General features: G+C 42.5%; 5 protein-coding genes and 2 pseudogenes across 9 annotated transcripts; 2 read left to right on the forward strand and 5 right to left on the reverse strand.

Annotated features, from left to right (window-relative positions):
• Positions 1-2490: 2490 nt before the first annotated feature.
• Positions 2491-25580, reverse strand: DNAJC21 (DnaJ heat shock protein family (Hsp40) member C21). Its single transcript, XM_028098060.2, has 12 exons — positions 25238-25580; positions 18147-18240; positions 15510-15633; positions 15086-15208; positions 14161-14465; positions 13151-13302; positions 11094-11181; positions 8299-8457; positions 7456-7498; positions 4673-4845; positions 3483-3558; positions 2491-2977 (listed from the first exon to the last, which is right to left on the reverse strand). The coding sequence occupies exons 1-12, from the start codon at positions 25578-25580 to the stop codon at positions 2813-2815; spliced, it is 1845 nt and encodes a 614-aa protein (XP_027953861.2). The 3' UTR covers positions 2491-2812.
• A 1337-nt stretch (positions 25581-26917) lies between these two features.
• On the reverse strand, positions 26918-37869 carry BRIX1 (biogenesis of ribosomes BRX1). Its single transcript, XM_028097976.2, has 10 exons — positions 37663-37869; positions 34597-34708; positions 33331-33374; positions 31813-31883; positions 31487-31536; positions 31332-31405; positions 31119-31169; positions 30881-30982; positions 29716-29844; positions 26918-29473 (listed from the first exon to the last, which is right to left on the reverse strand). The coding sequence occupies exons 1-10, from the start codon at positions 37819-37821 to the stop codon at positions 29204-29206; spliced, it is 1062 nt and encodes a 353-aa protein (XP_027953777.1). The 5' UTR covers positions 37822-37869; the 3' UTR covers positions 26918-29203.
• Positions 37870-37957: 88 nt separating this feature from the next.
• Positions 37958-45066, forward strand: RAD1 (RAD1 checkpoint DNA exonuclease). The gene is made up of 6 exons (XM_028097977.2): positions 37958-38138; positions 38615-38879; positions 39722-39830; positions 41376-41634; positions 43515-43613; positions 43938-45066. The coding sequence occupies exons 2-6, from the start codon at positions 38685-38687 to the stop codon at positions 44119-44121; spliced, it is 846 nt and encodes a 281-aa protein (XP_027953778.1). The 5' UTR covers positions 37958-38138; positions 38615-38684; the 3' UTR covers positions 44122-45066.
• A 12520-nt stretch (positions 45067-57586) lies between these two features.
• On the reverse strand, positions 57587-97298 carry TTC23L (tetratricopeptide repeat domain 23 like). The gene is made up of 10 exons (XM_028097975.2): positions 97202-97298; positions 93580-93763; positions 91775-91898; positions 80724-80880; positions 78914-79039; positions 76066-76243; positions 73976-74084; positions 63894-64021; positions 63426-63575; positions 57587-57961 (listed from the first exon to the last, which is right to left on the reverse strand). The coding sequence occupies exons 1-10, from the start codon at positions 97267-97269 to the stop codon at positions 57875-57877; spliced, it is 1311 nt and encodes a 436-aa protein (XP_027953776.2). The 5' UTR covers positions 97270-97298; the 3' UTR covers positions 57587-57874.
• On the reverse strand, positions 79676-79774 carry LOC114204917 (U6 spliceosomal RNA; annotated as a pseudogene).
• A 9231-nt stretch (positions 97299-106529) lies between the features above and the next one.
• On the reverse strand, positions 106530-168581 carry RAI14 (retinoic acid induced 14). Of its 5 annotated transcripts, none has more exons than XM_028098004.2 (18): positions 168561-168581; positions 164763-164777; positions 159886-160016; positions 139187-139275; positions 129444-129508; positions 125797-125854; positions 125035-125105; positions 123077-123183; positions 122169-122347; positions 121879-121907; positions 120724-120810; positions 119528-119614; positions 117072-117126; positions 114159-114277; positions 111954-113489; positions 110606-110755; positions 107445-107510; positions 106530-106607 (listed from the first exon to the last, which is right to left on the reverse strand). In XM_028098004.2, exons 1-18 carry the CDS (start codon positions 168579-168581, stop codon positions 106530-106532), a joined length of 2943 nt encoding a protein of 980 aa, XP_027953805.1. The 5 variants fall into 5 exon arrangements, with proteins under 5 accessions (XP_027953805.1, XP_087879841.1, XP_027953806.1 ...); XM_088023715.1 differs by having other exon boundaries at positions 117072-117129; XM_028098005.2 differs by lacking the exon at positions 120724-120810.
• A 106024-nt stretch (positions 168582-274605) lies between these two features.
• The window catches only part of LOC148164414 (NADH dehydrogenase [ubiquinone] 1 beta subcomplex subunit 2, mitochondrial pseudogene), a 15241-nt pseudogene continuing 1488 nt past the window's right edge, over positions 274606-288358 (forward strand).

A 288358-nucleotide genomic window follows, 5' to 3' on the forward strand; every position in this document is an offset into this window, starting at 1 on the left:
ATTGGAGAGAGAAAACAGGATTTCCCCTTAGCCTCTCCTCACAGAGCCAGCTTTCCATGCATCTTCCACAGCTCAGCTTACTTCAGTCAGGATGGTGCTCACCACTGACCTTGAACGAGATCAGTGTAAAATATGTGCTCATGTATTTTAGACTATTCTGTTTTGCTTCATACAAATGAAATTGAATGTCTGTGATTCACCAAAAATATTTTACCAAAGCATTAATATGTTTCTGTTTTCCTCTTCAGAAGTAGATTAGGAAGGACAACACATTTAATTCAACATGTACAATTCAGTCTGCAAATATCTTAACTGAAAAAGATTTAACTCCTTTAAATTCAACATTTTGTATAAAGCTTTCATATTTAAAAAGCACTTTCGGGGTGCCTGGGTGGCTCAGCCGTTAAGCATCTGCCTTCGGCTCAGGTCATGATCCCAGGGTCCTGGGATCAAGCCCCGCATCAGGCTCCCTGCTCCGCGGGAAGCCTGCTTCCCCCTCTCCCACCCACTCCCCCTGCTTGTGTTTCCTCTCAGTGTCTCTGTCAAATAAATAAATAAAATCTTTAACAACAACAAAAAAAGCACTTTCATAATACTGTTGTACCCGGGGTGCCCGGCTGGCTTGGTTAGAGGAACACATGGCTCTTGATCTTGGGGTCATGAGTTCAAGCCCCATGATGGGTATAGAGATTACTTTAAATAAACTTTAAAAAAAATTTTAAAAATGACAAAAAATATTATCTGTCCTTCGTGATAGTCCTGTATGATAAATGGAGACAATACTATGCTAAGAACTGTGTTATAGATAAGGAGAATGAAATTCAGAGAAGTTAAATGATTTGTCGGCATTATATATGCACAGGACTACAAAGGAGATTAACTTTCAACCACAACTGATGAAGATCCCTTCAAAATATGGTTGAGTTTTGTCAATCAGAATAAAAGTGACAAGTAACCCCAATCAATCCTCACACAAAGCAGAAACTAAATACCTGTCTGGTGGGTAGAAGGGAAAGCAAGGAACGTCTGAAGGGCATCCGCAGGACATTCTCTGCCTTTCAAGATGACTTCATAATTTTACTGTACAATAATATGCGATCAGTATGCCCTCTTGTTCATCAGTATTCCTAGTCTTATTACAGCCAATTCACCGAATTCTAGTTAGAGGAGGGTGGCAAGTTTTCAGACCAAGCCTGGGAGGAAGAGCCCAAAGACCTGGCTGCTATTTCCCCTGAAGGGACAAGAAAGGGACAAGGTGGGAGGGTGGGGTATGACAAGTAGGAGGAATTAGAGATAGAGGTTAGAGAGACACAGAAAAGAAGAAGATAAAGAAAATCTACTTATGGAGCGCCTGGGTGGCTCAGTCAGTTAAGCGTCTACCTTCGGCTCAGGTCGTGATCTCCGTGTCCTGGGATCGAGCCCCACATCGGGCCCCTGCTCAGCGGGGAGTCTGCTTCTCGCTCTGCTGCTGCCCCTCCCCCCACTTGTATTCTCTTTGTCAAATCAAATCTTTAAAAAAATCTACTTATATCTCTAAACGAAGAAAAAATTAAAATACAAATTCATATTTTCAAGTCCATCACACAGAACGATCCACATGCTCAATACTAGCCATGAGGCTTTCAGAAAAGTCTTTGCCATTAGAGATTCAAGTTTTAGAGCTCATACATAACTGAAGATTCCTTCACTTGAAGATTCAAGGATATAAGGAGAGAGCCTCACTGAACACAGAGTATATATTTTAAGCCAGTGAATTCAAAGTTACTCTCAAGACCAATTGTAAAAATTGCCTATATAATCCATCCTCATCCTAAAAATTGACTCATCACTGATCCATATACTTGACCACACTCACTTTCGACCATTCTCCGTTTTTCGAGTTAATATTCATCTCTGCTACAGAATGGATGGCATAAATATCAGCCCTATGAAAAAACTTTTATTAAAAAAGTTGTTTTCCATAAATGATGAAAAAAAATTAAAAACTCCTGAAAATAGTGAAGAAAAAAATCCCAAGGCAGAATATGCTTTGTTAAATCTGAGCCACCCACCCCCTGGATCCGTCACGCTTTATGGCCAGCACTGTGCCAAAGGAGGAAGTGCCATATACATTGATTTGCTTCCACCTCCACAATTTAAATCAGAGCAAAACACCAAAAGATATATCTTATTGAGAATTACCTATAAAATCGCAAATTAAATCACCATGGTTATACCCTGAGATGCTAGTCCTGAAACATAACCATATATGTTCAATTAGTTTCTACCTACCACCGTCTTTGAGGGAAAAAATACAGTAATCAACAATAGGTTAATTCGAAGTAATTTAAAAATCAGAACTGGAGTCATGGAATCAGGTGAGAAAAAAAATCTATGATGATTTTAAAACAAACTGAGTCGTTGACAGATCATGAAACATAACAGAATACAAAAGCACTGAATCATATAAAAATACTATGTGAAATCCACAAAATAAAACAGAAAGGAGCATTTGTATGTGTTAAAATAATTTAATTCTCCCTGTACATTTCTGTCCATGTGAGCCAAGAGAAATCAAGAATGTATACTTTACAGTATGTACCTGTTTTGAGACATTCAAGTCAATTCAGATGGCAAAGTAGAATTCAATCACTAATGAAATGTTTAAAAAATATATATTAAACAAAAAAAATGTTTTTACAAGATAAAAAATAATCTTCCACAATGCAATAAATTGCAGATCACCGAAATTTTAACTCTTTAGATGACTTCAGTTCAGTTTTTGGTTTCAAAATCTAGAGACAATCAAAAAGAAAAAGCGTTGGCAGAATTTCTATCTGTTTTTACGTTTCTCTTTCTTGCTTCGACTACTTGTTACACTGTTTAAAGAACATGATGAAGGTGCTCGTGCATGACCTGTGGCCTTCAGATGGTCAAAAAGTTTATTCCGGGATGGAAATTCACTATGGCAGGTTGCACAGCTGATAAGAACATCACTCTGAAGAGGGAAAAAAAATCATAAATAAGAGCAAGTGTTATTACCTGAGAGCAGTGATTTGGGTTTTCATGTTGAGATCAACAATCAAATAATTCAAAATGAAGACCTTTTAACAAAATGACGGCCATTAAGACAGGCTCAAAAGAGGCAGCTATTCACAGAAGTCCCATCAACCAACTCCATCGACTTTAAGAGGCCTGAGACATTCAACAGTATGCATCGTGTGGACTGCACTGAGGTTTTAGATTTCAAAGTAATAGAAAACTGAGCAGTAACGTTCTGCTAGTCTGGTATTCTCAATGCGCCTTTTACTTTTGAAGAACAACAGTAACAGCAGCACAGATATAAATTCTGCGTTCATCAAGAAAACCTGTTGATGGAGCCACACCCATACAGCAGGCGCAGAAGGGCCCACCAAACACATCTTTAGAATCAGAACTAAGAATTTAAATTATACTGCTGAAACAAGGTCCACTGAAAATATGTCAATATGATTTTGACCTACCACTGTCTGTGGTTCAGCAGGTACTTTGACAGATTTTTTCATATCTTTGGCTTTCTTTCCTTTGGGTTTAGGAGCACTGGAAAATAAATCATAGAATTCTTACAATCCAATAATGTATATATAATAATGTATTCCCTTTGTTATTCTGCTCCCAAGAAGACTCAAAAGAGTGACATGGACTTTAAAGGTTAATTCATTCGTTTTTAATGGCCAACCTAATTAATTTTCACATCTCAAATGAAGAGCTTTCAAGAGCAACTTTAAATCACACAGATGTCAAATTTGACACAAAAACTAAGGAATTTACTTAAAACAGCTGAAACACAAGCCACAACACGTTACAGGCTTGTGCGGTTCCTTGCCCTCCTTCTCTCAGAGCCCCAGGCCTAGCCCCAGGCCTCCACCACTGTGTTTGCCTCACTGACGCCAATTCCTAAACGCCCACGTGCACTGCGCCGCCCCGTCGCTGCTGCTCCAATGGTCATAAGCGCTGGCAACTCAGGCTCCCACTTTACACTGTCATTTGAATTCTTTCTCATGGTCCTAGACAGGGACCTGATGCTACTTACTGTTCAGACCTTTCCTCAAGGAGTAAGAAATTATTCTCTGCTCTGGAGGAACAGAGGAGGCCGGCGACAAGAAAGTAAGACAAGGCAGGAAGGAGAGGACCAGGAATGCTCTCTCCCCTGAGAGAGACCTTCCTCTGGCCAGCCACTGTGACCCTGCGTGGCAAGAACATTCCAGGGCCCCTGCCAGCAGGAAGGCCCCAGGCTATGCATACAGAGCCTGGTGACCTGCATTGTGGGGCCCAACACAGGAGGGCAGCCATGAGCATGGACACACAGTTCCAGATGCTCCAGGCAAGTGGGGCACAGCCTCATCAGGAGACTTGTTCTCATGTGAGTGTCAAGGATTACTGATCTAGGATAAAACAAGGACCTCAACAGGATAGAAACTGGATCAAAGTGCCTTTCTGATTCGGGCCATATTGCTGAAATGTCTGTGACCACATTCCTCTAGCATCCTCTTCCCAACACGCTTCATCTGTATACAGTGGGATGTCTGTCTGGATAAACGTACAAGTCACTGATACACCTGATCTGCTTCATCAATCGTGGGAAAGGTGTTGAGATATGAAAAGATATTTTTCCTACCAACATTAATTAGAAAACACTATCAACCTGACTTACTTCTTAGCTTCACTTTTTGGATCATCACAGAATTCGACAGTCTCAGTGACACTGATACTTTCTTGGGGACTCCCATCCAATTCTTTGGCACGGTCTTGATTTAAGTTGGTATCTTCTGATTCAACCTTTACTTCTTCTCCAGTTCCATTTTTATTGAAATTATCATCAGAATTCTAGGTAATAAAACATGTATGCATTACAAAACAAATAACAGTAATAATCCCAGCTTATGATACCAAATAATTATACTAAACAATTACAATGTCCTGTATGCTCTGGAGGAGGAGATCTTCAGGAAATAAAAAGAAAAAGCAGGTAATAATTTAAAAAACATGAATGCTCATTACAGAAATATTAAATTAGGAAAAAATTAGAAACAATCCATATGTTCAATAAGTGAATAGTTGAATTATGAAGGGAATTATGAAGTTCTTAAAAATCATGTTTGCAAAGACACTGATTCAATTTTGTGGAACAGTACGTACAACATATTAGCTAAAATATAAAAGAAAATTATACATAACGTCTGATTACAATTTAATTCCAAGTAGTATCTATAGGCAGAATTAGGGGTGATATTTATAGTTCTCTATATTTCCCAAATGATCTGCAATGAGCACCTATTACTTTTATAGTTAGAAGAGAAAAAAAAAAAACAGCAAATAAGCATTATAGAAAAGACAAAGCTTGGCAAACACACCTTCACTCCGTGAAGAGTGTTTGTTGTTGTTGGTTTGGGTTGGGGCAACATCTTGCCACATGTGCTTTCCCTTCCCTTCCTCCCTCCTCTCAGCACACACACACACCTCACCCCCATACCCAGAACGATGAAAATAAGTTACAGGCAGATATCATGACACTTCCCATGTGTCTCCTAAGAACAAAAACATGCTACTCTCTTCCCCACAATACTCTCTTCATACTCAAGAATTTAATGCTGATGTGATCTGCTCCATAATCCATATTCACAACCCAGTAACATCCTTTCCTTGTGAGCGACAATCGAGGACCACATGCTGCGTGTAGTGGTTATGCCCCTTGAATCTCCTTTGTTCTAGAACCACAGCCCTACTTTTTGTCTTTCATGGTACTGACAATCTGCTGGCTATTCTGTACCACAGTCTGGCTTTGTCTGATTGTCTCCTTAGGATTAGATTCAGGTTACACATTTCTAGCAAAAATATTAGCACCAAAGTATCTATGAAGTTCAAGATTTATTTTTTTGCAGGTAATTTTGTCTTTGGAATGTGTCCCATGGAGGGTGTTCAGAGTGCTCAAAGGTGACTTAAATTCCTCCTTTCTGTTAGCCAGGGTCCTCTGTTTACATTCAATTTCAGTTTTCTGGGTTTTCTTTTACCATCCTGTTGGGTTATGCAAATTTTTTTTCTGACCATACAGAAAACTCTCCCAGTCTGAAGTTTCCTGATTCTCTGTATTTGCTGCTCTTCAATCTACTAGTTCACATCTCCACGCTACCTTCCCTTCAAAAAGAACCGAGAAAACATCGGGAAAAGTGCTACATACAACTAGGTCTGAACTGGGACTTTCTTCCTGAAAGAATCAGAAATCCTCAACAAGAGGTATTACTATAAAGGAATACAGCTTTGGAGGGGAAAAAATGGGGTAGTAAACGAAGCATTTTCATTGGTAAGAAAACACAAATACATGTGTTTATTACTGCAATCTATAGGACCTACTCTTCCTGACTCCAGACAAGATAGGCTTCGGTTAGGTATAAATCTCTCTTATCTTGTGTTTATTCTAGTGGTTCTGGCACACACAAAGGAGAGAGGAAATGTTCTAAGCTAATGACTATAGAGTCTTTGGGTAGAAGACAGTATGAGTCATTTTAAAAAGGAACACAGAACTTGCTATGTGGTTTTATAATTGAAGTAAAAGTTCCAAGTCACAAATTTTAACAGTGATAAGTTCATGTATCATGTATCATTTTTGGAATATGAGACAGATAAAAACTACTTTCAAATATATAACCATTTAAATAGATAAGCCAAATCTAAAGTTTTACAAAAAATTACTGTGTTAACTAAATTTTCTTAAAAATATTTTCAGTTTTCAAAAAGAACTGTAACATTTAATACTTAATATAAGCTAATATAATGAGATTATATTAAAGTAGCACAGAAATCAATTCCATTCCCTTAAGAACCACCAAATATCCTTAGTAAAATGGACAAGCTCATTGTGTGTTTATACGTCTACAGGATTGTTACGTATAACATAATAACTTTTTATTTAAAAATATTCTTGAGATTGGATTTAGACACCAGGTGTGAAATATTTAAGCTACTTACATTTCTGAGTAATACTAACATTTTTTCAAGAATCATAATCATTACACATTTCTAACCAAACGTTCCTTTTGCAAAATTTCATTTGTTGTTGGCAAAAGAAACCTAGATATACAATAATCAACCCTCAGATTTTCACATATTTCTGATTTTAACTGTTATCTTGATTTAAAGACCCAGTCACCACATGTGTCCAGATATTTTTTTAATATGATCACTCAGCTAATTAGTATCTGGGAATTAATTTCACCTGCAAAATTTTAAGACACATCGACAACAGTAATTAAGTAAATTAGCTACGTACATATTAATGGAGGAAAAATGATGAAGAAAGAAAATTGTTTTCAACTCCCTTCAATCTTTTTTATAATCAACATAAAATTATAGAGTGAAAAATACAAACGATACTGAGTAAACAAGAGCAGTCCAACTTTATGTTTGATATTTAATGTTAATAAAACTTTTTCAACATACCTGTGCTGGTTTCTGTTTCTTTTTCTTCTGCTTTTTGGAAAGCCTAAGAATAAATATAAATCAAAATGTCAAATATTTAACTCTGTGACTACTAAGTGAAGAAAAAAAGTACTAAAACACAACTGATACAGAGGGAAGTGAAATTTTAAAAGTAATATCATAAGATATTAAAAAGAAAATATTCATATTATCACTAGAAAATTAGAACTGTGGTTCCATTGATGGTAATTAGCATAGTTCAAAAGTGTTTATTTTTTTTAATTTTTTATTGTTATGTTAGTCACCATACATTACATCATTAGTTTTTGATGTAGTGTTCCATGATTCATTGTTTGCGTATAACACCCAGTGCTCCACGCAGAATGTGCCCTCTTTAATACCCATCACCAGGCTAACCCATCCCCCCACCCCCTCCCCTCTAGAACCCTCAGTTTGTTTCTCAGAGTCCATCGTCTCTCATGGTTCGTCTCCCCCTCCCATTTCCCCCCCTTCATTCTTCCCCTCCTGCTATCTTCTTTTTTTTTTTTTTTTTAACATATATTGTATTATTTGTTTCAGCGGTACAGGTCTGTGATTCAACAGTCTTACACAATTCACAGTGCTCACCATAGCACATCAAAAGTGCTTTTTTTTTTTCAAAAGTGCTTTTAATAGTCATAATATATTCTGTAAAAATTCTATGTGACATCATGCTTTACCCATTTCAATACTGTAAGTTCCCTTATGTAGAAAAAAATGTGGAAAAATATTAGCATAACAGAATAACTTCTTAGATAAAATAGCATTTAAATGCAATCTCATCTCTAATGTGGTAAGTACGTCTAGAAGCATTTTTAGAAGTACTTTTGTTTTGGTGCATTTTCTATTTCTTCCTCAGAATTGGCATTCAATGGATTTTCATCAGTTTGAGGTCCTGAAAAATTCTCTTCCTCCTCCTCCAACTGTTGTTTTAACAAGGCAACCATTTCCCGATGCTTCTTTGATTTTTCATGATTCCTCATGCTGAAAGAACAATCTGACATTAGTAACCACAACAGGATTCATATGTGCCCAGATATGTGGCTGAATCAATGCAACCACGTTAAAATTCATTTTTCCCCAGTAAGGAAGCAAAATGTTGGGGATCCGACAAAGAGAAGCAGAAGAACCCCGTCAGGACCTCTCGGGCAGGAGGACTTGGCCAGCCCACAGGGGTGCTCTTCTTCCCTGTACCCCGGCATTCCCCTTTCCCTCTGTCCTTTCATCTACATATTGTCTTCCAATTTTTTTTTGGTCAAAATCTCTATTATTTTTACTTTCCAATTCTTAAAATTCAAGACTTCTCCACTGTTTCCTCTTAATCACTGAGTATTAGCCAAGCACGTGCACGTTCCAGGTTGCACCGTGGGCTTTGGAAGATGCTGAGAAATTACAAGACAACATTCCAGCTTGAAGAGAAGACTGCTTGGGTTACGATGTGAGGGCCTCAGGTACCAGAGTAGTTTACCCCCTTTTGCTTTTTTCAATAACTGTCTTTCGCCTTCTCCAAGAGGGCTCTCCCCTCTCACTCCCACCATCCTAAATGTGAGTTCAGACACATCTACACCCATCTGCCTAAAACTTTCTGAGCCATTGTCTCTTTCAGTGCATCTGTGGGCCATGAAGTAACACTCCACAAAATAGGGTTGACAATACTTAAGTACCAGAATTATTAGATGAACAAGAAAGTAGGAAACTTATGTCCACACTATTCACTTTATCTCATCTGTTCAGACTTGGATTTTCTAGTCTCCATTGCTACTCTCCCTTTCCACTAAAATTCTCCTTCATACCATGGTTTCTTAGAGAAATTGGGACATCTTGTGCTAGAAAGTAAGTGCTCAAAAAAATGACTGGGACATGTCAAAAGGACACAGGAGCCACCTTGGAGGAACTCTCATTAATCGTATCTGGAAAAGTTTGAGCATGAAAAGTACAGGAATAAATTCTAAAACACTGAAAAACTTCACAAATTCATACTCATAATAGACAGCTAGACGGAGGAAAGGTAGGGCTCTTATTGAGAGCAGAAGGCCTACTGAGGACTAATAACGGAGAAGGAGCACTGGTACCAGAAAAGCCCCCTTTTGGAACCATTATGGTGCCAAGTGGCATAAGCTGAAATCATCAATGAATGCCAAATCTAGGACATTCTGAGGAGCAAGATACTTGCCTAACTTTAAAGTGTCTCCCCACAGATTAAACAGGCTATAAGGTAAAATCTGTCGCAAGGGGAAAAGAATGCTAACTCTACAGTGAAAAAATTAGACAGCGTCCTGGCTGGCTGATCAAAACTATCACCACCAAAGAAGGGCAGACAGACGCCGACGTTGTATGCTTTCAGAAATGAAGACCTGAGAGCAACACGACATGTTGATGTGGTATTCCAGCTGGAGACTGAAACTAATCATGAGGAGATGGACATTCAAGACGATAAATACTCCAGTAAAAAAAAAAAAGGTTTTAAAGGGCCCGTATCCTGGAGTTAACAACAGCACAGACAAGAGAACTGATCCAGATTAAATAAGACTAAATAAATGAACGCAATCCATGCTGGAGTGGAAGAGACTCCGTACAGGACGTGAACAGAGGATGTGCTGACAGAAGGGGGATTCGGGCGGTAAAGGAGGTAAAGGGAACATATCAGTGTTAACAAATTTCCTGAAGCTGACAGGGGTCCTGTGATCATCTACCAGAATAGCCTTATTCTTAAGGAATACATACTGAAGTATTTAGAGGTAGACGAGCATTATGCACGTAACCTACTCTCAAATTTTTTCAGGGAAAAACGGTGTGTGGAGCAGGGGAGGTGGGGGGAGAGAGAGAGAAGGGGTGCACCAAATGGGGCAAAACATCAGGTGAATCGGGTGCTCTGTATTCTATCCTTGCAACTTCTCTGTAAGTCTGACGTTTCCAAATAAAAAAATAATTTTTTAAATCTCCTTCACTGTTGCTTTTGTTTTCCCGTTTCTGACTCTTCTGCCCTTGCCACGTCTCTTAGCACGCTACAGTTTTTTTCCCCTCGGGGTTCCACACCAACACCTTTTACGACTCCCACACCCCCACTGGCATCCTTCGGTCTCCCTTCTCCTTTCCTGTATGTGTTTTGTTTCTTTGTCCCTTGCTGACTCTACTTTTGTTTTCTGCCCTATTCTTTCTCCTCTCTTCATAACAGTATCCCTTCAAATCTTTCTCTCTTCTTCCTTGTTTCCAAAAGGCAAAGTCCCTCCGCTTCAGCAAGTATAATTTAGGCAGGACACGTTTAAAGTTCCAGGTTGGCAGCACTGGCCTGCACGGGAGTGTGACGGCTGGAAGGGGGTCTGCCACCAACAACAGAGACTAGCTTTGGTCTAGCCTCGTCTGTGTGACTGTGCCTTCTTTGTCGCAACAAGCAGCAACACGGAGACACATCCAGGTTTTAAAAAGCAGCATGAATGAGAATCAGCACAACGTGCTTATTCACCACCAGTACAAATCCTTCTTCCTCTGCGGCCCAGAAATCCCCCAAGAGAACATGGAGGAGGGCTGGTGACCCACTGCTATGAGCACTTTCTTTTTAGGGCTTTCAGCGTTCTAGTTCACCTCGGAAGAAAAGGGGAGTTCAAAGATCTTAAACTTACGCCTTTTCCGTCTTAAAAGATTTGTCACACGCTGGGCAGTAAAGGTCATCATACAGCTCAGCATCCTCAGCCTCATCACTGTCTTTACCTGCACGAAGGAAGTCGAAAGTAAGAATCCTGTTTGAATAGAACCCAAACCTAAAACATGTTAACAAATTACATGTCTTTAGTAACAATCTAATATCGCAAACAAGTTAGAAATTGTATTTCCTTACAAAAAAGAAATAACGTTACCAGGATTTGAGTTGACTTTTTAAAAGCAGTCCTGAATTATAAGGGGAGGCTTCCAAATCAACCACATTATCTTTCCAGTTCTTCTCATAAGTCTACTAAGACTCAAAGTCTTCTCAAAGTTCTCAGTGTGAGCTAAGTTCAGAAAATCAAATGCCACTTTCATAGTTCCACCACAAAGCAGTTTTTTCAACAAAAGTTTTTCAGTTTCCCCCTTGAGCAAGATTCGATGCAAACACATTTGTAACTGTAATCTACTCTTAAATGCTTTAGCGTTTAACACTCCATCACTATTTGACAGGCTGGTCATAAAAGAGCATACTATATGTAAACTTTAATAATGTCTTTATGCCCTTGTTTTTTTATAAGCTTGAGGCTTTATTACAATGAAATAATTACTATCAATATAGTCCACAAAATCTAAGCGACTAAAATGCTGAACTAAAAGTCTTTGCAAAGTCCCATCTATCTTTATAAGAAATAAACAAGTAAACTGACTGCTACTGAGATCAATAAATGGGATCATACAATGAGATTAATAAAGATCCCAAGGTATCTTTTCTATAGTCTACATTTTGGTTCTTTATAAGTAAGTGATATGAAGAGGACTTGAAAGACACTCTCATTGAAATCATAAATGATCAAAACTCATTCTACCTAGTATTAATGTTTAATAAATGTTGTTATTGTGCAATTACCTGTACCCTTTCATTATATAAACGATTAATCAAATAGTTAATAAAGAATGTTGGATTTGAAGTCAAAATCTGGATCTAAAAATGATCACATGGCAGGCCTATATGCCAAAGCTTCTCAGAATCTTACTTTCCTCTTTAGTAAAAGGGAAATCATTCTATGAGCAAAACATACATGTAAAGGGTATTGTGTAAAAGCTCTTGCATGTGAAAGCACTTCATAAATTTTACATAAAACTCTAATTATGCCACCTCACGTTTATAGAATGCATAATTTTCAAAAGACCTGCACAAAAACTACTTCTAATTCATTAATAGAAAATTTCATAATCATTTTGAGTAAATAAAAGTCCATCATTTTGTCATTTGGCTACCAGTCTAAAACAACACATTTGTAGATAAGGTGAAACTGTGCTAGATCCTTCCACATTATTCCTCATGGAATAGCTAGAGACAACTCAAAAGGTCAGGTTATTCTCCACAATGCCTACTCCTCTCCTGTTCAGGTAGTCACATGCCTTGTGCTCTCACAAGAGAGGCACCGAAAGGACAGTTTTCAGCACACCAGGAGGAGCCCCTCAAAAAAGTCAAACGAGAGGAACAATTTATATATACTACGTAGACTCCTGTACAATTTTTTCTGGAAAGAGCTGCTATTAAAACTTGACCTGAGCTTCACTGCAGGTTTTTAAGTAACCAACAGTCACACCTGTCAATATGCCCATTTGCCAAATTGATTTATGCAGCCAGAACCACAAACTGTTTAAAGCATGGTCAGAAAAGAGTTTATTAATCAGATAAACTCTTGTTTCTTATTCTAGTAGTCTAGGGATTAGACGTCAGTGGTCTACCTTTGCTTGGCCTACACAATATTGTTTTTCATTTTAATTGTCTGCCACATTTAAGAGCTGGAAGAGGTCCCCTAAAAATCCAGATTTCCAGCTCTGCTTAGAAAGCAAACAGACACGAACACCCCGGCAACACGGGTCCCAGCAGCAGTGGAGTGGACTCTGGCGTTCCCAGGATGCAGCCAGGCCCCCGCTTCCGACTGCCCCCTATAAGCACCCTGGGTGTATAACGCCTGCACACAGAAACATTCACTTTCTCGAGTTTCCTAAGGAAGGAAGTTACCATCATGCCCATCTTTGAGCTCAGATTCCTCTGTGTCATCTTCATCTGATCCGTCTCCAAATTCCTTCTCGTAGCGTGCCTCCATCTCCTTGAGCTCCTTCTCCAGGTCGGCCACGGTCATCCAGCTCTGTTCCTTGTACTGCTCGGCCAGTCTAGACACACAGCACAGCCCCACTTATGCTGAGAATCAGGTCTCCGTGCTGGTTCTACTTACCCCATAGGCCTCCAACCCATGCCCTGGAGAGCGTCTTCCTCCACTGTCAGTGTTGAGTTCAAGTGGGGGCAGTCGCTTATTTGTTATGTGGTTGATTTTAACTATTAGACTACCTAGATTTTAACTATTTCTATTAGATAATGGGCTTTGAAACCTATAACTCTTAGCAAGTTATGAAAAGTCTTGAGGTGTTTTTAAATCCTAAGTGGTGAGCAAAGTGCTAATTTTCCAAAAATGAAGGGGGGGGTAGAATTTATAAGAAGTGAATAATCTTTAAAAGAATGCTACAATGCTCTGGACACAATGCTTTTACACTAACTCCAAGTAACAGAGCACTGAAGGCATGAAAATGAACTAAAGATCTGGAGCGTGCCATCAAAGAGGCAGGACGGCGAGGTGGGGCAGAGCAGGGGCACTGTGCCAGCGTCTTGGGTCCAAGTCCCGCCTCTGTGATTTCCCAGCTATGGGATCTTGGACCCGTCGGCTTCGCCTCCTCAAAAGGACGAGGAGAAAAGCCAGAACTTACTTCGCAGAACTGCTAGGACAAAAATGCGTAGAACAGGGCCTGGTCCAGAGGCAGAGATCAATGGACAGTCATTACTATTATGTCTCACAAGAGTCTGGAAAGGATCTCAAGAATAAAGGGCCTTTGAAGGCAAACATGCAACGCAAGGGTGGCTGATGGAGCCAGGATGTGGATGTGGCCCTCCCACCCCCGTGAAAGTGCCCCGTCAGGCCTGGCCCCACATCTCTACGGGGCAAGGGGCCTGGCCGCGCATCCCAGCGCATCCCGTACTTGGCCTGCTTCAGCTTCTGCCGCCGCCTCATCTCCTCCGCCTTCCTGGCCTTCTCGGCGTTCTGTTCCTCCACGAGCTTCCGATGCGCCTGCACTCTTCGGTCTCTCTTACGGATGAATGCGACCAGCTGGCGCACCAGCTCGTTCTTCTCCTTCCTTGCTTTGTCGCGAATCTTTTTGTTTTCTTTTTCCATGGCACGTTTCTCCCAGCGGTTTGAAGCTTGTCGTGTATCATATTCTTCCTTCCAGGCAAAGTTCTTCTGAGTGCAGAAACTCTGCCAATAGGCATAGAAAGGATGGACTACCTAGAGACAAAAAAAAACAAGTAAAATGCTGAGGTGTAAGATTTTTTCCCTCAGCAAGGCAGCAAATATCAGTGACGCAAAACATCTTCTCTTTTTTCATATACATCACATCACTACTAGTCAATGGAGAAGACAGTCCTCTTAGGGCTTTACAGAATAAATCACTCTCCAGAACAAACTGAATGAGGTAATGAGTGGGATGGGACCCCGCTTAAAAAAACAGGAAAAAGTAAAGAAGGATGCTCTGAGGGCGCTGAAAGCCCCTCCAGGAAGGGAGAGAGAGGGAGAGACTTAGTCACAGTATAGGACCAAGACCTAGGATCCATGCTTCTTAACTAAAGAAATGGGGACGGGGCACCTGGGTGGCTCAGTTGGTTAAGTGATTGCCTTTGGCACAGGTCATGATCCCAGGGTCGTGGGATCGAGCCCCACATCAGGCTCCCTGCTCAGTCTGGAGCCTGCTTCTCCCTCTGCCTCTATCCCCCTGCTCATGCTCTCTCCTTCACTCTCTATCTCAAATAAATAAATAAAATCTTAAAAAAAAAAAAGAAGAAGAAGAAGTGGGGAGAAAACACACTGGTAAATGCTAATTACAAAACGGCAAAGCAGTTTTCTTTTACCGTATCATAGTCACTCTGGGAGTCTCCAAAAGTGGGGAAATCTTCTATCTCCTCTTCTAACACAGATTCTAGCTCTTCCTTCGCAATCATTTCAAAAACGTTACGATAAACTGTATAAAAGCCCTAAAAAACAGTAGCAAGAGCACAAATTCTTAATACTTTTATAGTCTAATCACCAATTATGATTTTAAAATGTAACATGAAAAACTTTAATGTTAAAGAATTATGGGCTCAAGTTCTGTCACTGCAAGAACATTTAGGTTTCAACTGGAGGTTTTCAGATGCTGATAGTTTAAACATGAAGGCAATATTTTTTCACTTTTCAAAATGAATACTGTTTCACCTATTATAAAATAATTTTGAGAATTTTCTTTGTGTTTGAAAGTCTTGTGCTTGATCAGAAATTAAGAGTGAGTTCATTTACCTTTTCATCATCTCCATAACCAGAGTAACAGGTCACAGTGAAATAGTGAAGCAAATCTAAGCTGTCGTCTTGATATTCCCCATCAAGCCCACCTTTAAGTAGAGCCTCTCTATGATTGTCATACCTAAACAAACAAAACAGATTAGTATCCTCTCAGTGATCACTGAATAAATAAGATTGCAGAAGGATGCTTTACTCTGAAACAGCCAAATTATTATACATTAGTCCAATCCATACTAAAAAAATTTTTTTCGAATATCAACATGAAAAGACATAGTAATCCTTCAGAGAACTGATTAAAACTGTGACGGCAACTTTCAATACGATGGAGGCATTATACAGTACTCATCCATATGAACAATGCAATTTAACAAGCCAGGGAATTTCCATGACTCCCCCAGAAAGGTAGCTGCATTTCTACAGGTAAGAAATATTACTAAATAGGTCAGCACTGGACATAATCTGCTCCACAGACTGATTATATATTTGTGATCAGATTTACCAACATAGACCAGAACAAGACTCTTCCTAGGTTTATGTAAACAATCTACGAGTTTCACATACACACAATTACTCCTTATAATAACTCTGTAACGTTAGTTCTTACCCCCAAAGATATAACAGGAAACTGAAGCTCAGTGGTACTAAACAATTTGTCCATAATCACAAACCCAATAAGCAGCAAAGCTAGAATTCCAAACCGGGTCTCCTGCACTAGAAGGACCGTGCTCCTAGTAACCGTGCAGTCTGGTCTGCAGGTCACAGGAGAGTTAACAGCAGGGGCTTCAGACAAAAAGACAAGAGAGTCCTTAGCACAGGAAGGCCTCCTGAGATCTGGAGAAGCAGACAGAGCCAAGGAAGTCAGGAAAGAGTTTCAAAGTTCCTAAAGGAAAGCAAAAGCATTTCTAAGGCCACATCTCCAAATTTTTCAGGAGAAAAATGTAGGATTCTCTGATTTTCACCTAAAAGACAACTGTTAAAGAGTTGTTTCTTTACGGCCTTTCTCCCTCGAGAGCCAGCTGTGTTGTACACTGTTTAACACACACAAGACTCGTGCAGCAACACTGAACACCCACCTGCTCTTTATAACAGCAGGCTCTTGCACAGCTATGTCCAGGCTTAAAACCTAGTCCTTCGTAGCACAAAGTTCATCAGAATCTGAAAACTTTGGTTAAACATAGAAATTTTTGCCTGGGGGCGCCTGGGGGGCTCAGTCGGTTAAGCGTCTGCCTTCGGCTCAGGTCATGATCCTGGGGTCCTGGGATCGAGTCCCACATCGGGCTCCCTGCTCAGCGGAGAGTCTGCCTCTCCCTCTGCCCCTCCCCCCCCCATGCTCACTCTCTCTCTCTCTCAAATAAATAAAATCTTTAAAAAAAAAAAGGAAAGAAATTTTTGTCTGAAAATGATATTAAACTGTCAGGTCATCAAAAGGAAAAGTATCTGTCATAGATATGGAAGCTTAACTCCATTTCTTCATATAAAGTAGTTCTTGGGGAAAAACGCAATTCTTGCTCTGAAGCACTCTGTTTTTAAGGACAAGTCAACATTCTTGTCCAACACCAGTAAACTTGTCATACACCAAAGAGATCCCATTTAATGAGAAGTTACTTCACAAGTATCAAAGTTAAATCTATCTAATATTGCCAAGCTTTGTTCCACCACCTATAAAATAAAATAATTGGAATATTCACCTCTAAGGTTCCTTCCAACTCTAATACTGAATTTTTTTTATCTTATTGTTATGTTAATCACCATACATTACATCATTAGTTTTTGATGCAGTGTTCCATGATTCATTGTTTGCGTATAACACCCACTGCTCCATTCAATACGTGCCCTCTTTAATACCCATCACCAGACTAACCCATTCCTCCACCCCCTCCCCTCTAGAACCCTCAGTTTGTTTCTCAGAGTCCCTAGTCTCTCATGGTTCATCTCCCCCTCCAAACTCCCCCCCCTCATTTTTCCCTTCCTGCTATCTTATTTTTTTTTAAACATATAATGTATTATTTGTTTCAGAGGTACAGGTCTGTGGTTCAACAGTCTTACACAATTCACAGCGCTCACCATAGCACACACCCTCCCCAATGTCTATCACCCAGCCACCATGCCTCCCACCCCCCACCACTCCAGCAACCCTCAGCTTGTTTCCTGAGATTAAGAATTCCTCATATCAGTGAGATCATATGATACATGTCTTTCTCTGATTGACTTATTTCGCTCAGCCTAATACCCTCCAGTTCCATCCACATCGTTGCAAATGGCAAGATTTCATTCCTTTTGATGGCTGCATAATATTCCTGTGTGTGTGTGTGTGTGTGTGTGTGTGTGTGTACACACACCACATGTTCTTTATCCATTCATCCATCAATGGACACCTTGGCTCTTTCCATAGTTTGGCTATTGTGGACATTGCTGCTATAAACATTGGGGTATTTACCCCAAAGATACAAATGTAGGGATCTGAAGGGGTACATGCACCTTGATGTTTATAATACTACATTTTCTATAATGAATAGGTGACAGATACCTCAGAACACACTGAAACATTTGACAAATATACATTTTTTTAGATCTTCTATTGATAATTCTTCCCAACAAAATACACTAAGATAGGAGGGACAGTGTGATGCTCACCATGCTCTTTCCTGAGGGTCACTCAACACGTCATATGCTGCTTGGATTAATTTAAATTGTTCAGCTGCTTCTGCGGCATTATCCAGATTTTTATCTGTTAAAATAAAGTCACAGATATTCAGTCACCAAACAGGTAGAGGACAGAATCTAAAAGGGACCTCTTCCATCACAAATGCCATAAATAGATGAGGAGTGTACAAAACAAAGAAAAACAATCAGGGAAGAGCAGAGAGATCCCGGTGAGAGTTGATAATCCGGATATGTGAGCAGTATCTGCTTAAGTAGAAACTGCATGCGTTCCCCTAAGCCTTGGTGCATCACTGAGCACTCAATCTGGATATCCACAAATGGAAAACCCTGAGTAGTATACGTTTTATTTTTAGAAAAAGCAAAATATATATATCAAATCAGTTACAGAAGGACTGTTACTATTTAGTGTTAAATTATGTTTATTGTTCGCATGGTCTTTATGTTTTTTCTTTCTTATCAACGTAGACCAAAATAAATCTCATAAAGCTTTAGAAATACATACTAATTCTTCTTCTCTTAGCTGTGCTTCCTTAAGTGTGAGTCAGAGAGCACCTCTGCCTCAGGGAGGTGGGCAGCTTCCAAGATGGCCCCCAAGGATCCCCACCTCCTGGCACTCACACCCTGTGGACCCCCTTCATGGGTCACCAGGGTTGGTCTGTGAGACCAATAGCAGGCAGCAGAAATGATGATGGCATGCTAAATTACTTCTGAGATTAGTTTATAAAAGACTGCAGTTTCCATGTTGGGCTCTCGCTCTCTTGGATCGCTCTGGGAGTAGCCAGCTGCCACAGCAAGAAGACACTCGGGTGGCCCACGTGGAGAAGAACAGAGGCCTCTGGCCCACAGCCAGCAAGGAAACAAGGCCTGCCAAAAGCGGGTTTTCCCAATGAGGATACCACTTCATGAGGAGCCCTGAGCCCAAACCACCCAGCTAAGCCATTCCCACACTCTGATCCTCAGAAACTGAGTCCATATAATGAACGTTTGCTGTGTTTATTGGTTTAAGCCCTAAGTTTTTGGTAATTTGTTATGTAGCAACAGACATCTAATATACTCAGAAAGCAGAATATTTTCAATCTACTCTGGAGCATACCAAAATTTTATAAGCTACAACTCAATACTTGCCCTCTAAGAGGCCAGAGTTAAAATAGGACAGAAACATATTCCCTAGGAATAATCTTGCAGCCTTGGAACAAGACCCTTGAAGGCATCTTGCCTCCTCTTTTTAGGTACCATCACACTGGGTGTCCAGTCCTTCAGGCGATTTTCTGCTCGACCGCTACCACGGACAATACTTTCTCAAGTGCAGCAATTTGCCATAGCTCTCTTTACTAAGATGCTTTCACCTAAAAAGCTTTCAATATCTTTTTAGAATCATGGTAACTTTAAATCAAAAGAAAAAAACTCCTCCATCCCTGCAGCCCAGCTGTAAGTGGCAAGTAACACAATGCCAGTCCTAAATCCCCATCCACAGTGCAGCTCCTCTGAAGACTGCCAATGGTTAGCTCAAAGTCCACCTTTCCCCGGGACTAAATATTCCCATTTCTCATGACACACTATAATCCTCTACTTCCAATGCAGTCAGAAACAGGCACCAATAATCAAGGAGCCATTCATTACTTCCTCTTCTTCACACTCTACTTTTAATCACTAGAGCTCATTACATTAACTTTCCACAACAGCATCACATTATATCATTCTGAATTTACAGCTGACAAAGTTTCATGCAGGTTTCATACGGACAAGCCAAGTGATAACTATATAACGGACTTTTTTTAAAAACTCTGATAGAGCTCTGAATCCATTCTGTGGCAGACACTGAAGGTTAGTTCATCCAACACCTCTCCCCTTCTCTCTTGCAGCCTCTACTGTGGAGGCTAAGCTCAAGGACTTGCTTTCCAGCCTCCCTTGCTGCTAGGAATGGCTATATGACACAGCTCTGACCAATAAGGAAGTCAGCAGAAGTCTAACTGTTAGTGTATTTTCTTTCCTTCCTCTTTCTTCTTGTCTTGCATGTGGACATGATGTTTGGCACTTCAGCTGCCATCTTGAGACTGTGAAGAAAAAGCCAAGAGATTCACAGTGATATTAAGGAACAACGCCAGCAGGCACCTACCTCCAAACCTTCTTGTGGTGAGAGAGAGAGAAAAAACCCTTTATTTATTTAAGCCACTGTGGTTAGGTTTTCTGTTATTTCCAACTAATACTACCAAATTCCATCTCGTTGTGGCCCTGTTGCAATCAGGTTTTAGGTAATACAGGACACTCAATGCCCTGTTACAATTCTTTTAAATTCTGATCCCCACTCTGTGAAAGATACTATTAGCTGCCTACCCAGTATCTAGTCTCTTCTTCTTCCTAACAAAACCCTGATTTTGTTCACATTAGTAATGTACCCAGCTAAAAAATTCACCTCCCCAGACTTTCTTGAGGTTGGGAAGATCAGGTGACCCAGTTTTAGCCAATGAGATAGAAGCATACAGCTACCAAGTGAAACTGCCCAGGGAAGATTTTATTTTCCATATCAAAGAGATGGGCTTTGGTGGCACTCGACTTATGGCCTTACCTCAGCCCAAAGTCAGGGTATAAAGCCTACAGGTGATTATGGGGATTGAGACAGAGACTGCTAGTTTATTCTCTTCTTCCAGGAACAAGCGAAACCTGACTTTGTGGTGGGCCCCTGGTCCCATTAGAAAGCCTCCATTTCTCAGTCTCCTTTGAAGCTTCGCATGACCGTGACTACGCTCTGACGCGTAACACCTGTAAGAATGTTCCACTCCTGCTTTCAAGAACTTCCTTACAAGGCAACTAGCACATACTCTCTGTGTCTGCTCTACCCTTTCCTCCTCCGCTCTGCTCCCTGGGACCCCCAACGGCCACCCTGGCCAGTAAGTGAGGGCCCACCTGAAAGGTGCCGGGCAGAGTCCACAGGCCTCTTGGAGGAGAACTGCTACACAGCGGCTCGCTTGCCTGTCTCTTCACCTCGACATGACAGCGAGAAACCTTGAGCTCTGAGGCTTACTTGCTTACACTTGGTGCGAGCACTCAAGCCTTAGGATCAGGACAACGGAGCAGGTCTTTGACGGTCTCATCAAGAGCTGGAGCTACCAAGACGGGTCCCCTCTGGATTTCTTGCTAGGTGAGAAAAATAAAACTATTTGGTTTAGTTACTGTTGCCACTTTCCTGTCACATGCAGCTGAACATAGTCCAGATATGCCTTCAAGGTGAGAGTCATGATTTCTACAGCTTTCGTGATTCAAAAATACTCATGACTTCTACATCTTCATTAAATCATTCATAAACTTTGTCATAAATAAAAAAGCAGAGTCCCAATTAAGGCAGAATGGCAGAAAATGCCAGCAAATAAATCTTCCCACATAAAACAAAAAAGGTGACTGGGGGAGGTATGTGGGTGGTTCTTCTTCACCTTTTAATCAGTACTGTACTTCGTTGTCCTGTTTCTTCCCACACCCTTCCTTCCTCCTCCAAAGAAGTTTGGAGAAAGCTCAAGCTTTTAAATGCAGAAAGCCCATCAGTGTACCAGCTGAAAATAAGACCTAGCCTCTTACTAAAGCATCTTTCTTAAATAATTTTTTTCAGTCTGTCATATGGCTTATTTCACTTAAATATACCTGAACTGGTTGACTATAATGTTAAACTGAGATCTAAACACATAAGTGCAATAAGTTAAAAAGCAGTAATAAAGAAACAAAAAGCCCACATTTATCATTAGCCACAAAGGCCATAGGTATTGCAAATCCAGTCATCAAAGCTTAAAAGGCATTCTCACACTATTCTTCGTGCTTTTCTCTCAATCCACTCACACACTCTTCTACTCCCTCCCAAACTTTTTTACAGTGCCTTCTGGAAAATTCCATGGATTGAGCCTTTTAAGTCCTGCCTTGACTGAAGCCAGGCTCTCTGAGAACACCACTTCCCTGCAGGGCTTCCTTCTTGGGCTCCTTCAGCCACAGCCCTCATATGGCAGGTCCGGGGCTGGAGCTGGCGTCCTCCTGGCTGCTGGTCCTTTACTCACTCCCAAGGGCACACTGGCATTCCTTCCAGATTCAAACCGTTGGCCAACCCCGCCTTCCTCCCCTTCTCACTGACTTTGGGCTGAGTTAGGGCATAAGGTGAGTGCCACCAAAGCCCATCACATCACTCAACCACGCCCCTTATCTCCCTGAGGATTCTGGCACTCGGAGTTCCCACCCCCGGGGCCCATGGTCATTATGGTGACTTGAATGTACGCTGCCCTCCCAGCCTCCCTACTCCCAGTCTCGCCTGCTCCAATCCACTCTCTCCCACGGCCAGAGAGATACCTGACAAACGATCACCTATCTTTCCCCCTGCCCTTGGGTTAAAATCCAATCTACCTCATCCAGTCTACCCCAACCTCCCAGACTGGCTTATGCTTACTTGGCCATGCTCCCCTTCCTGCACTCTGTCATGCTTTGTTTGGCCTCCCTCCACCTGGACTCCCTGCTTTCTGGCTTTCGGTCTCACCTTAGAGGTCACTTCTTCAGAGATGCACATCTATTCCACCCACACAGAAACCCAGTCCAGGTCAGGCACGTGTGTTCATAAGCATCTTGCACTTGCCTTCATACCACCCTTATCTCTCACCAGACTGAAACTACCTGTTTTCCTGGGACTCCCTGATGACTCTACATGGCAGCAGAGCAGGGACCATTCCTGTCTCATTCACACAGTAAAGTGCTCATGGCAGTCATCAAATAAAAGCCTTCCTTTCACAAGGAGTGATCTCACTAGGAAGTAATGCTGACCCTACTGAAAATTATTTTCAGTTGCTCAATTAAAAAAAACAAAAAACAAAGAAATACCTTTAACAATGAAAAATGAGCAGCCTTTCTTTTTGAAGTACAAATTATTCTTTGAAGCAAAGCCCCTATGTTAACCTCAGAAACATCTAACACAGGACCTTGCACATAGAATGAATTAAACATTTGCTGACTGATGGACTTAACAAATTAACAAGCCAGCACAGCAAAATATATCAAAATCACGTGTCGCCTGTAGAGTATGCAACCTTTAAATGTATAGGCATCTTCAAACCAAAAGATATTTAGGATGTTATGATTTATGATGACATTCAGAGAAGACATTCACATTTCATTTCTAACCAGTTTGGTTTCAAAATAGTTAACTGATGTTTTAGTAACGTTTACATACTTCTTCCTTCCTTGCACTGATTTCCAATTAATCGCCAAATCTGATCATTTTTCCTTCATAGCATCTCTGCAACCCGGCCTTGCCCTTCCCTCCCACTGACCCCCAGCCCGGTGTGGGCCCTTCCTCGCCATGGTGGACGCTACCTGACTTCTGTCCCCGTTCCTCTTCAATCCACTCAGCCGCACCCACAGTATCACATCAAGACATCTTCGACCCTCCCTTATTGGAAAAACAAATTTCACAGTCCTTAGCCTAACATTCAAGACCCTTTAAAATCTAATCTTAAAACTACACTCAAAAACATCTTCATATTATCATCAAAATTATATATGCATTTGGTCACAAGCATTAATCCCCTTCCTAACACTTTCCCAGCCAGAAGAGTCAAGGAATTCCTAACTTCCTTCTAATTCCTAACTCAGTCTCTGATGACAACCCCCGTTCCTTTAAGATGTTTCTATACTATTTTTGGGTTTATTAATTTTGGATATAGCTACTGGCTTCCTGCTGTGATGAATGTTTAGCTTACTTACGTCTTCCTTTCTGATATATATCACATTTGTTTAGTTCCTCTGTTGGTAATCGTCACTTTAACAAACCCATACCTTTATTTCTTGTTCCACCAACTATAGACATTACCTTTTGACTTTGGGTCCCAGGCCCTTCCTTCAGCTCTTCTCTCAACCCATATTTTCAGATTTCCAATTAATACTGCCTTCGGTCAAACTGTCCCCTGGACCACCTTTTGTCCACCACGATGCTCTTCCCTCTACTCTTAAGCTAGCTTTTCCCAATTCCATTTCGCTAGGATCCAGCTAAAAATCTAGGCTCCTCTGCCAAGGGGAAGCCTCACTGCCTCTCACGACATAGTGAAAACTTCCTCCCCTGAATTCCTGGGGCATTTATTAGTTGTTTTATTAACCCAACTACCAATTATGTAGGTTGTGCTATTTTGTTTGCACTTGTATTTAACTTTTCGTGGTTTACAGCATGTTTTCCCAGAGATGTCTTAGCATTTCAGAACCTTACTATGGTGACTTGTACATACCAGAGATTCTATAAACATGCTAATATGTAAACCTCTTATAAGCCTCAAAAAGCTGATATTCAACTACAGCCTTAGTTTCCCAGTCTGAAAGATCAGATTACTTCACAGAAGTCACACAGGCCTGAACTGCCACCAAATAAAACATCCAAAGGAAGCATACTTCTAAGTACACATACAAACTTCCCTAGGGGAAGACACCCAATTAAAACTCAATCTGCAAAACTTCCGAAGTGGAGTACAGGGTCTGTATTTCAATAGCTTACTGGGAAAGGGAAGGGGGTGGGAAGCACAGCTATTTAAAAGACAGTTTACTAGCTTCTTTGTCTTAATTTCAATAAGGGGCCATAAATTACACTTGTGTAGCTGGGATTCCGTGATGAAGTTAAGGGCTGTTGAGCGGCAGAGACTCAAGCAAGAGCCAAACTCCAGAGCTCAGGACTCCTGCTCCTTCGGTGGTGTCTGCGAAGGGGTGGGAGGAGCGGGTGAAGTCGCTAGAATGTGTCCTCCCATCAAGTGCCACTGCGGGTAGCGTCGGGGCGGGTGAGCGGGGAAACGTCTGGGGAGGGACGGGCTGCCCCGGGCTCGAGTGAAGCCTGGGGTGAGGGATGCGTCCGCCGACGGGCGAGGAGGACGCCCGGCGGGAAGAGCACTGCGCAGGGCACCTGGTCGGGGACCCGGGCGGGGTTCCCAGGGAGAGGGGAGTTACAGGGCGGGCAGGTCGAGACCGGCCAGGGTCCCGGAGTTATTCCGGGAAGAGGGGGGCGAAGGGTGGCGGGGGCCCGGCTTTTGCAAGGGCTGCGACGGTTGCGGAGTAGTTACCCGGGTGCCATTTCAGGGCCAGCTTCCGATAGGCCTTCTTGAGCTCCTCCTCGCTGGCGTCGCGCCGCACCCCCAGCGCTTCATAGTGACACTTCATCGCCCGGCCGGGCAGGGGGCTGGGGCCGGGGCCCGGGGCGGGGCCGGGGCCCGGACCGGAGGGGTGGCGGCGGCGCTGCTGGTCCTCTTCGGCAGCGGGAGCCGGGCGCCCGCACCTGGCCAGCCAGCGAGCACGGCGGCGGCGGCAGCGGCGAGGGGTGGCGGAGGCGCGCGGCGGCGACAGGCGGCGCGGGCTGCGGCACGCGGGCGCGCGGAGGGGGCGGTGCCGGCGGCCGCGACTTCGCATGGGCTGGGGGAGGGCTCGGTTCCCGGAAAAGCTGCGCGCGAGAGAGGCGGGGCCTCGGCGGCCGGGAGGAGGGCCCGCGGCGGGATGGAAGCAGGGCCACGGCAGGTGGGAGGCGGAGCCGCGGCGGGATGAAGGCGGGGCCCCGACAGGTGGGAGGCGGGGCCACGGTGGGCGTCATTGTGAGGGGCACAGTAGGCGGTCTGTGTAAGGAGCGCCAACTGGGCAGCCCACCTGAGGCCTGATAGGAGTCTGATGGGAGAAGATTCCGGAAAGCATCTTGTTTTCTGAAGACGATTTCTCAGTGGAGTCCCGTTTTTCCAGATGGCAACTCAGGCTCGAAGTGGTCGAGTGGTTTGCTCAGGCTTCCCCAACTGATCGATGGCAGGATTCAGGTGAACCGAATATAGGATTTAACTCTTCAATTCTCTTAAGCTGCCACTTATCGAGATCTCTAATACTGTTCTTCCTGACCATTTTTGCAATGAAGTAACAGTAAATATGATGCCTTAAACTGGAACAATTTGAGAGAGCATCAACACATTCTAAAATAACATACCAAATGTTTTACCACCGATACGGATAAAATTGTGCTGACCCATCCATCCAGCACTGTTTAACCCTAACTTTCTGGCTTCTAATCCTACATTTCCTAGATTGTTAAGAATGCAGTTAAGGGATAGTATTTAACCAGTTTTTGTTGATCCAACCGATACACTGTTATTACGGGATGGAAGATCCCTACAACTGTTCCAATTTGATAAGGTGTCAAAATAGTATCCTAATTGTCATTAAAATATATTGGTTTAATATACACACCAGTATATTTCACTGTAATGTGAAATGTTTACATATGTCAGTTGTCAGGTGTAGGTTTTGTCAACCGTGTGTAAAGAGAAGGGTTGGCTCTGTTGCTAACGTCTATTGTACAAGGCGGTCCCTTGCTTCCCTAATATCCTGCCCGCTGCACAATCAAAACCAACCAACCCTAAACCTCATCAAGTTTCTCCACACACTACTGTTCAACCAACCCATACTTGAAATTCATACACCTGCCTCTTTTTCAAAGAAGGAAGATACTATCCCACCTCAGTTTGTAAATTGGCAATGGAGAGGGATTGAGATGTTTGAATACAGGTGAAAATGGAAACTTCCCCATTTGAGAATGGGACTGGGGGTAGGGGATAAAAAGTGACAAAGAATAGAACTTTTTTCTTCCTCCAACTACATCTGGTTTTGCTTACAACCTGTGAGTCACTTGCCTTTTTCCTCCTGAGAGAAGAGAGAACTGTTTCTGCCTGTAACATTGTACAGAAATATAAAGACAATTACACTGGATATAAATTTCAAAGGATTAGCTTTATTAAACAAGTTGACTTCTAAATGAACATGAACTTGAAAGAAGATGAATTCTCATTCAAATGAGGTACCCATATAAATGATCATGAAAGGGAAGTAATTTGGGACAGGAAAATACGTAGAAACCGATAATCAAAACTTAAAGAAATTCCACTAAAACTCTACAACACACACCTCAGAAAATGTTCAAAGTTTGGGTCTTCACTCAACTTGTTGAGCCAGTTTATTTTATAACCTGTAATTAGCTTCTTGGGATGTGGGTGTTTAGATACAAATCCTGAATATAGCTTTTCATCCCAGGCTATATTCAATTGCTTAATAAATAAGCTTTTTCTCCCCCTGCACTTAACCAGAATTGGCCTTCATTACACACACCCAAGTATTTAAAGTGACTCTCTGGGGGCGCCTGGGTGGCTCAGTCGTTAAGCGTCTGCCTTGGGCTCAGGTCATGATCCCAGGGTCCTGGGATGGAGCCCCACGTCGGGCTCCCTGCTCAGCAGGGAGCCTGCTTCTCCCTCTCCCACTCCCCCTTGTGTTTCCTCTCGCTCTCTCTCCGTCAAATAAATAAATAAAATCTTAAAAAAAAAAGTGAATCTCTGAACTGAATTACCTGCTTAATATAGATTTCAAGATAAGTAGCCTGATTTAGACTATTTCAAAATCATATGGCCTAATTGTACATTCAAGACCTTTCTTTGAAAAAAATCAAAAAATGAAATATGAAAACTGATTGTTCTGCCTACAGATTCAAAATAAAGAACAAAATTAAAATACAAGTGAGGAACTAGGAAAGATGTCTAGAATGACCCTGCCATAGAAGACCTCTTACAAATTTGTAAAAGATGACCACCACACAAAAACAAGATTAGTCACAAAGGAAAAAACATTACCTACCCAAAAAGGGGTATTCTTTTTTTAACTTACCAAACTGACAGAAAATTATTTCAGTGTTGTCAAGGGTACAAGTAAATAAATGAACACTGACCTCTGGGGAAGTACAGTATTTAGGGGAACAATCAAAATTTCTTAATGTTCACATCTTTTGACTGAATTCCACTTATAGGAAACCACAAGGGTGGTATAAATTTGTCAAGAAGTGTTTGCCATAAGCACCCATACCTGAAATACTATCCCATAATAAGGGACAGATTGTACAGCTATAGTACAGAGTGGAATACTATGCAATTATTAGTCATGTTGTATAATAAAGACATGGGGAAGTGATTAGTATGAAATAAGTGGGTCACAAAACACCAGACGCATGATCCAATCCTATTGTTATATGTGCATATGTAACCATCTCTCTCTTAAGCAGCCACCTACCAGTCCACAGCCACTAGCACCCAGAATCTTGTATTTCCTTCCTACTAACTGACCTCCAGGAGGGTAAGCCCCATGCTCTTCACCTCAGTTCTTTCATCAGGGGAAAAACTCAAATGTTCCAGTGCCCTCCAACTACTATTCCATATTTCTTCCTTTTACTTTTAAATTATCAAGTAATTTATACCCACTGCTTCTAAATTAAACTTGTAATCTACAAATACTTTCAACACATGTATTAAGTCATTTGATTCTCAAAACCTATTATTGTACTTCTTTTTAAAAAAAGAGAGCGAGAGCACACGCCCACAAGGGGGCTGGGCAGAGACAGAAGCAGACTCCCCACTGAGCAGGGAGCCCAATGATGCAGGCCTAGATGCAGGACGCTGGGATCATGACCTGAGCCGAAGGCAGACACACCGAGCTACTCGGGCGCCCTACTGTACTTTCTTGAGGTGAGAAAACAAGATCAAGGATTGGCTTTTCCAAGGCCTCATTCATTGGTGACTCGGGGACTCCAACCTCAGTAAGATGCTTTTTTTTTCTACCAGTCTATCTGCACTTTACCATCTGAAACTAAGCTCTCAAAGTGCCTAATTCATTGTCTTACAAGTAATAATGACCCAATAAAAGTGCTTGAATTTCAGCTTTCCTAAACCCAAAACTTTAATCCAAGAAAACAGGCCTAAACCTGAAGTGTGCTCAACTTTTAGTAACACCAAACAAGCTTTGAAAAAAAAAAAACAGAAATTAACTGATTAGTTCTAAATATCTCTGACAGTGATATTTAGACAAACATACACACCACAGTAGCCACAAATTTTAATTTGATTTTTGTCTTAAATGCCACACTAATGAGATATAACATAGTCCTGGGTAACAAAAAGTATTTACACACTGAATACAAAATAAATATAAAATTACTGAAAGGTTAGTTATCCATTGATTCATTTTGCATTCCCACTGTGCCTCTTCTGTTTCATTTTTCTTTGCCTTTTGTAAATCCTTTTCTTTCTTGCTTTCAAATCAACTTTCGGCTCTGGTTTTACCCACTGTATTTCTATCGGCTTTTCCTCAGCTGGTATAACAAAAACATCTGCAGTGGGATCATGTGGAAGAATAGTCTTTGGTTCTTTCTTTTTCATTTTCTGTGCATCCTTCACTTGTTGTTTCTCTTTGTATTTTGCAGCTGTGATGGATCTTATGATACGCCGATGCTAAAAACAAAAAAATATCAGATGCTTTCAAAATAAAAACATACTACATATGGTGAGGACATTCACTCATGAGTCCTATTTTCCCTTCACTTTTGTCATTAAAAAAAAGTAGTTATTTGCAAGACTGTATGCAGCAAAAAAAACAAATTTAGTTTCATAGTTAACAGAAATTGCTTGACAGAATCATTTTGGCCAGAGAGTTCTGGGCATCCAGGGACCACTGAACAACAAAAATAGCTTACCATGTTTGGAGACTGGTAGTGAGGATTTTCATATAAAGTTGGTCCTCCAAAACTTCCCTGGAAAATCTTTATGAGATTTAAGACAAAGCGAGGTCCTACTTCTACAAGAGCAGCATCTTCTTCTATGATCTTCAATAAAAGGAAACATTTCATTTTGGTTTGGATATACTATTCCTCAAAGTTACACTGGCTATAACCTCTTTACAAATATGCCTAAAACAAGTGAGAACCAATTAAATTAAGGTGGAATGTATTTTCTGAAATATATTGCTAGTTATGGGTAATTGTCATGGGAAAATATTAACTTTTTTTCAGGGTATTCTTTCAAAATTGAGTAATTTCAATTTGGTCCTTATCTTGCTTCTCACTGTGCACATATTCTTGAAAAACTGTGGTTAAATCAATTTTAAAAACTGCTACCACTGTAACAGAATGTATTAAAGCACCCTGTGGAGAACACTTTTAAAATTTAAGTCAACACCTAAATTGTATTTTGACATCTAATTCAAATTAGATTAAAAGGTATATAAAAGGATGCATGGCCAAATTTATTTTTGAATGGCTCCTGATTGTGGAATTAAGAGGCAACTTCTGAACTACAAATACTAACACAACACTGTTGGTTCAGGTATGTCTGCCCTCAGAGGCTAAGGGGCTATGTTTAACTCACACTGCAAGGTACCCAACAACCCTTGCAGGAAAGAGCCCAGATTACTTCAAATGCTGTTCTTTCCATCTCTCTACCTTTCTGACTCCTTATCCTGCCAAACTCCTGCTTCAAGATTTCCAGAATCACCTCTCCTCCTAAATGAGTCACTGTATGACTCATCTCACAGTTCTCATTTAATGCATTCTACAGGGATCATGTTTTTCTAAGGCTTAACGACCTCCACCCCCAGATTCTAACCTCTTTAGAGAGAAACTTGTATCTTACTGAATATATAGTTGCATGTTAGCAAACCCTTACACCACACCAACTGATAGCCGTGGAAAAAAGTAAGAAGAGAAGTAGGTAAAGTATGAGACAGTAGTTAACTGCTACAAGTCCGTGGGGGCAAAAAGCTATTTAAAACAAAAGGACTTATTACCTGCATCTTCTACAAATGCTATATGCTATATATCCTACTTCATTTCAAAATGTAATTAAAAATTAATTAAAGCTAACCTGAAAGTTCCGAAACCATATCCTATTATCCAAAATGGTGAAAGTAAACACATGGTCCACAAATGGTTGGCTTTTGGGATGATATCGTGGTGTACTAAAGATCTAGTTTAAAAAAAAAAAAAATGTTAATTTCTTATTCTAGCGCATATCATGTATGTTTTAGATAGCTAAATTAACAAAAGTCTAAAGGGGACACTCATTTATATTACCAAAAATACTTTCTAGAAAAGATATTTACCTGAATTAAGAGTTCTTTTAACAAAGCATAATGTGGTAATTCATCAAAAGCCTATAAAAATAAAGTGAACATAACATTTACAACAGCAGTGTTTTGTTTAAAATTGTGGGTTTTTTGAAATTTTAACTAAATTGAATTACACAACTACATCCACTAAAAAACAACCATGCAGACTAAGAAAATTAGACCTCATACACTAAATGAGAAACTTACAGGGTCAAAAGACAAAAGGGGCCGAGAACCTTTCAAACAGTTTCCAGTCATCTTTAGTTCAGCTAGGGTATGGACTAGAAAAAATATAACAAAAGTAGTCATAACTTTGGCACAATTATTTTGTCTTAAAAAAATCTTAAACTGAGTCAACTTACTGTTCTGAACGAGGAATTTAGCAGATGGCCCATGAGGTGAATTTGAAAGCCTGAAAAATATGAATTTTCCAACTAATTAGAATTTAGAATGTAGTAAATTCTTACTACCTCACAGTTTAAAAGACACCATACCGTGTGTTTGTAACATCCACATATTTAATTTTCTCTAAAGGTTTCAACTTTTGTGAAATCAAATGAATTTGCTTCATTCCCCGGCCCCGTCTTTTTACATAAAAGACTGAAAGAAGTCTATAACCTAAGAGATATAAATAATAAGTCCATTTACAAGAACAGTTCCACCTAAATCCTACTTAATACATTCTTACCACATATAGAGATCCTGTTTTTTCTTAGCTTCAAAATAGATACATTTATTGCAGTTTTTCATTTCACAAACCTAAACAGAGCGAAGTATAGAAAAATGAAGTAGATAATAAAAATGAGAACCAAAGCAAGCAATATCTAGATTCCTCCAAAAATAGTTAAGCAGGTTAATAGGCTACCAAGGTCTAAATCTAGGTAAATTCACAAAAAGAAACATTTAAACTTCCCCTTAGGTATTCTAAGGTAAACAAGATACTCTGGCCTCTGTTCTGCTTACTGGGAACCTCTATCTTCCTAACATACTCCCACGTTCAACCTACAAAAAGTAAAAGATACCCGAGGGATAAAGCACACTACAATTAGCCTCATCAATCTTAGGAAAATACAGTCCTTCAAGAACCAACTACATCGATTATAATGGTTATTTTTATTTTTAACTCTTTAGCGTTTTGATTTTAAGCTCAGGAAATTTAAGATTTTTCTTCATCTGTACTACCATTTCTGTGATTTCCATTTTGTGAAATCACTAAGGGACTGGTGAAAGGCAGAAGTATAGAAAACTACTTCAACATCTTGAAGGTTTATATTACTATAATATTCATAAACTATCTAATATAGTACTCATCAACTCTCAACTACTTGAGACTTTAAACCTAACAACTTAAAAAAACTCAGGTCCAATGCTTTTTCCTATTGGTCTTAGAACAAACAACAATACTTAACAACACTAAGATGGTTGTTTTCTAGTCAAGCCTCAACTACTGGAAACTGCTAACTGGTTTTTTCTTTCACCTATCTTCACTTGAAATTCTACTTGTTCATGGACTGAATCCCCCATCAAAATGTAAGCCCCACTGGATGACAGGGCAGCTGTTCTGTTAAACAGTTTCCACAGCACTAGAATAAGGCCATTTATAACAGAGGTTCAAAAATCCATGCTAAATGAATAAAAGAAGCCTTTCTATTAGCGAAAGAAAATGAACTTAAAACACGATTCCTCTTTTTTTAAAAAGTTGGCTTTAAAATATAAGTTCAGTATCTTCAACGATACTTTGAAAATTAACCTACTACTAATCTGTAGTATCTTAAGAGCAATTACCATGTGTATCACCTTTAATACTGGCAAAATACTTTCTAAGATGTGTGGTTTTAAAAATATTTAATGGACTTTTTATTTATTTTGTACATGTTGATAGTTTTTTAATAAGTACCCATTATAAATTTAGCACTGTATTGTACATAATGAGAAAAAGAGAGAGATAATCCTTGTCTTCCAGAAATTTCAATATGTTTGGTAAGATAAGACAAATATAAGAATGATCAAAAAGTAATATATACTGAATCACGGAACTGTGAGAACAGACAGTATATAAAAATTTATAAGGCAGGTTACTGAAGTTAAGAAAATTTGTCTCAGTTACCTTTTACAATTTAAAAGTCACTGACTAATTGACTTACTGTTTAAATGAACTATCTTTAATGTTCCAAAATATTTTACTTGAATTACTATCTAAAATTACCTCATTAATGACAAATAACTTGTCCTTACGATCCATTTTTGTATCTATAAAAAGAAAAAAAAGAAAGTAAAAGATTTCAAAGCTACTTCAAACAAATCACACATGCTTTCTAAAAAGTATTTTAAGTGTTTTTACAATCTTCAGTTTAAAAGAGATTTTATTTTCAAATTAGACCTAAACACACATGACCTCTTTAAAAAATCTTGTTCATTTTTTCTAAAAATGACTGATTAGAAAACAGTCCTCGAGAATCATAAATTATGATCTAAGCAGTGTTTCTAGTCAACTTTACATATTCCACAAGTCCCTTTCAAACATGGAAACAGTCTCACACACTGAACTATGTTCTAGGATTGCAGTTTAAGGAACACTCACCGAAGAAACTAAAATTTGAACCAAAGAAAGTTTCTTTGAATTCTGAATCATAGTTGTCAAGGAAATGGATTGAAAAAAATTGTTTCAGATTATCACAGAAAAAAAAATTAGGTCTCTTACTAGTTTCAGAGATATAAAGATACTAACAGCAGACCCCAGTTTGAGAAACAGTGGTCTAAGGAACAAAGTTATTACCTAGAATTAAAGCCAAAAGCATCTTCCAACACAGGCACAAAAACAGCTGTATGATGGTACTGTCACAGTTCTAAACTTAAAACTTCACTTGCCTGCAAGATACACCATTGCTAAAAAGAGTATCTTGGCATTTAGAAGTAGGCTGAGCCCTAAATTAAAGGTGCTTCAAATCCCACTCTGGTCCATTAACTTTCTAATAAGAACAGGTTTTTTTTGTTTGCAAAAAAAACAAAGATAGTAGGGCACCTAGGTAGCTCAGTGGGGTTAAGTGTCTGACTCTCAATCTCAGCTCAGGTTTTGATCTTGGGGCAGTGAGTTCAAGCCCTACGTTGGACTCCACGCTGGGTGTGGAGCCAACTTAAAAAAAAAAAATGCAGATAGCAATACATGGCAGTCCTCAATTATTTAGAAGGACAAACCAGCTCGTGACCTCTGAGAGCATTACAATGAAGGCATTCCTGGACCTTCAAGAAATGTTTTGATAACAGGATATCTAAGAAAGTGAAGAGAATATTTAATGAATTTTGTAAAGAATTTCTAACAAAATATTAATTGGAAAAATCTTGTCACTGTTCTGAGGCAAAAGAGTTCTTTACCTGATAAGGCTGAACAAATGACAAGGTTAAACGACTTAAAGTGAGAATATACAGATAAGTTTATAAATAAGAACTTTTAAAGTATATGATATAAAGGCACCTGCTTTAGAATGAGGCATCAACATTCTCAAGTCTTGCATTAAATGTCTTGTTCTGAAATTTATTCCTCTGGAAGAAAAGATGAGAATCCGTTCTTTATTCTTCCACTTGCCCTAAAGAAAAAGAAAATGTTAAGATTTTTAAATCTCATACTGAACGTAACTTGTTTTTTTTTTTAAAGATAGTTTTAAAAGTATCTCTTTTTTAACTACTCCACCAACCTCTAATGTATTGAAACTACATCTTTAATTCTGCCTCTCTCCCATGTATGTAATTCAGGGAATTGAGATGTTTCACTATACATAGAATCTTTCCACCCCTGAATTCAGAACTAACTCCTCAGTCAATATTCCTTTCACAAGAACACTTTAATATTAATTTAATATTTACTAGGTTCCTACCAGGAGTCAGGCACTGTTCTTATGTGGGAAGATAGTCAACAAGCAAGCAAATCAATAAAGACATGAAGGCAAGAACAGCATGAAACCCTTATTTAGATGCTTTGCCATTTCTATTCTGTATGACAGATAACCATAACCATACCTGTCATATAGGATAGAAATGGCAAAGCATCATGGCATCATGTGATGATGCAAAAAAGGGAACTTAAAAAGTCCCCATTTTATCTTAATAGACAAAATTTAGATCCCCTATCCAAAAAAGCAAGCTAAGATAGCCCTTAGTTCTAATAAAATAACACAGCCAATGGAAAAGTTAACTTCATGTATGTAAGGTAAGTAGAGACACAATAATATTCATAAAAAGCTTCCACGTAGCAGGCCAAACAATCCTGACAATCTCTCAGTAGTATTCACTGACCATAGCTGGCTCCCAGAAATGCTTTCCTTCGCTTTCTCCATTTTTGGTTTTTCTTCTTCCATCTCTCCAATTCCTCCTCCTGACTCCAAAGTGTCTTTCCTAGCCCTCTTTTGGTTTCTGTTCTCTCCAGGACAGAGTTCTCATAATCATTCCATAGCTTCAGTTGTCAAATCTATAGAAAGGAAGGAACTCTCTCCACTCCTAATAAACCAAGTATTTGACTTAATACCTCAAATTCAACTCTAGAAAACTAAACCTTAAATAAAGTTTCCTGTTAAATGATGCAACCATCATTTCCATCCCCCAGGCTTTGAATCATCTATTTGCCCTATTCTCCTATATCATAAGCACTACTAAATGCTGTCAATTTCCCTTTCAAAACAAGAAGATAGCAAGAGGGGAAGAATGAAGGGGGGGAAATTGGAGGGGGAGATGAACCATGAGAGACGATGGACTCTGAAAAACAAACTGAGGGTTCTAGAGGGGAGGGGCGTGGGAGGATGGGTTAGCCTGGTGATGGGCACTAAAGAGGGCACGTTCTGCATGGAGCGCACTGGGTGTTACACGCAAACAATGAATCATGGAACACTACATCAAAAACTAATGATGTAATGTATGGTGATTAACATAATAATAAATACATAAATAATACAGTACAGTAAAAAAAAAAAACCCAACTCTTAATGTCTCTTAATCCCTTCCCATTCCAAGTACCCACGTTCAGATCCTTATCATCTCAAATCTCCTAAATGGCTAGCCTTCCCAGACAGGGGTTTCTCTAATAGGTTTGGCCGACTAGCACCAGCTTACTCTTTTTAAAGCACTGTTTCAATCACATCCTTAACCTCCCAGGATTTTCTAAACAAACTCCCAATACAACATAGCTTTAACGCTGGATTCTAAAATACATTTCTATTTTTACCTCACTATTGCCCTAAATCAACCCTACCTTTTAGCTAATCTGGCTCCATTTTCATTTCTCCTCCACATCAATGCCTCTGATCATTTTTTCTTCTTTGCCCTTGTATTGTTCCCTTGCATTTTTGACTACTGAGATTGTGCCCTTACTTTGAGATCCAGCTCAAGGGCTGATCCCTTACCTGACTGTCCTAGGGTAAAAGTAACCTCTACGACTCCTGTACTTCCACAGAATTTCTCATAATACGACTCAGGTCATAGATACTATCATATTTCCTTCCAGGTTAAGGGAAGAGTGGGAGCACTAACATTTATTGAAAATCCTCTAGACGTCCAGCTTATTCTTCATAAAAAGTAAATCACATTTTCTTCTTCTTAATTTGCAGATGACAAAAGAGCTGAAAATGTGGACATTAATTATCTATAGGGCTAGAATTTAAACTCATCTTTCATCCCTCAGAGCTAACTCCTTTCCCAGTGCTTGCCACCATAGATGGTCATTTATCACCTACTACCTGCTAAAGTACTATGCTAAGGGCCAGGAAAGTAGAAATAGAATCAAAACAGAAATAAATCAAAGACCATCTTTGTCTCCAAAGTATTCGACCTAGCTTACGGAATGGAAGTTAAGCCCAACAACTTGTGTTCACCTTCTCTTGAATACAAACCATGAACTTACATGAGTTAAGTTTCCTTCTAAACTCCCAACACTTCAGAAAGAAAGTCACATTCTAGTTTAGCAATCCCAAAGCCAGAGGAAACCTAACTTCCTACAGTACCTGACCTATATATAACAAGTCTGAATACAAGAAGAGTTCATTCTATCTAGTCTAGCTTTCATCATCCCTTAAGAGTTAAACACCTGATCAGACAGGTCAAAGTCATTATCCCAAGGGCAGCAACTTTTTAAAGAACTGCCTAACAAGCTTCAGGATCCCTGACTGAGAGGAGCTATGGCGGAATAGGGGGACTAGCAACCTCTGGAAGATTTATACTCAATAGCGAGAAATAACTTTAAGGAAAAGTAATAACACCCCCAAGGGCGGGAAATGCAGTAATTAGAAGACACAACACTGGGACTGAGTACCCCAAAGGTTGCTTCCCTGTGAACCGTTCCGAAGCCCGCCCGCTTCCTCGGCCGCCGCCTCCAGGAGACGGCCACGTGCATGAGAGCTAGCTGTAAGCGCGGCGTCTGACCGGGAGGAGAGGCTGAGACCGAGCTCCGGTAACAGACAGGCAACTTCGAAATTAGCAAAGCTTTCATCAGGGAGGTGGCCCCACGGAAGGCGTGTAGAGCCGCAGGTGTAACCTGGATGAAAGCCCTCTCTACCTTGCAAACGGGGCCTGGGATACGGTCTCTCTCTTCTTCCTCCGCCTCTTCTGCCATGTCGCGCAGCTTAGCTGGCTGCTTGGCATCTTTCTCGTTCCTTTTTGGTTTTTTCGCCTGAACGGCCAAGCCTCCACGCCGCTTCCTCTTGGCCGCCGCCATCTTGACTGACCGCCTTCGCTCTCGGCTTTCCTTCCGGCTCTGCCGCTCGCTCTCCTTTCCGATCTCTATGGTACCGAGCACTCGGCTCTGCAGTCCCCCGGCTCGATGGTACCTTTTTCCGGTTTCTGGTGACTCACGCGCGGCTCTCTAGGCCGCCTCTATCTCTGCGGTGACGGTGGCCGAGGTGGCTGGCTGGCTGGTCTGAAAAGAGCGGCGGGAGCGGCTGCATTTCCTCCCCAGTTACCCGGGAGGCGCCGCCCGGCTTCTTCGGTGACCTGGCTGCGAAGGGCTCTCTGGCGTCGGATCCCGCGGGAAAGGTAAGTTTTCCGCGCCCCGGATCCTAGGGCCAGTAAATAGATGCCGCCTCTCGACGGTTGGCGAATGGGGTTGTGTGGGACTCGAGGATCTTCCGAGGAATGGGGGCCCGCCCTCCATCGCCTATTCTGTTAGGGTTAAGGTTGGGGGCGCCGGACAGCGCAAACCCGACTCTGCGGGGACAAGTAGTTCCAGTTTGGGGGTGCTGGCCCTCCGTGGAACTACCGTGTTAGTTGCCCGTTTTCATTGTTCACAACTTTTCCTGTGTTACTAGCCTGTTACTAAAGACGAGGAAGTCGTAGCTTAGAGTGAAGAGTAATTTCCCCGCAAAGTTACATAGCGTTGAAGTGACAGAAATGGGGTGCAACCCCTGTCCGGTGGAGTTCGATGCCCAGGCGTCTTTCACTCGCCTCAGCGCAAGTTGACATCGTGGGCCTTGCCAGCATTGATCCGGAGTTTTATTGTCGAATCTCATCAGGTGTTTCGTGATCCTCGGCAGCCAGTGTTGGCACCGGGAGCATCCCTTGGGACCAAATGTGCAGTGGACGATGCCCCTCCTAACCCCACAGATCCAAGACGAGAATGACTACAGCTTAGTGGCCAGCCTTGACAACGTTAGGAATCTCTCCACTATCTTGAAGGCTATTCATTTCCGAGAACACGCTACGTGTTTCGCTACTAAAAATGGAATCAAGGTTACAGTGGAAAATGCAAAGTGTGTGCAAGCAAATGCTTTTATTCAGGTATGGAAATAGGCGTCTTTTAAGTGATTTGCCAACAGTCCCGCAGTTGGCAAGTGGCTGAGTTGGGATGAGAACCCAAACATTGTTTCCCCAGAGTATATGCTCTTGGCCAATACTTCTCTTTTCCCTTTTATTGGTTATAATCTGTCATTACAAAGTAATATATGTATGGTTCAGATAGGATTTCAGACTTAATCCAACTTTTTTTTAAAGATTATTTATTTGACAGAGCACAAGCAGGGGGAACGGCAGGCAGAGGGAGGAGGAGCAGGCTCCCCGCTGAGCAGGGAGCCCGATGCCATGGGGGGCTCAATCCCAGGACCCTGGGATCATGACCTGAGCCGAAGGCAGACACTTATCCGACAGCCACCCAGGCGCCCCTAATCCAACATTTTTTTGAACACCAAAGTGCACAGTGTGACTTCAGGTATAGAGGGATCGATAAGACATGGTTCCTGTCCTCAAAAGAAATTGAAAACTAGTATCACTCATGCATTATCAAATTGTTTGGCTATTTTCCAAATGACTTAGCCCTGCGGATGGGCAAAAAATGAACAAGGGAAAGTCATGTGGGCGATAGTTTAGATGAAGAAGCTAGATGAAAGACCTTTCATAAAGTTTTGCATGGTACTGAAATCAGTTAGACCTTTAAATACTGAGTAGTAGTATTCTAATGGTAATAGTTGAAAAAGCTTAAGATGTTTTGATTGGTAATCAGAAATTATTTTCATGGGGTTAGCACAATATTGTTATTTTTAAAACATATAAAGTGAAATCTAGAACCTTGTATGTGAGTTTTCATTAATATATATATACATTTTCATGTTTACTTTTTTTCACAGGCTGGAATATTTCAAGAGTTTATTGTTCAGGAAGAGTCTGTTACTTTTCGAATAAATTTAACTATCCTTTTAGACTGTTTATCTATTTTTGGATCAAGTCCTATGCCAGGTGAGCCATTTTATTATTATTGACACAAAAGCATTATACAGATGGTCAGAAAAATACAGGAAAAGTTATTAGAAGTAAGAAACGTATCTTGGAAATTGCAAATTCATTTTTCACTGGTCACAATCATGAATTCTAACTTTTCACATTAATAGAAAGTGTACTGTGGTTCTTTCCGTATTTGCTAAAGTATTTATATTAATCATTTTTTAATTTACAGAGTTTTGGGGATTTTAAATTTGAACTGGCCAAGAGAAGACTTTGAATATGTGTTAACTTCAACATTGCAAAATATGTATCAAATGCTTCCTTTCCCTAATCTGTTCAGAATTACAGTTTAGTGGCCAAGAAAAACAGAAACCAATTCTCCTCACACCTAGTTTACTGTGTTCAAAATGTGCTTGCTTTTATTTCTTTAAGTCCTGTTTATAAATTGTCTATTTCTTGAAATGTTTAATTTTAAAATACATGTTTTATTTTTTTAGGAATAGTGAATTCAGTTGCTATGGATATAAAACTACAAGGAATCCCCTGAAGAATGATTTTATTTCACAGGAATCTAGAGATTAGCTAGGGAAAGTTCAGTTGTGGTTCTTTAGAAAATATATTTTAATTTTGTACTGACAATTCCATTATTATACATTTTCCTAATGCAGCATTCCCTAGCTGGTTTTTCATAAAAGCATCTGCCTTCCCCCCTTCCTCACTGTGGCTCTCCATCCAATAAGAGAAAGCAGATAGAATGTCCAGTCATATTCCTCCTCCTCTCTAGTGGTTTGTAGTGTTAAAACCCACACCACCATTAACCGCCCTCTCTTTTCTCCCAATTTGATCTTAAAGTTTGAGGAAATGTAAATAATATCTCCCAATGGGAAAGGTTGGAAGGATCCTTATCACAGCGAATACACTGACATTATCATACAGACAGTATCAAAGCAGTCCACTGTTGCACACACTGCACCTTTCAGAAAGGGCATAGCTCATTCTGCAGTAATTGTTACTTGCAGCATTAGTCCACGTAGATTCTCCATCCTGAAAATTGTAGATATATAAAATCAGCTATTTCTGAGGTGTTTTTGGCAGGCTGGAAAATGATTTCAAAAAGTTAAATTTTGTTCTCATTGCCAGTTTTATTAGTTACTGTTTGAATTGTCTACGTGTAACTGTCATCAGAGAAAATATCCCTTTTTATAAAGAGATGCATACATATGTGTTAGAAATTGGGCAGGGCGCCTGGGTGGCTCAGTTGGTTAAGCGACTGCCTTCGGCTCAGGTCATGATCCTGGAGTCCCGGGATTGAGTCCCGTATCGGGCTTCCTGCTCAGCAGGGAGTCTGCTTCTTCCCTCTGACCCTCTTCCCTCTCGTGCTTTCTATCTCTCATTCTCTCTCTCTCTCAAATAAATAAATAAAATCTTTAAAAAAAAAATAAAAAAAAATAAAGAAATTGGGCAGAATAAAATAGTCTTCAGGAATTTAAGTATCATTTAAGGAGAGGCGGAACCTGCATTATAAAGCTAAGCCCAACATGTGATTTATTTCCATTGCAGGGACTTTAACTGCACTTCGGATGTGTTACCAAGGTTATGGTTACCCTTTGATGCTATTTCTGGAAGAAGGAGGAGTGGTGACAGTCTGTAAAATCAATACTCAGGAGCCAGAGGAGACTCTGGATTTTGATTTCTGCAGCACCAACGTTATCAATAAAATTATTCTGCAGTCAGAGGGGCTCCGTGAAGCATTTTCCGAATTGGATATGACGAGTGAGGTGCTACAGATCACCATGTCTCCCGACAAGCCTTATTTCAGGTACTTGAACTCAGGGCAATTATAATTAATACTGTAATCTACTCTATCTCCCTGCTTACCCATTTGCTTAGGATGCAGAACTTTTATTATCCAGGTTCCTAGAATTTTCAGATCTTTAGAGAGCCTTTACTCTTATTTCATACTTTCATAGATTGGGAAACGTATGGTCCAGGAAGATGAACTCAGTATTTAAAGCTTCATAGTTAGGTAATGTTGGTTTGTAGGTGAATAGCCCTGTTTACTTTATAAACTGGTGGTCTTTTCATTGTACTACTTACTGGTATAGCTCAAGTTACATCACAAGGAAAATTGGGGCTTAAACTTTTGGCAAAGGTGTTTATATTGTATGGTATCTCTTCTTTCCTTGCAAGTTAGTATAGGATGCAAAAGGAAACAGACGTTTTCTCTACATCGTTCATTCACAAAGTATCTATTAGTCACCTACTGTGTGCATATCTACCTTTTTAAGCACTTTGGAAAGGAATGGGTTAAAGTCAAGGTGAAGAGAAAAATATGTGAAACAGCCTCAAAGGAACAGAATTGCGTGCCACTAAGTACCAAAATAATTCAGAGACGCTTAGAGAACAGCACCTGAGTACTTAGGGGGGTTGATCGAGGCAAGCTTCCTAAGGGAGGGGAATTTTCAGCAGGAATACAATGTCAAAAACTCTCAAGCTGCTCCTGACGTTTTGAACCAACAAATTATAAAATTTTCAGGATTAGAGTCAATTTGGAGAGAGGATTTAAATACATCAGAATATTAAGTAAAGGAGCTAAAAATACATAACAAATGAGAGGTATGTTGTTCTTTTTTACATCTACCCTAGAAGAACTGCAGGCCCTTATCATGACATGGAGCAGTTAAAAATTTGGCTCAAGATTAGTTAAAATATTAGCCAAAATGGAAATTCTACCTAAGTATTGATAAGAATTAAAATCTGGGCACTTAAACAGTGTATTTCAGAAGATCCCCGCCTAAGTGATGTCTCTCAGCATAGGTAACTAGATAGATTATGGTATCTTTCATCTCCAGTATGGGAAATGATTTGGTGGTGGGGAACTAGGAGTTGAAATTTTTTTCCAGATGTGTTAAATTTGAGGTGCCTCTGACACTAGGGAGTAGTTGGACATACGGAGTTCAGGACATCAGTCTAGAATGGAAATTTAGATTTTGGAGTCGTCATAATGGCTGGGTATGGACGAGATGGCTCAGAGAGAAAGAGCTTACGTTAGAGGAGAGAAAAGGCGGAGCCTGAGGAAGACCAGCACCTAGGTCTTCTATCACTCTGCTCACACAGTAGTTACCAATGTGGTAACCCCATAGCAAATGATCCATAAATTCTTGCAGATAAAACAAACATATAAACATTTACAAATTGCTGAACACACAAACTGCTGACACTGCCAAGCAAGGAAAACCATGAAACCGCCTAAAGAGCAGTCTAAGATACAGAATAGCCAGAATTCCGGGGTGTGGCGGTGAGGATGGGGCTCAGGACCCCAGGATTGCTGATGAGTTTGATCAGGGTCTTCCATCATTCCTCAAACTCTCCTTTTATATGATTTCTGATTTAAGGATGAGGAAAGGTGAGTATCAGAGTAGAATTAAGGTAATGAAATTGAGGCAAACACCCCTGGATTTTGATGGATTCATGATGGATTTTTTATTAGTTTATTAGTTGCTAGATCTTCTGAACTCCCACAGCGTCCTGCGGGAATCTTTGTTACTGTAATTGGTATAGTGTATTGTCAGCATTTGTTTATATATGTGTTTCATTCACTAGAATGAGCTTCTTAAGGAAGTGTCTTCTTTACTGAGATCCTAATGTGACTTATTGTTGGACCAGTGAATAAATGAATTGCTCATTTTTTTACTGTAGGTTATCTACTTTTGGGAATGCGGGAAGCTCCCACCTTGATTATCCCAAAGATTCTGATTTGATGGAATCATTTCATTGTAACCAGACCCAGGTGAACAGGTCAGTTCTTAAAATATTGGTGATGAAGGTGAGGTCGAATATCACATATCTATTAAATAAATGTAAAACTTTCAATCTGTTGCTAAAGGTATAACATCCTAAAGATATAAATAGCGGGGTGCTGGGTGTACTTGGGGATTTGGGGTTGTGTTAGTGAATGAAATTTTATAAATGAAAAATATTAGCATATTGGACAAGTATTTGATTTTATCCTTATATTTGTTACTTGGTAGTTTCTGACTAATTTTTGTCCTTTACTTGGAGTTATGAGCACTGCTTCAAATGTGTCCAAATAACAACTGCTTCTTATTTACTTCTCTACAGATACAAGATTTCCTTACTGAAACCCTCTACAAAGGCCTTAGTCCTGTCTTGTAAGGTATCTATTCGAACAGATAACCGAGGATTCCTCTCATTACAGTATATGATTAGAAATGAAGATGGACAGATATGTTTTGTGGAATATTACTGCTGCCCTGACGAGGAAGTTCCTGAATCAGAGTCTTAAGTAGGGCCTTCCCTGTGATTTCTACCTGAACATTCATGATAGGTCACATCCTCATTCTGGGTATAGTATCTCCAGGAGACTGGGTTTTCTAAAGGGAAGAAGCATGGAGGAGACGCGAACAAGGTCCATGTACCCTAATAGTTGCTGTATATTTTGTAAGTAAATGTTTTCATATAGTCATGGATTACCCACTACTGGACTATCCTTCGGTTCTGTTTTTTGAACTCATTATGAGCCAAGATGAATAATCTATTTAAGTCAGACATTTCAAGGGTCTAAAAATTTAAAGTTTGATGAATCCATACCTGAAATGTTCTTTTATTTACTATTAGAAAGAGCAGCTGCATATGGGCGTTGCTTATTAGTTTGAATTCCGAAGAATATATCTTAACAGTGGTTCTCCAAGTGTGGCATCTAGACCAACAGCATCACCATTACCTGGAAACTTGTCAGAAACTCTGGAGGTGGGCCAGTAATCTGTAGCTTAAGAAAACTTTCCCCCAGGAAATTCTGATGCATGCTAATGTTGGAGAACCACTGTTTTGAAGGATACTTTTTTGTTTTAATAGCGCTTAATTGCACTGAAGTGATTGCTTTTACATGTGATTTCTTCCCAAATGTTCTGAAGTTTGGGCTTTGCCAAACAAGTCTGAGTAATTACATGATTTATTTTTAAAGTATACATTTTAAAGAAATCTATGAACAAGGTATATAAAAGAGTCTTCAGAGCTGAGTTACAGGATTTCTTCTTGTTCTCTGCAACTGTTCAGTGCAGTTAAGTACTGTAGTAAGTACTTATTAGATACCTTCTGTTTGCCTATAAGAGTTTCTCATCCAAACCAAGATGTAGAAAACCAGTTATTAAGTGATTTTGCACTTTCTTGGGTAGTTTTCCATCAATTTTTATGGCATGTAGATATTTAATAAAATGAAATACTAAAATTATCTGGCTTGTTTTCTAGTAGAAAAAAATATGTAACTAAAATAAAGGTCCTGTACCGTGTGATACAGCTCAGAGTTGGGCAGGTGCCATTGGCCTTTGTGGGTGGGACAGTTCTTCATGGGGAAAAAAACTCATCCCATTGCAGGATTCATTTAGCCTCCTTGGCTCCTACCCACTGACGCCAATGCTTGTGACCTGTGACCCCCACCCCCCGCTACTCATGGCTAAAAACCATTCATAGTATTCATCAAAAACATTCATCAAAGTGGTATATTTGGAATGCCTTACCTTAAAATAGGCCACATGGCATGAGAGGAGATTGGTTTGGAGAGTAGTTCAGCAAAGCACTTCAGGGAAACACTCCCCAGAGCAGCTGTGGGCTCTGCTCGCCGGGTCATGGACAATTCTGGGTATCTAGCTCAGAGTGACTCCCTGATAACTACTGAGACCCCCAAGTCATCTCAGGATGCCGGCTGGCACAAAAAGAGTTAGAGTTTTGTAAAGTATAGTGTATGTTCAAGAAGGAAATGAATGAATCTACTAAATGTTGTATAAACTTTTTTTAGATAAACATCAAAAACAACAAATATAAAACATAATTATGAAAACATTTAATCAGTCAATTTCAAGGACTATAATTTTCCTTTAAAATAGGGCAGTTATTTTTGGGTTTTATTCATTGGTATGTCCTGTACCTAGAACAATGCTTATTATGTAACACATTCAATAAATACTTGTTAGATGAAAGAACCTCCATTTCAGATTATCTTTTAGCATCTTATTAGTCACTATAATTCCAATTATTTAGCTCTGAATTGATTTTGGTCTAATGTATTTTTTGAAAGTTAGACCTGTGAAGGATTTAAAATACATATATATATATATACATATATATATGTATATATATATAGGTTTAATAGGGAAAAATTGACTTTTTGCACATTTAAGACCATTTTAGTTGCACATATCTTTAGCTATTTAGAATTCGTAAGCTAATGAATGTAATTCTTTCTCCATCACCCTAACAGGAAGCTACTGATTTAACACAGAATTTCTTATTTAGTGTGTTCTCTTGGACCTAGGAATTTACTAGTTTAACTTTGTTCAAATTCCTATGACAGTCCGCTAGGGGGAGTGTTTTCTCAGGCCAACCAGGACGCACTGGTGACTACAAATTTGAGTGTCACACACAGAAAAATAGAATCTTATTTTTCAGACCTTTAGTTTTTTGCCTTTTTGAAGTTTATCTCATTTTCTTATTAAATTTTGCTTACTACAGGAATGGGTAGTTAATCTTTTTCTCCATTTTTAATGTTTTTCCCTGTTTGATGATGGTGTGTGTTTCCACCTGGAATTGATGAAATGATTCAAAATCAAAATAAAATGATTTTTAAAACTCTGCTTTTCTAATAAAAATAAATCTCATAACACAATCACTTTTATAAGGAGCCACCAAGTTTCTATGGTGTATCAAGTAGTGCTGGTAAGAATTTGTTACAGTTGCTGAAAGGGCAGCGTGTAGCATTCTTAACAGTTCAGGCTGGGGAATTTTTTGGAACAGTGTACTCCCTTCTTCTGTTCCCTGTCTTCACACTGACTTCCCCTTGTCCCCACCCGAAACAAAATCTCCTGGGTCCTGAGGAATTGGAGAGATAGTCTGGTTTTTCTCTCCTAATTCTGGCGTGGGTACTATTTGCACCCACAGGTCGGGTTACGCGCACAGCCCGTGCAGATGGCAGCTGTCACGTGGGTCTCCCGCTCCAGGAGTGACAGTGCCCCATCAGAAATGCCCTAGGCCGCTGTTCCACGGGCTTGTGCTATCCGTATCGCAGTCCCCACCAGAGATTTCCATAATGAGTAGAGTAAATGTTTAAAGTAGGTTTTACTTTTGAAATTAATAGCTTTTTGATCAATCTAATAGATGATAGTAGTGGCTCTCCTTGGCAAAACGAGAGGTATTCAGGCTGTGTGAAACGATTAAATTCCTTCAGAGTAGTTCCCCATGCTTGCATGGAAAACACACGAGAGTCTAGTGAGGCTTGTAGCCTGTACATTTAGGCTTGGTGCTTGAGGCTTGACCCCTATAGGGTCTCGCTTCCTGCCATTTTGTCCAAGGATTTCTGGTTGCTTGTTGCTCACTGGATTAGGACAGTCTCACCTCTGGAATATTGTCAGGTTTGCCTTACGTAGGCCTTTTGTGGAAACTGGTGGGTGAGCTACCAAAACAGAGAAGTGGGGCTTCCCTGACCTAAAGGAACAGGTTGCATAAACTGTTTGCATGCTTGCTGATAAATGTTTATTAAAATCTGGGCTTGATTTTTTTTTTCCTTTTCTGATTTGGCACAGAGATTGTAGGAAAATAGCTAACCCTCATCCACTTCAAAAATTTCAGTGCCTGTTAGCTATTTTTTTCTTTTTTTATTATTATGTTAATCACCATACATTACGTCATTAGTTTTTGATGTAGGGTTCCATGATTCATTGTTTGCGTATAACACCCAGGGCTCCATGCCGATCCTGCCCTCTTCAATACCCATCACCAGGCTAACCCATCCCCCCACCTCCCTCCCCTCTAGAACCCTCAGTTTGTTTCTCAGAGTCCATAGTCTCTCATGGTTCGTCTCCCCCTCCGATTCCCCCCCTTCATTCTTCCCCTCCTGCTATCTTCTTTTTTTTTTTTTAACATATAATGTATTATTTGTTTCAGAGGTACAGGTCTGTGATTCAACAACTTACATAATTCACAGCGCTCACCATAGCACATACCCTCCCCAATGTCTATCACCCAACCACCCCATCCCTCCCACCCCCCACCACTCCAGCAACCCTCAGCTTGTTTCCTGAGATTAAGAATTCCTCATATCAGTGAGGTCATATGATACATGTCTTTCTCTGATTGACTTACTTTGCTCAGCATAATACCCTCCAGTTCCATCCACGTCATTGAAAATGGCACACTTTCATTCCTTTTGATGGCTGCATAATATTCCATTGTATATATGTACCACCTCTTCTTTATCCATTCATCTGTCGATGGACATCTTGGCTCTTTCCACAGTTTGGCTATGGTGGACATTGCTGCTATAAACATTGGGGTGCACGTACCCCTTCGGATCCCTACATTTGTATCTTTGGGGTAAATACCCAGTAGTGCAATTGCTGGATTGTATGGTAGCTCTATTTCCAACTTTTTGAGGAACCTCCATACTGTTTTCCAGAGTGGCTGCACCAGCTTGCATTCCCACCACCTTAAAAAGAATCTGAAGGTTGTGAATGACCTTATTCAGATCTGTTAGAAACATTAGGTGTTCGATTGGGGTGGATTATCCAGATTGCTGGTTCGCAATGAATGAATTTAGAAAGTGGCTTAATCCTCATCCAGAGTTTTCCAAGAGAGAATGCAAGTTTATATTCAGTTTTACTGAGTTGACTATTTCCAAGGTGGTTTCTTAAAACTTGGGGATTTCACAAAATACTAAAATTTGAAAACTTTTAGAACCGACATAAGTAACAACTTAATATTTTCTGAGGTATGAGGATATTTAAACCATAGCCACCATTCATTATCACCACCGTTTCATTAAACAATTTAACATCAAAATTTCACAAAATGGACTACTAGCAACTTTACACTGACAACACTGGGAATATTTAAGTGTTTAAAACTAATTTCAAATGCAAAAGCAGGATCACACCATAACATTTTATTTTGCAATGTTACACTTTATGCTATTGTTTTATTGATACAGGTTTGTCAGTCTGGAGATCTTAAGACGTTTGGGGTCTCCCAAAATAATTTTTAGTGTTATGCAAAATGGAGTCCAAGTGGCCACTTCTGTCTAGTACTTTTGTTTTTTATCACAGTCATTGTTGAAAACCCATTTTCATCTGGATATATGAAAATGGAAGCGACTCTTCTGAGGCTACTTTAGTCAATTCAGAATATTCTGGGTAAGAACAGCAGGCCCATCTCCAGACAGGGCTAAAATTAGCAAGGACAGAGACTGGGTGACCAGTTCACAAGCACTGCAGTAAAGGTCAGTGGGATACAGCTGCCTTCAGGCAGGGCTGCAATCTGAGACCTTAGCCCTGAGTGCCAAACTGAAAGTTCTCTGGGAATTAGCAAGGGGAGGACACAGCTGCAGGAGGGAGACTACTAGCCTGTAGACAAGCCATTGGATTAACTGGTATTATGTACTTAGGCCAAAGCAGCACACTACTCACCACTATACATTGCTTGGGTACTCGATCATTAGGTTTTACAGACTGAACAAAGGACTGAGATAAAAAAAATAATTTTTTGAATGAAGAACCAATTCTTATAAGCACTGAGTGAAGTAGAGATGTTGTTAGAAGACACTTGGATCCGAAAGACAGTCTTTGAGCTCCATTAAATCTGCTAACCTAACTGAGAATCGATGAAAATGGAAAATAAAAGTTTCTTATATTGTAAACTCACAGGGATCTGATTTTTCTCCCTGAGTACCTGAAGAAGACAGTAAGGAATTTAATTTGAGATTGCCAATTTCTTTTCCTAGATACACATTTGTTCAGGGGGTAAGGATTTTTTTTTTTTTTTTTAAACCTTGGTGAACATTCCTTCCCTAAAACAAGCCTCCTTAATCCAATTTGGGTTGGGGGCAGCCTAGTGGGATAGAAGGTATAATCATCCATGATTCAGGAAGTCAGCTTTATAATCGCCAGGCTGACCTTGAACAAATCAGTCTCTCTTGTCCCTTGTTTCTTCATTTATAATAAGAATCAAAAAGCCCTCTCTGACCCTTAAGATGGCATGAGACCAGGGCAAATGTTTTCAGAAGATCAAATGTGTTTCTTCACAAGGCAGTTTTAGTGACCTGAAACAGGATATGATTAAAAGTACTTCCAAATAGTATATTAAAAGTCACCAATAAACTACTTAGATATTGCAGAATCTTCTTTAAATACCAGAACTGAAAAAAATTAGAGTTATAAAAGGGAAATAAGAAAGGTATTGGAGTCCCAGTCACTAAAAAACTAAAAGCGTCGGTCTAAAAAAAGATTTCTGACCCCCCTCTCCACCCCAAGTTACTAATCAGGATCCTGCTTTCTAATGGCCCCTGGGTATTTTACCTGTAATGGTGCTGCTCAGTAGACCTTTTTTTTTTTCTTTACAGTCCTTAATTCTGCCTTTGATCTGCCATTGCTATCAGTGTCGATAAATCTATCTTGTGATCCAGAACTTTTGTTATCAACAGGTTGGCTTTATTGTTGGCTATCTTATATAGAGGTTTTCTCTTTACTGATAACAGAAGACCTAAAGGGAAGGAGAAAACCATTTGTGCATTTTTCTTTGTTCTTGCCATCTCGTCCAGCTCCAAATCACTGCTTTATTAAGCTAGAAGCCTGGACTGAGTCTGAGGCAACTATTTCACCATGTGCCCGTACCCCTAAAATGCTGACTCTTTAATAGGCCTCTAAAATGATTCTAGAGTCTTGGTTTTTCTCCCTAAAGAGCAGGGAGCTCTTCCTTCGATTCAGATGGCAGCCAAGGATGTCTTAAATACCTGGATTGCTTTTAATCACAGCTGAAAAAATTTGTCAAGTTTAGGGTCTTTTATATTCATAATTTTCAGGTGGTCTGTTCTCATGAACACACAGATTTTAGAGCCCAGGGGCCCTGTTAAGTGCTACAAAGAGGATCTATCTTCCCCATTTCCAGCCATTAAGATTCCCATACTCTGATTTCCTAATACTGGAGAAGTTGGGCTGGAGTTAGAAGTAATCTGGTCCAAAAGAAATCTGGTCCAGAAACCTGGTTTCTATTAAGTGTTCTTCAGTCATCTCCTATTTAGACCTCAAGCCTGCAAAGTGTGGTTTTCATAGCCCCTATTTGCCTGAAGAAAAGCATTTGTTCCACAGAAACATGAGATACAAAATTTTATAAGACTTCCCTTCTATGCAAGTTCCACTAAAGACTGATTCATTCTCTACTACTGACTGCATAAAACACAGAAAGCTATCTGGCACTTTAACTTCCTTCTCAGTAAACCAAGAGATAATGTGATTTCAAATCTGTAGAAGAAATAGGCGCAAATTAGGTCAATGGCCCAGGGTGTCATAAACTCAGAGGTGGGCAGAAATCTGAGGGACCTCCGCTGGTGATAGTAACCAGAAATCTGCCTGGGCCTGCTACCCTCCTGCCACAAGGTGGCAGGATTCCCCTTGCCTGAAATCTCCAGGTCACTGAAAGGACACTGATTTCCATCCACAGTGTATACATTATCTCCTCTGGGTTTAAGTAATTGTGTCAGACTGTCTGTTTCCAAGGGCTGATAAGCTCCAGCTCGCTTTCAAGATATTAACCAGCAAAATGTTTTCCACGCCAGCTTGGCCGTAGCTTTTCACCAACAATAGTTACCAACCTTTTCCTTTTGCTTCATGCACCAATGTTGTAACTAGAAGGTAATAAACTCAAAGCCCAGGCTTCAGTAAAAATAAAAATAGCTGTTATTTGTTACATACTGTAACATACTGTAACATACCAATACTGTGGGGCGGGGCACTCTGCTAACCACTTTACATACATTTTATTTTCACTACGACACTGAGAGACAGGTACCATTCTCATCTCCATTCTGTGCATGAGGACACCAGGATTACCTGCGGCTAGGAAGTGGTGGTTCTGGGGTCTGAATCCAGCCTTGTCTATCTCCAGAGCTAGCTCTCAGCCACCATGAATCATAAAGAAAAATTAGTTAATAGGGATGTATTGAAGTCATGTTTCTGCCATCAGATAAAATAGTTCATTGGTGAGGTAGTCGTGTTCACAAACTTTATTATGTCCTGAAGTGGGGCCCAAATTCTTTACCAAACTACCAAAGCATTCTTGTACCCTCAGTTCAAGCATGTGCTACACCCCTTGCTTTAAAATAAAACCAAATCTTAGATGGTTTCTCTACTTTGGTTCTAAAGACTGTGTTTTATTTGCCAAAATTTAAGTCACTGACCATTTCAAAAAGAATTCAGGTATATATGTTTTTTTTTTTTAATTAATTTGTTCTCAACATGCCAGATAGGGAAGTTTAGTATATTAAAAGTTCTGAGAAGTCCGGGAAATGAACGTGTGTCACTTTGTTTACCCTAGTTTGTTTTTTCCTAAACTGATCTGCCTCGGAGCCCTTCTCCCTCCTCCTCATAGTCAGTGCCACATTCCTTGCAGTCAGCAACCCCTGCATACCCTCTAGGAAATGCTACCTTGTACGGCAGCCATAAAGAACTTACCATTGCTTCGATACACTGTCCTCTGTCATGCCTCAGGGCCTTTGCATATACAGTTTCTTCTTCCCGGAATGGTTTCTCTTCTCCACCTGGATGAACTGTTACTCGCCCTTCAAGAAACAACTCAGGTGTAACCCTCTCAGTGAGGTCTTTAACCAGCTTTCCTAGATGGTCTCTCCACTCGCACTACACTGAGATTTCTACTGCAGGACTCATATTTTCATTATTTCTTCATGGTTGCCTCTCCCACTTGATTGTTGTCTCAAGAGTAATGACCGTGTTTTATTTCTCTTTATTAGCACCCGCATCTTTAACCGCACCTCACGCTTAGTAGGTGCTCATGAGATGTTTGTTGAAGGAATGAATAAAGATGAGGAAACAGACTCAGAATGTTTAGGCAACCAGAGGTCCCGTAGCTATTTCATAGCAGAGTTGGGCCTCACACATGTGGTGCCTTCACCCAATGTATCCTGCTCTTGTCGCTGTACCCGAATAGCAAATCTGTGACAGCAGGTCAGCCATCCCCTACCCATACCCCGGGACAATACTAATAAGTCAGCGCCACCAAACCCAGGCTTTTGCTCTGGAACGTAAAGCATCGCTCTAAGAAACCACTAACAGAGTGGGCCCATGAGATGAAAAATATTCGATCTCGTTGCCCTCTTCCACACTATGTCCTCCTATCAATCCATTTTTGTGGACGTGGCAGAAGGCTGTAGATTGTAGAATTCCTCCCCTGCTTTGCTACAGACAAGGTACCCCGAACTACCTCTCTGTCACTGAGCAGCTTCTGTCCCTCCTCAGGGAGGCCCCAAGGTGAGCAGCTAAAGGCTCCCTTCCCCATCTGCCCCAGTGCCTCCAGCTTTTCCTAGTAGCCTGCCTTGGACAAGCCGCTGCCCCTTGGCACCAGGATGCAAGAGCACATTTGCCTCCCACCCACTCATACACCAAGGTTTGCCCAAGTATTTTACCCCCGAATTTTGTAGAGACAGTGTTGGAATATTTACTGGTAAATGCTGGGCAAAGAATAGGAACGCCCCAGCCAGGAAACCAGCTGACGAGCATAAAGTTCATCACAAAGGACTTGCCCAAGGCTGGTTTGGCCTACAGCACATCACCCATGCTCCGCCTTGCTGCACTTCTCTCTGGAGATACTCTCTCCAAATCCTACTTTCCTCGGCTTTCCCTCCCTAGACCCTCAGCCCAGAAGAGGCTGTTCTGTTCTGTTCACATGACCAAGAGGACCACAGACCACTAATTGATCAGGGCATTCCTTTTTTCCCTTCTTGTGAAGAGAAAAGGATGGTTCTCCCTGCTGCTTCTGCTGGCTTCTACATCTTAAGACCCTCCAAAAGTAATACCGAAATAGCTTTTTGGCATGCGGCTGTCCTAGAAACATTTAAAAATAACAAAAATGAAGTGGATGCACCATACTCTCATCCTTCCTATATGTCTGGGTGACTAGCGGGAGTTGTAAAAGTAGCTAGTATTTATTGATTATTTATTTATTGAGCTAGTATTTATTTACCATAAGCCAGATGCTGTGCTAAGTGTGTTATGTAAAAATCTCAGTTGTTCTTCATTATGTTTCCATATTATAGATACTATTCTACTCCTCATTAGAGGAGACAGGCTTAGGATAACTTGCCTAATGACACATAGAAAATGGCAGAGCCTGGATTCCAACACAGGTCCGTCTGACTCTAAAGTCCATGACCTTAACTGTTATATTCTTGTAACCATTAGAACTGTCCAGTATTGGAAAGGGCCACTTCAACAGGTAATGAGTGAGTTCCTGATTTGGGGAGGTGTTTAATCAGGTATCTGGATTACTGCAGTAATCTCAAAAATCTGTTCTACCAATATAGCTTGGTCTAATCACCCTGGTGATTCTCTATTTGCCAGCACAGTGGCTTCTTATTAGTCCTCATTCTCTTATCATCATCATCATCATCATCATCATCACCTCTAATTAGCATGTACTCTGTCAGGCCTCTTTCTGAGCAGTTTTGTTTACATTCATCATTTAGTCACATTTTATAGATTTTTATAGATAAGGAAACTGAGAAGTAAAGTGACTTACTTGTCCAGGGTCAGACAACTAATAAATAACAGAGCTGGGATTATGGCCAGGCATCTGACTGTAGTCCATTCTCTTAACACTACATTATATTGTCTCTTAATATTTGACACACATGCCATACTCTTTAAAAACTTATCTTTCTTATTATCACAGGTATAATACATATTTTTTGTAAAGAAAAAAAGTCAAATAGCACAAACATATAATGTAGAAGTTGAAAGTCCCCCATAATCCTGTCCAGAGATAATTACTATTACCTTTACTAACTATACATTTATATCTATTTATCAGTTATACTACATATAATACTCATTAATATGTATTTTTTCATGTTTTTACCCCTAATAATATATCTGCAGTATTTTTCTATAACTCTTCAAAGCTCCACTTCATGTTTTTGAATGACCATATTATATGATCATGAACATGGACCTCATTATATTGACCATAAACATGTACTGGTGTTTCTACTAGTGGACATTTGAGTTTTTTCTACTGTTTTACTATCATTAAAAAAATCTAGGGGCACCTGGGTGGCTCAGTCGGTTAAGCCTCTGACTCTTGATTTTGGCTCAAGGCATGATCTCAGGTTCCTGAGATGGAGCACTGCGTGGGGCTCCCTGCTCAGCATGGAGTCTGCTTGCCCCTCTCTCTCTGCTCATCCCTCCTCTCACCCATGCTCTAAATAAATAAATAAAATCTTAAAAATAAAATCTACAAGGAAGACAGAAGGCCCTCCTTCTGCATGACCCCCAAATATAATAGTAATTACAATAACTAACATTTCACAGCTTACTATGTGCCATACATTAAGTAAAGCACTTAAAATAGAGTGCTCTTATTATTCACATTTGTAAAATTATTTCTTTTAATTTTTTTTAAGTCAACTCCACCCCCAACATGGGACTCAAACTCACAACCCCCAAATCGAGAGTCATATGCTCTGCTAACTGAGCCAGCCAGGCGCCTCTTCACATTTTTTTCAGATGAAGAAAGGAAGACACAGGAAGTCTCACTGCAAATGGGAAAGCTCAAATTTGAGCCCTGTTTTGATTCCAAATCACATTGCATATATTATCTCTAAAATCAGTGTAAGTGTTCTTTCCTGAGCCCTTTCATTTGACATACACGTATTCCATGGGTTTCGTATCCATTTCCTTCACTTCAGAGTCTATCTCCTTGAGCTCCTGGACCATTCAGCCTACTAGATATTGCCAAGTGGATGCACTGTGGGTACCTCAAACTTAACACACCCAAAATAGAAATCATCATCTTCCTCAGACCCTCTAGACATCCTCCAGGATGATCTCCATTGTCAACACTATTTCATTTAGTGGCATTGCCATTCATCCAATTGTCCAAGCTAGAAACTTCAAAGCCTCCTGTGACTCCTGCCTCCATCACACCTCCCATCTAATCGGTGCTAAGGTCTTGTTAGAATAGATCACAAATTGTTTCTCAACCCATCCTCTCCACCTTCCTCCTGCTACGGCTTTAGCTAATTAAGGCTCCCAGCACCTCCCCCTCGGACTGTTGTATCTGCCTCCTAACTGATCTCCCCAATTCTAAAATCTCCCTAGGTCCCATCTATCCTTCCACTGAGCTAATGTGGTAGAGCCAATAACTGATTATGTCATATCTCGCTTAAATCCTTCTGACTACCAAATAAGTTCTAAATGCCTTAGCATGGCACATAACACATCACATAACCTGACCCTAACTTATCTTTCCAAACTCATCTCCAGCATGTTCTTACTCGTGTACCTTAAACCACAACCACCCTCGGTCACTTGTGTTTCCTCAGAAATATCAAATATCTCCGTGCCACTGTGCTTTTATTCCTGCTACCGGAAATGCCCTCCTCTGGCTTCTCTGCTACCTGCTGATATTTTATTTTCCTTTGAAGACCCAGCGACCTGCCCCCAGTATACACACAGTTTCCACCCATATTTCTCGTCTCCCAATGTATTCCTTGTCCTCTTTGTTTACATTTCTATTAATGCTTTACTACAGACTAGTCATCTAGTCACATGTGTCTGTTTTTCTGAAAGGACTCTATCTTAAACATGTTAGTATTTTTAGTGCCTAGAAGGAGCTTGATATGCAAATAATTAAAACTGAAGTACATTTGTGATTTAGGTAAAAGTTTACTCCCAAATCTGAGATGTTCTGTGCCTTTTCAATACACTAAAATCAATTAGTACTTGAGGATTGCGACTACCATTTAAACTAGAATTAACTCCTACTTCAAGGGGCCATTTCTGCTTTCACTTCTTTGCAGAGGCTTTAAAAGCCAAGAATTTGGGCTCCTGGCAACGAATATCCAGTGGATGTTGTCATGGGCTTTCCAGAGGAGGTGGGGTAGAAAGCACAAGAACACATCGGAAAACTCGCAGTCTTCCAGGTCATCTGGGATTGATTATTCCAGCGAGATGCTCAAGCAAAGAGAACAATTTTTGTACTGGGTTTTTTTTGACATCTGGGCTTTGGCAGCTACTCCTATGACTTTGCTCAGCAGTTCTTGGGGAATGAGATACAGGCTTGTTTCGGTGGAAGAAAAACCTCTACTGACTCAACTTCTCCTACAGCAGAACCCTTCAAAAGATTCTTCCTCTTACATGGATTTCCTTGCCAGGTTCTGGTCTCACTGCCATTTACAAAGAGAGTCAGTCTCCATGCACCTAAAGAAATTCATACCACCTGGGGTCTGAATGAGGTTAGACCAACCCCTCCTCATTTCTTCTTCTCCTATGGTTCTTTTCAAACCACTAAGGCAAGTTCCTTTGCAGAACATTGGGCTCCCTTCCATCAAATGAGAGCTATCATCCTAGGGATCTGTGAGGATTAAATACTTCATGACTAGGATCTAGCTCAGTTATAGGCACTTACACCCAACAAATTTTAATCTGTCTTTGAAGAGAATAGTTCAAGGTCAACACCACTGTGAGATGAACAAAAAGCAATGATATGCCAAAGATAAAGAAGGGAACAAATCTGCACAAAACACTCTTTTATTACTAACTCTGGAGATAATTAAATCCACCACCCCCCGCCGCAGCCAAAACACTTGCCTTATATCGAAGGACCTAGATTTTGTATGTTCAGCAAGAAAAAACAACTTTAATGTATTCATTTCCTTTGTATAAGTCCATATTGGATCTGTCACAAATTGTCAGCTGAGACACTGCCTTTGGTTTTGGTTCCAATGCTCAGCATTGAAAGAGATATTAAGAATACTAAGTATTACTGCAGCAGACCCCCATAACATTGGTTTCTGAGGCACTACTAGAAATCAACTAATTACTTCCAAAGGATTTGGCCAAATCCATAGTACAGGTTGGCATTCTGCCTTCCAAGTAAGAATAACAAAGGTGATCACCCGTAGGGGAATGAATCTGGGCAAGGCCATGTTATCCACATATCCACATATCCACATGGATGACATGGTTGATGATCAGAGCCAGAACTCACCTCTGCAATAGGTTAAGGAGGTCTCTTGTGTCTCTGCTTTTACTGTGCTCACTTCCGTATAAAAGGATTTGAATCATCAGACACTGTAGGTAAGTTGAGAAATACAGCAGGTTAAAGAGAATCAGACGGCAAGCAGCTTCATAATAAACCAAACTCAGGAGAGCACTAGTGGAATGGAGATATCATGAGTTTACATTTCAAATTTCTGCACTGCATCTCCTCCTGGTTCCCAACCACGGAAGACAAGGAGCCTGAATTGAAGGCTCTGCACACTCCCATGCTCTGTGTGTATCATTCCACTTTACTGCACCTACCACTGCTGTATGTGGCTACCGATCACCAAAGTAACAGGGCCAAAACATGGCTGCAATAGTGGTTTCCATGAAGATTTTCCAAATAGCTATGACCAGATGGATGGACATAAATGAAATCTGTGTGTTGGTCCTAAATTTGCAGTGCATTCTCATGCTGTATCACTTTACTCTTAGGCAGTTTTCCATTTAAAATTTTATTGCTGACCTCTCTTTCCAATCAAGATGGAATAATAGGGATCAGATTTACCCTTGCACTTGAAACAGCCAAAAAAGGAAAAAGTAAATAAATATATGAAACTATCTTCAAGAAACTGAACATCAGCCAACAAAGAACAGTGGTCCCTGAGAGAGGGCAACAAGTGAGATAAATCCTATGACTGCCCCCAGATTATTGCTTTGAGAGCATTTCAAGGCCATGATGCAGGGAAAGGAACAAAGTGAAGCTCAGCAGACTCCCTGAATTGAGGATAAGGAGCTGGGAGTCCCCAGAGGCTCTCAGAACACAGTAAAAGAGAAGAGACAGCTGCGTAGAAAAAGATCCAGGAATATTTGCAGTGGGTCCCCTTTAAATATTCAGCAGAGTATTGATTAGCACATCTAAAGCTGGGGAAAGAATCCGCTGATGGGGTAGGAGGGAACAGGGCTAGGTATAGTGCTTATTCCAACCAGCCAATCTGGAAAGCCTCATTTTTCATGGATCTTTGGGTGGTGTACTCAGAAGGCTTTTACCTCAGTAATGGGGGAAATTAGCCTTTGACTAAATGTTGCTCTAGTCTCATCTACTGAATCTTAAAAAGCAAGACCTAAAAGGACCAAACTATAAATGACTTCCAGAAAAAATTCAAAAATACTTATAGGAATACAAAAATATCCAGCACCCAATAAGGTAAAATATACAAAGATAGCAAGGCATGTGTGATCCATATGAGAAAAATCAATCCCAAACTGATATAGAGGTTAGAATTAGCAGAGAAGTATATTAAAACTGTTATTGTAACTTTAATCATGTATTAAAAAAATTAAGTGAGGACATGAAAAACACATTTTTTTAAAAGACCCAAATCAAACTTCTGGAGATGAAAATGTCTGAAAGGAACAATACACTGGATGGGATTAAGAGTTTGACACTGAAGAAAAAAAATCAGTGAACTTGAAGGCACAGCAATAGGAACTATCCATAAAAAAAATCAGGGATTATTGCAGTAGGTACAGAAAAATAATTTTTATAATACCCAATTTTATACACCTTTTGACAAAGGTGCAAAGATAATTCAGTAAAGAATGTCTTTTCAAAAAATGGTGCTAGAACAACCAGATATCCATATGCAAAATTAATTAATTAATTAAACTAAGATCCAGTCCTAGTGCCATATAGGAAAACTGACTCAAGTGGATCTAGACCTAAATGTTAAACCTAAAACTACAAAAAATCTAGAAGAAAACACAAGAGAAAAATCTTTGTGGCTCTGGTTAGGCAAAGATTTCTTAGATAAAACATCAAAAGCACAATCCATAAAAGAACAAATTGATAAACTGGACTTCATTAAATTTTAAAACTTCTGCTCTTCACAAGATATTTGTTAAGAAAATGAAAAGGCAAACTGCAGACCAAGAGAGAATACTTCCAAATCATATATCTGTTAAAGAGCTTGTATCTAGAGGTGCCTGGGTGGCTCAGCTGGTTAAGTATCTGCCTTCAGCTCAGGTCATGATCCCAGGGTCCTGGGATGGAGCCCCGCATCGGGCTCTTTGCTTTGCAGGGAGCCTGCTTCTCCCTCCCCTTCTGCTGCTCCCCCTGCTTATGCTTTCTCTCTCTGTCAAATAAGTAAATAAAATCTTTTTTAAAAAAAATAAAGAACCTATATCTAGAATATATGAAGAACTTTCATTTTTTTTCACTTTATAGCATCATTTATGGCATGAACTAGGAACATGTACTTATACAAACACCCAACAATTGTACACCAGCAACTTTACAATTATCCTAAAGGAGTCATATACAAGTCTACAGGCACCATATACACCATGGTTAGGATATATGAAGAACTTTTAAAAGAATCATAAGAAAGCAAACAACTAATGAAAAATGAGCAAAAGATTTTGATCAACACTTCACCTAAGAAGATAAAATGAGAAATAAGGACAAGGAAAGATGCTCAAGATAAACACAAATGAAAACCACAATGAGGGGTGCTTGGGTGGCTCAGTAGGGTGAGCATCCGACTTGTGATTTTAGTTCAGGTCATGACCTCATTGGTTGTGATACTGAGCCCTGTCTGGACTCCACACTCAGTGGGGAGTCTGCTTGTAATTCTCTCTCTTTCTCTCTCTCTGCCCCTCCCCCCACTCGTGATCTCTCTCTCTCTCTCTCTCTCTCTCTCTAAAAGAAAGAAAGAAAGACAGGAATGAAGGAAGGGAGGGAAGGAAGGAAGGAAGGAAGGAAGGAAGGAAGGAAGGAAGGAAGGAAGGAAGGAAGTCTTAAAAACCACATACAATGAGATACTGCTACATACCTATTAGGGTGGCTACCATGAAAAGCCCTGGCCACACCAGCTACTGGCAAGGATGTGGAGGAACTGAATTCTCAGACCCTGCTGGTGGGAATATAGAACATGATGCGACCATTCTCCAAAATTTTGGCAGTTTTCTTATAAAGGTAAACATACACCTATCATATTACATAGTGCTCCCATTTCACTCCTAAGGATTGACCCAAGAGAAGAAAGTATATATCCATACAAAGACTTGTGCATGAACATTCACAGCAGCTTTATCAATGATAAACCCAAACTGGAAACGGTCAAATGTTCATCATCAGGTGAATGGATAAAAAAAATCATGTTGTCCATGTAATGTAATATTCAGCAATAAAAGTAAACCATGATACACAAAATAATATGGATAAGTCCCAAAATAATTATGCTGAAAGGACGATTCAAAAATGTATAACTTTAGGATTCTACTCATATAAAATTTTTGAAAATGCTAATGTATCTTTAGTGACAAAGCAAACCAATTATTGCCTGGGGGTGGGGGTGGGGGAGGGGTGGGATTGATTAATTACAAAGGGGACTGGGGAAACTTTTGGGGGTGACTGATATATTCATGACCTTGATTGTGGCAACGGTTTCACAGGTCAAGATATCAAAACTGATCAAACTGTGCACCTCAAAATGTGTGCAGTTTATTGTATGCAAATAAAAATTATTCCCTCACAAGGTTATAATTTTTAAGGTTTGTCTTTTCTTTATCTTCTCACCTCCACCCGACTGCATTTAACTTTGATTCCTTTTACATGAACATTGGACCGCCCAAGAAAAAAAGTCAGCCCAAAGTGTCACCCTCTTTATGCTCTATTCTGTCTGCCAAAGGGGTTTCCTCACAGCCATCAACTTTTGCTGAGGTCTCTCACCTTCGTTTTAGCTCCAGGAGTAGTTGCCAACCCCCAGAACAGCATCTATTAACATCGGCCAATTCAGAAACCTCATGGCCAGCATCCCACTCACAGCAGATCCCCAGCATGAGGAAGGAGTTCAAAGCTCAAAACAAGAGCTGTACTGTCAGCATGCCCTTCTATACCTCCCCCCCTTTCTGGGCTAGGACACTGAAGTAGGGCCTAAAGCCCTCAGGATAAAAGCCGATAACCAAGATGCAGCCCCCACCGACCTTACAAAATCCTAAATCTCCAAGTTGACTCTCTATTCCAAATGGAGGATGTGGCTATGGCTTCAGACAGCCACTAGCAAGTAAAATCTAGAACAGGCTCTCCTTTAGTCTTGTGTAGAATATGGTAAGCCCTTATAACATGTATGCTGGGGCGGGTTTGTTGGTTTGTTGGTTTGTTTTCAGAAAAGTTGTTTTCAATGATTTCTTTGATTACTGTTTCTCTTCCAAGTATTATCGTTCTTTAGGTGAATCTCTACTCTGCCCTCCATAGCGACTTTCTCATTATCTCTCTCTCTCCTCTCTGCATTCTAGGACAGATTTTCGAGTCCATCATATAAATCTCTGATCCTTTAAACAGGCAGGATATGACTTCTCTAGAAGTATTAAAAATACAGAATCGAGACACACCTCTTAGAACTTGTGATTTAAAGGTTTGAGGTGAGGCTCAGGACTCTGTCTTTTGTTAGTCTGTTTCATTTTTGTTTTGATTTTTATTGACACCGCTGCAATTTTAGATTTGGGAAATCTCACCATCACTGCGACATGTTAAGACAGTCTTCCCTATTTTCCATGTAGATTTGAATTCTACTGGATTTGTTGTTTCCTTGAAATCCCTTATTTCACTCTTAAATCTCATCTCATCTTTGGGCCTCAGACTGTCATCCTTTCATTGTAAAGTTTTCTCTCCTTATAGGTTTCTCTGCTCCCATCCCTATGTTCATGCTTTCCTCGAAGACACTCTTCTGATCCCTGCAACTTATTTTCTTAAGGTTTTCTTTTTCTCAGAATCTTCAAAATGATTCTCCTGTTATTCACTGTCTTCATAACTTATTTTCTGATTCTGTTTAGTTAACCTGAAATGAGATAAAAATCTCTCCAGACATGATGTTTGCCAATGTACATGTACGGATTGCTTGGGACTCCACTCCGCTCACATGAGTACTGATTGGTCTTTACCAACTCTTCCCCTGACCTTGAACAAATTTAGATTTTATGTAGAGACATCCCTACTGATCCTATCATGTCTTTAGTCTAGGTCTGTCAGTATGCTGACTAGCTGAACAACTGTTTGGTCACAATTCTTGCCAGATCCTACTACAAGATATGAACATCCAGTGTCCTCTGAGCCCCCTGGAAGAGGAATCGGTACTTGGGTAAGAATGGTTTATGAAAGGTGTTCCTGATTCCTCCCAACCTTGGGTGCTTTCCTGATATTCAGCCACTGCCAGACCTAGATTCTAACACTGGGGTGTTACTCTTTTAAGACTCTGGTCCAGGCATTCACACAACAAAAGTTTCTGTATCATGTTCTCCTTTAGCACATCTAAGAAAGTGAATTTTCGCTTTACTTAAAAATTAAAAAGGAATAGAGAAGGAAGGAAAAAAGAAGAAGGAAGAAAAGAAAGAGAGAGGTGAAAGGAAGCAGAAGGGAGGGGAGGGGTGGGAAAGAAAGGGAAAATAAACACACACACACACACACACACACACACACACACGCACACATGCATCACTCCTCACATTGTGCTTACAGGCCTGGGAGAGAATGTAAAAAGCAGCCAGCATTCACCTTCCTTAACAGCTGAATTGCCTTCCTGAGCTCTCCTTTGGCAAAGCAGATCCTGCCCATGTTGTAAAAAGTTTCAGCCACCTTTTCACTACAGTCACCATAGCTGATGACCTGAGACCTCAGGGTGGCCTTTAGCAGTCTGTAAGCCTCCTAGGGAATTAAAGAAAAGTGTTTGATAATCATCTGGGCAATTCTGAAGGAGTATTCCAGTTCTAATCCATTAACTCTATGGAGAGGATGTTCTAGGTCACATTGACGTAACCCACCTCGATCAGGCGGTTGTGACATGTCACCTAAGTAAGGTGTTTCTGTGAAGAGGTAACATTCCAAGCTTATGTTTAATAATAATAGTTAATTCATGCATGACTACTCTCTGAGAGAGGAACTATTATATTTATTTTACAGATGGAGGAATGGATCTTGCCCAAGATCACACTGCCTCTTTTTGATTTACCTGTTCAGATTTACCTGTTTTTCCCCGTTTTGGACAAGCCATTTGCAGAATTCTTCAATGGTTGTCAGTGTTTCATAATCCGTTGGGCCCAATGTTGCTTGATACGCATTGATACTTTTTATAAAATATATCTCAACGGCATCTGCAAAAAAAAGGGGGAACATTTAAGGCAGGCCGCTAGCCTTTACAAGTAGCTAATACAGCTTTGGCTCAATTAGACATTTCATACTTAAAGTCATTGCCCGTTCTCATTCTAGGTCTCATAAGGACCCTCAAAAAGTCTGAGATATAATTTGATGGCATCAGTTGATGTAATTTTATTCTGTTGATGAAAGGTATGGATTTTTCTGTAGGAAAAGAAAGCCATGCCTGAACAGCCTATCCTAAGACCCCCAAATAACTACCATATTAAACTCCCAAGGGCAATGAAAGACTATATATTTACCTAAATTAAACTCTCATAGAGAGTATTGTTTACTGGGATTCCTGCTAGGGGAGTGTGTGTGTGTGTGTGTGTGTGTGCGCGTGTAGAGGGAGAGTTTTTGTTTCAAAAGTATTTTAAATAGAGTTGTTGTTATTTAAAAATTTACTTTTAACTTTTCTTTTATTCCAAACATAATAGATGTTTATGTAATCAGTCTAGAAAATGCAACAGAAGCAAAAAGAAAGGAACAATTATCTCCACGCACGCTACTCAGAAACAGGCACTGTTAACATTTTTTACCACTGTATTAAGGTATAATTCAGCTATTGTTGTAACATTCAACTATTGTAATTACACAGTCTGATAAAGTTTTAGTAAATTTATAGTTATGTAATCATGATCAAGATCCAGTTTTAGAAGATATCCATCACCCCAAAATGTTTCTTCATGGCTGGTTGCAAGCAATGCCTACTGTCTCAGGCAATCACTGATCTTTGTTCTATCTCTGTTTTTGCCTCTTCTAGAAATTTCATATAATTGGATTCCTACAACATGTAGTCTTTTGTGATTCTTTCAAAATGCATCATGCTGTTTTTGAGATTCATCTATGTTCTTGCATGAATTAGTACTTTATTCCTCCTTCTGCTGAGTAGATACACGTTTTGTTTACCATTCACAAGTTGATGAATATTTGTGTTTGTGTATACAGTCTATTATCCACATATCAGTTCCAATTCTCTTCATTCCTTTCTGTGGATTTGAGTTACCATGGGCTCCCATTTTCTTTCAGCCCAAGGGCTTCCTTCAGTATTTATTTTAGGTCAAGACTGCTACCAACAAATCTTGTTTATCAGGGAATGTCGATCTCACTTTCATTTTCTTTTCTTTTTTTTAAAGTATTATTTATTTAGGCAATCTCTATACCCATGTGGGGCTTGAACTGACAACTCCGAGATCAAGAGTCACATGCTATTCCGACTGAGCCAGTCAGGCATACCTCACCTTCATTTTCAAAGGGTCGTTTTCCTGAATATACAGTTCTTAGTTGAATTTTATTCCAATATTTTGAGTATGTTTTTCCACTACCTTCTAGCCTCTGTTATTCTGATGAAAAATCAGCCATTAATCATATTGTTGTTTCCCTGTACAAAGCTGTTTTTCCACTGCTGCTTTCAAGATTTTCTTTTTGTCATTCAGCAATTTGACTATGTGCCTATTTGTGGTTCTCTTTGTGCTTGTCTTACTTGGCATTGAGAATTCTGGATCTGTAGATAACAACCTTGGGAAATTCGGGGCCATTAGTTCTTTAATTTGCTGCCTCATTCTGTCTTCTGCCCTTCTGGAGCTCCTATTACATGTATGTTGATACACCAGGCGTTGTCCCACAGATCTCTTATGCTTTGTTCATTTTTCTTCAAAACCTTTTTTCTCTGCTCTTTGGAGATCATCTCTAGTGCCATACCTTTGAGTGATCTCATTCTCTCCTCCGCCATCTTGAATCTGATGTTGAGACCATTTAATGAATTTTCATTCAGTTACTGTATATTACAACTCTAGAATTTCCATTTGGCTGTTTTTTTCTTAGTTTAGATTTCTCTATTGAGAGTTCCTATTTTCATTGTATTTTCTTTTAATTCTTTGGACGGTTTCCTTTAATCCTTTGAAGATATTTATGATAGGTGCTCTGAAGTCTTTGCTAAATCCAACATGTAGCCTACTTAGCATCAATATCTATTGACTACTCTTTTTCTGAGTACAAGCCATGGGTTGTTTCTTTGTATGTTTCTCTTTTGTTGAAAACTGTACATTTTAGACATTATATAGTAACAACTACAGATTCTGATATATTTTTGTGAGTTTTTGTTTTTTGTTTTGTTTGTTTTGTTTTAGTGAATTGCCTAGACTTAAACTACAGAGTCTATCTCCTCCTATGTTGTCTGAATGTTAATGTCTTTGCTCAGGTGTTTGATTTCTTTAAACTTTATTTTTTAAGGCAGTTCTGCATTCACAGAAAAACTGAGTGGTAGGTACAGAGATTTCCCATACAACCTTGTCCACATACAGCATTTGTGATGGTTAATTTTAAGTGTCAACTAGACTGGGCTAAGGGATGCCCAGACAGCTGCTAAAACAATTTCTGGGTATTTCTGGAAGAGATGAATAACTGAATCAGTATACCGAGTAAAGAGCTTTCCTCACCAAGTTCAAAAAAAAAAAGGCAAAGGAAGGCGAATTTTCTTCTTGAGCTGGAAATCCATCTTCTGCCCTCAAATATTGAAGCTCCTGGTTCTTGGGCCTTTGGACTCTGAGACTTACCAGTAGTCCCCTCACTCCTATTGGTTATATTTCTCTGGAGAACCCTGACTAATACAGATTTTGATACCAAGAGTGAGCTTGACAACAAGGACTTCTACTTGTCAAAGCCATGGCTGAGTAGTCAATCAGCCAGCAGATAGCAACACTGAGCCCCTGATTTGGCACCATTACCTGGGGTGATTAGCCAGCTACCTGGTAGCAACCTGATTACATTGAACCATTTTCTTCATGGAAAAGGCAGCATTTTGTCCTTAAGTGGAATAGATATCTACTCTGGATATAAATTTGCCTTCCCTGCATGCAATGCTTCTACCGAAACTACCATCCATAAACCTACAGAATGCCTCACCCACCATCATGGTATTCCACATGGCATTGCTTTGGATCAAGGAACTCACTTCACAGCCAAAGTACAGCAATGAGCCCATGCTCATGGAATTCCCTGGTCTTACCATGTTCCCCGCCGTACTGAAGCAGCTGGCTTGATAGAATGGTGGAATGGTCTTTTGCAGACAGTTCCAGTGCCTGCTAGGGAGCGATACTTTGTAAAGCTTGAGTTCTACAGAAGGCTGTATATACTCTGGATCAGCAACCAAAATATGGTGTTATTCCTCCAATAGCCAGGATTCACAAGTCTAGACATCAAGGGGTGGAAATATAAGTAGTACCACTCACTACTAGTGACCCACCAGCACAATTTTTGCTTCCTGTTCCCATAACTTGATTCTCTACTGGCCTAGAGGTCTTAGTTCCAGAGGGAGGAAGGCTTCCCCCAGGAGATACAACGATTCCACTGAACTGGAAGTGAAGACTGCCAGCTGGCCTCTTTGGGCTCCTCATGCCCTGAACCAAGGAAAAGGAGTTCCTATGACTGAGCCTGACTACAAGGGGGAAACTGAACCACCACTCTGTAGCAGAGGTAAGAAAACACCTGTCTGCAACACAGGAGATTCCATCTAGTAGTTCTAAGATGGCATCTCATATATTACTATGCCCTGTGATTAAGGTCAATGGAACATTACAACATCCCAATCCAGGCAGGGTTAGTAATGGCCCAGAACCTTCAGGAATGGTTTCGGTCATCCCACAAGGTAAAGAACAATTACCAGGTGAGGTGTTTGTTAAAGGCAAAGGGAACCCAGAACGGGTAGCAGGAAAAGGTAGTTTAGAGCAGTTACAACCACATGACCACTTACAGAACTGAGGACTGTAACTGTCATGAGTATTTCCTCATTTTGTTATGAATACGCTTGTCGTGTACATATGCACATATTAAGCAAATATCTTATTTTTCTTCTTTTATTCCCTTTTCATGTAACAGAAAACATACTGATGTTATATCAGTATTTAAGTATTATTAATTTTACATCCTAGTTTTCAAGTTATGGGATATCAGAAGAGTAAACATCATTGAAGGGCTTTATCTCTTCCAGGAAAGGGACTAGTACATTCCAGTCGTACCCAGGGTAGTTATGCCATATTAGGCACACTTATATCTCTATTTGGAGATTAAGTATGTTTGAGGAGATGCATGTAAAGATCAAGTTGACAAGGAGTGGACTTGTCATGGTGAATTTTGTGTCAACTTGACTGTGCTAAGGGATGCCCAACTAGCTGATAAAACATTATTTCTAGAGTGTATCTGTGAGGGTGTCTCCAAGAGAAATTAGCATCTGAATCAGTAGACTGAGTAAAGAAGATCTTCCCTCACCAGTGTGAGTGGGCATCATTCCATCCATTGAGGGCTCAAAGAGAATTAAAAAAAAAAAAAGGTAGAAGAAGGATGAAGTCTCTTTCACTAATCTTGAGCTGGGACGTCTATCTCCTGCCCTTGGACATCACACAGTTGTTTTAAATTCCCAGTCTGAGCATTCAAATATCCCTACTATATCTGAGTCTGGTCTCTTCAAACTGTGTGGTTTTTTAGGTTTGTTTTTTGTTTGTTTGTTTGTTTGTTTGGGGGGTTTCTTTTGTTTTGTTTTTGCCTGTTACTTATAATTGTTCTTGATAGGTGGACACGATGTGCTGGGTAAAATAAACTTTAAATAGGCCTCTAGTCATTGGTGGTAAGAGGTGGGGCTCGGGGGGAGAAAGCATTCTACAGTCCTTTGATTAGCTCTCAGTGTTTTAGTGAGCCTGTGTCTCTGCACTGTGAACTTCATGAGCGCCTCTTGGTCCCTTTCTCCTTCAGGTGGCACAGGATGGCCAGAGTGGGCTGAAGTTGGGTATTTCCTTCCCCCAGACTGGTTAGGCTCTGAAAAAACCCCCAGTAGTTTAGGCTCTGGTAAAATAGTGTCTTGAGGACAGACCTTGTTTAGCAGCAAGCTCTGGCATATTTTTGATTGGATAATTTTCCCCTCTCCCTGCTGGAAACAAGGGGGCATTTTTCTCCATTTTCACTTTGAGAACCTGGTCAAGTTCCTGGAGGTAAATTTCACAAAAGTGTGGAAACCCCCCCTATGACTGGGTACTTGGAATTTTTAACTCTCCATCTTGTCCACACTGGGCTTCCAGAAATGTATCAGTTACAGGTTAGGTATTCCTACCCAGTACTGGTTCCTGTCGAGATAGGTATCTGCTCAGGCAAACTGTGGTTCTCTGGATTCATCTGTCTCTCCAGTGTCAGGGGCAGTGGTTTGCCCTGTCACCTCACTTCTCTGCCAGATCTAAGAAGAGCAGTTGAGTTTCCAGTTTGTTCAGCTTTTTACTTGTTGTTAGGATGGAGTGACAACTTCCAAGCTCCTACATGCCAGACTAGAGACCTAAGTCTTTGCTTGTGTTTTAACGTTTATTTTTTAAAATTTTGGTCTGGATTCCTGGGATTGCCCCTCTGCCTGCATAGTTTAGCGTTGACCCAAGTGACTGACTTAGAAAGAGGTTGTGCTCAAAAACCTTTACAGTGTATGTCTTCCATCGTCTATGTATTGATCTGTATGTAGATGGGGGTGTGCATTCAAAACTCTGCTGCATTTCAAGTCTCGTTTCCTTATTTTCCACATCTTCCCTGCACAAGTATGTCATTTCTCAGTGGGCTAGGGGCTTATGTGGCCTTTTCTTGGCTCTCTCATTTCCAGGTTCTTCCTGTTAACATTTCTGAGTGGCCTCTAACTCCTACAAACCAGCACAGCAACTTCAGGCTACCAAATACACAGGTTTTCCCTCATTTTTTTTTTTTTTTTGAGGTTGCCACTTTTACCTGATGAATCTGTGGGGTTTTGCCCCTTGCTCTGAATTGAGTCTGATGCCTCTGCCACAAAGCTGCTGGTTCTCTCAGCCCAATTCTGTTAAAATCGCCCATCTCGTGGACTGAGCTGGGGCCGTGAGTGGGTAGGAGCAGCCTCAGGCCAAAATGCCCAGAGGACTCTCTTTACCCAAGACTCTAGCAGTTTTTCAAGGATGCCTTGCAATTTGTTGTCTGCTTAGATTGTTTTTGACCATTTTATTTAATTTGTGTGTGTGTGTGTGTGTGTTGCAAGGATTCACAGACCTCTTCACAAAGGCCGAGCTGGAAGTCTCTACCTTTGTTTACATTGTGATGTACATTTTGATGCAGTTTTGCCTACTCTGCAGTTCATTTGTCATGTTTTTATATATATATATATATATATATACACACACATATATAAAAGTGTATGTAACTATAAACAATGGTATTTTTATGTCCTAAAAATGCAAGTAGTTTCTCCTTAATACTGTTGTTTTTAACTTTTTATTTATAAAGTCTAATCGTTTTAAAGACCACAGAATTCCCTCTCACTCATATACCAAATATTCCTTTCACTCACTGATAAACATTTAGGTTGTTTCTAATTTTTTTGTAATTATAAACAGTGCTACAGTGAACATCCTTATACATGTTTTCTTTTGATTTTACTAGGTATTATCAGGTTGTTTTGCAAATTTCATATCAATTTATACTACCACACCCACCGTCTATGAATGAGCAGAACTATTTTCCCACAATCTGGCAAATGCTAGAGATTTTCATATTTAAAAATTTTTTACAGAGGATGGGTGAAAACTTGATTTTAAAGATATGTATAGTTTTAAGATGTGTAACATTCTGTCAAATTATAGTTCAGAGAGTTTGTATCAAATTGCTCTCATCAATCCTAAATGTTACCATTTTTTTACAATGTTGACAGTCTAATAGAAACTTGGTATCCTTGCTGTTTTATATTTCTTCATTATTATTATGATTGAAACTTTTCATGTGATTATTGGCCTTTGTTTTCTTTATGTAATGCTTGGTCTCATTTTTTCCCCTATTTTTCTATTGTAAATGGAAATTTTAGCTCTTACATTTAAGACAATGATCCATTTTGAGTTAATGTTTGTGTATGTTTATGAAAGTGGGTTTTTTTTCTTTTTTCTTTTGGCATGTGAATACCGTTGTTCCAACTGTTCCAAAACTATTGTTGAAAGACTATTCTCTCCACACTGAACTATCTCAGCATCTCTGTCAAAAATTAATTGGCCATATTTATAGAGGTCTATTTCTGGACTCTCTATTGTGTTCCAGTGACCCTGAACTCTCTTGATTACTGTTGCTTTATAATAAAGCTGAAATCAGGTAGTATGATTCCTCCAATTATATTATTTATCAAAATTGTTTCAGCTGTTCTAATTTCTTTGCATTTCTATATAAATTTTAGAATCAGCTTGTCTATATTTACAAAAATTCCTGTTGGGATTTTGATTGTTAATTTGTGTTAAATCAATACATCAATTTTTGTAGAAATGACAACTTTACTGTATGTCATCCAATCTATGAATACATTATGTCTCCATTTATTTAGGCCATCTCTGATTTCTTTGATGAGGGTTTTGTAGTTTTCAGCACCCAGATATTGTACATATTTTGTTAGATTTACAGCTAAGTGTTCCATTTGGGAAGAGGTGGCTAAGTTGTATTTATAAAAATTTCAGTTTCCAGTTGTGCAGTTAATATATAGAAATATGACTGGGTTTTGTGTGTTGACCTTATATTCTGTGATCTTGCTAACCTTAAACTCAGTTATTTGTTCTAGGAGTTTTGTAGATTTCTTGGAATTTTCAACAGAAACAGCTGTATTGTTGCAAATGAGGACCATTTTATTTCTTTTAAGCTGTATGTCTCAGCGGCACCCGCCTGGCTTAGTCAGTAGAGCATGGGACTCTTGATCTTGGGGTCATGAATTCAAGCCCCACATTGGGTGTAGAGATAAATTTAAAAATAAGATCAATCAAGCTGTATGTCTTTTTCTTGCCTACTGCACTGGCCAGAACTTCCAGTATTATGTTGACTAAAAGAAGTGAGAATGAACATCCTTGCCTTGTTCCTGATCTTAAGAGTAAAACACTCACTCTTTCACCATTAAGCATAATGTTGCCTGTATTTTTTTGCACATGCCTTTTAACAGATTGAGGAAGTTCCCCTTCCATCATGAAAGGATGCTGCATTGTGTCACATGCTTCTTCTGTATCAGTTGATAAGATTATGTGCTTTTCATCTTTGGACTATTAATATGGTAGAATACATTCATTCAGCTTTAAATACTGCACCAGCCTGATATTCCCAGGAAAAAAGCTCCCCTTGATCATGGTGTATTATTCATTTTTATACATTGCTATATATTTTCTTGAGGATTTTTTTGCATTTGTGTGCATGAAGGGTATTGTTTTATAGTTGTGTTTTGGTTTTTTCTTGCAGTGTCTTTGCCCAGTTTTGGTATCAGGGTACTGCTAGCCTCATAAAATGGGTTGGGAAATGTTCCCTCCTCTTCAGTTTTCCGGAAAAGATTATGTAGGATGGGTGTTAATCCTTCTTTAAATGTTAAGTAGAATTACCCAGTGATATCATTTGGGTGTTGATATTTCTTTCTCAGAAAGTTAACTACAAAAATTTTTTTAGTAAGTAGGGGCCTATTCGAGTTACCTGTTCATCTTGGATTACACTGTTTGTTTTTCATTTTATTTATGGTATTTTGTGACAGACTTAAGTTTTAGATCTTTTTATAATTAAACCTATCGACCTCTTCTTTTCTAGTATAACGTCATGTGCTCAGAAAGTTCTTTCCTCCAATTTTTAATTTTAGGAATTTTGATTCCAGGGTTGAATTTCCTTCTGGATAATTTCAGTTTTGATGTTAAAATGTGATCCATTTGGAATTTAGTGCATGATAGGAGGTGAAGATCCAAATCTTCTTTAAAGTTAAAAATGAGTATACAAGAAAAGAATAAGGTGGCCTTAGAATCTCCCAACTCTAGAAGCATAAAATTTTCTTATGTGAACAAAATTTTTACATATTCACATATAGGACACGTTATAACCATGAAGACTATTTAGAAAAAATTCAAACATATAGATGGAGTACAAATACTGTGAGTATACACAAGAAAATTTTTTAAAGAAGCAAGATGATTAGCTAGAAAACACAGAATCAGGAAGTCTTCAATGAACATTTATGCTCAAGAAAACAATAATCAAAATATCAAATACCTTCTGAAAACTGAACAAAATTATTCAATGACATGGGGAAACAGAAGAGTAGAAAACAGTAGGATACAAAAGTTTCCCTATAATTCTCTCTTCTTCCTCTCTCTCTTTTTCATATATGACTAGAAAATAACGTACACCTAAATAGAGTCCTTTTATAAGCAGAGAAAATCAATATTTTTAAATGTTTAAATCATATTCTTCACAAATCCCAAATTCCTCCTGATGGGCCACTGAATCCATTAGTGTCCATTAATCTGATCCAGCAGCTGAAGAGGGCATGCAGTCCTTCCTCGCCAGTTCTTTTGTGTCTCTCCCAAAGCTACTCACTTCCCAAATGATGACCTTGCCTGAGAAAGGACTATTGCTGATGGGTTAATTCATGCCTTGGTTTTCCTCCAGAACCCCCCAGTACCTCACTTTTGAATATAGGTCATGAAAATTCTAGCTGCTACAAACATTCTCTCTTGTCAGCCAGAGGAAAAGTCAAGGAGGTTGAGAATGGAGGAGGAGGAGAGGAGGAGCCAATGTTTTTGTCTTTTATCACTGGATTTCCTCATCAACCGATACACCACAGGTCACATTCATAGCGTGTATGAGCTCTCTACTGTTTATGCAGGTGAATTCTGCTGAGATTCTAAGGGAATAAAGGAAATAGAAATCAGATGATTTTATTGGTTTTGATGTTCCAACTAATTTGCGGAGATATTGTGCCTAAATTCATGTGTACATGATTTTGTACAAAATGGCGTCCAGTCTAATTTTTCCATCACAGTCATGAATAGCTGATTATAATCCGTCCATATTGATAGACCATTGCCAGTGTGCTTCCCTCCCATGGGAAATGATGATAACTGCAAGCTACCCCCTCTACCTACCCCTGTGTTGGGCCTCTCCAGACATGGCATGAGCCTTGGCTAGTAATGCGCTTGCCTCTGCAGTTTGGGGGCTGACTTCGGTGAACAAAGAAACACAGATAGAATAGGCCTGGAATAGAGAAAATCAAGATCAAGTAAGTACCCAAATGACAGTGTTTCACTGAGGATTTTCTAATCGTTCTCATGAAAATTGCTAGTTGAGAGCTGTATGTACCTAATCACGGAGTTACAAGAGAGATGAGTTTGAGTCCCAGCTACTTCCTAGCTGTGAGTCTTGAGCAAGTAACTTCACCTTCACATGTAGAAGAAATATACAGCTTCCATTGATTAGGGTTTGGAAAAGATTAAATGAGATGATACATGCAGAGCACTGGGCATACATAGTACCATCACATGATAAGTCCTCAGTAAATATTAGCTATTATTATTTCTTATTAAGTTTCATAGCAAAATTACAATCACAACTTAAGCTCAGCCTCTCAAAGGTTCATTATCAAAGGAAGTCCAAGGGAGTTGAGCATGGATCCTAAAGCCATACTGCCTGGGTTCCTATCACAGCTCAGCTACTGATGACATCAGGCAAGTCACTAACTTCTTCAAATATAAAATAGGAATTTCAGAAAAGACTGTTGCAAACAGTTGCTGTATGTTACAGCATTAATACATGTGAAGTGTTTAGAATACCACCTAGAATGTCATAAGCATGAGAAAAGTGAAGATTTTATTACTATTATCATTCACACTAAAATGGAAGGAGAAAAAAGAGAGAAACCATCTGGTCCACACCTACCAGCAAGAAAAAAATCACCCATGCTTCACAGATCACTGGTCAAACACCATGAGGTATTTCAAGGGGCTCCAGCGATTATCAGACAACACTATGGAGCTAACACAGTTCAGAGTTGTTAAAGAGTACAGGCTCTGGGGGCTCAAATTTTCTAAGTTGAAATCCCTGCTCTCCTACTTCTTAGCTACACACTTCAGCTGAATTAGCTGTGACTCTTTATGCTTCAGTTTCCTCACCCATAAAATGAGATAAAATAGTAATAATGCCTCCATGGCATAGGGTTATTGCATGGATGAAATAACTACATCCTCAAGTGCACATAGTAAAAGCATTCCATAAATGTTAACTATTATTTGTTGTTGAGAAACACTGGTTATATACTGATTTATCTATTCTGATCTGACCACTGCTTGCACAAAGTCTTGGACACAAAAACCAGACAGCTTTCTCTGTAAGCAGTGGACGCCCTGCTTACAGAGCAGCATCCCCTAACATTTCTCCACTGTATGATTCTAGTAACTTTGGATTGTGGGATTATCTGCAATGCCTTTGCTATAGTATCAGCCTGTTTTCACATATACCGTTGAATTGCATTGCACATGCAATAGCAAGAAAATCAGCTCTTTTGATCCACTTTTGACTTTGGGAGATACCTGAAGCCACAAGACGGTTCTCATCTGAGGAGAGAAAAGGTCAATTCAACAAGCAGTTTCAAGGGAAGTTCCAAGTACGTGATAGGTAAAAATGCCCTACACTGTTTTCATTATAATAGACTCAACATTCCTTCCTGTTTTGTTTTGTCTTCCCCTGGGCATTTGTCAAATTAGTTACCTCCAAGTGAAACACCCTTTTGTCATTTTAAGTTTAGACTTGTTGATACAAACAGTTAGGCTGGCCTAGAGGACAAATGACAGCATTACATCAAAATATCATGATTTTTTTCATTTTAAAAAAAGCCCTTTGTGTTTGCTAAAGACTTAAGTTTGGTTGCCCCTATGGCTTTTTTTCCCTGGAGCAGTCTCACTTGGTTACCTCTTCCTAGCATCCACAGAAATGAGGGGAGGCCTTGGGGGGGGGCACACAAAATTTGGTCTCAGATCAGGTCAAAGAGCAGATACACCCACCCTGAGTCAGTGTTCTCTGCCCATGTTGTTTAAGGTTGAGGAAGGGCTCTTGTGTGCATCTGGCAGGAAATCCATCCTATCCCCCCATTCTTCTGAGAACCCCAAGCCTCCCTGGCCCTGGGAATATGGCCTGGGGCCAAATATGGCCTCTAGACTAGGGCTCCAGCCAACTCACCAACCTGATGCAAGTACTGGATGGCCCGATCATGGTTCCTTCTCAGCTGCTCAATCTGAGCAATTTCCTCATATAGACTGACCAGATCCAAAGTCCTATCACCCTTAGCAGCAATAACATCGCCAATTGCCTTTTCAAAGTATGCCAGAGCAAGGTTCAATCTGTGGATAGCCAAGGAGGCCCTATAAGAAGGACAAAGATGCAAAGTCAGAGAGACATCTTACTTGTGCAGACAGAAAAGGAACTGATTCTAAGAACAAAATAATTTGGCCTTCATAGGCCAATCACCTCAGTGGCTAGCTAAAAAATCTAGTCTTGCTATAAACAAGCCTCCTATTAACCTGCATTTCACCTACCAGATTCCACTGACTACCATTTACTTCCATTAGTATCGCATGCTGTAGTCTAATTTTATTTAAAAAGCAAATGGAAAAAAATGGCTCTCAGCAATTCACAAGGTGGGATAATTTACCCATAACACAGACTTTCTAGAATCAAAATAAAATTTTATCACTTCTGGATCCCTCTCCTTCAGACCATTGCAAAGTTATTGCTTTGTCTTGTTTGATTTAGTTTATTCCTCCTCAGTTAAAAGTGAGAGAGGAAAGAGAAGACAATGTAAATATCCCTTCCAAAAGGCAGTGGTTAAGTAAATTATGACAAGTGATACAATAAAATACTTCAGACTTTAAAAATCATGCTTCCTTTTTAGACTAAATAATATGGGGAAAAAATTAAAAGTGTGCTAAGTTTAAAACAGTGATACAACTGTACTTAAAATGGGCCCCAACAGATCTATCTTCCTATCCACCTATGTATCTTTATCCAACTAAAATGTAGATCTCTCTACCTATACCTATATTTAACTAAAATGTCCGCAGCAGTTAGGTTTGGGGGGTGAAATTAAAACAAACTTTTATTTTCTTCATATCTGTATTTTCAAATCTTCCAAAACAAAATATAATTCTTAAAAATGAGAATAAAATAGCATCCCATTCAGGTTTATCCCTCTAGAGTCTGTAAGATACAAGGAGAAGAACATGGTAGTTCAAAGCTGTTTCTCACAAACTATTGGCTTTACAGTCAAACTCTAATAGCCTATATTTCCTTCCAAATACAACAAGGGTAAGGATACCTACTTTATGAGGTTGTTGTGAAGATTAGATTAAAATTAATACATGAAATCACTTAACATATAGCGGATATATAATCACTATTACTCCCCCTCACCTCTTGCTTCCATCTTTGTATTCCCAAATTGAAAAAAAAAAATATGTGTGTGTATAAAATTATTTTAGATAAGGCATTCTACAAGTTACAGTTTAACAATCAAAAGAGTACTGGCCCATTATCTGACAATTCTTTACCAAAAGATTTTGATCAATCAGATCACTATTGCCCTTGACCATAATACTAAAGGTTACAGAATGAAAATGCCTCTCATCAAGAGCCTATAGGGAGACACTAGCCAAGTTGTCTGGCCTACACAATCACGCTTTATCTTCCCCCCACCTTTAAAACAAGAAAAGGGATTTGCCCTTACTAGATATTTGTTCATTATAAAATGTAACTCGATGTGGTACAGAAGGTGAGCTATGGATTCAGATGCCCCATCTACATGTTGGCTCCTCCACTTACTCTTTCTGTGCCTTAATTTTCTTATCTGTGAAATGAAAATAAAAATATCTACCTCATAGGCTCGTAATAGAGGATTGAATTAAATAAATTATGTGAAGCACTTAGACTAGTGTCTTGGATATAGTTATACCTAGTAAATGTTCCAACACTTAGAACAGTGCACGTACAAAATAGATACTAGATAAATACTGAAGAATGAATGAGTGAAATATGTACTAGAACTTATTCTGAAAAAGGAACAAGGCTGTCTTTCACATAAGGCACAAAAACCTTAGCCACTGACCCATGTGACAGCAACAGACATTCACTAGACTCTAATTTATGGCCCTGTGGACTTACATCCATCGTTAGATTTAGCTCCGGGCATTCCAATACCTCCCCGCCATTTCCCATTTGACTTCTAGATTCATGGTTAGAGCAGGCAGACATGATTCGTGTACTTCACTTACTTACCCTTCAGTCCTCTTCCCTACCATGTCAAGTGCTTACAGTTTTGTAAACAGATTGCTTTCAAGGATGTGAAGATATTTTATAAAAGTCTAGGGAGTAGTAAACCTTTTATTATTCTTTTTTTCTTCTGATAATCTGATGGGCCCACTCTCATATGTAAATACCGTGATTCTCTCTGAGGATACCTAACTCAACTGCAAAACAGCTAAGTCTTGTTCTGGCTTGAATAAATCCCATGTAATTGGTTTCCATATGGAACAGAACTTTCCTTAAAAATGCACGTGCTGCGCATAGCTTCCATGGGCCTCTAATAAACGGTCTTCACATAGTGTTCTTTCCTTGTCTTTTAAGATATCATACTTAATGACAAAAGTGGGTGGCGATTCAGAAAAAGACATAATTTGAGAATAAGTGTGAGAGGCAGCATAAGAGCTGGGAGTCCGTGAGTTCAGACCATGGATCCAACACTTAAACCTTGTCACCGTGGACGGTTTATTTAATCTCAGCCTGGCTTTTCCTGCCTAATGAGACTGTAACTGTGCCAACTACCTCAGTGGTGTTTTAGGATTAAAAGGCACCACACACAAAGCTCAGACCATGGGGTGTGCGTTTGGGAAACCCAAGCCTCTTTTACCATCATTTGAGGCTTGGGGTTTTTTTTGCTGTGAGTACTTTTTCTCCCCTTATATAAAGAGCACACAGAACAATCATGTAATTCCAGGCCTCATTCACAAAGCCTAAGCTTCTCAAAGCCCAGATCTTACCTGCCCAAAGCAATGGTCAGGTCTTTCTCCGAGACTTGGGATTTGCGAACACCTCCCTTAAATAATTCTTTCAGCTCCTTCATGTTTCTCTCTGCCTTCTGCAGGTTGAAATAAGCCTCTCTGCCAGTGAAACAGTCAAGGAAAAAAGGCCAGGCACACAAACTCCCCCATTGCCCAGGGACAGCAGTTGATAAAGCAATAAAAGGGCCCCTTGGGAATACGAAGCAGAATTTGAAAATGGGCACTTTACCGTCTTCTTTATTTTCCTTATGTGTATGTCATCAAGAATTCTTTAGAAAACGAACAAGAGCCCCAGGTTTCCCATGCAGGTAGCCTGAATCCAAGGCTGGGTTGGGTGGTGAGCACGGGGAGGCGTAACAGAAATTGCACCCCCTAGGCTACATTTCCTGTGGAGGCGTCCACTACCTGACATGAGCCATGCAGTTTTCCCACGTTGGTTCCTATGAATGGTAAAAGAGAGGAACTAAGTCTGCTGAAAGGGACTTTCTGGATCATTCAGAGAGTCCAAGCAGAGCAGGTTTTTGGCAGGAAGCAAACAGCAGGAAAGAAAATCCCCTTAATTCCCAAACAGCCTTCTATTTCCCACATTTTCAATAGCCCCTTCTAAGGGCATAACAGAGGAAGGCCACAGGTCAGTTTTTGCAAGTTGAGTATCAAGATCAAAAGAGTAGAGAGAGGGGGATGTGTAAAGAGGAGAGAACTGGGGACCCATGGTCTCAAAGAAGACTCATGATTAATTTTTTTAATATGGAATGCTTTACAAATGTGTGTGTCACCCCTGCGCAGAGGCCACGCTAATCTCTGTACCGTCCCAACTGTGGTATATGATCATTCATAAACATGAAACGCCCTTAACAGTTCTCAAGTAGAGATGGTACCAAAAGGCTGTCAACATCACAAGCTTTTCGCAGAGTAACAGGTCCCCCCTGGCGATAGAGAACTATTTCTTTTGTCTATTTTGTTTGGCCTCCAGCTTCATGGGCAGTATTCTCAACAGCATTTCAGAAAAACAAAAATGATCAAGAGTCCATTAAATCAGAGGTTTCTGGCTGCATGTTACAATCACCTGGGGGACTTTCTAAAAATCTCAATAAACAGATGTACCCCCAGACCTCCTAAATTAAAATCTCTGGGGTGGGACCCAAACAGCAGTAATTTCTAAAGCTCCCCAGGGGATTACATGTGCAGCCTCGTTTGACCAACAGTGCTTTAAATTACCACCCATTCTCCCTCTTCCTGACATCGCCTGCGTCCTCACTGCTAACACTGATTTTCTCGGGATGCTCGATGAAGGGCAGGACAGACGCCGAAACTTTTCTTTTTCTTTTCTTTTTTAAAGATTTTATTTATTTATTTGAGAGAGAGAGAATGAGAGAGCACAAGAGGGGGGAGGGTCAGAGGGAGAAGCAGACTCCCTGCTAAGCAGGGAGCCCGATGCGGGACTCGATCCCAGGACTCCAGGATCATGACCTGAGCCGAAGGCAGTCGCTTAACCAACTGAGCCACCCAGGCGCCCCAGACGCCGAAAACTTTTCAACTGGCAGGGGATGTGTCACCAGTGAGATCCCTCCCAGGGCTCGACTCAGAATTCCTATGAATAGACAGAGGAGGAACATTCCTACCTTTCTAAATGGAGATGAGAAGCTGGTGGGCGGGGCGTGCCTGTCTGTCTCAACAGAGCCTTGAAGCCTGGGTCGATCTCCCCGGTTCCTGTGTGAGACAGCCCATCCGGCAGGCCCAGGTGGCCCCAGGCCCCAATCACCAGATCCCACCAGGAAGGAAAGGATATCGGTTCTGTAGGAGCCAGGCCACCCCCAGGGTGTAGTACAGCATGACCAGGGCTTCCAGGATTTCCTTCTTCTCTTTGTTTGAGGTCCTGCTTCCCTTCCAGGTCAGCAGCGTGTTCTTAGCCGACTCGGCATGTTTCTTGGCCTGAGCCGGGAGGCCTGGGGAGGTTTGAGGGTGGGTGGCAAGACGAAAAACATTAAAGAAGCATGTTGCAGGCGAAGACATTTCTGGGAGGAAATAGGTGGATCATGTGGTTGTCATATGGCCTATAGTATTAGTTTCCAGAGCTGGCGGCACATCAGAATTATCTGGAATGCTTGTAGAGAATATATATTCCTGGGTCCCACCCCAGCCCTACTGAGTTGGAATCTCCAGAGAAAGGGAGTCCAGGAACCTATATTTTTAATTAATTCCACAAGTGCTGCTTACACAGCCACCACAGCATTAATCTGGGGGCCTCTGTTTGGAAATCATTGACAGAGACAGGAGTAGAAGCTGAGTGTCCTGTTCCCAGTTCTGCCGCTAATGCCATGTGAGCTTTTCAACCACAAAGCTTCTCCATCCTCCAAATGTAAAATGACAATGATTATAGAAGCTGCCCCTTTACCAAATACCTGGAGATTGTCCAGGAACAAACGAGGTTATGCCACAGAGTGCTATGCTTTGAGCTTTCTGGAAAAGGCATTCTAAAAATACAAGGGCTTATGAATACAATTACTTCCATCTGGGGATTTTTTTTTCAATCCAAGATGAGGCTGGTTATACTAATTGGTCACACACACGCGCACACACACACAGGCACAGAATCCAATTCCTAAATGCAGTGAGGCCCCTCACTAAGAAGACAAAGGGAATACCAAACTCCAGCCAGACAGAACTTGCAGTATGTTTCCCCTTGTTTTCTAACTAAAGGCTGGAGTTCCTGGGCACCCACTGGAACTGCTATTTGTTCAGTTAGTTAACAGAGGTAGACTTGGTAACATTCAATTTCTAGACCTCGTTCTTCATCTTCCAACCTAGCTCATGTCTAGGGGTCCCTGATGGGACAAGAGGAACCCTGGGGAAAAAAGAGAAAGGTCAGCAGGGAGCTCCTTATCCCGGGAGTTCTCTGCCCTCCTGGAGACGGCCATGGCTGGCGGTCCAGTTCAGCTCTCCTCTCTGCAGGCCGGTAAACATATTCACTCCTGTCAGGTGGACCCGCTGTGCCCCTAATTCTCACTTCACACCCCCAGCCCTCAGTCTGCTCCACTGTTGGCCTTTGGAGCCTGGCTTCTCAGTACAGGTATAGTCAATGGCCATAAAGATGACTTGAAGACTTGAGGCCTGCAGCCCTCCTATACTCCAGATGTGCAGGACCTCCTTAATGAGCGGCCACAAGGGCGGGGCTGTGGGGGGAAGGTGGAGGGGAGAACAGAGCTTCTTGGGGATAGACCTACAAGTGACCTGGGAGCCAGGAAATCCTCGTAGAATACTCAGAGATGCCTGTCCATAGGTCTCAACTCAAGAGAAAAATGGGGGTCTGTGGCAAAAGAGAGGGCTATGTCCCAAGTTACCAGGTAACAGCACCCTCAGACTGCACTGCATATCATAAACACCCTCCTAAAATGCAGATTCCCTGGCCTTGCTTCCAGGAGTTGTGGTTCATGGGTTCTGAGGTGAGAATAGAGGATTCACATTTATAACAACCATCCTAGGTGATAATCTGATGCAGGCTATCTAAGGACGACACTTGGAGAAGCATTTAGTAAAATCTTTATACAAGAAGTAGGCTCATCTTATTTTTGAAGAGTAGGTAGTTTGACTGATACAGAAGGATAAGGAGGGGTTTCCACTTGGGGTAAACAGCCTGAGGCCATAAAGACAGAATAAGCAAAAACCGCGCGCGCGCGCACACACACACACACACACACACACACACACACACACACACTGGTGGGATGGGGTGGGGGTATGTAGGAGTGTCAAGGCAGTAAGGAGACCAGCCTGACTGAAGGGGAGGTTTAAACGTAAAGACACATAAGGTATGAACTGGATAAACAGCCTGAGGCCATAAAGACAGAATAAGCAAAAACCGCGCGCACACACACACACACACACACACACACACACACACACACACACACACTGGTGGGATGGGGTGGGGGTATGTAGGAGTGTCAAGGCAGTAAGGAGACCAGCCTGACTGAAGGGGAGGTTTAAACGTAAAGACACATAAGGTATGAACTGGATAAGTAAAATGGAGTCTTGGAGGCACCTGGGTGGCTCAGTCGGTTAAGCGTCTGCCTTCGGTTCGGGTCATGATCTCGGGGTCCTGGGATCAAGCCCCGTGCAGGGCTCCCTGCTCAGTGGGGGTCTGCTTCTCCCTCTCCTTTTGCCCCCCCCACCCAAACTGGCTCATGCTCTCTGTCTCTCAAATGAATAAGTAAAATCTTTAAAAATAAAATAAAATGGAGTCTCGGATGCCAAGTGAGGAGGTTGGATTTGATCTGTTAGGTAATGGGGAGTCTTTATAGGTCTTGAGGAAGGGAGCAGCAACTGAAAAGTCTGCCAAGGACATCAGACCAAGAAAATAAGATAGGAAACTGAGAAAGTCTTTTTATCAAATAGGCTGTTTCCCACAACCAGGTGGGCCTTTGGGAGTGTGTCAGTAAGAAGTGCAGGAATCTAATCTAGATGCTTCCCTTGGTCTATAGGGAGGAAAAAAGTGAATCTGGCTGAACCACTGAAAACCACCCCTGAATCAGCACAATGCTGCTTCTGGGCTCCTGAATGGAAAACAAATGAGAAAGCTGTCCTAAGGCTTTGCCAGTCTACCCTGCCACCTCCCCACACCAAGTGCCCAGTGCTGGGCTGTGAAACCCCCAGAGGAACACTTTTCCTCTAAGCTCAGCAGCTAATGAATTATACGGTTCCTTGTCTCCACTTTATCATGCCCCACACAGTGGTCCTTCCGATGAAAAAGCTGAATGTAAGCAAATTGAACTAGGATCTCAACTGAAAATGGCTCTTTAAACTTTGAAGTCAGCCTTAAAGGAAAAAAGTCATTCCTTTAACTGTTCCCAGAATCCACTCTTGTCTCCAAAGTGGGGGACATGTAGCCCCTACAGCATGCAAGATGCCATAATGGTGTAGGGAAAAAAAAGACAAAAATTTCTTTATTTTAAATTTTTTTTCTATTTTTATGAATATTTATAATATTACATAATAGATTAATACTACTGTACATAATTCATAATAAATACACATATATGCAGCTTGCTCAAATTTTCCAAAGTGATAAGGGAGCTAATTCTCAAGGGTTTAGAGATCACTGCTCTAGACAATGTTTTCCAACCTTGTCAAGTACGAAAGAGCTCTTTTTATGTTTCAAAAAACCCCTCACTTTGTGATATTTTCATGGCACTTCCTACATGAGAAAATTCACGACAACAGAATCAGTATCAGTAATAATTTGAAATAGATTTGCATTTTATTAATTTCAAGAACAGCCTCTCTCATGTAAAGAGAACACTGCATATATGTATATATACGAGTCTCACGTTAAGTCTCTGGAGGAAGCTCATAGATCTGTGATCTCATTCCCTAACTCCAAGGCCCACCTCCCCAGTTCCAGTGTAAACTCTGAGAGACTAAGTCATTTTCCTTTATTTGCCCTTCGCCCAAGCCAAGGACACCATTCTTTTCCCTGCACCAACAGTGCAGCAATCACAGAGGTAAAAATCAGACCTGCTCCTGGAGCCTGAGATTCAGAAATTACGGGCAGCTACTGACGAACTGGAAACTGGGCCCTAGTATTGTCCAGGAAAACATATCAAATCCTTTTGCTTTAGTTTGGGATGTAATTCCACCACTGACAACTGTTACCCTGACTCAGGCCGGAGAGAATCTGCCTGGAGATACCCAGTCTTTGGAGTTGCTGCTGTCACCTTTGATCATCAACTCTATTTAACAAGTTCGTGTGGACAGCGATTCAGAGCAGGGCCTCGAGCCAGACTTCCTAGATACCGATATTGCCTTAGCCATTTCCTACCTGTGGCCTTGAGCAAGTTCCTTCATCTACCTGTGCCACAGTTTATTCACCTGTAAAATGGTAATGAAAATACTTTCTACCCTGTACTGTTATAGTAAGGATTGATTTAATTAATTTGTGAAAAAGCAACTAGGGCCTGGCACATAGGAATGAAATGAGTTTGAATAAATATTAGCCATCATTATCACCATCATCATCATTATTTTACTACTGCTACTACTACCACGAGGGGCCATTCTCCTAAGCAATTTATTATATTTGTCCTTACTCTGGACCTTTGTCATAGAGCTGCTTAGAGAATCTCTGCAAAAGGCTGCATTCTCAAATGCAATGTCATTGCTGGCAGGCATTAATGGTTTCCTGCAGGTCAGCTCGCCCGGTTCTTATCATTCCCTGTTATTTCTGTACCGTTTTGGTTTTTTCAACCAACTGGACAGGGAAGGTAGGGTTCGTGACTTATGCTTCTTTTTTCTGTATTTTGCAACACTTATAATAGAGCCCAGGATCCCTAGAAAGTGCCCAGTAATAACAGGCTGATTCATTTATTGCTTCATTAATAATAAGCAATAGATCAGGAAACATGTCACTATATTCTCCTTCCTAGACTCTTGGACAGCAGTTCGGCAATAGGTGACAAAGCACCTGTTGTTGGGTGGCTTTCCTCGCTCAGCCGCTGAAGCACTGGGCTCATTCGGGCCACCACCACCGAGTCCCCCTTCCCGTCCCTTCCTCTAGTTTGCCAAGCAGCAAACTTTACACCCTGCTTTGCAAAGGCCCCGTGTTCTCTCGTGTTATTGACTCCTGAACCCCGTTTCATCAATTGCTCTATTTCTTAAAACCTCCAAACTCTCTCTCAAAAGGGCTCCTTCCTCACTGCCTAAGCTCTGTCTCCTTCTCTTCTAAAATTATCTTCATGTGACTCTTCTACCTTCGCCAGTGACCCTCTTTTCCCTCATTCCTTTCAGTACGTAGTAAGGAGCCCATGTAGTCTGGCCTCCTGGCCCCCACTCCCTTCCTTCATGCCTGGGATCCGGCTTCTGCTCCAACCACCCTGCACAAACTCTTCTGCTGAGGCCCCCAAAGATCTCCTACTAAATAAATCCAGGCACAGTTTCTCAGTCAGACGCTCTTAGCTGCTTGGCTTCTCTTGGCCCTGAGGACACTGCACCAACTCAGTTCTCCTTTATAAACCTTCTCTCATTGCTTCTTTGCTAACTCTTTCCAAGGGTCCTCTGTTCCCTTCTCCAAGGGTCTTTCAGTTTCTTCCTTTTCTTCTCTCTCTCCCTCTCAGAAGTTCTAACAATCCCTAGGACGTCCACCTTGGCCTCCATGCTTATAATTTCCCACTTCCCCTCCCCAGTTCCGCTCTCAAATCTTCCTCCATGCGTACGATACTCCTCCTGTCCTCCCAAGTTCTAGTCCCAAATTTCCAAGCACCAAGTGAAAGTGTGCTTGTGGATTTCTCTATTGCAATTCAAAATCACCAAAACCTGAACCCACCATTCCTCTCCCCAGTGCGCTCCCCTTCTTGCCCCGTGTTTCTATGGTGCCCGCAGGGGTCTGACCTTCAAGGTCATTGTTGGGCCTCACTTTTCTTCAACCCCAAATTGAACATCAGGTCCTGCCAATTCTTCCTTCACAGTCTTTTTTTTTTTTTTTAAAAAGGTTATTTGGGAATAGGTAATACATTTCCATGGCTCTAAAGTTAAAATTCTATGACAAGGTCAACGTTGAGGGGGTCTCACTCTTGTTCCCTTTCACTGCAAGGCCCCCCTGGGTAACTTGTTTTTGCTTCTGTCTTGGGTATCCTTCAGTGCTTCTTTATGTGAACATAAGCACAGATTCTCTCCCCTTCTTTCTTACACAAAATGAGGCATAGTAAACCCCATACTGTGTTGTACATTCTCTTTTGCCTGAAGATGCATCCAGCAGTTTTTCCCCTAGTAGTATACGGTGCTTCCTCATGCCCTTTTTAAAGCTGCATATAACCTGCTGTGGGTTATTAGTCCTCTGGTAATGCGGACTTTGGTTATAAACAATGCTGCAAAGAATTATCTTTTTTTTTTTAAGTTTTATTTATTTATTTGGCAAAGAGAGAGATAGAGCAGGAACACAAGCAGGGGGAGTGGGAGAGGGAGAAGCAGGCTTCCTGCCAAGCAGGGAGCCCGATGTGGGGCTTGATCCCAGGACCTTGGGATCATGACCTGAGCCGAAGGCAGACGCTTAACGACTGAGCCACCCAGGCACCCCGCAAAGGATGATCTTATCCTTGTTCTTTTATAAGTGTGTACTTAAGAAAAACTCCCAGAAAGATAAAAGATGAATGTATCTGTCCTTCAGAGATTCTTAAATCCTTACCTTCTCATTCATTCCATTTGTCACCAGCACAGTGTTACATCTAGATCACCAGATAGCTTCCCTGCTGGCTATCATTGCTAGATTAACCTTTCCAAAATCACTCTTGGATGTATTCATCTGCCTGCTGGAAAATCTCCAGTCATCCTCGTCTACCAAATAAATCACAAACTCCTTAGCCTGTATATAAAACCCACCGTGGTCTGCCAACGCACCCTCCTTTTCAGGTTCCTCTTAACAGTGTGCCCTTGGCTAGACAGCCTGCCCACTGCTTTCTAGATACACGTTGTGCTCTCATCCCTCCAGGCCTTTCTTCACCAGAAGTGCTCACCCTTTCTGTCTACCCAAACCCTGTCCCTTCTTTAAGGGTCTTCTTGAATGGCACTTCCCGCCTGAGTCTATCACTTACCACCTCAGCCAGAAGTAATTCTACCCAACTTCCCCAAAGCCCTGTATTTAAATCAATTACGTGGCATTTGCCTTATGGTGCCTTCTACCATAACTATGTCTGTATGTAGCTCACCTTCCACATGACGTTGTGACTTCTTTGAAGGCAAAGACTGTGCCTTCTGTATGTTGTATTTCCCACAGTGCTCTTTATGGTTTTGCAAATATTTAAGTCCCTCAGTAAATACTCACTGGAAGACCATTTACTGAGAGAAATCAGCCTTTTGGCTTGACCCCCACCCCCAGGGCTGGAAAAGGCTTGCAGGGAAATGAGGCAAGAAGGTCTGATGGCTATAAAACACACACACACGCAGCAAGGCATGAACATGCACAGACGCATCCATCCTGCCTACACAGAAGGCTGGCTCATAAATTCTGCCCATTTTAAAGCACTTGAGGATTAATGACAACAAAACTAAGTGGAACTTGGCAGGCACTTCATCCCTCTTGGAGGTTTGTGATTTTTCAAGGCTTAGGTTGTTTTATTCCATGGACCATAGACTTTAAAAAAAGTTACAGAGAAAGACTGGGTAAGTACTATAGCTGAAATAAGAGGTTATTCTCAAGAAAAGGTCACAATCATAATCTACTCTGAAAAACGCTAGGTTAGGTTTCACAAAGTTTGGCTTTAGGGGCGCCTGGGTGCCTCAGTCGTTAAGCGTCTGCCTTCGGCTCAGGTCATGATCCCGGGGTCCTGGGATCGAGCCCCGCGTTGGGCTCCCTGCTCAGTGGGGGTCTGCTTCTCCCTCTCCCACTCCCCCTGCTTGCTGCTTCCCTATTTGTGCTCTCTCTGTCAAATAAATAAATAAAATCTTTAAAAAACAAAACAAAACAAAAAAACCTTTGTACTCTATATTCCCCAAATAGCAAGGTCTGTATCATTTAAAAAAAAAAAAAAGAAAGAAAAGAAAGAAAGTCTGGGTTCAAGGGTGGATACTGTTCTATGACGTAGGCATTTTGTCTCATCAGGACATTGTTTTTCCCATCTAGAAAAAACAAACAAATCTTCCTGTAAAAGGAAAACATTTTTTTCCCCTCCAACATACCACCCCAACAGTGGTTCTCCACTTGTGTGGCAGGAAGAATTGTGAATCAGAGAAAAAAGGATGGTGTTCTCATCATCTTCTGTGATATAACCTGTTTGCCTATCTTGACCCAACTTGGAATCTAACTGGAAAAGTAAAACTCAGAGTCCATCTGTGATTGTTCATGAAACAGGTTGATTTCAGAAGATGAGGACCAACTTCCTTCCATAGACCTACCACGATAATCTCTCCACACACAGGGAGGCAGCCCCTGGCCTGGCCCAGGCTCGGGCCGGTGTCCCCCGCAAACACTGGTGGTGCCTTCTCCAGTTCAAGCTGCCATCACTGCAAGGCTCAAGTTCAGCAAAAATCTCCGAGGCAGCCTGGCTGAACCTGGGCTCTCTTGGGGCTCAGGAAGTGTACTTGTCGATGCCGAACCAAGCACCCATGATTTGCCAACTATCAAATCCATAGGTCTCTCTTCGGCCTTCCCGTCATCCGAACTCTCTCTGAAACTGCTGGAACCACACTGCACTTCTTTTTGAAACCCCTTCTCTTCCCTGACACGGCCCCTCCTGGTCCTTCTACCCCTCTGCTGGCTCTGCTTCCACGGCCTTCCCGATGCTCTCATTCTCCCCTCTTCTCTCCTCTGCCCTCTTTCCCTCTCTACTTTTGCCGATGAAGTTCATCCACTCTTTTGGCCTCAGCTTGCCCCTATGTGTGGATCCCTCCCAAACTGACATCCTTCCCCAGCTCTGGCTCCACTTTCCACTTTTCCTACCGAATATCTCACCATGATGCTCCATGGCCACCTCCCACCGGCAATGATCTGGCCTGTCTGAAACCAAACTCAGCGGCTTCTCCTCCCTGCCCCATCGGCCTCCTCTTCCTCTTCAGCTCCCTATTTCAGCGACCCATCCAGGTCAAGCCCTATTCCATCCAGCTCTTCCCTCAGCTTCTCACCCCATATGTAATTGCCCACTACATGTCACCAATTCTGCGTGTCATTTCTGCCGCATTCCAACTGCCATGGCCAATGCCTCCAGCGACTCTTGTCTGGCAGGATAACGGCCCAACTGCTCTGCACCTCTACTTTTTCTATCAGACCAACCCATCCTCCAGAGTTTCTCACTTCACAGCATAAGCTTGATCATGTCACCACCTCACTCAAAATCTTTTAATAACTCCGCAAATTCCTTGATACCTGGGCCCAGATTAACTTTCTGGTCCCATTGCCGGGCAAGACCCATCTGTCCTGAGATGTCTTCTGTTCTACCCTAACCTTGTGGGTCCACAGTGTTCTGTGTAAGGAGTTTTATAGAGTCCCTCTCACCTCCCACTCCTCGGATCAACACATGCAGAGGGCCAACTCTGGGTTCTCTACCCCCTTGAAATCTACTTGGCAAACTTATCCTGGTCCTTCAAAGAGAAGACAAATTTTACCTTCTCTCTGCAGCCTTCCCTGACCAGTTCTGATCAGAACCCCTGATCTGCCTCATTTGTTTCCCCAGAACTGTGTCCCTGCGTCTATGATAACCTGTCCCTTCCTACTCTAAGATCTCTGTATGTTTCCAGAGGGCAGGGACTAGCAGTCTTGATTCATACACTGTGTGTGTCTAGCACAGTGCCACCAGACTTCTCACGTTTAAAGGGCTAAAATGGCACAAAGCTAAATTTGTGCTCTTATGAAGGCAGTGAGTGTATGCGGAGATCAGCCTGAATGAAACAGAGAAATTCCAAATGGAGAATAATGTAGCTCCATTAGAAGAAGATTTTCTTTTGCTGAAGGCCTTCCTGATGTCCCTTAAATCTCACAGACAAGTGGTAGCCTGTTCTGCCAGGAAGTGAGGACCCCTCCTCTCCTTAGCCATGTCGGCCTTCTCTCGGAATACAACAGATGTGTGCTTAAGGCCTGGAAGAGCCCCAATGCGACCTCACCGTGGCCCACTGCTTCACCGCCCCCGGCGTCAACCACTCACGGGCTTGCCACATCAATGGCCAAAGGAATCTAAAGTTTCATTAAAAACATGAGCTCAAAAGGCCCCAAGGAGCCCTAAGAAGGAACACATGTTCTGAGGTTAACAGAATTATAAGTTAGAGAGGTTAATAATAAATTGAATTCCATTTTAAATTTCTCAAGCTCTGATTTCTGATATCTAGGCTCCTTATGACCCAGGTATATTGGTTACCTTCCCCTGTAGCCCTCAAATCTTCTCAGGCCCTTAAATCACTTACTTGTTAGGTAAGCTAGGCCCTACCTGAAGACCCAGGTCCAAGGGGTACTTGAAGAAGTCCTAGGCCAGTGGCTCAATTCTATCAAGCAGTGACATCTGCTGATCCATACTGTGTACTAGAGACTGTATTAGGTTATAGGGGAGACCTAGTCCCTGCTCTCAGGGAGCTTCTGTTTCAGAGACAGAGGCGTATAAACAAAGCACATGTGAATGTGTACAAAGAGATCCATGGCAGAAGTGTGTGTAGTTCGTGCAGGACGGCCCAGCTGGTCACAGGCACGAAGCCCTGAGCTGACCCTATCCTTAGTTCCAGAGATATGTTCTGGCCTCAGTCCATCTGAACAAATATTTACTGAGCCTCTACTGCCAAGTTCCTGCCCTCGTGGATCTTACACTTGGGCTTCAGTGTTAGCAAATGCCTCCCGAGCTTGTTCTTCTGTACAGAATACCTTCCAGAAAGCACCATTTCTCTAGGATGAGGGCTTGGTCTTTTTCTCAGCCAGACCTTCCAGGAACTTGAGTTCTGTACACAGAATTCAGGTCCTATTACTGGGACACTCGCCCTGATGCTGAGTGTACATACCTGCCTGTCCTTCCCCTGTGGACCTGTGGCTGGAATTTCTCTTATTGTCCTGGGCCCACTGTATCTCCTTGCCCTCATCTGTAAACTATGGACAATAACAGTATCTCCCTCCAAGGGGTATTATGAGGACTAAAGGAGACTAGCTTGGTACATGCTAAGCATTCAGTAAATTAGCTATCATCATTATCTTTATTTCTAAGATCCCTGCCACACTGCCTGCCTCATCCATGGACTTTCCCGCCTCTTGCTGAGATGTGAGTTGGGGGCAGGAAGGGCCCTCCCCCCACCGCCTGTCATCCCCACCCCCATGCTTGCAGGCTGGCTTAGTTTGGCTCTCACGGGCTGGCCCACCCAGACCCAGTGGGGGAATCCATGTACCTCTCAGTGTCAGGTAGCCGTAAGCCAGGCTGGCCACAGCCTGTGCACATTTCCAGTGTTCTTCCCCAAAAATAATGCGAGAAAGGATGACACAGCGAATCAGCTCCTTGTTTGCTTGGGTATTCTGCAGAGAGCAAAGACGTCATTATGCTTTTTGGAAAGGAGGGAAAGCTCTAGCCCAGGCTCTTCTCACAGGAATAGAGGGCTGAATTCACCTGTCGTCGTTTCCTCTTCTCTCCCCTTCCCACCCCATGATCAATCCAGCAAGGCCTGGTGGCTGTCCCTTATTCCTAAGTCCTCACACTAAGCTCTGCTCCTCACTTCTGCCATGAGTACCTGATTCAAACCACCCTCACCTTTCACCCAGCTGACCACAAGAGCCGCTTCTAACTGCTCCCACTCTTGCACCCCGCCCCCGGTCTACTCTCAACATCGTAGCCACAGTGACTTCCTTTAACCTTTTATTGTGAAAAACTTCAGCAATATACAAAAATAGCATGGAGAAGGGCTCCCTTAGTTTCATGAGGTAACTACTCATGGTCAATCTTGTTCCCTATCTATCCCCCACCCTATTATTTTGAAGAAAAATCAGATATTAAATCATTTCATATCTCATAAGTATCTCCCAAAGATATGGACTTAGACATATAAACCAGAAAACCACTCTCACCAAAATATTAATAATTCTGTAATATTAAATATCCAGTCTCATAAATCTAATAATTACCTCATAAATCTAATTTTTTTTTTTTGTTTACAGTCTGCCTGTCTGTATGTTGAGATCAGTCTCCTGAGTCCCTTTTCATCTGTAGGTTCCGCTTCCAACTCTAGTCATTATCCAAACTGGCCAAGGAGTTGTCAAGCCTTAAAAACCCACACTTGTACTCTATGGCAGATGGTACTTGTCTGTTTCTAAAAGCGAAGGTTCTAGCCCAGGTCTGTGAAATATGAATGGGTACAGGCCAAGATGACTGTCCTCTGCAAGTCCTCTGGATGATTTACAGAGGTAAATTTATAGATCTATCCAAGTAGGGGTGTCAGCTTCTATCATCTGCCTGTGAGGTGTCTCTTGGCCTTTCCTAAAGCCATCTACAGACCTTTCCTCTACACATTTCAAGCTCTTTTTTTTCCCTGGCCAGGAAGTCAGTGTATGAATTCCTCAGTGGATAAATCATGCTCCAGGAACATGCTGGTGCCTGTGTTCTAATAATGAAGGTCACTGTCATCCTATCTCAGGCTCCCGGATTTTGAACATTCTATTAATAGCACTTGCTCTGAGGTCCTAGTTACCAAGTCTTTGCCTCGCTCTGAGAAATGCACCTCTGGACTCTGACCTCTGTTGCAACCTCCCCTTTCTGGTGCTTTAGTTTGCTTATGAGTCCACTGAACCACTGGCATCTGAGCCTGGGCCTCAGCCTGGCTACCCTTGTTCTCAGCCTCCTGCCTCACTAACCTGGCCTTCTTGTTACCCAAGGGATCTCATTCTGAAACATTTCAGGAGAAATTTAAAAAAAAATTTTTTTTAATTAAAGGTAATCAAACATCAACACAAAGAACAAAACATTCATTTTCAATTTAAAGCCAGGAGCACAAACCTTCCATGGAAGAATGCACAGTGACCCAGGTGTGGAACCCGAAGGCAGGGTGGCTACCCCACTATGCTCTGCCTTGTTTTCTTCTGCTTATAAAGAAATATAACAACTTCCCCTACTTTGAGTACTTCAATGTCCACTGAAGGCAGAGCTTCTGTCATCTTGGACATATTTTTAAAGGGAAATTAAAACCTCGTGGGCTTTTTGTTTTACCATTTTTTTCTTAATCAGCTGAGCTATTTTCTTCCGGGATTGGGCCAATTTCTCTTTAGGAAGAGACATGCAGCCTATGGTCTTCTCCTCCTTGGCTGTAGTGTCTTCTTCACTCTCTCCAGACCCACTAGAGGAACACAATTCTTCTCTTCGCTGGTATGCTGGGATCTCGGCTTGCTGAGACCTGCAGATACCAGAGAGGGACGTGGATTCAGATTTGACCTCTGTGTATCTCAAACCAGTTAAAGTTGAAGAACAAATGGGGGGTAGGGATATGCGCTCAATCAGAAACTTGAAGGAATAAAGTCTGGGGATAAGCTCGCGTCCCCCTTGAAGCCCAGAATCAGGACAGCAATGTGGTGATTCAAATGAAACAGATTTGTTAAACCACCCACCTCCCTCAGAGTCCCAGCTCTGCTACTCACTAACCATATGACCCTAGGCAAGTTATTATTTGTTTCTTTGTAAAATGAGGTCAATCAGAGGAGGTGACTGGATTAAATCAGATAATACTCATAAATCACTTAGCATCGTGCCTGCTATTTAGTAAGTACTATTTTAATATTAGCTATTATTATTTTATTAGCTCCAAAACGAAGGTGTTGAATTGGAAGATCTCAAAGATCTTTTTCATTCTAAAATTCTGATCCAAACCAGGAAAGAAAATCTATACAATGAAATAATGGGAAGGGAATTAACAGTTTGAGGCAAGACTTCACTGTACTCTTTCGTATTTCTTAAAAGTATTGGCCAACTAACTAAGGAGGATGTGGTCCCAATAAGGAGAGGGAGGGAACTCCACAAAGTCAAGAGCAGATTCAGAAGCAAAATGGCCTTCTCAGTTGTATTAGAAATAAATGTGTTGAAAAAAAAGCTGAGTGGATTGAAAAATCTCCCTACTCCCCACTTGCTTCTCTCCTTCCTGCCTCCTCTCTCCCTCTCACCCCCCTCTCCCTCCCACCCCTCAGGCCCCCCTCTCCTTCCTGCCCCCTCTACTGTCTCACATGCACAGTGTAGATCTCTGACTTCAATGCTGAACATGATTATGAATGGGTAACTGGAAATGGTAAGGATAAAAGTCAAAGGAGATAATCTTACACAAAAAAGACATAACCACATCTTACCATTGCCAGAAAAATCAAAGTGATCCAGAAAAAACAGAATTCTGAAATCTTAAGAGCAGAACAGAATGTTTAATTATAAACAAGTCTCCCAAAGGAATCACCTTTGTATATACAATTTTAAAAGTTGTACAACTTTTAAAAGTTCAACCACTACATAATTTTAAGAATAAAATTTATCTTCCTTTTCCACTGATTAGATAAGTAATAAATATTCACTGTAAAAAAAAAAAAAGGAGAAGAAGAAAAACAAATGTCAAGTGTAATCTTTTACACTAGGTTTGAGAAATGACATGTTAACATCCATCCAGACTTCCCGTTCTAAATAACCTACCCAGAGGCACACGTCACGTGGACAGGACAGCAACATTTCTTCAGGCCCAGGCCTGGCAAAATCACCTTCTGTTCCCATACAGAAGTGTGCTTTCAGAAGACATGCAAACTCTGGAAAAGCCAGAGAACATGGCTGATGCAAGGTGATCAGAAGGTAGGTGCTAAGCTTACCTCCTCTCTGCCTGGTGAGTTAATGCTCCTCCTTCAAGACCCAACCCAGATGTCACCTCTGCTGGAGTTGTCACCTCTGCTGGAGTCCCATACTAAAGTAGCAAGTAGAGACACCCTCCAAAGGACTTGCAAAAATTTCCTCCAAACTTCTACTATAGTGCAAATCACATTATAGTCACGTTTTCAAAATTCCTTTGTTTTGTTTCTGAGTCGTCTTTGCCTTCTAGCAAATAAACTGCACCAGGGCCAGGGCTAAATCTCATTTTTTTCTGAAACTCTGATACCTGGCTTAAAGATAAATAATGGCTTGTTAAATGATGCACAAATGAGTGAAAAAAGAAAACATAGTCTTTAGGACACTTGAAAGAAAACATAGTCTTTAGGACACTTGAAAAATACTGAAGGTAGAGGGAATCTGTGGCAAAAGATCCTAAGTCAAGAAAACTAACAGAAAATTTAGTCCCTCAATAGAAGATTTTGCTTAGGCTGCATATTTCAAAGACCTGGAGCAGAAGTTCAATCTACTGGGATCACCAGAGAGACTGCCAATTATGGATCTTAAAAATTATAAGCCCTAAATATTTTAAGTTCAGCCTTCAATAAAATTAAGCTGAGACCAAAAGTAGCAAGCTTCAACAACAGCGACCTCAAAGCAAGGAGAAACATTTAGGTCTTGACAAATGACTTGAGAATGCAAAGACCTAAACTAGCTTTGAACATTTTGTCATGAAAGATTAGAAAAATGACTGGAGAATACTGACCAGTCAGATTTCTTGAAAGATAAAATAATAGTCAGAATAAAAAGAATAGGCAGGTTGAATGAAAGGTCTGTCTTGCCAGGTTTACAACTTATTCTATATATTGCCATCATAAATATGAATTCAGACTAGTAATAATAAATATGTATTATCTGAATACTTCCAAGATACTCCACTGTGAACACTACATCTTAACTTCAATTTTTAAAGTTATACAACCCTTAACCTCAGGATATTTTATGAGGCGGTACAAAACTACTAAAATTAAGCACATGAAATGTGGCTAATCTGAATTGAGATGTGCTGTAAGTATAAAATACACACTGAATTTCAAAGACTTAGCATGAAGAAAAAATATAAAATATTTCACTACTTATTTTTTAAAATATTCTAGGTATATTAAGATAAATACAGTATTAAAATTCAATTTACCTATTTTTTATTTTTTAATATGGCTACTGGAAACTTTTAAATTACATATGTGGCTGGCATTTGTGACCTGCATTATATTCCTATTTGATAGCATTGGTATAGATCAATGGTTCTCAACCAAGGGTGATCTTGGCCCCAGGGGACATTTGGCAATGTCTGGAGACATTTTCGTTTGTCATTACTGGGACAGAGCTACTGGCATCTACTGGGTAGAGACCAGAAATGCTGCTAAACATCCTACAATGCATAGGTCAGCCTTCTACAACAGTTAGCCAAGACAAAATGTCAATTGTGCCAAGGTTGGGAAACCCTGGTATAGAAAAGTGGTTAAAGAATTGACTCTGCAATCCGGGCGCCCAGTTTGAATCACTAGCTGTGGGATTTGGGGCCAATTACTTAACTTTTTTTTGATTCATACTCCTTAGCTATAAAATTATAATAGTATAATAGTACTACCAGTACAGGGATGTTGGGGCAATAGATGACTTCATGTAAGTACTTAGAACAGTGCCTGGCACAAAGTATTTGCTCACTAACTATTAGCTATTATGATGTGAAAATTTTACTTATTGTCTCTTTATTTCATAAAACAATTTTAATTTACTCATTATCTTTGTTAAATTTAATTCTCCATGACTTTATCAATCTTGGTATAATTAACCTATCTATAAAAAATAAAATTTCCCTTCAGTTAGGAAAAAACAATTATGTTCCTTCTCGCATAGGTTGCACAATTACAAATGGATTGTATAGCAGAATCGTTATTCCAGGCCAGTGACTGTGATGTCAAGGTTCTGTGGTACTTACAGGTGGAAGCAGAAATCCCAGTCGGTGTCATTGCTGACAGTTGGAATGTGGATGGGGCTGGCTTGCATCTTCGTCCTACCAAGAATCACAAGTCAGGTTGGCTTTGGGAAAAAAAAAAAAAAGGCTTAGAAGTCTTCTATTTTCCCTCTGTTGGATGCTATTAACATTAAACTGAAACTGCCCAAATACATAACCCATCTGAAATCCATAAATAGACTATCCTCACTCTTGTAGAGACACCTAGAAGGCAGAAATTAAAGGCATTTGCCAAATTAAACCTCTGAATTAAATTTCTTTCCCCTAATTCCTACTCCAGAGTACCTCCAAAATCCCTGACTTTTTTTTTACACCCTCAAAGCCAGTATATTTACAGCTCCCGAATCATCAAAACTATGTTCTCCTACTCAAGTCAGATATTATTTTTGCCAGATGGATCCAAGCAAAGCAACCAGTTCTAAGCATTAAATGAAGTATGGCCATCGTATTGGTTAATTCTTCTCTTTGTCCCTAGGGCCATCCCACTATTTAATATGAGGTACTAGTTAAGGAACACACAGCGTCTGTTTGGGTATTGTCCTTAGCTGAGGGGGGAAATGACTGAAATCTCATGACAAACATCTGATTTATAATTATTTGTGAAATTCAATTCTCATGGCTCTCCCTTTAAATCAAATCTAAACAGAATGCACAGTTATGCACTGAACATGAACACCCACCAAGTCGCTCCTCATTTCACCCTGCAGAATGTCATTCCTTCCCATCTGAGCCCTGAGTGGCTCTCGCTGACACAGGCTCCAGCACATCCACAATCCAAACACCAGAAGGAGATTAATTTCTCTTTCTAATCTCTACTTTCAAAACTATGGCCAGGGAGAGGAGTTTTGAGTTCCCAACCTCCTAAATTCTGTTCTATGAGGTGCTATACGGCTCTGAATAAATTAGAATACCACACTTTGGCCCCTCTCTCAAACTCAAATCGCTTCCTTCTTCCTTTCACCGCAACTTCGTAAACCCTGAGCCACATCCTGAGCCCCAAGTGAGCATCCTGAGGCTTCTTTCTTGCGGGTGGTGCCACAGAGGCTCCAACTCGAAAAGCACAGGCGGGGAGCAGCGAGGTAGGGGTTGGGCCGCCCACCTGGCCAAGGGCAGAGAAGCCACGCCGCGAAACTAGCCGTCCGGGCTCTCTCAGCCGGAGAGCTCGGCTTCCTCGCGCGGCGTCGGCGTCCTGGCCTCGGCGGACTTCGTTCAGGGCGCCGCACAGGTGCCCGGCGGAAGCGAGGCTCTCCGCGCGGTCGGCTAGGCGCGCGCGCAGCCCGGGTTCCGGCTCGGGAGACAATGGGGTTGCCATGGGAACGGAACGCCGCTCCCAAACCGGGAGCGTCGGCGCCTGTAGCCATGGCGACGCGGGGCACTTCCGGCCCCGGAAAATCCCCGGGCCACTCCCGGGCGCTTCTGCAGGACGCTTGGGCTTTCCGGTCTCCGCGGGCGTGACTCGCTCAGCCTCAGGCTCGTCCCCAAACACCCCTCTGCTGCGGTTGCATCGTCACCTGTTGTTTTTCGGAAGGACTTTAGCTCTCAGGTATGAAGATGCCGGAAGAGGAGAGAAATCCCATCGCAGGATGGAAGAGGGCGCCGGGCTCCAGGACCCCACCTACCTAAAGCTGCGGCGTACTGGACTAAATGGGCGCCCGATTGGGCACCCCTCCGCGCACCCTGCACCCCCGAAGTCCCCCGGGTGTTCTGGCTCTCCGGACTGGAGAGGAAAGGCTCAGATGTAACTGTTGATGGTGTCAGCACCGTCTGTGTTTCCTCTCCCGGTAAGATTTGAGCTATGCTTGATCAGGAAAGTGGAGTGCCCGAAATGAGTACTTTAAGGAATGGACCACTAGTTCTACTACTGATTAGCAGTTCCAACAATATTTTCGAGGAATGGGGCACATTTGGCAAACACCACATAGCCCTAGTTTATGCAGCATGTATTCTTATACCATTCCTCTTCAGGAGCCTGAAATACACAATAATAACAATAATTCAGATCTGACAGGTGCAGGGCAGTTGGGGCCAGTACCCAAACCAACAGCACCAGATCCGCAGCCTTGTGCAGAGGGTGTTATCACAAACCCTACGGTGAACAAGGGGCCTATGACAAGTCAAGTTGAAGATGGTATGTCCTCGTTTTAAAAAAACAAAAGGGGGGGAAAAGCAGGTTTGGTAGAGAAGGAAAATATTTACTAAGAACTTGAAAGGTGGTGTTTACATTTGGTGTTTGTTCTTTCCAGTTCCAGGTTGAAGTTTGCTATTGATCCAAGAATGCCAAGATAGACTTTCTGCAGTTAGGTTGGAGGAGCTATTTAAATGAGTTTGCTTCTCTTATGTGAAACCTGAACCGCATGTTAACTTAAGGTTTAAATCTGTACCCTCAAGATCCTGTGCCAAAATTTTAGAAGGATCCCACCCCCTTTATTCTGTTCCCTAAGAGAACTCCCAACATGGAACAAGGATGAGAGCAATGAACTCCGCCTCAAGATTTCAGGGCTCTGGTTTTGACTCTGTGTGGAGTCTCAGTTTTCTTGCTCATACAATGAGAGTATCTGTTACCACTTGCTTTCTACAACCCCTCCCAGTTCCCAGGATTCTCTGGTGGCAAACCACAGATTTTTGTAACTCTATGGACAATATTTAACACATATGGGGATAAAAAGGAAGAACTGGTTTCCTGTTCTCTAACACTGATTCCCCTTACCCTTGTTAAGTTGGTCTTCATCAAATTGAAAAGTTTTAATGTTTTCATTTTAGGAATTGGCTGGGAGGTTGTTTCTAAGTATATGAAATGTAACTTCTGGTTCCTGAACACCAGCTTCTGCCCATCATTGTGAAGTGAGGTACCAGAACAGGCACTGAATTCCCATTCTAAAAATGACAGTCTGGTTCCACCTCCGTTTAATTAGCTTTGACCTTGGGGTGCCTGGGTGGCTCAGTCAGTTAGGCGTCTGCCTTCAACTCAGGTCATGATCCCAGAGTCCTGGGATCGAGCCCCACGTCAGGCTCCCTGCTCAGCGGGGAGTCTGCTTCTCCCTCAGACCCTCCTCCCTCTCATGCTCTCTCTCTCTCCCTCTCTCTCAAATAAATAAAAGCTTTAAATAATAATAATAATAATAATAATTAGCTTTGACCAGAAACAATTCACCTGTAAAATTAGAAGTCAAATTAAAAAAATGTTACACTCTCAGAGTTCCAAACCTGTGTGCTGTTTTTTCCCTTTCCTTGCCATATTCACCCTGTCCCCAAACATAAACCTTAGTTACAGGTAAATGTGCTTTAGGTTTGTTCAATAACTCTGGAATGGGATGCTAGTAATCTTGCTTTTATAGTGTGTGTTCACTCACACAGTCCCTCCCTTGATCCTGAAGTAGAAGAAACAAGCACTGCTATTGCAGAATCACATAAAGGAAGCATGTGTACAGGGTACTTCTAGATTCTTCCATTCCCAAATAAACAAATTATTTTAACTGCAAGAACTGTGAAACTTAAGGACAAGGAAATCAAATAAACTTTCCTTTGGACTGTGTAATTTCTTAAAACACATTTTCTGTCCTCTTCAAGGTTAGATACCTTATTTCTGAGCTCCCATACTACCCATCCACAGTCCCATCTTGACGCTCACAATTATATCGGCACTTTGTGAGTTTCTCACACTCCCCATTCATCTGCCCATCCCTCCAGAGGAAAAAAAAATGCATATTGAAGAATATGTGCTATGTGCCCAATACTGTTCTAAGCATTAGGGAAGCAATAGTGAGCTAACAGACAAAGATTTTGCTCTTCTGGAGCTTCTATTCTACTAGGTGAAGAAAAGTAGAGTTACTAGTAAATAGTCTGATGTCTCTGCAAGTTAGAAAAAGGCACAGGGCCAGGGGAGTAAGCAACAACTTTGTGTGAATTAGAAAAAAAAAACAAAAACAAAAAACCTCTTCCTCCAGCCAGACTCAGACCCCTGCTAAGGGGAACAGAGGGTGGGCTGGATTTTAGGACTCCCTCCCTCCCTCAGCTGGGTGAACCACCTTACATGGAAGCGACAAATTATCTGGAGAAAAATAAAGCCAGATAAAGGATCTAGAAAGTGATGTGGACATCACTTATCTAGTGTAGTTAAGGAGGGCCTCTCTGACAAGGTGGCACTGAGCAGAGGAAATGAAGGAGCAAATATACAAACATCAAATTAAAGAACATTCTAACATAACAGCAAGTACAAAAGCCCTGAGACAGGAGCAAGTTCAGTGGGTTCAAGGAAGAACAAAAAGGCAATTAAGAATGAGACAGAAGAATGGGTCAGCAAAGGAGCAAAGCACACAGGGTCCTCTAGGCCATCCATTCATCTAAATATCCACCCACCCACCCATGAGTACTGAACACCTACCAGGTGGCAGGCCCTGTCTGATCAGCTGTGAACTCCTTGTGGGCGAGAGCTATTATGATTCACCATCGAGCCTTTAGCATTCAACACAGTATCTGGCTTATTATCAATGTCCAATAACACTTAAGAAACTTGGAATCATCTTCAGGAACTCTCCAGTAGCAGAGATTCTGGCCCCTTAGTATGTGTATCAGTTTCCTATTGCTGCCGTAACAAATGACCACAAACTTCATGGCTTAAAACAACACAAGTTTATTATGTCCTAGGTCTGGAGGTCAGAAGTCTTCAATGGCTGTCCCTGGGCTAGAGACAAGGTGTGGGCAAGGCTGATTCTTTCTAGAGGTTCTTGGGGAGAATTTTGTTCTCTTGCCTTTTCCAGCTTCGAGACCACCTGCGTTCCTTGCTTTGTGGCCTCATTTTCCATCTTCGGATCCAGCAGTGCAGCATCTTTAAATCTTTGACTCTTGACTCCTGCTTTAACAGATAAATACACTGTTAACCCTGCCTCTCAGCGTATTTAACCTGACTTAATTTGCTTAGGTTTTAAAAACATCCACAAGTGACATAGGGAACCCTTACTACCTGTCCTTCTCCTGTTCAAAAGCTTACATTATTTGGCGCCGTCTTGCTCTTTCTCTCCCCTACACATCTCCCATTTGTAATCCGGTACATCCAGTCACAGTACTTGAATATATACTGTTTCTTCACATTTTGGGGCTTGGTTCATAATGAACGTGCGGGAGTGTCTTCCCTTGCACTCACCTCTTTCTCTTGGGGACTTGCTCTTCAGGGGAGCCTTTCCATCTGCTGAAACCCCCAGCGATTGCTATCTCAACCCATGAGCTCCAATGGCCTCCTCACCACAGCCTTCATGGTTGAGCTCTTGTCCTTCGATTTTTTCACAAATATGCAACTCCCATGCTTGAGTTCTTGGCCCTGAGCAGAGCAGAAATTGCTATTCAATGCCTTGGTCTGTTTCTTTGCCCAGCCCCTTCTTTGCCTTGCAGTCGGCCTTTTAACTCTGCTCACAAAGCAGCACCCCTATCTTTGCTGGAGAGTGTTTCTGCTGCTGTCAGCACCTCGCCTTCCATTTATGCCACGTTGCACAGTGTTGTGCTTTGACACGTTCTGGGAGCATTTCCCCCACACAGCATGTCATGTGTTTATCTGAAGATGGGTGGGTTTGATTATTAAAGGCTTTGCAGTCTGTCTTCAAGTTTATGTAAGGGAAACAAATTGATGAGTCTTATTCAACCGATGTGAAGAAAAAGGCCATTCTTTCTCACACAATGTGATGATGCAGGCACTATTCTACTCTTTTTTTCTCTGCACTCTTGTAGCACATGATGGACGTTGTGAAAATGGGCAATTTGAAAATTAGTCAAGTAGTCTTCACATGTGTACATAGAGACGTTTATACAAAGGACAGTCATCCCATCATTTTTAGGGCTGTAAAAGACTGAAAGCATCAATAAGGAACTAAAAATACAGCACAACTATACTACAAAATACCATGCAACAGTTAAAAAGAATTAGATGTGTGTGCCAACGGAGAACAACCTCTCCAAGAAATTTTAAGTATTTTTTTTTTTTTTTACAAAAGCTCTCCCCCCAACACGGGGCTTGAACTCACCACCCCGAGTCTCATGCTCTACCAACTGAGCCAACCAGGTACCCCTTAAGTATCTTTAAAACTATGATCCAGAAGAGTGTCTGAAGTACGCTTCTATATTTAAAGGGGAAAGCTAAATTCTATGCCTACAGGTACATAGAATGTCTCAGGTCATCCAAGAAACTGAATAGCTGTTGCCTCTGGAGAGGTAAACTAAGGACTGGGAGGAGAGAGATTTATTTTCAGTTTATTTCAGTTGACATCTAGTCATCAAGTCTTGGGAGTTTCTTTTCATACCCCAGCTTCGGCCTGAAGCATTTCTTTCCATCTAAGACGACTGGTTTGGATGTAGCTCAGTTAAATGCCCAGCTGTGTGTGATGTTTCTCCAAGAAATCATCTTCTGAGTTGAACGGTTGGCCTCCGTTGAAGTAAGTTCTCCTCACAGGGTGCATGCACTTGATGACTTAAAATAGTTAATAACTTCATATGCCATTTGCATTATTTTTATTGATTTATCTTTTGTTTTCGGGGTGAGGGGGCATTAAAGGTCCAATTAAGCATGTACGGTGTGTAGTGATGAGCTGAAGCCGACGTGGGAGAACCGTGTTGAGTGAAGGGAGATGGCCCATTGTATTATGATGAAGAATGTTAGCTATTTAAATAATTGCATCCATTTCACTGTCGTTTGGGGTTTTTTTTTTTTAAGATTTATTTATTTATTTTTAGAGGCGGGGAGGGACAGAGGGGAAAAATCTCTCTCGAGCAGACTCCCTGCTGAGCAAGGAGCCGGATGCAGGGCTCCATCCCACAACCCATGAGATCATGACCTGAGCCGAAACCAAGAGTCGGACGCTCAACTGACTGAGCCACCCAGGCGTCCAGTCATTTGGTGTTTTAATTACGATTCAACCTGTGAGAATTCACCCTAAAGAGTTTTTTAGGAATGAATTATGCTTGTAATGTGATAGTTGATAGAAGGTATTTGACTTTTTTTTTTTTAGCATGTGCATGTATTACCTTTTCAAAAAAGGAAAAGGAAAGAAGAGAAAAAACTATCTAATGGAAGCTTTCAAATGGTTACAAAGACTACAGACAACCAAGGGGCAGTTTTGAATTGAAGAGCCAGGGTACAGCTGCCCACTAGGGGCTGATGCTTGGGGCTGAGGTGCTAATCAGCTGACCTTAAATAAGGGTTCTCCTGGGTTATCTGAGTGGGCGCCAGGTAATCAGAGGGGTCATCTAAAGTGGAAGGGGGAGTCAGAGTCTGACATTAAAGATGCTAGGAGATGGCAAGGAGGTGACAGATAGTGAGAGACTGTGGACCACTGCCTGCCACTGCGTGTGACTTGGGCGAAAAACACCATCACACCCCAGCATTACTGACCTGCTCTTCGGAAGCCATACACATATGCTTATGAATGCACCAAAAATCAACAACACAGATGCAAAATGAAACAAAAGTTTATTTTCTGCAATACCTTCTGTAAATTACAAAGGCAAAAATGCTAAACTACAGCATATAACTTTTTAATATTTAACCAGAGTACTTAAAATAAATATGCATCCTGAAACAAGATAAAAGGCTACACTTTGTCAGGCGTCCTACAAAATGTCTCAAGTTTTATACTCTGCAGCATTTCTGTGCGGGGGTAGGAAGGAGGGGTTTGCTTGTATTAAGGGCTGTGACAAAAAGTCCTTTCACATTTCTTTGGAGCATTTTCGAAACTGCTGAACTATACACAACTTAAGAAAAGTAACACCAAGCTTGAAAGCCATTTTTGCTTTGCTGTTGTTGGTCCTCATCCAGTAGAGATGAACACATCCTCCGAAACAGCCTAGCACCCTGTGTGCCCAGGCGGCCCTACGGCACGTGGGCCTTGTCAGGGCAGGCCTCTGCCCTTTCCTTTATATACCTCGGAGAGGTCCATGCTCAGCTGACATCCCTCCTTAGGAACAATGCCATAAGGAAGCTGCGATCAAGTTCAAAAACACTTTTAACCTGAAAGTAAAGTGAACAGAAATATTTTCCCCCATGACCTTTGCTATGCACCGTCATGTGTACCATATTGGGATTTTTAGTTTCAACGTTGGAAAAGTGATCGGTACTAACAGTCCTTCCAGAGATCATTTTTACGGGCACTGGTAGAGCTGGGGCATTCAAAAATACTCAGTGGGTGAAAGGAGGATTTACCGTATTCAGAAATGTGCTACAGTTCTAAGGACACAATGGCAGAATGTCTAGGGATACCGGTGGCAGCTCATGTTGAGTTTGGAAAAGGAATAAATACATAACTACCCTTGGCTATAGCGGAAAACTCTGAAGAAAAAGTTAGGCTTTAAAAAAGAGTCACAAGCACGGTTACCTAAAAATACTTTGTTAATAGAGTCTAATGTAGATTTCACTTATTTAGGGGTTTAGCTATGAAAACACCTTTAAGAGCCAATAAAAATATTGTAGAGAAAAAAAACACTTTTAAAAAAATTGAGGTGAAGAACCATGAGGCATTTCTTTTGGCTGTAAACATGCAGTTTACTGTCCCTTGTTGAACACAAACGTCTGGATTCCTGAGCTTCACGGATAACAGCAGGAGGCCAGTTTGCATAGAAAATCTGCACTATGTCAACAATTTGCTTTAAAAATAACTTCTAAGGACAATTTGCTTTTGTTTTTCAACTTCGGATTTTAGTGAATAGTCTCATCACACCACAGGACCAAGGAGCGAGCAGCGTGATGAACTATATATAAGGCAGATGGGGGGAAATGATGGAATGAGAGCTTTTAAAATCCACAGGCTATCACAATAAAGGCTCTTCAGCATGCACCACATAACTAGTGCCAGACTAATTTGGCCAAAAGTTGAATCATGTTTTAGGATTGGAAACCAAAGGCAAAAAGAGCCCTCCGGTGCTGAATGGCACGGCCTGAGTGTGGGAACGAAAGCAACGTGGAGCGCAGGTGTCAGCATATCCCTCTGGGACCACGAAGCCCCTCAGCCGGTCAGCCACAGAGGAGGGTGCCCACTGCCAGCACCAGGACCAGACCCCTGGGTGTGGCTGACCCCAGCTCCGGAGTCTGAAGGGGTAACACGGTGTGTCACCTCGGCTGCTGAGGTCTCTAAGCGGTTCTGAGGACAGTCTCCCCCAGGGCCCAGTCCTCAGAAAGCTGCCTTTGGAAAGGGAAAAAGCTCTGCGAGGCCACGGCACAGACCACGAGTGAGCACAATGGCAGTGGCTGCCAACAACTCCAAATCTAACGCAAAGATGGACAACAAGGGGGCAGTGTCCTGCCAAGGAATCCATTTTACTTCTTCTGGGACTGGTTTTTACACATGGTAAGGATTTGCTTCAGTACTTTCTGGACATCTTCGTCCATCTGGCCCTAGGAAATTCAAACAAAAGACAATCATTAGAACCCAAGTTGAGTCTTGGCGGTCTGAGCCCTAGGGAATGTGATGGCTGGCTGAGATGAAGCCCTTGGCTTTTCCCCCAGATCTTCCAAAGGAATGTTAGCCCTATTGATCCCCACATTTCTATGAGGGACTGAGAGAGAGTGTCCCTCAGTCCCTCTCTCTGAGAGACAGAGGGACTCTTTTCCCTCTGGAGGATGATGAGGCTGGGTCTACCAGAGCCGCCAGGCAAAGGGTTTCTGGGTCTCAGTTGCAAATGTGAGCCCAGCTAGCCAAGCCACCAAGAGTCATGGGGTGAGACCGTGCTGACTGCTCTAAGAACACGGGCACGCCTGAAAATAAAGCCTAGGCTCCTCCTCCTGGTGGGGGTAGAAGCCACATCCTCCTTTGGTTCTCAACAAATGATGAGGCGGCTCTCCATCAATGGTGTAGGGCTCCTGACAAAACCCAGAGCAAAGCAATAAGCATTTTAAAGCTTCTCAACGTAAAAGATTCTCCTTGACTTTTCATTTGTTCTACTAGTTTAACGATGGGAGTTTGGGTGACATCTGCTGTGGTATTTTTTTCTCTTCTTTTTTTTTTTAAAGATTTATTTATTTATTTGAGAGAGCGAGAGTACATGAGAAGGGGGAGGGCCAGAGGGAGAAGCAGGCTCCTCGCCGAGCAGGGAGCCCGATGCGGGACTCGATCCTGGAACTCCGGGATCATGACCTGAGCCGAAGGCAGTTGCTTAACCAACCGAGCTACCCAGGCGCCCTGCTGTGGTACTTCTTTAGGATACCCAGATACTTCACAGGTTGTTAGCATACCTGCACAGCGTACAGAAGATGCATTCTGTAAACAGATATGACCTCCTGGTGTTGTTTCTTGCATTCCTGGAAAGAGATGATTTGATATTGTTAAGAGCTTAGGAGACCTTTAAAGAACAAAACCAAAAAACTATAAGAAAGCTGTGGCCAAGTGCTCCCCAAGTGATTTCCTCCAGCAAATGCTAGCATAGGAGGCTTTTAAAATTGGTGTGGGCTCACTGGGTTGTATATTTCTGAACACTTGTCACTATTTGTAGGGCAACATTTGTCAATATTCTTAGGGGAAAAAAATCTACCCATTTCATATTTTTGGTATGTCAACTCTAGGAGAAAATTCATGAAAAAGTAGTTACTACATAATCCCACCTCTGTTGCAAAAAATGTTTGTATAACTACTTATGCAAATACACAGACACATTCTCATAAAATAAATGGTGCAAAGAAACATCAAATGCTAAAAGTGACCATCTCTGAGCGGTTGGATGATGGACCATTTTTATTTATAGAAACTTTTCCAGAGTCTTCTGTATTTTCCAACTTCTCTACAATAACCAAATATTAATTTAATTTTAAAAAATCTATTCTTTTAAAAGGAGCTATTGGTTTCTCACTATATAGCCAGTCATATAGCCCCCAGGGAGCTCAATTATTCAGCTGTCAGAGTACCCAGGTGACGAACAGGGTGACGAACCAATCTCACTCAACTGGTTCCTCGGTACAGCTGTTCATGCCTGTTTCTCCTTGTTGAGTTATTATTCCAATTCCTCTCAGTAACTATTTCAAGAATCTTCACTCAGCTCTAAACTTTTCTAAGGAGATGGTTTTCCTCCTATTTCATGATGAAATTTGAGACTATCATATATAGATCACTTCCAAAGTCTACAAAAGTCCATCAATAACCTTCTCACCTCCTTCTTATGAGTGTCAGAACATGAGGTGTCCTTAGGACCTCTCTCTGTGTTGCTTCCTCTCACCTTTTGGACACCTCCACTCAATTATTTAAAACTTCATCTTCTGATCATTGTCCTCCTTTCCATCCCTGTATCTGTCATCATTTGGATGATGGCGATACCCACATGCATGAGCCATGAACACCTCGGTCTCAGTTTCCCCAATGTCCACCTCAATGACTTGCTCCTCCTCCTTCCAGCCATACACTCTCACCTGCCTCTGTCATTACCTCTGAAATCTCAAAAGAAAGCACCTCACCCTCTGGTTACCAGCTCCTCTCTTTCCAGCAAATCTACTTTAGGCTTCCCCTGCCTCCTGCTGTGGTTCGTCAGCCCATCAGACACTGGCTCCTTGGTCACTTCTCTAGGACAGCCCACTGCAGTCCGGATTCCATCCCACCACTCCACTGGGTCTGTCTTTGCCAAGGCTGCCAAGGGCCATCTAAATGTGACCTTCCAGTCCTTGCTGCCTCCGACCTATCCCTTCAAGACTTAGCAAGCATCGCCTCCTGCAGGAAGCCTTTCAAGACATTTCTTCTGTATGCCTGGAGCATGTTGGACATCTCTCTACCAATGGAGGCTGACCACATTGAAAATATGGAAAGTCATTGAGTATAAATTCGGTGAAGGTGGGACTATGTCTTATTCACTTTTAGATCATTAGTGCCTTGTATAATATTGTGTTGAAAATTGTAAAAATGATTGTATGAACCATCAGCATTTTATCTACAAGTCTGTGATAACCGCTTCATCAGAAAAATGACCTGCACAACACAACAGGGAGCTTCTTCTCCTCCCCTGATCAGTCCTTCACTGCTAGAGCTGATAACACAAAAAAGCTAGTTTTGTACTCTGTGGCCAGCCAGCGTAAGGACTGCAGAAACCTGAATTCACCAGTATCAAGTCTGTACTGAAGAAATCTTACAATCCAGGTCCTGTTTGTCAATGGAAACTAGAGATAGTCCAGGACAGACTAACCTTTGGCTTCACGTGGAAAATGTAACATCCCCGTGTCAACTAAAACCTTCACAAATGTTGTGGGAGGTGAAATGATGACCCTCCAAAGATGTCCGTGCTCCAATCCCCACAAACTGTGGAATGTTACCTATATGGTGACAGGACCTTGCAGTTGTGATTAAGTTAAGGATCTTGAGATGGAGGAAAAGTTTATTCTGACATTTATCCCTTAAATGTAATCACAAGGGTCCTTACAAGACAGAAGCAAGAGGAGGAGGAGATGGGAGGGCAGAGCCGGGGGGGAGTGATAGGCTTCGAAGCTGGAGGTAGGACCCATGAGCCAAGGAAGTTGGGTGGCCTCTAAAAGCCAGTGAAGGCAAGGAAATGGATTCTCCCCTAGAGTCTCTAGAAGAAACCAGCCTTGCTGATACCTTGCCTTTAGTGAAATTGGTTTCACATTTAACATCTCCAGAATGTTTTTTTAAAGATTTTTATTCATTTATTTGAGAGAGAGCAAGAGTGTGAGCGTGTGCAATGCGGGGGAGGGGAAAGAGCAGAGGGGGAGGGGAGAAGGACAAGCGGACTCTGCGCTGAGCACAGAGCCCCACGCAGTTCCATCCCAGGATCCTGAGATTACTACCTGAACAGAAAACTAAGAGTCAGACGCTTAACTGAGCCACCCAGGCGCCCCTGTCTCCAGAATTTTAAGAGCACAGATTTTTTTTAAAACCAAGTTTGTGTTGGTCTGTTACAACAGCCATAGGAAATAAATACAGATACAAGAGGACTTTCCCAGGTCATATAAGGAGAGGAGCCAAGAAGCAGCTTCAGAGGCACAGATACACACCTATCAGAGATCCTGGCCCCTAATAAGAAAAAGTTCTTGCCACTGCCAGAGACAGTAATGACTGTGGTAGAAAGATGGAGAGGGGGTGAACAGTTAGTGGATGCGTAACCACGGAGCCTGCGCCACTGTCCTGCCGATTCCTCCCTTCTCAGAGGTCCGGGCGACCCATCTCGATGCAGGCGATGCCCGGGAATGCCACCACACCCTCCTCCTGCCCTCACCCTGGAAGTCTTCAGTCAGTTGCTCTGTGGAGCACCACTCCCATAGGCTGGGACTCTTCTCACCCCAGCCTGCCCCCCCATCTCCAGCTGAGCTGGTGCGTAATCTGCCCGGCCCACTCTTCCCCACTCCACCGCCCCCCACCCCCACCCCCAGCCCCCAGCAGGCAGGGAGAGAAGCCCACTCACAGCCAGCTGGTTCTGGAGCTGTTTGACCTGCTGCTGCAGTGCTTCCAGCTGCTGACTCTGCCTCTTGGATGAGCTCGCGGAGTACGAGAGCTGCGAGAGGCTGTTCAGGGCCTCCTTCAACTTGGTGACTTCCTTCGACATCTCGTTGATCTGGCGAGAAAGGAAAACTATCAATAGGCAAGAAAGGGCCCGCAGAAGGAAAATTCCAGAGCGTTCCAAGCCTTGAACAGAGCCTCTCGGCCTCTGGAACTCGAGACTTTGGAACAATTTCTTTTTCATTTTTTAAAGAAAGCCCATAAAATGAAATAGGTAACAAAATCAGCAAGCGCATGGCCCTCTTAAGGCCATTATATTCAAATAAGGGCCCCGGATTAAATCTTGTGCTTCGAGGCATGAGGGTAACAAACGCTATGGCACTGATAGCCTTTTTCACCCTGAAAGGGGGTGTTGTTGAAAAAATAAATCAGAACCAGGATTTTAGGCATTCTTTATTTGAAGACAGCTATGCCCTCTTCAACAGCGCTGATACAGGCAATCAGGAAGAAGTTCTAGGAACCCTGATTTCTAGGGACATCTTGCTTTAAAGTAAACGCAACTCCGCCCCGCAACCCAGCCTCTGCCTTCTGACTCCCTGCTCCCTTGGCTTTGCAAGCTTTTTTTGAAATCTTCATTATATTAAAGGAATAAGTGATTAATAAATAAAGGAATAAAGGATCAGAACACCTGGCCCAGGGGACTGGGGATGCAGAGCGGATTCAGGCTAGGCACTATTCTCCCAGTTGCCCCCTTTGTTTTCCTCCTTCCTCCAAGCCCCGCCCCGCCCACCTCTACTCACCTGCTCCCCCCAACCCCTGCCTTCCCCTCCGATCCACCTTTGCCAATGAGGGCCAGGGAGGGCGGTTCTTCCACTGACTCAGAGGAAAACTCCTGGAGCTTAGGGAAGCAGGATTAAGTCTGGGAATATTTAGGTTTCCATATGATGGAAGAATCTTTCTGGATTCCGTAAGAGTTGAAGTTCAAGATGGGTCACAAATGTCTTTCAGTTTGTGGGTTCACTTCTGATCCCTGCCACTTGGCAGAGCTTCTGTAAAATCATTTTAAACAAGGGAAAATATGTGCACATATGTGAAAATGCTTTAATGTAAGGGGACTGATAGACAATCAGTGGTTTTTTTTTTTTAAACAAAAATGTCCCACCTACTATCCTTAATGTGGCCGTGGGGACAGATGGAGTCACATGCAGAGCTTTTGTGCATTCACAACAGGTCAGTGCTAACCAACGCTAAAAACGTTAACTGTGGTAAAGGCTCGCTAGCTAGAAATGCGACAGCAATGCGATCTCACCAACCTTCTTGTCTTTATCCTCCTCCAGTTTGGAAGAGCTCTCCGACTGTCTCTTCAGGTCTTCCAGTTCTTCCTGAGTGTCCTGGAATTGTTGACGAAGTTCATTTGCTTCCTGCTCTTTGGCCTTTAAGAGAGCCTGAATATTCTCCTTTTCCCTTTTCATTTGTGACACCTCACTTCTTATCTGGGTAAGCTCTGAATGGGCCTTCTCTTTCTCTTTTACCGAATCCTTCAATTTTGAGGCCAACACACTCACCTCACCTTCTAACGATGACTGGAGCTTTGCGTAGGCAGACCTGGGCACCATGGCGTCCGTCATAGCGGCCTTCTCTTCTAGGAGCTGTTTCTCCAGCCTTGCCACTTCTCCTTCCTTGCTTGCAAGGTGCTCTTTGAGACTGCTTATTTTTTCCTCCATCTCTTTGGTGGTGGCCCGCAGCGTGGTTATCACTTGCAAATGTTCTGTGATGGAGACGGAGTTCTCTTTCTGGGCGTCCACCAGCTGTTTGAGCTGGGTCAACTCATGCAACACCTTTGAGTACTGAGACTTCATTTCGGACAGGGCCTCTTCTGCCTTAGCTCTGGATACGTTCGTCACTTGCAGCAGTTTCTCATGCTCCGCTTTGTGGATATAGTCGGCCGTTACGTCTTCTAGAGATTTCCTCTTCCTATAATCCTCCAGCTCCGCCTGGGCTTCTTTGTACAGCTGGGACAGCTCGCTCACCTGTTTGTTGAGTTCATCTATCATCCTGTTCATGGCCTCTTTCATGTCCCCGGCTTCATCCCCGGCCTCCTGGGTTGCCTGACTCTTTAGGGCATCTTTTAATTTCATGATTTCTTCTTGGGCCTCTTGGTACTTCTCAAACAAAAATGCTTTCTCCTTATTCATGTTCTCAATAACAGAGCAATATGAACTTTTCATTTCCTCGTATTCTTCCACGGGAGGCTTGATGACCATACCTTTCTCCCTCTCTACAAGTTTTTCTTCTAACTCCCTCACCTTCTCTTTATTTCTTTCACTTTCTTCCACTGCATTCTGGAGGTCCTGCTTTAGCACATCTACTTCCTCCTCGGTGATCCTTAGCTCTCGGAGACGCGAATAACTGTCCACGCTTTCCGGCGAGACGAGGCCCAGTTTCATTTGCTTCTGCACGTTGAGGACTTCTTTCATTGCCTCCTCGTACTTGCTCTGGGTTTCTTTCAGTTTCTGGCTGAGGTCGGAGCCATTCTCGGAAATCTCTGCACTGTTTACGCACACCGATTCGGCCCTTCTGGACCGGAGCTCGGCCCGGAGCTGCTCCTTCTCCACTTCAGAGCTCTCCAGTCTCTTCTGCAGGTCTTGCAAAATCTCTTGTAGTTGCTGAATTCGGCCATCGCTGTCGCAAGTGGATTTACTCGAGGAATGCGGTAAGACAGATGGAGAGGATTTGGAGTCTGGCGGAGAGGTGTCACTAGGTTTGCCCAGGGGTGGGGCCAAGTCAGTTTGAGTGGAATGGTAGGAGTCAAAGCTCAGGTCTGCTTCTGCCTCCTTGGGTGACTTGGCCTGGGAAAAAGGCAAGAAGGAAATGGCACCAAAGATGTGGTCAGGTGAGCAAGCAACTGGAAGGAGAGAACAAATCCAGAGCTTCCGTATCAGAGAGCCACAGGGTTCCTTTATGTGTACTCTTGTCCCATGACAAAATATGGTCCAGGACATGAGAGGTAGATTAATGACACTAAGCTTATTCTGTGCTCTATTAGGACCGCTGATGTGTGCCACTTTAAAAACACAAGATTTGTTTTGGCTCTAAAGCCTCTGACTCATAATTTTTCCTTTGCTTCTCATATTATTCCAGTTGCCGAAAGGGGCAATGGGCTTATTAGTACAGCTACTTCTTATTTAAGTTCTTAAATCTGCTAAATGATCAGCTCTACTAAATGAATGGGTAATTATACATGCGCACACCACACACATACATATATGTCATCTATAACATAGACTAAGCATATAATTATGTATAATTGACCAATTTAGCAATTTACAGAAATGTAGTTAATGAATACCTCCTCTCTCAACAGATAATTTGGAACTGTAAAATGCTTGAGGCTAACTGTATTAAAAAAGGAAGAAACTATATGAGATGTTTAAAACAAAGTATCATCTGACTAACCTGAAAAAAACCCCATAGTCTGACACTACAGAAGAGTCCGTGGTAGCAATCTCTGTACCCACCTGTAATTTATCCTGTAATTCCTTATTGTGTAAGGTAAGAGAAGCGACTTTTGCTTGCAACAGGACAAGAAGATCTTGTTGGTCAGCTTCAGAACTTATATCCAATAAGCTATCAGCACCTTGGAAAAGTGAAAAGCAATTTCAAATAATATTTAAAAAATTAAACCAGTCTTTCTCTGCCCTTTAACCAAGTCACTTTCTACCCAATCCAGGGCTTATTCCTGGTCCTGACTATGAAAGAAAGCCTCTAGCAGCTGGGTAGATGAACAGCAATTCTCAAGTCCTGGGGTTTCCTTCCTGGGGTATTCCCAGCACAGGACCAGATGCCTGGATGCATACAAGCTCATCCGAAAACTGATGGGATTTGTTTATATATTTTCCATTCACCTGATTAAGTATCATACCTTGGTTGCTTTTTGTTCCTCCCATGCCTAGTAAGTCCCATTTCTGTGAATCCTTTTAGAAATATCCTGGTTTACTTCTTATCCCTACCACTGTTCCTCTGGTTCAAACTTTATCACCCAGCTTGGAAACCCTGCAAACAGCCCTGTAACAAAGCTCGCTCTCTCTCTCTCTCTCTCTCTCTCTCTCTCTCTCTCTCTCTCTCTCCCCATAGTAAAAATATCGCCTTACTCAGGCTAATCTTCCTGAAGCATGCTTTGATAGGGTCATTCCCGCGGTTCAAGTGCTTTAATCACTCTCTCTCTCCAAAATTTATCTCCAGACTGCTTCCTCAGTTTAAGGCCTCCATCATCTGGTGCCAATGTACTTTTTCAGGTGTGTGGCCCATGATCCCTAGTAACACATCTTCCTCAGATCCAAACTTTCCATCATACCCTCTATATTCTCAACACAAAGCTGCTGCCTTAATTCTTCATGCATACGACGGCCCTTGCAGCATCTCTTTGGCTAGGTCACTTGCAGGCATCTTTCAGGACCCATCATTCGATGACCCGATGACCACCCCACCACAAAATGGTCTCCTCTGGATCCCACAATCCTACTGTTGGTAAACCACCACTTTTTGACATCCTACTGATTATCACGCTGAAATGGCATCTAAAGCAATGCTACTCAACGTGCTGAGACAAGAACCTTGTTCCAGAATGTCATTCAGCACACCTCCTCCTTCATGCAGTGTTCCTACGGGGGGGAGGGGGAGGAGGTGCCGGACAAAACCGTGTGCTTAGCGGTATCGCTGGATGGCTTTCTGGTGCAAACTCCTTATTTCCTGTAGACTGGCAACAGTTTACAGACCACAATCTGAATAGCACTGACCTACATTCTTTACCGTTATTTTATTATTTTCTCACAGGCATTTAATGCAAAGATGAAAACTTTACTCTTAATTTGGAAGGATACAAAATGACATTTCTTCATAGAAATGTTTACTTCTGATGTCTGGTGCCTAAACCACAGCTTTATAGAGTCCCCTTGACATAATGTCTGTTGAGTTTGGAATAAACCAGAGGACTGAGAGCATGACTGTAATTCTAAACTACAGAAACTACTTCTCAAATACAATGGAGGGGTGCCTGGGTTGGTTGAGTGTCCAACTCTTGGTTTCAGCTCAGGTCATGATCTCAGGGTCCTAAGATTGAGCCCTGCCATCGGGCTCTGTGCTCAGTGAGGAGTCTGCTTGAGATGCTCTCTCTTCCCCGGCCCCTCCTCCTGCTTGCACACACGCTCTCTCTAAAATAAATAATTTTTTAAAAAATAAAATACAATGGATGGTTTTTAAAGAATCCAACAAGTGTTCAATTAACATGGATCTCTGCCAGGAATTAGAAAGTTTAGTATTTCTAAATTCTGTAAGTTAAAAGTTCCAAACACATGAAATGCATAATAGGCTAGGAAAGTGAATGCTGAAGCAAAAGGAGCGTTAGAAATAATTTATGTGACATTTTAAATGGACTCTGGGGGTACTGTACTACATTCTTAGAGAGTAAACCCACTGGATGGACTCTTAAGGCAATGAATGAAACCTTGTCTTGGTGAAGACAGTATGACTGTGTGTGACTTCATTAACATTGTGTCTTTGCATATATCTATTTAAAATCCAAAGTAGGAAAGTTAGATCGTGCAGCCACGGAAGTGCTCAGTTGGCTCTCCTTTCAGGAAATAACTTGCTGCCCAGTGGCAAGGACTGCTGCTTGCAGCAGTGGACCTCATTGCAAAATCATGTTTTATTTAAAATGCATAAGAGGGGGGCGGGCACCTGGGTGGCTCAGTCAGTTAAGCAACAGACTCTTGGTTTTTGGCTCAGGTCATGATCTCAGGGTCATGGGATCGAGCCCCACTTCGGGCTCTGCATCCAGGAGAGCGTCTGCTTGAAGATTCTCTCCCTCTGCCCCTCCCTCCCCCTGCACATGAATGTGCTCTCTCTCTAAAATAAATAAATCTTTAAAATAAAATAAAATGCACAAAAGAGAATACCCAGGCTGTAGTAATTTAAGAGGTGATTTTATAATACACCAAATAACCAGATCTGGCAGCAGGTCTAATAACTGCCATATCTCTAGTAGAGAGACTGTCAATGATATTTCCAGATACCCGCGATAAGAGTAAGGTGACATGATGTTATCTGTGAATTCTCTTATTGGCAAAGTCATGGGTCTGCTAATATCACTGGGGGTTATTTGTCTATATTCATAGTTGAAGGAAGGGCTAACATTTAGGGACAAATGAAAACAGATATATTTTTTTCACATCCGTGCTTACAGACTCCTTAAAATCCAGGTAAAAGCCTCCGGAAGTAAAGAAAATGTCAGCCTGTGCAGTACTGGCGGCTCTGGGGTCCCCAGGGTTCCCCACCCTCCCTGCACTCCCTCCCGGCTTGGCCTTTGCTCTCGTTAAACGGCCATGGACTACAGACCCGTCAAAGGGACACAAGCAGCTCTCCCTTCAGCTTACCTGTAGTGCTGTCACTTAGTCTGTCTTTGTTTTCCCGGACAGAACTGACCTCAGCCTGCTGGAACGCAAAAATGACTTAAAAGAATATTCCTGACTGTAGTATTCCACAAGAGAAGCAAGCAAATTTTCCTCCCTGAGCTGACACAGAACAGGTAGCTTTCTAGAAAAAGTTAGAAAATCCCCAGGAAAGAAAATATTTCAAAATATAAGTGAATAAAAGTGACAATTATCTACGGAGGTATAATCTCTAAAATGTTAGGTTCCAGAGCATATAACCTCAAAATATTTTTCAGACATTTCATTTAGTAAGTATAATACAAATATCTTTTAATATTATAATAACTTTATGTCTTTGTCCTAAAACTTGAGATGGCAAATATTACTTTCATAATGAAATACAAGTTTTACCTGTCTGGGTAATACATTGGTTAAAATACATTAGAACTATTTTTTTAGCTTTACTATTTTATACATTAATTGCTATTAATGTATTATTAATATTTCTAAGAGAAATTGTAGTAAATAAGACCTGTCAGGGAAGATAAAGGTAATTTTATAAGGGAATAAAAAGCTTTATGGTCATGGATTGACAATCCTCTAAAGATTTCCTCTAAACCTTTGTCCCTGAATATCTGTCTGCTAAATACATTGCAAAAATTCTTGCAACTTCAAAGCCAGACTTTCATTTCAAAACAAAATACAACGAGTTGCCAGAAATTTACTATGTTTCATCCAGATGAGCCATAGACCTGATAAGAGAGATAAGTTTTCAGCAAAGGAACTTTTGTGAAAGCCCAAATGCTAAAAATAAGGTGGCTCATTTTTGGCAAGTACTCATCTCTACAAAAAGCTGTCTTTTCACTTTATAAAAATAGATGTTTAATTTTTCAGCTATCTTAAGGTACAATAAACAGCATCCATTTAAAGTTTATGGTGTAAGGGGATCTGATAGATATATACCCATGGAACCACCACCATAATCAAGACACAGAATATTTCCATTAACTCGACAAGTTTTCTCCTGCTTCAACGCAGCCAATCCCTGCCCACCCCAGCCCCGGGCAACCGCCACTCTGCTGTTAGCATTATCTAGAATTCCTATAAATGGAATGTCATGGGTATGAATTTGTGTCAGGCTTCTTTCACTCAGCATGATGACTTTCAGATTCATCTATGATAATGCTTGGACAGCTCTGCATTCTTTTTTATAGCTGCGTAATAATTAATTGTATGGACATATCTCATTATCTTCATCCATTCACTTGCTGACGGACATTTGGATTGTCTCTAGTTTTGGGATATGTGAATAAAGCTGCTATAAACATTTGTGTATATAATTTTTTGAGACATACATTTTAATTTCTCTTGGATAAACATCAGTGAGTAGATGGCTAGATTTTATGTTAGGTGTATGATGAACTTTTAAAAAAACTGTCAAAACAGTTTTCCAAAGTAGTTTCGCCACTTTACATTCCCACCAGCAGAGCAGAACAATTCTAGTTCTTCCACATTATCACCAACATTTGGTATTTTTAAACTTTAGCCATTCTAAATGGTGTCACTTTTTACCTTTTGTGTGTGTGTGTGTGGGGGGGTAAAGAAATGAAAGTCTTTTTACACTCTATTTCTGAAAATTGTAATTTGTGATATTATTCTTTGGAATGCATTGCATCCTTTGAGCCACTTTTATATTAGAAGATAGTAGGGTACTAATTGTAAGAGCATAAAACTTTCTTGCCTTTCCTTGCATAGATATTCATCTTAAGAATTTATTAATAAAATCTAGTTAAAGTGGGAGAAATGTCAGGTTGACAAGCTTTTTCAGATCACTGTGCATCCAAGTTCGATAGAAAATTTATCTTTGGTAATTCTTAGATGGGGGAAAGCAATATACAATGATACCACTGCAATTTCATTTCAACAATTACAAATTTTATTTTCTTTCCAAGCATAATTTCCTAGTGATGGTTAGGTAAACAGTTAGTAAATTGAAATGTCCCCCCATTTCTTAAAATACTTTCCCACAACAAATCTAGAGAATCAGGTAGAATGGATTTTCTAAAATTAATGCATATTAGTTTACAAAAAACCTTAACTAAAAATATACAATTACTTGTCAGTAAGACATCAAAGAATAATCAACATTTCTTTCCTTTTGATTGGCATTATATCAACTCGATTTAGTAAGAAGACTGGCTATCAGCTAAGTTCTTATATTTGTCCCTTTTTTTAAAAGGAAGAAAATTAGTTATTACTTAATGAATGTAATTTATTCATTCTACTCTTTGTGTGTGGAGTCCAGGCCAGGAGAAATAACTGAAGGGTGCTTCTTGATGAAAAGGTTGTGAACCAATCACTGGGAAGTCTATTTTGTTCTGCCCAATGTTGTACCACTTAAAATCATATCTATTATGTATCTTAAGATTCAAAATTAATTGGACACGGAAAGGAATTACCTTGAAGGGTGGTTCGGCAAAGAACACAGATTCCTTTCCCAAAAGTGGTGTTGAAGTTATTGATCTTGGGGAAGACACATCACTCAACTTAAAAGACAAAATGAAAATCATCACAGATAAAGAATGCTTCTTCAAAGTCTTTTCTTCTCTAGTGCCAAAGAACTCACCTACTTAACCAGTGCAAATAAATCTAACAGTAACCATCCTTAGTCTCAATTAATTCAAGGGTATTTTCAACTTAATGTAGCCCCTCAAATACTTTCCAAAATCTTGTAGAGTATAACTCAAGTAACTCTGCTCCTCCAGTCACGAGAAGCAATTTTCAAAACCTATAAAACTGTGGCATGTTGAGAATATTATCAGTGAATATGCTCACATAGTTAACATAACTTATCAGAGGAGATATTCCTCTCAACTACTTGAGAGATTTCACAGACATCTGAGCTTCCTTCTCTAGGCAACAGTCACTATAAGCTCAGAAATGAAAGCTGCTTTTAATATTAGCCAACCTTCAGTGTAATGAGAAAGGCAAATATATTTTAGCAGTGTTTAAAGAAACCAATTAAAATTCATTTTCAATTAACTGCCTCACCAGCCACCCATTCTTCTTGCTTTTATGTGAGCTATTAATGTGAGGTACTAAAAGTAGACTGAGCTTCACTTAAGGAAGAAGTTTCTGTCATAAGATCTTGAGAAATTACCCTGAGGCTTTTATTTTTATTTTTTTCCCCGAGGCTTTTAAAAAAGATACTGTTCAACTCCTCAGCCTTGCAATAAAAAAGAATCAACATTATTTCCATACTAATAATCAAAATCCTTCATACTGCTCTCTGTAATTGAAAACCAGTAAAGAAAAATTTAAATGTGCATTTAATGGGCACCTGGGTGGCTCAGTCAGTTAAGTGTCTGCCTTCTGCTCAGGTCATGATCCCAGGGTCCTGGGATCGAGGCCCACATTGGACCCCTTGCTCAGCAGGGAGCCTGCTTCTCCCTCTCCCTCTGCCCCGCCCCCGCTCCTGCTTGCTCTCGCTCACTAGTGTTCTGTCAAATAAATAAAATCTTTAAAAAAAAATAAATGTGCATTTAAGGGTCAATTCTAAAATATTTCTTTTTGGCCTAAACACAAATGACAAAATTGTGGTTTTTTGTTGGTGATGTTGTATGTTTGTTCACTGTTGGTTTGCTTTTGTCTTTACCTGGGTAGGACTGATAGGAGGTGGTGGAGCTTTGCGTTTTTTTGGAGTTCCACTTCTTTCTGAGCTTAGTTTAGAGACTTGATCATGCTGGAAGTTATCACAGTCCAAAGAACGGAGGTGGGTTAGTTCGGTTAGTAAAGTCTGAACAAACAGCTTCATCAATCAAATGAGAAAAACCTCAACTGTTCATGCATTTCTTACTTTATCAAGACCTGACATCTGCTGCCCACACAAAAATAAGTAATATGCATGCTCCAAGTGCTCTTCCAGCAGCCCATGCTTTAATAGCCAGAAAATATAAAACACAAGACAAAACCAGATTAAGTTGGTGTGGAGAACTGGGAAAGTGGAGGATGGGGAGCTGTCTGCCCCTGTTTAGAACCCAGGATACATTCCTCATCTAGCTTCTGTCTTAATGCAAAGCAGTGGTATTTCTAACACCTTTGCATTAGTTTCACTCCTTTCCTCAAAGAATGTTGATATGGGGGCAAAGGGAAATGTCATCTCTGAAGGTTATAAATAAGTAACCCAGCTAGTACCTAATAAATTCAGTATTGACTATTTCCTGTTTATGACAATTTTTCAAGAACCTTGATGTATAAGTAAATAAACACAACAGTCAACTATACATCTCATCAAAAAGGGAAAAAACACTGATGATGTTTTTAGGGAAAAACTCCAAAATAACAGGGCAATCTTCTCAATTTCTGCATGTAACTCTAATGACATTTTAGAAAAGTTTCAATTAAAATGAAAGGACAAGCTAAACCTCTTATGTTCATTAAATATCTCACACTACCATGGATGGAGGTCTATAATCCATGGGATACACAAGCATTTAAAATATTGTTGTTTGTTCACAGAGTTAACCAAACATTTTTACACCGACAGAAAATATTAGTACGTTTCAGAAAAAGGTGAATATATAAGCAGCAAGTTTTAAAGTTACATGCTTTGGCAACAGGTAAACCATTAAGAAAACCTTTACCATTTTCTAACAATGAATCATTTATTCTAAAGATTTGTCACTCCTTAAGCATTTTCAACATAGTTTTTGTCACTTTTCTAGTGGACCACAGAGTGGTTTAATCAGGTCCTTTTCAAAGTCCCACAAGCTATGATGACAAAAAAATTCTCTCCCCCAAAGATAAATACCTGCTTTGGTTTTGTTGGTGTCTTTAAATCTGTAGAGGAAAAAGTGGAAAAAAAAAAAAAAAAGGAACTGTAAGAACCATGACTCACATCCACTTTGGGACTTTGGGTGGCAGATACACACACACACTCACACCCATAACATAACAAACACAATATTTAACACTTCATTTTTCTTCAAGAATATGTTTAAAGGAATAACAGAATAGATCATATTGCACACATTCCTTTACCCTTTGGGGAAAATGGAGTGGATAAATTTAAAACAACACTGGCTATTTTCTTTCACATACCAGAATCCTGAGAGATTTTTGATAATAGAAGGCTTTGAATTCCTGCATTTTCTGAGAGTTTGGAATAATGTAAGGCATTGTGTCCAAGAGAATCTACAAGGTTTAGGTCTGCACCCTTTTTAATTAAGGCTTCCACGATATTAGAGCTGCTGATCTCACAAGCCAGCATGAGAGCAGTTCTAAAGAAAAAAAGGAGACACCAAATTAGTACTAACACAATGGGAAAACACTTTCTTGGGAAGTCATTTATCTTGAAAACAAGGAAAAGATGATTACGTGCAGTTAAACATATACACTTAATCCAGGGAATTTGAAATGTAGTGCTAGCGAGATGAAATTATTTTTTTTCTAAACTTCAGATTAAATCAAAACATTAAACCATATGAGGTCAAATAACAGAGACATAATCTTCTAAACATAATCTTCTAAATATGATGGAATTTAATATGATTGGCAGAAATTATGTCCTCTTTTCACCTTAAGCATTTTAAAGTATCTATACATCATTATGACCATTTTTAAAAGCAGCCAATATGTTTACTCTTGTTTAATTTTGCATGAAAAGCCATTGGAAATGGCCTAGTCACTTTAGTATTCAATAAACTCATCATAGACTGAAGTCTGAGGGAAAACTGTTTTAAGTGAAAACAGATTCTGGATTATCAAAAGAGGCAGGAGGGGTGCCTGGCTGGCTCAGTCAGTAGAACATGTGGCTTTTGATCTCAAGGTCGTGAGTTTGAGCTCCATGTTGGGCACAGAGTTTCCTTAAAAAAAAAAAAAAAAAAAGGCAAAAAATGAAAAAAATTAAAACCCCTTTATAACAAATGATCCAAAAGAGAGCTGTGTTATTTTGAGACTCCCAGAATGTAGATATCACCGAAATCCCGTGATTTCTATTTCTGTGGTACCTTCCATTTTTGTCCCTGGAATTTACATCTGCTCCGTGGTCCAGGAGAAAGCGACAGACCTCACTGTGGCCATTTTGTACTGCAAGCAGCAGTGGTATATTCCCATCCTAGGAGACAAATTCAGATTGATTGTCACTCAGACACCAAATGGCCAGAATTGCAAAGGACCTTGTTCTTTGTACATTTATTCCCGAGCCATCCCGCCACCACGACAGTTTGCATCCCAACTGTGTGCTGTTACATCTCAGCACAGCTCTTCTTACGGAGCTGCACCAACTGTTAGCTTTTCCTCAGAACCTCGGACTCTTGGGTTGCTTGTTCCTTCAGCGACCATTACCCGGTCTGGCGATGATGTGAGAGGGAGGGCAACACCAAGTATGTAAAGGCTCAAGGCAAGTATATCATGTTTATCGAGGAGATGGCTCTGGAGAAAGGAAGGACTTGTTTCCACAGGTGGCGGTGGCAGCTTCTTCCAAGTGAACCACATGCTTCCTACCATTCATTCCGCTATTCCCTTCTCAGAGAGTGAATGCTTTCATAACCTCACAGGTGCCAAAACAGAACAGAAATTAAGAGTCTGTCTATTCCTGACACCTGGCTAGATAACAGATGAATGGAAAGAATGATTTACGATGACAATTGGCATTCCTTTAAAAAAAAGAAAATGATGTTGAATCACTGTATTATATACCTGAAACTAATGTAACACTGTATTTTAACTACACTGAAATTAAAATTTAAAAAAATAAAAAAGACAAAAAAAAAAAAGAACGAGAGAGAAAGAAAATGAGATCCCAACTCATATACAAATCATGTAAGGAAATTAAGAATTTAAACATTATTTACAACAGAAAACAAGAAAAAAATACAAGAATATATAGGTGACTTTTTTTTAAAAAAGATTTTATTTATTTATTTGAGAGAGAGAGAATGAGAGCCGGAGAGCACGAGAGGGAAGAGGGTCAGAGGGAGAAGCAGACTCCCCGCCGAGCAGGGAGCCCGATGCGGGACTCGATCCTCTGACTCCAGGATCATGACCTGAGCTGAAGGCAGTCGCTTAACCGACTGAGCCACCCAGGCGCCCTAGGTGACTATTTCTACAATCTTAGGGTGAAGAGGTCCTAACTCAAATGATACAAACCATAAAGAGAAGCTTTTGTTCTGCTTTTTCCTTGAACATTCCTCACAAATGGGGTTGATAGTAATTCTTAAGGTAGATGTATTATTCAAAGAGGCACAGGAAAAAATAAATTACAATATAACCAATGATTTAACATGAGGATTTAAAAAAATATAATTACTGCTTAAAGATTGAGTCTCCATTTAAAATAGAATTTCAGACGCATTTCTAAAAAGTTATCTCTGTGAAGTTATAATACTTTCTGGTTATAAAGCACCGAGATTCAGGGAGTGGGCATTCATCCTCAGATTCTATATACTCACTTAACAATATCCCCGTTAGGTACAATGCATGCATGTCAATTCCCATCCTATGGCAGGAAATTTAACTTTGTAAACCAGGAGTGAATGGCATGCACATTTACTCTCAAAATAGCCCAGCAAGGTTAAAATAGTCTAGAGGCAGTCTTCAAAGTTGAGAAACACTAACCAAGAGTACCCAAGATGATACATGGGAAAGAACAGAAATAACAGAACTTCGATTTAGACTTATTTCTTATTTCTAAAAATCAAGAAAGTCAGCCTTATTAATATTTAGGTTGATGGCAGACAAACTCAGAAACAAATACACACATCAGGAAGTGCATGTTGCAAAATGTCTTATTAATGGTTCAGGGACCAGTGGAGAGAATACTTGAATCCATCTGGCAGAAGAGGACCCAGGTTGGAAATCACTAGCCTTGCCAAATGCTGAGGTCTCTAAAAGTCTTCGTGACTTTCGGGAGTAGCCCAGAGCACTCTAGAAACCAGTGTCCATCTAGTAGCCGCCCGATACTCACCAAATCCTTGAGGTTTATAGGGCTTTTGTGCTCGCAAAGAGCCTGCACGGCTTGCAGGCAGCCTTGTGCCGCTGGGGAAGGAAGCAAACACCACAGCCCATCACAACACTGTTCACACAAGCAGGGACGTCAAACACGTTCAGTCCCACCCAGTTTGCCTATGTTACTCTAGTTGCACTGAAGAGCAATGGTATCAGGAAGGTTAAGTAAGGTGTTTTCAATTATTATTAAATTTCGATGTTTCTAGACCTAAAGCCAGTGGCTGCCAGTTGCCCTTATACAAATACTTGGTTTAGCATTTTGTAAGGACTTAGCTTGTCCACAATGAGCACTAACGGGAATTTATAAATCTCATCATTCCTGAGTTCAGTGTCAGCGTTCTATTACTTGGAGTTGTGTGACAGATAACAGACAGTAAAACAGAACACTGATAAATAAAATTGGGGTTTCTTTTGAGCCCCAAATCAAAAAAGTCTGTATCAAACATCACATGAAATCTGCAAATGCTTATGAGTACCTCTTAAATAAGAAGCTTACATTAATTAAAATACAATAACCATGACAATTTTTATTGACTGTTTGGCAGGCAATTGATGAATTCTAGATGTGTTCTTTGATAAAACTCCACACGTTTTGCAAACTGAGGGAAATGGAAATTCTAGGAATGATGACAGACAGCATCAGAAATAAAATGGCTTGAATGAGGAAAAGGAAAATTTAGTATTTCTTGGGGCAGAAGATAAATAAGAGACTGGAAGTCACCTGCATAATGTAAAGCTGTTTTCCCAGAACTGTCAACGCTTTCGGCTGGGCATTTAGACTATAAGACAAAAATAAATAAATACACATAATAAAATTCAGTTCTGTTCAGTTCATCCTTTTCTTGCAAGGTTATGATGTATCTTATTAGGAAGAGTATAAATAGGAATAAGCCCCTATTGCTGCGCTCCGGGGCCCACTGGGGGGTGGGGGGGGGTAAGAGACTCATTTCCAAGCAATGGCGACCCAGGCAAGAGGTCACCTCTTTGTCGCTTTGGCTGTCCTGTCCTCTCTCACACTAGCACCCACCGCCAGCAGATCATCCCCACCAGCTAACACACATGCTCTAGGAGTTCTCGTCTTGACCCCATCTTTCCCCCTATTTCCTGCCCTAATTCTCTATCTCCCTTCACAAAACCAACTTTCTGTCAAGAACCCCCCATGTGCAATCCAGGCTTCCTCGCTCCCCATTCACTTCCAAACCCAGTGCAGCTGCGCGCTGTCCTCCAGACTCCACAGAGATGGCCCTAGTCGGTCACCAACAACCTTCACGTCTCCCACAACAACAAACATCTGGGTCCTCCCCCTGCAGCAATCCACCCCCTTCTCCAAACATTCCTTCCTCTCGGCTCCACGCTAGCCTGCTTTCCTGGCCCCTGCTCTGGCCACTCCCCCCTCCATTAGCCAAACAGAACCTTGGGGTTCCTCGCTGCTCTCTTCCTTGGTAATCTCATCCACACCCACCAAGAGGCTAATGACTCTCAAATGGAAATCTTAACAATAACCACCACAATAGTGCCTACTAGCTATCACGTGCTGGGCACTCTTCAAAGAATTGTTTTTAGGCTCCTCACAACCCTACATAGATCCTATTATCACTCCCACCGTCATTTGAGGAAACTGAGATACAAAGAAGTTAATAATTTACTCAAGTCACAGGAAGTGGCAGAGCCAGGATTCAAACCCAGATGTGCTGGATGTGCCCATGTTCTTCTCTGTACACAACAGACATCATCTCTGAGTGCCAGGCTGGATAACCCATTGCCTAGTTCACATTCATGCTCCCCGTAGGCACCTCAAACGCAGCCCAGCCCAGACTTCTGGTCTCCTCTCCCTGACGCTTCCCTGTCTTTGTCAACAGCACCATCACCCAACTAGCCAACGAGCTAAAGATCACTGGGCCATCTCTGATTTCTTCTCCACCCCCTCCGCGACCATGCCCGGTCAATTCTGTGTCCTAAATACACCTGCTCTACTCTCTCTTTCCCCATGATCACCCCATCAGCTAAGCCAGCACCTGCTCACCCAGACAAGCTGTGGCTGCCTCCCAGTGGTCTCCACAGCTCTGCTTTTGCCCCTATTCTCTATAGCACTAGAGTGGTCTTTTAAAACTGAATTCCTTGAAAGCCCTCCACAGTTCCACGCTGTGCTTAGAGGAGTTACAGTCTGCCTATTATGCCACACAGGCTGGCACTCCATGTCCTTCTTTCTCCTCCTCACTCGTTTTGCCCCGGGCTTTCCTTCCTCCTTAACTAGAGCCTTTCCTACCGGAGGCCCTCTCTCCTTGCTCTTCTCTCTGCTTGAGAGGTTTTCCCCTTGGCTCTTTCCATCGTTTTCAGCTTAAATATCACCTCCTCCATGGGGCCTTCCCTGAATATCCACCCCACACTCCTCTCTCTCAGGTCTCTGTTAGTTTTCTTCATGATGTTATGCAATATGTAATGTGCATTTGCGGATTTGTTTACAAGATGGCCAGCTCCATCAGGATAGGGGCTGCTCTGTTCTCTGTTCGTGAGCATATATTCAATGCTTGACACAGTGCATGGTGCCCACGGGACACTTGTTAAAAGCAGGGGGGCCTAGTGGGCTCTTGGGGGAGGGAGAGGGTTCATTTGAACTTGAAGAATCTCACAAGACTCTTTGTGCTCACTGCCTTGAGGAGGCAGAACTTTGAAATGGTAGCCACTGGAGAAGAGAAGTCTCTCCAGCAGACAGTAAGAGCAAAGGCCTAGAGAGCCTACAGGGGATTAAGTGCAGAGGGTAAGGGAGGGCAGGAGATGACAAGAGTCCCAACAAAGAGGGCAGGGTATGCCAAGACACAAGTGAAGAATTAGCTAGAGATGTCCAGGACCCAAGGAAAGCAACCCATTAGGACATCAAAGCCTCTGGTTTTAGCAACTATTCAGAAAGAAGAACAGCAAATTTGCAAGTTAGAGGCAAGAACAGGCAATGTTAGAGTGAAATGTCTGTCTGCCCGTCAGTGGTAAGAAGAATGGAGATCAAGTTACGACTTACCATGCTTTGGCCTAATTTTAGAATAGCACAAGGAAGTGTTTAAAGGCTTCAAAGATTCCAGAGAAAAACCAATCCATTTGCATAACCAGATATAAAATTACATTAGAGGCTAGAATATCTGGTCCTTGCCCATGAGGATTTCCAGCTTGTCAAGTTCATTCTTCCTGAAAATCAGAGCCAGATGCAAAGTCTGGATAACCAAGCCAGACTGGGAATGGAGATTTAAAATACAAATAAGTTAAAGAAAAAATGAAGGTAAGGCCAAGGGTATGGAGGCAGGATACTGGGACAAGTCAGTGATTTGTCATTTATCCAGAGTGCCGGGTCTCAGAGAAGGCAGATAAGTTCTATTTTAACCATTTTCAGAGAGATGCCTCATAATAAATAATAAATAATAATAATAATAATAATAACAGATGTTCATCTATTTTTCTTGAATTTCACTTCAAAGACCCGTTAAGGTTATGCATTCCCGGCATTGGTGGTGGCTTGCATCATGTAATGGAAGACAAGAAGCTGTGTGATCAACAGAGCACGACAAGTTGAAGAATGTGACCACATTTCTGCATTAGAATTGCAAAGCCAAATTAAAGCAAGATGCCGGTCCCACACAGCGCTTGCTCGTGAAGGCTGAGGCAAGAGCACAACAGAACAGTCTTCCAAGCGCAGATTTTATTGCTCTGGGTCGTTCCTGAAAACCACCAGCTTGCATTTTGACTGGCAACAGCTGGATGTTACGCTATGGACTGCTATCAGGAGTTCATTAAATATTCATCTTTAAAGATTTACAGAGGTCGTCCCCCTACGTGAGCATTATAAGCGGGCAAGCAAACCCGGGAGTTGGCTTGAAATTATAAAGAATAAAACCAAGAACTTAAACAAAAACCAAGAACTAAAAGCTCATTAAGAGTTACGCATGAGGAAATAATGGTTAAAATTCTGTTTCTCGGTAAGAGTAGTGTTCTCCCAATGACAGAAGGAGAGAATACTAGGGTACTGGAGATCCTGTATCGTAAGGGTCTCCAACAGCATGGAAAAAGTTTTTAAAACTGACTATGTAAAGGATACAAGTCTTTCAGGAAAGAAAATGAGGAGCTGAATAAAGGAGAGAAAAAGGCTGGATCCCAGGAAGGCACTCCAAATTCTGATTAGGACCCTCTTCCCTTACCAGCGCAATTGCTATGGAAATAATCTTCTCCTTGGTTATCATTTAAAGAATGACGCCTCTTAGGAAATGCAGTTTCTGGGATGGTATTTAAAGGAGTGTGCCTGTGTTTGTTCTTTCACAGATAAGGGTACTCTTAAATTTTGACATCATTTTAAAAAATTTATCATTTTAGGTTGTTCCACGTTACCTGCAGGAGCTTCCGGATGCATTCATAGTGGCTGTTCTTGGCTGCGAGGTGCAAAGCACTGTGTCCTAAATGGAGTGAAAAAAAAAAAAAAAGTTTTAGAAAAAAAGGGCCACACATTTTAAATCCCTTTCTTATCTCTATAAGGAAGACAACTATGAGGAAATAAACTTCTCCAACAAAGACGGGATTGTTACTCTTGAGGGGAAGACCTCAGCTTCTTATCTGTAAAGTTCAGTGACAAAAGAGCGGAGAACACAGAGCATCCTGCCCACTGGGTAATATTCGGGGTCTACTCCAAGTGCCGTTTCTCTTGGGTGCCATGAAATCTTAGCTAGGAGCTTGCAGGTGACTCAAGACATGCAGCTCAGCTCTGCAACTGTCAGTATGTATGCCAAATGCCCTGCATCCACATCAGCCACACCAGGCTTCGACTACCACAGGCCCAGGAACCCAAGAGAGGTCGCCCATGGGCCAGGCGAGCACATTCTGAACACCCACACACTTAAATCCCGATTTTGGACCTTTCATTTCCCTCTCCTCCAAACGTGCTCCAGCCCCTGCATGGAAATCACCTGGAGTTTTCAGATATTCAAAATCCTTCTGTGGAAGAAGGGAAAGAGCTGTAAAGCCAGTAATACACTATTTAAGTGGCATCTCTTTACATTCCCTTCATAGAACGTGACTCCAACATGAGGACTCCGATGCCTCAGCGGTCAGCTTTAGGAAATCCTCGTGCTGGCCCCAACTCTCTCCACTGTCTAATGGGCCTACAGAATTTCTATGGAAGAGGGGTTGAGGGGCAGCCTCTCGGCAGAAGGCCTGGCTACCAGCCCAGCAGGCTCCCACCCAAGGCCCTTCCCAGCTGCTCCGCGCTGAGCCTGGAATCTCTCCCTCCGGATCACCATACGGCTTACTCGCTCACCTCAGGTGCAGCTGAAAGGGTGCTTTGGAATGAGGTATCCCCTGACCTCCCCTTTTAAAATTCCCATTCCTCGGCCACCTTTTTAATCCTTACTCCCTGCTTCACTTCTGTTCTTCACAGCACTGAGCACCTTCCCACACTCCCTTCCCACCCCAGCCCCTCCACACAACACACACATTTATGGAGATCATTGTTTTTCTTTCCCCACTAGACTATGAACTCATTGAGGACGGGAAGTTCTGATGCATTCCCTGCTGTGTCTCTAGTCCAGCACTGGTGATGCGTAGTAGGTTCTTAATACACACTTGTTAATTTGAATTAGAAGGTATAGCTCATTCCAAATGTCTGGGGAGGAGGTCTGGGGGGAAGGAACCAAAATTACCACTGCTGGCCAACCCAGCACACATAGTCAACTCTTCTAAATCCTCCATTTTCCAAACTTTTTGGCCAAGATACACCCAATGTAACACCTGTAAACAACCCATACTTTGGGACATGCTTCAAAAATGGTTTCTCAGCCTCAGCGCTATTGATTCTTTAAGCTGTGTGTGTTGAGGGGAGGGAGGTTGTCCTATGCATTTTAGGGTAATAAGCAGTACCTCTGGCCTCTACCCATCATATGTCCATTTGTGATGATCAGAAATGTCTCCAGACGTTGCCAGATATTCCTTGGGGGCAAAATCACCCACGGGGCTTAGAGACAACAATTTCTTTTATATGGTGGTCCAGTCTCCAAATATCATTTCTCCTTTTTGAAATAGTCTTCATGGGGTGTCTGGGTGGCTCAGTAGTTAAGCATCTGCCTTCAGCTCAGGTCATGATCCCAGGGTCCTGGGATCGGGCCCCGCATTGGGCTCCCTGCTCCTCGGGAAGCCTGCTTCTCCATCTCCCACTTCCCCTGCTTGTGTTCCCTCTCTCGCTGTGTCTCTCTCTGCCAAATAATCTTTTTTTTTTTAAGATTTTATTTAAGAGAGAGAGCACACACACATGTGCTTACATGAGTGTGGGGGGGAGGGGCAGAGGGAGAAGCAGACTCCCCGCTAAGCAGGGAGCCCGATGCAGGGCTCCATACCAGCACATGGAGATCATGACCTGAGCCAAAGGCAGACACTTAACCGACTGAGCCACCCAGGCACCCCCTGACTGTAAATCTTTAATTATTAGAGTAGGAAATATATACTTACAAATTAGAGGGTTTAGGACCCCAGTGAGCTATACAGAAGCACATGGGAGGTCAGAAGATCAGATTCCTTCTTTTCTGAGACCAGCTGAACTACAGGATTCTAAGGGCATCCGTGAGGGGGGGGGGTTGTTTAGATGGTGCAGAACACTGAGAGGCAGGAATCCCTCCAACCTCTCCCACATGGATGGGGATGAGGAAGGTTGGCAATGGAGACCCTTGGAAGAAGGAAGACAAACCTCTTTTCTTCCTCATCCTCCTTTTACTGCATGAGAACCCCTCCTTCCAGGATGTATACTGCATCATAGTATGAGTTCAGTTACAGTATGCATGAAATGGGCTTCGGTGGGCTAGCCTTGCCCCCAACTATCATCTGTACCAGGGTTTCTAAGGACAAACAAATTCCGAGTTTTAAACAAATGCCTTACAGATGAACTTTTGGAAGCCATCCCGTGTGTAGGTAGAAGATTGTTTTTGTCATGTATGCAGTCTGTTAGCTTTCGTCTATGCGGTGGACAAAAGCTGTTCTACATAAAGAGCACCCACTGGAAAAAGACACAATTCTCCAGAGATAAGATGGTAGGAAGATTTAAACAACTCAGCATAAAATAAACAACAGGGCTTCATTGCACTCCAAGTGTTCTAGTCATACCTGGAAGTAAGTACTGTGTTTCTAAAGAAACACAATTCTTTTATTCCCTGGCCCTATGCGACATTTTCCTAAACCAGGAGCACGACAGTATTGCCCATTCAAATAGTCTCAAAATCCAAATAATACATCATTCCCTGGACATTACACTGAAGCAAGAGGTCTCTCACTCCTAAGGTTAGAACAAAATCCTCTTTCCAAATGCAAAATTTTCTGGAGAGAATATATTATATTAGTGAGAGACTCTCAGTGTAATGAGACAGTGTATACGTCTGGCCCCCATTCAGCTGTGGATCTGTCTGGAATATCAGGAAACAATTTCCCAAAAGCAAATAACATGGCAACCCTAATTCTGTGCATTCTGGCAGAACTCTACCTGTAAGTAAAAAGACCAGTGTTATTTCTAAGTCAAGAGTTGTGGGCTATTACAGGTAGTATAAAAATCCTATTAATCAAAGGGAGTCTAAAAACGATGGCCCAGGGGCACCTGGCTGGCTCAGTCGGTAGAAAATACGACTCTTGATCTTGGGGTCATGAGTTTTGAGTCCCACACTGGGTGGAGAGAGGACTTAAAAAAATAAAAATAAAAAGTAAAAAGGATGGCCCAGCCATTCTTGCCGTGGAACACCCCCCTCCCAATTACCTCAGACAATAACCCTTTATTCAATTCTTTAAGATCACTGGATTATAAAATGGAGAAGAATTAACTTCTAATAGAGCCATTTTTGATGTACTCTTCAAGTATATGTGAAAAATTTTGAAACTAAAGTCAGAGATAGGGCTAACAAGGCCAAAGTCTGAAAAATCAGTTTTAGATAATATAGAGACATTTAGAAAAATAAAGAGAATACTCAACTAGATAAGACTTAAAATATTTTCTTAAAAATCAGAGTTTCAGAATGCTGACTATATTTAAACAATAAAAGTATAAATTTGGTTCTCATTTATAATTTTATTTTTATTTTAAATTTTTTTAAAAAAGATTTTATTTATTTATTTGACAGAGGGAGACACAGCGAGAGAGGGAACACAAGCAGGGGGAGTGGGAGAGGGAGAAGCAGGCTTCCCGTGGAGCAGGGAGCCCGATGCGGGGCTCGATACCAGGACCCTGGGATCATGACCTGAGCCGAAGGCAGACGCTTAATGACTGAGCCACCCAGGCGCCCCTTATTTATAATTTTAAATATATTTAAACATCAGTAGTCATAGTAATCCTCATCTTTTCACCATATTTTCATTGCTGAGGCACAGGTCCGTTTACCTTGTTATATCCCCAGGAGAGGATCCAAGTATGAAAGACATATTTATAGTCACCATTTTCACTATTAGCTATGGAATTACCCTTTAGTCCCCCAGTATAGATTTGTATAGCATTCCATATGGAATTAAAAGACTTCTTTGCGTATGTGTATACCATCTGAAATATTTTCACGGCCAGGTTATGCTGATGGTTGTATATGGTTGACACTCTGACCACCCATACACAAGTCAATAGCAAGTAAAGTACGACAAATCATACAATCATTTTTTCATTTTCTTTGTTCTAAATGAAAATATGAAATACACTTTATTGGCTATAATTTGCAGTTACAGTTTAAATGACCCATTCTCTAAAGCGCCTGAGTTTTAAGATGGATAGATATTACCTTTTGTGTCTTTACATGCTATCAAATTTGAGTGGGATTAGGGGGCATAAAGGAATGGAAGTTCACCTAGAAATCAAAACAAAAATTAAGCCAGCCCTTAGAAACCCCAGAGAAAAGTAAGGGTTCTCAAGCATTCCTCCTTCCGAGGACTATGCATTCTGATGTTTCCATACCCCAGTTCTCACTCTCCTAAGTCTCTCTTCTGTGAGAAAAGACGTTTTATTTTGAAGGTTAAGTGTGCAAAGGGATCAGAGAAAATTTAACATATGGGTGTGAGATACAAAATGCACATTATCCTCCAATCTCTGTCCCTACCTCCTTGTGTAACAAAACCTTCGATATTTTTAACTGGACACGTTGCTGCTCAGAGTTCCCAGCTTCCCAGAAAGTCGAGCGTGGCCACAGACACACTCTATCCAATGAGATCTAAGTGTGTGTCATTCGTGGGCTGTGCCTGCCCCTCCCCCTTGTGGCCGTTGGGGCGCAGATTCAGGGGAAGCTGCCTTGGGCTTTGAGGACCACAGCCACACCCGGGATGGTGGAGCAACAGGGGTCTGTATCTCTCACAGCGTGGAGCTGAGCTGCCACACCGATTTGGGGCTTTCAACTGAGAGAGAGAAAATTCTATTTGTTTCAGCCACTCTTACTCCAGTATCCTGTCATTGCATCAAACGTATACACTCACGAAGAGAGGGTGTCTGAAAGCTGATGCTTCAGAAAACCCCTGATAACAAACAGAAGATCCTTTGGTCTTCTTCAATCTTTTGTTAATGCTTCTGTTCAATCCTGCCTCATCCTCCAGGGCGCTAAATGCAGGCACCACCACTCCCCACTCTCAAAAACAGCCTAGAAGTCAATTTTACTATTTATCTGGGAGAAGTGCTTTCTAAAGAAACAGACAGAAATGCCAATCCCTACGTCAGTGAAGAACCAGAGCAAGCAAAATAAAAGATGCGAGACAAATAACGTAGGTCCAGCTCAGAGATGGCGCCGTGGGCTTAGGAGCGGGCTTTCCTACGTGACCACGACACACCCGTGTGGTGGTGGTCGGCAGACAGGCAAGTAAAGAATTGGGGGGGAAACCGCCAAAACCAAAAACGTAAGCCATGAGCTTCTACCAGTCTTTGGGTTCTCTTTTTCTGATTTGTACAATGAAAGCAGCTGGCCTGGTGACTGTAAAAAACATAAATAAAGATGTGAAACCTTTTCAAAAGTCTCATGTGTAAAAGATAATAAAGGTGTTGTGGGTGAAGTAGCAATAATCGTGATCATCTAGGAGCCAGACGGAGGGAGCCCTCACGGTGTCGTGGGCCCTGGGACGCCCACACTGACCATGGCGCTGAAGCCTCAATGGGCATTCATCTAAAATGATGTGACCCGGGGCGCCCGGGTGACTCAGTCATTAAGCGTCTGCCTTCGGCTCAGGTCGTGATCCCGGGGTCCTGGGATCGAGCCCCGCACAGGGCTCCCTGCTCGGCGGGAAGCCTGCTTCTCCCTCTCCCACTCCCCCTGCTTGTGTTCCCTCTCTGGCTGTGTCTTTCTCTGTCAAATAAATAAATAAAATCTTTAAAAAAAATTTTAAAAAATAAATAAAATGATGTGACTGTGGTACTGGAACCATACCCAAGGCCTTATCTTCTGACAGTGATTTGCTCATAAGAGTGCTTGTAAAGCATCCATAAAAATTCTCTGGTCAGACTTCCAAACATTTCATGTGGAAAGATAGTTGTGGAAAAAAAAAATAGATGCTAAAAACCCTTTGCTTCTCAAAACCTCTTTTTAAATCTAGTCACTGGTTTTAAAAATAGGAAATTACACCAGTTCAGTCATCCTGTAGCCTTGGTGGATAAATCTAATAAAAAGGGTCAGTGTAGTATATTTTGAAAGCAGTTTTTTTCCAAAAATTCTACAGGGCAGTATGATATATGGTTAACAGATTTCTGTATCAGTTCTCAGTGGGTGTTTGGACTGAGGTTGGCCATTCCTCAGTAATAATGTGGCAATATTTAAGTAGGTTTACTAAAAAGACAACACCTCTAAGAGCCGAGCCATTTAATTCATCCCTTAACCACCATAAAAGATGTTTTGGATGAATGATGGTCAACTGAGGCATGGTGACTAATGGACTGTGCTTTTCTTTCTTCCTTCCTTCCTTTACTTCCTTCCCTTCCTTCCTTCTTTCTTTCTTCCTTTCTCTGTCTCTGTCTTTCTTTCCTTCCTTCCTTCCCCCCCTCCCTCCTTCCTTCCTTCTTTAAAGATTTTACTTATTTATTTGAGAGAGAGAGAGCACAGAGGGAGAGGGAGAAGCAGGGACCCCACTGAGCAGGGAGCCTGATGAGGGGCTTGATACCAGGACCCCAGGAGACACTTAACCGACTGAATCACCCCAGGTGCCCCTGTGCTGTGCTCTCGTGAGAGAGAAAGATGGGGGTAGGTGATAAAGCAACTGGAAGGACACAGGCATGGGCAGTAAAAGCCATTGCATTGACCTTGTTTGTTGTGAAGGACAAAATCTGAGGAGTGTTGTTGTTCTAAATAACACAACATCTCTATGCACATTTTCCTTGCAGCTTTTTCCTTCTGTTGTTCCTACATTCTCTTTGCATGCTTTCAAGAAATCATGAGAAGCCAGTGCCTCATTCAGACAAAAATAAAACAGTAAGCCCGAAGACCAAAGTGCTACCCTCACTGCTAAAAAAATGTTAGTGGGGAGAGAAGTGACTGGCATCTCTAAGCCATTTTTACGTCACTGAATGTTTGGACAATGTTCTCTGCCCACATAGTGCCATGGAGTCCACCAATTTCAATCAGGGTTAAAAAAAAATGGAGTGTGGCAGTGCCCACAGACCGGCACAGAGAGCAGATAGGATGGGTCTGCAGTGTCCCCTCCGGTGTTGCTTCTTGGAGGGCGGTGTCATCTCAGCCATCAAGGCACTGGGCACTACACTGGGGTGTCCAGGTCTCAAGGCCTGACACTTCATCAGACTCTTAAAAACTGAGTTAGGGCTCTGGTAGGAAGTACAGACTCTACCCAATGTGTTATGTGGCACAAAAACCTTAGAGCTTTAAGTGTCCAAAATGATACTGGTGGAACATTAAAAAAAAAAAAAAAAAGAAGAAGGCAGCCTGTAGACTTTATTATATAATGTGATCTCAACTATATAAAACTCTGCCAGGAAAAATCTGGAAGGAAATGTAGCAAAATAGTAAAAGTTTTCTCTTCTTGTTAAGAGTAGAAGCATTGGTAGGGATGCCTGGGTGGCTCAGTTGGTTGGTTAAGCATCTGACTGTCGGTTTTGACTCGGGTCATGATCTCAGGGTCCTAGGACTGATCCCCACAATGGGCTCCATGCTCAGCCGGGAATCTGCTTAAGGATTCTCTCCCTCTGCCCCTCCTCCTGCTTGCACTCTCTCTCTCAAATAAATAAAATCTTAAAAAAAGAAAAGAGCAGAAGCACTGGTTAGCTTCTCTATAGTTTTCTGTATTTCTTTAATTTTCTACAATAAGCATTAGAGAAACATATTTTTCCCTGTAACAAAAAGATAGAGGGGAAGAGATATTTGGTTATGATAGAGATAACTAGACTCCTGACTAAACTATTTCTTTTCTTAAAGATTTATTTCTTTATTTGAGAGACAGCGCACGCAAGCGAGCACGTGCATGGGGTGGGAGAGGGAGAGGGAGAGAGAGTCTTAAGCAGACTCTGCGCTGAGCATGGAGTCCGATATGGGGCTTGATCTCAGGACCCTGACTAATCTATTTCTTAACATCAAATGCAATGAAACAAATCTGTATTATAGATCTAATTTATTCACTCTAAGCTAATTCCTTTAGATTAGGACTCTCTTAGACAGAAAACTCCATCTACTTATGATGACATACTTCTCATCAAGGGTACTTTAGCCAATCGTACTGCCCTTGCCTGTATGTGGTATGACTTTTAAGGTAATGACAATAAGCTTTTAAAAACAAGCAAAATAACTAGGTCTTGGGATTAAGGATGACTTTAATCAGTGCAACATAAATTAGTATTTCCCTTAAGGTAGTCACTTAAGGAAACCATTCTTCCATTGGTATTGACATTTGTCAAAGTATTTCTTTTGGAGCTTTCTGTGGTACTGCTCAGGAAAAGCATTCTGTTACTTCAATCACTCTCTATTTTTGACCAAAAATGGTTTTACCAGTTTGATACCTCAGTTACCTGACTTAACTTCAAGTGGCTTTTGGCCTATCCTAAAAAAACAAATCTGTTCTCAAAGGATAAAGATCCCCTAACACTGAGATTTAAAAAAAATAATGCCACAGACTTTTTGAAAATAATTCTGAAACAAGGTCCTCCAACCATATTTTGAGTATTAACAGCATTCTCACAATACCTGACTGACCTCCCCTGTCCAAGACAACTACTCTGTGGTGGCCAGTGTGTTGGGGGGAGGAAAAGGGATCCTTTATGGATTAATGCAAAGCCTAGATAAAGACTACGGGATGGACTGATTTCGTATTCCAGTAAAAACTAACAAAAGCCTTGTAGAAGGCATAGGTTCTGAAGTACAACAGAGAAATGAAAAGCCATCAGTAATTGCTTTGGTCTGGCCAGCAGGGGCAGAACCTCAGGCTGGAGATCCCAGGGACTCCTTCCTGTAGAACAATGTTCATAAAAGATACGACTACACTTTCTTCTCTCTCTGTTTGCCGTGTTCGTCATCAACACTGGCTTCACATTAGAATCACCTGGGGACTTTATAAAAACTGCCAGTTGGCTGGCAACCTTCAGACAATGGAATCTGAATCTCAGAAGACAGAGCATGGTATAGAGGTGTGGGGGTTGTATGTGTCTATACTGTTTATTTTTTCCTTCCATTCTTTCCCTCCCTCCCCCACCTCCAGGTCCCAGGTGACTCAGATGCACTGAAGCATGATAAGGGGTGGGAACCATGGGCAGCTGGTCCAGATGAAGATCATGGCTTCTGTCTACAGAGCTCATCTCAGCTGGCTGACAAAATGAGCTCCTAAACAACACACTGCATTTCATCACCTCATACGATGATTTGTAAAAACAAAAATTAAGAAATATTGCCAGGTCCATACATATAGTCTTAGAAAATAGTATTTTAACATATGGAATAAGAAGCATACAGTTTCTAGTTGACTGACCACATACATGATGAAAACACTTGTAAAGGCACAAATGATGAAATCACGGCAGAGCCTAGTCATTAGCGGTGATTCTAGGTTCTTCTTTTGGCGTATCTGTAGATTGGAAATTTTCCACAATGAATATGTCTCACCTTTGTGATACCTACTCTTGTGCTGGCCTATTGACTTAAGAAATAAAGACCACATACCAGCAGTATCTTGGGCAGTCACGTCCACGCCATGTGTCACCATGACCCTGAGGCATTCCACATGCCCTTTCGTAGCAGCAAGATGAAAGCTGAAAAAGAGGTAAACACAATCGCCTTAAGATTTCCACTCTTTGGAGTTCATCTCCAATGATGCTTTTTGCCTCTTCATGTACACTTTCTCTCACTTAAGCTCCGTGACCTGAGGAGATATTATTAGCAACCTCGTTTTAAAGATGAGGAAGCTGAGGCTCCAAGTGGTCTGATAATTTGCTCATTGACACTTTTTATTAAGTAATGGAGTGGGAGCTAGATCTTAGGTTTTCCAACCTACAGACCAGGCTTGAAAGAGGTAAGATCCAACTACATCATTCATCTCTTTAAGAAACAAGAGTGTCCAAAATAGAACCAGTTCCTAAATAATAAGTAATTTATCAATTTTTTTCTGTTGTCTAGGGCTTTCACCAAAGCCATTATTTCTAAGTAACTTACTCTATAAAGAGAAGTCTAAGCCAAACAACGGTCACGGTTCTTGGACAACATCAGTGTCAAATGCACTGTTGTGTTGTAGCGGAATAACAGTAGTTGTACACAACTTTTGTTAGTGGCTAGTGTGTGCCAACCATCTTCTCACTTTTATACATCATCTCTTTTCATTCTAATAGCTTTTGGAGGTGAATCCTATCACTGTCTCCATTAGATGGCAGGTGTCTATACCCGGTCAGGTGCAAACAGCATTAAGGAAAGCCCACAATTGGGCTCCAGTATTCTCTGACACTGGGGAGATCAAACCATGCTCGGCATGTATAGACTTGCCATTAAATGAAGGGATGACATCCAAATGCCATACCAATCATCCCTGGGGAACCCAAGGGTGAAGGGCACTTCTGTGGGCAGAAGTAAAGCACAATTCCACTGGGCATTCAGGCCCAGAGGCTGAGAAGGCCAAAAACCTTGGGAAGGTCTCCTTCCTATAGAGGGAGGTTAATGAGCCTTCCATTTCTTTCCCTGCCTCAGTTCTATTTGTGCGAGTTGCTTTCTCAGGATACTTGCCATGCGGCATCTTACCTGTGAATTAACACCCAGGTTATGTTTTTTTCACAGGACAGGACTTATAACTGGGGTCCAGGGTCACACCAAAATATCAAATCCAAGACCTACACCAATTCAAACCCCACTCCTCTGCTCTGAAGCATGAGGCTGAGTGAAGGTGGACAGATCAGCAAAGGAGGACACGTCAGGTCTGGTTGCAAATCAGCCATACCTTAGCTCTGTATCTTTGGGAAGTCAACTTACCTCTCTGAGCCTAAATTTCCTTTATTGTAAAGTGTGGGGATTGCATCAGAGGATATCTGATGTTTCCTCCAGCTCTAACAACCTTCTGTTATTTTAGCTTAATTGGCTCTAATCACACCAACTATTTCTGCATTTGTGCATCCATTTATGTGTCATGTTTCCTTACAGCCAAATTGACTTTGTGGGTGATTCCACAGTATGGTCAAAATTGGATCATATGGAGTGACTTGGGAATGTGGTAACTTGTATAAATGGAATTTCTGGTTAAATACAACTCAACTAAAAGGACCTCCATAAAGGCAGTATAATATTACCTCTGCTTTCAGCATTGTTGGGCTAAACTAATTTACAGTAAGTGAAGTTCACCTTTAAGCAGCAAAGTTTCTTTTAACTGATCTGGCTGGAAGGTTTCTAAAATTTTTTCGGCATTAGTAACAGTGCATGTTACATAATTTAATTGCCCTTGATGACATGAAGTCACCACTAAGAGCCTCAATTATTGACCTCTGCCTTCAAGGCTATTAATCTAAAAGCCCCAGATTATTAAGCCCTAATATTCATTCATATTTATCTTCTTTTCTTAATGTCTGTGTGTTTGCTTCTAAGATGTTCACTCTGCCATCTTCTTTGACCAGGGGAGAACTAAATCAAAACTATCTGGACAAGACAGCCCTATCCTATGCCAAAGATAAAAGTACCAGGATTAGTAATTAGCATGCATATACGCGCGCACGCGCGCGCGCGCGCACACACACACACGTGTATAGATATATAACTTCTGGTTAAAGTACAACATATATAGGAGGCACCTGGGTGGCTCAGTTGGTTAAGTGTCTGCCTTTGGCTCAGGTCATGATCCTGGAGTCCTGGGATCAAGCCCTGTGTTGGGTTCCTCCCTCTCCCTCTGCCTGCAGTTCCCCCTGCTTGTGTTCTCTCTCTCTGTGTCAAATAAATAAATAAAATAAAAAATCTTTAAAAAAAATAAAGTACAACATATATAAAGAAAACTTCACATATCACAATTATATAGCCTGCTCAATTTCCACAAATGGAACATACCCACTTTACCTTCATATAAGGAAACAGAACATGGCCAGAGACCCAAAAGGCCTCCTTGTATCTCCTACTAGCACTCCAGAAAGCTCTCCAGGTTTCCCTTCTAGTTACTAACCCCTCAGTGCATGTATTATTTGTATTTTTTCTACTCTGAGGCTTCTTGGAGTGTCTCTGGGTTACACACATTTCCGGGGGTTGAAATTGCAGACACACATGATAAGGAAGCATTATTGTAAGTTACTGCTGTATATTGATAGATGGAGTCTGACAAATGTGCAATGCTATTCTACGGATCTTTATTTAGAACATTAACAAGAATTGTAACAACAAGAATTGTAACAAGGCAGAAGAACTGAGGTGTTAGGAAGTTGGGTTCAAAATCCAATCCTATGATAGAACCTTTCTTAGACATTTCTTTTTTAAAATAAAAGCCCTTCGGGGCACCTGGGTGGCTCAGTTGTTAAGCATCTGCCTTCGGCTCAGGTCATGATCCCAGGGTCCTGGGATTGAGCCCTGCATCAGGCTCCCTGCTCCGTGGGAAGCCTGCTTCTCCCTCTCCCACTCCCCCTATTTGTGTTCCCTCTCTCGCTATGTCTGTCAATAAAATCTTTCAAAAAAATTAAAAAATAAAATAAAAGCCCTTCTATCAACCCATCTTTGATGGCTATAACACATTTTATTGAGGGCTCCAATTAGTTAAGGTTTCACTGCATATGCTTTAATAAGTTGTGTGTGTGTGTGTGTCTTCGTTTACCCTCTTTCATTACAGTTTGGATCAGGGAATAACTTTTTCCTTCCACCTCTTCTCCTGCAGAATATTGGGCTCTACTGAGAAAATAGAACAATGAGAGTCCTTTCACAATTTTATCTTCATATATGACCTAAAATTTCAGCACTCACCCATTACAGATAAAATGAACCAAGTACAAATAATTAGAAATAGCAGGTTATATAAGGACAGATATTCATGCTTGTACTTTTATACTGCATGCTTTTAGCTGGTAAAATCATTCTTAATTATTGTGATTCAATTATATCTATCATGATTTCAAGGTATTTCTCAGAGAAAGGGGATGAGCATGAAAAGCAGAAAAGGGAAGAATTGATCATTTTAGCCAGAAGTTTCTAATTCATTTTTCCAGACAGACAAGGAATTCCACTATGTATCATCATTCTGATTTTGTATTTCCAGGAAATGCACACAAAGCCAAGAAACATGACATGTAAGTTTGCTCTTAGGGAATATTTACTAATGCTGTGCATCATCTGTTTGCCCCTCCAGATTTGCCTTCGACTTTTATCCCCTGGGTCAGTGGCCCCAGAAGCAGACCTTTTATGAACTGCATCCAATGGGCTGTCTTATCCTCTGCCTTCTGGTTGAGTTCTACAAATGGGAGGCACTTACAAGAGATAGGAGGATGAGAAGAGAGAGTTCAGGGCATTATCCTCTCTACTCCTTCCCTGCCAGGCCACGCACTGGCCGTCATGGCCTTCCTCTACTTCCTCTATGAAGTTCACGGCTCTGGGGGCCAGTTGCCCCAAACTACAGCTGCAGCTCTCTCTAGGTTTTGGGACCTACTCTCTCTCTGTGCCCCTTTAGGTTGGGAGGGCAGGGGCACGAAGGAGGGGAAAGAATGTTGAAACAGATTCCCACTGTTACTGGTCCAGGGCTGCTTTCCCAACCCTGCTGGTTTAATCCTGACCACAAATCCGTAAATAGTTCCTTTCCTAAAGGGTCATCAATGATCCTGAGGGTGCTGTCTCCTACTGGGACCTTGAATGATACCAGTGACACCAGGGTATTCTGTGTGTGGTCATCCTCAGGATGAACTGTTAGGTTCCTCTGGATATTATTGGATTAAATATTTACAAGGGCAAATTCGGGCTTTTAAAAAAATGTTTCACCCCACATGTAATTAACTACTCAAGATATTTGGGCATTTTGGCTAAAATGCTTTGATGGGAGAATGTGCCAAATTACTTTGGTTATGCAGAATATGATATGGGACTTTAAAAGAGTTTTCAAATATAATGTTAGGCCAAAGTAGGAATCATTTTAAAAGGTTCAAGAATACACCTCTCAAAGGATCAGAGAAACAATGGACTTGAGTGAAAGCCACATGCAGTCCAGAATACTCCACCATGCAATAAAGAAATGTTAAAATTCAGATTTTAAACTGGACTTGGTCTTGAAAGAATAACCAATACCTTATCCACAACACATATGAGCACATACAGTTGTACATGCTACAGCTAGGTTCTCAAACTGGGAAAGCCTTCATAAGTTCTATGAACATTTCCTGTGCAATAACAAGGTTCTTCAGTAGTGAATTGGAAGTAAAAGAAGGTTTAGTAAAATCTTCAATACCATATTCTATACTCTCTCTGTATATATTCTATATAGGACTCTATACAATATATACTACTCTATACTACACAATAAAATAATTTATGCGCTAGATTTAGAAAGAGGAAATATAACCATCAAGACATGTAGTTATTTTGGTATCTACTGACCCCTCTAACTCCTTAAAATAACCTATCTTTTATCTAATGTGTCATTGCCATAGAATTTGTCAGAAAATCACTTTACTACCTAACTTGGGACAGAGGGTCTGTAATGTGAGTTTGCTAAACCATCGACCACATAAAAGAAAACCAAAATGATCAGTGTACTGATTTAGCTTTGTTTTATTTTATTTTTTATTTTTATTAGCAATCTCTATGCCTAACACGGGGCTTGAACTCACCACCTTCAGTGGTAACCAACAGTCACATGCTCTACCGACTAAGCTAGCCAGGTGCCCCTAGCTTTGTCTTGTTTTTATGCAAGCTGTACAAATGCAAGAGAAATAAGGCACAGATTGGACAATGACATGAGTTTGTCAGCAACCCAACAACCCATCTCTTATACACGGCAGCACTGAGAACTAGTTGCCTTACACTTGAACAGCAACCAACGACCAGCAAAAAGAGCTATGTCATCGTGTTAATCCTCCTCAGAGAGAAAGCGGCTAGAAGATAGAGCCCTGTCTTCTTTCTCTCATTCCCCCATCCCTGTGCCTAGAAAGTTTTTATTTTATAGATTTATTTATTTATTTATTTATTTGAGAAAGCGAGAATGAGAGAGAGAGAGAGAGAGTACATGAGAGGGGGAGGGTCAGAGGGAGAAGCAGGCTTCCCGCTGAGCAGGGAGCCCGATGCGGGACTCCATCCTGGGACTCCAGGATCATGACCTGAGCCAAAGGCAGTCGCCTAACCAACTGAACCACCCAGGCACCCCTAGAAAGAAGTTCTTAATCAGGAGTGGAGTAAACGCCATTGTGCAGAAGGGCAAGATGGGAAAATGATATTGTTGTTATTGTTGTGTATTTAATTCGGACAAGTCATTTTAAGGTTTTTAACTTCAGAAATTCCTAATAGCGATGATTTTGAAAAATAAAAAAAAAACCCTGGGTGCCTGGGTGGCTCAGTTGGTTAAGCGACTGCCTTCGGCTCAGGTCATGATCCTGGAGTCCTGGGATCGAGTCCCGTGTCGGGCTCCCTGCTCGGCGGGGAGTCTGCTTCTCTCTCTGGCCCTCTTCCCTCTCATGTTCTCTGTCTCTCAAATAAATAAATAAAATCTTAAAAAAAAAAAAAAAAAAAAACAACCCTAACATTAGAGCTTTTCTTAAGCTTAGAGGAATGACAAATATATGCAGTCAGATAAGAAAGTATAACCAAAAAATGTGATATTGGGGAGGTAAGACATGTAATATTTAAGGGCTCAGACTAAGTGGGTTTTAATCTGTGCTTTGCCATTTATTTGTGTGTGATCTTGGGCAAGAGGTCTCCGTATCTCCTCAGTTTCCACATCTGTAAAATGGGCTGTGAGGAATAAATGACTTACATGTAAAAGCACTTAGCAAAATGTGAAGCACATGGTAAATGCCGCCCCCCCCCCGCCAAAAAAACCCCCACCAATTGTTATAGCCTCACCAACAGAAGGCAAGGCTGAGAGTCCAGGATGTGTCGCTTAATAAAAGGATTTGTTTCAATGTTCAGAAAAGACAGGCTAGCAGAAGTTAAATCAGAACCAACGCTGCTTAGGAAATGAAGAAGGAAAGGGAAAGAATAAAACCGACGTGCCTCTCCACGGAATGGAAACTCAGAACAAAGTTGTAGACGACAAAAAAAGCCATCCAAGACTAGCTTTGTCTGAACCTCACTCTTGAGCTGCTAACATTCTGGCACCTTTCACGGAAGTGATAATCCTCAAAGCAGGATTTGGCAGCAGTGAGTCAGTCATTAGCATTTAACCTCTGAATGAGAACAAAAAGCAGGGCCAACTTTTAATAAGATACTCAAGTGAGAAGTTGGGTTCGGTTGGGTGGAAAAACATGATTAGTCACTGGCAGAACCTGGATTTGTAAATGACAGTGAGTAGGTTTCTTTTCTTATGCAGTGACTGATAAATGTAGGCATCCTAGGTGGTGGCCATCCAGGTGACTGGTGGGTTGGCGGCCACCCCGTCTGGATTGCAGGTGGGCACCTTGGGGTTACCAAAGGCTTAGGGAGCAAACGGTGCCCCCAGTCAGCACACAACTAATGAAGAGCATGTTTGGTGGCCTCTAATGTCCTGTGTCCCGGATGGCTAGTAAAAGAAAACACCTCTAAAGAGAGTTTGCAGATCTGGGCGAGGTGGGGGGGCGGGTGGGGAGGCAAAGTACTATAGGTTAATGCCACCCCTCACCCCACAACAGTCTTGACAAAGTTAATCCTCGGGCATTGGGGCGCCTGGGTGGCTCAGTCGGTTAAGCGACTGCCTTCGGCTCAGGTCATGATCCTGGAGTCCCGGGATCGAGTCCCACATCGGGCTCCCTGCTCGGCGGGGAGTCTGCTTCTCCCTCTGACCCTCTTCCTTCTCGTGCTATCTCTCATTCTCTCTCTCACAAATAAATAAAATCTTTTAAAAAATTTAAAAAATTAAAAAAATAATTCTCGGGCATTGGAGCTAACCCGAGTATGGGATAGTTTTCATATTTCCATAGTTGTGTATTTTTATAAGTATTGCTATAGCTAAATATATCAATTCACTCATATTTACACTATGATACCAGGGCACTTATGTGCCAGACACTGTTCTAAGCACTGAGAAACACGTGGCAAATGAAACAAAGCCCTCACGGATCTTGGCTTTTAGTAGGAAGTCTCAAGATAAACCAGTGGTTCTTAACTTGGGGTGATTTTGCCCTACCGTAGCGACATTTGGCAATGTCTGGAGATATTTTTGATTATTCACGGGGTGGGTGGTGGGCGGTGGGCATATTCTACTGGCATCTAATGTGTGAAGGCCAGAGATGCTGCTAAACAACCTACAATGCACGGGACAGCTCCTCAAGATAATTATCTAGTCCAAAATGTCTATAATGTCAATATGTCAAAATGTCAATAGTGCCCAGGTTGAGAAACTCTGATAAACCACTAAAGACAAATGTATAATGCTAAAATATAATTCTATTAAAACAAATTAAAGACTGAGAAAACATGAGATTTTAATCTTTTTATTGAGATATAATTCATATACCATAAAACCATCTTAGAGTGTACAATTCGATTGTTTTCGGTATATTCACAAAGTTGTGCAACTAACATCACTATCTAATTCCAGAACATTTTTACTGCCCTAAAAAAATCCACATACCCATTAGGAGTCACTCCTATTCCCATGTCCCCCCCCGAGCCCGGCCATCACTAACCTACTTTCTGGCTCTATGGATCTGCCTATTCTGGACGTTTCACAAACATAGAATCATATATAATATGTGGTCTTTTATGTCTGGCTTCTTTCATTTAGCATGTTTTCAAGGTTCATCCACGTTGCAGCATGTATCTGTATTCCTTCCTTAAAAATACTCCGTTGTATGGATAGGTCACGTTTTCTTTATTGATTGGATGGTTATGGACATTTGGGTTCATGCTGCTAGAGCATTCCTCTGCAAATCTTTGTGCGGACACCAGTTTTCAATTCTAGTGGGCAGACACCTAGGAGTGGAAATGCTGGGCCAGTGGCACCCATGCTGAGCTCTCTGAGGAGCTGTGGGCTAGTTCTGAAAGCAGCAGTACCATTTCACAATGCCAGTGACAATGCAGGAGGGCTCCAATCTTTCCACATTCTAGCCAAGACTTGCTACTGTCTGGCAAATTTTAATTTAAGAGATGAGAATTTAATTACAACCTAAATTTTCCAGAGAAGCCACGTTTAAGTCTTTCTTAATGAACCCTCTGAAGTAGTTATTTCAGTTAATTATCAGCTGAAATTTCCCCTTAGAGGAATATGAGAGAGTGAATGCAAAACAAATTCGGAATATCCTTTGGCTTTGTCTCCATGTGGGCTTTTACTCCTCATTTAAAAAAAGGGTGGCCTTTCCTTTTGAAGACAAGAAATGTCACTCAAGATTCTATATAGCAAGAAATCTTAGGAGAGAGATTATGTTGGTTTGTTTCTGTCTTCAGATCGGTCAAGAATTCTGTCGAGGAGGGAAGGGTATAAAAATCTTCTACTCGCTCCTCTGACCCCCGGCCCAGGGACAGGGACACTCGTCACTGCCCAGGGACACAGCAGGGTAGGCTCTCCAGATTCCAGTGTAGCTGAAGTGTCGGCCCTTCGAGAGCCTAAGTCTGGGCTACGCAGAGTCAAGTCCGTGGACCAGGAGCTCATTTGAAATGCAGGCTCTCGGTCCCCAGCCCACATCTCCTGAATCCAAAGCTGTGTTCTACAACTTTCCAGCTGATTCACGTGCACATTTCAAGTTGGAGAACCCCTGCTCTAAGTGGAGGACAAGTTAAGAACCTCACACCATCATTTTTACCACATTACCCATTGTTTCAAAGTTCTTGTGAAGATATGATCCCGTCAGCCTTAAAACCAATCTCGTGGGTATGTTTCACAAAAAAGGAATCTACGTTGTTTTAAGTTTCATTATAATAGGGAATGTTTAGTGTTGCTTCTAAAACTCAGCTGGGCCCTTGCACAGAGAAGTAACTGAAAGGGGCACAAATAGAGCAGCCTGAAGATTTACATAATACCACTTTGATCCCTTTGCTGCTTATTGATATTAGGAATTTCTCTGCGTTTGTCACTTGGAAAGTTCCCAAGGTTTCGGTGCTTAAGAGTTTTGTGACTCCTGATCTCTCTTTCTCTCTCCCTGGGGCACCCCTGCCCTCCACAATGAGTTCTGCTTTAACTCATTAAGTCCCCCAGCCAGCCTAGGGGGCGGATAACTATTATCATCCCCATTTCCAGAGGAGGACCGAAACGGAGGCGCCGAGGAGTTCAGTAACTTGCCCTAAGACCCAGCACTACCGAGCAGGGGAACTAACCAAGGCATTCTGCCTGCGAGGCTGGCCCTTTATCACCGTGCTGAGAACTCGCACTATTTGTTAAATCACTCGCCAACTATGAAACAGTACAACTTACCGGCTGTGCTGCTCTTTAAAAAACAAAGTTGAAACTTAAAAAAAACATGGAAGTGGGTGCCTGGGTGGCTCAGTCGGTTAAGCGACTGCCTTCGGCTCAGGTCATGATCCTGGAGTCCCGGGATCGAGTCCCACATCGGGCTCCCTGCTCAGCAGGGAGTCTGCTTCTCCCTCTGACCCTCTTCCCTCTCGTGCTATCTCTCATTCTCTCTCTCTCAAATAAATAAATAAAATCTTTAAAAAAAACATGGAAGTATTTGGCCAAAAAAGCAATACAGGCTCCTCACTGGGGCAGATTTGGGTTACGAGTGCTCTCCCACGGCTGGGAATGTGATCTCAGCGCTGAAGCAAACACAGCCTGCAACGGAGTTTGCATTTCCTACAAAAGCACTCAGCGAGTCGTGCAAACCTTCCCGAAATAAATGCCTCGGAACAAGGCTGGAATATTTCTCAAGGCTCTTAACCCGAAGGGGATTTGAGCTGTTGCTATTCAGAAGCCCATGAGTGATGGCCTGGAAAGTTCCTTCCATCTTCCAGAGTAATAAACAATTCTTCTGGTTTCTGACTGCCAGCTGAAACATATATTTGGAGGAAATACAAACTCACAAGGCTCCTTTTAGAAAGACTCTGATTTTTTTCAGTGTATTCATTCATAGAAAACTTCTCTCAAACCCAAATGCTGCCCTTCACTGCGACCCCAGCTCCCGATCCCGAGGGGCTGGCAGAGTCAGGTCAAGAATGCAACAGGCTGGCCACCTCATTCAGCCCTCTGATACCAATTTTCACTCCTTAAATCAAGCAAACCATCATGCCCACACAAAGAAACGACCACACAGCAAACCTTACCAGCACTAGCCACACCCAGAGTCCCAGAGTGTTAGAAGATTCCAAAAGGAAAGGCTGATCCAATATGCTCATTTCACAGATGAAGACACTGAGGCTCAGAGAGGTTAGTAAAAATATGTAAAAGAGCAGGACTTGAATTCACTGCCCTGGCTCAAACAGCAGTTTCTTCCGAATAAAGCCACATCTCCTCCTTTCCTTTTAAAACCCTTTATTGCCCCACATCGGGCTCCTTGCTCATCAAGGGTCTGCTTCTCCCTCTCCCACTCCCCCTGCTTGTTGTGTTCCCTCTCTCGCTGTGTCTCTCTCTGTCAAATAAATAAATAAAATCTTTAAAAATATATTAAAAAAAAAAAAACCCTTTATTTCCCAGAGAGGGGTTGCTGGGGTCAGTGAGGTTCAGAAACATTTCAGCTTTCTATCCCCCTACAGAGCTTCAACATCTCCCAAACACCTAAAATCGCCTATCCTTTACTTGCTTTCTTTTGATAAGACTTTTTTCTGGAGAGGGAAGAAAGGACACTAAATCATATTAAATCAAGGAAGCTAAGTATTCAGAATTAGGATGTTATCCCAAGTCCTTCCCCCGACCCACCAGGCTTTACCTGAGGAGGCCTGGCTTCCATTTCTACCTCACCCTGTAGCTCTCTCCCTGTTCACTGGGCACATTAAGCACTCTCCCAACTCAGGGCCTTTGCCTTACTGTTCCCTCCCCCAGGACAACAGCTCCAGAAAAGTGCATGGTTCAAACTCTCACTCCATTCAGCAATCTGCTCCAGTGAAGGGGCCTGATCAGAGAGGCCCTCCTTTTCCAAGTTTACTCAACACGGCCTCTGGCCTCTTCATTCTTTTCAACGCACCTGATAATCACATTAAAGAAGCATGTGTTGTCTGTCCCAGGGGACCATACTTTCCACGAGGGCAGACTTTTGTCTTGCCTATTGCAATTTCCCTGGCATGTAGACGTGATTTTTTTTTTTTTTTTGATAATGCAAATCTTTAGTTTTGAGTTTGCTTTTCCAGTCTGAAGTTCTGAGTTTCCCTAAACCAAGGCACCCACATAAACTGGCATGACCCTGTTTTTCTCAAGTTGTAAGTTCTTAAAACTTACATTAATAGAAGCTTGATTTTTGCTTCCCAACATCGTATCGTGCTGTGATTCTCAAAGCATGGTCCACAGAACAGCAACATCAGGATCACCCAGATGTATTTGTTAGAAATACAAATTCTTAGGATCCTGTCCAGACTCCAGGGTGGAGGCAGCAATGTGTTTTAACAACCCCCTCCCAGGTGATTCTGATACGTATTCCATTTTTAGGACATCCGCACGGTAGGAAGAAGTATGAACTCAAAGTCAGTATTCTTTGGTTTGGGTCTCCACTCTGCCATCCCCAAGTATGGCACAACAAACGGATTCAGATTCACCGCCCTCAGTTTACTCATCTGGTCCATACAATCAAACGGGGCTTAGCTCACACGAGATATTACAGTGGGATAATCCTTAATCCTACAAGATCTGGATCCCCATTTCAGATTATAATCTGAGGGTTAGGAAGGCAGGACTGTCTAATAGAGTCTAGTTATAAAAGCCTTGAAAACCGGAATTCTACTCGATCTCAGGGATCAACTCCACGGGCCCAGAGAGAAATCCCCATAGGCAGAGGAGGGCGGTGGCTACGTGGCTCCCAGCCATTTCAGAAGCAGCTCCTACAGGGACCTGCTCACTGCTTCTGTTAGCAACCGATGGGGCAGAAAGTTTGAGGAATGACAACACAGGTTGCCTTCTCCCGCTAACTGTTTCAGATAGATACAATAAAAGGTGATTGGCATAAAGAAAATAAAGGGTGTAAAAATAGGATTACTGTCCTTTAAGCGCCTACAATCAGCAGTGCTGCTTCGGGGACAGAGCTCTCCTGGGGACAGGGTGGGGAAGGCGGTGGGGAACGCTGAGATGAAAGACCACATACTCAGAGCTAAGAAACCCCATGACATTTAAGCTGAGCATTGGCTCTTTTCCTTCAGGATTGTTTGGTTTCATAAACGTGGTCTGGAAATAGCACTTGGGCATTATGAAATCTACATGAGGACAATGATCTGTCTCTTGTATTCATGAAAGACCCCCAGACTCTAGAACCTAGAGCCACAGAATGGGGGTGATTTGCACTAATTCCTGAAGCTTTCTGACGCACACTTTCTGCTCATAAATTACTCCAGGGTGACTGAGAGCACCCTAGGAGAAAAATCTATGGGAAATTGACATGGTCTTTAAAATAGGTGAAAGAATGAACGGTTCGTTGAATGAATGACACATGTAAAAGCCCCTAGCCCGGTGGTGGGACATGCAATATTAACATGATTAATAGCAACTCCTTTCTAATTAATTGGGTAAGATCGAGCTCTAATCCTCATAGTCTAATAACAGCGATAAGCTAAGTACATAGGTAACCAAGACCCATCAAATCCAACAGCCAGAGCAAGCTCAGCCACTTTGGAAATTAAGAAAGGCTTCATAAAACGGGGCCCTGAATGGTACCCAGACTTGGTGGATGAGCGGTGGTGGTGGAATTTTGGAAGGTGTGAATTTCAGGGCCCCAGGTGAGAAAGCACAAGTGTTTCTCAAGGCCAAACACACGCTACGTGCTCTTACGGGCCTCAACCTGTAAGCTGCCAGGCTGCTGTCTGCGTGAGAGCCTTCTGCTCCAGGTGCCCTGTCCCTCCCTTCACACCCTCTCCCCGCCCCCATTCGGGTTTAGAATGGGTGGAGGTCACTGCATGCACTGAGATTCCTGCCCATCCGTGCCTGCTCTGCTCTCTATCACACAGAACCACATTTCCCAGGCTCTCCTGATCTCTGCGAGTGGAGGTCGGTCCAGCCGAAGGAGGACATGGCCAGAGAACTGGAGGGAAGGGTAAAGCCAGACTGCCTCAACCTTGAGCCACAATGACCCATCTGTGTGCCTGAAGTCCTTCATTCTCAATATCCTCAACCCAGCTCTGAAAAGTTTTAAACTGAAAAATCCTGTGATCCCACCCATTCTTGATCAATGTTGGTTTTTTTTGTTTTTTTAAGATTGTTAAGTAATCTCTACACCCAACGTGGGGCTCGACCTCAAAACCCTGACATCAAGAGTCATATTCTCCACCAACTGAGCCAGCCAGGCACCCCTGTCAATGCAGTTCTTAATTTCCAAATCTAAATTCCAAAACTTCCTATTCTCATCAATTTGTAATACTATAGTTTCAAGTCTTCCTTCTAAAGCACAATTTTGCAGTAAGATCTGCTCAGCTTTAACACACAACACTATTTCTCTCTAAAAACCCGGTATCTTATGTTACTTTAACATAATTTACCTTAAGCCCAAATTTGCCATTTTATTTTGTGCACAAGCATTATGTATACATATATGTACATGTGTGCATGCTGGGGTCCCTGGGCTTTCCTCAGCCCACCTGGAACCCCTCACTAGGTGAAGCCTGTCGGGAACCTGGGGTTGTTCAAATACAGGAGTTCTCAATTTGGCCGGCCATTCAAGTCACCTGGGTGCTTTAAAAAACCCCATACCTACCAAACCTCAAACCAATTACATAGGTGTCTCTGAGGGTGACACCAGCATTTTCAAAGCTGTCCAGGTGATTCTAATGGGACTGAAGTTGAGAACCACTGACCTGAAACTCCAATAAGCTCTTGGAGAAGGGAAGGAAACTGTAACTGTGGTGTCATTGCTTTTCTTTTCAATGTGGGATAGGCTCTATTCACGCTATGATCAACACCTACACTGTCCTCCTTGCCCCCCATACTAACCCCAATCTGCCCCGTCCACTTTTCAAGACCACCTGACATCACACCTCAGGCAGAAAGCAGTTCTTGGCTACTCCGGTGATGCACCATCTCTCCCCAGCTTGAACCCCTTACAGTTAGTATTTTATATTTTGGCACTTAATCATCCTCCAGAGCTTGCACTGGTCTTGTCTTCTCAGCTAGATGCTATGCATTTTGTGGGCTAAGTCCCTATTTCCTCCTTCTTTTGTATATGCTTACAAGAGTTTGGAACATTCTACATGCAGGGAAGGGAGTACCTCCCAACTGGTAGATTAATTAAACAAACACTTGGGCACAGTTGCAAGGTAGGAACACAAGTTTTATCACCTTCAAAAATCTATGTGACCAAAAGCAAAGTGGATTTGCAATAGAGCAATTAAATCCTTCAGTTTATCCCTCTGTCAAATACCAACAGGTTTTACGAAAGACGTAGGGTGATTTTGCCTGGAAGGTAATTTCCCAGGGAAGGAGGCTGTGGTTACACATCAAGTACGTAGTATAATTTTAGGTAAATTGGTTTGGCAGCCCTGTGAGAGCTGGAGAAAGCAGCCCAGACAGCCTGACTTGATTTCTAAGACCAAACTGCTATATCCCTACCCTGAGAAAACAGGAAAAGAGTACAACCAGCCTCCAGACACAGAAGCCCTTTATTGTACTGATCTGCAGAAGTCAAAGACTACCTCCCCTATTTTATATTTAAGTTCCATGGAGTCATCTAAAAACACTAGCACAAGTTTTTGTTTTCAAAACAGAAAGATCAGGTTTCTGAAATGTAGACTATGTATGCACACCATATACATATATATATACACACAAACATATATATATATACACACACACACGCACGCGCGCACACACACACACATCTATAAATGTCTATACACACATGCCTGGGTGGTATTTCTTCAAATACTATAGTCCCAGCAGTGATTTTATTTAGTCTGGTTGTTCCTAAGGCAAACATACATAACTTTAATTAAATGCACATCTAAATGTAGGGGAAAGCATCTGGAAACAATTAGACTGTTCTATGGTACGAGGTTTTAGGGCAATGATATCTTTCCACATCCTCACCTCCACCATGGAAAGAGAACAGATGGGTCAAGGGAAGCCAAGCCTGACCCCATAAACACAGGCTGCAGCTATAATTCTCTGCCTTGCTCTATTTTGTTCTCTTCTGACCCCAGACAGCACCCTTCTTACTTGTTTCTAAAAGAATTCCAGTCATTCAATTGCTTTCAATTTTTTTTTAACCCCTCTCTGATCAGTTTTAGAGGCAGAAAATTTTCAAAGTTTCTTATCTTTCCCTCAAGGAAATGTGGCAGAAAGAAACTAAAAGTCTGAAGAATTACCAAACCACCCCTTCTGGTTATTGACCTTGGGTTATGGAGGCTTCTGGAGAATGTCCACCAAGATGGTGGCCTTTGCCACCTCATTCTTGGGATTTTTCTGGGTCATCTGGTTCTCCAGGTAGTAAAGGCTGAGTATTTCTCTCTCTAGATTGCACTGGAAGCAGGGACAAGAGAAGCGTCAGGTTGTGACATTCACCAGGATGGTTATTTTCCTCTTGAACCCCAAGTTAATCCACTCCTAATTAATTTCCCCATGAGGTATCACTAACAAAGAGTGTCTTCTCCATAACTGTTATGCCGAAAAGGCACATCCACAAATACTGACTGAATGCCTCTTCTCTGCCTGGAACTGTGGGAGACCCCAACACAACAAAAATCACGTGATCCTTGTCTTCAGGGAGCTTGCTGTGTTATAAGGGATTCAAGCCTTTCAGAAAACAGAAGTCTTTTTTAAGCTGTACAGACTTTTCTGTTATTGTACTGAAGGAACAAGAACAACATGTCAAGTTGTAAATCAAGATTCCGGTATTTCAAAGAGAAGAAAAATTTTAAAAGGACTGAGAACATCAGAGAGGAGGTCTTCTGGACTGGACACCGAACCTGGGCAAACATGAGGGGAGAGGAGGGAGCCAACAGCCCCGTCTCCCGGAGAAGGCAGGGCAAGAAAACATTCGATGAAGTAATGGCAGGGCCAGTGGGAGGGCCGGAGAGCCCAAATCGGGACTGCAGGTTGTCAGGCAAGAGGGAAATGTTGTCCATTACTAAACAGAATTACAAAGTGGGTTACTATAAGAGTTTGCTAGAAAAGAGGCCTCCAGCCTAATTTGACAGGGAGGTGGGTAAGTCAAAGAGTAAACCCAAACGAGTAGGCAGAGAATGAGGCAAGGACCTAACTGTGTGTGTGACTGGCCTTACCCTTTAGAGACAACTGCCTACCACTCTGTACACGTCCGCCAACAAATGCTGGGCCTGCAAGCTCCACAGGGCTGGTGTAGCCAAGAGCTTCAGCAGAGGGGACGCGCTACCTTGCTCTGTCACGGACTCAGGACGGCTCCGAGGAAGTTACTAGTTTGCAACCAATCGATGCATGTGGAGAGAATGGTACAGGACAAAGGAAAAGTCTCCACAGCTCGAGAAAAGTCTTCAAATGGGAGGGAGACACACCTACACTCGGGCAGGAAAGCACGGATTAGACTAACCCAAATACGGAAGTGCAGACCTCCAGAGAGGACAGGAGCCAAGGGGACAACACTGCTTGGGGCTCCTGTTAACAACAGCGCTCTGGGCCTTGCATGATTCCATGATACCAAAGGGGCAGGGGCCATGGTGTCCATCCCCAGAGCACCCCTTATTCTGAACACCAAAACTACTAGATCTGAATGAAACTATGCAGCCAGGTAGATTAACTCTGCGGTGCCTCTGACAATTAAACCCTTACAGTTATCACTTAATAACTTTAATCATCATAAAGAATATTCCAAGCAGAAAAATTAAATGTTAACAGATGATTATTTATGAAAAATCTTCCCCTGAAAAAATAATGACCTTCTCTTCCTTGTTTTTCATAGTTCTTCTAACTTTCTACACAGGAGTCATCAAAGCAAAAAATGGCAGACTTGTAAGTACAAAGGCAAGGGTAGAACTGGTTCTGGGGTTAATTCAGGGAGAGCTAGATCACGTGAGCCTTGGTTTTACCACCTGCCAAGTGGAGGGGGTGATTTTGGTGTAACTGCTGTATGCATTTCTCCCATGCAAAGATAATAGAATGAAGAACTGATCGTGCTGCAGCAAGGATGAACTCTGAAAACCTTACGCTCAGTGAAAAAAAACAACAACAACAACACAGACAAGGGGCCCAGCAGTATGATTCTATTTATATTAAATATCCAGAATAGGCAAATTCACAGAGACAGAAAGCAAGATTAGTGGTTGCCAGGGCTGAGGGGGGTCACTGCTTAGGGAGTACAAGGTTTCCTTTTGGGATGATGAAAAATTTCTGGAACTAAATGATGATGGTTGTGCAACACAGTGAATGTACTTAATGTCAATGAAATGTGTACTTGAAAGTGGTTAAAACGGTAAGGTTGATGTTATATATATTTTCCCACAACAAAAAGAGAGAGCCATTAACTGCCTGGCCATCTACTCCACCCATAATAAATGTCTTATTAACAAAAGGTACAAATTTATTAAGGTGATCACAATTGTGGCTCAGCCGCTGACCTAGGTTTTCCATCTTCATTTTAGTGAGGGCTGTCTTGGACAAAACTATCGGAAACATCTAGCTCCCACCTTTCTGGGAGGGCTGTAAAAGGCTGTCTTGCGCAGGCATCTGCCAAGTTGAGCTGCGAGTGGCAGGAGCCCAGAGAGCTCTAGAGTGGGACAAGAAGCAGTCCCCGCACCAAAAATCTCATGGCAGGTTTAGGAGCATGGTCTCTGCCACTGTGGCTCAGAAAGCATCGACTCCAAGTGTGGCATGCTGGGAAAAGGGTAATTAACGCATTAGACAAATATTTTTTGAGTATCTATAAGCTGAGCAGTGGGCTAGATGATTTAATTATAGGGATGAACTAGAAGGTAACAGTCCCTTTTGTCAAGGAAATTACAATCTAGACTGCAAGACGGTTAAGAACCAAGAATTATATAAGGTTGGGTAGGCAACTCACTCAATACGATTATCAGGCAACAACTAAAGCCCACCTGCCTGCCATGTCAGAATCCACCAGGATTATAGCCCTGGACCCCACACCCGAGAGACCGGCCTCTGCAAAGTTGGGATGTCAAATGGAGGCTGATGGTGGGGAGCTCAACCTGGGGGCTTTGGCGGAGAGGACCAGCCCGGCCCCTAGAAGACCAGACTCTAATCTGAGTGAGAACACTTCCCTCTTCCCCTTGCATATGAACTAGCCTGCTCCCTAGACAGAGCATAGCTCTGTAGGCTATCTTGTGGCTCCCCAAACAATAAAACTAGTGTCTACGCTATGGGATTCAGTGGGTTCCAGGAAGAGGTTTTCATTGACAGAATTTGCTAAAATGTGATGCTCAATCTTCTGAAAATTTGCCCTTTATTCTCACTATCTATCAATCAATCAACCTAGAGTCAATCTAGTTTCTAGATGATGGTTCTCTCTGGTCGAACCTACATGGGATGCTTTAAAAAATATGGATTCCCGGGGCACCTGGGTGGCTCAGTCGGTTAAGCATCTGCCTTCAGCTCAGGTCGTGATCCCAGGGTCCTGGGATCAAGGCCCAAATCCAGCTCCTTGCTCAGCGGGGAGTCTGTTTCTCCCTCTCCCTCTGCTGCTCCCCCTGCTTGTGCTCTCTCTCTGTCAAATGATAAAATCTAAAAATAAATACATAAATAAAAAGATAATAAAAATATTGATTCCTGGGCCTCTGCATAGACAAAATGTTTCTGAACATCTGGAGTGCGCATGGCATCAAAACGTTCTTAAAGTACCCCAGGTGATTCTCAGGCGGGAGCTGCCAGAACTGAGAACCACTTGTTTAGGATAAGAAGGAAAGGGAACTAGATTTATCAAGTACCTACTGGGGGGCCACTGCTAGCTCTTTACTTATGCTATCTATAGCTACAGGTGCCCCTTTTATAACCTCTTGGACTTGTTCTGCGCATGAGCATTATGGGCCCTAGGAGGAGCACTCAACCTCGGAGGGACAAGTGATTAGGAATAGATACCCCAGTTTCCTTACCCCTTGGGTCAGATAACTTTGAGGCATACTCTAAACCTGGGGTAAGAAAACTAGTTCTGCAAGGGGCCAGAGAGTTAATATGTTAGGATTTGTAAGCCATGGTCTTTGCCTCAACTCCTCAAATCTGCCTTTGCAGTGCAGAAGTAGCCAAGGCCAGTGCTCAATAAATGGATTTGGCTCCATCCCACTGCAACTTTATTTACAAAGACAGACTGCGGGCCAGAGTTGGCCAACCCCTCCTCTGAGTCTAAAGAGACTCCCAGAGGTCTTAGCAGGACTGGGTTCCAGCCGCCCACAGCAGTAGCCCGTCAGTAACAAACCACGTGGGTTCAGGCCTTGCCTGTGTGCTCCTGGGAGCACTGGCTAGAGAAACAGCTCACACGCAAATCTTTGTCTCAGAACCTGCTTCTGGAGGTGCCTAACCACAGGCAGGACCTTGTTTCATATTCATAACTACCCTTGTGGTTAAAGATTATCATCTTCAATTTAAATGGGATAAATTAAGATTCAAAGGTTACACAATTCACAAGTGATGAAGTCCAGATTAGAAGTCTATTTAGCTACAAAGTCAATGATCTCTCCGCAGTGTGACCAGAGTAAGGGTGGATACAAATACACACTGTCTCTCTCTCTCTCTCTCTCTCTCTCTCTCTCTCTCAAATCTATGACTCTAACTGTGGCAGGCAAGAGTACCACAGATGGCGAACTATAATGCAAAATTCACGCTATTCATGTAATTACTGATCTACATTAAGGAAGGGGTTTAAAAAAAACACAACACTAAAAATAGTAAGGTTGGAGGGTTATGAAAAAATTACCCTCTTTTATGCTGTTTCGAATGTAGGACAGAATTCCTTTCCTACCTGTCAACTGGTTGCAATCCTGGTGCTATTTCGTCTCTGGTGTAATCTTTGGTTACACCTGAAAACAAATATAGCCACCCAAGGTAAAGGTCAGTGTGCAGTTTGGAACTTGAAGAGACAGGAGCCAGATGAAAATATCCTCTTACACATCTTAACATGAGAGGTAGGAATGGGGGAGGACAGTAATTTCACAAAGTCTCCTTCAAGGCATTTGTGAAGTTCCCTTGTGGATCCCAAGGACTCCAGAGAACACTCTCGAGAAGCCAGAATCACTCCAGTTAGAAACCAATCTTTTTAGCTTACGCGGTCTTGCCCTCGCTGTCCTGCTTGGTGGCACTGGCCCCCTTCTTGCCCAGCAGGGAGGCCACCTTCTCCGCATCTCCATTCTCCACAGCCTGTAGCAGCCGGTCATCATTCTTGTTCCACTCGTTGGTCTGTGGAGCAAAGGGGAGATGCAGAGCTAGTGAACAACAGTGGCCACCGTCACACTGACCAGCAGCACCCCGGTCCTCCCGGTTTCCACCCTCCCGTCACTAAAATCGAAACCTGCCCCCAAATCAGATACCTTCCCCTTCACCGTGGAGACACTCAAGAAGACTGGTTTCCCAAAGGAAAACATCAACAGTTCAATGGAACAGCAGCTGGTCAGCAAACTCTGAAATAAAGTCACTTCTTTTCAGTGAAGCTGGGAAAATGAAGCCACTTGAAAAGACTCTGAGGCAAGTTTACACATTAGCTTGTTTCCAGCTAAACTCTGACAGCTGGCTCCTCAGGATACTGGCCTTTGACCCGGGCCACAGCTCACTGGGCCCACAATGTTACAGAACCAAACTGGCCCAGAGCTCAAGGTTACTTGAGGTTTTATTTACACACAACTCTTCGCCTGCTTTCATTGCCACTCTTTCTGGCCTGTTCCCTGGGCCCTGATTTTTGAGCTGCATAATGATTTTAAGTAGTTGTCCGGGCTACCGACTCAACAAAGTATCATCAGAAAAAAAAATTCTTCCTGAGCGAGCTATTAAACATCAAACAGCTTTGAGCAAAGCCTCCACCACTGCCAACCCCCAACCCCGACAGAATCATTCTGTGAACCACAGTAACAATAAAGCTTTCACGTGCATAAAAATTGGTTTTTACTCTTACAAAGGAAAAGAGGAGATCTCCATGCAAGAGCAAATGGGCCTTGAGTAGAAGACCAAGAAGGTTCACATGTGAAAAGGCAGCAGTGAGCCACTGAAGGTTTTGGAACAGAGAAGGGAATAAAATCAGCGATTGAAGAAGAGTCATGGAGAGGTATACAGGATTAATTCAGGGAGAAAAGATTCTGGGGCACATCCTGGGGCCCCTGGGTCACTCTGCAGGCCGGTCTACCCTCCAGACCTCTCCTAGCTAAGCCTACTTTCTGGCCCCTCCCGCTGTGGATACCAACACCCTTAGAAAGATTCCTTCTCCCTTTTCAAAACTTTCTGCAGGGCTCTCTGCTTCCTTGTGACCTCTGAAGATTAAAAACCGCCAGGCATTTAATTTTAAAGGCTTGGCCATGGACCACTGCATGGAAGCCGACAGAGACACTGGAAATTTAACAGTTAACAAGAGGGAAATTTTACAGGACTACAACCTTCCACAGCCCGAGGAGCATGTTCTCAATCTTTCTGCACTGGGAAACCCAATAGGGACCCACCTTCTGATACAGCAAAGGTGGGTCTACAAGACGTCCCAGGCACCCCTCCAACTGCAGCCTAGAGGCAGGGCCTTAGAGAAAGCCACAGACCATGGGGGAGTAAAATAGAGGTGCGCAGGGTTAAGGTATGGAATTTGCTTCGAGGCTCAGGACTGGGCCACTCCCATTTCTCAGGACTCCCTCCTCCCCAGAGCCATCACTGAGTGTGAGAACACAGGAATGAGGAGATAGGTTGAAATGAAAATCAGAAGTCTGTCCTCTAGGCTGCATGAACTAGAAATCTAGCAGTCTAGATTGATACTTCCATGCTATGGACCTTAAGTCACCCAAACCTCTCAAGCGCCTCAGTTTCCCGAGGCTTTGGACCAGAGGACTACTCTTGATTCCTCTAAAGCTCAAAAATGCTTACTCTATAAAATGTCCGCCAACCAAACTTTGCTGGAGATTATTCTAGGACAGTATTGTCTTTGTTCATGGAAATGTTTTATATCTGCACTGGACAAACTAAGCAAGTTATCCTCACCCAGGGATGATTTTGTTCCTCTGCGGACATTTGGCAATCTCGGCAGACATTTTTTTTATCGTTGTGACTAGATGCTCCTGGCCTCTAGTAGGTGGGGCCAGGGGTGCGGCTAAACATTCTGCAATGCCTAGGATGACTCCCCACCCCCACCCCCACAAAGAATTATCTGGCCCAAATGGTCATTATCACATTAGCCACATATGGCTACTGAGCACTGGAAATGTGGCTTGTATGACTAAGGAATCGAATTGTTAATTTTAGACTTCCAGAGCCAGTAGCTAGAGGCTATCATATAGAACGAAGCAGCTCTCTAAATATTTTTAGTAAGTTAAGAATGTGTCTACGCCAATGTCATCCACACTTCTTCAACTATCAATACACTCACAAAGACGACGTCAGGTTCTATCTTCAATGATAAATCAGGCTTCCTATTGCAGAAGAACGCAATACATACACTGCCTCAAGGACAAGCGTTTGTTGGTAGAATAGGAAGCTTTACCTAAGAACAAAATGTAGCAAACACCAGGAAACAGACTGATTTCCCCCAGACAGCATTTAACAAGCCAAAACAAAACAAAAAATTCATCAAAGTACATTCAGGACCAATGGTTCCTCGCTACATTATCCCAAAGCCACATTAGTGTTGTCTTTAAATCCTTCCCTAATTTAAACTGACCAACTTAAAACTGGATCGGGAAGATCAAAAGGAAATTAAACCTCAGAGGGTGTGACTGAAAGTCCTCAAGCAAAGAAAGTCCGCATGAAAGGATTTTCCTTTTCAGTGCCGCTAAGGCACTGAACTCGGGCAGAGTAAAATCTGGTTGTAGGGATTCCCTAAAATTAGTTACATGTGGATATTGAGGGAGTTCAGTTTCTAGAGGACACAGCAAGAAAGATGCCTGCTGCCCCTCCCCCCCCACACACAACCCTCTGGAGGACAAGGTCAATGGCACATCCCTTGAGATCTAAAATTCTTCTCTTTCATCTAGTGTCTCCTCATTGCAGGCCCAAAGTTACTCTCCTGTTAGAACAGATGAACACAGCTACCCACACGTGTACAAAGATTTAATAAATAATCCACACCCCCATTCAACCTGTCTGTGCTGCAGAGGGGGTTCACTGTTAAGTGGCAGGAAGGAAACAGGTGCTATACAGGAAACAGATGGGTGCTATATACAGTGGCCTTAGAATCCGAGCCAAGAGAACAGTTCAGAACAAATCAGGAAGGCAGGAGCAAACCTGAGGAAGAAACTGGGGGAGAACATAGACCATTGGCTGGGAAATGAGAGAAAAGTTAAGAGTTTACTCTTAAAATTCTCCCAAGTATGCTAAAAGTGGGGGACAAGAAGGATCTCAATTTGTCCTCGCTCTAACCCAGGAATCCAGATTCTGAAATGACATTGCCCAGCCTGTTGGCCAGCACTCATGAGGAGGTGATGCTAATGTGACTGAGCTCTCTGGTCCTGGGCCAGGCGGTTGGTAATACTTGTAAGGAGTTCTGACATGCACAATGGGCTGTACCATGTTTCCTCCCAGAAAGCATGGCTTTCAAGGTGCTATCACCTTCCTCTCCTAAACCCGTTCATGGGGATCGTCCTTGTATTTTCTCCCATAAAACCATTCTACCCAGTGCTACGTTCCATACCAAAAGTTCCATGGCCATCCACAGGATGAGATAAAATAGATGTTTAATACTTTTAAGGTGCTCTATTGAGAATCTAGAAGCAAATTCTTCTCATCCACCTCTATCCCTCTGCTAAGTGGTATGAATTTGAAACCAAGCATCAAAAGGAATCTTAAAAAGTTATCTTGCCCAATTTACTGACTCACAGTAGGGTTGGTCAGATAAATAGGTTGTGATATTGTGATATGAGAATTATAGATTTGGTTCTGTCCCTGGTTCCTAGCACTAGAGCGTCTAAAATCCATGAATTCCCTGAGTGATAGGGCTGAAGTGTATCTCTTGTTATTCATAATAAGCTCCTTACATGAGTTAACGTTAATGACATGACTGGTGGCTGGAAGCCCCTAAATAGCTTCAGGATGGGGACTGGTTGCCAAGGGAATTAACCATGTTATTAGAGGGTTAGAACCTAACTCCACCTCCAGGGAGGAGAGAGGGTTTAGAGATTGAGTCAATCAGCAAATGGCCAATGATTTAACCCATTATGCCTATATAATGGAACCTCCATAAAAAGCCTTAACCCACTCTCAAACCACAGGGTTCAGAGAGCTTCCAGGTTGGTGAACTCATCGGGGCACTAGGGGAAGATGATGCTGGAGGGGGAGTAGAAGCATTGCGTGTACGCACCCACACTCACATCCCCTATCTTGCCCTGTGCCTTTCTTCCATTTGGCTGTTCCTGATTTGTATTCTTTATAATAAACTTAGTAATACTAAGCAAAAGTGCTTGAGTTCTGTGAGCCTGTCTCACAAATTATCAAACCTGAGGCATGGGCTGTGGGAACCCCCCAACTTCATAGCTCGTTGGTCAGATGTACAGTTGGCCCAGATGTAGATGGCATCTGAAATGGGAGCAATTTTGTGGGACTGGGCCCCTAACTGTGGGATCTGACAATACCTCGAGGTCATTAGTGTCAGAACTGAATTGCATTGCTGGGACACCTTGTTGGTGCCGGAAGAGTTGGAGGACCGGTTGTGGGTATAGAGAAAACCATTTGGTGTCAGAAGTAGATCATATGATAGGTGAAGTTTCAAATTCTACCATAACAACGCAATGTAATTCACTCATACTCTAGAATCAGGGAAGGCTTCTAGAGACCATCACCACACAAATATCCCACCCCCCCTCACCACTTCCCATGGAAATCCCCTCCTCTAAATGGCACTCCCTCCATAGGGCGGCTTAGCTCTGCCTCCACACTGGGCTCCTGGTCCCCTTAGAATGGTGGTGTCAACCTGCAAGCGGGTTCATCCAACATTTAACAAAAATGAGTTAGAAAAAAACAGCAAACATCAGATTCACCATACTTAATAAAGTTAAATGTTTCATGAAACTTTTGATTATGTATGCATCTTGGGCGGTGATATAAATATGTATTTTTACTGGGGAATCACAAGAAAAAACACTGGATGACACTGCTTTAGAATGCTCTGTCATCCCATCGGCCAACGAAAAGGCTTCCTTCTAAAGCCTACCTCAAGCCCTGCAGGCTCTTCACGCCTTTCCTGGTGATGTCTCTCTGCTTCTCTCCTCCATGGTGCCCCAGGGGGCCGCCTACACAGCTGCCCCGAGGCCCACGGTCTAGACTCAGTAAAATACTGTGTCCTGGCCTTTGTTCCAGAGCTGATGTGTGCTTGTCTTGTTTCCCTGTCTTCAGCTCCCTGAAGGCACGACAACAGCCTTTATTTCTTACCCCTCTGGTACCAAACAAACGCTCCGTATCTGTTGCTGATTTTAGCAGGAGTTTCCTCCTCTTGATTAACCTGAATCTCTCTTAACAAATTTTTTTTTCAATTATAAAACTTTCATTCTTTTGCAATTTTTTAAATTTTATTTTATTATGTTAATCACCATTTACATCATTAGTTTTTGATGTAGTGTTCCATGAGAAAACAATTATTTAATCATGTTTCTGGGTTTTTTTAAATAGGCTAAATAAATCCAGCTCCCTTAACTTTTCTACTCCTTTAAATATTCTAAAGTCAATTTTCCAATATTTTAATCATGGGTACACTTTCTCCGAACCTCCTCCTCATAACTAAGGAGACAGGTCTTATCAATTCATCGGGGTGAACCCAGTGACTCCCAGTCACGAGAATCACTGGTTAAATGTGCAGACTCTCATGCCTCATCCTGGAGACTCTGATCCCAGAGATCTCAGTCAGAGCCCTGAACTCAGGTTCAAGTGCACTCTTTGATTCTTGATCCAAGTTTTGGGACAAGTGGCATCTATGCAAAGGCTACCCACAGACGCATTAAGGAAGGGGGTGGGAGACGAAAAGGATTCTTCACTTTTTCCTCGTAGAACTAAATATTTTGTCCCCCACAAAAGCTTAATACATACTGTGCTTTCCCTACAAGCTGCATGTGCAACTTGTGTCTAAGATGTGTATGAGAATTTTAACAAAGGCATTGCTCATAACAGGCAGAAATGAAACATAACCAAATGTCCAATAACAGAAGATAAATTACAGTCTATCAAGCAATGGAATGAACAAACTATGACGCACACCACAACATGGATACTAAAAACAATATAACTGAAAGAAGATGACACAGAAGAAGACAATAGCATGTTGCATGTAGACAAAAATGCAAACAGGGAAGGTGAATCCATATCACTTAGGGGTGCATGTCGGGATGGTAAAACTATAAAGAAAAGCAAGGACGAGGTTACCTTAAAAGTCAGAATAGTAGTTGGAAGGGAGGGTGTGCCATTTGATGAGGGAGGGACACCTGGGAGTATTCTAGGGTCCTGGGCTCTAGTTCGTGACCTGGTTAGTGGCTCCACAGAGGTGCACTTATCTCTATATGTGATTTATTACCCATGTGCGCGTGCGCGCGCGCGTGCGCGCGCGCACACACACACACACACACTTCAGAAAGAAGGCTCGTGGTTCACTTTTTGGTCAAATCAACAGTGCGCCAAGTGCCTTTGGACATTTTGTGTTCTCACTTGCTATTTCCTCATGTCTAAGATGAAGGCAGCCTGGAGCCAAAATCTGCTTCTGGAAGCGGTCTCACAAATCCCTTTGAGGATCTGCTAAAGTTATGGACTCTCCTCAGAATAATGCACAAACTTGCAAGAGCTTGCATATAATTCATAAAGGTCTCTGGCTTAAACCCTTATCCCCAGTCCATCCATAAGCCAAAGCCAAGAACTCCTGGTGTAGAATGAGTGACCGGCTTCAGAGGTTAGTGCTTTTGAGTTGGAATTCCAGCTCACCACCACCTCCCACCTAAGTGGTCTTGAGCAGGTTATGGGCATTTCCTTATCTGTAAAATGGGAGGGATCTCACTTCCTTGCAAGTTATGCTGAGAATTAAATGTAATGTACGTGAAGGGCCTGGCACATATTAGGCACTCAAAAAATGGTGACTGTTATTACTGAATTAGATCTTCCACACTGTTCCTTCATCATTCATGCTCTATGAATCTTTTAATATTTACAGCTTAGGACTGATGGTCCATTACCCTTTCAGAGGCAGCCTTCACGCAAATTTAAATTTGTAAATTTTCTACTGTAGTTCCTAAAAATAACATTTTAAAGGGCTTTAGAGAAAACATTCACAGACGTGAAATTAACTATTTTATTGCACATGGCTCAGTTTTCCAGGAGACTGTTTAAACAGATGCTCTTCCAACAGAGCACATTTAGGCCACATTTGCAAGTTCAGGAAGCCATATGTTATGCTCTGGAGACATGTGTAATGTGTCAGTTATGAAGGGCAGCACGTGGGAAAGGCAGACCTTACCTTCAGTGGAAGCTCCAAACATTCCTGCTAATTTATCACAAATGAGATTTTCAATGGCTGGCCTATAAGTTTCCTATTCATCAAATCATTTCCAAATGACCCTACCTGCTTACGAGTTTTCCCTTGAAGCTCGGCCTTTGGAAAGACTTGCCTGCCTCCTGCAAGGGTAGCAGATACCACGTCAACCGCATGATGAACGCTGGGGCTTTGGCAACTGGCAATGTCTGCTGTCAGCCAGACGTGGCACCACCTTTTTTTATTTTGGTTTAATCATTGGGAACTGAAAAACCAGTGGAAACTCAGTAGTCACAGACATCTGGCTAGTAGGCAGGTTTGAGTTTGGAATATGTCAACCCAACCAAAATAATCCAGGGGCACAGAGCGATCTAGGAAGAGAAAGAGTTTCTTTGACTTTCGTTAGGAAAGACACTAAAACCCTAATCATCCTCAATTAGCATAGCTCCTGTTGTATGGCTTGGCAGCCATTTGGAGGAGTCTACTTGAGAGATTATCTTTGGAAATGCTGCATTTCTCCCTCTAGTTTATGAGGTGCAGACTGTTTTGCCAATATAATCAGTAAGTCTAAGATGAAAGTTACACAAAGGAGACAGTGTTTTCACTGGGAAGTTTTCAGATTAGTACCATCCAGGAAAAAAAAAAAAAGAGCACATACCTCATATTTCAGGACAGGGGATAAGAAACCAGCAAGCTACAGGCCCAAACAATATTTTCCCATCGACTGTATAGAAAATTCCATAGCTGTTACATTCATTCATTCACCCAAAAACTATTTTATGCTTTTTACATAGTTGGCATAGTCTTTCCTGAATTTTCCATATAGTTTCCATATAGATAAACGAAAGCAATATGAGAAATATGCCAACAAGACAAAACAGGATATGAGAATGATAAAGTGAGCCACGTGGTGAATCGGCACAAAAGAAGGGAGGGTCAACTTTCATGTAGGCAGATAGGGAAGGTTTTTTGACTGGATAATGAACTACGCCTTACAATGAGTAATATGTAGGTGAATGGAGAGAAGACGAGACACAATGATTGAAAAATACGAGATATATTCAGTAAACAGTGAGTTGATCCAAGAGAGGCCTTGGAGTCCATGGAATACCAAGAAAGTTGCCCGTCCAACATGACATAAACACTGGACCATTTTACCGAGCCCAGCAGTTTCATAAAGAGCTTTCCAATGTTAGTTACTTCAGACCAATACTTAAGAAGTTCATCTAAAATGAGTTTGCCCTCTCCCTACATCTTTACTTCAGATTATTCATACATGCAGGTCACACGTCTCTGCTATCCACCCTGAAGTCCATCACCTTTCCCTTAATGGACTGCATCAGTGATTCCTGAGGTCTTTCCACAGAAACGCTAAATTCTGTGTCATGGACATAATACATAATTCTAAACACCTCCATCCGGAAACAGGCTGGTCTCCCTGCCCTTCCCCCTTCACCAAGGCACCCTACTCATGTTCCCTGCTGTCCCTAGCTCTCCCTAGCACCTGGATCAGGTTAGTTCCCCTTGTTAGGCTCGCTCATCCTTCTCTTCCCCAGCACTCGGCACGACTGTAATTAAATAGTATTTCTGAAGTATCTTTAGCGGTCTGTGGGCCTCCCACCGGACTAGGAGTTCCAGGGCATGGCCAATGGCCAGCAACTGTCTTGTTCACCACTAAACCCCTGGCCTCCTGCCCACTGCCTGCCAGATGGTAGGGGCTCAATTCAGAGCTGTTCGTTGAACAGCTTTGTTTTCCCCCTACTTCTTGGGAGCCACTATAGATTAAACCCTTCCCACTGAAGCCTTTGTCGCAGTCCACAAATGTATTGAAAGTCTCCATAATCCCACCAAATTCATTTCTTCCAATATGCTGACCAATGTTAAAACATTGTATTTAAAAATTATGCCACAGGAGGTAAAAGCAGTCTCATGGGGGCAGAAGTAAGTCTGGGAATAGGTCAAACCACCTTTACCCTTCAGGGGAAAAAAATGATTCCAACCAATTCAATGGAGTTGAAGCACTCATTTATGTGGTATTTGGGGGGATGGCAAGGGGCCAGATACTCTGTGAAGTCCCAGGCAGAAAAAGATGGATATGCAATAATATCAGCTCTAAAAGAGTTCATAACTTTTTTTTTTTTTTTTTACGATTTTATCAATTTGAGAGAGAGCAAGAGAGCATGAGCAGGGGCTGGTGGGGGTGGAGGGGAGAGAGAGAGAGGGAGAAGCAGGCTCCCCACTGAGCAGGGAGCCCAAAGAGGGGCTCAATCCCAGGACCCTGAGATCATGACCTGAGCCAAAGGCAGACGTTTAACGGATCGAGCCACTCAGGCGCCCCAGGAATTCACAACTTCTGAGAGCAGAAATGCACCCAGTAAGTACTAACATTATTGCTTGTCAGTGCTAGATCAGTGCTAGGAACTAAGTCCTGTGAAAGCCCAGCGAGGATACTATTACTGCTAAACAACTGCTAAAAATGTAAAGTCTCAGGAACCGTACTACGTTATAACTTAATCTTAAACAATGATCCTATGAGGTACCATTAGCCCATTTTACAGATGAGGAAACTGAGGCACAGAGCAGGTAAGAAACGTGCAGAGTTCCTCCCTTTACAGTACAGCTGGTTCTCTCAGGAAGAGAAAGCTAAAGTAGTTCAGTATTAAGGAAAATGAAGGAACTTTTGAGAATGAGCAAGATTTCAGTGTTTATAGCCTGAGGCTAGCAAAGGAGCCAGTGAATGAGGGAAACAAAGGGGTGAGGAGTGGAAGCGAGGATTCATCCAGGCAGAAGACTGATGGTTGTACACGAGATGAGAGTAAAAGAGGAAGAGGAGGACCAGCAGAGATACGTGGGAGAGGAAGTCCATTTGTTTTCTGGCTTCTGTTTTCTTGGGGAAGCAAGAGGCAAAATGTGCAGGGTCCGTGGTGGGCTAAGAAGCTTGAACAATGTTCCCAATAGCTCGGGGTTGGGGCGCGGGGAGTCGGGGGGGGGGATGAGAAAGGAAACCCACCTGAAATGAACAAAGGGGTTGTCAAGCACTCCTGGAAGTCCAGCCAAGAGTGGGAATTGTAACTCTGCACATAGACCAACTGGTAGTGTTGTGTGATTTTCCACTGGAAGTCCTGGGAGGGACAGGTGTAAGGGGTAGTCCGCTGGATGACTAAAGACTGGAAAGATGGGTGAAGCAAACATTCCGGGATCAAGAGCACAGGAGGTGACAATGAGCAGGTATGTGGAAGATTGTGGGATCAGGGACAAGAATGAGGTCTAGGACGCAGTCCCATAGATCAGAGGTAGGTTGTCAGAGGAGTCAATTATATGAATGTTAGAGTTCCCAGAATGATGGCAAAAAGGAAAAACTGGAGCTGCGAACCGAAATCCTGAAGATCAGGAAGCAACCTGGAGGTCCCCAAAAGATGGTGAAGGATGTGAGATGAGGGTGACCCAGCGTAACCACAAAGCAGTGACTGTCAACAGAGAAAGGAGTCATGAGGTCAGAGAGCAAATGGGTCACACCTCATAAATGGCTTCTAGTGATTTGCTGAGTTTCTACTATGTGCTCCTCCCTTCCAGCTGCCGTAAAGAACGGATTTAAGTCACTATAATCTCCTACACTGGGTTGAAGAGTGTCCTCACACAATACTCATGTTCACCCTGAACTTCAGCGTGTAGCCTTATTTTGAAATAGGGTCTTTGCACATGTGATCAAGTAAGGATGAGGTCATCATGGGTTAGGGTGGGCCCCAAGTCTGGTAAAAGGTGTCCTTCTAAGGACACAGAGAGAGATAAAGACATGGAGGAGACAGAGACGAAGGCCAGGTGATGCCAGAGACACAAATCGGAGTTTGCTGCCATTAAGCAAGGACTGCTGGCAACCACCAGGGGCCAAAGAGGCAAGGAAGGAGTCTTCTTGGAGCCTTTAGAGGGCGGATGGCCCTGTCGCCACCTTGATTTTGGACTTCCAGCCTCCGGATCTGTGAGAGAACACATTTCTCATGGTTATTTAAAGCCACTTGGTGTGTGGCAATTGGTTATAGCAGCCCTAAGAATTAACGAACTATCCCAGGAGGTGGGGATTATCATCCTCATTTAACTGACAAGGAAACTGAAGCCCAGAAAATAGAAGAATCTCACCCAAAGTTATAAGGCCAGAAAGTAAAAGAGTCAAAATTCAAAGCCCAGACCTTCGGTGCCCTTTCCACTTCAGTCCTGCCCCCCACCCCACCCGAGCCCCCCACTTCCCCCGATGCCCATCATGCAGAGGAAGGCCAGGCAGAACCCAGATCACTGTGCTGGGCTGCATGGGCCAGAGGGCAGGACTGCAGTCTGGTGACACTCTGACCAGGAATTCTGGGCTCTAAGTCCATTTTAAATGCAGGAACCACCCCTAAAGCAGATATTATTAGACATAAAATTTGTAGTCCTACAAAAGCATTTAAAGCATGATTATTTACTTTGCAAGCATGTTCACACAAAGGCTTCCTTGAACAGTAAGCTCTTTTTTATGATTTTAATATAGTTTATTAATTATATATATATGTGGGTATAGGTGTACGTGTTATACACACACACGCAAGTGGGACTTGATTGACTGAAAGAAATATTCACTGCTTAAAGGGAGGTACATGCGTAACAATGACCATCTCAAGGCCCAAGCAAGGCTTTCCTTGTACACAGATGCTTGGAGACATGTGTGGCTAGAATTCAAGCAAACATCCTAAGTACTTTTGGCAGGTATTTGAGCTTGATAAGCAGCCACAACCCCTGAGCTTTGCTCTTTACCCAAGTGGAACAAGATAGACTTCACAGATCAAATGATTTCATCCACAAAGTCTTAAGTCAAATGCTTAGGTGCATTTCAAGTGTCTGAACGGTCAGAGTAGAGGATCAGGGTGGTCTCTGGTCCTGATCATGCCCAGGCATCATGTCTACACGGCTGCACATCGGACTCCCCCAAGTCTCTGAAAAAATACGAGTGCAAAATTTAAAAATGCTCTATGGGATTCTATTCAGCCGGAATTATTCTTCAACAAACCAGCCTGATATTAACCAAGTTGGTATCTGTTAAAATGCTGAACTAGAGAAGACAGTGAATCAACAGTCCTATCTTTCTGCACATAAAGACTCTTAATAAGCATCAACAGGCAATCAGGATGCCCCCCCTGCCAAGAGAGAAAAGGGCCTGAACCAAGTTCCCTACACCCTCCTTCAGATAAGCCCCTCACCTTGATGCCCCTGCCTTGGTTAGTGGTGCAGTCACCCAAGCCATAGGCCCCGGCTCTTCTCCTCTCCCTCCACCTTTCCAGTCCATCAGCTGCTGGGGCTGTCTCGCTGGTTTCCTTGCACTGACCTGCTTTTCATTCCTATGGCCAATGCCTTTATTCAGTCCAGTTCAGCTCAATACCCTTTTGGTTCTTTCTTTTGCCAGGCATCATGCTAGACACTTGAGATGGGGCTCTCCTCTTTACCAAGCTCCTGGGGCACATCGACAGGTATAGATACTCTATACAGGTATAGAGCACCAGGAGAGAGGTTCTGACATTGATCATTGTTTATCAGAGACATTTCAATAGCTTCCCCCCCCCCCTTTTCCTTTAGAGCTCTTCATAAGCCAGTTTAGAAGATTATCCTACTATTGAAGTGGTCCCACTGATTTCGAGTTAACAGAAAGTACTGGATCAAAGTTTAGGCAGGAGTGAAGCCAGGTCACTACCGAAAAAGTTTCCAGCAGAATACTAGAAAAAGAAAATGAACCCTTTTTAGTAGTCTTAAATTCCTTAAATTTCAGTTTAAAAACATTAGCTATTGGTGTTTTTAATAAAACATTTGTCTAATTATACATATTAAAATAAAGGTTTACATTTGAATTCAAGATAATCAAGGGAGATTTTGTTGATTTAATTTATCTAATTGCCTGTGGAAAACATCACCGATGTCAATCCTTTGAGGTGGCATCTCCATCCCAACTCCTCGACTCTGAGCTGACTTGCTTGTAACAGAATATAGCTAAGATGGCGCTCTTTGACTCTCAATAATAGGTCAGAGCAGGCCATGCAACTTCCATCCGGCTTTCTGGGAACCAACACTCTCTCTACGCTGATCGTCATGCTGTGAGGCGTGCAAAGCCACATACAGGTGTCCCAGGTTGAGTGCACCCTCGGACCATCTCAGCTCCGCTGTCACACATGTGAGTAAAGAAGTGGCCATCCAGATGGCTCCAGTCCCCAGGCTGTGAGGGACCCGCAGGCGTCAGCCCTGAGTGTCTGAGTGTCCGCCATCTTAAAGTACAGACAACTCTCACTGCCATTCCTACAGCATCCTGTTCAAACGCCTGACGCCTCATCTGTGAGCATAGCACAAAGAATGTTCCATGCCATCAATTTCCAGGTCATTTGTGACAGAGCAATAACTGAGATCATCTTTGTCCAATATTCTTTCAATGTGAGTAGAAGGCGGCTTTCTCCAGGCCACCCAAGCTGTGTTGTACTAAAACTGTGGTTTCATGCTTCGCACAGCCTCGTCGCACAGGACTCTTGTCCTGGTTCTGTAGTTCTCCCTTAAGTTCTAAGCTTAACCATACTTCTGCTCCTGCAAGTTGGAGGATGTGTAATAGGTCTTTTCCCTCCCTCTGGCCTCCCGCACTCTTTCCTACATAGAAAGCAGGCCAACGAACATGACTCTCAAAGTTGCTCATTCCTGGAACCCCACACCAGTGCAGAGGCAGCCTTGGAGTTTTCCTAAACAGGACAAAGTTCCAAAGCAGGATGCTGGCTCGCGGGAGCCAGGTCCACCTTTGATTTGCACCGCTCTTTTATATTCAGATTTAGATAAATGCCTATTTCTGTAGATTCCAGTGGATTCACATTACATGCTTGTTTTAAAATGTTTAAATCAAGAAACTATCTGGTGCCCAGAGCATCTGTAAAGTTACTGAGCGTGAAGGAGGGAGAAGCGATGCACTGGAAGGAACAGGGGTGATGTGGCTCAGAGTCCCAGCTCTTCCTCCTTTCTGTAGTAATCAACCACAAAAAAAAAAAAAAAAAATGCTGTGTGGTGACAGCTTTCACTATGTGATTACAGGCAAGCCAGCTCGCCACGCTGGACTCACTCATTTTTCCATCCAGAAAACAGGAATATTCATTGTTGGTTTAACCTGATGAAGTGTGAGAGTAAGTAAGCTATGTTTTGTTTTGGTTTTATTTTTTCTTTAAAAAATGTATATCCTCTTCACTCATTGGGGGGTGGGAGAAATGGGTAAAGGGGGCTACACATTTTTTTAAATAGAAAATCAATAACCTCTTAACTGGCCTTTCTACCCCCCCACTTCCTTTCTCCCATATCAACCTCCCTGCTGGTTAAAGACTCTTGCCTGCCACTCTAGCTCACTTTCCTACACAAAATCATCTATGGCTGTCCATGGCCAACAAGAGACCCCATGTTCTTTACTGTCCCCTCCCCACACACACACACACATACAACTGAAGGCTGGTCTTAATCCAGTTTCAAATCTTAAATTCCACTCTGCCCAGCTCCCCCAACCCCCAGCCATACCCCACACTAAAGCTTGGAGCTCTAGCCAAGCCCTTGGCTCCAGAATCTAAGATATTCTTTCCTCTTCTGACATTGTAACTACTCAAGTAATTTTTCCTCTTTCATTTTTATCTTGCCATCTCTCTGCTACCAAGGCCGAATGTTGTTCCCTGCCATTCATTCTAACAAAGTTTTACGCTAGCATTCAAAGCATATGGTTTTCCCATTTTTTTGTGTTTTCCCATTTTTTTGTCTTGTTACAGAGAGGCAATATGGCACAGGGGCTAAGAGCTTGCATTCTGAGTTTCTGGATCCAAATTCGGGCTCTACAACTTACTAGCCATGTGATCCTGGAGAAGTTATTTAACTCTGTACATCTCTGTTTCCTCATTTGTAAAATAGGAGATAACAGTACATCTAAAAATATTTGACTCCCCGAACAGATAGTACTTGATGGCAGAAATTTTCATCTTCTTCCAAAATGACCCCCCTAATAAATCTATGTATATTTTTAAATACTCAATATATTAAAATAGAACTTTCTTCCAATCGGAGGGGACTATCCAGTGTTCCAATTCATTACTATTCCAAATTTCTGAAGTAACTTAAATAATCAAAATACTATACGCATCTAAGCACACTGTCTAATGTTATCAGAGGTTAATTTTAAGTAGTCTGGATATTTTAATATATTTGAGGCAAGAGACACCACTGATTTATTTATGCCAAAACTCATAGTCCTCAAGAAAGGGCATATCTGTTACAGCCTTTCTACACTCCAATAATAGCAAACCCAAAATAAACTCCAATATCCACCCACAGAGGAAAAAATCTTGTTCCATGAAATTATTTCTTCCTGACATCTAAAGGCAGAGGGCAGCGTTTTTTCAGAACACAAGATGAGGGGCTGTGATGTTTATCATCAGTCTGATTTTGCTGAGGCATCACCCGAGCATGTGTATAGATGGCCATCTTGCACTGTTATCTCCCCCAGTACCCAAAAGACCTAGGGTCCCCAAGGAAAACCCAAGAATGCTTAACGCTGGAGCTACGCATTTCTTAGAGCAACAGAGAAGCCAAAACTAAGGACACTAGTACAGAAAACTTTGGAAAACTCATCAATGTTCCTATTTGTGAAGCCTCATTCATTACCTTTTTGGGTCCCACAAGGGACTCCCCCAAAATGTCTTGTCCTAGAATTTTATGATTGAGCTAGATGCCAAGTGAACACATAGAAAAACGACCAAAAGGGAGAAACTTTAGTCAAGCAATATTGGAACTGTGTCTTCTTGCGCTATGGATTTTGACTTTAACATACAGGTCAAGAATCTGCAGTTTGAACATATATTGAAAATAAATTAGTCCATTTATTATTGAACATATTTTGAACATATATTGAAAATAAATTAGTCCATTTATTTGAACATATATTGAAAATAAATTAGTCCATTTATTATTAAAACAATGAAATAATGGGGCGCCTGGGTGGCTCAGTCAGTTAAGCATCTGCCTTCGGCTCAGGTAATGATCCCAGGGTCCTGGGATCGAGTCTCACATCAGGCTCCCTGCTTCTCCTTCTCCTGCTCCCCCTGCTTGTGCACACACTCTCTTGCTCAAATAAATAAATAAAATCTTAAAAAAAAAAAACAATGAAATAAAAACACGGACACTTTTGAAATTTTGAAGCTCCATTTTCCAGGATATGCTACATACAACTTATTACCACTTGAAATAGTTTCTACTAAAAGTCACTTGGTGTACATCTACTGGTGTGCCATAGACTGTGAGTTCAAGGGGAGGGACCACAGCCCTTAATCTGTATCCCAGGCATCTAGCACAAGGGCTGATGTGGCCAGTGATGGATAAATGTTTATCAAGTGAATGAATGTTTGCCTGAGTAAAAGACACCAGGAAAGCACGGAGCTTTTTCAAAGATAATGTTGCTAGTAAAAATACTAAGGAAGTAGCCAGCCCTCCTGGTTCCCTCAAGACAGCCTTTCCTCTTCGCCACTGCAACAATTTGAATGTTATCTTGACATTTTCATCTTGACACCTCCCTGCACTGGTAGGCATCAGCTGGCTCCCTTCTGTCGATTCTAACAAATCCAAACTCCTTATGCTATCAGATCTCCAATCTCAGTCCTACTTGTTGAAATGCAGTCTAATATAGTGCTTTAATGCTTGGACCCAGAAGCCAGACTGCCTGCATTCAGAGTCCCGTTCCATCACTGAGAGCTTGGGCAAGTGATTTACCTCTTGTGTGCCTCGACTGTAAGATAAGAAGTCATCAGAGTAACCTCCATCATAGAGTTGTTGTGAGAGTTGAATGAATCAAACATTTGCTAAATATTTAGAACAGTATCTGGCACATGGTAAGCATTCAGTAAGTGTTAGCTAATGTGGTTATTATTCACACTCCTCAGGGAATGCCCATTCTGTTATTTTCAATAGTGGTTCTTTTCCTCTCGGATTGGCTGATGTTCACATTCACAATATACACCCATGGCCAAGCCCAGATTTCCTGACTGGCTACAGCGCAGATGAGATCCACCGCCGACCGCACGCAAGCCCAGGAGTTCCAGTTGCAACTGTATTCTAAGCCAAGCGACTAAAGTGGTTTGGACCCTGGGAAAATTCATCAATGCCTTAAATATCTTGAACGGTTTATCGGTGTCCCATTAAAATGAACTGCCACCTATAAAACGAAGGGAAGGCTTGTATCTGCACAGGAAACTATAGAAAGAGGGTATCCACAAGCCAGAGACTTCAGGGAATTTCTTGTAGTTTTAGGCAGATGTGACAAGTCTAAAGAAAGGCCAAGAGGACCGATGACAATGACGAGCTACCCACTTGCCCTCCAGGAACATGCCCAGAAGATATCCCAGAAAAACTCCACTCGTGGTGCATAACTCAGAGGGATCAAGGGTGATGGTGATGGTGGGTCGCCACGGAGTGCACCACGTGCCAACGGGACACTGAAGAAACGCAAGGGACCGGCAGTGCAGGCATGTGTGGCCAGTGCCTAAGGAAGGCAACTGCGCCCAGCCAAGAAGCGGAAGCTGCCCCAGTGAATTCCAAGCCGCTACTGCCAGTGAACTTGGCACAGACAGCTTCCTGCTGCAATCAGCTGATCCCATACCCTCCCTCAGGCTGCCGGACTTCTGAATGGCAAAGTGTAGACTGACAACTGTAAGTTTCCCTTCTGCTTTTTTTTTGGACTGAAATATTTGAATAGGAATCTTTAAATATCTGATAGAACCCCCCTCTTCTTCCCCCAGTTCCAGACGATCACAGCCGTCACGCTGTAAATACTAGCTGAGAGAAACAGCACAGGCCCTAAGAAAAGCTCCCACAATCCAAAGGAAGAGAACGTCTTTGAGAATCAGAGCACATTTATTCCTGTAACAGAATGAGTCTTTAAGAAGCCAGAGAAGTTTCCTAATGTGTGCTTTCAACTAGATTCAGGAGAAAAATAGGTCTATGAAACTCCTCTATAGAACAATCTGGAATCAGAGAAAACTACACGGAGACGCCAAATTTAAAATGTGTTGGAAACAGTGAAGAGAAGACAGAGGAACCTAGGAAATTTGAAATTAAAGGAAAAGACAAATGTAACTTAAAGGAAAAAAGACAGTAAGGAGGAGAGGAAAAAAAAAAAAAAAAAAAAAAAGGATCCCAGCAACATAATGTATAATGTAGAAATCTGAGCAAAGTTAAGAAATAAGAGAATAAAAGCAAACTACCCTGAGCTAAAGAGAAGTTTATCAAGAAAATTAAATGAGTCTCTAAGTAGTAGCTAGAATTAGTGAGAGGGGAGGGCAGGAGGGAAGAGACCAGTATCTCAAGACACATTTTGTTGACATTTTCTTTTTTGATTTGAAGGATAGAGAAAAAAAACTCTATTGGTATCCAGATAGAAAACAGCTTATTTTCAAAGTTTCCCCAAATCAGGCTGGCTCAGATTTCTCCAAAACTCTGAATACCAGAAGACAATGGACCACCACCAACAGAGTTCTGAGAGGAATCAAGCGTCATAGAGCAATTCTGTCTAGCCCACAGTCCTTCAGCTGTGCGGAAAGCAGAAACATGTTCTCAAACATGCAGAGACCAAGAACACCCTTACTTAAATGCTCCTGTGAAATTTTCAAAGACATGGTCCAATTAACCAAGACATGAATAAAATAAGAACACAAAAATCTAGAAATTTTGGTTGATATAAATGTCACATAACAAAGAAAAAGGTTGTTCATATGCCTATCAAACAATGAAGATGTCAACTACACTTGGAACTTGAAAACAGGAATGCAAGATTGACTGCCATCACTCTAGACTAGACTTTTAGACTTGAAGTTTCAAAATATAAGACCACCATATGTTCCTCCAATACCCTCTTCTCACATAAAGAGCATTCTGCTAGGAGGTGGTAATCTTCTTGGAATTCAGATAACCCCATGATTCCCCCCTAGTATTTGTAAAAGCCAAACCATTCTCAGGATCTGCCTCCAACATTTTAGGCTAGTACTACTTTCCTGAAGTTGTCAAAAATCCTTCCAGCCCAGCTTAAATACCACTACCTCTACCCCCAGTGCATCCTGCACTATTTTAGAATGATTTGCCTGTTTATCGTACCTCTGAATTGTTCTATTTGTATTGACCATATCCATTACAATACTTAGAACATAAATGGGATTCTACAGATTTTATACAATAAAGTAAAATGTGACAAACATTAAAAAAAATTCTTAGGGGAAAAGAAAAAAAAGAGAGGGAAACAAGCCATAAGAGACACTTTACAGAGAACCACCAGGGTTGCTGGATGGAGGTGAGTGGAGGATGGGCTAGATGGGTGATGGGTATTAAGGAGGGCACTTGTGATGAGCACTGGGTGTTATATGTAAGTGACGAATCACTAAATTCCACTCCAGAAACCAAAACTGCACTGTGTGTTAACTAAAATTTAAATTAAAAAAAAACATAAAATTTTTTATGGGGCACCTGGGTGGCTCAGTCTGTTGGGCATCTGCCTTCAGCTCAGGTCATGATCCCGGAGTCCCGGGACTGAGCCCCACATCGGGCTCCCTGCTCAGTGGGGAGTCTGCTCCTCCCTCTCCCTCTGTTCCTCCCCTGCTTGTGTGTGTTCTCTCTCTCTCAAATCTCTCTCTTTAAAAATATATATATAAAATTTTTAATATACCAACTAAAATAAATTCTTAGAAAATTTTTCATATAACACTAAAGAACTTTTGTGCCTTTTCTCACTGCTATCTCAATTTATTCAAACCCACACTGTACACAGACTTTTATGTAAATACTCTAATTTAACCTGAATTTCAATACACCTAATCAAAAGTCTTTCCAAGGTGAGTCCGTAACTATGGAATTTTAGGCCAGCTTGGCATCGAAAATACTTAGACTTCTCACACATTACTATGCATACTCCAGCTCTGTCCCTTCAGAAGAGGTTAAAAACCACCTGTCCCAAAGAGCCATTATGCGGTTAAAACAAGATAATGCATGAAAACCACATATAATGTGCCTTGCACATATTCAGTGCTAAGTAAATGTTTCCTCATCATAATCACCTGTATCATGCAACTTGCTTTCTGCTAGGCCTGGAGGTATTACAGGAAATTAGACCCCAAGGCAGCCTCCTAACCCACAGAGCTTAGAGGCTGATTTTCAACTGTCTAGACTAGGAGATACAGATCTATGATGCCACTATTTCTCTGCCTGCTAAAACTCCATTCTGATTTATGAAGCTGTAGGCACTTAAGCCCTGTGGAAATAATTCCCCTGAAACACTTTAGTGATTCCATTAAATTACAAAATAGTCAGGATATAAGACAGATAGCATTTGGAGGCTCTTGCTACGAGTTAAGAGTAGTCACATTGTCTAGTCTTCAAACTGAAGGCTAGAGCATGATTTTCAAAGTTACTTGGAAGATTTATATTGTAATAAAGGCATTTTTCCAAATTACCACATGCACTTATAAGTGCCAAATAATATTTAGGACGTACAGCTGTTGAAATATAAGCCAGATTGTGGAATGAAGTATTACCTACGAGGCCAAGTAAGAAAAAAAACTAAATGCTTTAATGTTCGGAAACTATGAAATATTAAAAAAATCATCAGTAATTAAGGACATAGGACATCTAAAAGACGAAAGAGCTGATACAAGTATATATTCTAAATTTCATTAATTGTACAATTCCTTTCAAAAATATTTTTACAAGGGAGCCTGGGTGGCACAGTCCACTGAGCATTCAACTCTTGGTTTCAGCTGGGGTCATGATCTTGGGGTTGTAGGATCGAGCCCCACGTCAGGCTCCTCGCTCAGCGTGGAGTGCTTGGATCCTCTCTCTCTCTCTCTCCCCCTCACCCCCCCCAACACACACACTTGCGTGCACGCTCTCTCAAACGAGTAAATAAATCTCTAAAAGCATATTTTTACATATGTAAAAAAAAGATTCCGTATTTAAAAGTTCAAAAACTACAGAAAAGTAAAAATAAAATAGAACCGTTTTCCGTTAATTTTTTTGTATTTGCCCAATTTATTTCTCCACATATAGCAAATGTTGTGCTTTATAAGCTACTTTTCTCACCAGGTAAAAAATGCTGAACATTTTCCCATATCAGTAAAGAGCTCCATCAAAAGTTTTTACAGCTAAAATGGTAATGAACGTCTAAGGTTGTTACCAGGTTTACATGGTTATAAATGGCTCGGTCTTGAACATCTTTGAACATTCATGTCCATATACTGATTTCAAGAATAAATGAGATAATGCACACATGCTGCTGGAATATTCCCAGCCTGCCTGTTAATCTCCCCAATTCATAAGATTACAGTACTTTTTAACCCTTCAGACGACTTATGATGTAACTCAACATATGTGCTTTTCCTTCTGCTAAAATGCCTTTGGTATCTAAGTGTCTATGATAAAATCTTGGTATAATTTCTCCCACTGCCTCAGCATTGGAGATCAAAGCCCACCACTGAGGATAGAGAACCACTAAGTGACCCAATTTCTAATAAAATTGGGGTTCTATACCTCCTCCAAAGTAACAGAGCCAGCCCTGTTAATACCAGCTTCCTGGTCTCTCTTCGACTACTGGGGACAGGGAGAGGAAAAGTGCCTTGAGGAGAGGGCAGGGCCATATTCTTCCAGGCTCCACAGCCTTTCCAGCTCATTCCCCTCCCCACCAATCTGTGGGGATATCAAGTGAATCACACAGAGAGATTGGGGGTGTCTGCAAGAAGAAAGACCAACCTCTCTTTCACTGGTTGCCATTTACTAGGACAAGTGATTGGCTGATTTCCCCTGTGTCCTTCAGAGCAGAAGAGAACTAGAGAGAACGGAGGGAAGGTAGAAGGGGAAGGAGGGGACACCAGGGAAGAAGCCAACATACCCACGGTTTGGAGAGGCAAGGTCAAGTGAGTTTCCTGGAAGTCAAACGAACACCATGTTATAAAGCCTGACTCGAGCCATCTTGCAGATACCTAATCCAGATGGCTGCCATGGGGTAAGAGGTGTCCATCAGCGAGAGAGTGGGGTTAGGAAGGGTCCAGCCACAGGCAGAGCCCCTGAGTCGGGGAGCAGAGACCTGGGATGTGCTGAGCCAGCGGCTGGCCAGAGACACAGCCTTGACCAGCACAGAGGACAGCATCCGCATGCAGCGAAGTGTAGAGATGGTCACCTTCCCTGCCTTATCCCCAATGCTTCTTTTCTGTCCCCCACCTGGGGGAGGGGTGCTAGACCCCAGATGAGCAAGGGGAAGAATGAGTGAAAGAGCAAGACACCCCAACTCTCCCTTCACTTCAAAGGCTGTGAGTCAGGGTCAAGTTGCATTGGGGAAAAGGGAGAACTGGATTTATCTTTGGAAGTTTATGGAAGTTGCACATTGTCAAGGGAGGAATGGGAGATTCAGCCTGGCGTGGCTGAAGGTAAAGACTAAAGAAATAACCTTTTCACAGTTATACCTCATGGACTTGAAACAGTCCAATACTTTTACATCCTGAATGCAGTTAAATGCATGTGTTCAATAGGGGCATGATCGTACTGAGTTAGGCCTGGGCTCAGAATCTTGCTTGGCCCATTCATTTGTTCATTCAGTAGATATCTACTGAGCACCTTCTGTGCCCTGGACAGAGCTATGAACCAGAGTGACAAGGCCCTGTGCTCTGGAAAGTTAAACTGTGGGTACCTGTGTGATTCTGGAGAACTTCCTTCACCTTCTTAAGCCTCAGATTCCTTATGGCATCTTGTTCTCATATTCTCTCCCCGCCCCCCACCAACTGACTTCGAAGAATCCTGGAAATTAAGTATAATAAAACAATCAGGGTTGTTGCTATTGTTCTTTTTTGTTTTTTGTTTTTTTAAGCAACATACACTTCAGACAACTAAACTGAGATGAACAGCTTGTGTTTCAGAAATGCAACCACAAACCACATGGAAGCTTCCAAACACAGAGGAGTTACTCCAGGACCTCAAACAGAGGAGGGTAAGTGACTGTGGACGAAGTCAATAATAGCTTGGCCTGGGTGTTAATTATAGCCTTATTATCACTATTTTTAGATATCAGGGAGAAAAATCTTCTAAGTACCCAAACAGGCTATATTAATGACTTTAAAATATCAAGCTGGGTAAATATTTTGCAAAATTAATGGTAAGTGCTAGTACTTTGTCAGGTGAGAGAGACCCAGAAGAACGGTCTCAGTAAAGTCAGGGATAGTTAATTCAACACATCCAGTACTACTGCTGTATCTACGTATATTATCAAATCCATGGGCTAAATTTTTCTGGTTGCTTGTGGAAAGTAAGACACCAGTCTACAGGCTATAGGTTAGCATCCCTGCACAGCAGAGAGCAACCCCCAACCCCCCCATCATGCCCAAATGCCACCTTCCCTGACGACAGGCCTCTGGGCCAATCCCTGGAAGGCTGACCATCCCTAAGCACCATGCTGGACCTGCATCTCCAGGGGCTGGAGCATCCCTAAGCTGACCATCCCTAAGCACCATGCTGGACCTGCATCTCCAGGGGCTGGAGCATCTCTAAGCTGACCATCCCTAAGCACCATGCTGGACCTGCATCTCCAGGGGCTGAAGCATCCCTAAGCACTATGCTGGACCTGCCCCTCCGCTATGGGGCCTGTGATGCTCTCCTTGCCACAAATTTAAGAGACAGAAAGCAGCGGGTCAGTGAGGTTCTCACTCCACTGTCGCCCCCATCTTTCATCCTTTAGAGCACAACATGCCACCCTGGCCATGTCTGGACTTCGGAAGCTCAGGCCATTCATCACTTGGGTTAATCCTCAACCTTCCTGCTTTGAATCCCAGCCCGCATGAGCCCCGTGCTTTCACCTGCCTTCTGTCAAGCCAGGAGATGACAAAGTTCACAAGGAAAGCTTACCGGAGGAGCTGCAGCTCAACTCGTCCTTTCCTTAACTTAGTTTTCCCAGACTATTTGTAAAATGCTGCTTGCTCTTTCTTTCTTTTATTCTTTCTCCCATGTTCTTGAGTTCTGCAGAAGGGAAGCACTTAGGTAGCCGAGTGCCAAGGAAGTGGGAAATGGAAAAGCAAAAGATAGGACGGCTCTGCCAACGGCCTCCGCGTAGCCAGGTCAGAAAAGGCAAAACCTCCACGGGCCAGAAGTGCCAAGGCGACTTTCTCTCGCTTATTCTAAAATAATTAAGTCAGCGTATAAACGTGCAAAGAAACAGCTTACACAAGAGTCCATCTAGAGCATGTAACTACAAAATAACTGACCATTCACTTAAGAAAATAAAATACCCCCCCCCCGCGATATTACTTTGTTAAGTAAAGTATCTTTGTTTTAGGTAAAGATAAATAATGTAGTTTAAAAATACCTGGGCATATTTTCTCAATTCGCAACATTACATATTTTCATGTTTAAGATTTTAAAAACAACATATAACCACATAACAGAAAACTACAAAAAGAGTGACGAGAAATATTCACACCCATAATTTGATACTCTCCTAAAAACAAAGTTGAACACTTAGCTTTATTTCCTTTTGGCCAACTTTCCTAAGTATTTCTTTTCTAACATAACTGACTTTTGCCCTGCTTTCTTCCACTCTGACATAATTAAAAGCAACCTGGGGCAGTAGGCTGGCTCAGTAGGAGGAACATGTTACACTTGATCTGAGGGTCATGAGTTCAAGCCCCATGTTGGGGGTGGAGATTACTTAAGTTAAAAAAAACTTAGGGGCACCTGGGTGGCTCAGTCGTTGGGCGTCTGCCTTCGGCTCAGGTCATGATCCCAGGGTGCTGGGATCGAGCCCCGCATCGGGCTCCCTGCTCCGCAGGAAGCCTGCTTCTCCCTCTCCCACTCCCCCTTGTTGTGTTCCCTCTCTCGCTGTGTCTCTCTCTCTCTGTCAAATAAATAAATAAAATCTTTAAAAAAAAAAAAACTTAAAAAGCAACCTTGTAGATAATAAATTGTTATAAGATATGTAAAATTCCGTAAGTTATTGTGAAAAAATTAACTCTTTTGTTGTCTAGCATTTAGGTTATTTTCAAGAAGGGAAATAAAGCACACAGCCAGAAACATATCTGTGCCTCTCATTTTCAAAGATACCTTAGATAAAACTGCTTTCCATAAAGGACAGTAGAAAACTATGAGTGCGCTATCATCACTGTAGACAATGTTCACAATCATAGAACAATGGGCAAAACTGGAAGTTTATTATGTTAATATTTAAACATACTTAAGAGTAAAGAAAGTAACTTATCATCCTCTTCAATGACTACCAACTGGTGGCTGTCTCCTTTCATTTATACTCCCGTTTTATTTATTTATTTTTTAAAGATTTTTATTTATTTGTCAGAGAGAGAGCGAGCGAGCACACAAGAAGGGGGAGAAGCAGGCAGAAGAAAAAGCAAGTTCCCCCCTTGAGCAAGGAAGCCCGATGTGGGACTCGATTCCAGGACCCTGAGATCATGACCTGAGCCGAAGGCCGACCCTCCACAGAGAGAGCCACCCAGGCGCCCTATACTCCCATTTTAAATACCTCCCTCTCCAGATCTGTGGTAAATCCCAGACCACATAGCACAGTTTCAATAAATATTTCAGCATGTCTCTACACAATAAGAATTTTTTTTAAGAACATGAGCACAATACCATGTGTCTTAGAAAATTATAACAATGCCTAAATACATCAAAAATCCAGTCAATGTCCAAATTCTCCCTATTGCCTCAAAATCTTTCTGGTTTGTTAGAATCAGAATACAAACAAGTTCCCTGCATTGTAAATGGCGGTTCTGTCTCTTCAGTCTCTTAATCTGAAGGTTCGCCTCACTACCCACCTTGTTTTTCTTTACTTGTTGAAGAGCCAAGGTCACTGTCCTACAGAGTTTATGCTGACTGAGTCTCATAAAAACATCTGACATGTTTCTCTATGTCCTGATTTCCTCTGAATTCAATTTTGAAGCAACAATCAATACTTCCTGGAGGTGCCATGTACTTCCATCAGAAAGCACAAAATATCTGGTTGCCTCTTTTTTTTCGAAGTTAGCTAAAGGGGTCTTTGGGTTTTGTGGAGTTTTTTTTGTCTTTTTAAATTTTTATTATAAAAAATTGCAAACTTTTTTTTTAAATTCAAACCCAAAAAGAGAAAAGGATGTAATGAATCCCCATGTAAACATCAGTCAGCTTCACCAAATATCAACTCACTCCCCTCCCCCTTGTTTTATTTTATCCACGCCTTTGCTCATTTCCTTTCCTTCCCAACCTAGACAAGTCTGAAGCAAATTCCAGACATTATATAATTTCAACTCTCAATATTTCAGCATATATCTCTAAAACAAAGCGATTTCTTGGGGCGCCTGGGTGGCACGGTCGCTTAAGTGACTAAGTCGGTTAAGCAGTGTGCCCTCGGTTCTTGATTTTGGCTCAGGTCCTGATCTCAGGGTCCAGGGATTGAGCCCTGCACAGAGTCTGCTTAGGACTCTCTCCCCCTTTCTCTCCGTCCCTTTACCTGCTCAGGCGCATGCAAGTTCTCGCTCTCTTTCTCTCAAATAAATAAAGTCTTTAAACAAAAAGACAGGGATTTAAAAAAAAAATACCATTATTATACCTAAGACTTTTTTTTTTTTTTAAGATCTTATTATTTGAGAGAGAGAGACCGCACCCAAGCAGAGGGGAGAGGCAGAGGGAGAGGGAGAAGTAGCTCCCCCCTGAGCAGGGAGCCCAACATGGGGCTCAATCCCAGGACCCTGAGATCATGACCTGAGCTAACAGCAGGTGCTTAACCAACTCAGCCACCCAGGCACCCCATACCTAAGACTTTTGAGAATAATTTCTTAATATCATCAAACATCTGATCAGGTCTTACATTTCTCTCACCATTGAGTAACACATTTTTGGCATCTGATTTTAATTTGCAGGGTTTGATTATCGGCAAGTGAGAACACTATTCAATGTGGTCAGTTACTGGCTGTGAATTGTCTTCTGATGTCCTCTGCTTGCTCTGAATTGAGTTGATGGGTTGACAATAATGAAGACTGATGGGTTTTTTTTTTTTTTGCCCACAAATATTTTCTGGGTCTGTTATTTGCCTACTAATAGGATGTGGGGAGGGGCAGTGTGCCCTCCCATCCATCTAATACCGGGCAAATTAAAGCTAATTTAAGTGTACTTTGTGATTCTTTCTATTGCTTCTGCGCTCAGAATGCCTTCCTCCTTTCAAAGATATAATGAATATTCAATTCCATTTTTTTTCTAGTTTCTCTAAATAATCTGTGTTAAGTACATTCAGGTCTTATATCCTTAGAAAGCTATTTGGTTTTTATAAATCCAAAATTTACTTCCATGATCCTTAAATTGCAGACACTAGGAAAAAAAGGGGGGGAGGTTGAAAAAGTGGTGTATTCCTAAATGATTTGAATCCTTTTGCAAACTACCTATAAATATATTTTCACTTGCCCCTAAAGAAAAACATCAATCCCTTCTAGAAAAAGGGGAACCCTGTCACCTGGTTTTAAAGCACTCTAAATAATTAGGCTGTTAATTAGGTTTATGCAAGAATGAAAAGTAGGGATAGATTTAAATCACAATGAAGATGGTGGGGGGAGGGGTGGTTTAATGGTTTCTTCTTTAACAGTTACCAACACATTTTAAATAAACCCGGGCCCTTTTAAAAGGAGGGCATTTATGCTGCCCAAGTATGGTTACCTAGGAGACCCCACCTCTCCATTCTACCAGAGCCTGTTGCCTCAGAAAGGCAGCTTCAGTTTAACAGACGGCTACTTTTCTAAGCTTCAGTCGAATGGACAGAAGTAACAGAAGTAAAATTCAAACATTACCTCAACTACCTAGGCCTAGATTTTTAAGCAGGAATTCCCACGGTAGCAAAGTAGGATAATGATGCAACCCCCCCCCGCCCCCCAAAAAACTAAGCTACAGGTCTCATCGGTTTTCTATATTCTGCTTAAGATACCAAGGCAAAAAAAGCATAGACCAAGTGACTTATGAAACACATGTAGCAAGTGTTGAAATTTTGAAGCATGGTGTAAAGACAATGTAGTCCACACTGGACATCACACTTACTGCTTGTATCATCAACAGAAACATAGAGGTAAGGAGCGCACTAGGATTGAATGTGTGGTCAACTCACTCCTACTATATTAAAACAAAAGGCTGGTTGAAAAGACCAAGTGAGGCTATCCATGTAAAAGCACGTCACTATTAATAATACCTTGGGAAAGTGAGCTTTTATTAAATCACCTTCTGAAATCCCACTTTTCTTACAAAGTAAGCCCAGGCTATCACATTTGCATTAACACCATGTGATGGCTAACTTTATGTGTCAACTTAGCTAGGCAGATATTTGGTGAAACACCAGTCTGCGAAGGTATTTTTTGGATGTGATCAACGTTTAAATCAGTAGACTCTGAATGAAGCAGATTATTCGCCATAATGTGGGTGGGCCTCATCCAATCAGTTGACGACCATTAAAAAGTCTGGGATACCCCCAAAGAGGAATTCTAACATCAGACTTGAAAATGTAATATCAACTCCTCCCTGGGTCTCCAGCCTGCCTGCCTGCCCTGCAGGTTTTGGACTCGCCAGCCCCATAACTGTTAGCCAACCCCTCAGAATCCAGATAGACAGACAGGAAGAGGTGTTATCCGTGCTGGTTCTCTAGAGAGCCCTGACTCCTACAGACCATCAACACCACTGGACAGCTGTCCTATAAAAGTAAAATTAAGTTTGTATTTATCTGGCTGTTTCCACATTATATAAACATGGCTTTACAAATTTCCAGTGAAATTCGACGGCATGTTTACTAAAGCTACCACAAATACCATAGACTGGGTGGCTTACACAACAGAAATTTCCTCACAGTTCTGGAAGCTGGAAAGTCCCAGATCAAGGAGCCAGCAGGGCTGGTTGCTTCTGAGGCCTCTCTCCTTGGCTGGCGATGGCCACTTTTTCGCGGTGTTCTCCATGGTCTTTTCCATATGCCTGGGTACCCCTGGTGTCTCTGTGTGTGTCCCATTTTTCTGAAACCAGTCAGATTGGGTTAGGGCCCGCACTAAAGGTTTCATTTTAACTTAGTCACCTTTTCAAAGGCCCAATCTAATACAGTCACATTCAGAACTACTGGGGGTTAAGGCTTCAACATATGAATTGGCAGGAGGGTCTAAAACTTAGCCCACAACATTGTGCCTATTTGGAAAAATCTGATTTAATATATATGCTCCATGGCATACATGAAACTCACTTTGGGGAAGGACAGCTTTCCTCTACAGCAGTCAGAAGTATCCGGTCAAGAAAAACACACAACTATACTTAAACACTGATTGGCAGAGAAAATAAGGAGATGATTTAAGTAACAGCTCTAAACCCAAGGCATAAAGACAGACATTTTTCATTTGAGACACTGATTTGTCACATGGACAATATTTTGTGTCCTGCTCAGGTGTAGCAAGCAGCAGGGATGTCTTTGAGCCTGCTTAATGATCCTCCCCACAGGCTGCTGGTAATAATGAAATTGGCTACCAAACCTCTCTCTAAGTCCAGAGCGGGGCATGATGTAAAATCCCTGTAAATATAGATTAAAGACGTAGTTTTGACCACAAGCTGTTCAGGCTCCAGATCTGACAGGCAATTATCTGCGGGCATCCAAGGGACACTGCGGGCCTTAGAAAAGACAGAGAAAGAAGAAAAGACAAGGCAGTAGGAAGACAAGAAAATAGAAAAGAGATGAGACAGAGGACCAAAAGAGGAAGACAACAAGAAATAGAAAAGGGAAGGCTGGTTGGAGGGGAGGCACCTGGGTGGTTCAGTCTGTTGAGCACCTGACTTCAGCTTAGGTCATGATCTCAGGGTCCTGGGATGGAGCCCTACATCGGGCTCCCCACTCAGCGGGGAGTCTGCTTCTCTAACCCTCCCCCCGCCCTCATTCATGCGATGTCTCTCTCTCACTCTATCTCAAATAAATAAAATCTTTTTTTTTTAAAGATTTTATTTATTTATTTGACAGATAGAGACACAGTGAGAGAGGGAACACAAGCAGGGGGAGTGGGAGAGGGAGAAGCAGGCTTCCCACTGAGCAAGGAGCCCGATGTGGGACTCGATCCCGGGACCCTGGGATCATGACCTGAGCTGAAGGCAGACGCTTAACGACTGAGCCACCCAGGCGCCCTCAAATAAATAAAATCTTAAAAAAGAAAAGAAAAGGCTGGAAAGGCGGGTCTCTCTTTTCTCAGTGACACCTCACCACATCAGAGACCCGCCGCCACTGATAACAAAAAAGGCCAGAATTTACATGTGAATGACACGTGCACACGGGCAAAGACTCTCCACCGCTGCTATCCCTCATGCACCCCAGACAGCTTGGTGAGACCTCACGGAAGTATTATTTTTATTTGACAGATTAAAAATCTGAGACAGTCATTAAAAAGTGACTTGCAGAGTCGGGAAGCAATGGAACGTTTTATAGGCTAACCCTACTCCTGCACAGAAATGATAAACAACTACAGCTTCTTTTCACCCCACCATCCCTCCAACTTTCTGGTTCACACATAATTGAACTATGGGATACATGTGCATTTTTAAAATTCCGTGTTCACTCTTTCTCTACAAAATTTCTTTTTTTGGCTTATCCTCCTAAGAGTTTAGTTTAGCTTTAAGAATATCTCACTTCAAACAAGCTCAGGCAGAAGGAGTGGAGAAGTGATTATTTACTGGGAAAAATGAGAGTGATAATACCGGAAGAACTCAGATCCCACAGAAGTCAGCTCTTCTTCTCCAGAGGTGACCTTCCACACACTACAACGTTTCCAGAACAATTGGAGGTAAAAAATAAATCTCAGGAAAAAATGTAACTGAATGTTTACTCATGGGGGCAAGGTACATGAGGTGTAGGTAATCACTCCTCTCATGAACTACAGTTAGAGCCTGAAAGAAGGAAGGAGTCTATTCTTGGCTTCCTGTGCGTTATCCTGCACCTCTGAGCTCCATTACCAACAGCACACATTCAGTGGCTTTTAGCTGAAAACCCAGGCTCAGGTTCAAAGTTGGAAAGTGATACCTGTCCTGGGACAGAGTTCAAAGCCCTGTATTCCAGGCCTTTATGTTAAGGTCTTGGCTTTTGGTTAAGTGTACCTGCTGGCATGCTACTGCAATAACCCAAGGAACACTAGTGCTAGAAACTTCTGGAAGCTCCTCTGCCTATTAACTTACAGACTGCTCATATACTGTGGCACATTATACAGCACTTAGCCAGATTTCTGGTCCCATCTGCTCTTCCAGAACTTTGCCACCTGCATCAAGAGGCAGGGTCTCTCTCCTCCCCTTGAATCTGGGCAGGACTTCGTGATAGTTTCAAGTGATAGAAGGTGGCAGAGCTGACCTAGTTTCTGTCTGGTTCTCACTCAGGATGCTTCTCTTAGAGCCCAGCTACCACACTGTGAGGAAGCCCGGGCCACATGGAGGGGATGTCAGTGTTTGGGCCAAAATCCTCAGCTTAAAGTCTCAGATGAGAGCGAGCATCCACTGCCAGACAATGAGTGAATGAGCCACCAGGTGACTCCCACCCCGTGGACCCCGTCCAGGGAACCTGCGAGGGTAATGAAGGTTTGTTTCATGCCACTAAAATTAGTTGTCGCTTGTTAAACAGACCTAGTGACTGGAATGTACAGTACAGCTCAAGTTAATATCCAGAGGCAGAAAAAATCACGTGACTGTATCCGTTTGTGGCCTTGGGTCTGTCCTGGACAGAAGGAACAGCAGGCGGGAGGGGGGACACTGACATTTAAGTGCCACCTTCCCTGTGCCAGACACGCTGTGAGGTACAAGAAAACTTCAGTTCCTCCCAAAGCCTACGACGTTTAAGTGTGACGTCCATTTAAAGAGGAGGAAGCAGAGACACAGAACGTTTTCGTAACTGATCTGGGAATCATACAGGAAGTGGTAGAGTTGGAAGTCTGAACCCATGATCTGCCTGACAAATCTTTCTACTCTCCCAGTGGAGGTCCACCTGCGGGCTCTGACCCTAGTATGGGGAGGTGGGGTTGCTCAACCGGGTGGGGAATGAGAAAATCCCATTAATCCATGAGCGCTGGTCATCATGTGTAATATGCTCCCAGCCACACATAATTTTCAAATAAATTTCATAATTACAATTCAAATTCATCTTATTGATCTTGGTTTTGATTATGATCTTGGTACTGATTATATATATATATATATATATATACACCTTCTCAACCAACAGATAATAATAAAATGGTTGCTAGAAGTTAAAGGTCCATGAACTTTCTAGATGTATATTAGAACAGGGTTTTCATGCTTAAAAATGTTGGGAACCACCAACTACTATACACCTCCTTGTGTGTGATTAACATTCATGCCTGGTAAATTGGATAATGTGTTACCACAGGAAAACAGTTGTAAATGACCAACATTCCATCTGTGTTTATTTAATAAAGGTGGTTACCAAGGGATCGCTCTTAAATAGTGGGCTTGGAGCGGAGAAGTCCCCTCAGCCATAACTCATTAATTTGCTAATTGCTCTTCCCAGTGGGCACTGGCCAGCATTCATCTGCAGCTGATGGTGATGTATCCGCCCTTCCACTTTGCACACATGGCAGGGATGGTGGGCAGAGAAGAACGAGCCTCTCTCTGTCCTCTCCCTGCCCTGCTTCTGTCCTTCAGGATATCCTACTAAGCAAGCATTCACTTCTTGCAGGGTTGGAAGGAGGTGGTGAGAGAGTTGGGAACAACTTCAGGAATGTAGAGCAAGTTCACCGCCCTCCCTGAGACAGGGGAGCCAGCTCAGTTCAGATCTGTGCTCAAGAGGCGAGAGTGCTGGTACTTAATGCTCCTTAGAAAAGCCTCCTTCAACAAAAGGCGGACAACTCCACCCAGAGTCCTTTGCTCCCACATTCACACAGGAAGCCTAGTAAAACACAGAGGGCAACTCCCCTGGCCTGAACAAAGGGGCATGCATGGGGCAGGTGGGATAAACTCCCTTCCCAGGGCTGCTCATCAGAGCTCACAGTCTTAAGAAAGCCTTGCTTGGGGAATGCCCATGTGACCAACCCCCAGGCTCCTCTCCTGCTACCACCAAGCTCTTAAATCACTGCATTCCACAAGGACTTTTTTTTCTTCTTCCCCAAACGGGAGAGAAAAAGGAAGGGAATTAAAATATCTACTGAAGTTGGTTTGTGTCAAAACAACGAAGAAATTCCAACTCCTAAAACTACATTAAAATTGCACCTAGATTTTTTAAGTCTATGGTGCCTACATTCCAAAGCCCCTGATTTCTACTTGTAAGCTCTTTGGCTCCAGTTAAGTGGGGAAAGAAGAAAACAAATGTGCTTTTAAAACTCTTAAGTCTTATTATTAATTTTAGGCATGTGAACAATTTAAAGATACCCCTTTTGGTACCTCTAAAATATACAGTCTAAAGATGACCCAACAACGATCTACTGTTTAATTCATAAGTGAAGCAAATGTCTTTCACCTTAAGTGCACGAGTAGACTCCATTACACACCCACACAATAAATGTACAACTTTAGGAGTCACATATTGGTCACAGGCAGTCAGAGAACATTTTTCCCGACCCTAGAGAGGAAGCATTGCACCAATCACAAGAAATATATGGTTGGGCACAGGAGGAGGAGGAAGCTTTAGCCTGAGGGTCCCCCAGCCTTCCCCAGACCCTCACCAACCTGCCAGCCATGGAGGAAGGCTGAAGAGAACAACTCTCATGGATATCTGGTCTAACCAGGCTTTCTCTAATTCCTTTTAAAGAAAAAGGACCTAGAAAGCAGGAGGAGGAAGTAGAAGGGCACAAAAAGTGAGAGCGCAGATATTATAAGAAATCAGCCCCAAATTAGCTATCCACAGGAGAAAAGCTGCTGACCTTCCTCAGAGCCTTTTCCAAATGGAGGCAGAAATGCTGACCCAGGAGGTACAAGGGGAGAGCCCCAGTGGAACTGGTCAAGGCCAAGGAGTCTCTGCCTCACCTGGGTTATCATATCCAAATTCCCACTTATCTCAAAGGAGGGCATGGGAATCCACACATACTTATCCCTGAAAACCTATGCCTTTCTGACGCGCCTGGGTAGCTCGGCTGATTAAGCGTCTGACTTGTGATTTCAGCTCAGGTCGTGATCTCAGGGTCCTGAGATGGAGCCCCCTGTCGGGTGGCAATGAGCATGGAGTCTGCAAGGGATTCTCCCTCTCCCCCCACCCAACCCCTCTTGCAGGCACAAATGCACTTTCTCAAAACAACAACAAACCCATGCTTTTCCTGTAATACAGAGGTTGCATCCTGTAAGAGCTGCCTATTTGTCTCATCTTCTGCCACAAATAAGACCAGATGTATGTTATCAGGGCTTTCCAAGGTCAGAGTTCTTTATGGACTTCAAATTCCTAGAGGACAGGAAATACGGTTGTTTTTCTTGTACGGTACTGCAACTAGCCAAATACTGCATACAAATACATAAATTTCTACCAGGAAGTCCCTTAAAAAAAAGTCCTCGCTTCCTTTAAACTATCTGGCCTCGTCAGCATTCTGGGAAGACTCATGAAAACACCCTAATTTATTAACTGAGGTAACTGTGATTCATTCATCTATTTATTCATTCATTCAACAAAGATTTCTTGAGCACCTCTTATGTGCCAGGCCAGGGATTTGTCCGTGAACCCCACAGGGCTGCTCTTCTAGGGGAAGAAACAGGTCCTAAGCAAATACGTGTATCACAAATAAACAAGTATTATGTCAACGGTGACACACGTTTAACAAGTGAGGATAAGAAGTGACAGGAATATACAATTTTATATGGGGAAGTGGGGGCATCAAGGAAGACCTCCCTAAGGTCTGAGCAAAGGTCCGGGGAAAGGGAGCCTTGAAGATGCCCAGGCTGGGAACAGCAAGGAAAGGCCCTGCGGCTAAGAGGGGTTCCAGGAAACGCAAATGAGGGCAAAGGCACCACATGAGGACTGTAGGGTCAGTGGGGGGCTGAGCAGGGAAGGGGTGCTTGTGGACCTGGGATGGGAAGCCACTGAAGGTCTCTGGATGCAGTACTGACAAAAAGAATCTCTCTAGCCACTGGGAGCAAGAGGAGAAGCAGGGAGGCCCCATCCCCAGTAAGACATGGGTGTTGCCTGGACCAGGTGCTTACAGGACAATGAGAGACAGTTTGTGGACCTATTCTGAAGAAAAAACTACTAGGCTTTGCTCATGTGACAGATGGTAGGTATCTGAAACAGACAAGCCTGGAGTCAAATCCCAACTCTGCCACCTACCAGAGCTGTGTGACCTTGGGGGAAAGCGTTAACTTCTCTGAGTCTCAGTTTCTTCTGTAAAATGGGGATAATCCCGCTTTCACCATAAAGGTATAGAAACGCTATTGAGAAGCACCCATTGCAATACCTGGGGACTACTTAAAAAAAAAGAAAAAATCCTCTTTTATCTCTAACCCAAATAACCTCTGACCCCAACAAAACAACATTCTTGCAGGGAGAAGTCAGGAGAGTTTTCATGGTCCTAGGATCCCCTTCTCTTGATCTACCCTTTCTTTCATGACCAGAGCTGACTTTCATTATTACACGTTTATCCTTTCAGCCCAGCTGTTGTTTTCAAGGTTGGGTTATTGCACTTCTAATCTTAATAGAATCAGCAACCACCATCCATGCCCCTTATCAGAGAGTTGGACAGAAGTAGTAAGTGAAAAACAGAATCCTGGGGCTAAGAATTTCTGACAACGCCAGGAAGGTATTTGGAATAGTATTTTTAATTGCATATTCAAGACACCTGCTCTTGTCGTCGACGAAAGAGGGGTAATTATTATTATATACTACTGGGTTTTAAAGCTGGGAGTTCTTGCCTCCTTTCCTGTCCAATAATTACAGTTAGGCCAATACTTCTAGCTTATGTCAACATATGATCAAGATCGCATGACCTTGAGTCTAACAAGAAGTGAAACCGCTCAGCCCTGAAAATCAAATAGTAAATCATTTTCTCTTCTTGGCTGGAATGCCCAGTAAAAGGTACATACACTTAATTGTGTTCCCTCCCTTTCCCCATCCCAATTAACCCAACACCACATGCACATGGTTTCCTCCCTAAAAATTTGAAATTATTTTGCAAATCTCATTTGTGTTTAATGTGACTTAACAGCTCTTCTAAAGAACAATGGGTTGAGGAACAGAAACCATTAAGTAGAGGTTTAAAATGACATTAATAGATGCTTAAAAATGTTAGAGGAATATAATAGAGCCTTTATAGTTGAAACTTAGAAATCTATTTGAAGAATTCAAACACAGTTTTAATAGAACTATACCTCATTACTCAAAAGGAAAACTCAAGTAGAGCACTATAAATCGGGAGAGTAGGCTCATTCCAGGAAACTATACCCAGGGAAAACATCTAAACATTCCTATTAAACAGATCATGGATGAAAAAAGAAGTCAAGCCTGAGGGTCTTCCTTTTTAAAAGTTTTATTTTGGGGGGGGCACCTGGGTGGCTCAGTCAGGTTTCAGCACGGGTCATGATCTCAGGGTCATGACACTGAGCCCCAGGTCAGGCTCTGCACTCAGCACAGAGTCTGCTTGACCCTCTCCCTCTGCTCCTCCCCCCGTTCACGCATGCTAATAAAACCTTTAAAAAAATAAACAAAAATAAGTTTTCTTTAACACCACTATTAGAAAGTACTTCTTTGCAGGGCCTTTGCATAGGTTATTTTCAGAATACAATGCATTCACATAAGCCCCCCTCACTTCTGAATAGAAATAGCAGTAGCAGCCAGAGTTCACATGCACCAAAATACACATTTCAGGTCCTTCAACCGCACGATGACCCAAAAGGCAGGTACAGAGATGTTAGGTCGCAAAGCCAAGTTTACTGCAGGACTTGCGGCCAAAACCCATCAGTTCCAATTGCTACACTCACTGCCCCTTCCTTAAGGCATGAACCACACAGTCAACCCCTATTCTGCCATCCCTAACTTATCAAAAGCATCAACTTTTCCTCCTCTTGCCTCTTATTACCATTTGCCTCCGCTTAATAGAATGGAACTATCCATCGTCTTTTATCTCTTTCTCATCTGGATGTCCAGAGGGTTTCCAAGTCTACTTTGAAGACTCTTGAATCTACCTGGTCCTTTCTGTCCAGGTTTGGCTTTCTTTTCCTTTAGTCTTTTATCCTTTCTCCCCTAAGTAACCACCTGCTAATCCATTCTCCCTACGGCCAGACCTAATACCCTCCAAGTTACCTACACTACCCTCCCACGTTAATTTCCTAAAGGCAAGCACCCAGGACATTACTTAAAAGCCGTTAATGACTCCCTAGCTAAAGAAATGAAACACAATCACTTCACCCCAGGAGTCACGGAGCTAGATGCCCCCCAATCCATTTTCTCCCCCACTATTTTCCCACAAGGCCACCTCACTACAGACAGAGTGGACCACAGGTGACACATCTCATGCATCCCACCTCCACACCTTTGGGAAGGCTAGAGTTGACTCTATCAAGAATGACCTCAGTCCCAGGGCGCCTGGGTGGCTCAGTCATTAAGCATATGCCTTCGGCTCACGTCATGATCCCAGGGTCCTGGGATCGAGCCCCACGTCGGGCTCCCTGCTCAGCAGAAAGCCTGCTTCTCCCTTTCCCACTCCCCCTGCTTGTGTTCCCTCTCTGTTTCTGTCTGTCAAATAATAAAAAAAAAAAAAAATCTAAAAAAAAAAAAAAGAATGACCTGGGAATTCTGCCCATCTGGCAAGATCCTTCCTTTAGTGAGTCTGTCCTTCCCCTTCCTAAACCTTCCCTTGGGTAGGAGTTTTCTTCTTGGACCCTCTTCGTCACTGCCTTTGTTCTCCAATTTCATTCCCTGTTATCATTTCCCTCATCCTGACCGACCCCCATCATCAGTTACACTATAGGCTCTCAGAAGAAAGACACTGGGTCTTGCTCACCTTGGCATCTTCCGGAGTACTCACTGAAAGTGCTCAAAAATGCTTCTTTGATTCATCTGAAAATCCACTTTGCAGAGATTATGCTTTCCTCTGAAACTTTAAAGCATGTATCTTATATCATTTATGCAGCACTAAGATTGTGCCCTGAATATTAGTTCTTCCACACGCAAATGTCCCGCATCCCCAGTGAAAAGTACAAGTTCTCTGAAGGCAAAGACCACGTCTCCCTTTTCATGTATGGATCCAGGACCTTGCATCAAAGGTACTGAATATGTATTCTTACAATATTTGTGTGATCTCCCCCAATAAAGCAGCCCTTCTCCAACGTTGTTCTGTTCCTCAAGGTACGCACCCCGGGGTTTTATAGTAAAATATATTTCCATAGCACCCCCCCCACAAACACACAGCCTCTCCCCCACATACAATCTTCTCTTCCTAGATATTTACAATGTACATTAACACCTCAAAGAGACTGAGCATTCCTATACTAAAGAAACCTAAACAGGACACTTTTGAAACTTACTTCACACAAGGAAACTTTTCTTGCTTATACATCTGTTAACATCCAGCATGCCACTTGGAGAAATCAACCTAAAGCATGTGAAGCAACATCCTATATATAACTAAGTGCCCAGTAAATAACATATGTAAGACATTTTATAGTTTATATTTTACAGCATACTTTCAACACATTATTACAACTGAACTCCCTCAATACACAGACTCATAAGTAGGAAAATATAAAGAAGGGAAAATCTGTCTTGCTTTCCTCCAATCCCCTCTACTCACTCAACATTCCTTTGTTCATGCATGAAATCAATTGAAAACTCCTTTTCTTTAGTTACTGTGAGACACTAAGGATACAAGGTGATTCAGTGTATTCTTCCCTTCAAGGGACTTGTTCCAGCCTCTTGGAACTGAGAGGGTCCTTAAGTATAAACTCCAAATCGTACTCTTGGGGTAAGGAAGGTAGGTTTTAGGGTCAAGTAATCTACCTTGAAGACACAGAGGTCACTTGATTAATGCGACTTTAGCTTAAAGGAAACTCAAAGTTCCAAACTTAGAGCTATATCAATAAGGATTAGGTTTGACTGCATATGAAAGAAAACCCAAAATAATAGTGGCTTAAACAAGATAGAAGTATAAACTGAGTATAAATATACAGAGTCTGAGAGGAGCCCAGAGCTGACATGACAGCCCCAAGGACACCCGAGATTGGGGTTCCCTCTATCAACCTAATGGAAGGCTTCCATCTTTAAGATCACCTCAGGGTCCAAAATGGCAGCTGGAATGCTAACCATCAAGTACTCATCCCAAGAGGGGGAAAAAAAAAAAAAAAGATTATGGAATAGCTTTCACTGGCGTGATAAGATCCCTTTATGGAGCCTTTCTCCAATCCTCCATGTCACTTCTCATTGACCAGGACCTGGCCACACAGCCAAAACCAGTTCAGAGAAGGCTGCGAAATACGGTCTTTTAGCTGAGTATGCTGCATCCCCAATTGTTTTTAATGGAGTCCTGTTACTAAGAAAGAAGAGGAGAAAGGATACTGGGTAGTCTACTAGCAAATCTCTGCCATCAGGAAAAAGATGTTAGAATCCTACTACCTTCAAATACTGGTCAGAAGTCCTTTAGCCCTGTGTTTCTCAAGCCCATTCATTAATAAGAATTACCCGCAAGGGATGGGTGGTGAAGGGGTGGGAGAAGAGAACCTCATTGAAATATAGATTCCCAGGCTCCACCCAGACCTACTGAACCAGAATCTCTAGGGAGAGGACCTGGGGATCCCTGTTTTTAGCAAGCACCCTAGGTGATCCTTATCATCAAGCAAGTATGGGAAACAATGAAATCTAATCTCCAACCAACTTGGCCGTCTCAGCAAATTCCTGAGCCTTGGGGCCTCGGAGGCAGCCAGCCCACCCTTGAGCAGCAAGAGATAATGTAAGTTCTTTCTCATACTGCAGCAAGTTCTATTAGAGGGCCTACTCCATGGGAAGGGAAGAGACCAAGGGTGCCTCACCATAAAGGAATCACAAAAGCAATTATGAATCAAGCAACCAAGGGCTTTAACCAGCCAGATCTGTCACATGAACAAATTGGATCATATAAAATCAGTCCATTTCCTTACAGAAAGCTTTTAGCATGACTGTTTTCTAATTTTTCAATCTTACTTTATCAACTAGGACACGAGTTTGAAAATGTCAAATGTTAAGTGTCTCTCAGGCTCCTTAACACCCACAATGCATCTGGGAGCACCCAGTAGGGTCACCTGAAGTTGACTGAAGGCCTTTAGCTTATGGGTAAAAGGGGTTTCTCTCTGAGGATTCAAGTTTAAAGCTATAGATGGAAAAGGTGCAGTGCCCTTGATAACATTTAGAAGTCAACTGTTCTGTACTGTGTCCCCTATCCATTGTGACATCTTTCCTCTAAACAAAGATACTGAGGACATGTTAATTACTTGTAATTCCAACCATCCTAGCAGTTCTGAAACCAAGGGGGACCTGAGGACAAATGTGATGGATGAACTCTAGGACTGCAGGGGATTTTGATTTCATTTGCTCTTTCACCCAGGCTAATACTGAGAAAATCTGCTGGGGGGGGGGGGCGGGGGTTAATTATATCAGAAACCGCTTATATCTGGCATGACCTTTCCATGGAAGAGAAAGATTCCAAACTTATGATTTGAGGTTCCTTTATGAGTGAAGAATTAAACCCTCAGAATGTAATGAATAAAAGAATGATACATATTAAAGAGAGATTCTTTTTCACCTACTGGTGTTATGTTTTGAATTATGTTCTCCAAAAAGAGATAGGAAGTCCTAACCTCCAAAACCTCAGAAAGTGACCTTACATGAAAATAGGATCTTTGCAGAAGTTAAAATGAGGTCAATAGGGTAGGCATTGTTCCAATGACTGGTGTCCTTAAAGGGGAAATCTGGACAGAGACAGCCATATGAAGACAGAGGACTGGAGTGAGGTGTCTACAGACCAGACTGCTGAAGATCGCTGCTTACTACCAGACGCTAGGAGGACGCGCTTCAGAGGGAACGTGGCCCTGCCTACATCTTAATTTCAGACTTCTAGCCTCCAGATCTGTGAGACAAGAAATCTCTATTGCATGGAAGTCACCCAGCTTATGGCACTTTGTTATTTCAGCCCTAGTAAATGAATACAGTCGGTTAGTGGGGACGCATTTCCTCACCAAGGTCAAATTCAACATCCTTGGTGGTGGTGGGGGGGGGATTATTCTGATGCCTCTCAGATCAGGAAGATCTACAACACTGCTTCCTTACTACAGGACTGCTTTGTTATCCTGGATTAGTGATTCTAAACACTTTCTGCTCAGGACAATCTTCAAAGGAGCCTTAAAAATACCCAGGCCACACTCCTCTCCAGAAATTCGGATTTAGTTGGTTTGGGGCTGGGTGGGATGAAGAGTAGTTAACAGGTTTTTGTTTCTGTTTTCGTTTTTGTAACTCCCCAGGTAATTTTAACATGCAGAGGGAGTTAAGAACAACTGCCCAAGATTGTATGGGTAAAGGTTTTTGGTTGTTTTTTTTTTTTTTAATAAACAATAGAGGTGAGATAACCCTCTAACTCAGAAATACTAGGAAAACCCAACCTCTGTGAAATTGACATTAAGTAGCCATTGACTTTGAAAATTGACTGTAGAAATCACATTTCTATATGAATAATTGTTACATCACTACCTGATGGGCAATGTTTTAACTAAATGACTTCACACAGCCTTTCAGGCATCTAATTTTATCTGTGGCATAATAGTTATATTCAATTCTTTTTTTTTAATCTTTTTAAGATTTTATTTATTTATTTGACAGAGACAGAGACAGTGAGAGCAGGAACACACGCAGGGGGAGTGGGAGAGGGAGAAACAGGCTTCCCGCTGAGCAGGGAGCCTGATGCGGGGCTCGATCCCAGGACCCTGGGATCATGACCTGAGCCGAAGGCAGCCGCTCAACGACTGAGCCACCCAGGTGCCCTACATTCAATTCTATCCCTCCATAGTTTTAATAGAATGTAAAATTTTACTGTTTAAAAAAAAAAAGCTACTGATATTTTCACTATTGCAACTTGGCAAAACATCCAAATATCGACATCTAAAGATATCCACCACCAATAAAGTAGGTACTAAGTAAATTTCAGAAAAGTTTTTCTGTTTTGGTAAAAAGGGCAACAGCTGACATGATTATACGGTCAGAACTCTGTAGACTTCTTAAAAATACTGGAATTTCTTAGCTGTTTTATTACTTTAAAAATATGGTTCTAGAGAATATATTAAATTATATATTCAATTATATGTAGGTAAAACTCAGAAGGCAGCCTAGCTTTTTTATGCCTCCTAATTTCTTGACAAGCTAACTTTTCCTTCCTCTACTTCAGAAACCAAACAAATTCACAAATACAGTACACAAAAAAGACATCAAGAGCCTTTTTCTTCCTTCCTCTTCCTCTCTTCCCGCCTCTATCTCAATCTCTCTCCTCTTGACATTTGTTCAAAGCTTTGATCCTCCCCTTGGACAGAAGGTCAAAGACAGAGATTTCCTGTCTACAGCTCTGCTCTGTGCTTAAGGAAACGTGAAAAAAAAGACCTGCACATTTCAAAGACGGTCATTAGAACCACTATATACAGTAGGATCACGTTCTTTCCTCCCTGTTTGTCCTTCAGGAGTAGGGATGACAAGAAATGTCATGGGCAGGAGGAAGAGGGTACCCTTTGACTAGGTACCAAGGGAGCCTTGAACACACTCCAATTAAGAAGTAGATTCTTTTCTTCTCTTCCAGATGCCCGTGGGACTTTGCACAACTCCAGTAAAAATAAATGTACTGCTTTCGAACTCCATAACAGAAGCAATTACCAGTGGACGCAGAGATGGATGGGAGCAGAGGGGGTTACAGAGAGACCTGAACAGGAAATACAGAACTTTAAAGCTTAATGAGACTTTGGAGAGCATCTTATTTTACCCACGAGGAAACCAAGGGAGGGGCACGGACTTGCAGGAGCCTCACACATGTATGGGCAGAGCTGAGATCAGTAAACGTAGCCCGCTGTTCTGGCCACAAAGACGCCTGCTAAGTCTTGAGGCCATCCAGGAGAAACAGTAAGACGCAGAGCCAGCCTTTTTGCCTCTCTGGCCTCACGTTTTACATATTTATCGCGTCTTAATATGCTGTTAATTGATGGGGGTAGTGAAAGCTGGAGGTCTTGATTGAGCTACGGCCTCCTGTTAAAAAGAGGAAAAGTTTTTCTGGAGTGGAAAGAGGATACTTCTCAGGAAATGCCATCCACAGCACAAAGTTCAAGGTCGAAAAGCCACACGTGGCACATTCAGAAGGGCGTAAGCATTAACCTCTGCGCCCGTAAGATGGCACAGGTAACCTGGCCTTTCAAGCAGAGAAAAATGCTCCTGCTGTAATAGGAGCCAGGAAGAGAGTACGCAACACAGGAATCAGGAATAAAGAGCTTAACAGGACTTTGTGATACAGCGTCACCGACAACAGGCCCAACACCAGCACAACCACGTTCTGAAATGAAAAATTCCTTCCACAAACTCAGGACTCAGTGCCTCAAGCAACATCTTTCAAATGTCAACACAGTGTCTAAATATCAGCCCCAAATCCATTACTGAGCCAGAGATATTTTGGGTAAGGGCCTGCCAAATATGGGAGAAGTCCTATAAAGGCAGAAAAAAATCCTTAAGTGACATTCTATTTATGTTTACGTTATCAGAAATCTCATTGTGTCCAGTTTAATGAGTAACTTTTAATATGGGAAGACAGACACATTCCACAGGTCATATAAAACCAAGGCTGCTGAAGTGGGCGATTCAACATTTCAAGGAAAAGTATGAATTATGCGAAGGTCAAGTCCCTTTTAAAAAGTATATTAGGAGGCATAACAAAAATAAGGAAGTGGTTATAAATCTGAGTTCCAAGAATGGTAACTCCCTTGTAAGGACAGAGAAAAACAGTGGGAAGGAACAATTACATTCCTATGCTCCGAGAACACTTAAACTGAAAGAAAAACACACAAAGGCCAAAATCACATTAAAAAATGCGTTTCATTGAGATGCTCCATATTGCAATGAGTGTGGTTCAACCAGCAGCTACAGCTCAAATATCCCTTGAGTTCAGATGGCAAATGACAGGATATCACTTATTTAAATACAGAGGTTGTTTGCACACATCGAAAGAAAAAAGGAAAGTGGCCATAAACTGGTCCCATGAGGCAGAACCTAAGTGGACTGGTCAGCTCCCGAGCATGAAGACAAGGAGCTGGCAGTGCTGAGGGAAAGAGAGCTCAGGTGACCAGTGTCCATTCACGTCCATTCCTACAGATGTGAGGGCTACTTTTTCAATTTTTTGTTCTCCTGTCAGGATCGAATACTGTGCTATCCAAGAGAAATAAAATGGAAGCCACATTTTATATTTTTTTGATAGCCACATTTTTAAAAATTAAAACAAATGAAATTAATTACGTTTGATAGAACCCAATAAAACCAAAATGTTATCCTTTCAGCATGAAATCAACATGAAAGCTATTAATGAGATAGTTTACATTCTTTTTTCATGCCATCAAAATCTTGCACGTTTCCAGGAAGTACATCTCAATTCCGATGCTACATTTTTATCAGAAATACTTCGTGTGCATTTACAGTTCGTGAGATTTATCCTAAAAAAACGAAAAAAAAAACACAACCAAATTCACAAACTCAAGTTGTTCCAAACATAATTAGGTTTCCCAATATCAAAAAACGCAAATGTTCCAATATCTGAATAGAGTACTCTAAAATTTAAATTTATTTAAATAAATAAAATTAAAAATTTGCTTCGTTAGACAGGAAAGCTACATTCCAATTGCTTAACAGATGTATGTGTAGGTGGCCACAGGCGTGGACAACACTCATGTGTCCCACCATCACAGGAGTCATCTCTGTTTCCAACTTCCCACGGAATAGAGGTCAGGCAATAAAACAAACTCAGAGTCAGTCCACAGGAAGATAGAAATAATTTCATTATCCAAAACCTTTATGAACTCCAGCTTATGGAATACAGAAAAGGAACAAATATTATCTCTTAAAAAACCAGATTTGAGGGGCGCCTGGGTGGCTCAGTGGTTAAGCGTCTGCCTTCGGCTCAGGTCCTGATCCCGGGGTCCTGAGATCGGGCTCCCTGCTCCGCGGGAAGCCTGCTTCTCCCTCTCCCACTCGCCCTGCTTGTGTTCCCTCTCTTGCTGCGTCTCTCTGTCAAAAAAATAAAATCTTTACCAAAAAAAACCCAGATTTGATAGATGAGATCTATAACCAGGGATAGAAATTATCTGGGAAAGGGAGGTGAGTAGCTTGTACATTTTTGTCTTATTTATTCTTCACAATACCCTACGAGGGAGGTATTTTTCTAAAATTCCCATTTTTACCAAATAGGAAACAGGCTCAGGGAAGTTAGAGATAGTTAAGTGAGGCACACAGAATTTGAGCTTAACTAGTGAATCAAACTAACTCTTAGGAGATACTGGATTTTGTTCACAAAACCCAGCCCAGCAAGTCAAGTTATTCTGGATCCTGCCTCCTTAGGAGAGGTCAGAAGACAGACAAAGCGCACTGATGGGAGTATGATCTGCACACCTCTCCATTTTTATTCAAAGTGCCATGATCTATAAACCCTTCACTTGAAGTGCTGATACAACGTTCTCTCGTAAGACAAAGAACCTGGGGGTGGATCCTAGTGATTGACAGTTGCAAAAGTTTTGCAGGTGACTGTCCTATATAGTGAGGTTGACAATGACAGAGCCAGATTAGACCTAATCTTCAGTTTGCACCAGAATTTTTGTAAGATTTCCAGTTTTTATAGATGTAAATTAGATTTCTGCAACTTTTTAATAGTTTTGTAATATGTACTCCAAAAATACACTCAGTGGCTTTCTTATTTCCTCAGTATTCCTCTAAGTAGAAGTGCTGATATGTACCATATGCATTTGTTTCTCATTTGTTGTAATTATAATGTCATATAATTTTGTAACTTGAATCTCTCGCCACTTAATTTATCATATACACTTTCCCAGTTGCTACATAATTTAAGCTTAACACTTTTAAGGACTCTAGAACATTCTTCTCCATGGATGTAAAATAATGTATTTGCCTACTCCTGCAAAATATGGGTTACTCTCCATTTTTTCCTTAATATAAATAATACTACAAAAACATTCCACGTTTCAGATGATTTCCTTCACATAGTTTCCCTTGAGTGGGCCAAAACTGTCACGAGGGCTAACCCAATAGTATTGTTTACAAAACACAGGTTTGTGGTAAAGCGAAATGTGTAAGCAGGGCTCACAATGGGCTGGAAAGTATCAGAATCTCAAAGATAAGGAACAGTTACCACATTCTACCTGGGGCCTAAACTGGAGACCTGTGTCTGTCTTGAGGGCTTACTTGACGCTTCCGAAGAATTCTTTCAAAACTAGGAGTAAGCTGTCCAGGATCTTTTTGACCAACTTTAGCAAAATGACTCATAAATTGAGTCACTGACCCATAAAAATTGAATAAGAATCCCAGCATCCTTTAAATGAGGTTGAAATGCTGCCCCATCTTAGCCAGGGCCCAAGCACTGTTCTGTTTCCGGTAACAAGCAGCCCTGTTCTTAATAATACTCAGGCTCTCTTGTAACCAGAGACACAGATGCCAGTCAGGAAATTGGGTTTAAATTTGGGTAATTTTTGCCTGGGGAACACAGGCTAGTTAATTAGCCTACACCAAAGTTCATGACTGGTCTTCTTAGCGTGGCTCTCAAAGCACTTGAGCTAAGGAGCTATGGATACAAAATCATTTCACAGTTTGGGTACAAAACAAAACCACAAATGCGTTGTACATAGCAAGCCAGGCACTCCAATAATACTTGCTAATGTCACATAATACAATCAAAAAGTAGCGGAAAGGGCATTCAGACCATACTAAAGGGAACCCATCTAGAAAACCCTCCTGCCCTTTGGTTTCAGGTCCATGCCATGGGGAGAGCTGGCCATATACTGAGCAAAGAGGGGCCAGAGGAATGAGGGGTGACGATGAACTCTGGGTATTTTCATGTTGCTCTTACTCATTCAGCACAGTGCCTGGTTGTCCAGAACTGGGCGAGATGCTGCAGACTAAAGCAGGGACCATGATCTCATCCTACCACGACCCAGACTGCCACCTGCCACTCAAAGCCACACGTTCCCTGTGGGGGAAAGGCAGAGGTGGCTTTACACTGGAAAAGGCAGGAATCTACAGCACCAGACTCCCCCAACAGTGGGACTTAACTCGCTGAACACTCACACCAGAGCTCACAAAACCACCCACCTTCCCCCTATTGGCATAGCACAGCCCGGGACCAACCACGGAGCCACCACTGGGGACAACGGTGCCCCAGACCTCCACAACCACAACTACCCTAGTCTAAGTCGTTCCCTTTGTTATTTTCCCACCAGAAAACAATACAAACGTTCCTTAAGTCTCAGGGTCCAATTTGCATGAGGTCCTCCCCCTCCGATGGCCCTGGGGTCCCTCCCCTAAACAGGTCTAACCACTTTGCTTTCCATGTCACCCACCCAGCTCTTATCTCTGGCACCAAAGGCTTCCACACTAATCCTGTGCATCTGGCTCGCTGGCTTCACTGGAACAGGTTTTGGTCAAAGTTTACCCATGATTATCACCTGTCAGTTGCCACTGGAAAATTGCAGAGGAGACTCTGAAATCCAATCACAGGCTTTACCTGGCTGCCTGGGATCATGGTTTGGTTTTTGTTTTTGTTTTTGTAAATCTCTGCCGGCAAACCCCCATGCCCAGCAGCCGCCACACACCCCGGGGGCAGAGCGTGGCTTCTGCAGCTCGAGTCCCCGGGCACAAGTCCTGGCTCCTACTTTCCCTCTGGCATTTGGACAAGTGTCAGGAATGGAATTACGGGTTGAATCCCATCATTCGCGCTGAAGTCTTAACCCTCACCCAGTACACCTCACAACTGTTTAGAAATAGGGTTGTGGCAGATGTAGTTAGTTAAGGTGAAGTCATTCTGGAGAAAGGTGGGCTCCTAACCCAATACAACTGTGGTCCTTCTAAAAAGGGGACATTTGGACAGAGAGACCCACACAGGGAGCACTCCATGGGAAGATGAAGGCAGAGGAGCACCAAAGCCTGCCAGCAAGCCACCAGGCGCATGGACAGGGGCATGGAATGGATCCTCCCTCAAGCCTCATACCTCCTCACACCTCCATTTCAGCTGTCCATCCCCCAGACCTATGAAAACAATGCATCTTTATTGCTTAAGACACTCCACTGGAACTACTTTGGTGCGGCTGTGCTTGTAAACTAACACAGCAAGTTACTGGGTCAGATTTCTCATCTGTACAATGGGGATAAGAATGGCCGGAGGAATAAATTACAATTTGCTAAGTTGCTTAGACAATGCCTGACTCAGAAGTGCATTTTAATGTTAAGTAAATAGTCTCTTTTTTTTTCTTTAATCAAGTATTTTTTTTTAAGTTTCCTACCACCTCTTCCCACCAAATTGCACAGTGAAATTCAAGTACAAAAATAAGCCCACACCAGATTTCTCAGGAGATGAGGGTCACTTACACTTGGCTGGCATGCCCAGAACAGGGTGTGGCCCATGGTGTAGTAACAGGAATCCAGATTTCCTCCCTGCTCTTCATCTACACCCACACAAAGCACCACATCCCTCCCCAGCCCCGCAGCAGCCCCCACCGCAGCCTCGCCCCAGTCCTGGCCCTTTTCTCTGGTTGGTCTCTCAAAACCCCCATTGTCCTTCCGCCCAAAATGCGATCTTCATTAAGCCTCATTCTTCAGTTTCACCCACCCACCCCCAGCTTTCAATGCTGTGCAGTCTAACCCTCCTTCATCTGACTTTATTTCCTGTTCTTTGTCCCCATTCATCTCCCTCTCCAGTTAGCACCCCCCTCCCCACCAGTACCGGTTTCCTCTGGTAATCCTAACCTACGCAAGAAGCCCAACCCCAAATTCACCTCCTCTGTGAAACTCCTGTGGTATTTATCACCTGCACTCCTGATGTCGTTGTGAAGGACACGAGCCCTGTACAGCTGTATCTGTTTCATGCACAGGAGTCCCAGGGTTGTGTGGAGAGTCAACTTTTGAAACCATTCATCACATACTACTGAAGACCTTACTGATACCAGGCACTGGGGTAACTGCTAACATTAGCAACCATTTAGTGAGAATTTACTATGTGCCAGATTTTATCCTAATCCTCATGCTGATGCTTAGCGAGGAGTTGGCATCACCCTGGTTTACAGATAAGAAAACCAAAGATCAGAGAGATTATAGAACTTGCCCGACATCACACAGGCAGGAAGAAACAAAACTGGGACAAAACAGAAAACAGGACCAAGAAAGAGTACAATGGGTCGGCTCTAACCAGACCCCACAACATGGATTAAGGCACTGTCCATTTGGAAGGAGGTCAATAGTTATCACATAGATATACAGCACTGTGGATATGTGTACACACACACACACACACAAATTGACATCCTTCCAAATGGACAATGCCTTAATCCACATTATTTGGGATCTGGTCCTACAGATACATAAGATATAACTATCAATCTACATAGATCCGTATCTCTGAAGGCAGAGCTATTCAATACCTTAATGACTTAAAGACGCATGCCTACCAAGTTTGTAAATGACTCAGTGTGATTATAAGAATCAGAGTTTAAAATGATGCAAAAACTAGCGAAATGGATTTATCAAACAAAATAAAATTTAACGAGATAAATACAGTGCCCTGAATTTGGGTTCAAATATCCAACAGAACAAGCCCATGAATAGAAAGATAGGGCTTTGCAAGCAAAAGTAGTAGAAAAGAATAAAAAATAAATCAGATAGGAATCCAGAGGGGAAGGCAGCTGCAGAAAAAAACCACGATCTTAGGTTATATCAAGAAAGCTATATGCCTGGGAAGTAGAAATGTCACTATTTTAAGTTCTTTGGGAACAAATCTCAAGTTCTGCTCAGAACTCTAAGCCCCACAGTTTGAGACTCAAAGTGGCATATACGGGTAGAGGAAATTGATCGATACAAGAATCCTCAGCTTTCCGTTTCATAAATTGCATGCTGACTCAACGTGTGCACTCAGTGTAACCTAAAACTGAGCTTATGACGGGTAATTGTAGGCTGACATCATTCCCAAACTGTCCTCTGAAGGTGTGGATCAGGTCTTGACAGTTCCTATCTGTGTAAGCAATCCCCAAATGCAGGCTGCAAAATAGTATACTTAACCAGGCCCCCGGTTAATCCCATATCTTATCAAGGCAAATCACCTGACGTATTATTCGACTCAAAAGAAAAAGTCTGATAACCTAATGTCACCAGCTGGTAACACTCAGGGCAGTTTTCATTTCTCACACGGAAAAAGCATTTAATTTCACTGAAACCGCATGTTGCAAGAGTCTTGCACTGACAGGACAATGGGGAATTGGCAAGTAGCAACCACTATTCCCTTCTGGGGTAAAAAGAATCAAAATGAAGAACATTTGGCACACCTTTCTCATCCAACTCCCAAACGAGGTTCACCGTGGAAATCGCCTGTGGCCGAATACATTCGTTTTCTAGGGCTGCCACAAGAGTACCCCAAACTGGATGGCTGAGACAGCAGCAATGTATTGTCTTGTGTTCTGGAGGCCAGACATCAAGTTGTCAGCAGGACTGGTTCCTTCTGAGGGCTGTTCATGCCTCTCTCCTCACTTCAGGTGGTTTGCTGCCAATCCCCAGCATTCCTTGGCTTTTAGATGCATCATCCGCCTCCCTGCCTCCATATTCACATGGTGTGCCCCTGGTGTCCTTCCCAGTTTTCCCTCTGTACATGTCTGTCTCTGTGTCCAAATTTCTGCTTTTTATAAGGACGCCAGTCATACTGGATTACAGCCTACCCTAATGACATTTTTTAAAAAATAATTTGATTACCTCTGTAAAGATCCTATTTCCAAAAACGTCACATTCTGAAGTATGGGAGGGTAGGACTTCAATATATCTTTTTTTTTTTTTTTGGTTGGGGGGAGGCAACTCAACCATATCACTGAATTCATCTTCTCCAGTGTCCCTTCCACTCACCTCTCTGGACTTAGCTGGTTTTGTGGCTGCCGGCTAGAGGAAAGGTTCCCTGCCTCCCTTGCAGCTAGGCAGGGACATGTGACTAAGCTCCAGTGGGGTCCATGTGAGGGCAAGGATTTGTGCCCCTTCAGGGTCACAGCCTTTAAAAAGGAAAATGCTTGCGCTCTACTCTCACGTTATTCAAGTCTTAAGGAGCCAGAAAAATATGCAACATGAACAGCACACCCTAGACCAGCGCTGTCCAGAAGAATTATTAATGCAAGACTTTTCAAGTTTCTGGGAGTCATATTTAAAAAATAAAAAGGAAGTGAAATGAATGTTAATATGTTTACTTAATCCAATATGTCCAGAATATTAACACTTTGGTTGTAAAATTAAGAAAAAAAATAAGGATATATTTTACATTCTTTTTCTGGTGCTAAGCCTTTGAAGTCTGGTGTGTATTTTATAGTCACAGCATATCTCAATTTGGACCAGCCACATCTCAAATGGTCACGAGCCACACACTGACTACTGCAATGTATGGTGTCGCTCTGGAGAGTAGCAAAAGGACATCATAGAAAGATCTGGGTCCCTGGATGAATCTATCCTGCTGACCCTGGAGTCCTTGAAACTTTAAGAAAACAACTTCTATCTCATTTGATTTCAGGGCATTTTGTTAAAACAGCTTATCCCATATCCTCATAAATGTCCACTGGAGCTTCTCAGTTATGAAACAACCCTTCAAAGACTGGACAGCTCCACGAATTCACATTGACTCCTATGAAAAACCCACCAGAAGAGTAGCCCCAGTTTGAAAAGCTGCCATAGCAACACTGTCGGCATTGGAAAATACATCTCAGAATAAACCCATCCAAGGAGATGTAGTTCCTCAGATTTTTTCTTGTTCTTGTCCCACATTATAAATCTCTTCATTCCCCAACCTATGGGACGGCCCAGGGGAAAAAGCAGGAGGTAGAGACCATCAGATCATTTGGCCTCCCAAGAAAATAAGAATCAATTCCTTTCAGACATTACTTCCCAAAAAGTTAAAACATTTTTCATTAACGCAATAAAAACCACCCTAAGAATTGGGCAATCAAGTGGATCACACAATATGCGGACTTTCCTTGTTTAAAAGGAGGCAGGGACTCAAACAAAAGGAAAGTCAAGGGTAGTGGCCTCATCTTTACAGATATGTTGGGCCTGTAGCTAATGTGGACACCGAGGGCCATATATGTGAAGATAACCACCTCTATACAGCAAAGATCTTTGGGTAGAAACTCAACTGAAAAGCACCACAGGATGAATCCAGAAGCAATTCCTAGTTCACTCCCAAGGAGAGGTTCCATATGAGAATTTGTCACACAAACAACGTCGAGGTCAGCAAGAGTTCCAAATGATCAGGTAATTAATTCAGAATACAGTGATAAGAAGTAATAACCTACATGATTCCCTGCTCATGTAGACTCTCAGATTTCCCCAAGTTTAGGAGCCAGGTTCTGAGTTTCATAATCGTCTCCAGCTGCATCTGGGATGGATCAGGTTTAACCAAGATTTCCTGGATTTATAGTCTGGGGGAGCTAGAAGGAAGCTGTGACCGAGGTAGCCAGCAATGAGGCTCTATTTAGAAATTGACCTGTTTTGTTTTGAGATATAGACATTTTTATCGGCTCCAGTAGAAGAGCAGAAGTAGCATCTGTTCTCGCTTGCTTTAAAAGTCAAGGCCGAAGTGTATTTGCCTCCCAGGAAACAAGCAACCCAAGATTTTCCCAGATCCTCCCCTGCCACGGGAATGCCACTAATGTTGGTGAGCTCGGCCACTATAGACAGCATTCGTGGGATGCAAAAATCACTGCCTGGGTCTTTGTGCTCAGCACAACAGAGCAGAATTTATCTCATGCAGTTTCAAGCTTTGGAATTTAGGAAGGAGAATGCCCTGGGTCAGCAAGTGTGTGCAGCGGTCGACAGTCCTAGCGTGGGCGGCAAGAAAAACCGGGGTTCAGAGCTCTCTGCCATTCATCAAATGTGTGACTTCGGGCAAGCTACTTAACTTCCCTTTGCCTTAATTTCGTCCTCTGTAAAATGTTATAACAACAATGGTCTTTACTGGAAAAAGTTTGGTAAGCATTACCCAATAAAGAGCAGGTGAAGGGCTTGGCACAGTGACTGGCAGGTAGCAAGCATTCAATAAAGGAGAGCTCTTCTCATTTCTGCTGTAGTAGGTCAGCGATCCATACATGTTTACTCTTGCAATTCATATCGTTTTAGGCAGATTTAAAAAAAAAAAAAGGGATAATCTGGCTCCCTCTATTAGACACTGAAAATAGTCCACAAGAAACTGCGGCACTAAAGTCATGAGCATGCATGCTGGGAGAGGAGGGGTGGGACAGCAAAGCTTCGGAGAAACTTCTCTTAGATGGAAAAGCAAGGAGGTATGCTTTGGGTTGGACTGTGTTCCATTGCCCCCCACTTCCCTAACTCCCCACGAGAACTGATAAGCTGAAGTCTGAGGCACCTCAGAATAGGACCCGATCTGGAGATGGGGTCTTTACAGAGGTAGGGAATCAAGTTAAACTGAGGTCATTTGGATGGGCCCTAATGCAATAGAACCGTGTCCTTATAAAAAGGGGAAATCTGGACACTGAGACACGCATACAGAGAGAGTGCCATGTGAAGAGGAAGGTGGAGGTCAGGTGATGTTATCTATAAGCCAGTGATTGCCAGAAAACCACGAGAAGCCAGGAGAGGCTTGGAACAGATTTGCCTTCACAGCCCTCCCAGGAACCAGCCCCGCTGACACCCTGAGCTCAAACTTGTAGCCTCCAGAACTGGGAGGCAGTATGTTTCAGTTGTTCAGTTTATGGCAAACCTAGGAAACAAGGTGAAATGGGGCAGCAGGCGGATTCCCCACTCAGAAGGGCTGACAAGACCTGGAAAATACGTAGTAGGACACAAACTTGACCGAATTTCTCTTCCAGAAGTTTACCAGAGTCTCATACCTCCACCCAAAAAGGTCATCTCTGATGTATTTTGACATTATGTCTACTAAAAAAAGAGGCTTAGCGTTACAACAGATTTGGCTAAGGTTCTTCTGTCAACAGAGAGACTTGGATTTTAAATATTCCCATTTTGTGTGTGTGTGGTGGGGGAGGGAGACTCGGGCATCCGTAACACCTTATTATAAATGACCAAAAACTCCTTGGCGGGGGGAGCCCTTGGCAGAGATGTGGATTATCGACCTTCATAGGAACAGTTCTCTCAACGGGCAACACATTCAAACTCCTGTCTGAGCAGGATGTGTCTGGTTCCTCAAGATTCACGGTGTGTGTGCATTTCTTTGGCTGAAAGCTGCAATCCTCAGTAGCTGCTACCTAAAAAAAAAATACCACCAATTTAATATCTCACGGAGTCAGCCATTTTGAACTGGCTGCCTTGATTTTTTTTTTTTTTTTTTAATGGAATGTCCGCTGCTTCCCTATTACGATGAAAAACATAATTGGGAACAAATCTTTCATAAAATTCGACACACACCCACAATGTAAACTTTGAAGGCCTCAATCATGTTGGAGAGGCATTTCTCAAGATTTGTTACAAAGATCTTTCAACCCCATTTCCCATCCCTCAGCCTCCACCCATTTCACTCAAGGCACTAAAAATTGGCATTTACAAAGAAATTCCAGAAGCCTGAGCATTTTATTAACAAAGGGAAATCCCAACCTTCTTGGCCTCATTTCTCATGATGACAGCTCATTTTTCCATGTGGAACCACGTACTAGTTGCTGCAAAAATTTAAAGAGGTAAAGAAGCCACTTTCAAACTCTAGTCATAAAAGACATAAATAATGGGGATTTAAAACTGTGCTCATCTTATAAGCATAAAAGTCAAGCATATCCATTTTTAAAAACGAGAGTGAAAATTTATAGTGTTTTCATTAAAAGACTCAGCCATGCCATGGGCTCTTGAAGTATGACTGTTTCGCATGTTAAGGGCAAGTTTTTGAAATGGAGCCTCCCCACTGTTCTCCGTGGCTGGCTCCCCAGCATTACCCTCCCCTGCGCTCCCAATCAGTGTTCCAAATCCTCCAGGCCCAGGAAGAAGCTCCACCTCTGTAAAGCTCCCCCAATTTCCCCCATTTCCAGTGACTCAACCCCTCTGAAAACTGATAGCTTTAATCATCCAGACCCTATAATTTAACAACTGGTTGTATCGTCATTATGGAAGGCCCCCTTTACTCTCTATATTATATATGGTTTGTATTTTGCCTTGGTTATTTCCTGCATGTAATTTTTCTCCTCCCATCTTGGTTTGTGAGCTTTTTCAAGACAAGAATCATACCTCACATTTCTTCTCTATGCTCTCTAGTATCTAACCCAACTTTAAGGATGCCCAAAATAAAGTTATACATGTCAAATGAAAAACATCATTCACTGAAGAGCAAGTGTTTAGCTCCATAATTCTCCCTGGCCTCTGTGGGTTATTACAGGCTCCCAAGTATGCATGGGGATTAAAGCAACTGGACAATGATAGTATCTAACCGCAGCCCAGAGAATTGGGCTCATCCCCCTGTTATACTCACATACACCTGCTCTTGACTTGGTAGCCATCTGAGTGAAGTGGTCCAGGAAGAACACTTGGATTAAATCTCTATCCGCATGATGGTCCCGGAGTAGCATAGTGACCTGAAGGCCATCCCCGGGGGCCTCCTTTGGGTCACTCTTGTCCTTTCTCACGCCTGGGTTTTGCTCTCAATGGCCTCAAACTGATCTGGCTGCAGACCTCCCAGGACCAGGCTGGCTGAAATGCGATCATACCAGTGGGTCACCTGCCTTCTCTTTATGAAAGCACAAACATGATCTGCTGTCCCCCTTCTTTCCTACCTCCCAGAAATACAAAGAACCCTTTCTTCCCTCTGCTCCCTTCAGCCTCACACAAAGACAAGCAGGAAAATTTGATGGCTGATGGTTTAGGATCGTTATTTGAGAGAGACCACTCACTGCAGGTAAAGAAGATTCCAGTTCGGCTCATTTAACTAAATATAAACCTTTTAAAACTTGTTTTTCACATAATGTGACATGTACCTACACATACATTACCAAAAAATTCAAACCAAAAGACTCACATTGAAAAGCAAGCCTACCTCCTCCACCCCACCCCAGCTTCCCTCCTCAGAGGCAGCAACCGTTACCAGATTATTTTGCCTTCCAGACCCTAGACACTTTTCAAACCCTATTTTTTACCAGGGGTTTCAGATTAAGAGAAAGAAATCAATATTTACCAAGCATCTCCGGGAATGCCAGACCCTAAGCTGGGTGTTTTATTTTTATAAGATTTTATTTATTTGACAGAGAGCGAGAGAGGGAACACAAGCAGGGGAATGGGAAAGGGAGAAGCAGGCTTCCTGCCTAGCAGAGAGCCCAGTGCGGGGCTCGATCCCAGGACCCTGGGACAATGACCCGAGCCGAAGGCAGACGCTTAACGACTGAGCCACCCAGGCGCCCCCCGTAAGCTGTATTTTACATACATCAGCACATTTAACCTCCATGACAACTTCGTAACGTTCACATGATTTTCTTCACTTCTCAGGTGAGGAACCTGAGGGTCAGGAAGGTCAGACACTTGTCCAAGGTGACCAACCTAGATCCAAAGTCACCCTTCCAAGCTCCTGCCGGGATTCAACGGTTTCCAGAGTCAAATCTCCAACCAAATTTTCTTTTAGGAGACCTGTGCTCTGGAATTGGGCTGTCATGGCAGAAAAACGGATGGTACAAAGTAGAGCTCTGAGAACCCAGACAAGTTACCATAGCTCCCTAGGTCTCCGTTTCTCCATCTGTAAAATGGGTCCAATGGTAATACCTTCCACGTAAGTTTTCTGGTAAGATTCAATGAATTTCACACGATGAGTTTTGCATAGTACCTGACGTAGAGTAAATCCTTCCTCATGGTTAGTTATTATCACATGGCTGACGAACAAACTGACAAACAGACCCAAAATTTGATATTTTGATCAAATATCAAAAGACATTTGATACTGTCTGGCCCTGTGATAGCAACATCCTTTGCTCCAGGTGCCCAAGCTGCTCCTCTAACATTTCTACTCTTAGCACCAACTTCCGAAAGCACAGTCTTCCTGCTGCCAAATCCCTGCGGCTTTTAAGTGTTATTATTGGGTTTTTTTAAATCACGGAAATAGTTCCATTTTTATTTAAAAACCTAGATTCCAGCAACCCTCCCTCCTGCTGCCAGTTTTTAATTTTTTAAACCAAAAGTTTATGTGTCTGTCATTTCTCCCCTGCCCCTGTTCATGTATCCCGGAACTCTAGACTGATTAAATTTTGCTAAAATAACCTCAGCTTGTATAAATGGAAGCTACCCAAATTCCCTTAGAATGGAAAAGACATTTGTTAACCTGGTCACACGGCGTACAAACGCATATCCGCTCTCCATCCACTTGACTTTTCGTTCTTCACTGAAAGCCACAGGTGATTTGCTGGCTTGGGTCTCATAGGCCAGCAGATGGGGAGGCTGAAGGGGGTTTCTCAGGGGAGCAGCTGGGGCAAGGGGCTAAAGAAGTCAGATGACCAGGGCTCTCAGTGGCCAAAGGCAAACTGGATGCGGCTGGCCAAGTCACTTCACATTTTCTGAGTTCCACTTAACTTACCTCAAGAATGAGACGGTAAAAACTCAACTTTTTGTTAATATCCCTTTCTAGCTCTAACCTCTAAGCGAGACAAAAATTTGCAACCATCCCACAAGCATCTCAACTAGTCTGGGCCTTATCAGGGCAGTACATTACATGTCATGATGCAGCCTCAAAAGATAAGCTTCAGCCAAAAGGAGGTGTGCACCATACGGCATGTTAGCCATAAAAGACGCAGCCTCCATTTATTTTAAAAACGGGGTGTGTCGACCTGTCATATAATTCATGGCAAAACAATAAAATCCAGGTTCACCTTTAATTACCTCATTTTCAAGGAGAGCCAAGCAAGCCCTGGATGAGAGTTGACATATCTGGGCTTCCATCTGATATCCTGCCATGAATTTCTCCCATTCAACAATTCTGCCCAAAGCATCTGGAGTGCAGCTGGTACAAGACTAGAGTCCCAGCAGGGTTTAGGAGGCGACCTTGTGTTCAGATACCATGTGTATAATCCTGCTATGCTATTTTTCTCCAGTTTCTCCTCTGGCAGACTTTGTTTCATAATCCCGACATCATAACTGGTTCCTCCAATCCAAAATCTTGTATGATGGATAACAAATGAGTAAGAACCCCAGGAATTCAGAGGGAGTCAAGGTGCAGGCAGCAAGAGATACTGTTTTACCACAAAAGCCTTAACAGAGTTAAAAAAAAAAAAAAAAGTTTCCTAAAGCCAAAGATGAACCAAACTAATACGTCATTCCTTAACTACTCTCACGAGACTAGCTTCCTCCAAAAATGACATTCTGAATCAGGTTCGGGGGACTTAAGAAATGCTTAGGTTTTTACCGATGCTTTTCCTTAAGATGTTTGATTTGACTGTTTCTTTCTCTACAAGGCACAGACCCAGGACTAAAGAAGTCATTTTCAAAAGCTATTCACACAAACAGCAAAGAACCTGGAGCATGCCATTCACAAAAGCCACCAGGAGCCGAGGCTCAGGGTGCTTCTGGTTCCTGTAGTTGATTAACCCAGGGCCTTATCACGGTGGGAGGGGAGAGCGGTCCTGCTGCCCCAGGAGAGGGAGAGTGGAGCGGACAGACGGTGAGTCACAGCATACTTACATCGCTCTTCCTGAACTTGGCTTTCAAGCTCTTCATGTTTAGTCCATTCAGCTTTCCAAAGCTCTAGAGATTTTTCAACACCTAAGCAGAGAATGGAAAACAAAAAATTAAATATTTAGGTTTCCAAATAAATGCTACAGATATTTCCTCCTGATGAGATTACAACTTTTTGGCCACGGGCCATTGGGGTTGAGTTAAGAAGGTGTTTGGAATTAGAAGCTAAGAAGTGGTAAAGAACATGTTATTTCCACTCATGATATAGTCCCCAGAACCTTCTAACACTCTCATGTTAACCAAAACTTTAAATTTTATCCCAACTTCCCAAATGTTAAAAGTAGAACAATTTCACGGTGCAAAAAGAGAGGATCTGTAGGCCGCACGGATTCCTATAAGTGCTACTCATGTTATAATTATACCATCCGCCTCCTTTTGAAGGGCCACAATAGTAAAGAATGATAAGGAAAACAGTTCATATTCCAGATGCCATTCATTCCCTATTTATTTTTCTCAGCATGGTTTTTTTTTTTTTTCCTTCCTAAATGCACGCACAGGGCAGTTAGTAAAAAATGCCAGGAACAACAAAAACCTCCCTCTTCAAATACCTCATTCTGCAGGAAGCCACTCTAAACAATGAAAAAAGCTCCCTTCCCCCACCTCCAAGGTCCTTGTGGGACCCAGCAATTCTAAGCTGAAGCTGGCAAAGTCTTAAGAAATCACCTCCCTGGGGTCATCTCTGGTCCCCTGGAGAGTGAGTGTAATTTAAAAAAAAAAAATACATATGTACTTTTTCTCAGGGAAGATAGTTCCTAGCTCTTACCGGATTCTGCAAGGGGTTGTCACCCTTCAAAAGTTAAGACTGTTGATCCAGGCTAAGTCTCTCATGTTCCAGAGGTGCAATGGAACCTCACTCAAAGAGGTTAGAAAACCTGCCCTCAGTTGACTGCTTTTCCCATTGCCCTACAGGTTCCAAAACTAAAACCAAAAAGCAGAATCCTGTGCTAAAATATAATATAGACTCTCACTTTTCCACCCTTAAAAACTGGAAAATTACAGAGTGTGGAACCTTTGCATTTGGGTCAAAAGGGCAAGAAAATCTAGGTGCAAGTTCCCAGCACACAGTAAGCACTCAATAAATGTCACTTCGAGCCTCACCTGACAAAGTGAGAACAGATGAACTTTAACAGTACGATCCATTTGAACACTAAGGAATAGCACTCCAATGTTTGTCATAGCTGGCCATTAGTTTTCAAAAGCCTTTCAAGGTCATCTCCTGTTCCTCCACCACCTTATTCTGGACTAGACTGATAAAGGCGGAAAAATACAAGCAACCGAATGGCTATCCTCACCCCTCCTCATGCCCTCATCCCTGGCTCCAGAAGTCATCCAGCGACTTTCTGGCTTCTATTCTAACGTTGTTTACTTTCATTTTTGCTGTTGTCATTAAACAGGGCTTGGGATGAATGGCGCAAAAACCCAATCATAAAGCACTTCGATGACATTAATCTAGAGGCCACACCATTACTGCAGCCTCACTGGGGTCCTCTTCAATCTTCCCAGCCTGGGCAGGAGTGACCCGTGTTACCTTGGAAACCACACATGCTATAATTAGACCTTGTTAATTGCCAAGTATTTAACCACAGGCCGGGCTGGTACCTGAACAGTGAAGTGCAAACTCCCGGACAGCTTCTCACCATTGGCTGCTAGCTATTAATCTGAATCAGAAGGACCTGGAGACAGTTTGCTAAATGCAAAACCCTAGCCCATATCCGTTGTTTCCACAGGAAACAGGAGCAGGGCCCCGGCGTCTCCGTGGCTGGATCTTTTGCACACTGAGGCTTGAGAATCTTGAAGTGAGGTAGATAGGGCGGGGAATCCAACTGTCAAAGTCATGCCAGACTATACAAGAGCCCTTTTTCATGTCAAAGCAAATCACCTTTTGATGAATCCAAGTAGAAATAATGATAATCAGATAATCCCAAACTGCCACTGGTTCCCGGTTCTCCGTGAAAATGACAGTCAGCCTTTGAATTCAATTCCTTCCACCTTCGGGTGAAGTGCCAACAACCAAGGAAAGCAGCCCGATCCATGTAACAGGAAAGGGAGAAAAGAGAAGCCAAGGCTTTCAAAGTCCACCAACCATGTAGCCCACCAAGGGGGAACCACCCACAGCATCCCTTCCGTTGTACAACACAACGGCTTCGGCAATGGTGGGTAAGAAGTTTATTTTCGATCATGGGGGTTTTTGTGGGTGTTGTGCTTCTTCTTGTGTGCTTGTCTTTGGTTTTGTCTTTTTTTTTTTTTAATTATGGCAGTGAGAACATGCAACCTCTTATTTGAAGAAGATTAAGTAGATAAAGCACTTGATTCCAAAAATTCCCAGATATTAGCTGTGAAATGAAGGTCTTCCTGGAATCACGGGTCTGGGTGTGTGATAGCTGGGTGGTCCATGGGTACAGCTCCCAGATGACAGAGACAGGGGTCAAGGGTAAAGAGGTTCTGGAAACCTACAGAGTAGTAATTTTAAGAAACAAGAACTATAGCTGGGCGGTAGTTAAAATTAGTACTAGGTCACTGTTTTCCTGGTATTCACAGAAGGATCTAACACCTGGAAGTCATGATGAATGGGGAGCAAGCTGCCCCTGACATGATGCTGGGTTCTGTGTGCTCCAGCATCTTCTCTTCCCCAAGATGACCCACAGGTAAATCAGGGACTTGCCTTCCTTGGGTCTGCTGGAATCTCACAGCTCCAATTCCCAAATCTAAACTTCCAAAGCCCAGATTGGGCTACAGGCTATCTTGAGGACAAGTGACATCAGTAAATCTAGGCTACACTGACAGCAGTCCTTGGACAAGCCACTTAAGACGACTTAGGTCAAAAGAGCTTCAGTGAAGGTGAATTAGCTGTGCACCAGCCTAAACTGGATCATACAGAAAGAGGGGGAAGGGTTACACATATATGGGAAAAGTTGTAAGGACTCCCATTTTAAGAATAAAGCACATCTACCCACTGAGCAGGAATATTAGTTTACTAATATTTGCTTGCTGGATCCAGAAGAAGTCACTGGGGGCGCCTAGGTGGCTCAGTTATGCATCCAACTCTTGATTTCAGGTCAGCTCATGATCTCAGGGTCGTGAGATCAAGCCCCACACTGGGCTCCATGCTCAGCAGGGAGTCTGCTTGAAGATTCTCTTCCTCTGCCCCTCCCCCTGCTCGTGTGCTCTCTCTCTCTCTCTAAAATAAATAAAATCTTAAAAAAAAAAAAAAGACATAAGTCACTGAAACATGGCTTCCGTTGCTGGTCACCAGTCACCACGTGACATCAAGTCAAACAGTGAGGACACAACAGTGCAGAGATGCATGACCTTGTTGCCATCTCACTGAAAGGCCATGTCTAAAAAACAAGGTTATTAATCCATTTTCCCTTTAAAAATAAAGTAACTCTCAATCAAAGCTAAGAAGGAGCTAGCTACCTCTATCTGCTATAATTCTAGCCTGAATTAAAAAACCTTGATATTAGCCTGTATAGCTTTATTATGAATATTAGACTTCTTTGCATATTAAAAATAACATAACAAATATGGGGTTTCCTCTGGGGAGAGGAAATCTTCTAAATCTATCATCATGATGGCTCCACAACCTGAACATATCAAAACTATTCAACCGTACACTTCAAGTGGGTAAAATGAAAAGAATGAGTTATATTACAACAAAGCACTGTGTGTACGTACACACACACACACACACACACACACACACACACACACACACACATGATCTCCACTACCTACTCTAATCCTTCAAGTTAGGAAAATTCCAGGTTAGAAATCTCTGGACCAAACCGAAAAAAAACTTCAAAAGAACAAAGGTTAGCAAGCAATGCCCTTAACACTAAAATGTGGTTGCTCCTAGATTTTCTTTAGCTATTTCCCTACCACAACCCACCCAATTGAAGTGGTTAGAAAAAAGTTCCTCTATCTTCAAGTTACGCGCACTCCCACCCACTCCCACCCCCACGTAGGACCCAAAGATGATTTCATGAGGCAATGTCGCCAATTCTGTCAGCCTAGGAGAGTCCTCTCGGAGCAGACAGGTATTCTGATTCTGTAATCAGAAGTGGGGCTCGGAAATGTTTTTTGTTGTTTTTTTTTTTTTAAACTCCTCGGGTAATTTGGATGCTCAACTCGATTGGGGAAAAACTGTTCTAGACTCAGTGATATTAGACCTATAATTGACACTTTCACTAGAGACACTGTACAAGTAGGTAGGATAGATCATTATCTTCAAGCATCGGATGAGCTTGCGTCTTTCACAACACTGGGGTAGGCAGCACGGGGCGGGTGGTAAGGGAAGGGGGTAAGGGAGGCCTCCACACTGGAAATTCTAGGAGAGCAACTAGCTGGCTCCCCATGGCCACTAGGAGCAATATTAACTCACTAAGGCAAATGGCAGCTGTACACACATGTCCATTTTCCTGCATCACAAGAACACATTCGCCTTCTAGGACACCAGACCACAGGATGCAAGAGCAGTGGTTTGCAATCAGTCCCTCTGAATCACTGCAACAATGAGAGGAGCAGAATAAAAAACAGTGTCCTCTGCCTAATCAATCCTTCCATCATGGAACGTGGAACTCTTCTACACCAACACTGCAACACTAAGCCTCCAAGACAGGCTTCAGGGTTTGGTTTGGTTTTTTGAGAAAAATCAGACTTAAAATCCAAAGCACTGAATAAGACCTTGAACAAATGTAAGGAACTAAAATTAAAATACTTCTCTCCTCGCCGGCACCTACCTCTTCTCCCTCAAGTACTCATTTCCTCAGACAATAATCTCTCTGCAACAAAGATGGAATTTTAACCAAAAGCTGTTATAAACACTCAATTCTCTCAATCTGGCAAAACAAATACATTCTGTAACAGGTCTCTCCAGGTCAACTTTCCCAATAAGTTGACCCTGACAACACAGCACCTCATGCCACCCAAACTGCTCCCCGGGTCAGAAGCTGCTTGAAGTCCCTGCCTTTGCCTACGACTATGTCATGGCTTCTGGAATAAAGAATATCAAATGGGAACCAGATGCCAATAAGTACTGTTCCCCCCCTCACCTGATTTCATCCACAGCAGATATGTGCTTATCTCGGTAAAACAGAATTGTAGACATACATTTAGGTTAGGAGAACTCTCAGCAGACACTGAGGAGGATTCACAACTGACCAAGGGTATGACATCTAATAATTAGGTGTCAAACACTGCAGGAATTCAAAGAGTGGAAGTCTTTGAGGGCTGGGAAAAAAATCAGAGAAGTCTTCAAACAGGGAAGTCTTCATAACTTGGCCTTAAAGGAAAATTAGGATTTGGGCAAGCTCATGAGGAAAGGGCATCTCGTCTAAGCTTTCCCACAGGTGGGGCATGTCTATCTTAGATTTGCAAAGGTCAGATACTGGTCCAATCTCTTTAAGCAGTCCTATAAGCTTCTCTCAGGGGGTTGAGTAGATATAGTGGAAACTGTATGGTTCCTTCCAAAGAAAGATCTTCCCCCAATCTCCACACACTCGGACCCTTTTACAACCTGGACGTGAGTGAGGGTTCAAAAGTCCCATTAACAGTTCTCAGCAAATTTGAAAATACGCATCTCAGGCTGCTTACTTTGGGATGGAGCATTTTCAGGGTAGGATTTTCATTTTGCTTATACACCGTCAGCATACAATCAATAAATGATTCATGAATGAATGTGTAGAACAAAGATATGGGTTAGGCGTCTGAATAGCCATTAGACCTCACCTTTAACCTCAGCAAAGCCCTCACTGGTCCCAAATGCACTGGGTTAGCTGCACTGGGATCTGAGTGAAGGCAATATGATTAGATTTCACTACGTACACACGAAAAATACTAAGTTAAAAAAAAGAAAAGAAAAGAAAAAGCAACCTCATTTGGTCAGTGGAATCTTATCAGGTTGCCCCTTTTTTTTTTTTTTTTTTTTAAAGATTTTATTTATTTATTCATGAGAGACGGAGAGAGAGAGAGAGAGAAGCAGAGGGAGAAGCAGGCTCCCAAGGAGCAGGGAGCCCGATGCGGGACTCGATCCCAGGATCCCGGGATCATGACCTGAGCCGAAGGCAGATGCTTAATCATCTGAGCCACCCAGGCGCCCAGGTTGCCCCTTTTTAAACCACCCTGCCTGCCTTCTCTGGGCTATATTCCTCACGCAGCCCCTCCCCAGCCACTCGCTGAGCTTAGCCCAAAGAACCACCCATTTTGAATAATGGAATGTGACAGTCAGCAGAAAACAAGGACCAACAGATAGAACCCCGGGGGCAAGTTCTCAGGATACAGATTTTACCAGTCTGATAAGAGAGCACTAAGGGGCAGGCCAAGGATTCTCTCAAATCAACATGGCCGTCGTGTGACTTAGGAGATTCTACCACTTCCAGTCAAAGAGCCGCTCAATAAGGAAAAAGTCCATCCTCAATCTGTCCAGCCCTTCAACTCGAACCTCGGCAAGACTCTCCATAGCCAACACTCAAAGTTCACTGTGGCTGAACAAGTGAATGGTGAATGAATGAATGGGCTCTAAGTGCTAAATTGGAAACACAAAGATATAAAAGATATTTTGTTCCAAAGTAAGCAGCCAGTACCAGATGCAGATTTTCAAAGGATTTAGCTCAAAACTGGTAACAGAAAGGGTCAGAGTGTGTGGAGCTTGGGGAGGATCTCCCCCCCACCATGCCCACTCCACCCCTGGTTTTACACAAGGCCTGACAGCAAGATGCCAGGAGAAAGTGAGGAGAGAGGGATCTTCTCTTCGAAAACATATTTGAACTTTTTCTTATTTGATAAACTGGGCATTCTAAGCTTTAAATTAAGAGTACTGAGCAGGGGTGAAGGGTGGGTGACAGGGACGAGGGGGATCAAGACGTCAAACTGGGCTCAAACTTCCAGTTACAGAAGCAGCAGTGGGGATGGAAGGTACAGCATGGTGGCTCTAGTTAATAACACCGTACCGTGTATTTGCAAGTCGCTAAGAAAGTAGATCTTAAAAGTTCTCATCACAAGGAAAAATATCTTGTAACCATGCATGGTGACGGATGCCAACTAGACTTAGAGTGGGGACCATTTTGCAATGTATACCATCATTACACCACACACCTGAAACTAATATTATGATGTATGTCAATTATCCCTCAATAAAAAAAAGGGGGGTATTTAACAGTTGAAATTACAGAATTTTTTTAATTGAAGTCCTAGATTTCATCCAGAGGCAAGGGACATATTAACTTTAATGAATAAAATTTAGAGTGGGATATTAAAGAAAGCTGCTTTATGATTGCATCTTATTTATTCATTAATAAGATTACATCTTATTTATATTTATTCAGCAAACCAGATACATATCAATAAATAAATGAATGCATAAACAAGCAAATTCTACCAGGCATTAATTATGGGCTGGGTGCTTTTATATAGGTCATCTTTTTTATGAACTAAGGTGCAGGCTTGTTAAAAGATTACCCAGATGATAAGAAAAGGAAAAGTTTAGGGGGAAAAAAGGCAGAAGCAACAGTTTCATTTTGGCACTGAATCCTTTCTAGAATACTCTAATATCTCACTTTTTCCCCATGAAAATAAATGACCACATTCTTTTTAACTGTAAATGTCAGATATCGTATCATAATAATCATGTGGTAAAATGCTCTTGAGAGCATTAATCTCTGTCAATATAGTCACAACTTGCCTTTATCCAGAGGATGACATTTCTCTTGAGACACAAATACATCACTCTTATTAAAGGTAAAACCTGCCATCAACCAGAACCGATCTAGGTGCATTGATCAGTCAGGGCCAGCAGCACTGATGCACAATTGGCCAGGGCTCTGGCAACATGACTATCTGGTCTGTCAAATCTCCTACTCACGTGCTCCAGTAAGCCTACCCAAGAAAAGTCCCAAAGTTACCTCATATGCCCTAAATCCATCCAATTTAAAAAACACCAGCTTAATCAAGACAAACTACTTCTGGAATACAAAAATCATTCGAGGACAAAGAAACTCCATGGGATTATCCCTCATGTTGAGATTATTTTTAGATCTTTAACATGGCCTTCCTTTTCAACATTCCTAAATCTTTGATGTTAATGTCAACAGCACCATCTAAACGTACCACTGTGTTCATCTTTCCAGAGAAAAAGCTGCCCTGCACTTAGCTAATAATCAACCCCAAGTGGTAAGGCACATATGCTATGTACCTTGGCTTCCTCCTCCCAGTCCATTCCTTGGGCTTCACCCATCTCAAAACCCAAAAGAACCGATCAAGTTTAAAAATACAGGTCCAATCCTCAAACAGGACTGGCGAAAATATAAAACGTGGAAAGCAAAAAAAGTCACTGTGGAAAGCAGTTTGGCAGTTTTTCAATTTTTTAAGATTTTATTTATTTATTTGAGGGAGAGCGAGCACATGAGAGGGGGGAGGGTCAGAGGGAGAAGCAGACTCCCCGCTGGGCAGGGAGCCCGATGCGGGACTCGATCCTGGGACGCCAGGATCATGAAATGAGCCGAAGGCAGTCGCTTAACCAATTGAGCCACCCAGGCGCTCCAGTTTGGCAGTTTCTTACGAAGTTAAATATAAACTCACCACACAACCCGGCAATTCCACTCCCACTTGATCTCGCCAAGAGAAATGAAAACCTATGTCCAAAGAGTTGTACACAAATGTTGGTAACAGCAGTATTCGTACTTGTGAAAAAGGGGGAGCTCCTGAAATAGCTATCAGCTAGGTAAACAAAACGTGGCCTTCCAACATGATGGAATACTATCCAGTACTAAAAAGGAACAAAATATCAGTACACGTTGCAACACGGATGAAACTCAAAACCGCTGTGCTAAGTGAAGGTCAGACATAAAAGATCACATGTTGTAAGATTCCATTTGTAGGATGTGTCTAAAAAGGGCAACTCTATAGACAAAGGAGATTAGTAATTGTCTAGGTCTGGAAGTGGTAACAGACACCACAGAAGGACATGAGGGATCTCTTTGGGGGGAGGAAAGTGGTTTTAAACTGGATTGTGGTAATGACTGTACAACTATACATTTCCAAAAAGTATTAAACTGTGGACCAAAATTGGTCAATTTTATGAAATATACTCACGCCTCAACAAAGCGGTCTTTTAAGATGTCAAATACGAAAAGAGAAAAGGAAGGCCATCTGTAAACTTAAACAGTGAAAAATGTCCTTAGAGGAATCGAGAGGGTAGGTTCCACTTACGGTTATATTTAATTAGTGTTTTTACTCTAGAAAGACTTGCTTGTCAAACAGTGGCTTACCGCCTATTTCACTGGTTCTTTGACTTGGTTTCAAAATGGGGATGACTCGGACTCTCCACATTCCGGAATGTTGAAAATGTCATTGTAGTGATCACAATGGCTCTGTCTGGCCTGAATTTCTATACCCATGGTTTGTCAGCTTTTTCTGCCCATGGGTCCCGTTCCCGTGCTTTCATAAAAAACACCTTTTGTACAAATTAGCATGTTTCTCATCTCCGGTCCAACAGAGAGGGACGCCTGCTCACTTAAAGGCAGGGCTCTTCATTTCCTTTGACATAATGGCGTTACCTTGCACGCTGCACTGGACCTACAATCCTCAGTGCCCAGCCTTCTTCTGATAACTGCGCCCCACTTCCTTTAGAAACACCGACCCTCCAACGAGGCCATATTCCGGCCATAGCTGTTTCCGGAGGGATGGGAATGTGTCTTCTTCAGCAAGGCTAGTGGGACACTCCCCCTGGGATTTTCAGGAGGAGGGAAGATGAAGGGGAAAGGGGAGGGAGAGGAGGAAGGAAAGACCTTCCTCTGTGGTGGAGAAACTGGGAAACCTGAGCCTGGCGGCCACCCCAACCCTGTGCAGAGAACTGGCTGGAGAAAAGGAACCAAGGAGGCCCCTGATTCCAGGGATCCGTGAGGTCTCGCAGGGGCCACCCCCTTTTGGCACAGGATCTGGGGTCCCATGAACAAGACCCTCCCCTTCTAGCCCAAGCTGGGTGTCTGTCACTTGCCATCTAAGACTACACAAATCCTTCTCACCTCCTGGATCTTGCTCAGGCTGTCATCCCAGATGCCCTTTTAGGCCTAGAACTTCAACAGCCCCGTGGGGACCTGCACTTCTGTCTGATCAGCTCATTTCTGAAGTCAGGAACTAAATTCTCTTCAGGGACCTACAGAAGCGAAATACACTCTTTGGAGTCTAATTGGGCTGAACATAACAGATGACCTACAATGTCCCCCCTAGAACCCCTCTGTAAGGAAGAGCACTTTTCTTCAGGTAGAGGAAGAGCACTTTTATCATTCATTTGGTAATCAGCTGCTCTATGGTCTGTTCTGCCTCAGGCACCAGGCCCTGGCCCACCCCCACCCCATGCACTCCCTCCACTCTTCACCTCTACCATTGCAGTCCCCCCCAGAAGACCTCTGTAACCAGCCCAGTGTGGGCCTTCTGGGCTATTTCCATTCTGAGAGCATGCACTGCTCTTTGACTCTCCTACAGGAACCAGCCAACAATGAAAAGAATCACCATGACCTGCGAATGCGTAGCATTCAACTATTTTAAACCCCTCATGAAATAAAAAGCCACTGTAACAGCGAAGTCCAAGAGGGACCCCACCCTGTCAACGAGTGGACCTTCCGTACCTCCTCTGCTCCCCAGGTGACTCAGTTCCACAGAACTGAGGGGGAACTAGGGAGGGAGACAAGGAAGCTGCTCACCAAGCTGAGGCTAAGGATGAAGAAAACCCTCAGGAAAGGGGTAACAAGGGGAGAGGAGCAGAAAATGGGGAAGCTGCCCTGGGGTAAGGGGTGCAGGGCTAGGGCTCAGCTGGACCAGGAGGCCTCAAGGCCCAAGGATAATCCTCCAGGCAGTTAATCCTTGAATACTGAAGATATGACATGCAAACATGCTGTCACTCACCCTAATTTATTCTAAACAAGACAGCTGCAAGCAAAGTCGAACACAGTATCTTGACCAAGGCGCCCTCCCCGAGGGGCTGTGCCAGCCTGGAGCTGCCACGCTAGCCTCTGACAGGGCACATGGAAAAGCCTTTCCAATCTTTTTTCATCAGCAGCCCCAGCCTGCTCCAGGCCTGTGCCATAGGGGGGCCCTAGCACCACCTGCCTAGTGAAGACAAACTCCTATTAACTGAATGCGATACCCTGGACCTTTTATCTTTCAATTTCCAACCACTTTCTGTGTTTAGGGATAAGAAGCAAACAGCATTAGCATGAAAGATGGGACTGCTTCCATTAACAGTATCAAAGATTAAACATGTTCCCCCCATGCCCCTCACATCCACAAACCCACATACCTTGTACATGATGCTAGGAAGGTTTACAGAGTGAAAATATCATGACTATGCAAGAACTTGCAATTTAAGGAGAAAAATAAGAAACCTATACTGTCTTTTTTGCTCATATGCTTTGAATAGCAACTATTGGTCAAGTACACAGGGGATGTGGAAATGTGGCTCATACATAATCCCGCCTACAAGAGGGGGGAAAAAATAAAGGTCTATGTAGATCAACGCACTTGCACAAAAGCAGAGAGATACACAGCTTTGTCAACCCAAAACACAAATGTCCACTAATATCACGTGTAATCAGTTTTTGATAAAGATATTCTATTTCTCTAAAGAAATGTTAAAAGCTAACTGGGTAAAGACACAGGGAAGCTTCAATGTGTTTCCCGAGGGCATTCCCAGTGTCAGGTGGTGCGAGGGTCACAGGATCCACAAAATGACATATTGTTTAGACCAGTACCCTCCAATACACATGGCTGCTGAGCATCTGAAATGTGACTAGTGCAAACTGGTGTGAGCTCTAAGGGGGGAACACACAACAGATTTCAAAGACTGACTCTGAAAAAAGAATGTCAACTATATCATTAAGAAGTTTCACACTGAATACATGTTGCTAATATTCCGGATACACTAGGTAAAATTAAATCTTTCATTACAACTAATTTCATTTTGTTTCTTTTGCTATAAGAAAACCGAGGATAACCTCTGTGGCTTGCTCATATTTCTATTAGGCAATGAGGATTTAGGTTTTCCCTTCAAAGACTGTGAGGCCAGCATGCATTTATCAATAACAGCACGTTGGTGTTACTACGAACAAGGCAGGCAGAAAGTGAGTATGTTACCATGTCATATTTAATGTTGACTTAATATCATAAAACCCCACAACTCAGATCTAGTAAATACTCTAAGTTCATAATAAAGTTGTGATTTAAAAAGATTCACTCTGCCACATGCAGAAGAAGGAAAGATGAGCCAACAATTTCATGTCACTCAAGACTAACGGACTTCTAGGCAAACTCGACTAGTACTCTGTTCCACACGGTTCAGAAAAAAGGTCTAGGTTTTTCCCTAGCGACAGCTGGATGACTTTCCAGAGCATTCACCAAGGGGATTTAGCTCACTCATCACTTCATTCTGAGGGCCACCGTCTTCATTGGAACCGCAATTTTATTGCTCTGTGCCTGGATGAGGACTGACACCAGACAAGTTGTCTGGAGAGACTGAGAAACTTGTTAATGCAATTGGGAATAAGACTGGCCACTACAAAAGGAAACATATCTTCACCTTGTCCACATTACCTGGTGATGTAATAATAGAAGAACTAGATGAAGGAGTGAGGATACAGGGAAACATCGTAAATGAAACAGAAGATGCCAGGCAGATGTGTTGCTGTGATGGACCAGGCCAATCCCTCTTTCTTGCTATGGGTTAGAAGGGCAGTTATAATCACACTGGCCAGTCTCTCAGCACTTCTTTAAAGGCAGGCTGATAAGGAACGTGGTAACATCAGCAGGCACAGTAACAGCCACAGGAACTCTTATTTACTAAATGAGGACTTTACAAAATTTTCTTTTACTTCGCAATTTTTTTTTTTTTTTTTTTTTTTTTTACCATTTCATTATAAATGGGTCTTTTCTCATTTAATGCTTCTACCGCTTCGGAATTAGACGCTATGGTCATTACTGCCAGTTTCCAGATCAGGAAACTGAAGCCCAGAAAGTTTATTTGGCTAAAATGGGCACAATTGATAAATGGAGGCTGGATTTCAATTCTGCTTCCAAGCCCAAAACAGGACACTGGGCTGCATATTAAATGCAATACTTGTAATAATAACAAATTAAAAAAAAAAAAGTCTGGCCAACAGACCACCTTTTTACTACTTAAAAAAATGTAGCTGCTTTTAAAGATGGGGCAGTTCTCGGATCTGCTGCTGGCACACATAAAGCTCCTTCTAAGTCTGAATGGACCGCCTTGAAAAAGGCATTCTTCTGGCTGTTCTCCCTCACTCACACACCCCTGCCTCATTCCAGGGGAGGGTACCATTTTTACTTTTTTGTCCTTTTCATTTGCAGAGCCTACGCATGCCAAGTACCTTTAAGGAACTCACCAGTCAAAAAAAAAAAAAAAATGCTTTTCCACACAGCTTTGCTAAAGTTACCAAGTCAGTAACAGGGAAAAATGTAAAAATGATTACAGACCAGCGAAGTAGCTATTATTATACTCAGCTGAGCTGGTGAACTACAGATTTGGGTGGAGGTTTCCCTGTTTTGGCAATGATCTGGAAAAGCAGAGCTTCTAGATACGTAGATGCTTCCCTAGGATTAGGTCATTTCTGCTCCTTAAGAAATTGTTCTAGTAATCCTGTATAACAACTCTTGCCAAGCTATAAAAAATGAAATATTGCACCAATATTATAATAGAAGTGGAATCCTAAAACCCATCAGCCAGCCAGACAGGAAGAAGGCAGGCAGCACAGGTGCTATTTGTCCTGAGAGCCACGAGCCAGGAGCACCCAGGCGGCCAGCAGGCTGCCATCTAAGCCTGAAGCAGATATCGCCAGGACAGGCTGAGCCGCTCACTCTCTTTCCCTGTGCCACCTTGGATATAAACACCCACTTGCCATGTAATGAGAATCAAATGCGCTTTGTTCCAAGGGGTATGCACTTAAAATAATCAGGGGTTGTTTAAAGAAGAGGAAGCAAGCTTGTCGCCAAACAAGACACAAACAGTAACACAGCTGTCAACAGATTGGCCAGGACTCAGGCAGGGGATAGGAGTCATTTTAAGGCGATCTCTCTTTCTGGCTTCCGTAGGCTCTGGAGGAAAAGGACAGAAAAAGTAAACAAACGGCACACCAAACGTGGCATAAAGTGGCACAGCACAGAAAGAATCTAAGTAGGGAGGATGTGGCCAAGATTGCTGAATGGAGGTATGTCCGATGTGAGTAGCAGAAATGAGTTTTTCCTTTAAAAGATCTCCTAGGAAATCCTGAATGGTATACAGAGATTGGTTATAGTTGCTCTGCCTATATTTGAAATACTTTCTTTCCAATTTAAAAAAAGCTCACAGGAAAGAAATGTGAAACTTTTTAATCAGGAGAGAGAAAGGATATATCTTCTCGCCCCTGCCCAGAATCTAAGTTTACAAAAACAAATATCCAAGAAGGATCTGAGAGCATTCGAAGCAACTTGCTCCCATGATGAATGTGGACTGGGTAGGCCTGAAATAAGATTTGATTGGAGAGAATGGTAGGCTCCTCGCCACCACCCAGCCCTGTGTGAGGTCCTTTTGACAAGGCTCATGCTGGACCTCAGGGCTCCAGCATGTGTATGCGGCTGGGCCCCAGCTTGTATTTTAATTTTGGTTGTCTTTTTAGGAGGAAAAAGGGGGGGGGGGGGCAAGCCATTGTCCATGAGCCTTTGGCTCACAAGTGCCCACATCCTCTGGGTGGCTGAGACCTCTCCAAGCAGTCAAATGTCTACAGGTCGTGATCATCCATGGCAAGTTAGTGCTCTTTCATTTTTGAAAAATGATCACCAACATGTCAACTTTCATAGGAGGAGATGGTCAAATTACATGAGCAGTCTCGTCCAATTAAGAGACTCAGCACAGACATTAACTCACTGACAAAGCTTGACAAATATTTGTTCATGTGATTCTTGCTCAGCAATATGCTAAGGGACAGGGTTCTGGTCCCTTCTGACCTTCATGTCCCTGCTCAATGCCCTTCTGCCTGATCTGGGATTCCCCACTGGTCTCCAACCCAGCTTGTCCAAGTCTATACCAGTCTTCTTCGTGGACATCAAGCAGAATTAGCTACATATAGGACTCCCAAGGTCACGGTCTACATCGAAGAAAGGCAGAAAAGGGCATTTAGAAGCCCTGTGCTATGAGCAGCCAGAATGTAGGTTTATCCAGCTCTGCCTCCTACTGGGTTACTTTCTAAGGGGTCATTTCACTTCCCCAGGCCTCAAACCAGCTGTATAAGGAGTTCCCCCACCACTAACAGTCCGCCTCATACTGTAGTGGAATGCAAATGTGTTAACCTGGTTAAAACTATAAGCTCCACGAAGGCAAGGATCACCATTCACTTTTGGATCTTCTAATGCTGTTTCCATCAACAGGGATTGCTCACAGGAAATGTGACGATGAGTAAGACCGGCCTGGACCTCCGGAAGCGGACAACTCAGGAGCACAGCGCAGAGCAGAGGAAGTGCTCGATTCAGTTAAACGGGCTTGGAGCGCTTGCATCACTTGCCGTGTTACAGGCAGGTACATACCCTTTCGGGCCCAATTTTTGACTGAAGAGATTGAGGAGGTCACCTTAGGTGAAATGTGACAGAAGGAGCTCCCTGTGCATGGCTAACAATGGCAGTACCTCCTTCCAGGGTCTGCTACCTCCCACAGGAGAATTTTCTCTGGAAGAGCAGGCTTCCAGCTGAGGGTCAACTCCCCAACTAGGAAACGTGGCCCTGTCTTCCTCAGGTTTCCCAGAGGCAGCCCCATCAAGCTGGGAGGCCAAGGTAAGCAGCACAGAGCGTGTTGGAAACATCTCCTCTACTGGACGGACCAAAGATTTATTCCGTGAGCTTAAGAGTATTGTTACATGCCCAGGGACATCTCCATTCCCTCCTACAACAGCCAAGGAAAGCAGAAGGAAAGCAGAAGACAGTGGAGGCCCAAAGCTAGACCAAGAAATAGCTTGTCCCTGGGGGTGAGAAACTCAAGACCCATCCTTAGAATTCATCAGGTCTCTGTGAAATAGTCATACTACCCATCCACTCGTGACTTCTCAACAGCATTCTATTGCATCCAGTAGAAACAGTGCCTAAAAATGGTCATTGGTATGTCAACTGGTTGGCATAGCAACCAGTGACTGGTTTTCCAATTGAGGATATAATTCTTTTAACCCACGTAGAACAGGTTATCGGATCTGGGGATAGTGGCACATGATAGAAAACAGACCCCTTGTAATTGTACTGCTGATCCTTACGAGGTGGCTATTAAAGGTAAACAGCATAAATCCGATACAATTTTCTAGGTCCTTTCAATAGATCTTGGGCTTTTAACCTGGGGAGTCCAAAGAGGTTCATAAATGGGTTTAACACAGGGAGTTCTATGCTCTTGAAACTGACAAAGATGATGAATGTATAGCATCCCTGTATATGAACAAATTTCTCCCCAGGAAAAACGGTCCAAAACCTATATCAGATTTCCAAGTGTCCACCTTTGATTCAAAAACATTTAGAAATCACTGCTAAATGGCCTTCCCTGGTTTGCAAAATGGACTCCTCTTGGAGGAAAACACTTTAGTCTGTGCTGCCCTAGAGCGAAAGGAAGCTGCTCAATCTTGTATTCCTCACCAGTGAGCTCTGCCAGAGTTTCTTTTTCTGGCTGGGTTTCTACTGCTGCAGCCAGCAAAAAGAACTGGACAGATGTAGTGAACAGAGTCTAGTAGATGTTGCTGTGGCTGGTTTTTTGTCATTTAGCACTTTAAAAAAAAATAAAACATTCTGGATTACACTGAATTCATCTAGAAACCATAAAAGAAAAAAGAGAAGCCTGATTTTGTTCCTTGCCAATCACAATACCTAATAGGGATAAGAAAAGTTGAGCCGCAATATAAAAAAGTAAATGATTGTGAGGGAAATTGATACAGTAGAGGATGAATTGTTTATGTTAGGTTACTTGGTAATAAACTTTGGTGTTCACTAAATGACAATTTAAGGAAAAAAAGAAAAAGTATGTTTTCTCCCACTGTACAAGTAAACTTCTTGGACTACAAGCAACTTTTCTCACCATCAGATTCTGACCATTAGAAGGAGAGATGAACAAATCATGAGGAACGCCGAAGGCTTCCCCTTGCCCAGGGATGACCAATGGTCATGGTATTTATATAGCAAGACACTGCATACCCAATGAACAGCATTTACTACAGAAGAAACTTAACTAGATAGCAGGTCCGGTTAGACCAGGTGACCCACCACACATAACCTGCTGGAGAAGCAGTCAAAACACAATGTGCAGACTTATCCGAAGGGTGGACGTGTTTCTCAAATACAGGGGAAAGAACCAAGGCTTAGAGATGTGAAATGTCTTTACCTGGGGAAAGAGGAGACCTACATCTTCTGAACTTCAACCTGCATTTTGCTGCTAACTACCTCCACTCCTCTCCTCTGCCTTTGGAGCATTAAATTCTAGACTAGGACAGCTAAATATCTGAAGACCTCCCTGGGAGGCTTTATGACCCATGTGTGTAATTCAATAAACATTAATCACCTCCTGCGGGACAGATACTCTACTGAACACATGGAATACAAAATTGAAGAATGAGGCAGACTTCCTTCATTCAAATAGAAAAATTTGTTTTGAAACACATAGTTAAGTCTGTAAAGTTACTTATTAAAATACTGACTAAAGGGTGGACTAAAGGGTGGACTCGGTTTCCGCTCAGATTCTGATTTCAAGGGCTTGAGATCCAGCCCCCACCCGGGCCCTGCCTTTGGTGTGGAGCCTGCTCGGGTTTCTCTCTCCCTCTGCCCCTGTGCACTCATACAGGCATGCTCTCTCTCATATAAATCTTAAAAACAAAACAAGACAAAACAAAACAAAACAACTAAATTTACTCATACCCATCAATGAGTCTGATGTCGAAGACTAGTTTTTTGTTCACTATAGATGGCTGGAGTTGAGAAATTGACTGTTGATTAACAATCCTCTTTCATTAAACCACCTGCGCTTTTCAGCTCAAGGGTAGTGATAAACCAAAAAAGAAATTTCTAAATCATGTAGCATCTTGATAATAAATAATTGTATGCTTACAGTTTTCAACTTGAAGTTTAACGCTCTCTGGGTCCATAATAAGCTGATTTCTTTCAATATAATTTTATTACAAAGGATGCAATGGTTGTACTTTTGTACACTAGTGATTTTTTTTTAAGGGATACCATCAGTATCATATACGCATATAGTTACTAGGGAAAAGAAACCTAGACTCCTTTTCCCTATCACCCACTTAAAATATACTCAAGAGGCCTTTGAAATATTTAGGTTTGTTTTGTCAACTCCTGTATTCATCACGCAAAGTAGAGAAAATTCAGTTGGCTTCTAGCAAAATAACACATGACACTAGAACAGCAAATGTTTTTAGTAAGATTAGTTAAGGATTTTATGATGTGACCATTTTTAAAGTATTTCTAGGGACCCTACTATATACTGGTTGCTTCTGGATCTTCAGATTAAGGTCATCTTCCCACCCCACCCCCAAAAAAGCCTCACCATGGTGAGCATACCCTCTGCAAACAATTCAGAGAAATACACTTTCTAGTCTTAGAAATTCAGTGTGGTTGGCATTACTTGAGACCACTGCAGTGCTGTCTGTGCAGATGCTGTGTGGAATGGAGACACAGTCTTCCACATTTAAAATGTTGGAAAGCTAAGTTATCGAGAAAAGGAAAGATGGGTGTGCTTCTAGGCATCGTGCTATTTATGGTATCTTCTGAATTCAGGTTGAGGCAAGTGTTGGCAGAAAAAAAGACAAGTACTTTGTAGGATAGAGAGTAATTTCTTTATAAGATGTTATGTTTCTTATCCTGATGGAACCTGTAAATACGACCTCTTGGGGGACTCAGTTACAGGTGTGGAACCACCAGCCCCATCGAGGATATCCAAAATATACGAAAAGAAATTCTAAGTAGAAAGACACACAAAGAGCACTATATTTGTTCATTCATACATTTGAGTACCTCCTTTTGTCAACACTGTTCTAGGCACTAAGAATTCAGCAGTGAACAAGAGACAAAATTCCTGTCTTCGCTGAGCTTCTATTCTACTAAGGAGACTAATATCAAAATATATGGTGAGCTAGAAGGTGTTAAGTGCCATGGAGAAAAAAACAGAAGAGGGGCAGGGTGCGCTGGAAGGGGTAGCTGATGAGACAGACACCTGAATAAAGCCTCGGGGGGGACTGAGGGACAGAGCCACGGAGATGATCTAGGGGAAGAGTGGTCCAGACAGGACAGCAAATCCAAGGGCTGAGGCAGGAATGTGCCTGGCAACTTGAAGGAATAATGAGGAAGCGGAAGTGTTTAAATGCCTTAAATTGCTTCCAGATTAAGGGGTTACAATTTGGGGCAAAATGTCAACACATCTTCATAAACTCTTTGAGTAAGAATTTACAAAGGCATGTTCCTGCTCTAACTACTTAATCTCACCAAGCTTGAGGAAATGGGGAAGAGAAGGTTGCGTGGGTAATCCGAGGTTATGCTGCTAGTGATGCCAGAGAAAAAAAAACTTTGGAACAAGTATCCCAAACTCAGCACCACAGTTTGCCTCATGCTTCACCTTTATCGTTAAAGGGCGCTTTTCTTACTCAAGAAAATATAAATCGTAAAAACAAAACAAAATAATCCAACTAACAATCTTAGAGCTAAAAAGAAAAAAAAAGATCAAATTCACTTTTTTCATTCAACAGGTAAGTAAGAGAGACCCTATGTACACCCTAAATTTTTGCTGAGGAATGAAACAATAAATGCAGCATGACCTAGACCGAATCTCCCAGCAATGAATGGGACCGGTGTATAACAAACAGGTCTCCGATGCTTGTAATAGCACTGTTACCCTAAAAAAATAAAAAAAAAAATTAAATAAATGTTTAAAAAAAGGAACACAGATCAACGGTCTCAACTGCCCTTAGCAGAAAAAGTGTAACAGTGAAAAATTGGAAACATTCTAATTTTCTCTTGGCAAAGGAATTAGTATACTATGATTTATTCATACATTGGCATTCTCTGTAGCCGCTAAAGTAAATAAGAGCTACATGTGCCTCAAAACATAGTGACAAATTTAAAAATGCAAGCAGTATATATATAGAACTATGCCTTTTATGTAGAATACTAAATACACAAGCTCACCGATATTGCTTATGGATGGATAGATAACACACCGAAGTACCAAAACGTTCGGAAACTATGTACACTAACATCCCTTTAGTGGTCACCTGGGGATGGAGGAAGAGGAGGAGGGATGGATAAAACACTTCAGTTGCAGTTTACTTTTATTGGGGGACATATGAAGCAAATATGGAGATACTGGCAACTTTTTTTAAATTAGCAACTCAAACATAAGTAGTGTCTATTATGTATATATGAACTATTTCATACTTTATTTTTATTCTGAAAGGAAAAAGGAAGAGAGACAAATTTCCTCCATCACATTCCATTAACTGCAAGCCAGGTTTCCTTGACCTCCAAACCTCAGTTCCTTCACCTTTAAAATGTGGGTAATACTAGGCATACCTGCCTCAAAGAGGCTTTGGGAAGTGGCAGCCTGGAGCAGCACTTCAGTGTCAGGGACACTACTATCATTCCCCCACTGAGTCTCCATGGCCCAGCATCCATTCATTCTATTCAATTTCACAAATAGTAATATGATTTTTCACAATAGGGTTACAACCACCACCACCATCCCCCCGCCCCCCCCCCAAAAGCCATAGAACAAGTCTAAGGCATGTAAATGCTACAATAAGTTAATGAAGCCTTTCCAACCAGGGCCTGGCAGAATGGCTCCCTCAAAGAAGAGTGGCAAGAAGGACCATTCTGCCATCAACGAGGTGGTGACCAAAGAATACAGCATCAACACTCACAAGTGCATCGACAGAGTGGGTTTCAAGAGGTGTGCCCCTTGGGTACTCAAAGAGATCTGCAAATTTGCCATGGAGGACATGGGAACTCCAGATATGTGCATTGACATCAGGATCCACAAAGCTGTCTAGGCCAAAGGAAGAAGGAATGTTCCATACCGCATCCATGTCGGGTTGTCCAGAAAAACGATATGAGGGTGAAGATTCACCAAACAAGCCCTACACACTGGTTATCTATGTACCTGTCACCACTCTCAAAAATCTACAGACAGTTAAGGTGGATGAGAACTAATCTCTGGTTGTCAAATAAAGGTATAAAATCGCAATAAAAAATTAATGAAGCATCTCAATGAATGGAGACGGAAAAACCCAGGATACCCCAGCACAGAACCACCTCTCCCAATCCATGTCATGCAAGCACTCGGTTAAAAATCATAAGAACTGGATAAATTTCCTCACATTAAAGTCTACGCTCTTACAAAAGCCCAAGGGGAAAAAACGACACCGGTTAGGCATCATTAAGGAAAGATGATCAGATTACATCCATCAGTAATAAAACTCCCAGCCACACCTGTGAACAGGTGGGGGCCAGAGCAATCAAAATCCAGCCTCCTTGTGATACACTAGCTCTTCTCCAACTTCGTTCAAACCACAAGGTGAGGCTCTCCTCTCTAAGATGAGCTTCTGCTGCGTCCGACTGATGGACAAACCAGCTCCTCCCCGTCAGGCCCTTACAGTTTTGAGATCACGTTGTCCAGGGAACTGGCAACGTTCCCCTATCCCAGCCAGCTTGGTATTCTCCTCTCCCAGAAGGAAAACGGAGACCCGTCCCAATCACCTGTGCGCCTGCGGCCACGGGAAGCTGCTGGCCGTGGTGCGCGGCCTTGAGCCCCAAATATGCCCTGACCGCTGGAAATAAAAGTTGCGCTGACCTGGGTTCCTTGGAGCAGCGCAAGCCTGGACCTATAGCCCAGGCCCCAGCCCCTGGAAGGTCACTTGTAACTCCTCCATTTCACACTGGTCTCCATCTGTCCAGTCTGCTGCCTCCCTGGGCTCTGAGCGCCCCCTCCACAAAAGGGGAGTGTGAGGTCCAAACGCAAAGGAGAGCGTGTACCAGGGGGCAGCAGATGAACCCTAAAAACTGCAGAAACTAAAGCACGGCCACAAACCTGCCCAAGCCGGCAGCGAAGGTAAGGTGGGTTGGAGAAGGTACCCACCCACCCACCTGGGCAGAGTTGGGGTAGATGGCGGGCGGGCGCCCCTCTCCCGAAGTCCCAGCCGCCCCGAGTCTGCCCGAACTCCAGCATCCCGCCTCCCCGCCCTCCTCGAAGCTGCGGCGGGGAAAAGGACACGTAGAGCGAGGGGCACTAGCAGGCCTGCACCCCTGGGCCCGCCGAAGGGCTCCCTAGAGTCAGAAAAGGAACAATAGCAGACCCTCGGTCGCCGGAGCCATCCGGAGTCTCCCGCTTGCGCCTCCCTCCGCGGCTCCTCCAAGTTGTGCGAGGAGGCGGCTCCAGCCCAGAAGCCAGGGGCCGGGTGGGGCGGCGCGGGGCGGGCCAGGCAGGTAGGACAGGGTACTGACTCCGCGCCCCCCAGGACGCCGGGCCGGGCTGGCCATTCATTCCCGCCCGCGCTCGCTCCGCCGCCCCCGCCCCGCGCCCTGCCGCTGCCGGCCTGCGAGTGGCGGGGGGCCGGCAGGAGACAAGCCCGCTCCCAACTTGGCCCGGTCTTCCCCCTTACTCGGATCCCCACCTCCTCCTCTCCCTCCGCAGACAGTTGGCGGCCGGTGGCAGACAAGGGAGTGGTGGCGGGACCCTCGCTGCCACCCCCGCTAAGCCGCTCCGCCCGGCGCGCCGTCCCTCGCCGGAGCCCCAGACACAAAGGCGGGGCGGCGAGCCGGGACCCCGCTCCGGGGAGCCTCCCGACTCTCGGCGCCGCGCACTTACCCCATCGAGGCGGAGGCTCCCGGGCCCCGCCGGCTGCGCCACTCCGCCCGCCGCTTCCCCAGGAAAACGCGGCCGCCGGGCTCGCTTCCTGCTCGGCTTCCTGCGCCTCGGTCCCTCCTCCTCCCCCCGCTGCGGGGGTCAGTGGGCGCCGCGGCTCCGGGGCTGGGCCGGCGGGGCGGGGGCAGCGGCAGCACCACCACGTGGCCGCCCGGCGCCGGCCCCCGCCGACCTGGATCCCGCGGGAGCGAGAAGGGAGGTGCTCGCCTCTCCCCTCCCCTTCCACCCCGCGCGGCCCCAAATTCCGCGAGTCAGGTGACCCGGCCCCGCGCCCGGGCCGGGACCTGCGGGAGGTGCTCGCGGCCCCGCCGCCGCCACTGCCACTGCCGCCCCTGGGCCCGCACGCCTCGGGCGTTCGTGGTTGGCTTTTCGTTTCCAGGGCTCGTGGACCTTTCCCCACGGCTCTGTTCCATCATCATCATCATCACCTGAAGTTAGTGGGAAACACACCGGTGTTCTAACCCCGGGGTTTAGCTATTAATACTATTCGGTGAGATCCCGAATAGTATTCATTTCTGGTCAACTTCCAAAGTCGTTTGTGGTCGTGGGGGTGTTTTAAAAGTCACTGATCCGAGCGACTTCTTAACCACAGTCAAATCGGTTATATTTTCCAGAATTATTGAACAGAAAGTAAACCAGAATCCGCTCATTCTCTGGACGGACTGAACCAATTGGTTGGAGTGACTGCTAACACTCATCAGGTGGCAAGAGAAAACTAGCGGCGTGAAGCGTGTCTGGGCTCAGGAGTTAGGAGAAATCTACTGCCCTAACCGAGAAGCGCGGATGGGGGACGCCCCCCAAAGTCGCGTCTGGGATGCAAGGAGGGATGGCCATTACCCGCCCCCCAGGACCCCCGGGGCTTCTCACTCTTCTCCAGCCCGCTGAAACAGGCGTTTGAATCTTAATGGACCCCTCCTGTAATTCCAAGGATTTCAAACTCTCCACCTACTCATTTAATCTGGCATTGCTTTTCTATTCATTCTAGTCAGGCTAACCAGCTATGGCTTAGAAAGTATTTATTCACCAAAGAAAGCCCCTCCCTTCTCCGGGCTAGCTCTGCATCCTCACGCAGGGCAGGAAGCTTTCTAGAATAAATGACACGAGTCCTTTTTGGTGGAATCCACTGTAAATCATTTGAACTTAAAAAAAAATCAATTCCAACGGAAGTGAAATTCACCCTAACAATTGAATGTATAAGGTCTTGGCTGCATCTTGATGGTCTACACGTTAGAATTTATCTGTCTCCCCCGCCTCCCCAAGGAAAGAGACTGTCTTAGCTTTAACACGTAACTTAATCAAACAGGGAGCAAAAGCTCTGTAACTATGAACTGTGAGGTAACTGCAGTATGGTCTTCCTAAATCATACGTCAGAGATTCTTTTGAAAAGTGATGAATAGCCCGTTTCAAGCAAGCCATACACTCCCCTTCCTGTCCTTTATCCCTCTCAAATAAAATGACACTCTAAAAGAAATGTGAGCTGGCAAACTTCTTGTTTGTTTGATGCTGGCCATTTCTACAATACAGGTTTTCATCATGGTTCATATTAATGGTGTAAAGTTGAAGACGAACAAATTTCGGCCACTTACGTGTTTTCTGTTCGGCTTTTAGCAGCTCAGTCCCCAAGCAGGAACAGCTGAAAAGGTGGGATTAGGAGCATGGTACAGGGTACACCATGCCACCTTTGAAAGTGAACATGTGCGTATTCTGTAGTAACAGTTGACAAGTTGAAGGAGTTTAATATCAAGCAACATTAAACAATAATTCTTTTTTTTTTCTTTTACACCACTGTGCCCTGTCCTAGCCACTTACCTCTGAGCCTACCTGCCTGTGTTAGCTCTGTGGCTCTTTTTGGTGGCTTGTGTGCTTTATTCTCCTTAATTTATAATTCCACCCTCAGACATCAGCAAGTCCAACTCTGGGAGTGGGGTTGCTGTGGAGGGAAGGACTCTCATAGTTAGTTAGGCTGATATGCCAAGATTCTGTTCCAGATCCCTCCTCCCCTGAAACTCAAACACGTCCTTTACACCACAGCTGAAGTTGTGCTACCTGCCAGAGGAATTGATGGTCAAGTACAAGATTGAAACAGTCTTCTCATTGGTTTGGTTTGGTTTGTTTTTTCCCCAGGCCTTTTAGAAAGGCTAACTCATTCAGGATACATTGAACACACCCACTAATGGAGACCAGGCCCATGTAAAAAGGTTTGAGAGAAGGCAGCAAGAATAAAATGATCATCTAAACTGCATAGAGAGTTGTTAAAACCTTTTTTGGGAGGAACAGCATGTTGTATTTTAATAGGTGAATTACTGCCAAATCAAGGTAACTGTAATAAGAACAAAGCGACCATGGTTCCCGTTCCCTCTTTTACTAACTTGCCATTTGAACTTCACCAAGCGTTTGAACCTCTCCTGGTCCCACTTTTCCTAATAAGTAAAAAAGAACATTGAACTACATGGCCTCTGAGAATTTTTTCACCTTTAACGTCCTAAGCCCATTCTGTTAATCTGAGGAGCCATCACCAAGAGTATTGTCTTTACATTCTATGACAAAGCATCATTCTCTAATTGTTCTACCATCTAAGACCCATTTAGCATCTACCCATAATCCTCTAATTGTTCTAGCATCATTCTCAATCTTCTCATACCTATAAGACTGTAAATTCCTAAGAGTGTTGTCATCCAGGATTTAGCAAGATCAATTGAAAGGAATTGATTGATTGGTAGAGCCAAATTTTCATTTTTGAAATTTAAAAATATCACATCCCTTCTTTCTTGCTCCATCTTTTATCAATTTTGTTTCTCCCCACATTCGGAACTTCTTAAGTGTGGGGAACCAAGGCTAAGACTAGTTGGAGTAATAAGAAACTGTCCCTAATAGAGGAAATAGAGGTAGGTAACACACCAGAGCCAAAAAGAAACCCTTTGCTTTATTTGGCTTTTGGTCAGGATCTGACTGGACTTCGGGGGCTCGTTAGAAGCAGTGTGATCTACAGGAATGTGACGATGTTGGCCCCAGTCCAGAGAATGGAACAAAAACACAATCAGAATTGGAGGGAGATGATCTACAGAAAAAAAAAAAAAAAAAAAACTCAAATATTTGTAGAAAAGCCACTTTTTGTATTTTCTTTGGGATGTTTCCAAGTAGGAAATTGTGACATGGGAGAAATTAATAAAACAACCTTAACACAGCATCTTAATAATTTAATAAGACCACAGTAATAAAGTAGACTAGAAACAGTGAGCCCTTGAAATGTCATTAGTCCAAATTGAGATGTGCTATACATGTAAAATATATACAAGATTTCAAAGATGTAGGATGGGGAAAGAAAAGTATCTCACTAATAATTTTTATATTAATTACATATTGAAATGCTAATAATTTGGATGTATTAGGATAAATATATTAACACTAATTTCATTCATTTCTTACTTTTTTTTTAAAGATTTTATTTTTAAGCAATCTCTACACCCAAAGTGGGGCTTGAACTCACAACCCTGAGATCAAGTCACACTGCTCCACCAACTGAGCCAGCCAGGCACCCCTCCTTTTACTTTTTAAAATGTGGTTAACTAGAAAGTTAAAAATTACTCTTGTATTATATTTCTATTGGATAAAACTACTAAAGAGTTTAATGTTAGCATCTGAGACACATTTAGCATCTACTCCATACAAGGCATTTTTCTAAGTGATATTTACAGAACTACGGTGGCCATATATATAATTGTTCAATCTGGGACACTTTTGACACTTTTGAGAATGAAAGGGGGCAGGCAAATTCTAAACCAGCCAGGATATTAGGACAAAAAGCATAAACTGGAACTGTCCTGAGCAAACTGAGATGGTAGGCCACACTAATGTTAGGTCATTTAATCTTTATGTTGGGGAGAAAGAATTTCCTCTGCCCTTCAAGATCCTTCTATCCAGACTAAGAATCAAATTGCCATGAGACACATTAACAGGAGAAAAATCACATTTAACTTTGGACGTATAGAGAATCCACACAGACATAAAATTCCAAGACAGCCAGGCAACTTAAGGGTTCTATGAGCTAAGGAGAGGGGTAGGGGTCTGAGGACACAAAAGAGAGGAAGACCACTAGCAGGAAGGTGAGAGGACATGTTTTGAAAACAAGGCTGCCCTCTTATGCAGCTAAGTTTCTTAGGTAAAGAGGAATCTCTGTTAATAGCTCTTTTCCTGGTACAGGCAGGCAGTTGAGGGGGCGGTAAAGAGATTTTCCTGAATCTGCTGGGTTTTTATTGCTTTTAATTCAAAATAATCTTCACACCATAGTGGCTGCCTGTCCTTGGCCCCTGTGGTTATATCAACCCTAAAAGTGCCATTATTATCCTTTTTGGGCACTTAAGGGAACTGGAGCACAGAGGGATTAAATAACTTGCCTAAAGTCACACAGCTAGTGACAATGTTGAGTTTCAAATTAGGGCAGTCTGGCTCTAGAACCTTCATTCTTGACGGCTGTACAATACTGCCTGCTAAAGACCTACTATAGATCAAGAATTTAACAGATGCAAAGTTTTTCTTAATACAGCAACTTGGATGGAATATTATCTTATTTCTACAGATGCAGAAACTGAGTTTCAAACAGATCCAGCAACTTGCCCAAATCATAGAGCCAGAAAAAGTGGCACCAAGAATCATAGTTTGAGATGCCCAACTCCAGAGGGGTCCCCCTAAGCACTACTCCATATTGCCTTCAGGCCACGTCGATTTATAAACCACTTATGTATTGATCTCATGACTTCTCCTAATTCTGGCAAAGGCCTGGATTTAAGAGTACTGGAACCCAGGTGAGATCAACTTTAGAACAGGCAAGAGACACCAAAAGCTCAATCTTGGTGGCCTCTCCTTTCTGAGAAGAAACATTTTAAGAGAATCCAAATAGCCATCCATGCCGCCAAGTTGGTTGTTCTGCCATGCATGGCAGAAATTCCAGAAAATGCTGTCCCATTAAAGCAGTGGAGGAGGGCATCCTGAGGAATTCAAGAACATTGAAAAGACAGTTAGTTGATTAGCAGAAGACTAAGAGAAAAAGTGTTCATGAGGTTCCACAGGCATTAAGCAATAATATGGGATGTACATCCATGGGTTTGCCAGGTGCGTATTTTCTTCCTTTCTTGGCAGTGAGTTATAATCTTGGCAGCGTGTTAGAATTGCCTGCCTTTAAAAAAATCACTGATTGCCTGGGCCCCATGCCCTAGGATACTGATTAAAGTGGTCTGGTGTGGGGCCCAGGCACTGGTATTTTTTTTTAAGATTTATTTATTTATTTATTTATTTATTTAGAGAGCACAAACGGAGGGGCAGAAGGAGAAGAGAGAACCTCAGGCAGAGTGCGCTGAGCACGGAGAACAGAGCCCGACATGGGGCTCCATCTCACAACCCTGAGATCACAACCTGAGCCAAAACCAAGAGTCGGATGCTTAACCAACTGCGCCATCCAGGCACCCCCAGGCATTGGTATTTTCTACTCTCTCCCTAGATTTTCATAAAGTGGGGCCAGGTTTTATTGGCTGTCGCAACCATGTCTGGGGCACCCAGTTCTTGGTTTAGCATTGCCAACAAAAATGAGAATAGGTGAAGAGGGTGGGGTGGCTCTTGCAATGGGCCTTGCAAAAGTCAATGCTCCAGAAGGATTTCTTGACAGAGTGATTCTAAACCAAACCACTGTTTTTCTTGGCCTGGGACACTTGTTTTCTGCTACGGCATTAAACCTGAGCTCCAGATTTTTGTCATGTTCATTGAGATCAAAGTCTGCCTATGAGACATTTTTTTTTAAGATTATTTATTTATTTATTTATTTGAGACAGAGAGAATGAGAGAGAGAGAGAGCACATGAGAGGGGGGAGGGTCAGAGGGAGAAGCAGACTCTCCGCCAAGCAGGGAGCCCGATGCGGCACTCGATCCAGGGACTCCTGGATCACGACCCAAGCCGAAGGCAGTTGCTCAACCACCTGAGGCACCCAGGCGCCCCTGCCTATGAGACATTTTAATTCATGTTCCTTCCTTATCTGAATGGTGCACCCATAATAAATCTGGGTGCTACTTTTGCTGATGAGTTATTTTGTATCTGTTATGGCTTCTTGCTTGTGTTTTTCAAAGGCGTTGTGGCCATTTAGCTTCTGTTATTCATTTTCACTTTTCCATTTGTTTGTTCTCTTTAAAATCCTTAGTAGGCGACATGAAGTAGATTACTTGTTGTTCTCAAAATTGGTCTTCCAACTATGCAAGTGAACACATTTTTAAGATTCATTTTCCACAACAGACTGTTAATGCTTAAGATATATGACTACAGTACTGTGAAGATATTTAACAAAATTCCACAAGTCCTTTGTTTGTTTTGCCTCAATACAAATTCCTCCACTATCCAAATATGCGCCTTAAGCAGGTTTCTCACATTCAGGATGGAGGTTCTTCTAAGGTAAAGTTATCATTCTTCATTTGCCTTCTTTTTTCAAAGACAGCCCTGTAATTTATTGTTCTAGACTTCCTGTTTGAGTTTCAGAACAAGAAGATTCAGACGATGAAAATGTTTTGGACTGTCCTGTAATAGGCCAGAAGAGAGGAGAGGGGCAGAATTGAGGGAGCCAGAAAGATCACTGTAAATATTCTCTCAACAGAGACGAAGTAGGACAGGGAAGTTCCACAGAATCCACAGAAGCCAGCAAAAGCAGGAAAAAGGCCATGGTGACTTCCTCCCTTGGATTCCTAGAACCCTTAGAGCACAAATGCCAAGAAGACAAATTGGCTTCACAATAATAGACCAATAGAAGGGAGGACAGCAGAGTCCTGGTGTTAAGGATATCGAGGTCACTGTTGGCCAACCAGAGGGGAGTTTGTTCTTTAAAATTATGTAAAAAGGAAGGAAATTTTGGAGGCCATTTCAGAGAACCAGAAGACTGAGTTGGCCCTGAATTAGTCTGGGAAATTTGCCACCAAAAGATCCGGGGCTAAGGGACAAAGAGAGGGAGGTGGAGGTCTGAGTGGGTCTCATACTTGCTTTGCGGGCTTCTGGGAAGTATTTTAAAACATTTTTATTTAAACTGTGGCCTTAAGAGGACTCTCCATTCACAATCCAACCTAACTTGCTCATATTAAGAAATATAAATTATGAGGACATTCAGTGTGTTTCTTCTCATCCCGATTCTGCCTCCTTGACTGCATTGCCTTCTACTCCAAGTCTGGGCATTCTAACTTGCATGTTCGATTCAGGGGGGTAGGAAGGATTCAAGGTTAGAGGGGCGAGAGAAATTTTAGGAGAGTGTGCGTGAGGCCAGTTCTGTTCTCACTGGCAGAGGAACCAGTGAGAACAGAGGAGCTGTAAGGGGACAGGAGTCCTCCCAGCATGGCCTGAAGAATTGGCTTCTCCAGCCAGAAGCAACTGGAAGTTCCTGGGCAGCAATCATGACTGAACTAAAAGAATTTTTAAAAACAGAAACAAAGAAGAAATACTCTGTCAGGTAGTGGTTAGAAACCTGACTCCTCCACTTCCAAGCAGTGCAATTTGGAGCAGGTCACTTAATCTCTCTTGGCCTCAGTTTCTTCATCTGCCAACTTGGGGATCCCTTCTCGTCCTTTTGGCTAAGATCAAGTGTAGTATCTGCCAACTTGGGGAAATGTTAGTACCAGCCTCTTGGGTTATTTTGGAGATGAAATAAGTAATACATATGAAGCATGTACAACAGTACCTGGCACAGAGCAAGAGCTAAATAAATAATATCGATAATTATTACTAAGGTGGAGAAGCATATGTGATTCATAGAACCCAGAAGAAAATAAAATAATGGTGTATATGAAAATCAGTTCAACCATTACTAAAAATGTCATCACCTATAATTGAAACATTTCTAGTTTTCTATTTGCTAAGTCTTATATGAAAACTTTGTCAACTAATCTATAAGGCATAGGATTGTACACATATAGAAAGGAAAATATGAGGATATGAGGTGTTTTCTACCTTCAAGGAGCTTCCAACCTACTTGGAGAGATGGTCTATAGACATACAAGGGCAAAGAGTCACCAAAAGAAAACAAGATGAGTTCATGTTGCTTTCTAGTTCTTTGATGCTGTTCTGTGGCTCTGCCAAGGCACGGTGCCTGGTAAGCAGTACCCTGGAAAATGTGAGGCTTTCTATCCTGTGGAAATATTAGGGAGCAGTGTGTTATGGGAACCAAAATATAAGTAACTCATCGCTACCCACAGAGAGTCCTATTATAAGGTGCAGCCTGAGTTGATATTGACTGCTGTGCAGCTTCCATGCTAATAAATAATGTTGTGATTGAAACACCACCGGCATCAGAATCAGCTGCCCGTTCCAGTGATAAGAGTGCCTACTACCAGATAACGGTGGCTTTAACACAACGGGGGCTTGTTTCCCTCATATTTTGAAAAGCTGCTTGCTTTTAGATCAGTGGCTCAAGGTGGTCAGGTCTGAGGTCTTTGTGATTCTCTAGGTTTTCCCTCATTAGAAGACAGCTTGCCAGGGTGCCTGGGTGGCTCAGTTGTTAAGCATCTGCCTTCAGCTCAGGTCGCGATCCCAGGGTCCTGGGATCGAGCCCCACATCGGGCTCCCTGCTTGGCGAGAAGCCTGCTTCTCCCTCTCCCACTCCCCCTGCCCGTGTTCCCTCTCTCACTGTCTCTCTCTCTCTCTATCAAATAAATAAATAAAATCTTAAAAAAGATTTTTTAAATTAAAAAAAAAAGAAGACAGCTTGCCCATTTACACCATCTATTCCATGTTCTGGCAGAAAGAAGGGGAAGAGTAGACAGCTGGTAGACTCCGCTCTCTAGGGAGATTTTTCTGAGAGCCCCACCCAACATCTCAATTTTATTGGCCAAACTGTGTCACATGGCCACCAGCATCTGAAAGGAAGGGAAGAAAATACAGATTTTTAGCTGGGTGCTTTGTATACCAAATAAAATTGGAGTTTTACTAATAGGAAAATGGGAAAAATGGATATAGCGTCTATCTATTGATGTATAACAAACAACCTCAAAACTACTGTCTTAAAACAACAACAATATAATTTAATTTATTGTTTCTCATGATTCTGTGGGTTGACCAGGTGGTAGAGGAACATGGTATAGGCTGGGGTACCGGGAGGACCAAAAGGCATAACATGGCCTCATTCCTATAGCAGTTAGTTAGTGTTGGTCCCTGGCTAGACTTCAGGTAGGGATTGGCTGACACCTGAATTCCTCTCAGGGTTCCTTGGGCTTCCTCATGGACTGGTGGCTTGGTTCCAAGAAGGAGTGTCCTAAGAAGATGAGCCTCAGTGTACAAGTGCCTATCAGGCCTCCACTTACACCATGCTTGCTGTTGTCCCATTAGCCAAAGCTGATCACTTGGCCAAGTCCAGAGTCAAAGTGGGAAGGAACTACACAAAAGCATAAATGCCAGGAATCACAGTTCATTGGAAACCACCAAATACCAGACCACCATAAGGTAGGCATCTAGCCACCTCTGCCAAAGTATCTTTAGATAATATTTTAAAATTAATCAGTGCTTACTTTACAACAAATGTAGAGCCAAATAAGCATTAACTCAAGATTCTCACAACCTCATGGGGTAGATACTCTTTATTTCTATTTAGAGATGAGGAAATAGATTAGGAAAGTTTAAGGAACTTGCCCAAGGTGACAAAGTAAGAAAATACCAGGGCCGGAACTTGAACCCAACCTGAATGCTCGGCTTGGACAGTTTGGGAGCACATTCTGGTTGCAAGGAGATGGTAGAAAATCAAGTGACAGGGATCTCATGAAACAGCTATTTTAAAAAGGGTTTCTTCATGTTTTTAAATACCATTCTCTTTCTTCCTCTTCTTTAGAGAGGAAGAGAGAAAAGTGTGATATCCCTGCCCATCAGAGTCAAGGCAGAAGGAGCAGTCAAGAGGGTGCCCACTTGCTTCTTTGTCAGGTGATCTAATGTCCATGAAGTGTACATAACCGGAGGCAGAGGTTAAGACACACATTAGGCAGGAGGAGTTGGACCGCTACATTTGCCCCTGGGAAAACCTGAGGAAGAAGTTTGACATGGAGGAGACTAGTTTAAGGAATCCTTCAAGGGGGTTTCTGAAAGGGAAAAAAAAAAAAAAGTTTACTGGACTTAAATACCTGGGCAAGTGTGTCAAAGGTGAATCTCCCTAACATGCTAAAAACGCCTCCACTTTTATGTAAAGAATAGTACAGACACTATATTTTGTTTAAAAGTGTGTTTCTCAAAGTGTGGTTTATGAATTCATGCACAGAAATAATGACTCAGGGGAGCCTGGGTGGCTCAGTTGTTAAGCATCTGCCTTTGGCTCAGGTCATGATCCCAGGGTCCTGGGATCGAGCCCCGCATCAGGCTCCCTGCTCCGAGGGAAGCCGGCTTCTCCCTCTCCCACTTCCCCTGCTTGTGTTCCCTCTCTGTGTGTGTCTCTCTCTGTCAAATAAATAAATAAAATCTTAAAAAAAAAAAAAGAAAAGAAATAATGACTCTGTATCACCAGTAGGTGGGTCAGAAAAGCTGCATGTTTAAGGAACATCCCAAGTGCCTCTTCTATACAATAAGCTACCGAATTACTGATTTAAAATGTTCTTTCAGAATGATGACATTTAAAACGGTGCTTTTCAAGTTTTAATGTGCATGTGAATCCCTGGGATCTCTTAGAAAAAGCAGATTCTGATTCAGTAGGTCTGAAGAAAGGCTTGAGATTCTGCATTTCTAGCAAGTTCCCAGTGATGCTGCTGGTTTGAGGAACCATGCCGACCAAGTAGCAAAGCTTTAAAACACTGGAGGAAAGAACAAACTCTTTGGGGTTGGAAAGTTCGGAGGCAGATATAAACAGTGGGAGTGAAGGTGGGAGGACCCACTACCACCCACAGAATGTCACCGCTCTTTCCTAAAGACAAGGTCACTGGTAGAAGATGGATGTGACAGCAGTAGAAGGAGCTTAGCGATGTTCAGGGGGGCTTCCCAGGTCAAGGTGAGATAGGCGAGCAGGTACAACAGGGAATGTTTTTCTAAAGAATCTGGCCTTGAGCATCTTAGGTGCTATGAAAAGAGCTTGAAGAATCTCAAAGAATGAGATAAATTGGACTAAATGAACACAGATGTTTAGAGGAGCTCAACTCCTGAGGTGCAAGAATAGACAATTTGTATTCAAGAGTTTGTTTTCTTTCAACCCTGGCTTTTTACTTGATATAGCATTGTTGATAAGTGGAAGGAAGAGACTGGTGTTATACATTATGTACCAGTTTACTTTTTTAAAAAGTAAAAGTAAAAAAAGTAAAAAAAAAGTAAAAAGTAAAAAAAACTCTTTTTAAAAAGGTTACTTTTTTAGTCCTTGCAAACGAGTCTGGATTCCTCACTAGGCAGATGCCACCCCAGGAGCTGCATGTGAGAACATAGTGCATTCTCCTTCAGAAGGTGAGCTCGCTACTGTACTTGCATTACAATGTGGCTTGCATTGATACTGCTCTTTAGAGTTAACAAAGGACTTTTATATCCACTTATCGCATTTTACCTCCCAGTTACAAAAAAAGGAAGGCATTAATCACTATCTTATTTGCAGATTTTTGAAAAACCAAGTTACAGAGAGTTTTAGGGATTTGTCTAAGTGGCAGGGCCAAACGAGGACCCTAATGTTCTGAGTCCCAGCCCCACCATCTGTTTGCTACAATGCAATTGCTTATAGCAAACGATACAATATTTCTATGGATTATTGGAGTCTCACTCGGATACACAAAGGAGAAGAGGCTCTCTGTTCCACTAAACTGACGCAAGAGCCCAACTGCCTCCCATGCAACAGAAGGCCTCAGGGGTTGAAGAAGTCCCAGCCTGCAAAGCCTGGGAATGTGTTTCTCCCTCCAGCAACAGAGCCAACTGGAAATTCTGACGAATGTTCCCCTACAAACACATAAGAACACGGGATAATAATACCAAACATTTGGTTAAAAGCACAGTTAAACTTGTAAGAAAGTAAATGCGATTCAGAGGAGGCAAGAAAAAAGTTGCAACCAGAGTGGTCAGCAAAGTCCGAAGCATAGGCTGCTTTGGAGGCATCGGTTGATCCCTTGATCCCGGGAGCTTGGTTCTCCATGGGGGAACTCAAGTCCTGTGGGAATGAGAACCAGGGTCCTGGAAAAAGCCAGGGGTCTCAAACATCTATACTCTCAAGAAAAAGTTGGTTAGGAAAAGAATTTGTCTTTTTGGCAAAAGAAAACCGACAAGGTAATGTGTTTATCTCAGGCCTGGGTCAAAGGTATGAAAAACAGAAACAAACAAACAAGTCTTTCCTGAGAATTTATAATTCCAAGTCTATCCTCATGGAGGTTAAGTGTTTATTCTACTTACATGGTCTGGGAAAACCCAGGTAGAAAAATGATCTTAAAAGTACTTCTAGTTCATAACACCCGAAGGCACCAGGTATACAGAGGGATGCACCTTTAACCCAGACTCTTCAAGGGTCCTACATTGAAGAGGAGACTTATATGAACCAAAAATTAAAAATTAGGGGTGTCTGGGTGGCTCAGTCAGTTAAGCGTCCAACTTAGTTTCAGCTCAGGTCATGATCTCTCGGTCATTGGATCGAGCCTCTCATGGGGTTCTACTCTCTTCATGGATTCTGCTCAGATTCTTTCTCCCCATCCCTCCCCCTCTATCCCTCCCCCTCCCCCAAATAAATAAATAAAATCTTTAAAAATTTTTTAAAAATTAGAAACACATGAGAAATTAAGCTACCGTAAATTGGGCTCAGCAGAAATAATAAAAGATAGAATTATACTGCAGTAACCTTGGGCATAGTATCATCTAATACAGAAAGAAGTATGAAATAAGTATGCTTAAAATATTTATGAAGAAACAGAGAGAACTTAGACATAAGAAATTTAAAAAAAGACCATCAAGAATGAATAGGCAGTTTTAAAAGCAACCAAATAGAATTTCTAGAAATGTAAACTACAGTAATTGAGATTTAAAATACAAAGAATGGATTCAATGACAGATGAACCACAGCTAAAGAGTGAATTAATAAATGGGAAAAAAGACTGAAGAATCACTTTATAATGCTGTACAGAGGGATAAAAGTATGGAAGCTATGAATTGAGGCTAAGAGATACAGAGGAAGGTGTAGATATTCAAAATATATTTAATTAGAGTTCCAGAAGGAGAGAACAGACAGAGGGGAAGTAAAGGCAATCTACAAAGCAAAAATGAAAAACATGAATTGGTGAAAGACATGATTTCTCAGACTGGAGAAATACACCAAATCCCAAGCAAGATAAATAAAAATAAATTACTACAAACATTATAATGAAACTTCAGAAAGCTAAAGACAGAAGATCATAAGAAGAACCAGAGAGACAGGGCGCCTGGGTGGCTCAGTCATTAAGCCTCTGCCTTTGGCTCAGGTCATGATCCCAGGGTCCTGGGATCGAGCCCCGCATCAGGCTCCCTGCTCCGAGGGAAGCCTGCTTCTCCCTCTCCCACTCCCCCTGCTTGTGTTCCCTCTCTCACTGTGTCTCTCTCTGTCAAATAAATAAAATCTTAAAAAAAAAAAAAAAGAACTAGAGCAAAAGGAGAGACCCTAACCTAAAAGGGAACAATAATTAGATATCAGTCTTCTCAACAGCAACAAGAGAATCCAGAATCCTGAGAAACAATTCAGAGTGCTGAGAGAAAATAAATCACCTTGGAATTGTATACCCTGCTAAACTATCATCCAAGACAAGGGGTAAAATAAAGGCATTTTCAATAGAATGTGGGAAGATATCCTCATACTCCAGGAACTCGTAAGCCTCCTCAGGGGATCTCTACAGTGAACAGATCTCCATTGTCATAAAAATTATATAAAGGGCTGTGCCTACATTTTATCACATTGGCAGCATTTTAAAAATTATTCAGGAGCATGGGTTCCTGAAAAGGAAAACCCAGAGTAGATGACACTGTGTGCTTATCTCTAGAATCAAGCTATTCCTTTTGCACCCACTTTTTGGCACATTTTTTGAACGATACATGAAAGTCCCTCTCTCACACCCACACACTCACTCACATACTCTCACACTCACACACTCACACACTCACTCACATACTCTCACACTCACACACTCACACACACACATTCACTCACTCACACATACACGTATTAGGAGGAGCTGCCAGAGGAGAAATATGTGAAGGGCATGAAGTTCAGGCAGTCATACTCAATATCCATTGTTGTGAACAGAGCGAGGAGTTTCTAGTTTTCTAATATATGCTAAAAATCCATGTTATGGGTTGTCCTTTGTCTCCCCTATATTCATACATTGACACCCTAATCCCCAGTACCTCAAAATATGACTGTTTTTGGAGATAGGACTTTAAAGAGATAAGTAAGTTAAAATGAGGCCACTGCGGTGGGCCCAAATCCAATCTGACTACTATCCTTATAATAAGAGGAGATGGGGATGCACGGAGAAACACCAGGGGTGTGCATGCACAGACAGACAACCATGCGCACTGGCAGACAGACCATCTGCATGGTAAGAGGGCGGGCCTCAGCAGAAACCAATCCTACCAACCCCTGGATCTTGGACTTCCAGCTTCCAAAACTGTGAGAAAAGAAATGTCTGTTGCTTAAGCCACCCGGTCTACAGTATTTTGTTACGACAGCCCTAGTAAACTAAGACAGCCCACTTTTCTCCTTTTGGTATACCCCTTCCCTCCATCGGCATTACTCATCAAAAGGCTCTGCTTTTTGTCACTGAATACAAAGCTTTCGCTTTTCTGGGTTGAAATTAATCTTCCAGATAACTGATATAACGTGGTCCAAATTGACTGATGTTCTCCTGTTCTGACTCCTCTAGATTGCCCACATGCTACTTTGCACCAGCAACTAGTCAGTCACATTGGCTGGCTGACTGTAACCACGTTCAGTCCTGGGCCTGAGTGAGACCACTACAGATCTCCCCCTACTCTCTTTCTATAGAATCCCTCCTTGCACTCTTTTTCTAACCCAGGAATCCCATGGGGCAGAAGACTGATTTTTCCCCAGCTGTGTCATGATCTCTGCCTCCTGCACCAACCATACCACAGATGCTCACTTTTTTTGGTTCTTGGGGCTTGCAGTGATTCCTAGGAGTGAGATGAATAAGATGTTGAAAGACCAGGCCAGACAGTTCCCCACCCCAGACATGGAACCTTTGGGAGACAAACATTTCTTACACTGTGCACCAGAGGCATGCTGCAGTGTGTGAAGGAATGCAGAGCACTCCCACTGCAGCTAGACATAGGAAGGGCTTTTTGAGCCTTAAGAGTTATAGACAAATGTAAAGCAACTCAAAAAGTTCTAAATTCCTGTGTATTGTTTTGATATTATTTGCTGGGCTATTTTGGTCTCAGTAGCGTTTTAAATGTTAAAGTTAATAACATATCTAATAGAATATTGCAGCCTAGGTCAAACTCCAGGGTTTCTTTTTTTAAACAATGGTACTTGGAGCCTGTGGTTTCTCAAGGTACCTCAGGGGCTGGGACTCTGGAAAGGGGCCCCTCATTCTTGCTTTAATTCCTGTGGTTCTAATTCTACCTGGGATTAAAATCCATGGTCCTGATCCTAACCCACTACTTTTCCTCTTAACTCAAGTACTTAAAGAACAATTAGAGGTAATTCTAATGTTCCCACAAATCTTCGATGCCCGGTCCTGTGGGAAGATCATATACCCTCACCCTGATGAACTGAGATGTGGCCATAAGCCTCGTTGTGGGCAGTGGAATATGAATGCAAGTGGCCTGTGTCACTTCCAGGTAGAAACCTTAAAATCCTGTTTATGATTCACTATATTCTTCTCCCCCACACCCCCCACCTCCGTCTTGGAAATCAGGGAAGTAGAATGGAGATGAGCCTCCATCAGCTTTGGGTTCTTGAGTGTCTACAATGTGAAGAGTCCCTGCCAACCCCCATAGGAAATGTGATGTGAGTGGGAGGTGAACTTGGTTGTTTTAAACTGTTGAGGATTTCAGATTGTCTGTTAACTGTAGCACCACAGGGCCTGTCTTGATTAGTGCAATAAGTAGATAGTCTATAGGCATTACACATTAAACAATTTAGGTAAATAACATTTTTTATTTAAAATTGTATTCTGAAAGATAGCATATATTAAGAAAAGGGGACAAAGATTTATTAATAACAAAGAGGCACTACCTCCTTCATCCCCAATAGCTCACAAATTGGGCATCCAAATGTCTCAGTTCAACTCCCCTAGGGCAGATCCAGGTGGGGGCTTTGTAAAGGGCCAGATCGTAAACATTTTTAGATTGCGATCCATATGGTCTCTGTTGCAACTACTCAACTCTACCGCTGGAGCTCAAATGTGGCTTTAGACAATGAACAAACTAGTGGGCGTGGCTGTGTTGCAATATACGTTTATTTATTGAAACAAACAGCTGGCCTATAGTTTGTCTACCCTTGGCCTGGGGCATAGAGACCAGCCTGTGACCCTTCAGAGCTCCAAACCCCTGCCAAGCACTCTTTTTCCAAGCTCTATTGGAATATAATTGACACATAACTTTATGTAAGTTTAAGGGGTGCAACACGGTGATTTGATGTACTTACATATTGCAAAATGGTTATCACCATAGCATTAGCTAACACCTCCATCATGTCATATAATTACCATTTCTTTTTTGTGGTGAGAACATACAAGATCTACTCATATAAACTCTCAAGTAGATAATACAGTATTATTAACTATAATCACCATGCTGTATATTAGATCTCCAGAACTTACTCATCTTATAACTTATACATTTTGACCAACATCTCCCCATTCCCCCACCTTCCCACCCCTGGTTCCCACCCCACTACTCTTTCTGTGAGTTTAGCCTTTTTAGATTCCACAAGTAAGTGATAACATACAGTATTTGTCTTACTCTGTCTGACTCGTTTCACTTAGCATAATGCCCTTGAGTTTTATCCATATTGTTGCAAATGGCAGGATTTCCTTCCTTCTCATGGCTGAATAATATCCCACTGCATATATATGCCATATCTTCTTTATCCATTTATCTCTTGATGGACACTTAGGTTGTTTACATGTCTTGGCTATTGTGAAAAATGCTGTAATGAACCTGGGAATGCAGATATCTTTTCAAGATTCTGTTTTCATTTCCTTTGAATATATGCCCAGGATTGGGATTGCTGTGTCACATGGTAATTCTGTCCTTAATTTTTTGAGGAACCTCAGTACCTCTATACTATTTTCGGTAGTGGCTGCACCAATTCACAGTCTCACCAACAGTGCACAAGGGTTCTTGTTTTCTCCGCATCCTTGCCAGCACTTATTATTTCTTGTCTTTTTGAGAATAGCCATTCTAGCAGGTGTTCCACAGTATCTCATTGTTGTTTTGATTTTCATTTCCCCTGATGATTAATGATGCTACTGAGCACCTGTTCACACACCTGTTGGCCATTTATATGTCTTTTTAACTAAGGTATAATTGACATATGACCTTATATTAATTTCAGATGTACAACATAATGATTCAATACATGTCTATTCAGTTCCTCTGTCCACTTTTTAAACATCAGGTTGTTTGAGGATTTTTGGTGTTGAATTTGTATGAGTTCTTTATACATTTTGGAAATTAATCCCTTACAGATGTGTAGTTTGCAAATAATTCCTTTCATTCAGTAGGTTGTCTTCTAATTTTGTTGACTGTTTATTTTGCTGCACAGAAGCTTTTTAGTCTGAGGTAGTCCCACTTGTCGATTTTTACTTTTTGACTTTTGCCTCTTATTTTGGTGTCATGTCCAAAAAAATGAATCACCAAGACCAATGTCAAGAGGCTTTTTTCCTGTGGGTTTGTTTGCTTTTTTTTTTTTTTTTCTAGTTCTACCATTTGGGTAGGATGGTAGAATTCAGTCTTTAATTCATTTTTGACTCTTACAATGAATTAAGTCTTTAATGAATCAAGTCTTTAATTTATTTTGAATGAATTTTTGTGAGTGGTATACAATATGGGTCCAATTTCAGTCTTGTGTATGTGGTTACCAAGTTTTCCCTACATTTATTCAATTGAAGAGACTCTTCTTGCCTCATTGAGTATTCTTGGTTCCCTTGTCAAATACTAGCTGCCCATATATGTCCTCTCAACCACTCCTGAGGACCTAAACCCGGTGGCCAAATACATTCATTTGCATAGTCGTTCACTCATTCATTCCCTCAACCGTGGTACTCTGATAACCATCTATGTCCTAGCCAGTGTGTCAGGTGTTGGGGACAGAGCAGAAAAGAAAACTGAGAAGATCTCTCCTAGGACTTAGAGAAAAGTGCAGGGTAACCTACAATAGAGAAATAAAAAAGGTAATTTACAATAACGGTAAGTGCTATGAATAGAACAAAGTGGCATAACCTAACAGCCGACCAACCTTAGATCCAGTGTCACAGAAGAGCTCCCTGAAAAGGTAACATCTGAGCTGGGACTTCCAGGCCCAGCTAGATAAACAGAATTGAGGTGATTCTTGGCTCCCCTCCTTCCTCCCAAAACAGGCTTAGTGGTATCTGAAACTCCGTTTCCTCAGCTGGAAGAAACAGCCTTCAAGTGCAAATGCGTGGTAGAGTTCCATTTTCGTGTAACTGGGTCTGTGTGTGCTGTCGTTGGCCAATCCATTCATGGGTGTGAATGACCGGTCATCATACCCTAGTCTGCCCGGCAGGTGAGGGAAGGAGAAGAGTGGCAGAACCTGTGTGACTCCTGGCTGGAATCGGAGCCTGTCAGGGGGGTCCAGATCTTCTTTGCATTCCCAGCTCCTTGCCCAGGCTGCAGTGAGCCACACACGGTCCGTCAAGTGAGAGAGAAAGTGAAGAGAATTTGAGGGAGGGTATTTTCCTCCTGAGCAGGAAAAGACCCCAAAAGACTTGGCAAGAGAGGAACAGCCTCACTGTTCTCCATCCTTTAATGTTTTTTTCCTATCCTTAGGCAGCCTTGCTTCCACAGTTTTTATAGAAATTTTGTTTGCTTCTTTGTTTTTACCATGTTGAGTTCCCAGGGGTCTGTTAATGAAGACCTTACTGCCCTTTTTCACTATCCCACACAGCAAGGCAACTCAGTAAATGCTCAAGAAGTGCATGCCATTTGATCGCTTTCCTTGGTAATAGAAATAGAAGTGGAATATTACTGAGCTGCATTATCATTTCCCTCCCTACCACAGGCTTTTATGCCTCACAAACATTTACGGCTAACCAAAGAAAAGGAGAACCTAATGTCATTTCTGGGTTTTCTCTAAGTGTATTTTGAGTCTGTTTAAATGTATGAGAAAAAAGATATTTGATTGAAGGGTTTTGCTTGGAAGATGCGGAGAGAATTTTTTTCCTCAGGGTCTCACTCACTTTCCATGGTCTGACCACTCTGAACCACGGGAAGAAAGAGCGGTAATTGATGCTTCCGTCATCTGCTAAGTAGAGACCAAGATTGGGATGGAGAATTCCTGCCTCCTCTCCAAAAACTTGCTAGCTGGGATGAGGAGGCCTACTATTTATTTATGGGACAAAAGGCATTTTGAAAGTCTGAGCCTTTCCTGAGACAGGATGCCTCTGATGTTTTAGGCTGGCCATTCTGGGAAACATGGCCCATTTTTATGTGCTGAGGAGAACATTCAACACACTATTCATTTTTAACTGTTGTAAATGAAGTATTACAGAGCCTCTCCTACTAATGAGATCCTTTCCCAACCATCCCTCAATACATATCATGTTATCTTTTGCTTTGGAAAAACTGTTTTTCGGGACTCATAGTAAGTAGTCGGAGCCAAAGTAGCATAGGTGTTGACAAGGATGAAGTGTGGAGCCAGGCTCCGTGGCTCTGAACCCCAGAGCTACCGCCTGCTGGCTGCAGGACTCAGAGCAAGTCTCCGCCTCCCTGAGCCTCGGTTTCTCATCTATATAACGGGGCCAATAAGAGCTCCCGCCTCATTAGTGATTTCGTGAGGATTAAATAAGATGCAAGTAAAGCGCTCACACCAGCATCTGGCATGGAGGCAGCCCCGTGTGACTGTCGGCAGCGGTTCCATCGTGATTGCTCCACCCCTGATGATATATTTCTAAGAAGAGGATTATTTCTCCTCTTTCTAAAACACCAGAGAGTCACTGAGAGCTGACCACTGTGGCTGAAAGGCAATTTTGGAATGAAACGCTCTCTAGACCTCATCGTTCTCAACCTCTATGTCATACCACAGGATTCCAAAACCGCTTTTAAAGCATTCCGCATTTCAGTAGTGGTATCCTGTGCAGTGTTTTGAAGAGCAGAGAGTTTTCAGATGGGGGATTAGGTTACATATTCACATGTAACGTACAGAAAGAAGCTCTATTCTTTTTTAGGGGTTTGGTTCTGTTTCTGGTTTATACATCAATTTCCTCTTCCTGTTCAAACCCAGACAGCCCACATTCCTGCACAACTTTATGGTTCTTGGTGTTTCTGTGGAAACAACCACCTAGGAAGTAGTATTTCCCAGGCTTAGAGCCTCGCATTAAGTTTTCTTGGCAAGATGAGAGAAGGGTGTTCCAGATCCATAAAACCCGTAATTTTAGCATGATCGTCAGATAATAAGGAGAATAATAGAGGCGTAGGGCTTTAGAACTAGAAGAACATTAGATCCCATCAAGACCAACCCCTTCATTTTACAGATGAGTAAGTACCTTATGCTTGGACCATATCTTACAGTCCTAAAAGGGTTTTCGCACAGATTATGTCATTTGCCTTCCCAATGACTCCTTAGAGGTAGTCAGAAGGTAGGTATGACTTATCTCCACTTTGTAGATGAAGAAACTGAGGCTTTGGGAACCTTGCCTGAGCGATGGAAGGAGTCGTCAATGGACACATCTATGACCCAAGCTTTTGACTGTCTTGTCCATGCGCTTCCCCCTGAAGCTCGATGCCTCTCAGGAGTTTGTATGTCTCTCAGGACCATCTAGACTTCAGCTCTCCCAGGCTTGATCCTTTGGGACTTTGAAACTGTGGTGTGCAGAACAAACTCGAAGCCTGTCAATGTGATGCATGAGGCCCTCAGGCCTGTCCTTTGCCCAACTCTTTAGTCTCACCCCTTGCTGTGCCTGGTTTCTACTCTTTGCTCTAGCCATTCTAAAGGCAGTTACCACTGTTTGGAACATCTTTCCAACTTACTTTTTTTTACCCTAACTTTTTTTTTTTTTAAGAATGAACCTGAGATGCTCATCATTTTCCTCCTGCCCCTATGCCCCCTTCTTGAAAACCTACCCTGATCATAGTTCTAGAAGGGGGGGGGGGCGTCTACACACAATATGACTTTACCCGACTTGATTTTGACAGAGGTGGCCATGAAATCTGGACAGAGAAGAATGAAGAGATATGTAGGTCTAAGAAGAGATAAGAGGCCATGTGGCACTGGAGAGACTGAGGAAAATATAAAAAGAAGTTATCTTTATTCTTGATAACTTAACATTGTGTGGCTCCAAACCCTTAGTTTCCATGAGATACTCCTGTATAATTCACAGATTCTCCCTTTGGCGGTAGTGTTCTGGTAAACCAGCTCTTCAAACAAACAAACAAACAAACAAACAAACAACAAAGCCCGGATTTTTAGAGTTTGCCAATATCTAGGGTATAAATACTCCACCATGGCCTATTTCAAGCTATCACAACGTTACTGAATGCTGAGTAGGGAAGACAGGCACATACATTTGCCCTTATGAGCTGGCTCTAGCTCACTACTGTGTTGGGCTTAAGCTAAGTGAATGGGTTCCTGTTCCTTGCAACCAAATAGTGTATTATATTAAATTAAGACAGTATTGATTGGCTACTTTATTTATCGCAATAAAGGAAAAAACACTATTTTTTAAACTATACCATAATGCTTTAAGGATAGTCCTCTGCCATGGTGAATCAGTACCACTAGCCTCTACTCCTTTAACACTTTCTTGTATCTATTCCTTTGGGCTTAGCAACTTCTCCTGCTTTTAGCTGTGTTGCTAAGTGTGTGTGAGGCAATTCTTTCTTTGGTATCTTTGCAACAAAATGTAACAGCTTCATTTGCTTGTGGGTATCTTCTTGAGTTGAGGAAAATACTTGCTACTTTGTGAGAAAATACAGAACTGGGGACATTCTTCTTCTTCTTTTTTTTTTTTTTTAACATTTTATTTATTTATTTGCCAGAGAGAGAGAGAGAGAGTACCCACACAAGCAGGGGGAGCGGCAGGCAGAGGGAGAAGCAGACTCCCCGCTGAGCAGGGAGCCGGATGTAGGACTCGATCCCAGGACCCTGGGACCATGACCTGGGCCAAAGGCAGACACTTAACCGTCTGAGCCACCCAGGCATCCCTGGAGACATTGTTCTAGTGATGGATATCTGCTTTCTTAATGCCAATGTATGACATACTTTTCTGTGTAGACAATAACTTTTTGCTTTCACACTAAATCATAGGTAATTTCTCGAAGACATTTTAAATTGCAATTAGACTCCACATTAAACATTGAAAATAGCTCAAATGAACTGATGTCAAAATGAGCAAGTTTGTTCCTGTGCAGGTAATGACAAGGAATGTCACAGTAGCTTGCCTGGCCCATAGCTCCTATGGCTCCATGGATTCTAAGACAAAATCCCAGTTTCAGAGATGTTGCGATGTGGAAAAGGGTACCCTTCAGAATCAGTGAAATGTGGTAAACTCTACTACAGAAGGTAACTTAGCTCAGCTACCACCTCCTCTGGGAAGCCTTTCCTAGCCATCTTTCACTCCCCCTTTGGAGGTGGGCTAAGCACCCTCCTGTTGTTTCTATAGCACCCTGCGCATATCATCATGATGTCACTAAATGCAGAATTGGGAAGATGTGTGGGGCCCTAATTATGTGTTTACCTAAGGAATGTTATCTGTGATAACTCTTTGGGTCCACAGAACATAGTACAGTGTCTGGCACATAGTCGGCTCTCAGTAAGTGCCTCATGATTGATTTGTGAATCCTAGGAGAGGATTTATCTTTCAGGTCAGCAGTGTGCAAGGTTCTGAGTAGGACAACCCCTGTCTGTTCCAGGTCCTCTCCTGCAGCCAAACCACTCTCTGACCACCCCCCCAGTCATATCAAAATGTCTGAACTCACTGTCCCTCTTGTTTACATTCCCCCCCAATGCCCTTGATATGGAAAACCAAGTCATATTAAAATTCTACTGAGTAATAATGGCACCATGTTTACTCATCTCAGATAGTTTATGACTTTTTATAAGGAAGTAGGAAGGAGCTAACTCACAAAAGAGGATCTTGAAAAGAATTTTGGGCTGATGTGAGGACATTTTTGAGCTGGCCTGTGTTTCAGAGTGCTCAAAGTCATACCACTTAAAAGATTGCCTGAGTTCATTTTTTTATCCTAATTTGGGGTCATGATGTGCTAATTTAAATTGTCTGTATCATCTCTGGGCTCTAATCACCCACTTTGAGAGTCCTTTTGCTATATTTATGGGATTAGGTTGGGACAAGCATAGGTGATCCACCCTAACCTGTAGGATAGTCATGACCAACTTGCTCTGAACTAAGTCAACCACGTCTTATGGTCTCACAGCCAAGAGTGATAAAACCCAACTCAAGTCATTGTGATATCTTGTTTTCTTAAATGAGAAAAATCCTCAACCTCTTCCAGATCTTAATTCTTGCTCTCCTTCGTGAGTACCTCTTATTTCTCTTCTCTATTTCCAAAACTTCCAAAAATACAAGTCGGTGAGACTTACTTGGTTTTCTCACAATACTCTTCTCCAGACACTGTTCTATCTTCCAAACGCTATCCTAAATTAGGAAAGTCAAAGAAAGAAATACTAGGTATAGATACCAATCAAATAAACAAAGAGTGGCAATTCAAAAAATTACAATACGGTTTTCCTGGTTTGGGTGTCTTGCACACTGGGATATTGGAAGAATGTCAAAGGAAGGGAAAATGAGACCCAGTTCAATTTGAAGTGCCTGTGATTTAATGTTCAGACAGAGACGGGTCGGGGACCTCTCCCCTGCTTCAAAAAGGCAAAAAAAAAAAAAAAAAAAATCAGTCTCTAGTAACTCTTCTTCTACACGGAGACTCTGTAGAAGAAACCTCAAGAATGAAACACTTAATTACAACCAAACATGGAGCGAACAAAGGAATGAGAATTGTTTTATGTGAATCCTGTCTACAAAGGAAGGCATCTCCTTCCAAATTTTGTTAAGAGATCAGGCACAAGTGTGAATTTTTTCTATTATTATTATTTCTGGATGCAGTGAGAAACTAATTTAAAGAACCCTCCTCACTTAGATTTCAAAAGCAAATAGGTACAGACTCACCACCCCAGGGAGCTTTAGGGCTGCTTTACACTCTTGGAGCTTTTGTAGGGACTTAATTTCATGACTGGGGAAAACTATTTCAGTCATTCCCTAACTTTAATAGTTTCCAGCCGTAACCTCAAAAAGGAAGGTAAAAGTAACGACTGGACGTGATGCGGGTGTCGCAGGCGAGTCTCTGTCAGTGCCGAGCGGTGCCAGTGACGCGGACGGGGGCGCAGGGAGAAGCTGGCGGCCGCTCCCCGGCTCTCGCGACAACCCCTTTTGTTAACGGGTTTTCTTTTTTTTTTTTTTTTAAGATTTTATTTATTTAATTGACAGAGAGAGAGAGAACACAAGCAGGGGGAGTGGGAGAGGGAGAAGCAGGCTTCCCGCTGAGCAGGGAGCCCGATGTGGGGCTCGATCCCAGGACCCTGGGATCATGACCTGAGCCGAAGGCAGTCGCTTAACCAACTGAGCCACCCAGGCGCCCCTGTTAACGGGTTTTCTTGGCGATCACCAGCAGCCTCTTCCAGACGCATGGGGCCAGATGATACAGTTTTCAGGGCGTCGTCAGGAAGGGGGTATTCCTGGGGTGGAGGGTTTGGGTCGCAGACCGGGCAGCCGGTGGAGAGAGCATCATAGATGCCGACAGGCGAAGGGTGTCAGCGCCCCCGCAGACGGCGACGGCCACGCGGCTGGCTCCCGAGGAGTCCTTGCCCTCCGCGCCCAGGCTCACTCGGGCCTCGGCAGGCGCGCTCACCCGTCCCTCTCCCTCTTCTCTGCCCTATACTCCCCTCTCCTGCCCAGCCAGCAAAGCCAAAGTCATCTTTGCAGCCATAAAGCAATTTCCTGCTTCAGACATTTCAATAGTTCGCATCACGCTCAGAGTCATGCTCAAGACTCCTTACCTCCGCCTGCAAGGCCCGGGAACATCTGGCCACTCCCTTCCCCTCCACCTCATGTCACACCAGTCTCTTTCTAGTTCACTGGGCTCCAGCCAGTGACCTCTCTCTCCCTCTCTCTCTCCCCTGAACGTGCCACACGTTCCCTCCTCAGGGCCTGGGCACTTGCTGTCCCCTCTGCCTGGACTAGCACTGCCCACCTCACCACTGTTGTCAGCCCCTCAGGTCTCAGCCCGAGGTGCACGGCCCCTCCCAGACCTCCCCGTCAGATGCAGCAACCCTTGCCCAATCCCTCTCTGTCCAAGACTGTCTGCAAGTCTTTCACTTATTTAGTTTTCCGGGCTTTGTGCTCTATTTTCCCTAACAGAAAGTAAGGACCTGAGGAAGATAAGAACTACATTTTGATCCGCAGAGCGGCCTTAGCGTAAAGCCTGCACGCAGTAGGTAGTCAATAAATACTTGTTGAGCAACTGAATCCCTTAAATTATTTGGCCCTTTGTCTTTCAGGCCTTAGCCAGGCTCGCTCCCTCTCCTTCAGGAACTGACTTGAAATCCATGCCTCCTGGGAAGTCCTCCCACTCCCAGACCCATTCTTCATAACTCCTTTCTATAATTTGTACCAGTTCTTTTTTTTTTTTTTTGAGAGGGTTGTGTTCTTAACAGGGTCTAATACATTATGAGAACTTCCAAGTGTCGAACGATAAACGTGAAACAATGGAAAATGTTATTGCTGTGGAGGGTTGCCCTTTTGTAAGTCCAGTTGCAGCATCCATATGTTATTGCTCAGCCGAGTCACTGGAGCAACACGTAATCTGGATCTCTCTTCACAGTGTGTGTGTGTGTGTGTGTGTGTGTTTCAGATAATTGACTCCAAGTGTGCCTCAAGTTCACTATTCTTTTTCTGGCTTCTCTTGTGGTTCTTAAGACAGGATATTACATAAACCTAGGATTCCAAAATATGTTCTTTTGGTACTTATTATTAGAACACTAAATTCTAGAAATACAGTTCACCTTAAGAGGAATTTAAATTGCTTTTACACACATGGGGCTATTGCAATCATCAAATACAAGACTCTGCCCTCCTCCGTGTACCTATTTTTACAGTTTGCAAAACACATTTGAATTATTGATCTCATTCAACCCTCACAACCTGTGGAGCTGTCAGTGAAAAACTGACCCCCTTCTTGCAGAGGAGGAAACCAGCTCAGAGTGGTTGGGAACCCCAACCTGTGTCCGCAGTTGACCAGATATTTGGGGTGAAGCGCTTACCTCACCACCATCACAATATAGTTTTCATAGTATAATTGAGTAACTCTGTAAAACATGACCATCGCAAGGCTTGATTACGGCGAGTTACGGATGTCTGAGTACAGATCACAACCTGCTGAAGAACCAAATTCTTTTCATCAAGAACGGGTTTCTGAGGTTTTCCTCAGAAAGATCTCCGTTCTTTTTTTTTTTCCAGTATGGATTCCCCAGACAGGGAGGGTCCAAAGGCCAGTCAGTTTTTGATGCTCTTTAGATAACTAGCATTTTTATTTAGCCAAAAGCAATGGAGCTTTATGCTTCAGTTCACCCGTGTAGGCTCATCTTGCACACATTTGTTTTCTCTCACAGGTTTCAAAATGTTGACAAAGCTCCCTCCTTTAGTACCACCTCAGTGACCCAGGGGTGATTTGTGCGTAGGGTCTGAGTATGTGATAGGTAGGTCTATACTGGGGAAATGTATCTGTGAAAATTACGCCAAGGATAAGTTAAGTCATATCTCAAGGCCATCTTCGAAGCCTTCTTCTTCAGCCAACTTCTTCTGAAGTTGGAAGTATAAATCATCACTTAAAATAAATGAACTACAACAACTACGGGCAGGCAATCTTTCCTCTAACCCGTGATTTGTTATAATGATCATTCAAGTGGAGGGGTTTTAGGCTTGTCCAATTCAAAGGACTGTCACATACCTTTGGCGGAAAGATACAAGGGATGATATTTTCCTTTTTAAAGAAACATTTTGTACACATGTACAATGTGAGCCTAGATACAGGAAAGCAAACTATTTCCTTCTAAAAGAACACAGGATATATATTTAGTACCTGAGCACTTCCTTTTTGTTACATATCCCAGTGGCTACTGTTTAGGGTAAGAACTCACTAATAATTGTGATATATGTATAATCTTTTTTAAAAAGCAGTTTACAAAGTTCTTTATATTACTTTATTTTATTCTCCCATCAGCTCTGTGAGCATCATCATCTTTGCTGACAGTTGAGGAGACCAACACCCAGAGCAATTAAGTAGCTTCTTCCAGACCACCCAGGGCCTCAATAACAGAAGAACTCAAACCGTGATTTCAGACTCTGCAATGTGTGCTTTCCACCACTGCCATGCATTGTGAGAGCCTTTTAGTAGAGTTTTCTGGAACATTCAAGTTGGAGGAAGAGAAAATGCTAATTACATATCACTTTTGAGCCCTAATCACCACTAAATTCCTGGTAACAAATTTCTAATTGACTTGTTAATGAATTGGCCAAGATAATCCTCCTATTAGATGAAAGCTGCTAAATAATTGGAAGTTAGCTGCTTTTATTTCAAAGATGTGTGAAACCTGCGCCTGGCCATTCTATGGGGGGAAAAGGAAGCTGATTTCATAGTTATGACGTTTTCTTTGCCCTCTCCCCATGCCCCATTTGAACAGACACACTCTGGAACGGTGTGGCTATTGTTACAACTTGACTATACAGAATTTGGTCCTCAGATATTAGACGATAATTTATAATGATTTATTATGTTAGCTTGACAGTCATCTTGGCCCTGTTTAAATGCCTTCGTTTCTGGGTCCCATTTTCGGAGTCAAGAACAAACTAACTTGTCCACACTTTACAGATGAACAGACTTGATAAGAAATAGAAAGGAGGCTGGTGCCAGGACAGCTTCTTGGGTGTGTGACCAGAGCAGTGGCCCAGGGTCTCCGCGCTCAGCAAGGCCTGCTCTTGCTTAATGCTTTGTAGTCGCCATGTTGAAATCCTTAGGTTTTGAGCAAGGGGCTCTTCATTTTCCTTTTGCACTTAGCCCCTCAAATTATGCAGCTGGTCCTGCTTGGTGTGACAGGACATTAGCCTTAGAGAGAGTGATCCTGACAGGTCAGAGTGCTGCCAAGATTGTAGGTCTCCCAAAAAACCTCGGGGATAGGCCAACATACTGCTTATAGATTCAAAAAAGTGTGGGGTCAGGACTACACAGGAGCCACAGAGCCTCTAGTCCTCAGCAAGGGCAGAGGGCACTGCCCACCCCCCGGCAGAAGGTTCCAGCTTAGTTGAAGCCAGTGAGGTGGCTGGTGCTCCTACCCCAAATGTCAGGAAAATATGGAGTTCCTCCAGGAATATAATACTAGTCTCTTGTTTGGGGCCCTTTTCCCACATACCTATTTAACCTATTTAACAGAGTGTCAGGCATGGTCAGATGGGAAACAGGTTCAATATCCAACAGGTTACAAGCTTTTGGATTTTTAAAAAACTCTTTTATTTTAGAAAGCATTTTTTTAAAATTCTAACATTTTTACTTATTACAAAGCAATATTCTTTGAGAAACACATTTCATTACTGATAAGCAGAAAAAAAATTTAAAAGCCACCCATCGTCCCACTTGTAAAAAGTGATCATTAACGTTTTACTACACACGTAGATGTATATATGCTTAAAAAAACATAAGGGATTACGCTGTATAGGGAATCATACAGTTGTTTTTCTTTTCATTTAATATTTTGAGAACATGATCCCATGCCATTAAATATTTTACTACTATATCACATTAAATCTACCATGATTTTTAATCACATTTTATAGTTTATTGAACTAACCTCTATGGCTTGATATTTAGATTGGTTCTCATTTCTTGCTATTTTAAACAGTGCTATGATGAACAGGTGTGTAGCTAAATTTTTGTAATCATCCATGCCTACTGTTTTTAGAATAATTTTCTGGAAACGAGTTATCTGAGTGAAAGACATGAACATATTGAGAGATGCTTGTCCAATTGCCTTGCAGGGCTGTTGTACCGATCTCCATTCCCATCAGCAGTATCTACGAGTTTGGGAAGTGTTTTTAGTCCCATAGAGAGCCAGTTTTGTAACTGGGTGGGAGGTGGTGATTCACACCCAGCAAAGGCTCCTTCTGGACTCTCGTGGAATTTCTAGAATTGCAAAGGGTCAATAAGATGGGGGTGTAAATGGCAGTCGTTTTTATGACTTGTAGTCTAGGCAACCAGTGTGGGGTGAAAATTATCGTAAAGAGATTACTGCCAAGAGGTTGCCCAGATATTTTATTTGCCTATAATTGCACCTTCTCGTTATATGTAACAGCGTGATCAGGTGTGCTGAATCAAAGATTTATAAAAATTGCATTAAACCCACGTCCTGTAATTTGAAAAACAAAACACAAAAAAACAAGCCTTTGTGTTGTTTTGTTGTTGTTGCTGTTCCTTATTCAATCATTAGCAATTGTTGGTTAGTTTGGATTCCCTGCCCCTCTCTCCTTCCAGCTACCCTTAAGACTTTTCTTTTTTGTTCATTGGGGAAGCAGAGGTCCTGTGGTAGTTCTGACCATTCAAAAATGAGTTCCCTAAACCTCAGCCTCCTTTGTAAATAAAAAGTCCAGCTCAAATCTCTTTCATGTTTATAAACACTGAGCCTCCTAATCCCTAAGTCTCTTTTTGTATCAGATTTCTCTTTGGGGAATCCATATATAATCCCTCTCCACAAAGCAGGCCTGCATCTGGGCTTCTGGAAAAAAATCAATATGAGGGAAACACAAGGAAATCTAGCAGAAGTGAAGGTGGAATTTAGAGGCTCAGTCATTCATAGGCGCCCTCTTATTTATTTATTTATTTTTAATCAGCAAAGATTTTATTTATATGTACTATAGTGGTGATAGATACAGAAGAGAATCTGAATTCTTAAAAAATTATAGATCACACAGAGACTTTCTAACAAGTGTGAGGTGTGAAGTGCAGCATCATTTAAAGGTAAAGCTCCCCTGTGGGTTATGGAAGATACTCCAAGAATATACTTTAATGTCAGGAAGAACCAAGACCCACCAGTATGCGAGGCAGTCTTTTCCAGTGACTAGTGGTTTGGGTGTGTGGTTTGTTTACTTTCCTACACAAAGATGCAATGGATTATATAACCTCTGGAGTGGGCAGTCTTTGAATTCCCATGGTCCAATGGCTCATTCTTTTTAAAATGCATTTAATATGAACTGACCATTTATCATTAACAAGAGCATATGTTATTTTTCTGATCCCACCTCTTCTGTCTCTTTCTCTTGATATCCCTGTTTTCTGTTTCCAGCTGCCCGCCTACATTGATTTACTTTGCTTTTAGAGCTTACTCACACATCTCCTTTTAGTTTTCCTTGTAACAACTCCAGCCCATTTCTTTGTACATTTGTGATTTTTGCTTAGCTTTCCTCCCTTGTTTTTTCCACCAAACCCTGTTTATTTTCATTTTCTTCCCCATGGTCTGATTTCTCTCCATGCCTGTCACATTTAATTGAGGTTTGCTGCACGATTAAGATGAAGAAAGTCTTTTCTTCTCGTGCTCAAAAAGGAAAGTGCTGCTATATAGTTTCAGCTCATCCTAGATCACTACCCGTCTTGAATGAGATCCCCAATCCCGTCCTTTATAAACCCAACCAGAGAACAGCTTTGTGCTAAGTGTAGAACACACCAAGCACAGGCAGTTTCAAGATTTGTTGCTCTGAATTCCCAGTATTGCTTTCCTAAACACGATGGAGCATCCTTATCACCAGCTTCCCCCCTTTTTTCTCTCACTGCTCCTGCTACTGATGGATGTTTTGAGCTAGAGTTCACCCTTTCTGTCAAAGAGGAAATTAGTAACCCTAAGCTCACTAATTGGAACCCCAAAAAATGTTTAAAGAGAGGTGTTAAACTCAAATTATCACCCCAAGAGGCTCTCTCGCTTGTGGAATAAAATAAACTTGAAAAGGCATTGAAAAAGAATTCTGGAACAGTGAATCATTAGGATGTAGTTTGCACGGGGAAGCATTCACTCTGCTTGCGTGTCCTTGTCACTGGACATGTTTCTGTCTTTTGGAGGCTCTTTGGATCATAAGTATCCATGTGAAGATATGGATATCACATGGATATCAAAAAAATATCCTTTTTTGAGGTTTTGCTCAAGTTCATTCTTAAATGTGAATTCTAAGATATAAAGTATCTCAGACTCTCCACTGAGTCATTTCCTTGTTCTCATTAATTGGCTTAGGCCCAACTACAGAGTGGAAAGCTATTTTTATGTATTTGCTCACAACTGAGAGATCTAACATAAGATTTAGACAACACGATTTGGCAGTTTAAAAAAGAGAAAGAGATGCTTTACTGTATTCCATTAAATGAGATAAACCACATGTTTCACCTTTTGAAATCATCTTCATTGTCTACCACATTCATAGATAGGTTAAGAATAATTTGGGGACGAAACAGAGCTTGGAGATAAAGATGATATTCTATCATTTTCCTTCTATTGTATCTTCCTGGGGATATTTTTTCTTTGTACTTGACGTTTTCATGGTGGGATGGATTGAAGTTCTATCAGACACAAGTGCTCTGCAATAAAAGGTGACTCACCTCTCCGCTCCATTGTAAAAGTCGTAAAGGCAGTAACTCAAGTGTGTGGCTGACTCAGTAATTGCCCAGCATCATCTTTATTGAAATTATCCAGCAATCTAGAAATTAGGAGTGAAATAACCATGAAGTCATGCTGACCCAACTATTCTGAGCTAGGGTAAGAGAGTCTTTTCTAGGCCCTTTTTTCTATCACACTTTCAATTTAGTTTTATAATCACTAGGCAGTGCAACGACTCTGATCATTAATTTGGCAAATTTCTGTTGCAACTGGCTATAGTTAAAACTATAGAGCAGATCACTAAGAGGCACAGCAGATATCCTGAGATGAAGTAGTGTCTATTTTTCAAAGAAATAACAGATTGGAGGCCTGTCTGCGAAAGTCAGGAAAACCCATAGGAAGGTTTAAGGTGGTTGTTTACAAAGTCTGATCTTGTTGGTGTCAGGGGTGGGGTAGCAAGGTTTACACGGGACAGACTTTGTCCAGGCATTGTGCCTGGGGCAGTGGAGAAAGCTCTGTGTGGATGAAGGAAAGGACTGCCCACTGAGCCGCCTTCTCTCTTCTCGCAGTCACTGCTGGGCAGGGCAGGACAAGAAGATGGGAAAGGTGGTGTCGGGGGTGGGGAGTGGGGGCATGGGGAGCTTAGCTTGGTTTAAATGTTTTCTAAGAAAATGCCATGAATCAAATAGCTCTCCTAACTGTTAATGGTGCAAAGATTCAGCACGAAGGAAAATCAGAAACTCTTTAGTCCAACATCCCACGGCAAGAGGTAAGTACTTTCTAAAGCATTATTGACATGTGAGCAGCTGGTTTGCATTTGAATACCCAGGAGCACTAGCTTACTGGGGAGCCCATTCATTCTAGTCTCAGAGGACTATGTTTGTTTTTCATGATCAGGCATAATTTGCTTCTTTGGAGCCTTCATCTGAATAAGCCCTCGGTAAAATTTAGCTCTTACTGTGGTTATTGTCACTGGATTTTTTTTTTCTTCGTGAAAAACTCCTCAAGGTTATCAAGGCTTTCATTTCTTCTGAAGACTAGTTTCTTTGATTGCTTAAACTCATGACTTGGTTCCCAGATTCCTTACTGTCCTGGCTCCGCGCTCTCTCTCTCTCTCTCTCTCTCCACGTGGTTCACCAGCAGTGACCAGGGCTTCTTGTGATCAACTCTCTTTGACATTTCCTGGCTCAATTCATTCCAAAGAAAGGCCCCTTTCATCTCTGCTCTGTGCTTATCAGAGACAAATGCCTAAAACAGAAGACTAAGGTTGTTATTGGTTGACATGGGTGAAAAATATATGTAGGTACATAAAGAAGGGCTAGGTCCCCTGGAGCATTTACATGCTGAAGGAGAGCTGAGGTAGGGAAAGTGATTTTAAACAAGTATCAGGCTTGCAGCAAACTCATATGTAGAAAGAATTTGTTAATATTAAATAGAAATTATAGAAGATAGCAAGATTTTTTTTGTATTATTTATTTACACACTGCTGTTTTTTCATCAAAAACCAAAACAAATTAATCTTCATTTTTGGAAGCAAAGCCATTTCTAGATCAAATAAGCTGAACTGTAAAAGAATAAGAGACTCATGGAAGATTAAAAAAAAATAGTGTGTTTATCATTGCAAGTATTAGATTTTTAAGTTGTTCTTGGACGGTCTGTGGGAAAAACAGAGCAGAACCAGATTCTTCTTTCTTGATGCAGGCAATACAAGAATGAAACTAACAAGAAAGTAGAAAGCCCTTCTAAGCTTAATTAAATTATCAGCAGTAAAGGAGTAGTTTCTGAATGGTATTGACAACTGCCCTTTGTTAAGCAACACAAGTAAAGGATGTCCCAACTAGTAACCTACCATTGCATGATGTATTTGCAAGTTATTTTCTTAATATGGTGATGAGTTTGTGCTAAGTGATCTCTATTCTCTTGGCCAGTTCCTCTCCGTCTCAATGATACATATTTGCCAAATGGCTAGCTAGAGCGAGGTTTGTTACAACTTGTGCAGGGCAACTGAGATCTGAATTGCTAGTTGAGTAGAAGATGCTGGCTGTGTCAAAAGCTAAACTTGGTTTGGGGTCATGGGCATGGGGAAGAGAAGGCATAAGCTGGAAAAGACTGCTCACTGCAAGTGAGTCAGCCCAGGGAAACTGATATTTATTAATAGGGTTCTTTATTGCAGTACAAAGAGTAGTTTTACCTGGTGCTCCTAGACGAGCAATCACCAGGGTCTAGAGTCATGCTCAAAATTCAGGAACATAGTCCATGGGAAGCAAGTGGGCAAACTGTTGCAGCAGACATTGTTGGTTTCCATTTATCCCCTTCCTTTTTCCTCAGAGGACCCTGATTTTGTGTGAGTATCTCCCTTTTTAAAAAACAACCCTCGGGGCGCCTGGGTGGCTCAGTTGTTAAGCGTCTGCCTTCAGCTCAGATCATGATCCCAGGGCCCTGGAATCGAGTCCCACATCGGACTCCCTGCTCCTTGGGAAGCCTGTTTCTCCCTCTCACACTCCTCCTGCTTGTGTTCCCTCTCTCGCTGTGTCTCTCTCTGTCAAATAAATAAATAAAATATTAACAAACAAACAAACAAACAAAAAACAAAAAAACCAACCTGCGCTCCCAGGGAGGCTGGCCCCAGCCCCAGGGCATGAATTGTGATTGGCTCAGGTCAGTCCTGGCAGTCTCTTCCTCTTGCAGGTGAGCTCACACACATGAAGAGATTCTGGCCAGTGAGAAGAAAAAAAAAAGAGAGAGAGAGAGAAGTCTGCACTGGGTCCTTTTGAAAAGGATTGTCCAGAGACACACACAGGGAAAGATAATTTGTCATTCTACTAGGCATCATCACCTCTGGATGTGATGGCTGGAACTGCAACGGTCATTTTACAACATGAGGGGAGCTAGCTTGAGGATAAAACCCACATGTTGAGCACGACTGAGCAGACAGATGACAACACCTGGGGTCTGAGGCTAGACCTGAAACACTGAATTAAACAACCTCAGAGCGGCCTGGTCTCCAAAATTTGTATGTTGAAGTCTTAATCACCAGTACCTTAAAATATGACTACATTGGGAGACAGGGGCTTAAAAGAGGTAATTAAGGTCAAATTAGGTCATGTGAGTGGGCCCTAATCCAATCTGACGAGTGTCTATGTGAGAAGAGGAGATTAGGACACACCGAAGAAACACCAGGGATGCAAGCGCAAGCCAAAGAGAGAGGCCTCAGAAGAAACCACACCATCAACACCTTGATCTCAGACTTCCAGCCTCCAGGACCGGGAGAAAGAAAACATCTGTTGTTTAAGCCACCCAGTCTGTGATATTTTGTTATGGCAGCCCTTGTAAACGAATACACTGCCCTTCCTTTGGCCTGCCTTTGGCCTTTGGCTGTACAATTTTTCTGTTTGTTTGAGTGGGGTTTTCAGCCCTAACAGAGTTGTTGAAAACACACGTGGAAGACCCTGCAGCAATATTTTTCCATTGCCAGGGGAAGCCAGTCTGAATATAGGAGATGTAGCTAGAACACTGAGGGCTAGAGCACTGTAGAGGATCATCCTGTATACTGTCATAAACACAGGGAGTAGCAGGTCATTAGTGATCAGGGGGAAGCTAAAGATGTCAGGGCCGTGGTGGTATTTTAATATTTTTCCAAATGCCAGGGTAGGGCTTTGGCCTCTGCTCTCCCAACCTTCTCATAACTGGACCTGATGACAGAGCCTCCTGAGGATACGGTTAGTGGTCAAAGGACAGAATGAAGCTGACTGTCCATGCAGGGGTTTAGACTGATCACTATGACCTCAGCTAACCTATCAAATTAACTAGCAACAGATGAAAAACGAATTTTGACCAGCTTCAGGGAATGAGAATTTATAAAGTCCTAGGTAGTAGTTAGAATAAGACAGCGTAAAACCTACTCCATTTTAGGGGTCTCCCCCTACTAATTTAGGTTACCCCAAGTTCTAACTTCAAAGCAGGAAGTCGGGCAACCACTGGATAAAGACAGATGGACTGCCAGCAAGTAAGTAATATGTAGCTCACACATGCTCAGGCTTAGCTCTGAGCTACGGGAAATACAGGTTTCTCTCATGACTAATGCAGAGTTGTGTTTGTTGAACAAACTTTATTTTTCTAGATAGTAGTTGTCAGGTTGACCATAACCACATTATTTCAAGCTTTCAGTGCTTTGATTCAAATAGCTCCTCTTTGTTCTTCCTGCTTCCGGAATATTCCCTTCTAACTCATTCTGCTCCCCGGTGAAGCTTCCTAGGGTCACTTTGATTATTTCTTCCCTCACCTCCAAAACTTTCACGTGGCTCTAAAACTATTGAAAACAACCTTTAGTGTAACTGCCTAGGCTGCAGTCCTATATTCCCTCTCTGAGAGTTCCTTTATCCCGGAGGTGGGCCCCGGGAGTCATGTTAATTCAATATGGCATCAATTCTCTCATTGTACTAGGAATGGACATGCAGGGCACCTGGGTGGCTCAGTCGTTTAAGCATCTGCCTTCCGCTCAGGTCATGATCCCAGGGTCCTGGGGTCGAGTCCCGCGTCGGGCTCCCCGCTCCGCGGGAAGCCTGCTTCTCCCTCTCCCCCTGCTTGTGCTCCGTCTCTTGCTGTGTCTCTCTGTGTCAAATAAATAAATAAAATCTAAAAAAAAAAAAAAAAGGAATGGACATGCAGATTCTCTCTCACAGAAAATTGGAATTGGAAGTCAAAGATGCTGGTAGCTTCTGCGGGCCAGTTGGACTGAGGAGATGTAAATGTGTGAGTTGTGGGGTGAACTGTCTTATATATTCATGGGGAACCAAAAAAAAAAATCTCTTTTGCAAGAGGGGAAAGGATGAGAAGGGTATGCAGAGAGAAGCCAAGGTGAAGAAAGGACATGAGTGGGGTGGAGTTGTAGGCTCCAAACTAGCAAGCCTGTGCCCTCGCTCCTGGGAGCTTTTCATTCCTGGTTCCAAGCCTTGGGGAAACCCGGTTGCCCACTCTGGCACTGGGCTCCTCTAGGTCCCTTTGTTTTTAGATGAACTCACTCCTTTTGGCTTACACGACTTTGAGAAGCTTTCTGTTATTTGCATCCAAAACCATTTGGGCCAAGGTAAAGGTAAAGTCCTAAACTTTTGGCTTGATATTCAACATTATCCACAATTTAGCCATCCTCTATGGTTTTCATCTCTCTATCTCTCTCTCCGCCGCCCTCCACGGTACTTCATTCACACCAGTCTCCTTTCTTTCCTCCTCTCACACCTTATACATTTTTGGCTTGTTTCACATCATTTCTTCCACCTAAAATGCTCTCCTTCTTCTTCTTGGACTACTTGGACCCTGCACCTTTTTAAAGGTCAATTCAAGTTTGCCCTTCTGTGGAAAGTCTTAAACGAGCTTCCCCGCTCACAACAATGTCTCCTTCTTTTAAACTTCCATAGTGCTGGTTGTTTCTGTTTTCATGTAACAATAGGTTATGGTAATGAAGAAAAATATGATGAAACACCTTGATGACAGAAACTCTAATATTCACATTTGGAAATAATATGGGGAAACCAAGGACTGTATCCCTGTCAGATATGTCAGAACAAGAGAGTAGTGGCAAACCTATGTCTAAGTATTACCATTAATAAAATAACATCCAGTCTGTTGGAAAACCTGAAATGTGCATATTCCTACGATCTTATTTAGCTTAATCGGCGATACCTACATTGAGTGTGATAAAACAGTTAGAGGAGAGGAGGCAGAGATGGAAAAACAAGAGGATATGAAAGAGCAGGTGGACACCGAGGTGCTGGAGAGGACGGAGATCGTAGGGCTAGGCTCTGATAGGACAGGGAGGTTGGAAAAGAGCTGAGGAGATGTGGAGGGTCTTTCTTCCTCTTCCTTGCCTTTCAGGTAGAATAAACTTTAACCCTGATTCTGTCGCCAGCTCCTCTCTCAGAAAGGGAGGGGGAAGAGCAGTTAAGAGGGGCAAGTAAATAGAAAACAGTAGGGTGATGAGGACAAGAACCACGGCCTCCCCCAGGGGAAGGCAGACTCAGAATCCCTAGCCTCCAACCCAGGGTGGCATATTACAGTCTTTATGACAAGATTTAACCTGTAGTGACAGATTAGTATTTTTTAATAATGAACATGTGAATTCTTATAGCCCTGCCTACTCAACAACATTCACTCAAAGAATATTTATTGCACTCTCTATTATCAGATGGTTTGCTAACATATGAAGTGGTCACACTCGTCTCTCATTGCATGTTAGAGAAACCCACAACCACCATCTGGTAACTCTGGCAATAAACATCAGTTAGCCATGGCCGTGTTGATGAGGCTGCCTTTTTGAGTCACCAGTGACCTTTTGTGCATGAGAGCCTTCCCCACCCCGTCTGCCTCTGGGGTTTTCCAAGGCTGCTGCTCCATGATTAGTAGCTGGACTTGGGTCCTTTTTCCTCTCTACCTGTTTCCAAGAATTGTTTAAGATAACCAACCGCATGAGCTTGCTTAGATATATCTCCTGGTTGCCGTCTAGAGACAGCACCATAGCGTTTGAAGCCCGGGACATATCACGCTTTGTGTCTGGGAGCTCTCCTCTGACATCTTTATTCTGTTATCAGAATATCTGAGGCAAGCTGAAGGGGAAAAGTTGTCACACACCGGTGTCAGTCCTGTTCACAGAAAGGTGAAAAGATCACTGCATTGCATTTCTTTCTTCCAGTCTAAACCCATATGGAGACCAACTCTGAACCAAGCACTGACCTTGAGTAACCCACAGCCTAACGGGAAAACCACCTGGAGAATTTATGAATCACATAAAGACTAACTTCTTTGTCTGTGGAACGACTTAAATACAAATAGAAAGCTACCTTCTCTATCAGCTCCCCGTTTCCCACTCCCCATATTTTCCCTCAATTTTTTACTTCATTGTATCTTAGAGGAGGCATTAACTAGTGTTATAAAGGAGGGCACATCGGCTCTGTGCGTTTGTGCGTGTGTGTGTGCACGCGCGCGTGTGCTTATGAATGTAAGAGAGAAGTGTTCTGATTTAATGGTTCATTTTAAAAAAGTAAAACCTCTCTCTTACCACAAGCTATGCTCCTAGACTCTGCTCCATTTATCCCTTCAGATTCCAGAACATATAAGGCCCATTTCTTAGCCTTTCTTCTCTCACCGGCGATGTTCGCATGTGCTGTTGTTTGGGAGGCATCTTTCATTCAGGCTCTATCTCTACGTGTGGGATGAACAAAGAGCATCTCCAAGGGTCGCACATGTTATGCGCCATCAGGGTGTGTTGGAAGCAGTCCTGCCTTGCCTAATGCTCTGCAGAGCCATTTTTTTCCTTAAATGGACACATTTATGTTCTGTTTTTACTCCACCCTCCATCGAGGTCACAGCACCCCCAGTGGGTGCAAACTGTTACCTCGAGGAAATAAGAGTTCTGGGTGTGTCTTTGAATTTTCAGCTTTGTAGAATTGGGATGCTGAAGAAGCTGAGCATCATCCCTCAAGTTGTACCAGATTTGGGTATGGTGTTCCTGGACTTTAAGCTTCTTTAACTGGAGGATTTTAGCTGCCAGTTCATCTAATCGAGTTTCTGTGATTCACCGTCCAAATCCAAGTCACAGTTCCATGATGAAATAAGAGACCATTTTTTCCCCCAAGACTCAGATACCACAGATATGACTGAAAGGTTCATGGCGAGGGCAGTTCCATCCTGTCATGTGTCGACCGACTCAGCCTGGAGCTACAGAGCAGGGAATTCGGGGTTCCAAGAGGTATTGGCACAGCACCTAGCCCATGCTAGCTCTCTGGCAGGTATTTGTTAATTGACTAATACAGTCTCAACACCAGATGTCATCTTTTAAGAGTCTCACTTCCCTTCCCGTAGATGTTGGTGAATCCATGTTTCATACAAAAAAAAAATTGTCAATTACAGAGTGCCATCAATTATTTGAAAAATAAAGCGAACCCTCCCTCATGGGCTGGCTACATAATTTGTGGAGCCCAGTATAAAATGAAGATGCAGGAATCCTTGTGCAAAAATTATTAAGAATTTCAAGATGGGGAGTGCCTGCGTGGCCCAGGTGGTTAAACGTCTACCTTCAGTTCAGGTCATGATCCCAGGTCCTGGGATCGAGTCCTGCACAGGGCTCCCTGCTCAGTGGGGAGCCTGTTTCTCCCTCTTCCTCTGCCCACCCTCAGTCATGCTCTCTCACTCTCTGTCAAATAAATAAATAAATAAAATCTTTTTAAAAAAAGAATTTCAAGATGAGAAGTACAAAGCATTAAACCAAATGTGGGGCCCCTTCCCTGTATAGATGGGACCCCGTGAAGCAGGTACTAGATCTTCATCTGCTTACCATGCACGAGTGCCTATAGTTTCCAGACCCTGGGTCTCTCTTTGTCATATACCTCTGCTCGCAGCAACCATGAACTTCTGGGAGGTTTCTTAACTTGCTTAAGATCATATGCAAAAGGCTGTGTACAATGCCAGTTTTTTCCCACTAGACAGAATGTAGGGTCACTTCTGAACAATATCGTCACATATACAGTCTTGTACGATTTCCCCTTGTCGAATTATCTGGATAATAATCATTCACCCGGACTGAGAACTTACAACGTGTCAGGCAATGTTCTAGTTGTTTTACATGTATTTACACATGTAATGCCCAGCAGTGCATTCATGCAGCTTTGGTTGGGATTTGGCAGAAAGTGGAAAGCACAACTCCAAAGATGAACTGAAGAGATTTTAATGAAGGGACTGCTGTCAGAGGTGTAGATAGGATTAGGGAGATCTTCGAGGAATACGGGTACATGTGGAACCAGCAGGAACAGGAAACTGTTAATGTCCCAGGCTGGAAGGAGCAAGGAAAAAGGACAGAGTTACATCTTTAGCTATGGCAGACAGGCTACTTATTAAGTGCTATGGCCATGGTCAAGGCAGACAGCCTCTGTCCAAATCCCAGTAAGGAAGGATGGCATGGAGGACAGATATTGCAACCCCCTTTCTTGGTGTCCTCACATCTCCTGCCCGGGGCCTCCCTGTGGCCTAACCCAAGGGAGCCGAGGGGCTCAAGTCTCTAGAGGTCAGCCTCCCAAGACATAGAGCAGATACAGATAAAATTATCCCCATTTTACAGAGGATGAAAGGAGACAGAGAGGCTGAGGAACTTGCTCCAAATCACACAGGTACTAAGTAGCAAAGCCAGGATTCAAATACAGTAAGTCTCAGTGCAGAACTGAAGCACTCAACACTATTGTTCTAGAACAGGTCCACAAATGGCACGGAAGTCCCAGCACGTGGCAATAAGTGATCTGCTACCAGACTTGTGAATTTGTAACATCATAATCAGGGGAAACCAGCCTGAACAAATAAAACGGAATTTTAATTACTATAAATGTGTGCGATTGGATTACCTTCAAGGTGAAGAATAATCAGGATGAGGGCGGCAAAGCATCGCCAGGGAAATGGTTTTGGGGGATTTAGTCTTAAGAAAGGAAAATAGTGGTTTGCTGTGAATGGCATTAATTTCAAAGCAAATAAGCAATTCTGAAACAGAGTCAAAAGCACTTGAAAAATTCGATTTCTTAAATAGGGCGCATATTCTTCCCCAAAGGATATTCTTTGTAGCTTGTTGAGATCATGCATTAACTCAACGAGGACGGGTCAAGAGCCTCCTGTGTGTCCGGTATTGTTCTAGATGCTGGGATACAGCTGTGGACACAACAGATAAAATCTCTACTCTCAAGGCACTTCAACTCTAGTGGCAGGAGACAGATAATAAACAACGGATAAATACGTGATACCGCTACGAAGGACAAAGTAAGGACAGAGAGTGACGGGAGAGGGAGGCAGACACTAATATCAAATTATCGCGCATACCCTCTCGACAAGTAGGCATTTGAGCAGAGAACTGAAGGTAACCTCTGTGTCCTTAGTGGTGCAGTTGTGTACCGCCGACCAGTTGCACTGAAGAGAATGTTAGATCTGTAAGGAACCACAGGGATGCTCACATTCTGTAAAGAAATCGATGCCCAGGGGTGAAGTCCTTTATTCAGATATTCATATTATATTATGATATACATATTCATATAATGTGAATATTCAATATTCATATTATAAATAATTATGAATGAAGCTTGTGCTAAAGATCACATATTGGGATTCTCATTTTCTCACGTAACAAATATTACTGGGCCCCCTTATGTGCCGGGCACCCAGTCTCACGCTTTTTGCACTGGATCCTCTTGTTTGCTGATTTAGAATCAATTTCGAATTCATGAGTTTTTATGGTAACTGAAGGCTTAGCTCCCTCGAGGTATGGGTTCCCTTTGTGTGATGTGTCCAGATGCCCTGAAAGAGAAATAGAAGTCCCAGTAGCTGTGGCTGGCAGAATGTGACTTATAAACTGCACTTTCCCCCTTCTTTCAACTGATTTATTTTCTTTTTTGTAATTTTAAAATTAGACTCTGGGGCTCAAGTGAGCTGGTTAAAAATCATACTCTCTCCTTCAGATTTTTTAACTATGTTTCTAAAAAAGTGCTTCACAGCGGAGTTGTCCTAGTGTGGGAGTTGGGACAAAGAGAGGAGAATTCTGGCAGGAAGAGAGCCAGGACGTTCAAGCTCAAATCAGAGAGTGAGGTTGGAGCCCCGAGGGAGAAGCAGTGTGGGGATGTGACACAAGCTATCCCCGGGGCGATACACCAAGTGCAAGGTACAAACGTAAGAAGGGGGTCAGTGGCCAGAGTGAGGGGATGGAGATGCGGACAGAGCCTGGGGGAGGTAGCTACAGGGGATAAGGGAGAGAAGAGTTTCAGCCAGGCCAGGTGGCATGGACCAGAGCAAAAGCTAGCATCTCATGCCCAGAGGTGATTCTTATAGACGCATATCTCCAAAAGCTACATGCAAGGCCCAGGTTCTACCTCTTGCAGGGTTGGCAATTACATTTAATATAAACTCATTTTAAATAGCATCTTAAACTTTAAAAAGCTTTCACACAAACACACTCTCTTATTTAATCAGTAAGATAATGAATGGAGGTGTTATTTTGTCTATATTTTATGGATGGGAAAACTAAGGTCCAGACAGGTTGAGAAATGGACCCAATGTGTGATAATGAGTTCATGACAGCGTAGGGACCAGAACTCAGGTCTTCCAGCCTCCATCTCTTATATAGTTTTGACTCAGACTACACGGCTGTGTGATGGGAAGATGGAAAGGAGCTAACATCACTGACAAGTCTAGGAAATTTAGACCAAAGATGTGGGACTTGTCCTACAGTGGGAATTCATCTTTCTTTCTTTCTCTTTTTCTTTCTTTCTTTCTTTCTTTCTTTCTTTCTTTCTTTCTTTCTTTCTTTCTTTCTTTCTTTCTTTCTTTCTTTCTTTCTTTCTTTTTAAATTTATTTGACAGAGAGAGACACAGCGAGAGAAGGAACACAAGCAAGGGGAGTGCGAGAGGGAGAAGCAGGCTCCCCATGGAGCAGGAGCCCGATGCGGGGCTTGATCCCAGGACCCTGGGATCATGACCTGAGCCGAAGGCAGACGCTTAATGACTGAGCCTAAGAAACATGAATTCCCGGGGTGCCTGGGGGGCTCAGTCATTCAAGCGTCTGCCTTCGGCTCAGGTCATGATCCCAGGGTTCTGGGATCTAGCCCCGTGTCGGGCTCCCTGCTCAGCAGGGAGCCTGCTTCTCCCTTCCCTACTGCTCCCCCTTCTTGTGCTCTCTTTCTGTCAAATAAATAAATAAAATATTTTAAAAAAAAGAAACAGTAATTTGCCTATATAATCCCCCCCCCTCCTTCTTCTCTGGGAGCCAGTCACTTTAGTTGCAAAGGAAGAAAACGTTGTGGCTTTGGTCCTTAACTTGAAGCATTCAACCTAGTTGAACTTGAAAACAGCCAAGGATCATCTTTCCCTGGGCTGGGCTCTATCATGTGAAGCCCCACATTAGTTTTTATGGTCTGAATGTAGATCCCAAAGGAGAGGACTCACCACTTACTGTTCACTTTGGCCAGAGCTATTCTACACACTTTAGAACCTCCCATTTAGGCTTCAATGTGACCTTACATAGGAGATACTATTTTTATCCTCAGATAAGGGAACTGAGGCCCTGGGATGATAAGTAATTTGACCAAAATCAGACAGGTCATTGCTGCCCCACCCTTAGGTTCCCAGCACTCATGGCTCCCATTTACAACAGCAGCTTCCTACTGGCAGCCCTTGGGACTCTCCACCTGATGCCTTTCTCTGACCACGGGAGCAGGTGTGGCCCAGGCACCAGGGCACGTTGGAAGTTCCAGGGAATGAATGGCCCTGGGACAGATTTCAACCAATAAAACTTGTGGATAAAGACCCCAGCAAACTTTCCCCTTGAGTGGGACATTCTGTAGCATGCTCCCTTTATATGGTCTCCAAGGTCCCCCTGGGTTGGAGCTGCATCTGCCCATAATGTTAAAATGCTCACTTCACAGGTGTTTGCTGCCTCCCACCCATCTACCACTCTCTAACTGATGCTTTCTGATGTCATCTACAGAAAATATTTCTACTCAAAGTTTTGTCATGGGATCTATTTCTGGAGACTCAAACCAAGACAGTTGGTTGAACTGGAAATGGTCTTAGAAAACAGACCCACAAATGGATCTGGAACCTGAGAGTTCACTGGGCAGAAGGTAACGAGAACCCTTTGTTGGCAGGAAGTGAGATGGTGAAAACCCTTGGTGCTGGAGGATATAGACTCTCACCTGTGAAGGACTGAGATGGGGTACTGGTGGAAAGGGATGCCCTGGCTTACGGGAGAGTTCTAGCACTTGAGAGAGTTGGGGGGCAACAGTAACTACAAAGATTGGGGAGTTGGCTGTCTGTCGTTGACTGTGGTGGTAACTCTGAAGAAAGAAGATAACAGGTTCATGTCAGTGAAGAATGAGAAGGTCAAGGGTCCTCCATGCCGGCATGTAGAGAGACTCCCATCTGCTGCAGCTGGAGGGCAGGCTGCTGAAAACTAGACCCCTGGTTTGGTTGTATGAGTGACAGGGATGGAAGCAACAGCACGGGTTCCCTCTCCTCAAGGTGCTCCAGCTCCTGCTGCACCTCAGTGCCTGACCTAACGATGGAGGCTGGGGCTGAGCTCTCAGTTTTGTACCGTCCCTCGAGGAGTCAACTTAGTGCTGGTGGAAAGTTGATTATACTGGCCCGTCTCCCTCAGAAGAAGACAGAGACTTAGGCTTACTGGGGACAGATTTACCTTCCTTGTCTACAGAGCCTCTGACAGTACCTTGATCCAAGGACTCACAGAATATCTAGTTTACCAACATAGGAATCCACTTAATATCACCGCAGACCAAAGAAGCCACTTTACAGTGAAGTCCAGGTGATGGTTACGCAGCCACCAGATCTACTGATTCTACCACCCAGCGCATAATTTGGAGGCTGCTGGTTTAGTAGGATTTTGGAATGGCCTCAGAAACGCTTAGCTGAGATGCTAGCTGGGAATCACATGCCATGGACTTGGGACACTGGTCTTTCAGATGCTCTCCAGCGCTTGGCCCCGGGAGGCAGGATACTCGGATCCAGGGAATAAAAGCAGTAAGTGGCCCTCTCACCGTCATTCCTAGTGACCTACTTCGGGAGATGGTGCTTCCTGATTTTGCAACTTTCGTTTCTACTAAAGATGCCGGTTCCTGAAGTGAGTGGGAGGTGGGAGGAATGTCCGAACAGAGGAACATAATCAGGGTTTCACTAAATCCAAAGTTACGTCTGTCACCTGGTCATTTTAAACTTCTTGGCTCAGTGGTCCAGCAAGCCAAACAATTTTTAAAGTTTTTATACTGGCAGGGATAATGGACCCTGATGATCCCAAGGGAGCAGGCTTCCTTCTGCACAGTAGGAACAGGAAGAAATATGTCTGGGACTCAGAGGGCATTCTGGGTCCTCCCCTTGATGCTTCTGTGCTATGATTCGGCCATTGCAGCGACCACAGCCTGATGAGGACATGCAAACCTGTGGGTTAGACCCCTCAGGGGTGAAGGTCTAGCTTATCCCACTGGGCACACAACGTACACCAGCAGAAGGACTGGCTGAGGGTCAGAACCCAGGGCAGGGAGTAGAGGAGCCAGATAATGATAGCAGAGTTCGAGCCTTAAGTCTTCACTGCAATAGAAGGGACTGTAGCTTGTCTTACTCATATGCTTGTTGGAAATTTTTTTTTCCTGAAAACTGTAACCAGCCACCTTGAAAACTCAGCGACAAGACAGATGCATGAATGGATCTGAGTGTTGACAGGGGAGGACAATAGCAGATGCTGCTGGTCCTGCACTCATCCTCTCAGTGCCCACTGGTCCTGGGCAGGCAAGCACAGCCCACTTTTGCCCAAGGGCTTCTCTGCCTAGAAATTCCAGGGAGTTCACAGGCTAGAGGGCAGCCCTCAACTAATGAAAGATGGGAGTCGGTAGATAAATACCCAGCTTCCCTTGCCCCTTAGATGGGATGCCT

Source organism: Eumetopias jubatus, unplaced genomic scaffold (assembly GCF_037043125.1).
Source record: "Eumetopias jubatus isolate StellerSeaLion01/CBP00866 unplaced genomic scaffold, mEumJub1_p1.0 scaffold_5, whole genome shotgun sequence".
Taxonomy (NCBI): Eukaryota; Metazoa; Chordata; class Mammalia; order Carnivora; family Otariidae; genus Eumetopias; species Eumetopias jubatus.

Bases quoted from the DNA above. Each gene is read 5' to 3' on its own strand.
- DNAJC21 (XM_028098060.2), bottom strand. From the start codon at position 25,580: ATGCGAAGTCGCGGCCGCCGGCACCGCCCCCTCCGCGCGCCCGCGTGC. The intron at 15,209-15,509 runs GTAAATGAACTC...ACTGTTTTTTAG, and splicing joins GTTATGGAGATGATGAAAAG to GGCTTTTATACAGTTTATCG. The intron at 7,499-8,298 runs GTACTTCTAAAA...ATTTATTCTTAG, and splicing joins GAAAATGCACCAAAACAAAA to GCTTTCCAAAAAGCAGAAGA.
- BRIX1 (XM_028097976.2), bottom strand. From the start codon at position 37,821: ATGGCGGCGGCCAAGAGGAAGCGGCGTGGAGGCTTGGCCGTTCAGGCG. The intron at 31,537-31,812 runs GTAAGAATGTAT...CATATTTTTCAG, and splicing joins AAACAGGATCTCTATATGTG to GCTTTCAAATTCACCTCATG. The intron at 30,983-31,118 runs GTAAATATCTTT...TTTTTAAACTAG, and splicing joins TAAAAGAACTCTTAATTCAG to ATCTTTAGTACACCACGATA.
- RAI14 (XM_088023712.1), bottom strand. From the start codon at position 160,201: ATGTTTTCCTTTGGGAAACCAGTCTTCTTGAGTGTCTCCACGGTGAAG. The intron at 139,276-159,885 runs GTAAGCTAAAAA...CCTCTTTTTCAG, and splicing joins GACAGCGAGGGCAAGACCGC to CTTTCATCTTGCTGCTACGA. The intron at 113,490-114,158 runs GTGGGTACAGAG...CCTTTTTCCCAG, and splicing joins AATTACAGGATAAATTACAG to GCCAAGTCACCCAAGGAGGC.
- TTC23L (XM_028097975.2), bottom strand. From the start codon at position 97,269: ATGCAAGCCAGCCCCATCCACATTCCAACTGTCAGCAATGACACCGAC. The intron at 93,764-97,201 runs GTAAGTACCACA...TGGTATCTGCAG, and splicing joins TGGGATTTCTGCTTCCACCT to GTCTCAGCAAGCCGAGATCC. The intron at 64,022-73,975 runs GTAGGTAGAGGG...TTTTTTTTGCAG, and splicing joins TGGAGAGGCCCAACACAGGG to ATGCCGTTGAGATATATTTT.
- RAD1 (XM_028097977.2), top strand. From the start codon at position 38,685: ATGCCCCTCCTAACCCCACAGATCCAAGACGAGAATGACTACAGCTTA. The intron at 39,831-41,375 runs GTGAGCCATTTT...TTTCCATTGCAG, and splicing joins TGGATCAAGTCCTATGCCAG to GGACTTTAACTGCACTTCGG. The intron at 41,635-43,514 runs GTACTTGAACTC...TTTTTACTGTAG, and splicing joins CCCGACAAGCCTTATTTCAG to GTTATCTACTTTTGGGAATG.